At 43.6% G+C, this 268,163-nt stretch overlaps 1 protein-coding gene, 1 non-coding gene and 1 pseudogene across 3 annotated transcripts; all 3 read right to left on the bottom strand.

Moving 5' to 3' along the window:
• Nucleotides 1-39,078: 39,078 nt before the first annotated feature.
• On the bottom strand, nucleotides 39,079-215,391 carry CUNH5orf63 (chromosome unknown C5orf63 homolog). 2 transcript variants are annotated; one of them, XM_077462154.1, is made up of 5 exons: nucleotides 215,329-215,373; nucleotides 212,090-212,133; nucleotides 134,863-134,970; nucleotides 97,770-97,826; nucleotides 39,079-40,865 (listed from the first exon to the last, which is right to left on the bottom strand). In XM_077462154.1, the coding sequence occupies exons 3-5, from the start codon at nucleotides 134,965-134,967 to the stop codon at nucleotides 40,689-40,691; spliced, it is 339 nt and encodes a 112-aa protein (XP_077318280.1). In that variant the 5' UTR covers nucleotides 134,968-134,970; nucleotides 212,090-212,133; nucleotides 215,329-215,373; the 3' UTR covers nucleotides 39,079-40,688. The 2 variants fall into 2 exon arrangements, with proteins under 2 accessions (XP_077318280.1, XP_077318281.1); XM_077462155.1 differs by lacking the exon at nucleotides 212,090-212,133 and having other exon boundaries at nucleotides 215,329-215,391.
• LOC143941539 (5S ribosomal RNA) lies at nucleotides 179,688-179,804 on the bottom strand (annotated as a pseudogene).
• Nucleotides 215,392-236,765: 21,374 nt separating the features above from the next.
• On the bottom strand, nucleotides 236,766-236,837 carry TRNAD-AUC (transfer RNA aspartic acid (anticodon AUC)). The gene has a single exon. It is a non-coding gene; the product is annotated as a tRNA-Asp (tRNA).
• Nucleotides 236,838-268,163: the final 31,326 nt, after the last annotated feature.

Raw genomic sequence — 268,163 nt, 5'->3', positions numbered from 1 at the left:
GTTGGTCTACCTGAACGTGGTTTGGTTTCAACAGAACCTCAAATTTTTCACTTCCCGATTAGGGATGAGCCGAACACCTCCTGGTTCGATTCGCAGCAGATCATGCGAACAGGCAAAAAAATTGTTCGAACACTGTTAAAGTCTATTGGACGCGAACGTGAAAAATCCAAAGTGCTAATTTTAAAGGCTTATATGCAACATATTGCCATAAAAAGTGTTTGGGAACCAGGGTCTTGCCCCAGGGGACATATATCAATGGAATTTTTTTTTGAAAAACTGACTTTTTTTCCAGAGCAGTGATTTTATTAATGCTTAAAGTGAAACAATAAAAATGTAATATTCCTTTAGATATCGTGCCTGAGGGGTGTTCTTAGTATGCCTGTAAAGTAGCGCATCTTTCCCATGCTTATAACAGTGCCACAGCCAAGTTACATTTCTAAAGGAAATTATGTCACTTAAAACTGCTCGCTGCTGTAATGTATTGTCGCATCCCGGCAATATAGAGAAATGTGGATTGTGTGGATTCCCCCCCCCCCAAAATCCATACCAGGCCCTTCAGTTCTGGTATGGTTATTAAGGGGACCCCCACACAATTTTTTTTTAAATATACTATATGGCCTGCCCTATATACGTTGCATAAAATTGGGCCTTAGGGGTTGGTGGTACCAGAACATTGTAAGCCCTCACAGTTACTCGTGTTAGGTGCAGGAACGGCCCCTGCTGTGAAATATTTTATCAAGATTTGTACTTACATGCCCCTGTTAAACAGGGTCAGAAAAATTGGGCCTTGGGTGGTGGTGTCATAACACTATAACCCCTCACGGACACTTGTGTTGGGCGCAGGAACGGGCCCAGCTGTGAAATATTATATCAAAAGTTGTAATTACATGCCCCTTTTAAACTGGGGCATAAAAATTGGGCCTTGGGTGGTGCTGGTGGTGCTACAACACTGTAACCCCTCACAGATACTATTGTTGGGCGCAGGAACGGGCCCTGCTGTGAAACATGACTGCAAGTTTCTTGTCCTTCTGTGGCACCTCCTCTGTCTAGGCTCACGTTACTCCCTTCCTCCCCCTGGGAACCAACATCAGAGCCTTCAAATCGATGTGCATCCTTCAGCAGCATATAACCGACACTGTGTTTGAATAATTCTGGGGACTCCTCCATGCATAATGGTGGGGCTACAGAACAAGTGACTGTGGACAAGGAGCCGGTGGAATAGGCCACTTTGGCAGCTGCGTTGAAAGGGAAACTACTCTGAGCCTATGTGACAGAGAATGAGGAGGATGAGGATGGCTTTGTTATCTACTCCACCAACTCTTCTGCATGTTGTGGCTCAATAACATGGCCAGGAGCAGCAAAAAAAGGACTATGGTGCCCCACAGCCACCTGCAGAGGATGCGTTGCGTTGGAAGGCAAACTACTCTGAGGCTGCGTGACAGAGGATGAGGAGGATGAGGACCGCTTTGTTATCCACTCCACCAACTCTTCTGCATGTTGTGGCTCAATAACATGGCCAGGAGCAGCAAAAAAGGACAAGCGTGCCCCCCAGCCACCTGCAGAGGATGCACGATGTCCATGATCACCACTGTTGACTGTAGACACAGAGGCTGCTTGCCCTCTTTTAGTGGCCTGAGAGCGTCTGCCTCTTCTTGGTGGCCTTCCAAACATGATTTTTTTATTTTGCAACACCACACTATACTGTATCAGATACTGTGTACACCACCTGAAGTGCATTAGAAAGTGTACAATGGCTGAAATGTATTGTATACTGTGTACACTACCAGAAGTGTAGTAGAAACTGTACACACTGTATTAGATACTGCGTACACCACCTGAAGAGTATTAGAAACAGTACACCACGGAATGCACTGTAGATATAGGCTGCACTGAATGCAGAATATATATATATATATATATATATATATATATATACTGCCTTAGTTAGTGTTACAAGATCTCAGGTGTGAATGGGGAGCAGGTATGTTAAATTTGGTATTATCGCTCTCACTCTCTCATACTGTTCACTGGAAGTTCAACATGGCACCTCATAGCGCAGAACTCTCTGAGGATCTGAAAAACATAATTGTTGCTCTAGATAAAGATGACCTAGCCTATAAGAAGATTGCCAAGACCCTGAAACTGAGCTGCAGGATGGTGGCCAAGACGATACAGTGGTTTAACAGGTCAGGTTCCACTCAGAACAGGCCTCACCATGATCGACCAAAGAGTGCACATTCTATAGTGTTTACTTATATCTCTCCAAAGCCTTAAGTCCCGTGTCTTTCTGCTGTTTCATTCTGTCATCAGCATGATAACTTCTAACAAGTTCTCCGACAAGCAAGATAAAACCAGCCTGAAATTTGTGTCAGGGTGGGTGCTATAAATAGATTAGCAGAGAGCTTGTCTTGTCACAACAGAGTATAGGAGAGGGTTTACAGCCACTTTAAGGATACTTTTCATGGGGGGGGGGGGGGGGGGCCTGGCCGGATGTGATTGGGGCAGCACACATCTCTAGGAAGCTCAGTTTCTCCTGAAGAAATCCGTGGGTTTGGAGCAAACCTACACATATTTAAACACCGCCGCCAGCATCCAAATAGGCCCAGAAAGCTCCAAAAAGATCAACGCCAGACTCGTTCCATTAAGGACGCTGAGCAGGGCTCTGCCCCTGCCATCTTGTCTTCTCCGTAGCCTGGCCAGCGCGCCAAAAAGAAGCCCAGGAAGAAGGCAGTAACAGGATACATGGCAGAGCCTGGAGCTGACGGAGATTCAGCAGAGGACCAGCTGCTCTGTGGACACTGAAGCGAAACCAGACTGATCCTGGAAGACATAAATGCCAGTAAGTCTGAATTAATGGGGTGCATAGATCACCTCTCCTCAGAATGTACTTTGATCAGGCACGACCTAGGTAAGATCCGGGGCAGGCTCACCACAGTGGAGACCAGAGTATCTGATGTAGAAGACTCTTCTCATACACATGGCACTCAGTTATCAGAACTCCAGGACCAAGTGAGATCCCTGCAACGCAGGGCCGATGATGCCGGGGACCGGCAGAGGAGAAACAATGTTAGGGTGGTCGGCTTACCAGAAGGGGCTGAAGGGGAAAAGCCGGTACAGTTTGCAGAGGCCCTGTTCAAGCAGCTGCTAGAACTGAAAGATTTACCCCTCACTTATATAGTGGAAAGAGTGCACAGGGTTCCCACAGGTAACAGACCCCCAGGAGCCTTTCCCAGACCTTTCCTGGTTCGTTTTTCAAACTACAGGGCAGGAGATATGATACTAGCCCAAGCGAGGAAGATAAAAGAGCTCAAGCATGAGAACACTAGGGTCATGCTTTTCCTTCAATTTTCAGCCGCCACCCAGCAAAAAGTCACTCCTTTAATGACATTCGGAAGAGACAAAGAGAAAAACAGATTCTTTACAGCATGCTGTAACCAAGCAAATTAAGGGTGCAATACAGAGGTAATGTCAAGTTCTTCGAAAATCCTGCGGAAGCCTGCGATTGGATGGATAAAGAACTTTCATAATTGCTGAAATCCTGGCCCAATCTCATTTAATAAGTCACATGGTAACTGGTAACACTTGTGTAATATACCTAAAAAACAGTTATTGATGAAGGACAATACATGATGCACGTAAGATGGCCAGTTGGGAGTACCCGATACTATCACCCATCATAGGAAATTAATGACACTTTCCAAATAATGTCACGAGGAGACTGAACGATCCGAAGAGGAGATGGAGTGATTTCTATACCTCAACCCTTGGAGAGTTGCCACACGCTAAGAACTTACAACTCATCTCATGAAGTCTCTGTGACTGAGCCATAGTGCTGTTCTCTTCACCTGGTTCTTAGAGTTTGTATATTTTTGTATTTTTTTTACATCCTTTTTTTCTGTGGTTCTTGTTCGGGCCCCTTTCTCAGAGTTATCTCTCCTTCTCAATACCAACTTGGGCCGGGAGGAAATTTTAAAAATTTGTTCCTTACTTTATTTGTTTAACTGCTTCTTGACCCCAGTGGGGGAGGACATCCCCCAGAATCAATATGCAGGTAACGCCTACTCAAATAGCATAATGCTCCAGGCATTATACCCCTGTAACACGGAGTGCATGGGGATGTAACTAAGCAACAAGAACTGCTGAACTTTCAACAGATGCGGCCGGAACCCACCGCAAGTTGTTTTGGTTGTTTTTTTGGGGAGAAGCTGCATATCAGACTTTTTTTTTTCTCAGTTTGGTCTCCGATATAATAGCGGGGGGGGTAAGGTTTTCATTGTCACAGCTCGGATCCTTGTATATAATCTAAGCTATTTCTTCGCGTCAAAAGCTTATAATTGATGTAGCTGTTGAATTCAAGGAGGAGGCACCCTGTACGCCCTAAGGGGATTATGATATAAACATCTGTGGCTATGGCGATTAAGATCAATATTATGTCCTGGAATGTGCAGGGTCTTAATCAAAAATGTGAAAGGGCATCAGTATTCCAATACCTAAAACAATTCAAACCTCACATTATTTTCCTACAGGAAATCCACCTGGAGGGGAATAGGGTACTGGCATTGCGTAAGCCAGGGATGGCCAACCTTTTGAAGAGCAGGGGCCACTTAAGTGACTTGGTAACCAGTCGCGGGCCACAATGAGCGGAGTGGGCGGATGACAGGTCCATGTACACTTCACATATGCAGAGTGGACACAGCCCACTCTACTCTATGGGCCCTCCGATCCGCCCAGATGGAAGGGGACAGATTTTTCTTTTAGCGGATAGGATTGAAGGCATGCAGGTGTAAACGGACACAAGTCTGGTTACATTTTCTGCTCCATAGAGGTGGATGGAGGGTCTGATTGGGTCGGACCAATCATGTGAAAGGGGCCTAAGGCTGCTTTCACACTGATGTGCTGTGGTCTACCCAGAGCAGTGCACCTCTGGCTTTTCTTGGGGTTAGCTGCACTTTGCCATAGAATTCTATTATATCATGCAGGTGTTGTGCCCTTTCTGAAAGCGCACCAAACCCGTAGGTAATAACAGAGGTCTATGGCTCAGTGCAGTTTGAAAGCAGCCCAGTAACCACTGCAGATTGTAGTATTAAACATACCTTTTAATAACAGTCTTCAATTCGGGTATCTCTAGCTGTTGCTGTTCCAGGCAGAGTGCATTTGGTATCATCCTGTGACATCCTGTGACATCCTGTGACAGGATGTGGCACTATACAGGAAGCATCGTCTTATGTGGCTCTACTACGCAACCGCTTGCTTTCTCTAACGTCGGCTTCATTCACAACACTGATGCTCTGGGATGCCGGGTTGGGAACTTGCGATCTGGGCTTGCCAACCATCCATCCCAGAGCAGGAGGTCGCGGGCCACATCAGAGGGCTCCACGGGCCACATGCAGCCCCCGGGCCACTGGTTAGGCACCCCTGGTGTAAGCAGTGGATTCAGAGAGCCATACACGCAACTTACTCTACCTTTGCTAGAGGGGTCACAATACTGATAAGTAGAAAAGTACCCTGCATTGTTCATCAGGTTATTACAGACCCGGGAGGTAGATATGTTGCAGTTGTACTAGACATACACTACTGCAAAATGTTACTGGTGAATGCCTATGTGCCTCCTCCTTTCCGGGTTCAACTACTGTATGACATAGGTTTATAAGGGGAGGAGAGAAAGAGATGGGGCTTTAAATGAAGCACACAGCAGTAAATGGATAGGTCAAGTGACTGGGAAAATTGAATTTGTGTTTTGCAGTTCATGCTTCATTATCAAGTATTTTGGGCATCAAGCCTCTATACAAAAATTTGCAGATCAAACATATATAAAGTACACAATAGACCCCAATCCAGGGGAGGATCCGGGGGCGGGGGGGGGGGGGCAATATCACACTGACTGACATGATTTCATTGTCAGTCACTTGCAGGTTGCAGCGCTGCTGTGCCCGAGTTTTCTGTCTCATCAGCGGCACAGAGAGAGAGTCTCTAGTGCAGGGATATGCAATTAGCGGACCTCCAGCTGTTGCAGAACTACAAGTCCCATGAGGCATAGCAAAATTCTGATAGCCACAAGCATGACACCCAGAGGCAGAGGCATGATAGGACTTGTAGTTTTGCAACAGCTGGAGGTCCGCTAATTGCATATCCCTGCTCTAGTGTGTTACACGCGCCGCTGCACCAAGAGGTACACAACATGTTTCTTTTTATTAATTATTATCTGGTTACTATTTTTTATTTTATTTTTCTCCTGTTTTCTTTTTCCCCTTTTCATTTTTTATTCCGGTTATCTTGCCCAGTTCTTGCACCTACCCCTTCCTTCACTTCATCACGCTCATTGCACTTCACTTTATCTGGTCATTTTGCCCACACATCACTATTTTTAACACATGTTTATACATAATTTATACATCTGCACACTCATATAAAAAAAAATTATTTATTTTTTCCTCACATAGGTCCCCTTCTGGGGGGTTTAGCTTTACTTCACATGCATTGCACTCACCTACTCTGGAGGTGTTTACGGAAGTTGCGATCATCCCTGCAGGTCGCCTTGGTGCCTGGAGGCATCGCTTTGTGTTTTTTTGGGCGATCCCTGATACTACTTCGGGGGTGCGCTGATGTAAGTTGGAAGCATAGCCTTTATTAATCTCATATCAAAATATATTTTTTTAATTATGGGTTAATCCCCCTTTCCAGTCTATTTTTGTTTTGTTTTATTATTATTTTTATATTTTTTTGTTTTTCTTCCTTTTTAGATCCATTCCATGATTCCTGCTCCTGATGAGCGGTTACAGCACCGCGAAAACGCGTAGAGCCTTGAATTTAAATCCCCTTTTTTTATTGAAATCATGGACTATCAAGATTCTATATTATTTTATCTTCTTTAAAAAAATATATAATATTATGGCAATTTGGGTATTTTATTTATCCATGAAGGTCCTTTGATTATCTAATTTTTTTACAGTACATCATTGTTTATATATGTACTCATTGATATTAATATTTTTTAGCAATGTATGCATATCTACTGGATTGGGGTCTGTTGTGTACTTTATATATGTTTGATCTGCAAATTTGTGTATGGAGGCTTGATGCCCAAAATACTTGATAATGAAGCATGAATTGCAAAACATAAATAAATTACATTTTCCCAGTCACTGGACCTATCCATTTACTGATTTGTGCTTCATTTAAAGTCCCATCTCTTTCTCTCCTCCCCTTATAAGCCATTGTTAGAGATGGAGGCTGGCATCCCTTTGGTTCTGGCCTCATTAAAAGTCCCAAAATGTACTTTTCTTTATAGATACTGTACGACATACTCACTCGGTTGGCTGAATATGTGCACTTGCCTATGTTGCTGATGGGAGACTTCAACGCCACCCTTGATGCGGCGTTGGAATCTTCCAACAAGAACATGGGGAGTTCTACTGATTTGAATGGCTGGGCATCTGCAGCAGGTTTGTTGGAGATATGGACATGGAAACATCCCGTTCATTGTTTTTTCTCACGTTTCGATGACCCAAAGATCCTCAGCCAGGATAGATATGGCCTTTGGCAATGCACACATGTTACAATGTGTTGAGAGTATTGCATACCTGGCTGGGGGGCTGTCAGATCATATACCCCTCTCTCTTACCCTGGCTTTTCCGGGTGGAGCAGAGAGGGGGGATGGCGTCTATCACCCAGTTGGTTGCAGCATGAGCAGGTTGCTGCCCAGCTGGAGGAAGCAATAAAAGGGCATTGGTCCATGAACATAAACGCAACTGAACCCAATGTGGTGTGAGATGCATTCAAGGCAGTGGCAAGGGGGAAATGCAAATCAGCCATAAAAATGGCTTGTACTAACGATAACAAGGAACTTGCCTGTCTTCAACAAGAGAAGAGAGAATGCGCGGAGGTGCATGCAAGGTCACCAAATGAGGCCTTGTGCCTGTCTCTACTGGACGCCGTCTAACCTTACATATTAAGGGGCTGACGACATCAGAGGAGACTCAAAGAGCTTATACGATATTTGCAGAAGGGGACAAAAATGGGAAGTTACTGGCAATGATGGTGGCAGATCATTGGCCAACTGCTCATATTGCAGTTATTAGAAACAGTGGAAGAGCCTTGGAATCATGCAGGAATTTGCAGATTTCTTCTCATCACTGTACTCCCCCATTCCACAATACGACATGGTAGCTTTAGACTCACTATTAGAGGGGTTGCCCATAGCACAACTGACAAAGGTAGACTGTAATATACGCAAAGATAAAATAACAATTAAGGTGCAATCAGCAATTTTTGCTTTTCCACCAAATAAAGCCCCTGGTCCTGACGGCTTCCCAGCTGATTTTTACAAATCAAATGTGGAACTGTTGGCAACTGGTTATTAGAACACTGCATTGAAAAGTCTTCATTACCTGCCTCAATGATGGATGCTTACATAATACTTCTACTCAAACCAGGCAAAGACCCGACTGAATGTGCCTCATACTGTCCCAGTTCTCTTTTTAAATACGGACTTGAAAATCCTCACTAAGCTACTAGCAACCAGGCTTGTGAAAGTTATATCGTCAATAGTTAACATAGACCAAACAGGTTTTATGCCAGGAAAATCTACCGGCACAAAGAAGGTTGTTTACTCACCTGCAGCTCCAGCCTACTGATTTCAGGACCAGAATAGTAGTTTCTATAGATATAGAAAAAGCCTTCGAATCAGTCGACTGGACATACATGTTCAAAGTGCTGGAAGTTATGGGTTTTGGACCAAAATTTAGGAGATGGATCTCTATGCTTTACAATAGCCCAAAGGTGGCCATCAGAATGGGTCAGCGGTTTCTGAGTATTTCAAGGTGGGCAGGGGCACCAGGCAGGGCTATCCACTGTCCCCTTTCCTGTCTGCTCTGGTTATGGAGCCCCTGGCCATCTCCCTAAGATCATCCCAGAGCATACAGGCAATTAGAGTGGGCACACTACATGAAACCCTGGCGCTATATGCGGACAACATGCTCCTGTTCCTAAATGACCCTGAAGACTCGCTAAAAACAGTACTGGAAATATTTAACGATTTTGCCAAATTCTCCGGGTTGAGGGTGAATTGGAGTAAGTCTTCTATTCTCCCACTGGACAACAAAGCTAGGGAGAGTGCCGACCCCAGTCTGCCTCTACAGGGAGTTACATCTCTTAAATACCTAGAAGTCAAAATTACAGTGAACATTACAGACTACCTGTCCCTAAACCTACTTCCACAGTTGACCTCCCTTAAACAGAAAGAACAAGCATGGACCAAACTGCCATTGTCCTTGATGGGTAGGATCTGCCTACTTAAAATGAAATTACTCCCGGGTTCCATTATGATTTTTAAGGCATGCTCCACTGTGGATTCCAAAATCATATTTTAAGCAACTGGACGGAATAGTAGGTTCCTTCCTATGGGCACCAAAACCCCCTAGAATAGGAATAACATTTTTGCAGGAATCAGAAAATTGGGGAGAACTGGCCCTGCCAGACTGGCATAAATACTATCTTGCCGGTCAAATAGTATTCGCCCACAGATGATTACTAATGGACGACAGTGACGTGGCCACAGTACTGGAAGCAGCGCAACTGGGCTCATACGAATGTCTACATTTGGTACTATTTAGAGGACTTAAATAAGACTTACCAATGACCTTAACAATGAAGGCAACAGTCAAAGCATGGAGAGGAGAGGTAAAACTAGTTAGTCCCAGTTTTCAGGGTGTTTCCCCATCTACTCCTTTGTGGATGAACTCAAGTTTACCCCACGTCTACAATATACCTGATCCTATGTTATGGGCAGTTAAAGGGATAAAAACACTAAAGGACATTACCTCCCTCAGAGAACTACTGATTTACCCCAAACTACAAATGAGACACAACCTAGCAAACTCTTATTTCTTTTGATAACTCCAATTAAGACATGCATATCAGACACAATTTAGAGAGATGAGGGTAGAGGCTCTGCCATCGGACCCCGAGTCCCTACTAACAGTGGAGGAATTAGCAAAACCCCTCTCAGTCACCTATAAGGAGTTTTTTAAGACAACGCCTAGGGAAGTGGCGAATTGCAGAAGCAAATGGGAGTCAGAGGTGCCAGAATTACAGGGAGAGGACTGGGACGACCTATGGACGCAGCCCTTTAAACACCTAGTATCAGCTAGGGACAGATTAATTCAATTAAAATTCCTACACAGAAGCTACTACATATCAGCAAGACTGGCAAAAATATTTGGTACTGCCTCGGTGGACTGCTGGAGATGTTCCGCCATCTCCGGCCAATGCAGAACACATATTCTGGAGTTGCCCTCTGATACAACATTTTTGAAGTGAGCTCACTGCGTGCATTTCCGACCTTTTATTCATACCTATACCAATGACGGTGAGAGTTTGCCTACTGGGACTGGTAGAGGAAGTAGTGCCGGCCAGAGCACTAAGAACACTCCTCTCTATTCTACTATTTTATGGACGGAAAGCTATATTGCTTAAATGGAAAGATGCGAGGGCTCCAGACATAAACTTCTGGAAAGGACTGGTAAACACCATGATGCCCTATTATAAGGCAACCTCTCGGGCTAGGGGTTGCGGGAAGAAATTTGAAAAAGTTTGGCAGGCCTGGTTCAACTCAGACAGTACAGTGGGATAGGACGGAGTCTCACAGCATAAGGAGGACTAACGGGCTTAGCTGAATAGTAACTGCCCAGACAGTTCCAAATAGCCACAGGGATAAAGAAGGGTACAGAAGCAAATTACAAATGTATGAAGGTTTCTATATACTATATAATACACTTTCCTTAGCGGTAAGAAGACATCAGTGGTAATATGGAGTAAAATAATAAACGAGACCTAGGGAAATAACTAATGAACGAATGGTAAAACATCCAGTTTATTGAGCTGTGACAAGGGAGGGAACGGAAGGGGGGAGGGGGGGGTGTTGGATGTTAGTTAGCTGACTATGTTAGACAGCAGTGGTTATTTGTTTTAAGCTGGCCCTGCGTGGCAGCACCTTCGGGAATGTGTCATGTTGATACACCCCGGATGGAACTGTGTTTTTTCTTATGTTCTGTCAAAAATTCAATAAAAAGAATAAAAAAAAAAAAAAGGATACTTTTCTTTTCCTTAGGGTGATTCTGCATTAACAGGGACTGCAGGTGAAAAATCGGCTCTGGTGAGGACACTTCTGGACTCCTGGAAAGGTAAGTACCCTAATAAAGTCAGCAGCTACATTATTTGTAGCTGCTGACTTTATTTTTTTTCTTAAGGAGCATGGAGCTCATGTTTAGTTTTATTTGCAAATGAAAAAAAGGCTTTTGAAATACATATGTTATGTTGCGGAGATGGAGAAGGAGTTAATTATATATATTTTTTATTACTTGCTAGGATGCTTTAACTGATGTCATATGCAGAACAAAGGTCACACCTTTTTAATCGACAGATGAATAAAAAAGTAAATACAGTGTCCCAATACACTGTTTTCCTCAATGACACTTGCAGGCTATCTGCATGTGTCATTTTACGCAGAAGCAGCTGTATTTTGGCATCCTGTAATACACAGCAATTCCAGGCTGTCATTTTGACAGCCAGTTATTTTTTTTTAATTCTTTTATTTATTTTTGGCAAACGTTTATACAATACAACATGATATTACAATTTCTTCATGCATGTATACATTGTAATGACCCAATATATACAATGCACTGCATGACTTGATGTGTCAGGATCCATTATAACAGTGTGAACATTGTTTTCCCATAAACATATAGAAATGTGAACATGACGAACAGAAGGCCCGAGGAGCCTCATTGCATCTATACTATACTAACCTAAACTTAACCATATAATACTTTTATCTGCATGGGTCAGGTATGTTCAGCTTCTTATCCGGGACGGCCTAAGCAATCCAGTCTATCATGAGCACTATATTTCGCTTTAGCCGTAACTACGGCCGTAGACTTCAGGTGTGTTTTCAAGTAAGGAAAAGGTCCAGAAGAGAAGGGACAGCTGAGTGGGAGAGTAGGTGTTGGAGTGAAGAAGAGGAGGGAGGGAAAATAAGGGGGGAGGGAGTGATGGCTCATCCATGAGTCCTAATACTGTGTCTGTACACCAGTGCCACAGAAGGCATGAGATGTCTATTGATGCCAGAAGTTCTCCTCCTTATAGGATGGAGATTACTGATCAGATTGATCCATGCGAAAAGATCCAATTTTTAGGAACTGGTTTAGATCTTTGAGATCTAGGATGGGTCCGACATCCCCATTTAGTTTTGGCACTGTGAAAAGGTTTGAATAAAACCCCAACCCCTGCTCTTCCATGGGAACCACCATGATTACTTTTTGCAACAAAAGTTGATCCAACATTTGAAAGAGAGACTTCTTTTTTTCTGGGTCTTTGGGAACATTTGATTTGAGCCTGAGGGAGATCCCTTTGAGCCCCTATTTCTCTGGGTATTTGTTCCTCCCCTTCTGCCCATAGTGGCAAGCACAAATGCAGAGGTACTACCAGAAATGCACCCACTTATGTGAATAATAGTCCAGCAACTGGCACTGCTATCAAGGCTCAGTCTGATGCTAAGTAAGTGGGCTCCATTAAATAACCTTCAGGAACCGGGGGCTCCTTGTTATCAGGGGATCCACACTCCTGGGCCTGTAAAGCACCCGCCAGGAAAATATGGCTGAAGAAAACAAAAACTGGATCCCGGGGTCCAGCTCTCTAAAAAGAGAAGCGTTACAGGCAGAACCTCCTTTCCTCAGACACGAGGCCCGGGTACCATTCAATTTGGCCTGGAAAAGACACTTGCATAGCTTTCCCCAGAAAGGAATATTACAGCGGAGCTCAGCACAGCACATCTTTACTCGTGACCAACACCTAAGATACTGACAAAAAACAGAGGTACTCCCAGTAAGGGGAGAGGTTATATAGGGGGCTAAACTTCCTGTCTAAGGTGTGCTAGTGTTCATCACCTAGTGGTGCCTATATAACCAATTCAGTAAATACTGTAGCTCTCTGTTCCATGATGTACAAAAAAGAAATCTCCATGAATGATGGTGTATTAATCCAGGGACTTAAAGTGTAAGTCCAGCCTAACACTAAAATCCCTGCATCTATAGACATCCAGGATCTAACAATAACCTATCTATCCCTATAAAGAAAATATCAGTATACATACTTTTTTTCAAGCCGATCCGATTTTCAGTGGCGGAAGCTCTGCAGAGGACACAGCTGACGACAGCTATGAAATGAATGGGGAGTGACGTGACCCATAGACTTACTATGCGAAGCCGCAACTGACAGCTCAGCGTGGGATTGGGTCAGATTGGCTTCAGAAAAGGTATGTATACGGGGTTATATAGGTTAGTGTTAGATTGTCAATGTCTGTAGATGCAGGGATTTTAGTGTAAGGCCGCGTACACACGCGGGGACTGTTCGCTCAACTTTGTCCGCTGAACAGTGTTTCGGCGGACAGTCCGCTCGTGTGTGGGCTTTCAGCGGACAGTTTCAGCGGACAGTCTGCTGAACAAAGTTTTTCGGAAATTCCGAAAAACTGTCCGCTGAAACTCTGTTTCAGCGAACAGTCCCCTCGTGTGTAGGCTTGTTCGTCAAACTAAGTTCCGCGCATGCTCAGAAAGGATTTACACGCCGAAGTTTGCATTGCAGTGTATAGGACGTCGTATTTTTCGTCCCGTCGTACGTGCCGTTCACGTCATCGCGCACGGTTTCAGCGGACTGTTCGTTCGTCGTGTGTGGGCAAGTCCGTCCATGCTAATTTTGAGCGGACTGTCCGCTGAAACTGTTTGACGGACAAAGTTGAGCGAACAGTCCCCGCGTGTGTATGCGGCCTTAGGGTGGACTTCTACTTTAAGGCAAATGACCATATGAAGTACCAAAAACCAAGGACTCAAAAAGGTTCATATCCAACCACCATGATGGAAAAGAGAGGCGAGGAAGGACACAAAAGTACAACTCAATAGAACAGTAGAACAATAGAACAGTATAGTATCTAGACCATTACCCAGACCATTACCCAGTTGTTTCCACTCAAAACAACTCTGTACGGCTATATACCTTTTGCTAAAGTTGGATAAGGTGACACCTGTGATTTTCCACTGCTGAAAGCAGCATGAGTGGCGACAGTACGAGTTATTTCTACAATGTTCATATTTTGTATGCCGCTGTGATCTTGCTCAGTAACAAAGTAAGGAGTAAAAATATGTTTAATAAAGTAACACATTCCTTTACACAGCAATACAAGCCACAACAAAAATCAGCACTTGGCAACGTAAAGTTAAGGATATCCCACCAAGACAAAAAATGCAAACCAGCAGGCAGTATCATGAGAAACTGCTATGCGTTTCATTGGCAAGATAAAAAAACTATTCTAAACATATTTTTAAATTTTAGTTAGGCTTGAGGACAAAAAATGTACAATAATGTAACGATTTATTATATTATGATCCACAGGATCTTAAGTATATTTATACATACATTCAATTTCATATTAACTACAGCAGATATTGATTACAGAGGCACTGATTAAAAGCTGACAACAAAGGTAATTGTCTGCGTAAACCCCTAACAAAAAAAAAAAGCTCCCATAAAACATAGCAACCTTCAATAAATAAAAAAAAAAAGATATGCTTTTCCTAGCCATCCTAGCTTGTGGTATATACAGTATCTCACAAAAGTCATTACACCCCTCACATTTTTGTAAATATTTTATCATATCTTTTCATGTGACAACACTGAAGAAATGACACTTTGCTACAATGTAAAGTAGTAAGTGTACAACTTGTATAACAGTGTAAATTTGCTGCCCCCTCAAAATAACTCAACACACAGCCATTAACATCTAAACTGCTGGCAAAAAAAGTGAGTACACCCCTAAGTGAAAATGTCCAAATCCGGCCCAAAGTGTCAATATTTTGTGCGGCCACCATTATTTTCCAGCACTGCCTTTACCCTACTTGCGCATGGAGTTCACCAGAGCTTCCCAGGTTGCCACTGGAGTCCTCTTCTACTCCTCCATGATGACATCACAGAGCTGGTGGATGTTAGAGACCTTGCGCTCCTCTATCTTCTGTTTGAGAATGCCCCACAGATGCTCAACAGGGTTTAGGTCTGGAGGCATGCTTGGCCAGTCCATCACCTTTACCCTTAGCTTCATTAGCAAGGCAGTGGTCGTCTCAGAGGTGTGTTTGGGGTCATTATCATGTAGAAATACTGCCATGCGGCACAGTCTCTGCTTCAGTATGTCACAGTACATGTTGGCATTCATGAATCCTTCAATGAATTGTAGCTCCCAAGTGCCATCAGCACTCATGCAGCCCCAGACCATGACACTCCCACCACCATGACTGTAGGCAAGACACACTTGTCTTTGTACTCCTCACCTGGTTTCCCGCCAGACACGCTTGACACTATCTGAACCAAACAAGTTTATCTTGGTCTAATCAGACCACAGGACATGGTTCCAGTAATTCATGTCCTTAGTCTGCTTATCTTCAGCAAAACTGTTTGCAGGCTTCCTTGTGCATTATCTTTAGAAGAGGCTTCCTTCTGGGGCGACAGCTAGGCAGACAAATTTGATGCAGTGTGCGGTGTATGGTCTGAGCACTGACAGATTCACCCCCACCACTTCAACCTCTGCAGAAATGCTGGCAGCACTCATACATCTATTTCCCAAACACAACCTCTGGATATGACGGTGAGCATGTGCACTCAGCTTCTTTGGTCGACCATGGGGAGGCCTATTCTGAGTGGAACCTGTCCTGTTAAACCATTGTATGGTCTTGGCCACCATGCTGCAGCTCAGTTTCAGGGTCTTGGCAATCTTCTTATAGCCTATGCCAACTTTATGTAGAGCAACAATTCTTTTTTTCAGATCCTCAGAGAGTTCTTTGCTGTGAGGTATCATGTTGAACCTCCAGTGACCAGTATGAGAGAGTGAGAGCGATAACACCAAATTTAGTGCACCTGCTCTCCATTCACACCAAGACCTTGTAACACACCCTAGTCACATGACCCCAGGGAGGGAAAATAGCTAATTGGGCCCAATTTGGACATTTTCACTTAGGGGTGTGCTCACTTTTGTTGCTAGCAGTTTAGAGATTAATGGCTGTGTGTTGCGCTATTTTGAGGGGACAAAGCGTAGCAAGTGTAATTTCTTCAGTGTTGTCACATGAAAAGGTATAATAAAATATTTACAAAAATGTTAGGGGTGTACTCACCTTTGTGAGATATTGTACATATACAGTATACTATATATACTGTATATCTAAGGATCCTATATGAATAGTTGGGAATAAGTCTGCAGCAGTGAACATAGGATACTCACAAGTCACGCTTTTTACTCCAATCCTCCCCAAGGCCTATCAGTATCAACTGGATTAAACAACTGATCTGTTATAGATCACTTTTAGAAGCTGCGGGAAGGGAACCACTTCCCGATCGCTGAGCCTGGGAATCCCTCCACCACCGGATTTCCATAGAGATAAGTGATGGCAAGATGGCCACCACTCATGCCCTTGGAGGACTGCAGCGGCGTCAAGGTGTCACTTCTGGTTCTCAGGCCATATAAACAGGGCTTTTTTTTTCGTTAAAGCAAAAGATAACGAGGTTCAACATGGCACCTCATGGCAAAGAACTCTCTGAGGATCTGAAAAAAAGAATTGTTGCTCTACATAAAGTTGGCATAGGCTATCAGAAGATTGCCAAGATGCCACCTATCAGTACCCATCAGTGTTACCTATCATTGCCCATTAGTACCACATATCAGTGTCCATCAGGGCAGCTTATCAGTGTACATCAATGTCACCTCATCAGAGCCCATCAGTGCCACCTGATGAGTGCCCATCAGTGCCACCTCATCAGTGCTGCCTCATAAGTGTCCATCAGTGCAGCCTGTCAGTGCCCATCAGTGCCACTGAATGAGTGCCAATCGGTGCCACCTATCAGTGCCACATGAGTGCCCATCGGTGCGGCCTATCAGTGTCCATCAGTGCCGCCTATCCATGCCACCACATGAGTGCCCATCAGTGCTGCCTATCATTGCCACCACATAAATGGCCATCAGAGCAGCCTGTCAGTGCCACTGCATGAGTGCCCATCAGTGCTACTGCACGAGTGCCCATTAGTGCTGCCTGTCAGTGCTGTCTGTCAGTGCCACCACATGATTACCCATCAGTGCCACTGCTTGTCAGTACCGCCTATTAGTGCCCACCAGTGAAGGAGAAAAATTACCTATTATGTTAGAATACAAACTCACCTCCTTCTTGTGCGTTTGGCCATTATAGCTCCAGGCAATCCTGCCCCTCTGGAGTACAATATCCATAATTCCCTGCAGTACAGGAGGGAGGAGGAGGAATTCTGTGCTCTGTTCTCTCCCCTTATGTATTGCCATTGTCATGCTGAAAAAGGTCCTCCGGTGGATAATGAACTCCCTGTACTGCACAGGTGCAGTGCAGCATGAACGACTACAGAGCCGTCGAAAGTCTCAGAAGATGAACAGCTGATTGTCAGCTCTACACGGCACCTGCACACTACATTCTGCTCTAAGTCCAGGTTCAAGCCCCCCCTCCAAGTGGACACAGAGTTAGATTATAAATATGGTGAGCAAAGCGAGGCCGTGCCTGAAGCGTGGCGAGCGAAGTGAGCCCGCGAGGGGCCCTGTTACAAAGTGGTGTCTTACAACAGTGTTGGACTTGGAACGCAGGAGCAGGCGCCATGTACAGCTGACTCACAGGTGTTCAGCTTCCGCTAGATAGCAGCGGATCTTTAGCTGACAAATGGGGAGGAGGAGCAGTGGCTACAGTAGCACACAGTCAGGCTGGAGCCACTCCAGCTCCTTCTCTACAGCTCTGTGCATACTACCGCAACCACAGACTTGGCTCCTCTCACAGCCAACGCAGCCAGGGGCTGCACTTACAGGAGTTACACAGCCAACCAAGAAATAGTCCCACTCGCAGCGCTACCATTGTCCATTAGCAAAGGTGCAGAAATGGAAATCCCACACATTCTGCCAGCTCTGGGGTGTACCCCGTATGCTCCCCTATGCCAGGGAGGAGTAAATATTGAATATACCACCCCTCTGATCCATAATATTGGAGTACAAGGTTTCATATTCCATAATCCTAGGAGGTTTGGGTCTATTGGGCCATATAGAATGTAAATAATGTAATAATTGAGTTAATCTGAACCATTCCGATGTGGGCATTTTGAGTTTTCTTACGCACTATCCGATTAATAGGGGGTCCATTGAATTAAAGAACTGTCCTATTCTAAACATGCCCTTCTTAAGCCACTATTTGAAGGCAAGAATATCTAAGACTGGGGAGAAATCAGGGTTATGGAATAAGTGTGTAAAGGTCAAAGAGCTGATATCAGTTAGGGCTGTTTATGCATGTGGTCACAGAGGGCTAAGGAATGGGAGAGAGTGGGAGCCAAGATCGGATGTCTGAGTTTGAAGGGCTCCAGAGCAGGAAATCTATTGTGTGGTGTGGGACTGCTTGTTCCATTAACAACCAATCCGGTTTAGGACCATGGGAGTATGCAGTGGATATCTGGGTTAATCGTGCTGCCTGGTAGAACCACCATATGTTAGGAAGGGTTACGCCTCCTTTCACTTTAAGTCCAAAGAGTATATCCTTAGAGAAACGCCTGCCTTTGGATCTCCAGATACATTTTAAAACATTTTATTGAAATTTTAGCAACTGTGTTTTCTTGATCGGAATCGGCAGAGATTTAAAGAGATATAAGAGACGTGGTAGTAGTGTCATTCTGACAGAGTTAATTTGATCTAGCCAGGATAGGTCATGTTTGAACCATGAGGAAAGGATAGTTTTTTGAACATAGAAGAGTAATTGGTTGAATATTGGAGATCAAAATTAGGAGCTTGGTTGACACCTAGATACGGAATAAAAGAAGAACTCCAGGTGAAAGGAAAGTGATCCTGCAGATGCTCAAGCAAAGTAGGGGGCACTGAGATATTCAGTGCTAGGAATTTTGATATGTTTACTTGGAGGCCTGATGCATTTCCAAATTGGTTAATCAGTTTAAAAATATTTGGAGTTGGGATAAGAGGGGATGCGAGAAAGAGGAGGAGATTATGTGCAAAAAAAAAGTGCTTTTACCTTCCTGGGGGCATATGTCTTGATATTAATTATTTGCTTGTATTCTCTCCCTGCCAGAGCAGCAGTGTCGGGCTGAAAAGCCATCCTGTTTCTTGTTTGAGCTCAGTGCAGATAACAGACACAGAAAAACAGTTATATAACAATGGTGCTGTTGAAATTATAAAAAAGAAACAAAAGACGTTACCTGTTTTCTCTCTTCCCTAAGCCCATGCAGTATGAAAAGAATCAGCCCTGACTTCTTACAATTTTTCTTAGCAACTACTTTGCCAGTGGTTTCTCTAGACCTGCATATTATTTAGCATATGGGTGAAGTAGGAGATCAGGTGAAGAGCAGATGTCAATCTCTTTCAATATTACAATGCTTGCAGCAGATTTACCACCTCTAATTTCTCGGCTGCCCTGTCTGGTTGTGCATTTCGTTATGCTGACATTAATGAGTGATACATTTTTGCGGCGTACACTGATCCAGCTTATTAGTGTAAGTTACTGACATCCTCAATGTTAGACTGCATTATAAATCAGTTAAATGAAACTATTCGTCTCCAAATGAATCTAATAACGTGATAGATTTATTATGCAAGGAAATTAGACTTGGGACATGCTTGAAATATATTTCGATTCATTGTGTCTTTGACAAGAGGGTCTCAGTAATAACTGACCGTTCTACCCTCAATCATGGTGGTAAAAGACACTGCCACTTTTACATGAATGAGTAGCTTTCAAAATCACGGCCGCTAATTGTTTACCAAGTATGATGTGTCCAGACAACATGACATGTATTGGAGAGGGAGCAGAGAGGGAGACGAGAGAGAGGAGAGAGAGAGAAGGAAAAACTGCACTGTAATAAGAAACTCTGCCCTGAAGAAACTGGTCGGAAGAAGGACTCTGTCCTATAGAAATAGATTTAGCTTTCATACTGATCCACAGAGCTGTGCAAGGAACAAACCTGACCCTCTCCAGGCTGAGACTGACTGCAAAAACCTAGTCATGTGCCATCCAATGTGGTTTTCACGCAACTAGATCTCTGCTGTCAGCCTGGGATGAAGTCAGTAATATGCACTCACTACTAATAATATCTAAATTCATGCCTACAACCTTTTTCTATACCCACATAGTCCTACTGGGACTCCCTCAACTCAAGACCCCATGGCAGCTGTCTGGGCTTCTATGGTTGTAGTTGCACTCTGGGCATGAAGTATCCTTATTCCTAAAGAAGCCCATAGACATCTATTTCAGCCATTTTGGGTAACAATCTAATAATAATCAAATAATTCTGGTCTGAATGAAACTATTTATACAGCCTACAATGAAGTAAATGTTAAACTGTTCTTTTTGGTTTTCTGACCTTGGGGGTTTATTGCATGCAAAGTAGCATCTCTAAGCCCTTGTACACATGGTCAGACATTCCGACGGAAAATGTCCGATCGGACCGTGTTGTCAGATAATCCGACTGTGTGTGGGCTCCATCGGACTGTTTCTGTCGGAATATCCAACGGACAAAGTTTTAGAACTGGGCTATAAAACTTTCCGACAACATGATCCGATCGGACTTTGTCCGATTGTGTGTAGAGAACTCCGATCGGACAAAGTGCCACGCATGCTCAGATCAAATTCCTAGACCAAAGCTATTGGCTACTAGCCTGAATGTAGTCCCGTCGTAACGAAATAACGTCATCACGTTACGTATGATCGGATTTTCCGACAACTTTGTCCGACCGTGTGTATGCAACACCAGTTTCGGACAAAATCCGACGGATTTTGTTGTTGGAATGTCCGACCGTGTGTACAAGGGCTTAGATGCCAAGACAAATTTGGAAGGATCTTTCAAAGGTTACATCATTTCTTCAGTGAAATGTTCCTCTACTACTACTTTTTGTCCTAATTATGAAAGCAAGTGTGCTGGTTTTCTTAATCACGGGGGTATACCAATTTGATACTTTTCTAGTTCAACGTTTGCTGTTTTTAGCAGTTTTTTACACACCTTAATAAGCCACTATCATAAAGAGCAGCACGTGGGCCTGAAAAAACCTGAAATCTGTATCCAATACATAAGACAGCTACTTGATCCTTTACAAATGTGGTGGGAAACAGATGGCAAACAAATTCCAAAATTGGTATGCATAGAAATGGCATACAAGCATCATTTAGATTTTGTCTGGGGCACCCTGTCCATATGTCAAAATAACTGAAAGCAAGCTTAGCAATACACAGCAGCAGGACAGTTTGAGCTTTGTGAAATGCAGCATCATCAGTATTACTTGCACACGTAATAACTCATCTGCTAATATGTGATGGAGTTTGAGTTGTAAGAGCTGTAAAACAGTCTTTGCAGTGGATATAAATTAGATAACTTCAGGAAACATATGTTATTTAAAAGATTTACAGCTCCATGTACATCTAAGGGAGTGCTGAGGATACTGTGCTTGAGAAAATCAAACTGAACAACTATTAGTTGGCAAGGTATCACACAAACCAACAGGGGACTGTGGTAAAAGCATAAAGTAGAACTCTTGGAAAATACATTTTTGATGTTTGCTGGGTCAAGCTTAATTACCTCTAATGTTTGGTATACTATGTCCAGAGGGTGGCTGGGGATACAAAAAATCTTTATTATTTGTATTTATGCTGGATTTACTGTCAAATATGATCCTCTGTCTCAGCTGCCGTTCCTCTGCTCATACATTGATGATAGTGGGTTGCTCCCTCATCACCTCATCCATTTAGAAAATTGTTTTCATAGAATACAAGGTGCTCTGTCTTTGGATAAGTGTGACTCCCATCTGCCCCTACACCATATGAGAAAACATAATGATGCCAATAACTTTCCTAATGTTAGAACATCATATCCATTGCGGCAGAAAAAAACATAGTATTATACCAGTGAGGTATACCTCAGCAGTGATACAGCAGGTATACCTAATGAAAGTAAAATAGTAAAAAATAAATTATTTAAAAAAAATTATAATAAAAAATGCAGATAAACTGGCAATATGGTCCTGTGGTAGTAACTCTAGCTATGAATTGGCATATTATGCATATCAAATAAGGAAAAATCAAGGCAAATTATGTATAGCATATAAAATAAGGCATTAATGCAGATCAATGTCTGCATTTACAGTAAATGTATGACATCAAAGTACTGATAGGCAAAAAAGAAGCAAAGAGGTGAACTAAAGACTGGACATGAATGAAACTAGTGAAATTTGTACTCTTGCAATGTTTTCTTTTAATAAGTTTGCATTCAGAACTCAGAAATATACACTTCTATATCCAAGTCTGGAATCAGGTGGTAGAATAGGATGCCTCATCCTCAACATAAGTCATTTTACAACCATTTCTATTCTGCCCTTTGTAATAAGTGTGTCTTGACTTGCAGAACTTTAAGGACCCTGTAAAAAGGTAGGATTGGAGTGCCATCTGCAATCACTTAGCTGAAAGCATTGCATCTCTGTACTATTAGTAGGGCAAAGTCATGTGCATCGGCAAAACAACATTAAAACATTGTGGCACTTTACAAATCTCCAACACTGTACAGAATTGAAAAGCTGTGATCATTTAATTTACGCAAATAGTTCATATAAATTTGCCTAAAAATGACAGTCTTTTGCCCAACGTATTATTTCAATATCTAAATTTACAATAGTGTGGACAGCTATAGTTTGTCACTTGGCAGATATAAAGTGAACGGTAAAAAAAGTGCACAAAAACTGCATAAATAAAATGAAGAGATAAAGTTATACATATAGAACGGTTAATTAATGTGATAAAATGTACATGCCCTTCCAGGAATCTCTGTTAAAACAAAATGAATTATAAAAAAGAAGCCAGGAGAATAAACGACCTGGGCTGTTCTTTATTTCTACTTAACATAGAGATAAAGCCTTACAATTGCATTTCCATCTTTTTATAGGAAAAAAAAAAAAAGTAAAATAAATCAAAACATTGTACAATTTTAAAAAAAGCTTAATTTTCATATTCTACTCTTAGCATCTAATACGTATTGCAATAACTCCAATGCTAATCTCATTGCCATCAACACAGTTAAATATGAATTAAATGGAGGTATAATTTTCTTTCTGTATTGATCATAGCCAAGCACTTATACTTCACATTGCCAAGATTTTTTTTTTTGCTCTTATCTTAAAGTATCTTGATGCATAATAGATAACCCACTGATTAACTCTTACATCAGAAACATATAATCTCAAAACAGTGTAGACTTTTCTCTTTTCAGGTCATAATATTATACAGTGGAATTACAACATTGCAATTGGGCTACAAAATATACCAATACACAAAGCCGCACTTAGCTTAACAATCCTGGTGGCTACCTCCCCAAAAATTGTATAAATAAAAAACGTATTAGATGTGGGGTCAGTGGCGCTGCCTATGACATGAGGATATACAGTATGTTAGTTCCCACTGAACATACCATATATGTATACCCTAGGATTTACATGCAAAAAAAACCTATATATTCTCTCAGATGGAAGTGACAAAGGTATATGGTGAGCCCACCAGATAACTCAGTGCCCTCCAACTCTCTCCTATTAGATTAACTATAGTGATACTTTGTAAATATAAGTCTAATATTAATTCTCCATAGTGGTGTAAACCTATGTAAGAAAATTCATATCAACATCAGATATCCAATATTCTAAAAGTTAAAGCAGTGTACAGAGATATGCGTTATATAATGAGTGTCAGTCCATAGAGAACACACAGAAAAAACACAAAAGGCAAAAAACAATCAAAAAACAAAATCAAAATAAAAAAAAACCCCAGCAAAAAAACACAAGCTCGTAGGATCTCCAGGTGACTTGAGTGCTCCCCTCAAGGGTCCCTACTCACCGACTCCTTGCACCCCTGCAGGGTTAGCCTGCATACATGGGCATCCGCAGGTAGGGGCAAGGGGGGTCAACTGCCCCCCCCCTGGAATCAGGGGTCAGATCTTAAATTCAACACAGTTCCATGGCTATCGGGGTGCGGGCAGCCCACACGCATATGCAACCCGCCAGTGGGGTGATGCCATCAAGGTTCTGTCAAGCACCCCTATCAGTGTAGTGTGACTGCGGGCATTTTTCCCTGCTCAGTCCAGCAGAGAGCTCAGCGACGCTGTGACAGCAGAAAGGCCAGCTTCGGGCTATCACCAGGTTCCTCGCCCAGCTTCCTGCCCGCTCCATTCCTTCCCTATTGGCCATAACTGAGGGCCAATTAAAGGAGACTTGGAGAGGAGAGCATCGTGGGACATGTAGTCCCAAAGATTGGCGGCCCCATTTTCCACAGGGAGGAGGCTACAGCTCGATCAAGAGAGAGATTGAGAGACTGCAGCCTGGAAAAAAGCTGAGGGAGAAAGCGCTACAGGAAAAAGAATGAGGAGTGTGCTGGGTGGAAGCTAGAGAAAGAGAGAAAGAGCCACGCTGCCCAGCGCCACCAGAGAGAGAGAGCTACACTGCCCTGCGCCACCAGAGGGAGCCACGCTGCCCAGCACCGACATAGGGAGAAAGACTGAGAGACTGCCAGGGTACAGACATGCTACACTACTGACCGGAGGGATCACTGCTGTAGTTTCGCTGGGTCTGGTAAGAGGGCCTATTTGCCATTATCCATTACTTCTCCTAGGGATTGTACTATGTCTGCAGTCTCTGACCATGATAATGTGATAATGACATTGTCGAAAAATGGCGGCGCATGGGTGACCCTAAAATTATGCCCCCCCCCTGAAAAAAGTTCTGCGGACGCCCATGCCTGCATATGGTTTCACTCCCTCTGGTGGACCGACCCGGCTCCCTCGGCTTCAGGCTCCTCTCTGCACAGCCCCAAGGATTCTATAGAATGCGAAACGTCCCTTTTTTGTATATACCAGGTGTATACAGGTCTAATCCTGCTCAGAAAACCCACAACTGCTGAGTTATGGATGATGGCAAACATCATTCTACGAGCACAAAAGTCACTTAATATTTTTGGACACTTGTTATTTTGTTATGGACAATTTTTTTATATATTTCCTATTATATTTTTCCTTGCACATATATTAAGTTTTCACGCACACTAATCTAGTTTTTTGGATGTGTGCACTCATGTAGGCCATTGTGTAGGTCTGGCTATGTTATATATAGCTTTACGTCACATATAGTTGGCCCTGGTTTATGGTGTGTTTTTTTTACTTTCATTTTTTGATTTTCATTTTGGGTTTTTTTTTTCTTTTTTTTTTTTTTGCCTTTTGCATTTTTCTGCGTGTTCTCTATGGACTGACACTAATTATATCACGCATATCTCTGTACACTGCTTTAACTTTTAGAATATTGGATATCTGATGTTGATATGAATTTTCTTAAATAGGTTTACACCACTATGGAGAATTAATATTAGACGTATATTTACAAAGTATCACTATAGTTACTTCTAATAGGAGAGAGTTGGAGGGCACTGAGTTGTCTGGTGGGCTCACCATATACCTTTGTCCCTCCCATCTGAGAGAATATATAGGTTTTTTTTGCATGTAAATCCTAGGGTATACATACTGTATATGGTATGTTCGGTGGGAACTAACATATATGCTCATGTCATAGGTGGGGTCCAAAATATGTTCCCTCTCTCATATAAGGGATTTTTTGGGATATTGAATTGGGAACAAGGCACTCATTAAAATAAAAAAAATGTTTTCCTGGTTATTTTGTCTATATCGCAAGAGTTTAGCAAATGTTATTGTAGATTATTACCTGCCTTAGGTCCATGGATATATTAAGATATGCCATGATAAACTGGTGTGACTGTTGGAGGCATGGCTTTTATGGAGTGTGGATGCAGTAGATGGTGTGTTATTATTTGTGGTCAGTATGCAGACCATGTCTAATTTAAAATTATCTATTGTATTATTGGTGGCCAATATGCTTCAATCAATATGCTACAAAAAAAAACTTTATTCATACTGCCATAGGATATTTTTTCCCCATCTAAACTAGCTTTTTTCATATTCTAATCATGGAAAGGATACATTTCACTGGACCACCTGGAAAAGTTTTCAGCAGAATATACTACCCCTCCAAATACAACAACATCACTTCACACTGGTATTTTACAGGTTACTGTCTATGAAAGAATTCCTAATTGTACTAATCCTGGAGTCTAATGAATGACCTGTTTTGGGTGAATTATAATGCCCTAAATCCCCAATGAACTCAGACATTAACACTCAGGCTCAAATCCTTTTTGTTTATCTAATTTAATACATTAGCCCAAAAATTGTGATCAAACAGGGATTATCTCTTTCAGAGCTAGTTAATATAAATTGTCTCCTAAATAATTTTCAATATGCTAGAGGCAGGTGAAAAGGAGTTATAGGATCAAAGTAGCAAAGCTTCACCAGCGCACCAGATTTAACAAATACAGGGGCATTTATTGTCACACACTCAAAGAGCACTTTGTAAAAATAAAAAATTCCCGTATAAGGGAAATCTGGTGACAGTCTGCAACGTTGGTCCTGTGTTGGATGATGGTGCCATCCGTTGTTTGTTGACCATAGCCTGGGAAAGGTTAAAATGCACTGGATTACACGATCTAGGTAAAAGAATTGTACTCTTACCCAATAATCACAAGGTATTTATAATTCAGTAAAGTAACCTTTACCCTAACTGTGTTAAAATACTTTGGGTCGAATTATATTAGGAGGATAAGATACCTCTATGATACCGCCACAAGCCAAAGAATTAATAAATGCCTCACACGTTTTACTATATATTGGGGGGGGGGGCAAACCAGGGTGACTCCTGTCCCCAAAATTCCCTGTTAGTAAAGAGAAGAACAGCTCTGGTTGCAAACCAGATGACATCTTGTGACACAGGGTGTAAGCAGTGGATTTGACTTCTGTTGGATTGGATGGACAAGATCCATATAATTAAGACACTATTTTTCTAAAAATGTTTGCCCATCACAATTCTTCCTTGTTAATAATAAAAGCTAAATTTTATAAGAATGAATCCCTTATTATAGCTTTCCCTACAGTCAAGCTCAAAACCCAGTTAGCAGTTATCACATAAAAAAATCTATTTAAAGTAGTGGTCTTGCATTCCTGCACACTAATGCCCCATACACACGGTCGGACATTCCGACCACAAAATCCATCGGATTTTGGCCGAAACTTGTGTTGCATACACACGGTCGCACAAAGTTGTCGGAAAATCCAATTGTTCTGAACGAGGTGGCGTCAAACACGTACGTTGGGACTATAAATGGGCCAGTAGCCAATAGCTTTCGCCTCTTAGTTTATGCTGAGCATGTGTGGCACTTTGTTCATCGGAATTGTCTACACGCGATCGGAATTTATGTGATCGGATTTTGTTGTCGGAAAATTTTAGCATGATCTGATCACACATTTTCCATTGGAAAATCCGACCGTGTGTATGAAGCATTACACCTTTTATTTGGCAGTACAGAAGATGTTGTATACAACTGGATGCTACCCATCAAATATATACTGCACTGTGAATCAAGCAGTTGTTGATTCATCTACGTGATTTATTTTGTTTCCAAAAAAAAAGGTGTTGTAATCATACAAATATCCCTTTTACCTTTCACACGTGTTGCAAAAAGCTTTATCCTCTGAAAAATGTTATATTAAAATAGGATTTATTTAGGCAAATGCTACCCATAAACGAATTACAATAGCAGATGGTTAAATATTTCTCATTGACATTTTTATTCTGTAGATACACTGCATTTACATCTACTCCTGAAGAAGCCAGCAGCAACTTGTGAAAGGCGTTGAGTTATACAATGCCTGTGTATTACTGTACATCAACAATTCTAAATATATATATATATATATATATATATATATATATATATGTGGCCACTTAGCAATGTTCTGTTTTATTACTGCCAAATAGTTGGGCCCCTTTGTTTATGCATGTCATATATAATGAATGTTATACATTTTTAATACATTTATAAACCATGTTTACTTTGTATACTCTCATTGATCCTTTTGTGCTCAACTCATTTAAAGTTTCAAGGGCGCGATTCTTTGTTGCACGTTATAGGGGGTTATTTCTCAATTATACATAAAGAGGGAAAACATGGGAATCTCGCCTATTCAAAATAGTAACACTCACCGAATAGATATAGGGAGGTGTGATTAAAAATTAGACTACATTAACACAAAACAATAAAAAACAAATAGATATCGACACACCTGCATGAGTTAAACTACAATTATATATTTTGCCTCAAAAAGTAATGTACATAGAAATAACACCAATCCCTATACCCCCTATATGTTAGGCCAAGGGGAGAGGTCCCCAAGAGAAAAGGGGGGTTCTCTCCTATGGTCTAACCCCACGCAACAACTAAAAACACAAACTGCGTAAATGGAGAAAACCCTCACAAAAGGGAGGGGACACACAAATCACACAGTCTGCAGACCTTATCCCTCCCCTAGTATAAACCCCCCCTATATATGCCTGAAAAAACATATAGGTCACCCATAGGACCAAGATGATGCAAGCATTTCCTAATGTGGGGCAGTGTATTCACGTTTTTTCAGGAATACACTGCCACATTAGGAATTGTTTGCATCATCTTGGTCCTATGGATGACCTATGTGTTTTTTCAGGTATATATAGGGGGTGTTTATGCTAGGGGAGGGATAAGGTCTGCAGACTGTGTGTCCCCTCCCTTTTGTGAGGGATTTCTCCATTCACACCATTTACACAGTTTGTGTTTTTAGTTGGGCGGAGTTAGACCATAGGGGAGAACCCCCCTTTTCTCTTGGGGACCTCTCCCCTTGGCCTAACATATAGGGGGGTATAGGGATTGGTGTTTTTTCTATGTACATTGCTTTTTTAGGCAAAATAAATAATTGTAGTTTAAGACCCCTTTCACACTACCGATCCGTTCAGGTCTGCCTGTCAGTTTTTCAGGCGGACCAGAACAGATGCTCCATAGACCTCTATGGAGCGCCGGATGTCAGCGGTGACATGTCCGCTGACATCTGACCCGCTCTGATCCGAAAAAGTGTGACGGAGGAAAAAGCTATTTTCCCATCCGTAAGCGGATCAGATAGGGTGACGATGGACATTGTGGTCTGTCGTCACCCGATCTTCCATAGGGGAGAGTGGCGCTGTGACAGGTCCGTCCCTGCACAGTGTGCGGAGACAGACCTGTCATCTTCCTGCTCAGCAGAGATCACTCTGGCGATCCCCGCTGAGCAAGTGGATATCCACGGGGCGGATCTGCACTGATCCGCCCCATGTGAAAGGACCCTAACTCATGCAAGTGTGTGGATATCTATTTTTTTTTTTATTTTTTTTGTGTTGATGTTATTTCTAAATTAGTTGGCCATTTTTTAAATCCTTCTTACATTCTACCATTTGTTGCCTTCCTGAATACTTAATTAAAGTGGAGGGCCACCCTGAAAAAAAAATACATTAAAAATTAGAAAAAAATCATTAAAAAAAAATGAAAATTATTTTTTTTTTTACTTACCAGAAATGCCTGTTGCCAAGCACATCATCCTAATCTGCCTCTTCCTCCTCCGCGGAGATCTTCTTTCTTCTCTCCTCCGTGCGGCGTCTTCTGGGTAATCGGTCGTGCTGTGTTCTGGGAACCGTGTGTCCCAGAACATAGCGCGTCCCATTCACAAAGCGCTGCACGACTCGCGCATGCGCAGTAGGAAACGGGTAGTGAAGCCGCAAGGCTCCACTGCCTGTTTCCCTTACATAGAATGGTGGCGCCGGGATCCGAGAGGTGGACGGGTCGGCTTCGGGCGGTCGACATCGCGGGCGCCCTGGACAGGTAAGTCGGCTTATTAAGTCAGCAGCTACAGTGTTTGTAGCTGCTGACTTTAAATTTTTTTTTTTTTAACCGGCCCTCCTCTTTAAATAGAAAAATCTGTTGCTAAATCAATGGAGTAAAAAAAATGGTCTCTAGCTACTAACAGTAAATTTCTATAAAGTTGCAAATACTTCTTACCCTCAGTGAAAGCATTCCCGCTGCCAATATATAAAAAAAGTGCATGGAACATATGTGTATCTACTTATATATTTTTTTTTACGATTGGTGATTTTCTTTAAAACAGCTTTTTGTATATCCACAAAGCAATCTAATGAGTGAAAGTAATACATTATATGGAAAAGGAATATAAAACAATAACATTTAACTACTGTATAGATCCACTTAACGTGAATGACATTATGAACAAAGCACTGAAGGTCACCACTGGGAAAGTACAAGGTTCTTTTATTAAAGTCTGGCTGTCCTCCAGCGGGCAGGGTGCTCCTTCACTGCACCTAGGAATCTGCGCATTGCATCAAGACACAATTTTATTGACACTTTTGGGAAGAAATGTGATCAAAATACTAATGTCTATGCTGTAAATTGATATCACATTTTGTATGAGTTGGTGCTAAATTAAACACGAACAATGCATGAGTGTAATATGCAGTGAACAGAACACAAAGTGCTAGAACAATCAACTTTATGTCACATCAACATTTTTTAAATAAACACATTAAATAAAATTAAAAAATATTTTTTTCATAACAATTAGCAATGTGCTCTCTAAATGATGAATGCAAAATAATCCTCATACAGACATCTACCTAAATTTAGGTGACTAATATAAATAATGACAATTTAATACTATTAGTGACTACTTTTTTATTTTTGTTCTGCGATGAAAGCTGTGCTAGCTACCTACCTAGTTGCCCTTAATAAACTATAGAAAAGCACTGTTATGATTATTCTAGTTGGTTATTAGTAGGTTTGTGCCTTAGTGGTTTGCATGCAGAATGTCATACCAAGTTATAGTTTTTTTTTTAATCCCAAAAAGTTCTTAATAGTATTAAAATGGACATAAAGTGCAAACAAAAATGCTAACAATGACATGTACCTATGCTGTGCATATTCAGTCAAAGGAATCGATAAGACAAGGTCTCTGCAATATAGCATACACAGAAGGAATGTATGTATTACACAGACAATAAGCAAGTTATCAGATTGCTAAAGACAAATGAAATGAGAGATATAATCACAGCATGTTTGCAGAAATAAATGCAAATTTATAATATAGCCAGGCCAATATAATTATAGTGGGATTGGTTGAGAAACTAGGGAACCCTAACCAAAAGTTTTGTGTGCCGTCTCGAAACAGGAATATCTGGAACCTAGAAGTACCTTTAGAAACAACAGATCATAAATAAGTATATGGGACTGCATAAGCGTACTTACAAATTTTCAGAATTTTTTTCAAGCAACCTCTTTGGTCATCAGTCAGTTTCTTACATGGGAGCATGTTATTACTCTCTACTTTCCATTGTTGTAAGTTAGGCACCAACGTGTATTCAAAAATATGCATCATATGTGTGCAAAATGTGACAATGAATTCAAGTTTTTGTTCACCAAAACCAGAAGTCTGCCAAGCAAAATAGGTGAGTTGGAAGCTCTGGTGCACTATGATTTAATTGGTACTGCCAAATCTTGGCTTCATTCTTCACATGACTGGGCTATTATTCCTGGCTATGCTCTCTTTCAGAAAGACAGGGTAAAACAGAGGAGTGGTGTCTGTCTCTATGTGAGAAGTGATCTCAAAACAAGTGTGAAACAGAGGGAAAAAGGAAACCCCCTAAACAGAGCTATGGGCGGGCCAAGCTGCTTGTAAAAGGTATATTTTATTGCACAGAAAAAAATCATTGTACATAGTGCAAACACTGGGTACCCATCACCCACACCTGAACTTGCTTAAAAAGTAAGACAACGTTGTCTATTTAAAAACAATTATTTCACATATGGTTCATGTATACATCAAATACCCACTCTAAAGCTTACTAGTAAGGTACAAGAGATGACTGGGGATTGGCTCAGGGATCCTGGTGCGTATCACCATTGGTCAGTGTGTTCAGCCCATTATCTATGCTCTGGGAGCCCCCAGCTGGGGGATACATTGGAGTAATGATAAAAGTTAGCTGTACACTTGAAGTAAAGTCCCTGGGACAGTGTACAGCTAGTTGAGTTGATAAACTGCAGTTAAATCCTATATGAAGGGTGGTATATAGTAACTGTTAGTTAATAGTCTGGATATCCAGTCATTAGTAACACCATATGATGCAAGACTAGATCAAAGTACAGTCCCAGAGAATAGGCAGCTGAGGAAGATTTCCTCAAGTCAGAACAGGCATGGTGTTACCACATTTAAGGCAGAATCACGTGGACCACTGGTCCACTCACCCAGCCATATTGAACAGGGAACATTGATGCTCAGGCAGGTGTCCCTAGGGATCACACACTGCATAGGGGTTGACAGCTAGAGTGCTCTACTGCCGCATATTGATCCGGGTAGCTTCACTGGGGAATCTGCTGAACGCTGTATACTGATGAGTCTGCAAATCAAGGGACGCTGTGCATGTATGCACATATATAGAATGGTGTAGCAGGTACTCAATGAAAAAGGACCTAGTTGATGGAGAGTGTGATGAGTCTGAAGCATTATGGGTGGAACTGTACATGGGTGTGCATACTATAAAGGTTAACATTGGAGTTTGTTATAGACCTCCCAGTGTTAAAGAGGAGGTGGAGACTGAGCTCCTTGCACAGATGGAAAGGGCTGCAAGGGCTGGGACAGTGATAATAATGGGGGATTTTAACTACATGGAAATTGACTGGAGGAATGGCACTGCTGGGACAGTTAAAGGGCAAAAAATTTTAAACCCATTTCAAGACAATTTTTTGGTCCAGTTTATTGAGGCCCCAACTCCTCTGCTGGAGCTGATAATCTCAAACCATTCAGAGCTTATTACTAATATTCATATGAAAGAACATCTGGTTAGCAGTGACCATAATACGATTTCATTTAATGTTAGCTGTAAGCAACAAACACAAACGGGAAAGATAAAAACACTTAACTTTAAGAGAGCAAATTTTCCAAGGATGAGGGCTGCTCTCCAGGACTTAGACTGGGAGGGAATATCAGCATCGATGAACACAGGACAGAAATGGTAATTCTTCAAAAAGATTGTATGTGAACTCACTGCAATGCATATTCCCATGGACAATAAGTTTAAAATGCTAAAAATAAAACTTATGTGGCTCACGGCCAAAGTTAAAAAAGTTATAAATAATAAGAAAAGAGCTTTAAAAAAAAGAAAAAAAAAAAAAAAGAAGGAACGCTGTCATTGTTTAAATATTAAATAAAATATAACAGAATATGTAAAAAGGCAATCAAGGCCGCAAAAATTCAAAACTGATAACAGATTACAAAAGATAGCAAGGCAAACCCCAAAAAATTCTTCAAATATATTAATAGTAAAAAGGTCATATCTGAGCATGTAGGCCCTTTACAAAATAATCTAGAGTGGATGACTGAGGACAAAGTGAAGGCAAATTTATTAAATACTTTCTTCAGCTCTATGTATACAAAGGAGCATAGGGGAGCTCATGTCTATAATAGGGATGGTATTGACACAGCCCCAAATGATGCATAATGGCTTAAAAGTGATATCCAGAATGTCCAGAAATATTTAGACAGAATAAAGGAGGATAAAGCACCTGGACTAGATGGCATCCACCCATCCTAAAAGAATTGAGCTCTGTCATTTCAAAGCCATTGTTTCTAATTTTTAGGGACTAGTTGAATTTTGCAAAAGCATTTGACACAGTTTCCCACGCATGGCTAATGTGTAAGGTAATGTCTACAGGTTTGGAAAGATCAATTGGTAAATGGATAGAAAACTGGTTTAATGCTGATAAATGTAAAGTTATGCACTTGGGGGGCTAGAAATATGCATGCATCATACATACTAGGGGGACTGCAACTGGGGGAATCCATAGTGGCAAAGGATTTGGGGGAGTTGGTAGATCATAAGCTTAACAAAAGTATGTAATGCCAAGCTGCCGTTTCCAAAGTGAGAAAAGTCCTTTCTTGTATTAGGAGCAGTGGTGGCTGGTGAAGTTTTTGGATGGGGGGCGCCAGACACCGCCCATCATTTTGGCCCCTCCCGCTTCTCATAAACCACGCCCCTTATGTAATCTGAAAAAAAATTGGCGTGGGTTCCCCCTCCGAGAGCATACCAGGCCCTTAGGTCTGGTATGGATTCCAAGGGGAACCCCCTACGCCGAAAAAAACGGCGTGGGGGTCCCCCCCAGATCCTTATCCGAGCACGCTACCCGGCCGGCCAGGAAAGGGGGTGGGGACGAGCGGGCGGCCCCCCCTCCTGAGCCGTACCAGGCCGCGCGTGCGGCCCCCCCACCCCAAAGCACCTTGTCCCCATGTTGATGAGGACAAGGGCCTCTTCCCGACAACCCTGGCCGTTGGTTGTCGGGGTCTGCGGGCGGGGGGCTTATCAGAATCGGGGAGCCCCCTTTAATAAGGGGGCCCCGGATACCGGCCCCCCACCCTATGTGAATGAGTATGGGGTACAATGTTCCCCTACCCATTCACCTGTGAAAAAAAGTACAAAAAAAACACAACACAGGGTTAAAATATTTTATTGCACAGCTCCGGGGGTCTTCCGTCTTCGAGGGTCTTCCTGCCGGACTCCTCCTCTATCTTCTTGTAGCTCTTTTGCTAGCGGAGGAGCCCTGCTTTCTTCTTTGCCGCCGGCCTCTTCTTCCGACTTCGGGGGTCTTGTCCCCCTCTTCGGTTCTTCTGCTGGGCCACCACGCCTTCTTATAGCTCTTTTACAGGCGGTGGCCCGGTCTTCTGTCGCCGCCGCCCGTTCTTCTCCGCCCCCCCTCCCCCAAGGCACCCCCCCATGTTGAGGGCACGCGGCCTGGTACGGCTCAGGAGGGGGGCCGCCCGCTCGTCCCCACCCCCTTTCCTGGCCGGCCGGGTAGCGTGCTCGGATAAGGGTCTGGTGTGGATCTGGGGGGGACCCCCACGCCGTTTTTTCGGCGTAGGGGGCTCCCCTTGGAATCCATACCAGACCTAAGGGCCTGGTATGCTCTCGGAGGGGGACCCCACATCAAATTTTTTTTCAGAAATTTGGCGTGGAGTTCCCCCTTCAGAGCTCATTCTCTGATTGGCCACGGCAAAAGTCGCCTGGCCTGGGGAAACCTTTCTGGCGGTGAAAGCTTTTTTTCCATTCATTCAGCTAAATGCATGAACATTCTCAACAAAGTAGAAACTAGAAAGCCTTTATGCGGTGACTCACCTCCTGCCTCACTGTCTTGCAGCTCCGCTCGGGCTGAGGAACGGAGCTGCTGACGTCACTTCCGGGGTTCGTGAAGCAGCCGAAAGCCGGAAGTGACCTGCCTGTCTAAGAATGACAATGCTCCCGCCCGTAGAATCACAGTGATTTTACGGGCGGAAGCTAGTCGGCGTTCTGCAGTGCGCCGCAAGGCGGGTTTTTAACCCGCAAATGAAGCGCCATGGATGCAATCTTGTGATTGCATCGACGTGGCGCTTCTCATAGTGCACTGTGACCGGTGCCACAGTACACTATGTTAAATTGTTAAATGAAATATTTTTTTTTTTCTTAAATGTTTTAAAGGGCCCGTTTTTTTTTTTTTTATTATTTTTTTTTTACTTTTTTTTTTTTAAACCTAGTGGGAGGGGGGGGGGGGGGGCGGCGCCCGGGCGCCCCCTATGGGCGGGCCGCCACTGATTAGGAGAGGTATGGACTCCAGAGAGAGATATAATTTTGCCCTGTATAAATCATTAGAAAGACCTCATCTGGAATATGCAGTTCAGTTTTGGGCACCAGTTCTCAAAAAGGACATCGGGAAACTGGAGAAAGTGCAGAGAAGGGTAACCAAACTGATAAGAGGCATGGAGGAGCTCAGGTATGAGAGATTAGAGGAACTGAATTTCTTCTCTCTTGAGAAGAGGAGATTAAGGGGGATATGATCAGCATGTATAAACACATAAGTGGTCCATATAGTGAACTTGGTGTTGAGTTATTCACTTTAAGGTCATCACAGAGGATAAGGGGGCATGCTTTACGTCTAGAGGAAAAAAGATTTTATCTCCAAATGCCGAAAGGTTTTTTCATAATAAGAGCTGTGAAAATGTGGAATAGACTCCCTCCAGAGGTGGTTCTGGCCAGCTCAGTAGATTTCATTAAAAAGGTCTGTATTCCTTCCTTATTGAACATAAAATAACTGGGTATTAACATTTATAGGTGAAGTTGATTCAGGAAAAATCCAATTGCCTCTCGGGGGATCAGGAAGAATTATTTTTTTCCCCTGCTGTAGCAAATTGGATCTTGCTTTGCTGGGTTTGTTGCCTTCCTCTGGATCAACTGTGGGTTAAGGATTGTGTATATGGAATTGTATGTTTTTTTTGGTTGAACTGGATGGACTTGTGTATTTTTTCAACCTAACTATGTAACCAAAGTATGGATGCACACCTTAGCTATCAGCATCGTGGCATCATGCTTTTCTTCAGCAGGGACAAGTAAGCTGGTCAGAATTGATGGAAAGAAGGAGGGAGCCAAATACGATACAATCTTAGAGGAAAACCTGTTAAGCCCAATACACACTATCAGTTTTTCTGCTGAGTTTTTCCTTCAGGTTTACCAAAACCATGTAGTGCAAGGGCCTGCCTGATTGCATACACATTGAAACTCCTGAGGTTTGACCTAATTTTATATGGTTTTGGTAAATCTGAAGGAAAATTCAGCAGAAAAACTGATAGTGTGTATGGGGCTTTAGAGTCTGCAAAATACTTGAGACTGGGGCGGAGGTTCACCTTCCACTAGGACAACAACCCTAAACATACAGCCAGAGCTACAATGGAATGGTTTAGAGCAAACCATATTCATGTGTTAGAATGGCCCAGTCAAAGTCCAGACCTAAATCCAATTGTGAATCTGTTACAAGACTTGAAAATTGCTGTTCACAGACGTTCTCCATCCAATCTGACAAAGCTTGAGCTATTTTGCAAAGAAGAATGGGCAAAAATGCCACTCTCTAGATGTGCAAAGCTGGTAGAGACATACACAAAAACACTTGCAGCTGTAATTGCAGCGAAAGGTGGTTCTACAAAGTATTGATTCGGGGGGCTGAATACAAATGTACGCACACTTTTCAGATATTTATTTGTAAAACATTTTGAAAACTATTTTTTTCCTTCCACTTCACAATTATGTGCCACTTTGTGTTGGTTTATTACATAAAATCCCAATAAAATGCATTTACGTTTTTGGTTGTAAAATTACAAAATGTGGAAAATTTCAAGGGGTGTGAATACTTTTTCATGGCACTGAAAATAGACCAGTGCTGCACTGTCATGGTTATGCAGTGATCTTTCTCTGTCTGCTTACCTCTCCTCGTTTTCAGACTAAGAGGACAGCCACTTCCACCTGGTGGTTTTTATAACCTCTTCTCTAAGCATGGCTCCACCCCAGGCCCCATGAGGGAACCCTATATTAACCTGTGCACTGCAAGCTAGTGGTGCTGCTCAACCATTGTGTATTCACTGTGTGTTTGGCTTCCTGTTTCCTGCTTGCTTGTGTTCTACGTTTGTCTCTGTTACCGACCTTGGTGTGTTCTCGACTATTCCTTTTTGCTCGTGACCCTGACTTTTTGGCATGTCCCTGACTATCCCTGTCTACCTGTGACCCTGAACCTTTGGCGTGTACTCTGTTGTTCCTGTCTGCTAGTTGCCCTGACCTCTGCTTTATCCCTTTACTATCCTTGTTGTTTCAGCCTACTGTTTCCTTCTCCTGTAGTCTACTGTGAGCGTGAGCTGTAAGACCCTAGGGGCCGCCACCTGGAGCCAGACTGCAGCGCAGTCCATCCTCACCGCTAGAGGCTCTGGTGAACACCCCCTGGATCTTAGACTCCGTGCCTTGGGGAATCTATTCTCTAGCTCCAACTGGGATCTGTGTTAATGATTCAGTAGACCTGCTTCCTGAACATCCCTGGGAACAATCCGCATCAGTTAGTCCTAGGGTCCACTATCTTAGCGGTGCACTTCCGATTCCTACGGAGTGCATCTGTCACCTGGTCTCAGGTGACCTGACATGCACATTACACCTTCAGGACACTTGCATAACATTCAACGGTAAAATATTTTGTGTATTGAGCAACAAGCAATGTGTACTGTATAGTTAAAAAAAATTTTTAATCTAATAATTTTTTTTTTTTTCAGATTTTTTTTAAACCACTTCCATACTGAGCCTATTCTGGCACTCCTCTCCTAAGTATAAAAATCATATTTTTTGCTAGGAAATTACTCAGAAACCCCAAACATTATATATGTTTTTTTAAGCAGACTCTAGGGAATAAAATGGTGATCATTGCAACTTTTTACATCACACAGTATTTGCACAGGAATTGTTTTAAACGTTTTATTTTTTTTATTTTTTTAACAGTTGCATGAATTAAAAAACAAAACAAAAAAAAACAGTAAAGTTAGCCCAATTTTTTTGTATAATGTAAAAGATGATGTTACACAGAGTAAATAGATACCTAGTATATCACGCTTTAAAATTGTGCACAATCGTGGAATGGCACTAAACTTTGGTACTTAAAAATCTCCATAGGTGATGCATTAAAATGTTTTACAGGTTACCAGTTTAGAGTTACAGAGGTGGTCTTGGGCTACAATTGTTGCTCTTGCTCTAATGCAAGCGGCAATACCTCACATGTGTAATTTGAACGTTTACATATGTGGGCAGGACTTATGCCTGCAAGAACGATCAGCGGCTGAACTGCCGCTATGTTTGTTCTTATGGTGCACTGAATCGCCAGCCGAGAAAGATGATATATCTGGATGATGCCTGTAGCCGCAGGCATCATTTAGATATATCCACTCAAAATCCAGGACATCATATGATGTCCTTGGGCTGGTTGGAGTGGTGTGTTTCATTTAAAGAATTAACCCAATCAGCCCAAATAAACTTTTCCCCTTCCTTATTTTACTTTATGCATGTATTTATTTATTGGCTGCTTTATTCTTTAGTCATTAATAAACGTCCATTTTTTGTTCCTTTTGTTTAATATTAGAGTTACATAAAGAAAATGCACAAAATTGAAAAAGAAAACACACTTTAATTTGTAAATAACTTTACATTGCTTTATACCAGAATTGTAACATTTGTGTCATTTTAAATGGGACAAATAAAAGAATAACATTTGTACTTTTTATTTGCAGTAATATTATTTTTTAGCTAATGCCATTCAAAGCAAAAAATATAAAAGCAAAGAAAATAAATTTGCAGACAAAAAGAGAATAACTGTAGCAGAAATGCAATCATTCCTCGGGTCCAGGTGTGACAGCCAAAGTAAAAACCCAACAAAGCTGCTTAGCCTGTAAGTAAGATGTCTATAAAATGAAACACTCCCCTTCCCCCTGAGGTTGCCTGATGGGGTATGGGGAGAGAAGACACACCCAAGGCCTGAGCACAGTCATGTGGTTCTGTGCCCATGCGTAAACAAATATAAAAATTGCAAAAGGTTTATATTTGCAAAGCTGTTTCGGAAGGCTCTGAGAGGGATTATTCTAACAAAATAATTAAAAATTGGCATGTTTTGCACCCACAGTGTATTACTAATCATGTCTTAAAGTGTACGGATAGACAAAATGTACTTTTTTAGTTAGAATACAGCGAGAACAGGTTAAAATCTATCAGTTTATTTTTTTATGTCTGTGTTACACTGGGAAGATTTCCATTCACTTCCTTTCCAAAAGAGAAGATGAAATTTCTAGAGGGTATTCTCATTGGAAGATTTCCTCTCCAATCTTGTTTTGGTGGCAACTGTAAATTTTGGACTTTACCATTACTCTCTACCTCGGTGACAAGACAAAAAGAGAGTGTAAATCTTGCCAGCAGGGGGCACAGACAGCAGTAAATACTTGACAGGGGTTCTAATTTTTTTCTGTACTCTATCCAAAACTATATAAAAATGATTCATACGCTTTAATACTTTTTACTTTGATGGCTATATCTTAATGTGCTGCTTTAGCAGTTCACTTAACAATAACCAATATATTAATATCAAAAATCCACATGTCTTCTGCAACAAAGTAATGGAGAAAATAATGACTATGTATAATGCAAGTCAACCCATAACAACCAACTTCTAATGTGCTTTACTCAAGTAAGATACATTCTGATCCCCTACTCTGGTATGCTGTACTTGCCCGGTTGCTTTAGTGAACATAATATTGATAACGCACATTAGCTGTCTTAAGGTGGCCATTGATGGATTGAAAATCAGTAGGGACCAGCCGAATGTGTGGTCACTGCAGTTGAACAGAAGTCAATCTACTGATTGACTTCTGTTCAAACACTGTCAGATAAAAGCCACTCGATCATCGGCTGCAGCACTGACCTGTGTATTCTGACAGTGGGGAGTCTCCCTGCTGCGCTATTTTATTCTGACAGCGGGGATTCCACCATCCATCTCCAATGTGTGAATGGGGGAATTGGTTCCGTTTTTTTTTTCCTTCAGCCTGGTGGCTGGATGAAAAATCTGAACCATGTAAAGCTACCTTGTCTTAATAAGGCGATGTAAAGAGTACCGATGAGGTGCAAAGTACAAAAGCTCACGGCAACATGTCAAATAATCATACAGTGATGTGATCTCATTGGTTGCTCTGATTGCTACAACACCACAGAATAAATTAATACCAATTGATCAGTGTTCTCCATTTTGCAGCTCCAGTTTACTAAGGGACTTTTCCAGCTTCTTAAGGTTTACCCTGTGCATCATCAGAAATTGTCCATTGAGGTGAAACACAGGAATGTCATATTTATATCGGTCGTACCAGATTGAGTTTTCAGGAAGAGTTATGTCCACTTGTTCTAAAACAAACTTTAAAAAAAAAAGTATAAAATTAATACACAAAAACACAATTTTACACTAGGATTTCTTATTAATCTGGAGTTTATGCATAGTTAAATCATAACTCTAGCCAAAACATTTTCCTTTTTTCTTTCTGGAAAGAATGGGGAAGTGTAAGAATCTCATTTTTTTTATTGTGGTTGGTTGTCTCCTTTTTGGATATATTTCTTCACTTTTCATCTTTTTTAATGATAATCCACATGAATAAGAAGTGAGAACAACTTCCTTAACATGTACATAGGCAGTAATAAAGGTGTTCTAGCAGAATGAGAAAAGTTTTAGAGCCTCTGCCAGGTTTTTCTTACTGTCAGAGCATTACTGTGGAGATTTCCTCTTATTTCCAGTTCAGGCGAAGTGTCAGACAGAAGAAAAAATTAAGACATCTGATCTCATTTAAAAACCTGAGGCTGTTACACTTCTCCAATCTATAGAAAAAGTTTGGTTTGGAGTGGGCTTTAATAAAGCAAACACCAGTAACCTATTGTAAGCAAACATAAATGATCTTTTTAACCAGTTTCAGCTTTTGGAAGGTGAAACCAGTTTAGTTCCTTTGAGTTACTAACTTTTATGCAACATTGCTACATTTTTTTCCCTCAGCCTTAGGAAAGGATAAATGCATGTTTAAAGCATGTACCCACTCACTTGATTCAAAATTAAATCAGAATTAGTAGATCCTAAATCAGACTTTGTTACCCACCCTAACAATGGAGGTCTGCTGGTTACACCATAGTTGGGCACTGTTTCTTAAAATCAGGAGATAATACAGATGAAATAAAAAAGTAGAAAGTCCCTCTGTCTGCTAGCTTATAGTGCTCTGAACATACTACTATGCTTTTAGGAGGTTCGCCACTTACTGGGGTCAGTCACTTAAGGCCTGTACACACAATCAGAACATCAAACAAGAAATACTGCTTTCAAAGCAATCGTACGATAATCTGATCGTTAGTACACAGCTTTTGTCTGAAATTATCTGAAGGGACAAACATGAAAAAAAACCTTGTACAATACCAGATTTTCGTTTAATTAGTACAGTTTTCATCCGAAAATACAATATAAATGCACTACAATACATTACATCACTTTCAAATTTTTATTCAGTTGTACGAGAATTTTTCTACTTTAGTAGCCTCTTCTTTTTTGATATGGGGTCTAGCAAGCCAAAAAAAAAAAAACCCCAGAAGATCATTTGTCTGATAATCTCATCATCTGTGTACCAGGCTTTATGTCCCTTGACTCAGGTTTCTGGGTTGATAAGATAACAGTTCTAGAGGTTAATTTCTGTTAGGGAGTAGGTTGTCAATAAAACCTGTAATAAACAAAATATGTAGGCAGCTTTTTTTGATCTTTTTTTTTTTTTTAGAAAGTTTGGAGACCTCTGGTATAGATGTATCTAAAAAGAATTATGTCTTGCCAATAGCAACCAATCAGCATTCGCCCCCTTTTATGTGGTGGTCAGATACAGTATGAAGAAACCAAAAATGTGCCATATGCTACAGAATTCTTAAAGGGATTGTAAAGGTTTGTTTTTTATTTTCTAAATAGGTTCCTTTAAGCTAGTACATTGTTGGTTCACTTACCTTTTCCTTCGATTTGCCTTCTAAATGTTTTCTTTGTTTGAATTTCTCACTTCCTGTTCCTCCTCAGTAAGCTGTTCTGGCTGACTAAACACCGCTCGGATGATGGTGTGAAGTTTACTGAGGAGAAACAGGAAGTGAGAAATTCAGACTATGAAAAAAAAAAAACATTTAGAAGGGAAATCAAAGGAAAAAGTAAGTGAACCAACAATGCACTAGCTTAAAGGAACCTATTTAGAAACGAAAAAAAAACAAAGCTTTACAACTCCTTTAAAATATTGTTTGGATGACCATGAAGACACAGACCTTTGTAGAAGACACTAGTAGTTGAGAACCACTGATCTGGACAAGATACTTTTTAATATATAAACTGAGAAAGCAAGAAATATTATCCAAGAGTGGTCTCTGGGTTGTCAGCTATTACCTCTTTAACCGATTGCCGATATACGTCAGCAGAAGGGCACATACAGGCATATTAATGTACCTGTACGTTACCCTTTAAGAAGCGATTTGCAGGCGCACACACGCCACCACCGTGAGGTCCGTGAGTGTAATCGTGGGTCCTGCGGACTCTATGTCCGCGGGAATCCCCGCGATCGTCTCATGGAGAGGAAGAACGGGAAAATACTGATGTAAACAAGCATTTCCCCATTCTGCCTAATGACACTGATAATAGCTCCCTGTAATCGGGAGCGGTGATCAGTGTTGTGTCACACATAGCCCCCCCCCCCCCCCACAGTTAGAATCACTGCCTAGGACACACTTAATCCCTACAGCGCCACCTAGTGGTTAACCCCTTCACTGGCAGTCACATTTAAACAGTATTTAATGCATTTTTAATTGCACTGATCGTTGTGTAAATGTGAATGGTCCCAAAATAGTGCCAAAAGTGTCCGATCTGTCCGCCATAATGTCGCAGTGACGATAAAAAGCGCCAATCACTGCCATTACTAGTAAAAAAATAATTAATAAAAATGCCATAAAACTATCCCCTATTTTGTAGAAGCTATAACCTTTGCGCAAACCAATCAATAAACACTTATTGAGTTTTTTCTTACCAAAAATATGTAGAAGAATATGTATCGGCCTAAACTGAGGAAAAAAAAATGTTTTTTTTTTTTAGATATTTTTTGGGGATATTTATTATAGCAAAAAAAAGTGTTTTTTTCAAAATTGTCGCCATTTTTTTGTTTATAGTGCAAAAAATAAAAACCGCAGAGGTGATCAAATACCACCAAGACAAAGCTCTATTTGTGGGGGAAAAAAGGACATACATTTTGTTTGGGAGCCCTGTCGCACGACCGCACAATTGTCAGTTAAAGTGATGCAGTGCTGAATCGCAAAAAGTGCTCTGGTCTTTTGCCAGCCAAATGGTCCGGGGCTAAAGTAGTTAAATTGTGAATGTTTCCATAAACACAACTTTTTTTTCCTACAGAACACCATTTCTATTATTCCTCCCAACAAGAAAAAAATAAATACTTTGCAGACAAGTATCTTGTAACAGCATGAGGCCATACTACTATTATAATACTGATGACTGTTCTTGGTTATAGTAGTACAGCGATCCACACTACAGAAGCAGTTGAAACACGTAAGTGGACCGTAGACTATAAATGAGCCCTGGGAAAACACATAAATCATATTAAAGGGAGAGAGATTTTAAAAATTCCTAACTGCCCACTGTAGACCATTTTCTTTCTTTTTTTTTATTTTTGCTACATTCTTCAAATCTTAAAGCAGTGTTTATAAAGTGTTCACAAATGTTCTATGGCACGTTGACATGCTGTGTGAGCACAACAGTGGGATGTGTCATCATCATTGGCAGTGGGTGGCTGGAATATTTGCAGTGTGGCACAGCACATTTCTTCATTGCTAGCAACCAGGATGCAATCATGAATGTAGCTCCTTGGTAACACTGGGGGAGGCGGGGTATTGTTCACAACATTGGGTACCTAATACTATTTAAGCATCAAAGTTCAAGGAAGAATTTACCACTGAACCTCAGGGGTATGTCAGACCTCTCTAGAGAGATCACTGCTTCCACATAGAGAGCAAGGATCCTTCTCTGTGGCATGCTGGCAGGGTACTGGTTTTCTAGGTTTTGGCTACTTTCTAAAGAACCAAGACTTTGTATACATTTCATATTAATGTATCTGGAATATGTGCAAAGTAGAACTAATGCCAAAACGTTTTTTTTCCATTTTTGATAGGGCAGGGGAGAGCTATAACCCCGTCAGTTTTTCTTGCCATCTCTATCCTACTGGGATATAACTTCACTTCCGGTTCACAGGAAGTGAGAGGATGTCCCTTCAAAGTTAATGTCCCCATTGAAATATCTCCCCTCTAATCCTGTTCTGTGCAAAATTTGTGAATCTTTCACTCCCAGTGATAATGGTAAACAGGATAAATAGGGTGAATCTCCTAAACAGGGACACAGATAGCAATCAAAAATGAACACGTTTTCTAATCCCTCTCCACTCTATCCAAAACTAAGAAAATAAGCGTCACCTTTAGTTAGACTTTAAACTGAAAGTTCAGTTATGCTTCAAAATACAACCAAACTTTAAAAAAAAAAAAAAAAAAAAAAGATTACTAGATGCCGAAGCTTGGAAAGTCTGAACAGGCTACTCCCATGCTCCTAGCAACTTTCTTTCTTTCTGCCTGTGGTGCATGTGTAGTGCAGATACACTCTCAGATCATTCCAAGCATCTGTAAGTTGCCGAAAATGGAGTCCAGTGCTGGGACGATCCAACTCCAGCATGCATGTGCAGAAAGTAAATCATCAGTGACTGCTCAATGGCTCAAGAGTGAAGAAGCCAGATGTGGAAGAATACAAGAAGATGGCAGTGGCAGTCAGCGCTGGAAAAATGCAACTCGCTTTGCACCTTGCCCACTGCACTTCCCTCTATCATGCTACTATTTCACTCTAACTGTAGTGGACCAAAGCAAGGTCAGGACTCTGACTGAGCTGTCTGGCAGAAATACGTGAATTACAAGACTGTCCAAATAAGATTTTTTTATTTTTTTTTAAATAACTGTTAAAACATACTATATGTCTTTCAAAACTGAACAAATGTGTCTCTCTAAAGTTCCAAATTTAAAGAGGTTACAATCAAAGATAAAAAAAAAAAAAAAAATACATGACAGTTTTTATTTTTTTAATGACACTGCTTACTCTTGCATCATATTCCACTGGAATTTACTGTATACCTGTTAAGACTATAATGTTACTCAAAAGTTATACTATCTCTGTACAAAGTGATTTGTGAAAGCTTTGTGCATACTTCATTATGTGCCACTGTGTATTAAAAGAACAGAACTGTCTGTAATCGAGCTTTAGTGTTACTAAATATTTAATTTCCCTTTCGAAGGAAGAGAACAGAAGACAAATGCATGGGTCAAAACGGTTACAGCCCACACATTTAGAAAATACAAACAAAAGTAAAAAAAAAAACAAGGATAATTGTGAACCCAGCATCGGAGATACACTGCTCTACCTGCAATCTATTCTGAATCATTCCAAAGTGCAATTAGGTGGAAAGTGCATTATTATACAAAATACCACCCAATCCCTGAGATCTTTAACCCTTTGTTAGGATAGCCAGTGTTTAAAGCAAGTTTACAACCAATGAAATCTGCCAGCACATTACAGAGGGGGTAATTATGGTAAACTTAAAGAAGTTGTAAAGGCACTAGGTTTTCTTTTGTTATTTTAATGCATTCTGTGTGTGTAGCAGCCCCTCTAATACTTACCTGAACCCCATCTCTGTCCAACGATGGCCATGAGTCCCTCAGCTGTCTGAGACTCTCCCTTCTGATTGGCTGAGACACAGCATTGGTGCCATTGGCTCCCACAGCTGTCAAAGTCAGTTAGCCAATCAGGAGAGAGAGGGGGCAGGGATGAATGGCAGCTCCCTGTTTGAATGGACACAGGGAGTTGCAGCTTGGCTCGGGCGTCCTCATAGCAAGCTGTTTGCTGTGGGGGCACTCGACAGGGGGAGGGGCCAGGAGCAGCAAAGAGGGACCCAAGAGAAAGAGGATCCAGGCTGCTCTGTGTAAATCCACTGCACAGAGCAGGTAAACATAACATGTTTTTTTTTTTTTTTTTTTTTAAACAAACCTTTACAATCACTTTTTGCAGAGTTAGCAAAAAAATTAAGGAAGGAGTTGGAAAATGTTTATTAAAATGTTTATTAAATCCAATAGTAACAAAATTAATTTCTATTTTATGGCCTAAAAAAAATTGCAAATGGTGTTATGCACATGCACTTATCAATGTTTAATCCAGATTGTCAGTTTTACAGACTCAGCCCCCCTAACAACTAGAAGGGGGAAGCAAGGTTGAATTTTTATGCAGGTAAAAGGTAAGAAGCAATTTGTATTTATTTTTTAAGTTACAATATGTGAATGAGAACATGTAACAAATATTAAGTAGGCGTTATCCCATTTTGACTGCAAAAGTTGAAATACACTTTTACCACTTTACGACCGGCGCACGACGATGTGCATCCATTGTTTGAAGAGGGATATCTCGGTAATGGCAGCAGCTGGTGCCACAAGTGAGATATCCATCTCTTCAGGTGTCGGTCATGTGTACGATAATGGTGGTCTCTGCGGCGGGTTCGCCGCAAGATCACCGTTATCGGCGACGGGAGAGGTGCCACCCCCCTCCCGCCGTTCTCCCGCGCCCTCCGCCGCTTACCGGTGCCGTCAGTAGTGGCGGAGGTGATTGGGTCCTTCTTGTTGCTGGGTATAGAGCCGAGTGAGGCTAAGATGGCCCCCACTTGTCTCTATACCATAGGAGGGTGGAAGCGACGTCAAAATATAGGCACATTTTTCAATGTTATTTTTTCAAATGACTTCTACCCCTAGACCTCCTCTGTAACGCAAAACATGCAACCTGTAGAATTTTTTAAATGTCACTTATGGAGATTTTTGAGGGTAAAAGTTTGACACCATTCCCTGAGTGGACGCAATTTTGAAGTGCAACATGTTGGGTATCAATTTACTCGGCGTAACATTATCTGTCACAATATAAAAAAATTGGGCTAATTTTACTGCTGTCTTATTTTTTTATTCAAAAAAGTGAATTTTTCCAAAAAAAGTGCGCTTGTAAGACCGCTGCGCAAATACGTTGTGAAAAAAAGGTATTGCAATGACCGCCATTTTATTCTCTAGGGCAGGGGTGTCCAAACTTTTTTCAAAGAGGGCCAGATTTGATGAACTGAACATGCTCGAGGGCCGACCACTTTGCCTGACATTCTTTGAACCATTAAAATTCGGTCTAAGTGTGTTCGGCCGAGCACTAATACACTACCCAACAAGAATTCTCATGCCTTTGTGGCTGTGTGTGGTGAAGAGATGAACTCAAGTGTATTATTTGGATACACCGTATTTTTTGGGGTATAACACGCACCTTCACTTTAAGAGGGAAGCTTCAGGAAAAAAAAAAATAATTTAAAATAAAGAACTGAAGCAAAATAAGGGTCAGTGCCCATCTGCAGACCCACCATTGCCAGGAACGCAGCGCCCACCATTGCCAGGAACGCAGCGCCCACCATTGCCAGGAATGCAGCGCCCACCATTGCTAGAAATGCAGCGCCCACCATTGCTAGAATTGCAGTGCCCACCATTGCCAGGAATGTACCCACCATTGCCACGAATGCAGCCCCACCATTGCTAGAAATTCACTCACCATTGCCAGGAATGCAGCCCCACCATTGCTAGGAATGCAGCGCCCACCATTGCTAGGAATGCAGCGCCCACCATTGCTAGGAATGCAGCGCCCACCATTGCTAGGAATGCAGTGCCCACCATTGCCAGGAATGTACCCACCATTGCCAGGAATGCAGCCCCACCATTGCTAGAAATTTACTCACCATTGCCAGGAATGCACCCACCACTGCTAGAAATTCACTCACCATTGCCAGGAATGCAGCCCCACCACTGCACGGAATGCAGCCCCACCATTGCACGGAATGCAGCCCCACCATTGCCCGGAATGCAGCCCCACCATTGCCCGGAATGCAGCCCCACCATTGCCCGGAATGCAGCCCCACCATTGCCGGGAATGCAGCCCCACCATTGCCGGGAATGCAGCCCCACCATTGCCGGGAATGCACCCACTATTGCCAGGAATGCAGCCCCACCATTGCCGGGAATGCACCCACCATTGCCGGGAATGCAGCCCCACCATTGCCGGGAATGCAGCCCCACCATTGCCGGGAATGCAGCCCCACCATTGCCGGGAATGCAGCCCCACCATTGCCAGGAATGCAGCCCCACCATTGCCGGGAATGCACCCACTATTGCCAGGAATGCAGCCCCACCATTGCCAGGAATGCACCCACTATTGCCGGGAATGCAGCCACCATTGCAGCCACCATTGCCAGGAATGCAGCCACCATTGCCAGGAATTCACCCCCAATTGCTAGGAATGCAGCCACCATTGCCAGGAATTCACCCACCATTGCCAGGAATGCAGCCCCACAATTGCAATTGCCAGGAATGCAGCCACCATTACCATCAGTGCAGCCATGGAGGGCAGGACGAGCGCCAAAGACATCCTACAGGAGAATTTCCTGTTTACACAACGGCCCCTTTAAGAGAAAGTCCCGCCTCCTCTGATGGACAGAACAGTCGTCCAATGGCAGAGATGGGACTTCCTATTACAGCTGCCATGTACACAGGAAATTCTCAGCCTGTGTGCACGGCACTCGTCCTGCCTCTTCCCTCCAAGGCAGCTGGACTATATATCTTTTGTGACCCCGGCGCTGGGAGATCGCCGGGGGCCACAAAAGATGTATATGTTTAAATAACGAGGCGGGCCGTTCAAAACCGGACCGCGGGCCGCGATTGGCCCGCGGGCCGGACTTTGGACATGCCTGCTCTAGGGTGTTAGAAAAAAATATATAATGTTTGGGGGTTCTAAGTAATTTTCTAGCAAAAAAAACTGTTTTAATCATGTAAAAACAGAGTCTGTAAAAGAGGCCTGGTCCTTAAGTAGTTAAAGGATCAATAAAATTACCTCTATGGTTTATTTATAACATTGTTTCTTGTTAAAACGGTATTCATTTTAAAAAAGGAGGTACAAGTGTTACATAAATAATCAACACGCACAAGGGATAAATAGTAGCTTTTTCAGTTCATATTCGCCTGAGTGACCCTATGTTTAGTAGCCAAAGTGCAGTGTGCAGGTATTTTCCAGGACCTGGCAGTAGTTTGCTTTGCTGCTGTAGTGACTTGTAATAGCTTAAAGAGACTTCTCCTCAGTCCCCGGGCGTTATGATTTAAAAGGGAAATCTGGAGGGCAACATCGAACAGGCAGATAAAGATCTGAAAGATTCTTCTGTTAAAAAAAAAAAAAAAAAAAAAGATCTTGTGCCAGAAAAGTCATACTAAGGGGCAGTTCCACTAGATATGTAAGTAAATGCAGATCTCGCCACAGCCCCAAAAGCAAGCGGAAGGGTAACCTGGAATGTACTTCACTATTCTCATTGGAAAAAGGTACCATCTGGACAGCATCTTATAGGTTGTTTCCAACGGTGTAATATTCTGTAAGGATTTATAGGTGGCCAACCATATTTCTGTCCAATCTTCCTTCTCTAGGGAGAGGTTCAAATTTATCTTGCATCATGTAATATAAGTGGGAGGGACAGTCGTTAACTTAGATAATAACGTTGTGAGATAACCCATTCACAGGCGGGTCAGTGGAGCACAATTTTTCAAAAACAGTTCGGATTTTAAAGTCAGTTGAGGTTGGAGTTTGGGCCTGGCAAAAGTGTCCGATTTGCAGGTGACAAAATATCCTAAATCTAAAGCTAAAAAAAAACACCACCTTTAGTTATACCCTACAAACAGAATAACTCAGAAAACCAAAGTATTAACTGCTTGTTGCCCAGAATACATACAGAAACATCCTGGGCAGCAAGATGTAAAGCCACACGATTATCTTTATAGCGCTGCAGAGCCCCCTCTCTCCCACTCCCTCTGCTGCCATTCCCAGTCTCTCGCATTCCACCAGGGAACCCAGGAACATGGTAAGCTGTCAGATTGGCTGCCCATAGAGGAGATGGAGAAACATCTGTTCCCCAATCTCCACTGTGACTAATGAAGTCGGAACCAGCAAGGACTTCGTCACTTCTGGTTTCAGGACTGTCATTCCCTGGCGAATACAGCCAGGAAAGCAGCTGATTTAACAGACCAGTTTGATTAGCTGCTCTGAAGGGCAGGGAATACATTAGGGGTCTAATAGACCCCTGATGTCCCCATGTAGAGTACCTGTCTTTACTCAAAGCTATCACAAGGGGCTGGTTTACCCTTTGCAATAGAAATAACGTTATTATTTTTTTTAAGGGTAAATAAGAAAAATATTAAAAGCATCCCTGTCCCCAGGTGCTTATGTGCTAATGCAAACACATGTGTGGGTCCGGCATGTATATGTAAACAGCGATTGCACCACACGTGTGAGGTACTGGCACGAATTCTAGCATCATAGCTCACATTTAACTTTAAATTGATAACCTGTAAAAGCTTTTAAAGTGTTGCCTATGGACAATTATAGTTACTGTAGTTCGTTACTATAGTTACTGTAGTTCGTCGCCACTTCACAGGAATGCGCAATTTTCTAATAGAAAAATCATTACAGAAGAATTTACAGTAAAGCCAATAAATGTGATTAGTTAACATATCAGTGAGACATTGAGAATTTAACAAAGTAGAAAATAAGTATGTAACTTAAGCTGTGACAACTCATTAGTATGCTATATCCCAGAACACTCCAAGTAGGGTAGGAACTCCACATCCCCTCCAACACCCCAATCAGGATCAAGTTGTGGCCAAAGAGGTGCAGACATCCCTCCCTCTCAAACGACTAGAATTTACTAAATAACTTCTGAGAAGCAAGATATAATATTATTATCATTCTGAGTTGCCCAGACAAAATTTAATTGTAGACTCTAACAAGGGTACGACATCATGTTCCCACTGGATTAAGCCCAGGAAAAAAAATCCTATATTTAGTAAGATAGACTAATGTATAAAACCTGTCAATTCCTAGGTAATTTACGGAAAGACACTCTAGTCAAAAAATATTTATATAATAAAAATAATATCCAAAAGAAAAATAAAGAGGAAAGACTAAAAGCTGTGAAGGGAGAATAAAGAGATAGAAAGAAGAAGAGAAGGTAATGCCTTTATGTCCTATAAAAGATTAGCGATTAGTATTGCTATTTATGCCTGGTATCAGTGAAATACCCAGATATTGAGCCCAGGGATCCCATAAGGCTTCAAATTGTGTGGTCTTATCCAATAGGGAGCTGACCATTTTCTCCTGTTCCATTATCCATGAAATTTTCCTTTTGGCATGCGCAATTTTAAATCTAGACATGTTTGGTGTCTATTTACTCAACACATAATCATCTTTTGTATTTTACCCAAAATGGGGTATTATATTGTGTTTGTGTGTACTAAAATTAATTTAGGTATATTGTGTCTTGAGAATTTGTGCTTGATAAATGGCTGCACAAAAATCATATGACATAAATTGCAAAAGCCACAATTTTAGTCTCCAGTAATATTCTAGCATAAAAATGTTGATTTTAACATGTATGTGAAAAATTTAAAAATTGCTCCAGTAGGCAAGCAGTTGAAACTTGCCACACCATGCATAAGGAGCAAGAAACATTGCTTGTCCTAGTTTTTTTTTTTCTCTTAAAGTACCTCTTATCACTAGACATAAAACAAAACAGAATATTTTGGACTATGTGACATATAAAAGCAGAGATTCACCCAAAAGAGGAAGTTCCACTTTTCTGCCCCCACAACCCCACTCAGCAGCCCACCACCACCACCTTTGGACATTTTTTTTTTTTGAGGGGGGGGGGGGAGCAGGAACCTGGTATTGATTGGCCAGTCAGATTACCATGGCGGATCCACAGGAACTCACCCCCCCCCCCCCCCGCCCGTAACTTTCTGAGACACGTCACAGGTCCCAGAAGGCTGCAGGGCCATTTGTGTGCAGTAGGTAGCTGGCTGTGAAGCTGTAAGGAAGCCACAGTTAACATGCTGGCAATGGGGACCCAAAGACCAGCGAAGAACCAGCTTGGGTGAGGACCGCACTGGATCCTTGGACAGGTACAGGTGCATCTCATAAAATTAGAAAACCATCAAAAAGTTAATTTCAGTAATTCAATTCATAAAGGCAAACTCATATTTTTATAGATGCTTTACATACAGAGTGATACAGTATATTTCAAGCATTTCTTTATTTTAATTTTGATGATTATGGCTTACAGCTGATGAAAATCCAAATTAGAATATTACATAAGACCAATAAGAAAAAAAAAAGATTTTTAATACAGAAATGTTGGCTTACTGAAAAGCATGTCCATGTACAGTATGGTGTGCTTTCAATACTTGATCAGGGCTCCTTTTGAATGAATTATTGCATCAATGTGGCATGGCATGGAGGCGATCAGCCTGTGGCACTGGTGAGGTGTTATGGAAGCCCAGGTTGCTTTGATAGTGGCCTTCCGCTCATCTGCATTGTTGGGTTTGGTGTCTCTCATCTTCCTCTTGACAATACCCCACAGATTCTCTATGTGGTTTAGGTCCTGCAAGTTTTCTGGCCAATCAAGCACAGCGATACCATGATCATTAAACCAGATATTGGTACCTTTGACAGTGTGGACAGGTGCAAATTCCTGCTGGAAAATGAAATCAGCACCTCTATAAAGCTGGTCAGCAGAGGGAAGCATGAAGTGCTCTAGAATTTCCTGGTAGAGGGCTGTGCTGACTTTGGACTTGATAAAACAGTAGACCAACCCCAGCAGATGACACGGTTCCCCAAATCCTCACTGTGGAAACTTCACAATGGACCTCACGCAACTTGGATTTTGTGCCTCTCTTCTCTTCCTCCAGACTCTGGGACCTTGATTTCCAAATGAAATGCAAAATTTTCCACAGTACGTGATGATTTGGGGAGCCATGTCACCTGCTGGCGTTGGTCCACTATGTTTTATCAAGTCTAAAGTCAGCACAGCCATCTACTAGGAAATTCATGCTTCCCTCTTTCCTTTTCTGGTTGAAAATTATGTGGATTGCATATTATTAAATCAACCCCTCTCAATTATTGTTCATTAGGATCTATAACAGCCTGTTCAGATTCAACTCCAGATTATTAAACAACTGAGTTTTTTACTGCCTGGATGAATGTATTTTTTACTATTTGAAAAAGAAAAAAAAATTTTAGACTTTGGATTTACTGGTAGGTTTAACCTATTGGTCATCATATACATATATGTTTTCATATTGTTTGGTAGCATTTTTCAAAAAAATCCTACTACTCTACTGGCCTATTGCCATTGGAGTTCCTATATTCCCCTCTGTGGTGCACCAAATATCTCCTGATGTCAATATCCTCCTGACATCTTAGCCGCCAATTTGATGCTTATAGGATAGACATTGCTATCAGGTAGTGATTTTGAGCTCTTCTGGCCTATGCTTCTTTGAGAGTTTTTTGATGTGTTTATACATTTTTCATTATGATGCCATATATTATAACAGTTTTATATGATTCTAATATCTTGACCATACATGCAGTACTTATCTCCTGAGGAAGCCATCGTATGTGGAAACATGTAGAGTAAGAAAATACTGCGGTCCATCTTACATATAGTTATTGTATGATGATATCCTGATGATTTTATCTATGTACATATAAATTTAATATTTTATACATATACATATATATATTATTATTATTATTATTCAGGATTTATATAGCGCCAGCAATTTACGCAGCGCTTTACAATATAAAAGGGAGACAATACAGTTACAATACAATTAAATACAAGAGGATTAAGAGGACCCTGCTCAGAAGAGCTTACAATCTAAAAGGGTGGGGCAGGTGGTACAGAAGGTTATAATTGTTGGGAATGAGTTTATGGAAGTGGTAGGAGATTAGTTTGAGACGTGATAGGCTTCCCTGAATAGATGAGTTTTCAGGGATCGTCTGAAGGTAGTAAGAGTAGGGGATAGCCGGACCGGTGGAGGTAGCGAGTTCCAGAGGATTGGAGAGGCTCTGGAGAAATCCTGGAGACGAGTGTGGGAGGAGGAGACAAGAGAGCTTGAGAGTAGGAGGTCTTGAGAAGAACGGAGGGGACGGTTTGGGTGATATTTGGAGACAAGATTGGTGATGTAGCTCGGGGCAGAGTTGTGAATGGCTTTGTATGTGGTGGTTAGTATTTTGAATTTAATTCGCTGGGTGATTGGGAGCCAGTGTAGGGATTGGAGGAGAGGGTTGGCAGACACTGAGCGGTTCGTAAGGTGGATAAGTCTGGCAGCAGCATTCATGATAGACTGAAGAGGAGATAGCCTATGGAGAGGCAGGCCAATGAGAAGGGAGTTGCAATAGTCAAGGCGAGAGATAACAAGGGAGTGAATGAGGATCTTAGTAGTTTTAATTGTTAAAAAGGGGCGAATTTTAGAGATGTTACGGAGGTGAAATCTACAAACTTTTGACAACGATTGGACTTGGGGCTGAAATGACAAGTCAGAGTCTAGGGTTACACCTAGTACCCTGGCGTGAGGGGAGGGTCTGATGGTTGCATTGTTGATTTTGATGGAAAAGTCATGGAGGGGGGCATGTGCAGGGGGGATTATTAATAGCTCAGTTTTAGAGAGGTTTAGTTTAAGGAAATGGTGTGACATCCACGCTGATATGTCAGTTAGCAGGTTAGTAATGCGAGAGGAGACTGAAGGAGTGAGGTGAGGAGTAGACAGATAGATTTGGGTGTCATCGGCGTATAAGTGGTATTGGAAGCCGTGGGCGGTTATCAGGTGACCAAGGGAGGAGGTATAAATAGAGAAGAGAAGGGGTCCAAGAACAGAGCCTTGGGGGACCCCCACAGAAAGGGGCAATGGAGAGGAGGATACAGAGTTGTAGGTGACACTGAAGGAGCGCTGTGATAGATAGGCAGAGAACCAGGGAAGCGCAGAATCTCAGAGGCCAAGGGAATGTAGTTTATTGAGGAGGAGTGGGTGGTCAACAGTATCAAAGGCAGCAGAGAGGTCAAGTAGTAGGAGTATGGAGTACTGGCTGTTGGTTTTAGCAGTTAGTAGATCGTTAGTGAGTTTTAGTAAGGCAGTTTCTGTGGAGTGCTGAGAGCGAAAGCCAGACTGTAATGGGTCAAGAAGGTTATTTTCACTGAGGTAGGAGCTAAGGCGGTTGTAGACTAAGCGTTCTAGAAGTTTAGAGGTGAATGGGAGCAATGAGATAGGTCTTAAGTTGTTCAGGTTGGTGGGGTCCAGAGAGGGTTTTTTAAGTATGGGGGTGATCTGCGCATGTTTTAGAGGGGAGGGGAAGGTGCCACTTGAGAGGGAGAGATTGTAGATGTGAGTAAGGGAGCATAGGATAGAATTAGAGGGTGACCTTAATAGTTGTGAGGGAACAGGGTCCAAGGGACAATTGGTTAGGTGAGCATCTGAGAAAAGTTTTGCAACCTCTTCAGTAGTAGTCAATTCAAAAGAGGAGAGTGTTGAATGTGCTATTGGGCCAGGTATGTTGGGTGGGGAAGATGTACGCACAGCGGAGGTGTCCTCGCGAATTGCATCAATCTTGTCTTTGAAGTGATTGGCAATCTCTTGGGCAGTGAGTGAGTTGGTGGGTAGAGGGGGTGGGGGACGAAGCAGAGAGTTAAAAGTTGAGAAGAGCCGACGAGGATTGGATGACAAAGTATTAATAAGAGATACAAAGTAGGCTTGTTTGGCAGCATGGAGGCAGGAATTGTATTTTAGAAGGGCAGATTTATATATGATGAAGTCTTGGAGGCATTTGGTTTTACGCCACAGCCGTTCAAGAGCACGGCAACGTCTCTTGAGATTTCTAGTGTTGTCAGTTTGCCAGGGTTGTAATGGTCGGGGCCTGATTCTGCGTGTGGTTAGAGGAGCAAGTGCATCTAGTGATGAAGAGAGTGAACTGTTGTAGACAGAGATGGCAAGGTCAGGACAGGACAGGGGAGAGATTATATCATATAGGTGGTCAGTAGCAGAATAGAGAAGAGAAGGCTTAAGGTGGCGAAGGTTTCTACAAGTGATAGTTTGCTGCTTGGAAGGATGGGTGGTTGGAGACAAAGATACAGTGAAACTAATGAGGTTGTGATCAGAGAGAGGAAAGGGGGTGTTTGTGAGATTGCTAGGGTTGCAGAGATGAGAGAATACAAGGTCAAGGGTATTACCATTAGAGTTAGTGGAAGTATGTGTCCATTGAGTTAGGTCAAAAGATGATGTTAAGTCAAGAAGTTTAGCTGTAGTTGGGTTGTTAATGTTGATAGGAATGTTAAAGTCACCAAGAATGATGGTGGGTATTTCAGAGGAGAGAAAGTAGGGTAGCCAGGCAGCAAAGTCATCAAGAAAGCGTGACACCGGTCCAGGAGGCCGATAAATTGCTGCAATTCTCAGAGAAATAGGAGAAAACAGGCGAATACAGTGCATCTCGAAAGAAGAGAGGGAAAGAGAGGGAGGGATGGGAAGGACTTGGAAGGTGTATTGTGGGGATAGGAGCAATCCAACTCCACCTCCTTTCTGTCCATTGGGTCTGGGGGAGTGAGTCCAATGAAAAGTGTGTGTTATATGCCCATAAATATTATATATATATATTATTATTATTATTCAGGATTTATATAGCGCCAACAGTTTGCGCAGCGCTTTACAATATGAGGGCAGACAGTACACTTACAATACAATTCAGTACAGGAGGGATCAGAGGGCCCTGCTCGTTAGAGCTTACAATCTAGAAGGGAGGGTCAAGTTGAAACAAAAGGTAACAACTGTGGAGGATGAGCTGATGGAGAAAATGAAAATACAGTTGTTAGGTGTGGGTAGGACCGAGGGGAAGGAGGGGACAAGCTCTGCCAAAATATAGCCGGATCTCCCGTGTACTTGGCTCGGCTCGCTCAGTCCTCCTATTATTGACGTCCCAGCATTGGACAGGCGTTATGTCCATCATAGGATCCAGGCCAAGGGCTAGGCGTAACAACAAGCCGAATACACAGAAGATCCGGCCCTCTATTTTGGCAGCGCTTGTCCCCTCCTTCCCCTCGTATATATATTGGTTTTGATTTGTGTATGGCACCTTACAAGTCCCATTATCTCCTTCCTATACAAATATTCACAATATAGGGATGTGGTACTGTCGATTATCCAACATCCAGCAATTATTAACATTCTGAACAGAACAAAGCTGCATTTCTCTTTCTTTGTATAACATTAGTCGGCTTGAAGCATATCTAAAACCAAAAACTAAAATGTATTGCAACCTATCAGTCTTTAGAAGCAGTAGATGCATGAGTTTTCTTTTTCTCAGTCTTTTTCCTTTATTTTCATCTGGTAATACTGCAGATATCAAACTTCCTGTCTATACCTATTCCTAAGACTGAGAACCAAGCAATCAAACATTGTTGATCGCTCAGTTCTCAGAAAGCCGGTGACTTTTAGTCACCGCTGTCTGCTTTGCCCCTCCAGCGCTCATTGGAGTGCTGGGCTGTGGAGGGGTTGGCAGTGACTGGTCCAGACTCTCAGCAGATCTCCAGGTGCTGGTCCAGGATTCTGGGCAGATATGGTCATGATCTTTTTCCAGCTTGGACCGCCTCTGTGACATCAGCGGGCTTTGGGTCACAGGAATGCACAACGAATTGCACTTTTGTGTTCCACAGGAGATGTACAGCCTTTAATTGTAGAATACAATTAGGTCCATATATATTTGGACACTACTGTATATCAACCATTAGAGGATTCTGCAGAAAAGGCTGAACACCTTTTTACTATTATGGGGCCTACAAGATACCCATTTCAATCATAATGGGGGTCCAGTTTCTAGAATAAAACCGTTACAAATTGATAGCTTTCAATATCATATTAAAATTGATATAAAAAATTCATATTAAAATTGATATCAAAAAGTGATATAAAAAATTCACGTTCCTTCATTTTTGGTTTACATAAAGCTAATTTCAATTAGAAATGTAGTTACAAAACAAAAAAAAAAATTATATAGGTAGATAGGTAGACATAATAAACTAAAATAGTACATTACCCTCTTTGTAGTTATTCAACATAAAAATGTTCACAGTTATAATAATAGAAAAACTAACTTGAATAAATTATCCTTAAAGTGGTTATAAACCCACGTTAAAAAAAACAAAAACCTGCAAGAAAAAGGCATAATGAGATAGTATACATTGCATACTAGCTCATTATGAAATACTTACCTTAGATTGAAGCTGTTGCAGCGGTCCCTGTACACCGATGTAACCAGCGACGACATGTCTCCTGGAGTTATTTCTGGGTTTGCAGGCTCCGGCGCTGTGATTGGCTGGAGCCGCGATGACGTCACTACACAGGGCCTTTAGAAACGGCACGATCAAGCAGTTTCTTTAGTGCGCATGCGCCGATGACGTCAGCGCAAGCTTATGGGGTAAATATCTCCTAAAGCGTGCAGGTTTAGGAGAAATGTACAGTACCTGCAAGTAAGCCTCATTATAAGCACTTTAAGACAGCAAACCTCTGTTTTATGTTTGTATTTTTGAAATACTGCAAGTTATGAAATAAATATTTTTAAAAATATTCTATATGAGCAAAACCAGCTTCTGACCTAAAGAAGGGGCAATGCTCCGAAACATGTAGTCACTGCTGTTGGCTTACCCCCATTGCTTTCCTAGCCTCAGTGTTCCCAGACCGCCTACTGTGCCTGTTGTTTCTCTGAGTTGGTGGATCTCCACCAGCTGTGTTCCGCCAGTCCATGACGTCATTTCCGGGTGGCGGGGGCAGATTTCTGCCTGCAAGTAGCCGTTACTTCCTGGTGTCCCAGCTGCCATCTGCCTTGGTGTCCCCAGTCTGCTACCATCACTTGCACAGGAATCCATCTGCATTTACTGACCCACTGGGCTTCAATGCTGTCCCTTACTGATCGTGGCTATCCCTTCACATCCTGCCCTTCAGCACGGTTGGTATCCTCCACACCCACGAGCTCCCTTGTCAGCTATGTGGCTCCAGCTACTTACATGATTATACTGTGGTCCATTATGTCCACTGGTTGGCTGCTCCATGACTGCTGTATGCCTTAATTTTTACCTTTTATCGCCCATGGAGGCACTGTACGTCAAGTCAACACTGAGGCTACATCTCCTTGTCCACCTCGCCCTTGTAACTGGGAGATCCCAACATACGTTCACGCATGGCGGGCTCTACTGGGAATTGGCACCTTTACTGGGATTGTTGTTGTTTACTTTCTTCATCATCGCATGATAAGTAGCATTTACCGTATCTCAGCTCAGCTTATGCTTTGGTATTGCATGGTCTTACAGGGACTGGGACTGTCACCATTACATGTATCATTGCTATCAATTCAAGGCTTGCAACAGTGAGAGGGGGGCTATAAAAGATCATTCTGACTTCAATCCCTCTATCCATTGGCACCATGCACTTATTGTGTCTGCACTCTCCAACCCCACATGCCTCTTCTAGATCAGTGGTCATCAACCCTTTCCTCGGGTCCCACTAACAGGCCAGATTTGCAAGATAACTGAAATATGTCACAGGCGATATAATTTGCTGCTCAGTGATTGCAGTTTTCTAGTCTGCATCTCCCCAAGGTAATACATAAAACATGGCCTGTTAGTGGGCCCTGAGGACAGGGTTGATGACCACTGCTCTAGACCACTGTTGATCCATTGTGTCCCTCGGGTTTATATCATTCGTTTTTGATCATATTTACCAAGAGCTCCCACTGCAATTCCCTTTTTCCCCCCCTCTTTTTGTCTTGCTCCTGATATTGTTCCATGTATAGGGGCTATACATATATATATATATATATATACACACATATACATATACATATACACACACACACACACACACACTTTTACACATTATTCTATGGTTGGTATTAGTTAGTATTATTAGCAGGGATTGCACCTAGAGGGATGCTTATTTTTAGTTTGCTGTGGTCCATTATGTCCACTGGTTGGCAGCTCCATGACTACTGTATGCCTTAATTTTTACCTTTTATCTCCCATGAAGATACGTACTTTTACTAACTCATGGTTGCATTGTATGAATTTGCCATGGCACAGCAACCCCCCCCCCCCCCCCCGCTTTTAAATACAGTGGCCCTAGCTCAGCAGCCCTCATCCACTTGGCCAGTTGTCCATGTGCCTGGATATTTGTATGTTTTAGCAAAGCCACTGTGCATGCCTGCTATACCAGATGTTTTATAAGATATATTAAAATTTGGGACAAAGTAAACTGAACTTGGATTAGCTTAGTCTAGGCCAGTGTTGTTCTGAGCTGCGTTTTTATGCAATCTTTCCCTGTTCCAACTTCTTCTTTTCAATTACAGCAACATCCTGCTGAACATTCTGTAATCTCTGATGTCAGTGGAAAATGTATTGCAGAATGTGCTATCACAGGACCACAGAGAAGGGTTAACCAGCTATAAAATGGTTCCATTTACCTTCTTACCATATATTAAGCCACAGGTCTCCAGGTTTAGTCATTGCATTCAGCTGCTAAATTCCCAGGTGTTCTACCGTATATACTCGAGTATAAGCCGAGATTTTCAGCCTCTTTTTTGAGGCTGAAAGTGCCCCCCTCGGCTTATACTCGAGTCATCGCTGTCTGCCCGCTCGATCAGCGTGTCGAGCAGACAGACAGCGGCCATTCTAGAATTCAAAAGCCGCGCCTCCGGCTCCGCCTTCGCCTGTGATAGGCGGAACACTGAATTTCCCAGCAGCCTGTGTTCCGCCTATCACGGGCATCGTCTCATCCTCGTACTACGAACGAGGATGAGACGATGCCCGTGATAGGCGGAACACAGGCTGCTGGGAAATTGAGTGTTCCGCCTATCACGGACATCCGATAGGCGGAACAGCAGTCAGTGGGAAATTGAGTGTTCCGCCTATCACCGACGGAGGCGCGGCTTTTGAATCCTAGAATGGCCGCCGACGAAGAGCTGAAGGACGGAGGCTCGGCTCGGGACAGGACGGGCCGGGCCGGGCCGGGACGCAGGCTGGACGGGACGCAGGCTGGACGGGACGCAGGCTGGACGGACACAGGCAGGCTGGACACAGGTAGGCTGCACGGACACACACACACACACACACACACACACACACACACACACACGGATGCATGGACACACACACACACACGGATGCATGGACACACACACAGGGATGGATGGACCCACAGGGATGGACGGACACACAGGGATGGACAGGCATGTCTCACCCTCGGCTTATACACGAGTCAATAATTTTTTCCAGTTTTTTGGGGGTAAATTGGGGGCCTCGGCTTATATTCGGGTCGGCCTATACTCGAGTATATACGGTATGTATTTTGTTCTGGCATTAAAAGCATGCAGAAAGACTGAAAAAACAGTATACTAGGTTTGGATTTACAGGTCTCTAAATGGCATGGATATTTTAGGCTTACAATTTTTATTAACAAGGAGCCCCTACTTTGTCCTTTCTGCTTGTTATACCCAGTGTTCTTACAAGCTGCTGCTCCATAAATGCAATGCAACCAGAGATGTACTGTATTGGCGGAGTTTGGTTAGTGTTATTTGTTTTCTCATCTTGAAAGTTTTAAAGTCGTATTCTGTATCTGGTTGCAATATTTTTAGCATGTAGGAAAAACCCTGCAACTCACATGTACTTCTGATGCTCATAAAGATACATTTAGTTTGCTTATTCACCACTGCAAAGCCCGATTACTGTAATGCCCCGTACACGCGACCAGACTTTTTGACAGCAAAGGTCCGACAGAACGAATCCGTCGGACATTCCGATTGCGTGTGGGCTCCATCGGACTTTTGCATGCCAAAAATCAGACGGACTTTAGAAATAGAACATTTTACATTTTCCCGCCGGACTCAGTTCCTAGCGGTAAACCCGTTTGTCTATATGCTGGTCCGACAGACCAAATACCAGCTACAGAACCTGCCCGCAATAATGTTTCCAGAGCGATCCTATCCTGCTGGTTCTCGATGACAGGGTACTGTACATCCCGCGCTCGCTGCAATAGAAAAAACACAGTTTCCTATCGCAGTGTGAGTGCGAGAGGGAAAGCCCCTCAAAGGCCCTTTGGTCTGGTATGGATTTTAAGGGGAAGCCCCTACGCCAAAAAAAACGGCGTGGGGGGGTCCCCTCAAAATCTATACCAGATGCTTATCCAAGCACGCAGCCCGGCCGGTCAGGAAAGAGGGTGGGGACGAGCGATCGGGCCCCCCACCCCAAAGCACCTTGTCCTCATGTTGATGAGGACAAGGGCCTCTTCCCAACAACCCTGGCCATTGGTTGTCGGGGTCGGTGGACGGGGGCTTATCGGAATCCGGCAGCACTCTTTAACAAAAGGGCCCCCAGATCCCGGCCCCCCACCCTATGTGAATGAGTATGGGGTACATCGTACCCCTACCCATTCACCTGAGGGAAAAAGTGTCAAAAAAACCCCCCCAAAAAAACACTACACAGGTTTTTAAAGTCGTTTATTAGGCTGCTCTGGGGGTCTTCTTCCAACTTTGGGGGGTCTTATCGCCGGGCTCCTCCACTATCTTCTGCTCTTTTGCTAGCAGAGGAGCCCGGCTTTCTCCTTTGTAGTCGTCGCTGACCTGGGGTCTTCTTCCGACTTCGGGGGTCTTCTTACGACTTCTCTCTTTCCGGTTCTTCTCGCAGGGCTCCTCCGCTATCTTCTGGTCTTTTGCCACTCTTTTGCTAGCGGAAGAGCCCGGCTTTCTCCTTCGTCGTCGCCGTCGTGATCGCTGACGTCTTCTTCTTCCCTCTTCCGATGTTTACACAATGCCACAATCTCCCACTGTAATGCCGTGGACACAGTAAGCGGTGACTTATATAGGCATAAGGGGCAGAGTCACCGAGTGATGTCACACGATGACCCTGCCCCTTATGCCTATATAAGTCGCTGCGTACCGTGTACACGCCATTACAGCGGGAGAGAGCGTCGTGTCAACATTGGGAGAACAGAAGAAGAAGAAGACGGCGATGGCGGAGAAAGCCGGGTCCTCCGCCAGCAAAAGAGCGGCAAAAGACCAGAAGATAGCGGAGGAGCCCGGTGAGAAGAACCGGAAAGCGCAGAGAAGTTGGAAGAAGACCCGAGGATTGCGACGACAACGAAGGAGAAAGCCAGGCACCTCCACTAGCAAAAGAGCGGCAAAAGAGCAGAAGATAGCGGAGGAGCCCGGCGAGAAGACCCCCGAAGTTGGAAGATCCCCGGAGCAGCCTAATAAACTACTTTAAAAACCTGTGTAGTGTGTTTTTTTTATTGACACTTTTTCCCTCAGGTGAATGGGTAGGGGTACGATGTACCCCTTACTCATTCGCATAGGGTGGGGGGCCGGGATCTGGGGACCCTCTTGTTAAAGGGGGCTCCTGGATTCCAATAAGCCCCCCGCCCGCAGACCCCCCGACAACCCTGGCCGTTGGTCAACATCAATAATAGTCTCATCAACATGGGGACAAGGTGCTTTGTGGCATGCGGCCTGGTACAGCTCAGGAGGGGGGTGCTCGCTCATCCCCACCCCCTTTCCTGACCGGTCAGGCTGTGTGCTCAGATAAGGGTCTGGTATCGATTTTGGGGGGACCCCCACACCGTTTTTTTGGCATAGGGGCTTCCCCTTAAAATCCATACCAGGCGACAGGGCTAGCAAGGTGTCAATCTCGCCGATAAAAGCACTGAGATTGACTTCCTTTTCTAGTCTCGTCGTAACTCATCACGTTCAAAATGAACTGACTTTAGTCCGTGTGTGCGCAAGTCCGTTCATTTGAAAGACCGCCGAAACTCCGTCGGAATTTCACCAGACCTAGTCTGCCAGAAAGTCCGGTCATGTGTGGGCAAGTGCATTTGTTCAGAAAGTCTGCCGCAACTCCGTCGAAATTCCGGTGGAAGTCCGTCGGACCCTAGTCTGCTGGAAAGTCCGGTCATGTGTACAGGGCATACGTGATTCTTTCAAAGCCTTGACATTGTGAATAGGATTTTTATAACAGCTTACCTGTAAAATCCTTTTCTTGGAGTACATCACAGGATACAGAGCCATAGTTGTTACTATGTGGGTTATATAGGCCACCTTTAGGTGATGGACACTGGCACACCCTATGACAGGAAGTTCACTCCCTTTATAACCCTTCCCATCACTCAGTTTTTATAGCAAAGCAATATACGTGTATCCAAAGAGGGGAGCGACCTCTGTGTCCCGTGATGTACTCCAATAAAAGGATTTTACAGGTAAGCTGTTCTGAAAATCATATTTTCTTTATCGTACATCATGGGACATAGAGCCATAGACTTTGTTGGTGGTCCCAGAGCAATGCTATCTGAGGGGAGGGAGACACAAACAAAAGTAGGGCGCCATCAGACATGAGGATCTATACTGCTGCCTGCAGCACACTACGCCCAAAGGCGATATCCTCATGCTTTTTTACATTCACCTGATAGACTCTGGTAAATGGACTGAAGACCAAGTTGAGGCCTTGCAGATTTGAGCTATGGAGGCTTGGTGATGCAGTGCCCATGAAGTACTAACAGCCCTGGTGGAGTGCGCTTTGATTTGAAAAGGTGGAATCTTCCTCCTCAAACCATAAGCTTGCCGAATCCACTTAGAAATAGTAGATTTAGATGTTGCTTGTCCTTTTTTAGGACCTTCAGGCAACACAAACAAAACATTCGTTTTTTAAATCCGAGCAGTTACCTCCAAGTAGACTTTGACTGCTCTCACTACATCAAGAGAATGTAGCAACTTTCCTTCCATAGAACAGGGTTCTGCCAAAAATTAAGGTAGATCAATATCCTAGTTTAGATGAAAACCTGACACTACCTTCGGTAGAAAGTTAGGATGAGGATGCAATACTACCCTATCCTTGTGAATAATTAAATATGGCGCTTTATAAGAAAGAGCAGCCAACTCTGATACCCTTCTTGCAGAAGATAGGGCTAACAGAAAAACGAACTTCCTTGTCAAAAGGACTAAAGGAATGTGTCATAACAGCTCAAAAGGCTGTTTCTGTAATGCCGACGGAACTACATTCCAGTCCCAAAGGTTCAGGGGTGACCTAAGAGGTGGATTAAGCCATGTTACTCCCTGTATAAAGCTACGGACCAAAGAATGCAAAGCAAGTGGTCATTGAAACAATACTGATAAGGCCGAGACCTGGCCTTTGATAGTGCTCAAGGCCAGCTTCATCTCTAACCCCATTTGCAGAAAGGCAAGGATTCTACTTATGACATACTTTCTAGGATGCCAAGCCCTGGATTCACACCAGGAAACATATGACTTCCAGACACTATAATATATGACTCTGGAGGTCAGCTTCCTTGCATTAATCAAGGTAGATACCACTGAACCCGACAGCTCATGCTTCTTCAGAATGTGGGTGTCAATAGCCAAACCGTTAAATATAGTGTTTGTAAGGTAGGATGGAATACCAGACCTTGCGAGAGTAGTCCAGACGTGTGGTAGGGTCCATGGGTCACCTACCGCCATCTTTATGATCTCTGCATACCAAGATCTTCTGGGCCACAGGAATCAGACTTCCCTTCCTGCTTGATCCTCCAAAGAAGTCATGGAAGCAGCAGAATAGGAGGGAATGCATAAATAAGTGAAAACTGATCCCACGGGGCCACCGAGGCATCTGTTCCGCATGCTAGCGGATCCTTTGTTCTTGACACAAAGTTGTTGATCTTTTTGTTGAACCCAGACGCGAACAAGGTCTACGTCCAGGATCCCCCATCTCCGGTATATTGCCAGGAAGATATGGGGGTGAAGGGACCATTCTCCCGGGAACAACTGCTGGCGACTCAAGTAGTCCACCTGCCAATTTTCTATTCCTGGAATGAAGACTGCCGATAGGCAAGGTACATAGTTTTCTGCCCAAGTTAGGATATGATTCACCTCTCTCTGGGCCGCATGACTTCTTGTGTCCCCTGGTGATTGATATAGGTCACAGCCATGGCATTGTCAGATTGGATTCTGACAGGACAATTCCACAACCTGAATTTCCAGGTCCTTAGGGCCAAGCGAGCTGCCCCAATCTCTAGAATGTTGATGGGCAAGGTCCTTTCGCATTTCCCTTGGACAGTCACCTTTTCCAGGACTGCTCCCCAACCTGAAAGGCTGGCATCTGTTGTTACCAGCCTCCAGGTAACTGGTAAGAAGGATTTTCCCTTCTGCAGGTTTTTGGTTATCCACCAACTGAGGCTCCTGCGCCCTTTAGAGACAGACGCATTGGGAAATCTAGAATTTGGACCTTCTTGTTCCAAGCTGATAAGATACTGTTTTGCAGCAGTCTCAAATGAAACTGAGTGTAAGGAACGGCTTCGAATGAAGCCACCATCTTTCCTAATAAGCTCATGCAAAGCTGAATAAAAGGATTCTTTGCTCTGAAAGCTCCTTTATGGCGCTGATCTTTGCCTGGGGTAAGAATACCCTTTTCTGGGCTGTATCTATGATCAGACCAAAGTATTCTAATCTCCTTGATAGATTTAAAGAAGATTTCTCTAGGTTGAGAATCCAACCTAGGTATTCCAGGTAGTTGACTGTGGTGACCATACCTTGGTCTAAGCGGGCTACCGACTGGTCTATTAAAAGCAGGTCGTCTAGGTAAGCTATAATAGTTATACCTTGACCCCTTAATCTGGCCAGAGGACCGGCCAGGACCATTGTAAGCATCCAAAGTGCAGTAGCTAGAATGAAAGGTAGAGCTACAAACTAAAAATGCAGCTTCTCTATCTCGAAACGTAGATATTTCTGATGAGCGGGGAAAATAGGCACATGCAGGTATGCATCCTTGATGTCAACTGACGCCAGAAGTTCTCTGACGGAGACAACTGATCGGATTGATTCCATACGAAAAGAGCAGATTTTCAGGAATCGATTTAGATCTTAGAGAGCTAGAATGGGTCTGACATCTCCAAACCCTTCTCTTCCATGGGGATAACCATGATCCCTTTTTGAGACAAAAGTCGGTCTAATGCTTGAAAGAGACTTATTTTTCTCTGGATCTTTGGCTGGGAAAGCGAGGAGACGGGAATTCTCGGAACTCTAGTTTGAAATCTAGAGTTATTGAGGAAACCCCCCATCCGTTTTGAAACTCTTTTTGCCAGACCATTGAGAACTGCAGAAGTCTTCGCCCCACTCGAGCAAGCGGGGGCGCCCCTTCATAAAGAAGCTTTTTAGAATTCTCTCTTGTATTTCCTTCTTTTGTCTCTGGGGTTGACTCTGTGGTTTACCTCTTGAACCTGATGGTGGAGGCTGTCGCGACTGCCTGGAGGCCGATGCCGTCAGCCCTGGAGAAGGCTTTTAAATGAGGGACATTTAATTCTTCTCTTAACCGGCAAAAGGGTATTTTTCCACTTGAAATTATTTGGATGTATTCGTCCAAAATCATCCTCAAACATCCATTCACCGCAGAAAGGAAAAAAAACAGCCATGAGTTTTTTGCATGGCACTTCGGCTGACCAATTTTTCAACTATAAGATTTTACGTATATGCACCAGCCCAAGCATAAAGCGTGAGGCCTGAAGAATAGAATCTCTCATAGCGTCAACTGCAAAACATAAAGCCTCTGGCAGCACGGCTAAATCCTGGGCCTGCTGATTAGGGATAACCTTGAGCACCTGTCTCAACTGGTCCCTTAAGGATTGACACACATCAATTGTCTCACTGCAGTTTGAGACTGAACCTGCCAAAGAAGATGTGTTTTTAAACAGGAATTCCAATTTCTTATCGGTTGGATCCCTAAGCATTTGAGCGCTGACAACTGGGCAAGTCAAATTTTTATTCACAGAGGATATAGCCGCGTCAATTGCTGGTATATCCCACCTTTTAGTGAATTTCTCCTCCATAAGATAAAGTACTGAGAACTGTTTAGGAGGATAAAAATGCTTATCTGGGTCATCTCACTCAGAATACATAAGCTGTTCCAGCAAAGAATGGACAGGAAAGGCAGCCTGAGGAGGTTTTAGCGAACCCAAAAATAAGTGGGCCTCCAGCCGATTCAGTTAAGGGCAGCTTAAAGCGGAGGTCCACCCTAAAGTGGACCTTCCGCTCATCGGAACCCTCCCCCCCTCCAGTGCCACAATCGGCACCTTTCAGGGGGGAGGGGGGTGCAGTTACCTGGATAATCCAGGTAACTGCACCCACTTCCGGGATAGCTCTCTGCGGAAAGGGGCGTAACTTACGCCCCTTTCCGCAAGTGCCCGCCCCTTCCCGCAAGTGCCCCGCTGCCTGCTGGGAAACACACAGATCCCAGAGGCAGAGGGGAGCGTCCTTATTGCGCAGCGCGATTCGCGCATGCGCAGTAGGGAACCGGGAAATGAAGCCGAAAGGCTCCATTTCCTGATTCCCATACCCAAGATGGCGGCGGCAGGACCCGACAGGCGACCTAGAGATCGGCTTCGGGTGCCGACATCGCGGGCGCGCTGGACAGGTAAGTGTCACTATTTTAAAAGTCAGCAGCTGCAGTATTTGTAGCTGCTGGCTTTTAAAAAAAAAAACAAAAAAAACGCGGAGTCCCGGTGGACTCCCGCTTTAAATGTGGAGCAGACCATCTCAGTAAGATGAAACTCGAAGAAGGTTCTTCCACAATTGATCCCGGAAGAGGAGTCATCAGCCTCTTCATAGTCCCCTGAGGGGAATTCATCCTCTCCCGTCCATTGTTCTTCTGTTTGAGAGTCCTGGACAGTAGAAGGGGAGTACTGAGAACTGTTTAGGAGGATAAAAATGCTTATCTGGGTCATCTCACTCAGAATACATAAGCTGTTCCAGCAAAGAATGGACAGGAAAGGCAGCCTGAGGAGGTTTTAGCGAACCCAAAAATAAGTAGGCCTCCAGCCGATTCAGTTAAGGGCAGCTTAAATGTGGAGCAGACCATCTCAGTAAGATGAAACTCGAAGAAGGTTCTTCCACAATTGATCCAGGAAGAGGAGTCATCAGCCTCTTCATAGTCCCCTGAGGGGAATTCATCCTCTCCCGTCCATTGTTCTTCTGTTTGAGAGTCCTGGACAATAGAAGGGGAGCTATCGTGTCTTCTCCTAATCTGGAGAGATGCGATTAAAGCAGCTATCCTTTCCAATCCCACAAAGGCTGAGGAGAAAAACTTCCTCCGTAACATAGACAGGGGCTGAACTGCAACCCTTGATGGACCTGGTGGCTCACCCTGACCAGCCACCCCAGGTCTTTCAGGGGAGGAAGGCATTGTAGAGGTGAGACCTTTGGGCCTCTTTTTTGGGGTATTTACACCTCCCCTTCTGGCAGTCATAGTCCAAAGCACAAACACAGAGGTACTTCCAGAAAAAACGCATCCACTGCTGAGCAATAGTCCAGCCACTGCTAATAATGTAATGTTCAGCCTGATGCTAAGTAAATGTGACCTGGAATGTCTGTCACCCCACTCACATGCCTCTGTCTGCTCCTGTCTCCCTCCGTACCAAATGCAGCCTGGCAAATGGAGCTCTTTTAGCTTTTTACAGCCCTGTGTTGTGGATGTTGAGACACACCAATGCTGCACTAAGGCACGCCCTCCTCCGCCTTCCCACCATGCCCCCCCTCTTTTAAAAAAAGACTGTTTCCATTTCTTTGTAAGTGGGCAAACTTTCAAAATCAGCAGGGGATCAAATAATTATTTTCCCCACTGTATTTACTCCTGTTTTTTTTTTTTCTTTCTCTTATACTTATCTTCCCTCCTCTTTTCTCTCCCAGAACTTTTTCATTCTGAGAGTCCCTCCTTGGGGAATACGTATCCACACATGACTGTCCGGGTGCTCAGCCTATTTGCTAGAGCCTAACTGGCATTTTTACTGATATGACTTACGCAGTAGCGAATAGGGACATTATATGTTTGTTGCCGGGTTTCAAGTTACAATAACTATGTACTTTTTAAATACTACCTCTTCGTTATAGAGGCTGTTAAATTTCTTTCCGCATAGTTAAGACAATTTAATGTTTTTAAGTCATACAGCTGAAGGATTGATGTTATGTCTTGTGCCTTAACTACACAGTCTTAGCCAGGTTGAATTTGCCTTTTCTGTTCTAGACATATTTCTATGAGATGGCTTATTGCCTTTTCTGGATGGACTTATGCACTTTGTACACCTCTCAGGATTTTTCTTCTATATTAAAGTTGTACAACTGTCAGTATTTCCTTTTTTTCAAAATAAAAATAGAAAAGAAGAATTAAAGCAGTTGTAAGCCTAAAAAAAAAAAAAAAAAAGTTCCTTTAAAGAATGATATACAGCACAGTCCTTGTGCGGAGTCATTTGTCCCTCTCTATACTGTAAAATACTTGATTGATCCTGTCTGTTCCTGTGTCCCCCTGTGTTTGCTGACCATGATAATCATGGCTGCTGATCCAGCGTTCAGTTAATGTGCCTCTGTCATCCTGCTGCTCTCCCTCTCCCCCTCTCTCCCTGCCTGTCAGCTATTGAGTCAGTGCAGATCTGCTTCCCCCCCCCCCCCCCCCCCCCCACTGCTATTGTGTGTAAAGTAACTGTGCCTAATTACTAGAATCCCCTCTGTTTTTTGAAGCTATGTTGCACAGTGTCTTTGTTTTATAAAAGTTATGCTGCTTGATGCTTTATTTCAGGGTGCCGCTGTGTGGCCACATGACTGTCCACTGCTCTCCTCTCCTCCCTGCTGACCTCAGAGGGGAATCTCAGCCCCTCCCACTGTAGTGCACAGATCGGGGAAGGAGAGCAGGGGGACATCACATAACTGCACAACGGCACTGTGAAATAAGGTATTGCACTGCGTAATTTTCTAAAACAAAGCTTCATATAACAGAGCGGATTCTAGTAATTAGGCATAGTGACTTTACAACCACTTTAAGAAAAAAAACTGTCAAAGTGGAATTAGGGTCCCAAATTTAACAAAAAAAAATGTGCTGTAGCATATAATAGTAAGTGCCCCTGCACTTAGTTGTTTTTTGTAAAAATCCTACAATTATCTGATGAGCCTACCAGTGAATTCCAAATAATGCACCTTTCTATGACGGTGTGGCAACAATGCTACACTGCTTCTGAAGTCAGAGCAGCGTTGCTATTCTCATGTAGGTTTTGTCTGCTTGCACCTCAGTAGGATGAAAAAAATGTTGCGGAGGGAATGATTATCAGCATTATCACTGCTGACAAGTCTGTCAATCAGCATCTGGTCACACCTAGTACTGTCCACTGCTTTCTAGACTGACAGCACTGAGCTCCTTGCACTGTGAGCCCCCATATAGTAAATTTAAGTTATAGTTAGTGTAATCCAGCTTTCAGATCCAAGCATAGCCAAACCTGGAGCACAATTTGTTGAGCCCTGGTAATGAGATCTAAGTATTTTTCCACACAAGCATGTCACTATAGTCATAGAAATTCATGAAACTGCCATATGGCACAGAGCAGTCTGCCTACAACTGCAGGTAGCTATGGCATTTGACAAATATGTCTGAATTAATGTATGATGTATATATAGTAATGCTATGAAGCAATCAGTATTCTGTATAACTAAAGGATTTCCCTTTGAGATGGCGATTATAACGAGACATGGGGACTCTTTAATGGTTTTGGTGCTGTATCATATATAGTTTATTTAACTACTTAGACAGGAAAAATCTCCAATTAAAAAAAATCCACAAATGTATTATACTTTTGGGAAGTGTAAAGCCCCTTCCATGCTTTTGTATTTGTGGTGCAGTTAAATTGCTTGATGAGATCTGTGCAATTATAGGGGCACTAAACAAAGTTTTAAATGTGAACAGTGCCATTGATTACAATGACACTGATCATAGTATGCCCTGTATGTGCAGTTTCATGTTTAACTGCAAAAACACACATTTGTTGACACCTCTTCTTTAGAAACAGTGTAATTAAAAAAAAAAGAAAAAAAAGTTAATAACCACTTCATTACAGGGCACCTAACCACTTCAGTCCCGGACCATTTTGCTGGCCAAAGACCAGACCACTTTTTGCGATTCGGCACTGCGTCGTTTTAACCTACAATTGCTCGGTCATGCGATGTGGCTCCCAAACAAAATTGACGTCCTTTTTTTCCCACAAATATAGCTTTCTTTTGGTGGTATTTGATCACCCCTGCGGTTTTTATTTTTTGCGCTATAAACAAAAATAGAGCGACAATTTTGAACTTTTTTTTACTTTTGTTATAATAAATATCCCCCAAAAATATATAAACAAACATTTTTTTCCCTCAGTTTAGGCCGATACGTATTCTTCTACATATTTTTGGTAAAAATAAAAAAAAAATTGCAATAAGCGATTATTGATTGGTTTGCGCAACAGTTATAGTGTTTACAAAATAGGGGATAGTTTTATGGCATTTTTATTCATAATTTTTTTTACTATTAATGGCGGCGATCAGCGATTTTTATTGTGACTGCGACATTATGGCGGACACATCGGACATTTTTGGGACAATTGTCATTTATACAGCAATCACTGCTATACAAATGCAGTGATTCCTGTGTAAATGGCACTGGCAGTGAAGGGGTTAACCAGTGGGTGGCAGTGTAGGGTTTAAGTGTTCCTAGGGGTGTGTTACTAACTTTTGGGGGCTGGGCTTTCATTTAGTGAACATTGATCTCTGCTCCAATCACATGGAGCAGAGATCAGCGTCTCTTGTTGCTAGGCAGAACGGGGAGATGCTGTTTATCGCCTGCGGCGATCGAGTCCGCGGGACCCGCGACCGGACTCACAGGGGTCCCGACCAGCACGCGAGCGCGCCGGTGGCAGCGCGCTCGCGATGGCAGGGCGGCGTTAAAGATTGGACGTACCTGTATCCCAATATGCCTGCCCGTGCCATTCTGCTGACGTACATCGGCGTGCGCTGGTTGGGAATTGGTTAAACACCTTCCTGCCCAGCCCAATTTTCAGTGCTCTCACACTTTGGATAACAATTACTCTGTCATGCTACACTGTATCCGAACTAAATTTTTATTATTTTTTTCTCACAATTAGAGCTTTCTTTTGGTGGTATTTAACCACTTGCCAACCGCCTCACGCCGATATACGTCGGCAGAAGGGCTCGTACAGGCAGAATCATGTACCTGTACGTGGCCCTTTAAGAGGCGGCCAGCGGGCACGCACGCCCATGGCAAGCTCTGTGAGTCGGGTCGTGGATCCCGCGGACTCGATCGGCGTGTGGATACCCGCGATCGCCTCACAGGGAGGAAAGATGGGGAGATGCTAAAACAAGCATCTCCCCGTTCTACCTAGTGACAATGTCACTGATCTCTGCTCCCTGTGATTGGAGCAGAGATCAGTAACATGTCACACACAGCCCCCCCCCCACCACAGTTATAAACACACCCCAGGACACACTTAACCCTTACACTGCCACCTAGTGGTTAACCCCTTCACTGCCAGTGTCATTTACACAGGAATCAGTGCATTTGTATAGCACTGATTGCTGTATAAATGACAATGGTCCCAAAAATGTGTCAAAATTGTTCGATGTGTACGCCATAATGTCGCAGACATGATGAAAATTGCTGTTCGTCGCCATTTAAAAAAAAATATATTAATAAAAATGCCATAAAACTATCCCTTATTTTGTAAACGCTATAACTTTTGAGCAAACCAATCAATAAATTGCTTAATGCGATTTTTTTTTTAACCAAAAATATGAAGAAGAATGCGTATTGGCCTAAACTGAGGAAAAAAAAAAATTATACATTTTTGGGGGATATTCATTATAGCAAACAGTAAAAAATAATGTGTTTTTTTCCAAATTGTCGCTCTTTTTTTGTTTATAGTGCATAAAATAAAAACCGCAGGAGTGATGAAATACTCCTCCTAAGTATGGTGATACCACAAGTGTGAGACTTTTACACAGCCTGGCCACATACAGAGGCCCAATATCCAAGTAGCACCTCCAGGCATTCTAGGAGCAAAATTACACATATAATTTCATGATTTCATCTCACTTTTGAAGGCCCTGGAGCACCAGGACAATGGAAATGCCCACAAAATGAACCCATTTTAGAAAGCAAACACCCCAATGTATAATTTATGAGGCATAATGAGTCTTTTGAATGGTTGATTTTTTTTCCAGAAGTTTTGCGAAAATGTGGGAAAAAAAATTGACACCCCAAAATACATTCAGAAATACTGTCCATAGTCAGTAAAGGCAGCAGGCCAAGATATGGTCAGAGCAGCCAAATTATTGGTCCAGGCAGCAGAAAGAAACACAGTCCATAAAGTCCTGGGTCATTACAGGCAGAGATATAGTCAGCACAGCCAAAGTATTGGTCCAGGCAGCAGGAAGCACCATCAAGCTTAGGGCCGGGGGACAGGGGTAGAGGCTTCTCCCACCCAAATCCCTTTGAAGCCTCCAGGCAACCAGAACCTGTTCTGGGAACAAAGAAAACCAAAAACGAATTTTCTCTACTCAGAACGCTATTCTGAAGCCCCTCGCATATGTGAGACCCCCTGTGTACTGAAGTAGAAAGGCAAAAGATCAGTCCAAGTGGCAGGCAAAAACATGGTCGATTTAACAGGCTGAGGTTGGTGCACGTGGAAGTCAGAAACATGGTTAAAACAGCAGGCAAAGACATTGTCAGTAAACAGGCCAGGATCAGTTAACATGGAATGTAGAAACATGGTGGCAGGCAGATCCACACAGGTATTAGAAATGGGGAAATGGCAGTCTGTTACTAATAAGGGGAACTAATATCTGATGGATGCGTGATAACTTTTGAAGCAATCACCGATACACAGGACAGGTTGGGAGGGGCATTGGAGACAATAATAACTTGTATCTCTTCTAGCTCCTCCACTTGTGCATGCCCAACATCTCTTTTGGCGTCTTCTTCCGAATTTTGCGGGGGGAATGTTATAGGGAAAATGTTGCTCATGAAGTCGACTCCCACTCAGAGCGAATGCTTCCTGGGGTGGGTCCTTGCTGGTAAATAAGGGCAGTGACAATGTTTTCAATATATTTGAGGTAGATGATGGGTTGGTTTTCGGGTGAAATTTTTATACCAATAATTGGACTTGTGGGTTGACAAATATGGTTGTAGAATCTGATCATTTAAATCCACCCCACCATATACAGATTGTAGTCATGGACAAATTCAGGCTTTACTACGGGACCACGTCTTCTCTGAACCTCCACCAAGGTGTCATTGTGAATGGTAGTCATCCTGTGAACATCCTTCTTGTCCTGCCACTTAATGGCCAACACGAATCATCATGACTGCATCTTCCCCCTTTTGTAGCCGTTTTCATAGTAAATTGCATGGGAAGCCCTTCCTATTTTTTCGGAAGGTACTGCAGGCCAGGGTTTTTTCACGATATATGTGACGGAAAAGGGGCAAGCTGCTGTAGTAATTATCTACATATAAGTGGTAACCTTTTTTGAACAGGGGGTATACAAGGTCCCACACAATTGTACCACTGGTTCCTATATATGTGGGGCACTCACAGGGATGGAACTGGGAGTCTTTGCCCTCATAAATACAAGGTATACAAGGTCCCACACAATTGTACCACTGATTCCTATCTATGTGGGGCACTCACAGGGATGGAACTGGGAGTCTTTGCCCCATAAATACGAAATGTGTACATGTATCCAGTGGCTCAATCACATAATTTATTCAATTTCAACCCATACCTGGCTCTCTTACTTGGGATATACTGCTTGAACTGCAGCCGGCCAGTAAAGTAGATAAGGGATTTGTCTACACAAATATTTTGGTCGGGGATGAACACTTCAGAAAATCATTTGGTAAAAGAATTTATTATGGGGCGAAGCTTATATAATTTGTCATGGTTGGAATGATCTTGGGGAGGGGACTGCGAATTGTTATTGAAATGTAGGAAACGCATAATCATATCGTACCGTGTCCTGGACATGACAGAAGAATATATTGGTATGTGGTGGATGGGGTGGGTGGACCAGCAGGCATGCAGTTCATTTTTCTTTGTAAGCCCCATATAAAAAGGCCCAAAAACAATTTTAATTTGTCTAGTGTGAGACGTCGGCAATTAAACATATGGGCGTAGGATGAACTGGGGTTGGCAGCAATAAATTACTCTGCATAGAGATTTGTTTGGTCCACCATGTACTGCAACAAATCTTCAGGGAAAAACAAATAGAAATAGTTCAATTGTAAAACATTTGAAGTGTTGGGCTTCACACCTGGCTGTGCAGTGAAACCCCCTTTCACTGCACAGCCAGGTGTGAAGCCCAACACTTCAAATTTTTCACAATTGAACTATTTCTATTTGTTTAGTAATGGATCCTGAGTTGGCAGGCAACCATAAGGGGTTTGCCAGGGCATTGGGAAGGTAGGACTGGGCCCGGATTCTTAGGGCTGGATGTGCAATTCCAGTACTTGTACTTGGCTCCTCTTCCTGGGGTCTGGTGCTGCTGGTGGTAGGCAGGTGTTCTGATGTTGGTCCTGATCTACTTACTTTTTTAGGAGGGGCGGTTTCCTCCGCTGACTCGGACTCCGATCCACTACCCCTCCACTGGCTCGTATTCCAAACCAGAAATGGATAATGAGAGCTCCCCGCTGCTATCATCCGACATGGTAACTATGTTATCTGTCTCCTTAGCTGTATAAACTCTTTGGGACATGATGGTGGTACTTTTGGCGGGCCTGTGTGAGGGAACTGGTGGTGCTACTGACAGCTCACTGATGGCGGGCATGTGTGAGGGTACTGACAGGTTACTGATGGCCCGTGTGATGGTACTTATGGCGGGACTGTGCGGTGGTAGTGATGGCGGCCTGTGTGAGAGATGGCTATGACAGATCCAGATGGTACAGATGGCGTTACTGTTAGTGGTACTGATGGCGGCCTGGGTGACAGATGGGCTGTCAGATAAAGATGGTACTGAAGGCGGTACCAATGGCAGACTGCTGTGACAGATGGGCTGTAAGATCCAGTTGGTACCGATAGTGGCCTTTGTGACCGATGGGCCGTCAGATGCAGGTGGTACCGATGGCGGGTAGTGAAAGATCCAGATGGGCTGTGACAGGTTCTCTTTATTGGTGGGGGATGCGTGCTTTGCACACAGTAAGTGTAATAAAATGTCTCTCTCACCGATATCAGATCTCTCCTTCTCTCTCCTCACACAATCAGTGTGCGAGAGAGAGGGAGAGATCCCTGGAAACCGCCACGATGTTTATACTTGTGACCAACTGTGATTGGACACAGGCAATCATGTGGGTAAACAGCCAATTCATTGGCTGCTTACCCTGACCGGGATGGGGCTATGTCCATGGGACACACGCCATCTCCGATCGACGAGCTGCGCGCCCCCCCCCCCCCGGCAGCGTCCATTAGGCACGACCATGATTTGTTTTGACATGTGACCGGCTGTTATTGTACACAGCCGATCACATGGTAAACAGTAAATTTCATTGGCTGTTTACCCTGATCGGGGATACGCTGTGTCCGAGGGACAAGCCTCATTCCCAATCGCTGTGTTGCGTGCCGCTGGGGCACGCAATAGCGGCGCATCCTGGCCGACGTGATAGTCCAGTCAGGATATTCAAACCACTTTGCCGCCATCATTTTGTAATAGGGCAGGCAGCAAGTGGTTAAACCAAAGTAATAGAAAACACTATCACATAGCCACACTTACTTCTAAGCTTCTTTGATAATCCACGTTGCCTTCACTTCACTTTTTTTATTTTATTTTGCTTCTGGTTCTTCTGGTGTTGTGGTGGCTCCTATAGCCAATGCTGTCTCAATGGAACTACCGCTACATTCACACACTCCCTTCAAGGCCTAAACTGATGAAGCACTGCTCTATGCGGCTAGATGTACGTGTGGCACAGAGAAACTTTCACTGCTTCGGAACTTGAATCTACCTACTTCCCCGCCACCCCACCAAGTGTGACAGTTCACATGCCAGTGAACTATGTAAACTCTCTATTTAACGTGCATTATCAATGTGTGTGCAAAGGCATCAGAAAGAGCTTGTATGTGCACTCCCTACCTGGAATCTAAAAAGAGCATAATACCAGGAAGCTGGAAAGGGGGAAGATTCAGAAAGTTAAAACAAGTTATTTAAAAAGTAAAAAATGCAAAGAATATGGCAATTAGGCTATAAGGATAGCAAATCCATTAATATAGAATGGTATTTTAACCACTTGCTTACTGGGCACTTAAACCCCCCTCAGTCCCAGACCAATTTTCAGCTTTCAGTGCTCTCACATTTTGAATGACAATTACTCAGTCATGCAACACTGTAACCAAATGATTTTTTTGTCATTTTCTTCATACCAATAGAGCTTTCTTTTGGTGGTATTTGATCACCTCTCGGTTTTTTATTTTCTGCGCTATAAATGAAAAAAGACCGAAAATTTTGAAAAAAAATGAATTTTTCTTCGTTTCTGTGACAAAATTTAGCAAATTAGCAATTTTTCTTCATAAATTTTGGCCACAATTTATACTACTACACATCTTTGGTAAAAATAACCCAAATTTTTGCATATTATATGATCTGTGTGAAATTTATAGAGTCTACAAGCTATGGTGCAAATCATAAAGATTTGCAAAAAAAGATCACATCTGATGTACTAAGGCCTATCTCCATTCTTGAGACCCTAACAAGCCAGGAAAGTACAAATGCCCCCCAAATGACCCCTTTTTGGAAAGTAGACATTCCAATGTATTTAGTAAGAGGCATGGTTAGTTATTTTAAGTTGTCATTTTTTCCCATAATTCTTTGCAAAATTACGATTTTATTTTTTTTCCACAAAATTTTCATTGTAATAGCTTATTTCTCCCACACGGAATGTGCATACCACAAATAACACCCCAAAATACATTCTCCTACTCCTCCTGAGTATAACGATATCACATGTGTGAGACTTTTACACAGCCTGACCACATACAGAGGCCTAATTTTGAAGTAGCACCTTCAGGCATTCTAGGAGCATAAATTACACATTTCATTTCTCAACCACCTATTACAGTTTTGAAGGCCCTGGAACACCAGGGCAATGGAAACGTCCAGAAAATGACCCCATTTTGGAAAGCTAACACCCCAACGTATAATCTATGAGGCATAATGAGTCTTTTCAATGGTTCATTTTTTTCCAGAAGTTTTCGGAAAATGTGGAAAAAAATGAAAACGTATTTTTTTTTACACAAAGTTGTCTGTTTATAAGATATTTCCAACGCATAGCATTTACATAGCAAAAATAACACCCCAAAATACGTTCTACTACTCCTCCTGAGTATAACGATACCACATGTGTGAGACTTTTACACAGCCTAACCACATACAGAGGCCTAATTTTGAAGTAGCACCTTCAGGCATTCTAAGAGCATAAATTACACATTTAATTTCTCAACCACCTATTACAGTTTTGAAGGCCCTGGAACACCAGGGCAATGGAAACGTCCAGAAAATGACCCCATTTTGGAAAGCTAACACCCCAACGTATAATCTATGAGGCATAATGAGTCTTTTCAATGGTTCATTTTTTTCCAGAAGTTTTCGGAAAATGTGGAAAAAAATGAAAACGCATTTTTTTTTTACACAAAGTTGTCCGTTTATAAGATATTTCCAACGCATAGCATTTACATAGCAAAAATAACACCCCAAAATACGTTCTACTACTCCTCCTGAGTATAACGATACCACATGTGTGAGACTTTTACACAGCCTGACCAAATACAGAGGCGCAACATGCAAGAAACACCGTCGGCGTTCCAGGGACACATAGCCTGCACATACCAAGAATTACACCCCCAAATACATTATGCTGAGCAAAGGGTAAAGAAAAGATTACCTGTGGTTTTAGAAGCGCAGTTGTCCACAGGAGGATATCACTGGTCCAGGCAGCAGGCAGGGACTTGGTCAGCAACAGCGAACACAGTTTTTCAGGCAGCAGGCAGGGATACTGTCCATATTACAGTCCAGGGTTAGTGCAGAGATGTCAGCAGTGCCAAAAATATTGGTCCTGGTAGTAGGCAGGTCCTTGTGGTGTGGTCAGTGCGGCATGATGGCAGTAAGTCCTACAGGCAGCAGACAGAAGTAGAGCCTCGTTCAGGACAGAATGGGGATAGGGGTAGAGGCTTCTCCCTCCCAAATCTCTTTGAAGCCTCCGAGTCTCCAGACCCTAATCTAGGAATAAGAAAACAAAGAAAATTGTTTTCTTCTTCCAGAAAAACTATACTGGAGCCCCTCACATATGTGAGACCCCGTGTTGAATCCCACTAGTCCAGTTGCAGAATACAAGATCAGTCCAAGAGGCAGGCAAATATCGTGGTCAAACAGTCCAAGGTCAGTTCCAGATCAGGCAGAGATATATACAGAATCGTTAGACAGAAGCTTGGTCGAATAACAGTCCAGGGTCAGTTCCAGATCAGGCAGAGGTATGTACAGAATCGTTAGGCAGAAGCGTGGTCGAATAACAGTCCAGGGTCAGTTCCAGATCAGGCAGCGGTATGTACAGAATCGGCAGGCATAAGAATCGGCAGGCAAAATTTATTGAAGTATGGTAACGCCGAAAACAGTCGCCTATGCAGAGGCCTGGTTGGGAAGGACATTGTGCACAATAATAAGATGTGTCTCTTCTGACTCCTGCTTTGGTACACACCTTACATCTTTTTTGGCGTCTTTTGCCTGTTGGTGTGGGGGGAATTTTATCCGGAAAGTGGCGCTCGGAGAGTCGACTAACAACGTCTGATCTGATATTTTCTGGTGGGCCGTTTGGGAAAATAAGGGCTGTGAAAACGTCCTCCTGGTAGCCAAAGAAACGTTTGGGGTTTTGGGTGGCGTTGCGGTAAATTACATATGAATTATAAATGGCCAATTGAAAAAAATAAATTGTTACTTTTTTGTACCAATGATATGTCCGTCTTGAGACCAGATATGGTTCCATCATTTGGTCGTTGAAGTCGACTCCTCCCATGAACAAATTATACTCGGAAATACATTTGGGTTTCTTTACGGGGCCATTCCTTCTGGGGATTTCCACGAAGGTATCGTTGTGGATAGAAGACAACATATACACATCCCTTCTGTCCCTCCACTTCACTGCCAGAACCTCCTTGTTTCTTAGACTTGCGGTTTCTCCTTTCCGCAGCTTCTTGTTCACCAGACTTTGAGGAAAGCCCTTCCGATTCTTTTTTACAGTGCCACATGCTGGCGTCTTCTTCCGGCGGAAGGTTGTGGAACAGGGGCAGAGATGTGTAGAAGTTATCTACATAGAGGTGGTAGCCTTTATCCAGTAGGGGGTATATGAGGTCCCAAACTATTTTTCCGCTGGATCCCAAATAGTCCGGACAATTAGGGGGCTGTAGCTGGGTGTCCTTCCCTTCGTACACCTTGAAGGAATATGTGTACCCTGTGGCTCGGTCACATAATTTGTAGACCTTCACCCCATAGCGGGCCCTTTTGCTGGGCATAAATTGCTTCATCCTAAGCCTGCCACTAAATTTAATAAGGGACTCATCCACACATATGTGTTGGTCCGGGGTAAACAATTTGGGGAATATTTCAGAAAAATAATTTAGTATTGGTCGAATTTTGTAAAGGCGGTCATAATTTGGATCATTTCGTGGAAGGCATTGGGAATTGTCACTGAAATGTAAGAACCTCAGGATCATCTGATATCTGCTTCTGGGCATTACCGCGGAGAAGAGCGGTGAGTGGTGGAGGGGGTGGGTTGACCAGTAGGTACGTAATTGTTTTTTTTTGTTGAGTCCCATATTAAATGTGAGGCCTAAAAAAAGCTTGAACTCCTCCACCGTTAGGTCTCTCCATTCGTAGGGACGGGCATAATAGGAGGTCGGATTTTGAAAAATAAATTGTTGTGCATAGAGGTTGCACTGGGCCACAATTGACGCCAACATGTCCCCCGTAAAAATTCAATTAAAAAAATCGATAGGGCTAAAATTCTCTGTGTCCACCTGGACTCCTGGCTGGGCGGTGAAAGGGGGAACATTGGCCTCTCCTGAATTAGGAGGAAGACACAAGGGGTTCTGAAGGGCATAGGGAAGGCCAGCATGGCTCCTAACCCTTTGGGGCTGAGATGACACCCCACTGGTACTTGGCCTTTCTTGCTGGGGCACTGCGGTGCTGGTGGACGGCATTGCGGTGCTGGTGGACGGCACTGCGGTGCTGGTGGACGGCACTGCCTCACTAGAACGCCTTCGCTTGATGGGCCGGATATCTTCCTCCTCGGATTCATCAGTCAGTGTTTCACTGCTGAGGACTGGCTCATAAGTTACGTCGGCTTCAGAATCCGAAAAGGAATCGGAAGAGGAGAGCTCCCCGTTGCTCTCGTCGGCCGCGGAAATAATTTGGTACGCCTCCTCAGCGGAAAAGACGCGTTTAGCCATGGTAGCACTGATGGGCACTGATGAGGTGGCACAGATGGGCGCTTTTGAGGTGGCACAGATGGGCGCTTTTGAGGTGGCACAAATGGACACTGATGGGTCGGCACAGATGTGCACTGATTTATTGCACAGATGTGCAGATTTATTGCACGGATGTGCACTGCTGAGGCGGCAGATGGGCACTGCTGAGGCGGCAGATGGGCACTGCTGAGGCGGCACAGATGGGCACTGCTGAGGCGGCACAGATGGGCACTGCTGAGGTGGCAGATGGGCACTGATGGGTCGGCACAGATGTGCACTGATTTATTGCACGGATGTGCACTGATTTATTGCACGGATGTGCACTGATTTATTGCACGGATGTGCACTGCTGAGGCGGCAGATGGGCACTGCTGAGGCGGCAGATGGGCACTGCTGAGTCGGCACAGATGGGCACTGCTGAGTCGGCACAGATGGGCACTGCTGAGTCGGCACAGATGGGCACTGCTGAGTCGGCAGATGGGCACTGATAGGTCGGCACAGATGTGCACTGATAAGGCAGCAGATGGGCACAGATGGGCACTGCTGAGGCGGCACAGATGGGCACTGCTGAGGCGGCACAGATGGGCACTGCTGAGGTGGCACAGATGGGCACTGCTTAGGCGGCACAGATGGGCACTGCTGAGGCACAGATGGGCACCGATTGGTACAGATGGGCACCGATTGGCACTGGCGGTGCACAGATGGGCACTGGCGGTGCACAGATGGAGCACTGGCGGTGCACAGGTGGGCACAGGTGGGCACAGGTGGGGTATATCTGGGCACAGGTGGGGTATATCTGGGCACGGGCAGGGTAGATCTGGGCACTGGCAGGGTTTATTAGTATGACTGGCAGTTTTTTATTTCTGACGACTGGCAGAGAAGCTGACTCACTGTTTGCTGTCTCCTCACACGCTATCGCTGTGTGAGGAGACACATTCGGCAATGGGTGATGATCTCATTTGTTTACATTTGAGATCATCACCCACTGGAGGAGGCGATCGCGCTGTAAACGGCCGCTGTGATTGGCCGTTTACAGCGATCTGTGATTGGCTGTGTCCAGCGGACACGGCCAACACAGATTTTCCCCGATGCGCGCTCCCGGGAGCGCGCGGGGAACTCTTAAAGGGGACGACGTCAATAGACGTAGTCCCGGAAATTGAGATCCGCGCTGTAGCCGTCATTTGACTATAGCGCGGATCTCAAGTGGTTAATAAATATTATAGCTATTATAGCATAATGCTACATAATTTACAGTGGAGGCTCAAGGACTCTGGGACCAAATGAAACGTAACATTTTCTACAGTCAGTGATGATTTGGGGAGCCATGTCATCTGCTGAAGTTGGTTCACTGTGTTTTATCAAGTCCAAAGTCAGCGCAGCCCTCTACCAGGAAATTCTAGAGCACTTCATGTTTCCTTCTGCTAACCAGCTTTATGGAGATGCTGATTTTATTTTCAAGCAGGACTTTGCACCTGCCCACACTGTCAAAAGTACCAATATCTGGTTTAATGATCATGGTATCACTGTGCTTGATTGGCCAGAAAACTTGCAGGACCTAAACCACATAGAGAGACACCAAACCCAACAATGCAGATGAGCTGAAGGCCACTATCAAAGCAACCTGGGCTTCCAAAAAACCTCAGCAGTGCCACAGGCTGATTGCCTCCATGCCACGCCGCATTGATGCAGCAATTAATGCAAAACAAGTTCCGATCAAGTACTGAGTGCATACTATACTGTACATGGGGACATACTTTTCAGCAAGCCAACTGTCCTGTATTAAAAAATCTTTTTTTTATTTTTATTACTGTTATCAATCTATAACTGTGTTTTGATTGTAATCTTAGCTTATTACAGGACAAGAATGCCAAAAGAGGATTAATGAATAAGGAAATATTGATATATACATTTAAATAATGCTTGTTCATTTTTTAACATGGAATGTAAAGCCATTCTCCAGTTACTTTTTAAAAATTTAAAAGTAGGCAGCTACAAATACTGTAGCTGCTGACTTTTAATAATACAACACTTATCTGTCCAGGACTGTACTCACCCAGGGCACCATGCCGAGTATGGGAAACAGCCTTGTGGCTTCACAGCCAGCAAACCCCTCTGAGCATTTGCCAGCTACGCAGTACTGTGTACTGTCCTGCAACCTCTTGGGACCTGTGATGCGCCCCAGAATTTTGCAGGCAGGGAGGGAATGGGGTGACCTTCCAGTGGGATCACCTAGGTGATTCCAGCAGAAGTGGAGTGCCAATACTAGGAACCCATTCCATCCCCAAAAAGAAAATTATATTCCAAAAGTAGAAGAGGAGGGTTGTAGAGGAAGAAGAGTGGAACTTCCTTTTTTCAGTGAAGTTCCACTTTAACTGGTAATTGTAATATCCATCATGTAGAGAATCCACAAGTGAAACCCTTACATCTTAGCAAGTTGTCTACTGGTACTCGCATTTGATCACCCACAACTTCCATTTTGAATAAGATTATCATTGTACATCAACACTACTACTTGTGGACATATTGGCAAATAATAGTAAAGCTTCCAGGTACCACAAGACACATCCAATAATTCATAGGGAAATAGCTGAATGGCCAAACTGGCTTTTCTAAATCCACCACTGTTGTTTCTCTGAAATCATGCCAATAGCAAAGGCGTCTTTACACTCGATTGTAAAGACATTCATTGTCCATGCACCGATTTCTTAAACAAATATGAACATTCAGTGGTCACATGGTGTCTGGTCATCCAACCTTTTTGAATCTTATGCATATAACCAGTGTTAGGGCCTCCGTTTAGGTTATAGTCACAGCTCAGGCATCTTGGCATCATCAAATAATATTGATCAAGAGTAACCAAACTCTCTAAGACAGTACTGCCCATACAAATCATAACTTTTGTTTTAATTAAACCTCTATTAAATCTGTTGTCTCTCTATGAAATGCAATGTTTCTATGACACACGCACTTAAGCGAAATCTATTAAACATATGGCAGAGGCTCTTCAGCACCAATTCCACATAGATTCCTTCCGTCTCTGACATTTGTGCTACATTTTCATCTAAACAATGTAAAAGACATCCAAATGCAAATCAAATGGTTGAGAAATGTGCCAGCTCTTTGTGACAGGAAACCATCAACCTAAATTCCTCAATTCCAGCAATCATCACCAATAATTCACTGTGACTTTTGATTTCCATTAAAATATCAAATTACTCTCGTAGTCTCTGCTCGGAAAACAAAATATACTGAGACTTGAGTGCAGAAATCTGAGCCATCACATACTGTGAAATATGCGTTTCAATAAGAAGACAAAATATGATTAGAGCGGAAAATAATATGTGGAATTCGATCCACGCATGCAATTTCTATTGACAAATAAACAATGTATTAGTCCCACTGAGATTTTTGGGTTTTTAATATTTATATTTTATTATATGGCATCCAATAAAAATTTCTTATTCAATCACATTAAAATAATCCACATTAAGATGAAATGTAAAAAATATATATATATATATATATTTTATCATGGTGTAACTTTGATTTCTGCTCATTGATACACTACCTATCTGATATTGCATACAATTATCTCCAAGATTTATACTAAAACTGATTAACCTACAATGAGAATATAAGAACCCAGTAAAAGGTAATTTTTTCATGGAAAACAAGTAATAAGGATGGAGATGTCAAAGCAAAAGAATCACTCAGAATATGCTGAGCCACTGGCTAAAATATGCATTCTAGATTGAAAAGGGTTTTAGCTTTTAAAAGTAGCTGCTAACACCCTCTCCGCCCCCCAATAAAAAAAACTCTTATGCCGCGTACACACGACCAGACTTTCCAGCAGACTAGATCCAACGGTCTTCCTGTCAGACTTTCAGTGGAGTTCCAACAGACCTTCCGAACGAACTTGCCCACACATAAACGGACTGAGTCAGTTCGAAAGTCCGACGGGACTAAAAAAGGAAGTTCAATAGCTAGTAGCCAATAGCTTCCCTTGCGTCGTATTTGGTCCATCGGACCAGCATACAGACGAACAGATTTCCCGATAGGAATTGAGTCCATCAGACAGATTTGAAACATGTTCTATTTCTAGGTCCCACTGTTTTTTTTTAAATGTGAAAATGTTTGGATTAGCTCACACACGATCGGATTGTCCGACGGACTGATTCCGTCGGACCTAGTCTTTACTCTTGTGGCTTAGAGAATTCAAAGGCTTTTTTTAACTGCAGTAGGTTTGTAATTAGGTAGATTCATTGTGTCACTAAGAGAGAACAAAAGGAAACATTTTAAATGGTTCCAAAAGGTAGAACGTTTTTTACCCCAGTGCTTTCTCTGCATTAAAAAAACCTTCTGTATCCAACACTGTGCCCGAGAGCTAGAGAAAAAAAGGAGAAAATCCCCTGTAGCCACACATCCATGGAGGTATTCAGTGGTGAAGTGACAACCTCAGCCTGGGCTCCCGCCAGGCCACGTCCCCAACTTGTGTTGTTCTGACTCTTGGAGCTTAGTCATGGGGTTGGACACTGTACCCGAGAGCAGCTACTCTCTCCCTCTCCTCACTGGAGAGAGGCAGCAGTGTGAGCTATTGGCTCCTGCTGTTTTTAATCACAGCCAGTGAGGAGAGTGTGGGGGAGGGGGCATACACAGCATGGCCTGGGAGTGGGCCTACACGAGTGACCCATAGCAAGGACATTGCTATAAGGGCGCTCAGAAGGGCAAAGGAGACAGGAGTGCCCATGAGGGACCACAGAAGAGGAGGATAGGGGGAGGTCAGAGGAAAACCAGTGCACAGACCAGGGGCCAGTATGACATGTTTGTTGATAAAAATAAATCCTTTAGAATCATTTTAAGACTTCAACCTACTTCACACAAGATTGGCCGAGTACAAACCAAATTACAAAAAAGTTGGGACATTTTGTGAAATTTACATAAAAAGAGAAAGCAACGATTTGCTATATATTATTATATCCTATATTTTATTTACAATAGAAAATAGAAAACATATCAAATGTTTAGAATTAGAAAATGTATAATTTTAAGAAAAAAAAATAAGGTAATTTTGAAATTGATGGCAGCAACATGTCTCAAATAAGGGGACCGGGCAATAAAAAGCTGCCAAAGTACAACTAAAATTTTAAGAAAAGTTGGAACAGGGCCATGTTTACCAGTGTAGCATGCCCTCTGCTTGTAAACATCTGGGAAACGAGGAGACCAATTGCTGGAGTTTTCAGAGAAGAATGTTGTTCCCATTCTTGCCTGAGCATATACTGCCCTAACACCTGGATGTATCTTTTAGCAATAATGGTGCCTTTCCAGATGTGTAAGCTGCCCATTCCATATGCACTACTGCATCCCCATACCATCAGAGATGCAGGCTTTTTAACTGAGCGCTGATAACAAGCTGGAAGATCCCTCTTCTCTTAAGTCCGGAGGACACGATGCCCATGGTTGTCAAGAAGAATATCAAATTTCGATTCACCTGACCACAGAACAGTTTTCCACTTTGCAACAGACCATTTTAAAACAGCTTCGGCCCAGAGAAGACAGTTGTGTTTTCAGATCATGTCCAGATATGGCTATTTCTTTGAATGATAGAACTTTACATTGCATACAGTATTTGGATGGCATTTCAAACTGTGTTCACAGACAGTGGTTTTCAAAAGTATTCCTGAGCCCATGCACCGATACAGTGCCTTGAAAAAGTATTCGTACCCCTTGAAACTTTCCACATTTTGTCATGTTACAATCAAAAACGTAAATGTATTTTATTGGGATTTTATGTGATAGACCAGCACAAAGTGGCACATAATTGTGAAGTGGAAGGAAAATGATAAATGCTTTTCAAAATCTTTTAAAAATAAATATCTGAAAAGTGTGGCGTGCATTTGTATTGAGCCCCCCTAAGTCAATACTTTGTAGAACCACCTTTCGCTGCAATTACAGCAATTAAAGTCTTTTCGTTTATGACTCTACCAGCTTTGAACATCTAGAGAGTGAGGTGTTTGCCTACTCTTCTTTGCAAAATAGATCAAGCTCTGTCAGATTGACTGGAGAGTGTCTTTGAACAGCAATTTTCAAGTCTTGCCACAGATTCTCAATTGGATTTAGGTCTGGACTTTGACCTTTGCCCCAGCCTCAAGTCTTTTGCAGACTCTAATGCCCTGTACAAACGTTTGGAAATTCCTACGGAAAAAGTCAGATCGGATTATATTGTCGGAAAATCCGATCGTGTGTGCGCTCTATTGGACTTTTTCCGTCGGAAATTCAGATGGAAAAAAATTGAGAGCAGCATCTCAAATTTTCCGACAATAAAATCTGATCGGACTTTTTCTGATTGTTTGTAGAGAATTCCAATCGACCAAAGTGCCACGCATGCTCAGATCAAATTACGAGACCAAAGCTATTAGCTACTAGCCTCAACGTAGTCCCGTCGGAACGAACGAATGTCATCATGTTCCGAACGATCGGATTTTCTGACAACTTTGTCCGACCGTGTGTATGCAACACCAGTTTAGGACAAAATCCGTCTGAAAAAAATCCAATGGATTTTGTGGTCGGAATGTCTGACCGTGTGTACAGGGGCATAAGAGGTTTTCTTCTAAGATTGCCCTGTATTTGGCTCCATCAATCTTCCCCCATCAACTCTGACTAGCTTCCCTGTCCCTGCTGTAGAAAAGCATCCCCATAACATGATGCTGAAACCACAATGTTTCACGGTGGGTATGGTATGTTCAGGGTGATGTGCAGTGTTAGTTTTCCACCACACATAGCATTTTGCTATTAGGTTAAAGAAAAAGTTACATTTTGGTCTAATCTGACCAGAGCACCTTCTTCCACGTTTGCTGTGTCCCCCACATGGCTTCTCCCAAACTGCAAACAGGACTTCTTATGGTTTTCTTTCAAAAATGGCTGAACTGTGGATCTCTGCAGCTCCTCCAGAGTTACCATGGGCCTCTTGGCTGCTTCTCTGAATAATGCTCTCCTGGCCGGGCCTGTCAGTTTAGGTGGACGGCCATGTCTTGGTAGGTTTACAGTTGTGCCGTACTCTTTCCATTTTCAGATGATGGATTGAACAGTGCTCCGTGAGATGTTCAAAGCCTGGGATATTTTTTTATAACCTAACCCGGCTTTAAACTTCTCCACAACTTTATCCTTGACCTGTCTGGTGTGTTCCTTGGCCTTCTTGATGCGGCTGTTTTTTCACTAAGGTTCTCTAACAAACCTCTGAGGGCTTGATAGAACAGCTGTATTTATAGTGAGATTAAATTACACACAAGTGGACTCTATTTACTAAGCAGGCAACTTCTGGAGGCAATTGGCTACACTAGATTTTAGGGGTATCAGAGTAAAGGGGGCTGAATACAAATGAACGCCACACTTTTCAGCTATATATTTGTAAAACATGTTAAATATTTATCCTTTTCCTTCCACGTCATAATTATGTGCCACTTTGTGTTTCACATAAAATCCTAATAAAATACATTTAGCTTTTTAGTTGTGACAAAATGTGGAAAATGTAATGGGGTGTGAATACTTTTTCAAGGCATTGTATCCATCAGAGAATCATGCCTATTTTTAATGCAGTGCTGTCTGAGTGTCTGAACATCACGGACACCCAATATTTACATTTTGGCTTGTCCCTTGTGCATATAGATTTCTCCAGATTCTCAAAATCTCTTGATAACATTATGTACTGTAGATCACGATATATTAAGTCTTTGCAATTTTACATTGAAGAACATTATTCTGAAATCTTTCAACAATTTTTAGACACAGATTGGTGAGCCTCTGCCCATCTTTAAAGCCTCATTCACATGTGTTTTGGGATATCAAGTAGAATCGCTGCAATCTCAAAATGCATTGCACGGCAAAATGTATGATCGGGTGGCATTTTTAATGGCACTTAAAACGCAGTGCAGGACCTTCTTTTGGGCGGCAGGCTTATCGTGGCAAAATCACACTGTGTTAAGGTGCCATTTTAAATGAATGGCACTCGAAAATGCGCTTTCAGATCGCAGGTAGAATCACAACATATCTGCCCTGAGATCCCAAATGTGAATGGAACCTTATTCTAAGACACTCAGTGCCAGTTCACACTTGTGCGAGTTGATTGCGAATGCAATGCTTTACAAAAAGCCTAGATTTGCATGTCTTCTCAAAATATATTGTTTTCAATGACGGTTATTCACATCTATGCATTGCGATTCCTCTGCGAATGCAATGCGACAATAAATAGGGTCCTGTGCGAGTTTACAGCGTTATGAATTTAGTCTCCATAGACATCAATGTAAATCAGTCTGGAATCGCATTGTTGGTTCACTGTCTGTGCCCCCTCACTTCCTGTTTCCTGTCTGATGTCCACCTGCAAACATCCAAGATCATTGCCCCCAGACCTCGGAACACTGGCATTGACAATGAGGAGCTCATAAAACTTGTCTGTGCCAGGCCATATATATGGGACTGCCTTATACCCAAATATAAGAATAATGCCCAGAAGAGCAGAGGCTTGGATGATATTTGCAAAAGTCTGTATGCAGACTGGGAAGCATTCACACCTCAAGTTAGCAAACATAAACATAACTATATTTGGTATCTGTGTACACTGACCACCAATGTAAGGGGAATTCATCCCACGACCCCCAAATGCAAGGGGCATTCACCCCGCCGACCCCCAAATGCAAGGGGCATTCACCCCACTGACCCCCAAATGCAAGGGGCATTCACCCCACTGACCCCCAATGTAAGGGGCATTCACCCCACTGACCCCCAATGTAAGGGGCATTCACCCCACTGACCCCCAATGTAAGGGGCATTCACCACACTGACCCCCAATGTAAGGGGAATTCACCCCACTGACCCCCAATGTAAGGGGCATTCACCTCACTGACCCCCAATGTAAGGGGCATTCACCCCACTGACCCTCAATGTAAGGGACATTCATCCCACTGACCCTCAATGTAAGGGACATTCATCCCACTGGCCCTCAATGTAAGGGACATTCATCCCACTGGCCCTCAATGTAAGGGACATTCATCCCACTGACCCTCAATGTAAGGGACATTCATCCCACTGACCACCAACGTAAGGGCCATTCATCCCACTGAGCACCAATGTAAGGGGCATTCATCCCGCTGATCACTAATGTAAGCAGCATTCATCCCACTGACCACCAATGTAAGGGGAATTCATCCAACAGACCACCAATGTAATGTTATGGAATGATAATGCATGCTCAGTATGTAGACACAGACGTGTTCAAAAAGCGCAAAAAAATACATTACGCACTGTTGAACAATAGAACTTTAGCGTATTTATTTTTAAAAAAAAGAGCAGATAATAAACCATGCAGCATTGACAGCAAAAAAGATGTCGTTTCTCTTTATTCAATGGCATAAACCTGGCATGACATCTAACCGGCAGGACTCATAAAGTAGTCAGTGAAATCCACCGGATGCTGGCCCCTCTATAATTACCCCTAGTGCTGGTCCACTCTGCGCCTTCCATGTCATCGATCAACAAGTCCTCAAACAGGTATCCATCTCTAGCCCAAACAAAATTGTGTAGTGAACAGGCAGCTTTGATGGCGTTATCCATGGCTAGAGTTATTGTGGTGTGAAGAGATCACCATTTATTTGCCGGGATTCCAAAACTAAACTCCACAGCTCGTCACGCTCTTGTTAGCCGATAATTAAAAACTCTTTTTTCCCCAAAGAGAGTAACCGATTCATATGGGCGGAGCAGGTTTTCAGAAAGAGTGAAAGCTTCATCCCCAACAAAGATAAATGGGAGACAGGGTTGAGATGTTTCAGGAGCGTTTGTTCATTTGGTAGGTCAAGTGTGTTCTCGCAAAGCATTTTTCCAAAACTAGAGTGAGAAAAAATTCTGTAGGCAGAACTGCTCCCATAAGAATCAATATCGATGTAGGTGAAGGAGTAATTTGCATTAGCCACTGCCAGCAGAATGAAGGAAAGATATTTTTTATAATTAAAAAATTTGGTCCCGCTGCCAACTGGCCTCACAATCCTGATGTGCGTGCTGTCTATGGCACCAACACAGTTAGGGAAGTTGCAGTGCTCCCGAATTAAATCCACTATAGTGTTCCATTCCTCTTTTGTTGGTTTTCTCATCACCATATCTTTTAGGACCTTCCATGTCCAAAATGTCTACAATGTACATGTGTTAATGTTAAAGGGCAAGTGGGAGGAAGGAAGAGAGTGGGAGAATGAGGGGGAGAAAGAGTATGAAGGGTGAAAGAGAAAGGGAAAGGTAGAAGGAAAAGAAGGAGAGTATTGTCTCCTCATAATGTTCTTGATATGCAAGAATTTTGATAGTTTCCACAATATTTCAGAAAAGTATAAAAATTACATGCAGATTACAAGTTATAAAAATATATAATACTTTTTTGGAAGACAACTTTGGAGTGATATCTGTCTCCATTCCCTGTATTGCTTACTATGGTGCAAAAGATGAAATTTCACAAAGTATATAAATGAAATTGACCTTAATGTAAAAAGCAATCTTTCAGCTGGCTCCACACTATTCCGAAAGGTGGTGTTCTGAAGCTCCAAACAGGTACCGAGTAGTCCAAGTAATTCATCAAAACACAAAACAAACTTAAGTGGCAAGCAAAAGGGTGAGGGGTGTTCAAAGAACAAGAGTGTAGATAAAGTAAAATTGCACAACCAAATAAAATGAAATATAGGAAAAAATATCTTAAATACAATTTAACTGGAGTGTACAGTGCCTTGCGAAAGTATTCGGCCCCCTTGAACTTTTCAACCTTTTGCCACATTTCAGGCTTCAAACATAAAGATATAAAAATTAAATTTTTTGTGAAGAATCACCAACAAGTGGGACACAATTGTGAAGTGGAACGAAATCTATTGGATTTTTGAAACTTTTTTAACTATTAAAAAAAATGAAAAGTGGGGCGTGCAAAATTATTCGGCCCCCTTGCGTTAACACTTTGTAGAGCCACCTTTTGCTGCGATTACAGCTGCAAGTCACTTGGGGTATGTCTCTATCAGGTTTGCACATCAAGAGACTGAAATTCTTGCCCATTCTTCCTTGCAAAACAGCTCGAGCTCAGTGAGGTTGGATGGAGAGCGTTTGTGAACAGCAGTTTTCAGCTCTTTCCACAGATTCTCGATTGGATTCAGGTCTGGACTTTGACTTGGCCATTCTAACACCTGGATACGTTTATTTGTGAACCATTCCTTTGTAGATTTTGCTGTATGTTTGGGATCATTGTCTTGTTGGAAGATAAATCTCCGTCCCAGTTTCAGGTCTTTTGCAGACTCCAACAGGTTTTCATCCAGAATGGTCCTGTATTTGGCTGCATCCATCTTCCCCTTAATTTTAACCATCTTCCCTGTCCCTGCTGAAGAAAAGCAGGCCCAAACCATGATGCTGCTACCACCATGTTTGACAGTGGGGATGGTGTGTTGAGGGTGATGAGCTGTGTTGCTTTTACGCCAAACATATCGTTTTGCATTGTGGGCAAAAAGTTCGATTTTGGTTTCATCTGACCAGAGCACCTTCTTCCACATGTTTGGTGTGTCTCCCAGGTGGCTTGTGGCAAACTTTAGACGAGACTTTTTATGGATATCTTTGAGAAATGGCTTTCTTCTTGCCACTCTTCCATAAAGGCCAGATTTGTGCAGTGTACGACTGATTGTTGTCCCATGCACAGACTCTCCCACCTCAGCTGTAGTTCTCTGCAGTTCATCCAGAGTGATCATGGGCCTCTTGGCTGCATCTCTGTTCAGTCTTCTCCTTGTCTGAGCTGAAAGTTTAGAGGGACGGCCAGGTCTTGGTAGATTTGCAGTGGTCTGATACTCCTTCCATTTCAAAATGATCGCTTGCACAGTGCTCCTTGGGATGTTTAAAGCTTGGGAAATCTTTTTGTATCCAAATCCAGCTTTAAACTTCTCCACAACAGTATTACGGACCTGCCTGGTGTGTTCCTTGGTCTTCATGATGCTCTCTGCGCTTTCAACAGAACCCTGAGACTATCACAGAGCAGGTGCATTTATGCAGAGACTTGATTACACACAGGATTCTATTTATCACCATCAGTCATTTAGAACAACATTGGATCATTCAGAGATCCTTGCTAAACTTCTGGAGTGAGTTTGCTGCACTGAAAGTAAAGGGGCCGAATAATTTTGCACGCACCACTTTTCAGTTTTTTAATTTTCTAAAAAAGTTTAAATTATCCAATAGATTTCGTTCCACTTCACAATTGTGTCCCACTTGTTGGCGATTCTTCACAAAAAAATTAAATTTTATATCTTTATGTTTGAAGCCTGAAATGTGGCAAAAGTTTGAAAAGTTCAAGGGGGCCGAATACTTTCGCAAGGCACTGTATATTGAAGTCGATATTGTGCTCCAATAAATAAACCGTGATGTTGAACACTCAAGTAAGGCTTGGTACTTCTGTTTGGAAAATGTGATAAGAAAGGCCGCTTACCAGATAGGGTGGATCTCAAATTATAGAGGTCAAATTGACTCATCCAGGGATCATTTAGCTTGGGAATACTCCTCCAGGGACTCCTCCAATGCAGGTATCCTTTTCGGTAAAGCTGACTCCTAAATTCATGTAATATTCCTCAGAAATGAAATGATAATTTTCAAACAGCCGCGGCTCAAGCCAGCCAGCTGGTGCGTGGCGACTTCAAGAACTGATGCTCCACCCGTTGAGCACCAGAAAAATATTGTTTCATTGCTTTTGGATGTCAATGCCTGTAAAGTTTTTAATAAATCTTTTAAAACGGGAGTACTGCACTATGAAGCCTCTTATTTTTATCTAGTGATATATCCCAATGCTTGAGATTACTGAAAAAGAGTTTCCATCGCATTAGTGAGGAGTATTACATGAATTAAGGAGCATGCTGTACCGAAAAGGATACCTGCATTGGAGGAGTATTTCCAAACAAATTTGATCTCTATAATTTGAGATCCACCCTATCTGGTAAGCGGCCTTTCTTATCACATTTTTCATTCAGAAGTACCAAGCCTTACTTGAGTGTTCAACATCACAGTTTATTTATTGAAGCGCAGTATGGACTTGAATATACACACCAGTTAAATAGTATTTAAGATATTTTTTCATATATTTCATTGTATTTGGTTGCACAATTTTACTTTATCTACAATCTTATAAGCTGAATATTCAGGCTGAGTTGCAGCACCTTACACACGGTCATATTTGTTTTTGTTATTTATTTTTTACAAATCTCCCTTTTTTCACCATATTCATATATATTTTTTTAAAGGTTAGGGGCAGTGCAGATATTTCACCATACACTCAAAGAATGAGAGTAGTAAGGGGCTCAGAGAGTGCAAGAGAGAGGAGGGAGAGAGAGTGATAGGGGGAAGAAGGTTGATAATGAGAGGGAGGAGGAGAAAAAAGAGGGGTACAGGTAGGGAGGATGAGAGGGAGAAAGAGACTCCCTCTAACATACGAACTTATTCACTGACATCCGGGAATAGTTGAAAAACTTCTCTTCGTGTTGACGGAGATCATTATAGAGGATCCTGAACAGGCCTCTCTCTTCCTTATTTGAAATTATTGAATGGACCCAATATCTTCGGCGTCTCATCGATCTCCTCCTCCTCCTGGCTTTGTCCTTCTCAATCAGGACTCCAGTGGTAGCAGTAACAACTGCTGTCATGGCCAAGGGTATATAATGAAACATCCTGCAAACCATACCACGCCACACAACACAAACCACACTCCTCATTGACAGTACTCTCCCCACATAAAAACAGGAAGTGCACAGGAAGTTAACACCCATTTTTTTCATGCCTTTTTGAATTGGCCTGAGCACAAATCGCATCTGATCCTAATTAAATTGGTAAACACATTAAATTCGCATTACAATCGCCCTATTATTAACCAAAAACGCAATGCAAATTCGCACTTACAAACAACAAAAATCTGCATTGCAATCACACCGGTTCCCATCACACAAGTGTGAACCGGCACTCACTCTCTAACATGTACTTTTTTTTATACCCAGTCATGTTACTGACAAGTTGCCAATTAACCTAATTAGTTGCAAAATGTTCTTCCAACATTTCCTTGTTAGGACCACTTACTTTATCACTTTTTTGTTGCCCTGTCCCAACTTTTCTGAGATGTGTTGCTGCCATCAATTTCAAAATTATGTTATATTAGTACACACTATAGAAGCATATGCTATATGCTTTGTTCATTTTTCATTTCAGAGGTTTACAACCTCCGTAGATGGATCGAAATTTGGACGGTTCAGCAGTGAAAGGTCGAATTTCAATCCATCCATAGCCATACCTGCTTAACAGAAGTTGATTTAATGATGCGATTTTTAATATACAAAATTATCATAAAAAAAGAAATGAATAAAAATAAAAGTATGTCCCCTTTCTAAGGCTAGAATGCTATTAGGCACTATTTGGGCAATTTTTAGTTATTTACTTTTATCAGAAGGGCAGAAGGATGACATACCTAAGGGATGGTAAGGAAGACAGACATTTTTAGTTAACTGTTTAGTCACTGTTTAGATAATTGGTAAAGGATTTGAATGAACCTTTTAACAGTTCAGAAGGCAAATCTCCCTTCATCCTAAAACATCTGCTCAATACTCAGGTACACACAAGCTTGCATCATTATAGATGGGGACCACAAACCTATCAGCCCTCTTTTAATGGGAGAGACCATCCCACATGTACTAGTCTGGTATCTGTGGACGTGAGATCATTCATTTAGAAAATGTCATCGTTACAGAAAAAAAAAAACTTGGAAAAATAAAAAACCTCTAGATCGGCATTTTCAGCCATGGCAAATAGGAGCTTAGGAGACTGCATTATTTGTTCACGTATATTCATAAATTTTACATATAGCTGTAAGCAGCTCATACATTACCCTTTCCATAAAGGGTGTAAGCGTTTCCTTTGCTTCATCACAAAGAGGACACGGATCCTAGAAGTGACAAACAAAAGCCTTGTTAAGCTGTGCAATGACCCCCAGTAAAAAAGCTTAAAGCTGTTCTAACCCTTTCCCACTGCATAAAACGCTAATATGGCAAGCAATTCCCTGTTACGTTCCAGTTTTAATAATTGCATAATGCTAGCATATAAACAAATGCAAGCAAACGATAGTCCGGATGCGTAATACATTGGATATCCTTCCTCTTTCGGATCTTCTCCTGGAGGAGGTGGACCATTATACTGAGGGTGCAAGGAGACAAGGTGATGCCCCCTCAAAGGGTGGGCCATGGTGCCTCTTGCACTCACAGAATGTCTTCTGCCTACCAAGTTAATTGGCATAATTTACTCAGGAGACTGAGAATATCTTGTGGCAAAAAAGCCATTAATGCGGAGGACCATACTAATAAGGAGATGAGTATTGCAGAGTAAGCTTTTTTATTTTAAACAGTTTATGGGAGACATTTAAAGTTACATTAAACCTAGACTACGAAAAACTCTCACTAAATGCTGTGTAACAGAGCGTTTATGCTCACAAAGCCACTAAGGCCTATTGTGCAGCATTAAATATATGTAGTTGATCTTTGCTTCAGCTGTCCCTCCCATCTTCTCTGTGTTCCCACTGCAGGCTGAGATTGTATAGACCAGTTTGTGTCCTCTACAGAGCATGCTTAAATTTCAGCTCCCTTCCCTTTTTTCTGATCCATGCAGCCTACATGACTATAGAGTCACACATGTGGGCGTGATAAATGACAATCCCCTAACTCCTCCCCCATGTCCTCCTATTGCTAGCTAAACACTATGGGGGCAGGATATAGTATGCTGATTGATTACATTCACTGAGGAACTGACAAAAAGCTCAATTTTAATAAAATCAGTATTAACCATTTCAAACATAATTGCGAATACCTGTAAAGTAAAAAAAAAAAGAAAAAAAAAAGAGCCTAGGATGAAGACGCAGTCTGAACAAAGTGAAAGCAAGGGTCAGTCACCTCTGGCACTGCCCACAACATATTAATGCACAAAATAATACACATTTGATGTTTAATAAAGATTTCTAGGGAGGTTTAAAACAGTTGTTGGATATTTATATATCAAATAAATTGCTCTTCTAAAAATAAAAGCTTTTTTTTAAACTGGCACAGCACCAATCAGGGCTAGTGGGCATACATCCAAAGAGTAACAGAAGCCTCTCCCAAGGATCTTTCACTGCAATTGCCAAAGAACAGGGAAAGATCATGTGACCACAGTGCTGCAGGAATAAGGTACTTTGAGGATTACAAAAAAAATACAAATGGCTTGATATATACGATTTATGTGAATACATTATGGCAATAAACACTTCTCTGTTTAGTAGCACTTTAATAATAAAGTATCATTTGATTCCAACATGCTACAAAAAGAGCAAATGTAAACAATCTACTGCAGGGGTGTCACACTCAATTTCATTGTGGACTGCATCAGCAATATGGATGCCCTCACAGGGGCGGTTGTATCTATAAGACTATATAAATATACCCCTTGTGCTGCTGAAAAAGCTGGGAAGCAGAAAGTGCAGGGTCTGGAGGAGGACCAGAGGAGGGCTGGAGTCAGCTACCGGAATCTGCTGAATGCTGAGACCAGAGAAGGCGGAGACAAGAGGGTGCTGCAACTGCACAGAGTGCGCAGGATCTTAGGAGTTCTGTTGTCCTTTCTGCTGCCGACTGCTAAGGCGGGAATGGGGGGGTGGGGGCAGGCAGAGACAAGCCTCTCCGCAACTTCACAGAGAAGCGCAGGATCTGATGGAAGAGCTCTGCCCTCTTCTCTGCTGCCAACTGCTGAGGCAAAGTGGGAAAGCAGATGAGGGGGTGTGCAGCTGCAGGAGAAGTGTGACAGCCACATGAAGAGTCCCAGAGTGCTATATTTGGCCCGTGGACCTTGTGTTTGATACATGTGATCTACTGTATAAATCTTACACATAGCTGTAAGCAGCTCATGACTGGAAGGAAAGGTAGAATATCTGTACATTCTACCACTCATAACCTACAAGATTACCCTTTTCAAACACAAGAAACATCTGCCTAGTTGATAGGACAACAGATAACGCTTTCATCACAAGGTCCCATGTATGGTACTGTACAATTAATTGTATTCAGTGCCAGTTTTTTTTAGTAATGTAAGTTTTTGCATTTTTTTTTGTCATTGACACATTAGTGATTGTGTTTATATTGAAGAATTTATTCTTGGTTCAAAATGATCGTTCACATTAGTGTTCTGGCTATTATCAGGTTATGTTTAGGTATTAAAATAAACCTGTCACAACCAAAACATAGAGACTGCCACAACCGATGCCTCCTACTGAAAAGGCTAGCTGCTTGGTTGTCAAGCTGATCCTTTGGTTTCAACGTTCTAAATCAAGGACCTACAACAAGTAAACAGATAAGTCCTTCTGCCATTTCTAAGATTTTTCTGATCTGCATATTAGCTCTGGGCCCATGAAAAGTAGGAATGAGGAGGCAAGTTTCACCACTACCAGGAGGTATCAAAGCTTTGCCCATTTGAAATGGCCATTATTTTCTTTTAGAGTGAATCTAATTAGGATTATAGTTTACAGATTGAGCGAAGTGGCACTGTTAGGGTTGGGTTTGACAGGGGTTAGGGTCAGTTCAAATTTAACTTTTAATCTGTAAAAATTTTAAATGTCCCGAATATTTACAGAGATGTCAATAGTTATCAGTTCTTACAGTAGTATAACAAAATACTTTCTATCAGTAACTGATCTAATTACCACACACTAAAATAGTCGAAGGTTAAAGGAGCTATATAACAGATATAAACATATTATACAAGTTTAAAACTGTTGGTGTGACCAGCAAAATGTGTAAACAGCATGCAGCTGATGAAAGACACCCAATTCCGGATCATCTGATACCTGTGATAGTTTCTGACTGGCTACCACAGTCATCAGTCACTGTGAAGCCTGGCCCCATGTTTTCGCTCTCTGTGAAAGGATGTATCTCTCTCATCCAATCTCTCTCTCTTTCCTTGCAGAGAGAGAAGAAAAAAAAAAGGATTTTTTTTTGCTATTTTGGAGACAGTTTTCCTTTGATATTAATAATATATATTTTTTTAAATTGGGCGTAGTCAATAGCAGTATGTGAGCAGACGTGCTTCACAGAGCTCCCGTTTGTGATCCTCCATAGATCCTGCTTCCAGCTGGAGAAAACTGTTCGTATTTTGCCTCAATCTCTGCCTCAACTACATCGGATACCCCTGGCAAATGTGGGCTCCAGAACCGTTGGTATGGTGACCTGCAAACAGGAGGACAGCATGCAGGCTGACTCCCAAAATGGCGCGGCTGTGTCTCCCTCACAGAACTCACGTGGAGAGAAGCAGAAAGATACAGATAAGCTTCCAAAAAACCCCAAAGCCCTAAGGAAAGATCCCCCATGGGATATTATGCTCAGAAGGTGACTGAAGCAGCCTCTAGAGGAGGGCGAGCAGTCCACACAGGGCCCTCTGTTTCCAATGACCAGCCTATCACTGAGATAGAAAAGGGAGAGGGGGAAGATGATGCTGATCAACCCACTCTGGCTGAAATACTTAGGGCTATTCACAAGTGCACTGCTTCTGTTGATAAACTCAAGGAACACTTTGGGGGGATTGAAAGAAGAAATGGGGCTGATCCGCCATGACTTACAAAAAATTTGTGGCGGAGGGCCACATAAGTGATGTGGAGATGATGTGGACAAGCTGGCGCCGCTTATATGAGAGATGCATAGTCCACTGCAAGAATTGCTAGAGCTAATGAGCTTACAAATAATGATATTGAAAACCAACTACAGCGGAACAATATCCGGATTGTGGGACTCCCAAAGAAGGTGGAGGGTAGGAACCCCACCAAATTTGTGGAGCAGTGGTTACTGAAAACAGTTGGGAAGGAGGAGTATTCTGTATTCTGTGGAGAATAGGGTTCCACCTAGGCCCCTCCCACCTGGTCACCCACCCCGCACCTTCCTGGCCAGACTTCTCAATTTCAAGGACAAGGAGATTGTGCTCCATTTGGCCAGGGAATGCCACAACATTCAGTTCAATGGAATCCAGATCTCCTTTTATCCTGACTTTTCGGCGGAAGTACAGCGTCGCAGGGCTAAATTCGTAGAGGTCAAGAAAAGGCTTCAGCGACTTCAGGCTACCTATGCCATGCTGTTTCCCGCCAGACTCCACGTTTTGGCCAGGGTTTAAGTGCATTTTTTTGACTTGGCTATGGAGGCCTCAGATTAGCTGGATGCCAACGAGCAAGTGCTTCAGCAAGCTAGAAGAGTTGCAGTGCAGGAGGACTGAAACGGTTTTCCATGCGGCTGGGAGAAATAAATAGTTATCCTGTTTGCACCGAGTACAAGAATTCTTTATGCGATTTGGTTACCTTTGGATTACAAATTAAGAGCAAGCTTGACAGTTCTTGGTCTGCTCCTCTTATGGTTAAGATTGGGTGCGCCTACCTAACCCCAAGTTGTTATTTTCTGTGAAGTCTGTTGCTTCTTACCGGGATGGTGCCCCACCTACCTGCATGCCCCTAGAGACCTTCCAAACACTGGGGGGGGTGTCTCTATTTACTCCCAGAGTACTACTAACCCTAACGGTTTACATTCAGCTTCTATGCAACTATGGTTCCAGGACTCTGTCCTAGATCCCACCACCCTGTCCCCCCAGCACTGCCCTGCCCTCAAGACCTAATGAGGTCTTTGGTCATTACCTGCTTGGCTGAGAACAGCATGGCTCTGACACTGATGTTCTTGGTTCTTATCCTAGTTATCATTACTGTTCCACTAATCCAGAATGACATCTGTCCCTATGGTATCTTGGAATGTTGGAGGCATCCGGGACCCCCTTAAACGTACCATGGTATCCACCGCTCTCCAAAAGCACCTACCTGCAATTTGTGCTTTGCAGGAAACTCACCTGGTTCCTGAGACTTTATCGTGTGTGTGCCGTTCTCTTGGGTGGGCACAGCGTATCACTCTAACCACACCACCTACTACTGTAGAATATTTCAAGTTAAATGTACTTTTGCAGCAGTGTATATACCGCCTCCTTTTAACTCCTTAGTGCTAAAAACTCTTGACAGATCAGCTGGGTAACCATGACATTCCCTTGATTCTAGTGGGAGATTTTAATGGCTATTTTGATCCTTCACTGAACAAACACCTTCCCCACAGTGGGGTCTAAAAATCCCAGCACCACATTACTGAAATGTATATAGGCAGTCAAGTCGCACTTATCTCGGTTTAGGATTGACCTATGCCTCTGCACTCTGGCTGCTTCACTTCTTGTTCAAGACATACAATACTTAGACATGTTTTCAAATCACTCCCCCCTAATAGTCTACCTAAACGATAGGCCTGCCTCGACCCTACCAAGGGCTTCATAAGTCCCAAGGACAGGATTGCAGATGAGATTTCTGCTTATTGGCAGAGCAATAGAGATCCCTTTGATCCTCTTGGTGCCTGGGACGCTTTCAAAGCATTCCTGAGAGGCATATCATAGCCGAGATCAATAATATAAAAATAAAATACTCAAGCACAGAAAAACAGGCTCTGGTATGCCGACTGGAGGCAGAATATATTGCCAACTCATATGATGCCACTAGATAGCAGAACAGACTGCAGTGGACTGCTTAGCGGCATCCTTGGCAGATAAACGCTTTTTGAGCAAACTGGCCTTTTACGAGTAGGGGGAACAGACGGGCAGGCTGTTGGCCAAAATAGTGCAAACACATCAGACTTCCCTATCGGGTCTCTACGCACTCGTATGGGGAAGATGGTAAATAACTTGAATTATATCATGCAGGAGCTGATGGATTTATACTCTGATCTGTATTGCTCTAGGCGGGGTTACACATCAGCAGACTTGAAGGATTTCCTACAAGGGATTGAGTTGCCCTGCCTGTCGGCATCCCAGAGGCAACTTTTAGATTCTCCCATAACTGTGGAAGAGTTACATCTGGCAGTCAACTCCTTTCCTAACTCTGAGGCCCCCAGGGATGATGGGCTTCGAGTGGAGGTATTAAAGCAGTACGGGGAAGTCATATTGCCGCATCTTCTCAAGGTTTTTAATGCAGCCAGGTAATGTCAGACTCGCTCTGACTCCATGACCAAAGCTAACATAGTCCGATTACTCAAAGCGGGTAAAGATCCGCTGGACCTGTGTTCCTACAGACCCATAACCCTTTTGCAGGTGGATATTAGGATTCTAGCCAAAACGCTGGCCCTGAGATTAATAAGGCCTTATTGTCAATTACTCATCCAGACCAATCAGACTTTATACCTGAGTGGTCAACTGTGATTAATTTGCATAGGCTATACATTAATATACAGTCCCAGGCAGATAACATAGGTGATAGGGCCTTGCTGTCGTTGGACGCTCAGAAGGCTTTCAACAGCGTAGAATGGCAATACCTGTGGGCCACCATGCACAAATTCGGGTTTGGCCCTACCTTCATATCTTGGGTACAATTACAATACAGTTCCCAGCAGGCAGACATTAGAGACACAGGGCATGCCTCCAGGCCCTTTCCCCTATATAGAGGTACATGTCAGGGCTGCCCTCGGTCCCCTCTTTTATTTGCGATTGCCATAGAGCCTATGGCTGCCCTGAACCGTTCTAACCCCTCTATTTGTGGCTTTAGATACCGCAAGATTCACAAAAAACTCATGCTCTATGTCGATGACACTATGTTACTCTTGGGGGACACTGTGGATTCCCTGCAGGAAGCTATGTGGGTCATTAACATCTTTGGAGTAGTTTTAGGCTTGGTAATCAACTGGAGCAAATTCTCAATTTTGAAGTAAAGGAGAGTAGATGTGGCGCTATACCTATAAAATTACTAGAATGGTATAATTAATAACCGGCAAATATTGTGGAAGAAAAAAAAAATAAAATAATTATATATATGTTTATGTGTACCAACTTTATACGTGTATAAATAATTAAGTGTTTGTGCCGTTCTAATAAGTGACATTAATATACATGCAATGACCAACTCCTTGTTAATAATCCACAAAATAAACAATTTCTTTCTCAGAAATAATGATATGTTGTGAAAAGTGGTGATAAAAACCCGCTAGGGGTTAAACTAATGACTATAGTGAAAAAGAAAGTTCAAAATAAGTGAAATATAGTGTATTGAAAAATAAGTCCAACTCAGGATTGGCCAATCAGTCCAAACAGTGCAAAGAGAATAGAGTGTTTCCACTTCAAAAAGAGAGAGAGAGAGATCCCCCAACATGTGCATCCAAAAATGAACTCTTGTTGCCCTCACCAGATCACCTGCCCCCTTTGGGGGTAAACTCGCTGCCACAGTGTGAGCCACTGTGTGGTTCCTTTAAATGGTCCGTTGGGGGTACCTCAGGCAAAGTTTTGATAAAAGAGAAGGGAATCCTCACAGAACACTTCATTATATAAAAAAAATCTACTCACATTTGTACAGTGTATCACTCGTATAGCAACAATACAACAGCCGTTCGCCGTAACGTTCTAATCCGGAGAGATCACTCGTATAACAACAATACCTCAATACCTTTTTTTAATATAATAAAGTGTTCTGTGAGACGGTTTTACACTATGGATGCCCTTCTCTTTTATCAAAACTTTGCCTGAGATACCCCCAACGGATCATTTAAAGGAACCCCCCAGAGGAAAACCACACAGCGACACAGGGGCTCACACTGTGGCAGCGAGTTTACCCCCAAAGGGGGCAGGTGATCTGGTGAGGGCAACAAGAGTTCGTTTTTGGATACACATGTTGGGGGATCTCTCTCTCTCTTTTTGAAGTGGACTTATTTTTCAATACACTATATTTCACTTATTTTGAACTTTCTTTTTCACTATAGTCATTAGTTTAACCCCTAGCGGGTTTTTATCACCACTTTTCACAACATATCATTATTTCTGAGAAGGAAATTGTTTATTTTGTGGATTATTAACAAGGAGTTTGTCATTGCATGTATATTAATGTCACTTATTAGAACGGCACAAACACTTATTTATGCATGTATAAAGTTGATACACATAAACATACATACATACACATATATATATATATATATATATATATATATATATTTCACACACACACACACACACATATATAAAATCATTGTTTTTTCCACAATATTTGCTGGTTATTAATTATACCATTCTAGGAATTTTATAGGTATAGCGCCACATCTACTCTCCTTTTCTTCAACATAATCTCCCCCCCCCCCCCCCTCTAGGGTGGAGGCATTCAGTAGAGGCTGCTCATACCCATTAATCAGTACCTCAAAAACAACCCATAGCGCAATCTCACCTCTTTTTTGTCAAATTCTCAATTTTGTTAGACTTTCCAGCTGACAGTCAGGGCCTCACACTCCAAAATATTCCTGTAGCCTCCTCCATTAAATATATGGGGGTGCATGTCACCCTGCAGCCTTGAGACTAAGTATCCCTTAACTTGTCACCACTATTGGGCTGAATTCGGGATAAAAACAAAACTATGGTCTAAACTTAAAATGTCACTAGTAGGTAGAGTGAATCTCATCAAAATGGTTTTTATGCCACATTGTCTCTATATTCTGCATAACAAATTAATGCTTGTTCCACTTAAAGTATTTTGAATAATTAATTCTATGTTCTGTTCTTTTATATGGCTTATTAAACCTCAGAGGGTTAAGCTTAAGCAACTGCAAAAACAAAGAGAATGGTAGTTTGGCTTTGCCCAACCTTTGGCTCTACTACTTGGCAGCTCAGCTGCAACATATTGCCCAGGCTCTGCCCATGCAGTCAGCCAATGCAGAGGGGTATGTAGACCCAACCATAGCTCTGTTACACCACGTCATGGGGATGCACAATGTGTCCATGGGTTTGGCGGCTCTGGCCTACACTAAATCTAGCAAGCTTTTTCCTATATGTGTTGATGCAAAAGGTATGGAATAAAGTAAGGCATTTACATACACTAATCGAGGAATTGCTGACGGGAAAGTGAGTTAAGGAGTGGTTATCCATTGAATGAACTGAAGGCGCACTGTGACGTAAAGTCTGGTGAGTGGCCATTTTATAAGGTGGTGGTGGCACGAATTGCTTTGTGCGGTAGAAAAAAAGGCACATGAACATTGAAGGATTTTTGTTTTTCACTTGATTGCAACTTGAAGATAGGACTTTACTCACATGTACAACAGTGTGTGTGTGTGGGGGGGGGGGGGGGGGGGACCTAGTATATAAATAAGGACCATTGCATTTAAGGACTATTGTGGCAAAAGTGTTTATATATTTTCTACACATTTTTTATTTTTCTATTTTTTATTTGTTTGGTTTGGTGTTTTGTTGGGCACTTGGAGTGGTCCTTGGTCCGTAGGATCACACACATATATAGATATTTTGTGAGGCACTGGAATGATAGGTAAAATATCAGTTTAATAACCCTTTGAGTTATAATTATATTATATGCACTATAGGATATAGGAGTTGTGTGTTTCATATAAAACTAATAGGGGGAGCAATCCACAGACACAGTTTATGTATCTTTTCCTCATCCAGGTGAGGGGGCACATGGGATTGCAGCGTACCAATAGACAATAATAGGTAGATAATTTTTTTTGAGCGCCGGTATTTAAATTAGTTTTGTATTAACCACTTGCCGCCCTCCCACCGTCAAATGATGGCTGGGCAGTACGACACTCATATGACGGCTTACCAGAATGGCCACTCTCTCACACCCATGGGGTCAGGCAGCACGGCGATCGTAGCCACGTTGTGTTGCTAAAACATGGTGCGACCCCGATCTCTGTAAAGAGCCGCATTGGTTAAGATGTTTTATTCTTAAGCTCGAAGATTCTTAAGCGCAAAGGAGTTAATTTATTTCATGCACTAGTTCAAACATTTATGTGTCCAGTCCCCAACTTAACAACCAAAAAGAAAAAAAAACTAAATAAACAGGAGCTATCTTGCTTTCAAAAGAAGATATGGGGCTGTTTGATAACAGAAAGTTGATGGTATTCTGAGGCTGTTTGTCATTCTAAGATTGAGTGTTTTAGAATAGAAATTATTTATAGATGTATAAAAAGGTTGTCAGCATTGCAAACTCCATTTTTCATCTGATACTATGTTGTCATGCTCTGCCAATTTAGCTCTGCTTATTTAAATTTCAATCTCAGGCAGCAGAAAAATGGATTTATTTCCCTCTGATTACAGCCCATTACAGTTATAAGTCAAGAGAAGATTAGAATGCATTCAGATGCAGAGCCAATCTTTTCGTCTTGTGTCTATATGACAAGAGAATAAAGAGGAAAAAATAAAAAATAAAAGGAGAGAAATTATACAAGGGTTTTTGCTTCAGTGAATAATATAAAGAGCATAATCTGATTTACTACTGGCAGTGTACGTTTATACAAGGCCGTCATTCGCAGCTAAAGTCCTTTGCCAACAAAAGGTGCATTTTGCTAGAGTTCATTGTTGTACAAGTAGCCATTATGCAATTATTTACACAAAATATTATGTTTTGTTTTTATACTGAGGAAGCATGACACCATTGAGATTGATACAAGTTATATTTCAAAGTACAGTGCTGTAAATAGTGATATTTTTGGACCTCTACCAGCCAGTCAGTAATCAGCTTTCAACAAGCTAGGGGGGGGGGAAATTATATCTTGCTTGTTGCCATGGATTATTATTTACAGCAAACTAAGGTTTCCAAACACAGGGCCAGTTTACTGTCCTTCAGACTTTAGAGGTGCCGGATTGTGGCCACTGGGAGTAAAAATTGTCCTGGCATCAGTGGGAGTAAGCAATGCATCTTTGGCATTAGCAGTAGGAACAGTGTTCCAATCGTTGGTGTCAGTTTGAAGAATAGTAACCTATCGTTGGTGTCAATGGGAGAAATAGTACCCCATTGCTGAAGTCAGTAGCAAGAATTATGCTTCATTGTTGGTGTCAGTGGGAGCAACAAGGGCCAGATAATGGCAAGCAAAGGGCAGCATACAGACCACTGCACTAGAGGGAGATCTATATTCAACTCAGCACCATTTACCCTACATGCTTAAAGTGATTTTACATTTATTTATTATTTGTATTATAGCCGAGACTGAAAAATAAAACGTTTAACACATTTTTTTCACATATATTTTCATATATCACATATACAGTATATTTGTATGCAGCCCGCAGCAGAAGTTCTTAGTTCTTTATCAACTTTCCTTAACTCCTCTGTCAAAAGAGATTTATTGGGAAAGCTCCACTAGACATTTTAATTAAGGCAAGCTGGCCTACTAGTACTCGGTTGCCCCCAGGACTTATACAAAATGCTATAGTGCCTGGCTACCATGCCAGGGCAGGCGTGAACTGAGAAAACGGGTATTTGAGGTTGGCAGACAAGCAGAGTGACTCAATAACAGTCCAGGTAAAAGGCAGGCCAAGTTCAGAGAATAGTCATTATCTGGTCCGAGGTCATACACAGGGCAATCCAATCTAGCAGAGCAGGGAGCTTGATCAGATATTACACACATCACACTCTATTCATAAGCATGAGACTGAAGCTTTAGCTGGCTTAAATCCACCCAGAATCTGGCCGCAATCAATCACATTGCAGGTGGACAGACAGACAAGGAGAATGCCACAGCAAAAAGCAGGATGCTGAAAGCAGCAGCTATAACTGAGCAGGATTGCACACTCTGACATTATTGCCATTCCTCATGTTGTCACTTTAGAACACTACAGCTGTAAGATAACAGAACCCTTTTATTGACTATTTTGAGAGCGAACAGGCAGTGTCCACATCAGAAATTGGCAATGCCAATGCAAGAAGTACTCTCCCACACAACAGATCATAAGAAAAAAAGGATTGGGATGTAGTGACGTGTCCACAGTTTCAGGTAAGATATTGGCACTTTTTTTTTTTTTTATGAAAACTATACATTAGCTAGAGGTGGGTGGAGTGGGATTTTTTTTATGATGGAAGTTAGGCATCTATTGATAAGATGCTTTGGGTGGTTAACCACTTTCAGACCGGACCATTTTGCTGGTAAATGACCAGAGGTCTTTTTACACTTTGGCACTGCGCTGCTTTAACTGGTAATTGCGCGGTCATGCAATGTTGTACCCAAACGAAATTTGCGTCCTTTTCTTCCCACAAATAGAGCTTTCTTTTAAAAGGTATTTGACTGACTCTGCGATTTTTATTTTTTGTGATATAAACGTAAAAAGACCGCAAATTTTGAAAAAAAAATGATATTTTCTACTTTTTGTTATTAGAAAAATCCAATAAACTCAATTTTAGTCATACATTTAGGCCAAAATGTATTCAGCCACATGTCTTTGGTAAAAAAAAAGTCAATAACTGTATATTTATTGGTTTGCGCAAAAGTTGTCACATCTACAAACTAAGGTACGTTTTCTGGAATTTACGCAGCTTTTAGTTTACGACTGCCTATCTCATTTCTTGAGGTGCTAAAATGGCAGGGCAGTACAAAACCCCCACAAATGACCCCATTTTGGAAAGTAGACCCCCTAAGGAAATTGATAAGTGGCATGTTGAGCCCATTGAATATTTTATTTTTTTGCCTCAAGCGATTGAATAATGACAAAATTTTTATTTATTTTTTTTTACACAAAGTTGTCATTAAATGATATATTGCTCACACATGCTATGGGCATATGTGAAATGACACCCCAAAATAAATTCTGCTGCTTCTCCTGAGTACGGGGATACCACATATGTGGTATTTTTTGGGAGCCTTGCCGCGTACGGGGCCCCGAAATCCAAGCACCGCCTTCAGGCTTTCTAAGGGCGTAAATTTTTGATTTCACTTCTCACTACCTATTACAGTTTTGAAGGCCATAAAATGCCAAGATGGCACAAAACCCCCACAAATGACCCCATTTTAGAAAGAAGACACCCCAAGCTATTTGCTGAGAGGCATGTTGAGTCCATGGAATATTTTATATTTTGCCACAAGTTGCGGGAACATTACAAACTTTTTTTTTTTTTTTTACACAAAGTTGTCACTAAATGATATATTGCTCACACATGCTATGGGCATATGTGAAATGACACCCCAAAATAAATTCTGCTGCTTCTCCTGAGTACGGGGATACCACATATGTGGGACTTTTTGGGAGCCTAGCCGCGTACGGGGCCCCGAAAACCAAGCACCGCCATCAGGCTTTCTAAGGGCGTAATTTTTTGATTTCACTTCTCACTACCTATTACAGTTTTGAAGGCCATAAAATGCCAAGATGGCACAAAACCCCCACAAATGACCCCATTTTAGAAAGTAGACACCCCAAGCTATTTGCTGAGAGGCATGTTGAGTCCATGGAATATTTTATATTTTGCCACAAGTTGCGGGAAAATTACAAACTTTTTTTTTTTTTTTTTTACACAAAGTTGTCACTAAATGATATATTGCTCACGCATGCCATGGGCATATGTGAAATGACACCCCAAAATAAATTCTGCTGCTTCTCCTGAGTATGGGGATACCACATATGTGGGACTTTTTGGGAGCCTAGCCGCGTACGGGGCCCCGAGAACCAAGCACCGCCTTCAGGCTTTCTAAGGGCGTTACAGTTTTGAAGGCCATAAAATGCCAAGATGGCACAAACCCCCCCAAATGACCCCATTTTGGAAAGTAGACACCCCTAAATTTACGGGTACACTAGTGAGACTAGGTAATAAATGGCGGGTGCCCTGAAACTATAAAAAAATAACTAACCAACCAGCGTCACCTGTAACAGTTATATGGTGATCACTGGTGAAAGGGTTAACTAGGGGGCAATCAGGGGGCTTTATGCGGTAGTATATGGGGGTCCCTGGCGCTATAAAAAGCTGCGGCGAACCTAAATACCTACCTGCCTAACTAGCGTCACCTGTGACACTAATACAGCGATCAGAAAAATGATCGCTTATTAGGCTGGGTTCACACTGGAGTGATGCGGGAACGCCACGAATCCGCGGCGGGTTCCCGCATCGCATGCCTCCCGGCGGCAGTTCACACTGCCCTATGCGAACTGCTAGGAGTGTCAGTGAAATGTTAATGACACCCCCAGATCAGTTCGCATATCGCAGTGCGATCTGCAAACTCGGATCGCATGGTGTGAACACCCATGCGATCCGATTCTGCTGCGGACCAAAAAAAGGGTCCCGTGCGAATTTGCGGCGGGTGCGGCGAATGGCTGAACTCGAATCGCAGAGATCGGATGTGATTTGCACTGCAGTGCGGTGCGAATCACATCCGTTCTCATAAACCGCTGCAATGTGAACCCAGCCTTAGTGACACTGGCGACGGGGGGTGATCACGGGGTTAAACCTTTATTGGGGGGGTTAGGGGGGTACATTAGAACTAAAGGGGGCTAACCCTAACTGCCCTAACAGTTATTACAGTCACAAATGACACCAATGCAAAAAAAAATGCATTGGTGTCACTGTGACTGGGGGGGCAGGGGTAATTGGGGGGGTGATCGGGGGGTAAAGGGGGGGTGTGAGTGTGCCTGGCATGTTCTACTGTGTAGTGTAGTGCTTGTGCAACTCACCGATGCTCTCTCCTCGGTGCCGGAACGAAAAATACCGTCACGGAGGAGAGATTACATCACTTCCTCTCCTATGTTTACATTACAGGAGAGGAAGTGATGCAATGCTTCACTCCCATTCGTCAGGAGTGATCGCGAGGGGGTGGCCATGAATGAATGGCCGCCTCCTCATCACCGATCGGGCCCCCGACCCGCGGGAAGGCAGGGACGTACATGTACGCCCATATGCCTGCCCGTGCCATGCTGTCGACGTACATCGTCGTGCGGCGGTCGGGAAGTGGTTAAACACCCCTTTCCCCTTCTGGGTGCATATAAGCTAAAATATGAGCTTTGGTCAAATGGAATATTCTGTGAGATTCTATGTGACAATATATCGAAAGATTTTAATATGTTACATACATTGCGATAAGAGATTTTTCTATATTCACTATTAATATTTTTCCGTTTATAAGCTTGGCCAATATGTATCCTGGCCTAAACAAATCCGTCTCCTTTGTACCTTTAAGGGGTTACAGTTCGGGTAAAACCAGCTAGGTTGTAAGTGTGTGGGATAGCGGACCGGGAAATGAGGAAGGCTAAGATTTATGTACTTCTTTGTCACGCAAAAAGTAATATTATCTTAATAAATATGACAAAGGGAGGACCAACTTGGCCAGTGGCATTTTTCTCTGAATTGGCTAAAAGGTCCCTTTTTCAACTACATATCGAAGCAAGCAAAATAAAATATCACATGGAGCCACATTATGCTACACACCCTTTTGCCCACGTTGAGCCCCTCGAATGGATACACACTAAGAAATGGATAAAAAAAGCTTTAATACTTTAAAAAACAACTGTATATTTGTATATGTATATTCTCACAGTTTTTGGAAATAATGTGTTCCTTGTTTTTCCAATTTTTTCCTTAGCCATAATGAGTAAACAGCATCATAAAATAATTATGGTGGATTAGGAGGATGAAGCATGCTAAAAAACTTGCTCCAATCCTCTGTCTAAATAAATAACTTAAAATATGAAAATGGATATTAATAATGTTACTTAAATTTATTCAATCATGATAATTATAATGCTTCCTTTTGGGTGTTTATCTTTTCCTTGCAGATCTCATGGAACTCGCGGCCTGTCCATCCCTGTCTGATTGGGGGTGCCGCCCTGGGTGTCGCGGACTTCCTGGCACGGGGGGGAGACACACATTGTGGCTGTCTGCCTTTTTTAGTTCCCATAATAACATCCATTCTCCTATGGAAGGAGCAGGGAGCAGTACCCGTGCCGGCGGCGTTCCGTGATTGTCGCCAGACAGGAGGTGGGAGCCAGCGTGCAGGCGCACTGGGACCTCTGCACTACCTGTGTGGGATTCATGGTGCACATGTGCGGGGACGTCCCCTTGGATGCACTGCGCACATTGCGGTGGCTCTGCGCTATCGGCGTGGGGATCGCAGGCGCGCTGGGAGCCCTGCGCTGCCTGTGTGGAACCCGTGGTGAGCAAGTACAGGGATACCCCCTTGGATGCGCTGTGCACAATGCGGTGCCCTCCACGCTGTCTGCATGGGGATCGCGGTGTGCATGTGCGGGGCTATCCCCTCCAGTACGTCACGCATTATGCGGAGGAGGCAACGGTTGGTTCCGGGACACAGCGTGTCTTTCGGAACGCCGAGAGGGTGACAGGAGAGCACACTACACTATAGGACACTACAGCAGAGGTTTTCTTCATTCCTCTTTGGTTTATTATTTGATTTTGATTAAATACTTTTGTTGCAATCTAGATTGACTGGCACTATCATAGAGGCCGTGTACATTTTCTCTGGGCTTGCTTGCACAGCAAGTTACAATAAGATGTAATTCAAATGGCCAATATAAAAGTCAATATTTAATTTATCAGTTTAGATCAGTGATTCTCAACCAGGGTTCCTCCAGAGGTTGCTAGGGGTTCCTTCAGCATTGGGCCATTTCTGCCTCTTGGATAAGTTCCCACTGACACCATTAATCTTTTTAGCTATCTGTAAGGAGGTAATTCTTCCCAATGACCACAAGTGTAGGGACCATTCTTTCCACTGACCATCACACTAAGGTATTGTGATTTGTAGATTTCTAATTTTTAGCAGGGGTTCCCCAAGACTGGAGAACTATTTCAAGGGTTCCTCTGTGTTGAAAAGGTTGAGAAAGGCTGGTTTAGATACTTTTGAATAATAGCACCATTGCTACATTTGTGACACATATACCAAGTCTTTTATTGATAGTGCTTCCTATGAGCACATAGTAATTACTTATTCAGTACAAAATTTTACATGAGCACATACCATTTATTCACCTATTCAGTGTTTGTTATTTCTAGAACACTCATACGCACTCATCACTATTTTATGGATTTCTCTGTCACTATCACTAGTTCACTTTTATTCTATTTCACTTCCTCTCATTTTATTTTTATTTTTTTATTTGCACATTTATTAAATTAATTAGAGTATTCATTATCTTCACCACACATTCATTAGTCACCACTCAGATCACACCACCTGATTTATCACACAGCATATGTTTAACCACCTTCAGACCGGACCATTTTGCTGGTAAATGACCAGAGGTCTTTTTACAATTTGGCACTGCGCTGCTTTAACTGGTAATTGCGCGGTCATGCAATGTTGTACCCAAACAAAATTTGCGTCCTTTTCTTCCCACAAATAGAGCTTTCTTTTGATGGTATTTGATTGCCTCTGCGATTTTTATTTTTTGCGATATAAACATAAAAAGACCGCAAATTTTGAAAAAAAATGATATTTTCTACTTTTTGTTATTAGAAAAATCCAATAAACTCAATTTTAGTCATACATTTAGGCCAAAATGTATTCAGCCACATGTCTTTGGTAAAAAAAAGTCAATAATTGTATATTTATTGGTTTGCGCAAAAGTTGTCACATCTACAAACTAAGGTACGTTTTCTGGAATTTACGCAGCTTTTAGTTTACGACTGCCTATCTCATTTCTTGAGGTGCTAAAATGGCAGGGCAGTACAAAACCCCCCCAAATGACCCCATTTTGGAAAGTAGACACCCTGAGGAAATTGATAAGTGGCATGTTGAGCCCATTGAATATTTTATTTTTTTGCCTCAAGCGATTGAATAATGACAAAAAAAATATTTTTTTTTTTTTTTACACAAAGTTGTCACTAAATGATATATTGCTCACACATGCTATGGGCATATGTGAAATGACACCCCAAAATAAATTCTGCTGCTTCTCCTGAGTATGGGGATACCACATATGTGGGACTTTTTGGGAGCCTAGCCGCGTACGGGGCCCCGAAAACCAAGCACCGCCTTCAGGCTTTCTAAGGGCGTAAATTTTTGATTTCACGCCTCACTACCTATTACAGTTTTGAAGGCCATAAAATGCCAAGATGGCACAAAACCCCCACAAATGACCCCATTTTAGAAAGTAGACACCCCAAGCTATTTGCTGAGAGTCATTTTGAGTCCATGGAATATTTTATATTTTGCCACAAGTTGCGGGAATATTACAAACTTTAATTTTTTTTTATTTTTTTTTCACAAAGTTGTCACTAAATGATATATTGCTCACACATGCTATGGGCATATGTGAAATGACACCCCAAAATAAATTCTGCTGCTTCTCCTGAGTACGGGGATACCACATATGTGGGACTTTTTGGGAGCCTAGCCGCGTACGGGGCCCCGAAAGCCAAGAACCGCCTTCAGGTTTTCTAAGGGCGTAAATATTTGACTTCACTCCTCACTACCCATTACAGTTTTGAAGGCCATAAAATGCCAAGATGGCACAAAACCCCCACAAATGACCCCATTTTAGAAAGTAGACACCCCAAGCTATTTGCTGAGAGGCATGTTGAGTCCATGGAATATTTTATATTTTGCCACAAGTTGCGGGAAAATTACAAACTTTTTTTTTTTTTCACAAAGTTGTCACTAAATGATATATTGCTCACGCATGCCATGGGCATATGTGAAATGACACCCCAAAATAAATTCTGCTGCTTCTCCTGAGTACAGGGATACCACATATGTGGGACTTTTTGGGAGCCTAGCCGCGTACGGGGCCCCGAAAACCAAGCACCGCCTTCAGGCTTTCTAAGGGCGTTACAGTTTTGAAGGCCATAAAATGCCAAGATGGCACAAACCCCCCCCAAATGACCCCATTTTGGAAAGTAGACACCCCTAAATTTAGGGGTACACTAGTGAGACTAGGTAATAAATGGCGGGTGCCCTGAAACTATAAAAAAAATAACTAACCAATCAGCGTCACCTGTAACAGTTATATGGTGATCACTGGTGAAAGGGTTAACTAGGGGGCAATCAGGGGGCTTTATGCGGTAGTATATGGGGGTCCCTGGCGCTATAAAAAGCTGCGGCGAACCTAAATACCTACCTGCCTAACTAGCGTCACCTGTGACACTAATACAGCGATCAGAAAAACGATCGCTTATTAGGCTGGGTTCACACTGGAGCGATGCGGGAACGCCACGAATGCGCGGCGGGTTCCCGCATCGCATGCCTCCCGGCGGCAGTTCACACTGCCCTATGCGAACTGCTGGGAGTGTCAGTGAAATGTTAATGACACCCCCAGATCAGTTCGCATATCGCAGTGCGATCTGCAAACTCGGATCGCATGGTGTGAACACCCATGCGATCCGATTCTGCTGCGGACCAAAAAAAGGGTCCCGTGCGAGTTTGCGGCGGGTGCGGCGGGTGCGACACGAATTCAGCCATACTATCTGTATGGCTGAACTCGAATCGCACAGAGATCGGATGTGATTTGCACTGCAGTGCGAATCACATCCGTTCTCATAAACCGCTGCAATGTGAACCCAGCCTTAGTGACACTGGCGACGGGGGGTGATCACGGGGTTAAACCTTTATTGGGGGGGGTTAGGGGGGTACCTTAGAACTAAAGGGGGCTAACCCTAACTGCCCTAACAGTTATTACAGTCACAAATGACACCCGCCGGGTGATCAGGGGGTTAAACCTTTATTAGGTAATAAATGGCGGGTGCCCTGAAACTATAAAAAAAATAACTAACCAACCAGCGTCACCTGTAACAGTTATATGGTGATCACTGGTGAAAGGGTTAACTAGGGGGCAATCAGGGGGCTTTATGCGGTAGTATATGGGGGTCCCTGGCGCTATAAAAAGCTGCGGCGAACCTAAATACCTACCTGCCTAACTAGCGTCACCTGTGACACTAATACGGCGATCAGAAAAATGATCGCTTATTAGGCTGGGTTCACACTGGAGCGATGCGGAAACGCCACGAATCCGCGGCGGGTTCCCGCATCGCATGCCTCCCGGCGGCAGTTCACACTGCCCTATGCGAACTGCTGGGAGTGTCAGTGAAATGTTAATGACACCCCCAGATCAGTTCGCATATCGCAGTGCGATCTGCAAACTCGGATCGCATGGTGTGAACACCCATGCGATCCGATTCTGCTGCGGGCCAAAAAAAGGGTCCCGTGCGAATTTGCGGCGGGTGCGGCGAATGGCTGAACTCGAATCGCACAGAGATCGGATGTGATTTGCACTGCAGTGCGGTGCGAATCACATTCGTTCTCATAAACCGCTGCAATGTGAACCCTGCCTTAGTGACACTGGCGACGGGGGGTGATCACGGGGTTAAACCTTTATTGGTGGGGTTAGGGGGGCACATTAGAACTAAAGGGGGCTAACCCTAACTGCCCTAACAGTTATTACAGTCACAAATGACACCAATGCAAAAAAAAAAAAAAAAAAAAAAAAAAAAAAGCAATTGGTGTCACTGTGACTGGGGGGGCAGGGGTAATTGGGGGGTGATCGGGGGGTAAAGGGGGGTGTGAGTGTGCCTGGCATGTTCTACTGTGTAGTGTAGTGCTTGTGCAACTCACCGATGCTCTCTCCTCGGTGCCGGAACGAAAACTACCGACACGGAGGAGAGAATACATCACTTCCTCTCCTGTGTTTACATTACAGGAGAGGAAGTGATGTCACCGGACAATTTCATTCGCCGGGAGCGATCGCGAGGGGGTGGCCATGAATGAATGGCCGTCCCCTCGTCCGGGATCGCTCCCGAACGAATACCGACCGCCGCAGGCACCGGGCGGGGGCCCGGTCGGGCCCCCGACCCGCGGGAGGCAAGGGACGTACATGTAAGCCCTTATGCCTGCCCGTGCCATTCTGCCGACGTACATCGGCGTGCGGCGGTGGGCAAGTGGTTAACATACATACTGCCATCAACACATGTAATCGTATTACCAATACCACCAATCACAATTATGAAAAGAAAGTTTTTTTTTAACCCCAATAATAATTTGATATATAATTTATTTTTATTTAAGTATACATAAATAAAAAAAAATGATACAAACTCCCATACGGATATTTATATATTCAAAGAATTTTTCAAGTCTGCCCTCTCCCTAATCCTAGTATGTAATGCATATACAATAATATTGAACAAATGAATAGCTTTCTAATTATTATTTTTAGGTGCCGCCACTTTCCCACTAAAGGTGTCCCCTCTACTGTGTGTGCGGGGGGGGGGGGGGGCCCTACTATACTGTCACCTCTTGCAAGTCCACGGATCCAGGGGTCGGGTTATTTCTTCCCCCTTCTATAATGGGGTGTGGGCAGTGTCTGTGGTGAGCCCTGGGAAAAATCTGCAGGAAAAGTTTTTTTGCTTTTAGGGAAAGTCTCTGGTTTGAGCGGAAAAGACTTGTTGGTGGAAAGGGTAAATATTACATTTAGTCTTAAAGGGAAAGTAGCTCATATAAATCAATATAATGAAATGTTAAAATTTGTCCTTTTTGATATACTTGCAGAAATGTGAAAAGAACCCCCCTGAAGAAGACCGCAATCATTTTTTCCAAGGTTGAAATGCATTGGGGTATTGTGTATATCATATGGTCATATGAATTAAATGTTATGGAAATCTATTTGAATATAGTATGATCACTTTATAATAAGGAATTGTAAACTATGTATGCACCTTCCTCTACCTGAAACTGTTCCGCACTTTGTATACCAGAGCTCTTATTTTAAACATATTTTTCACCCAATGATGTTGAACGTGTGTTTTGGACAATAAAATAAAGGAATTTTTAAAAATTATTTTGTTTCTCATCGCTGCTAAAAAACCCCACGGGGAATTTACCTGACCTTCCAATTTGATAAGATGTTAAGACTTACATCAAGCAAATGTCTTTAAATGTCTCTAAAGTGTATTTTAAAAGATTTGAAAAAAAGATATCTGACATGCAAGCAGTTTTCCTTCAAGAAAAGCATGCACTATTACCAGCTCCTACTGAGTTATCGAAGACCTGCTATTAGGACCCAGTAGTTTGATGTTCCTTTGTCATTCTCCTTTTCTTACCGGTGTCACTGCTGTGAATATCAGCACATTAGAACGTGCCTCAGTAACAGTGAGGGATTCATCTAGCTCTGACAGGTGCATGTATTGAGAGGCATGAAGATGAATGCCGAAATCTCCCCCCCACCCCCCGAGTTCTTTACAGTGATAGCCACAAAAATAATATATACTTGCATGACCATGTTGTAAATATGTGCAAATACACTGTAATCATATGTATTGTACCTGTTGAGACCTGTCCAAGTCTTCAATATGCAAATAGGTTTACCGGCAAAGCTGATAATCAGAATAGTTTGATTGTTAGTATTTAAGTCACAGTTTCTCTTTTATGGATCAGTGGGACCATTAGAGTCTTGCAAAAACGCAGTTTTAATGGGGATTTGGGTTAGGGAATTGTCTGGATGTAAACAATATTCTCTGGGGTTCTTTAACCCTTTAATTATCATTGACAGCAGTTTTATGTCCTATTCTGGGCTTCTATTGCCTAACCTAATCATTGAGCCTAGCTCCTAGCTGTTTTTCCAGTACCAGGATAGCTCTATGCAACAGTTATACCCTGTGTTTGTGAACCCCAAGCCTTTAATCCTGGGCAGACAACTGACAGATTTTCTCGCATTTATTTATCACTTTAACCACTTGCTTACTGGGCACTTAAACCCCCCTCAGTCCCAGACCAATTTTCAGCTTTCAGCGCTGATGCACTTTGAGTGACAATTGCGCGGTCATACAACACTGTACCCAAATGAAATTTTTATCATTTTTTTCCCACAAATAGAGCTTTCTTTTGGTGGTATTTAGTTACAGCTCGGAGTTTTATTTTTTGCTAAACAAACAAAAAAAGATGCAAAAAAAAAAAATCATGTTTTAATAGTTTGTTATAAAATTTTGCAAACGGGTCATTTTTCTCCTTCATTGAAGTGCGCTGATTAGGCGGCACTGATAGGCTGCATTGGTGGGCACTGATGGGCTGCATTGGTGGGCACTGATGGGCTGCATTGGTGGGCACTGATAGGCTGCACTGGTGGGCACTGATAGGCATAGTTAAGGCGGCACTAATAGGCACAGATAAGGCGGCACCGATGGGCACAGATAAGGCGGCACTGATGGGCAAAGATGGGCACAGATAAGATGGCACGGATGGGTGGCACGGATAAGTGGCACGGATGGGTGGCACGGATGGGCACTGATAGGTACCACAGATAGATGGGACTGATGGGCACTGATAGGTGGCTCTGATAGGTGGCACTGCTGGGCACTGATGGGCGGCACTGCTGGGCACTGATGGGCGGCACTGCTGGGCACTGATGGGCGGCACTAGGGTGCAGCACCTTTGAGGCAGATTTTGGGTGGCACTGTGGGTGGCACTGTGGGCACTGCTGGGTGGCACTGTGGGCACTGCTGGGTGGCACTGTGGGCACTATGGGCACTGACAGGGGGGCACTTACTTTATTTCAGGATGGCACTGCGGGTGGCAGGTGGGCACTGGCAGGGGGCAGGTGTCCGCTGGATATGCTGGCCGTGATCGGGACTGATGTCCCGAACACGGCCGCCGGCGATCGGCTTTTTTTTTTCTCCTCGCGCTGTCAGCGCGAGGAGGAATACTAGCCGATTACCGGCTCCGTTTTATCACATGATCAGCTGTCATTGGCTGACAGCTGATCACGTGATAAGGGGTCGGGATCGACCCCTTACACGGATCGGTGATCAGGCGAGTCTCACGGACTCGCCGATCACAGAGCGTGCCGCGCGCGCCCCTCAGGGGGCGCGCAGGCCGCTCGTAACCGGGACGACGTCAATAGACGTCGTCCCGGCAATCTAGGTCCGCGCTAATGCCGTCATTCGGCAATAGCGCGGTACCCAAGTGGTTAAACAGAGGCACACAGATCCAAAACAAGAGCCATTGTCTTCTGCTGCTGTCAATCAAATACTGTGAGGAGGAAATAAATAGACACACAAAGCCTGGCTCAGGAGCGAGACTGCAGGTACACCACAATACAAAGTGGCTTCCTGTGGGGGTGCACCAAATAGAGGGGCAGCCAAGAGCGCCAGCGTGGAACCCCAGAAGAAGTTTGGGGCAGGTGCTCAGAGCAGGTAAGCATAATATGTTTATTATTCAAAAAAAATGATGCCTTTACAACCGCTTTAAAGAGGAAATTCAGTCCCTTTTTAGTGGTTCTGCCCACCCTCCTCCAGCACCTCCATTATGGCGAGTGAACAGATGTTATGAAGAGCTCTGCCTGACAGGGAATGTGGAGGAGATTTCCTATGCACGCACAAAGACAGTAAAGGTTCGGGCCTTCTATAATACCTGTCTTTGCTCATGCACAGGGATAGCCACGCATGCGCAAATGTGCTGGGGAAACCCCCACATGCAAAATGTGTTGCAGGGCTCAGTGGGACCCAAAGCCCCTTGGTGCATCTGCGCAAGTGCAGAATCCAGGGTGGGGCGACACAAATGTCATTTTCACCTAGGTTGCACAGCATTAGCACAAAAAAAAAAAAAAAAAAAAAAAAAGAGTTCTCCAATTGTGAGTGAGGAAGGGGAGGAAGCAGGGCATTATTAGTTTAGGGTGAAGGTGCACCCCATATGGACAGCAATGACAAGCAGTGCACAAGACAAGCTGTTGTCAGAAGACTATGGGGGTTATTTACGAAAGGAAAATCCACTTTGCACTGAAAGTGCACTTGGAAGTGCAGTCACTCTAAATCTAAGAGGTAGATCTGAAATGAGGGAAAGCTCTGCTGATTTGATCATCCAATCATGTGCAAGCTAAAATGCTGTTTTTTTTTATTTTCCTTCCATGCCCCCCTCGAATCTACAGCGACTGCACTTCCAAGTGCACTTGCAATGCAAAATGGGTTTTCCTTTAGTAAATAACCCCCTATAATTTACAGCATTGTTCCTTAACCATCAAACAGCAGTCAGAAGAAACAGGCAATTTAAAGTCATGTTTGTCTAAAAAAAGAAGACTCACACCAAAAATATATCTTACAAATCTGTCTGTTTATGGATAGCCATAAATATTGTTTGGTATTATAAGTCTTAAAGAGTGTGTTATGGCAGAAAAAAACACATGCAGTACAATGCTGCAACACATGCACATATTCTACATGTTATCTCTTTAAAAACCCTGCAAAAACAGAAACATACTTGTTGATCTGCCAAAAAGTAATTTCCAGTTGTGGGCTAACAAAGCACAGGATTTTTTGGTGTGAATAAAACCTTGTGAGCTGCTTTGTAAATTAAAATTAAAATTGAACGTAGCTGCCCGCACTCCCCACACTTCCTTAAATTATGCAAATAAAATATTAGAATTAAATAAGTGCAATGCTTGATACATATATAAAATTAATAAATGTGTGGTCATGTACATAAAATACAAACAAAAATTGCTTAAAGTGATAAATGACAATATGTTACATCAATCCATATGGTGTTCTTGTGAACAATTTTCTGGTAAAACAACGTGCCAGTCCTCTTAAAATAAAAAACAACAATTGACTGATTAATCTCTCCACCAAGTGCTTACTCTTATATTCCTGTGATCCCTCCACTGGGTGTGCCCGTACCTAAAAAATTAGTGCCTTTGTAAATTGGTAATTCTCCTTCTATATCGATTACTTTCAAACCCCAATCAGAGCAATACCATGTAAAGCAATCAGACCTTGCAATAGTGCTTTATCTTTTTTTTTTTTTTATTAAACCATACAATACATATGCACTCACATTTAAAAATCTTATGACAAGCATGTTTAAGATAGCCTGTGCTGGGGCGATAGGGTCAACTGCAGCTCTGGCCATCTGTGCTACCACCACCCGTTGCATGCAGTCTGCCCTTCCTGGTTCCGTGTTTGTCAGCCTCTCAGGTCCCTCCCGGACAGTGGTAGCACAGACAGCCGGAGCTGCAAAATTGGTTGACAGGTGACACTATCGCCCCTGCACAAGCAGCAAAGGTTATCTACATATGCTTGTCAAAAGATTTTTTAAATGTGAGTGCATATATGTTGTATGGTTCAATGCATTTAAAAAAAAAAAGGATAAAGCACTATTGCAAGGTCCGATTGCTTTACATGGTATCGCTCCTACTGGGGTTTAGAAGATTTATACATCTACTTTTATACAAGGAAGGAGAATTACCAAGAGGGCAATTCCAGAGGAATAACCATTTACAAAAGGCACTCATTTTTAGTAAACAAGGTATGGGCCCCCTCCCCCACGTGGACAGATCACAGGAATATTAGAATAATCATTTGGTGGAGGTCAGTGGAGAGATTAATCAATCAATTGTTATTTCTTTATTTTAAGAGGACTGGCACGTTGTTTTACCACAAAGTTGTTTACAAGAACACCATATGGATTTATGTAACATATTGTCCTATATCTCTTTTAGCAATTTTTATTTTGTAATTTATGCACATGATCACTAATAGAATAATTTTAAATACATATCAAGCACTGCACTTATTTAATTCTACAGGATTTTTTCAACCAAAAATCACAAGAAATGGTGTCAGTCCTGCCCACTTTCCTTTTGTTAACTGCTAAATCCCTCCCCCTCTCCTCACTTCCACAACACTGAGAGTGAGGCCAATTCCGCGCCATGAAATAACACAGGAAGAGTAAGAACAAGGCACAGGGCAACTATGAATTTCTGAGAAGAATGCGGTGTTGTTTTTTTCACTAATCATACAGCTCTAACAAAAGAACTTTCAATTGTATATTTATTAGTGCAAAGTTCATTGTTTGGGTTTACAAACACTTTGCCACAGTCTTGTTTGTTTTGATGGTTCACACAAATTTTTGTAGAAAAACAAAAAACACATAATAAATACCTTAGGTGGGCCACATTTCATGATTAAATTATTTTAGGATGTTTCTAAAGTTCTGGAACTCCAGGATCTCTCCAAATATTGTCACTGTGCTTTATTACAATCTATGGCGAAAATCCACTCAAACCATATAAGGGATTTAGCAAGATTTTGCATTTGTGTGTGAAAAAATTCTAACAAGCATGTGAATGAAAACCTCAACTTCATTGTTGTTTAAATTCTACAAGGCTCTTCATCGATATAATCAAATTAAGAGTCCCATCCCATTCCACCATACCAAGGAACCAAGGAGCCCTTGTGAATTTCTGTTAGACAAAATTTGGTAAAATACATCTGAAAAAAAAAAAAAAAAAAGCAAAAAGACAGAAAAAAAAAAAAAAAAAAGGAACATATTTAAAACCCTACAAATCAGATCACAGGAGCAGACTGGGCAAACATCCAGCAAAGCAGATAATAAATTATCCACTCATATCTGTGGCTAATGTATTATTTAGAACTACAATCACATGCAACTTTGCAATAAGTGGCTAGAAAACTGAAATTAAGAGTTGTTGGGATATATTACTTTATTTTAATTATATGGCATTGACAAGAGTGCTAGTAGTAGAGAATGTATGTGTGAAAATGTTATTTTTGTTTAACCGCTGACTTACATATCGTATTTGCTGGCGTATAAGACGACCTTTTACACTTAAAAAAACTGGCCGAAAATCGGGGGTCGTCTTATACGCCGGATCAGCCCCTCCGATACCTGCTGAGGGTTCGGTAATACTGTATGTAGCTTCGGCTACATACAGTATATACCGCTGAGCCAATCCCAGCGAGCGATGTATTCAAATGAATACAGAGCCTGCTCGGATTGGAGTAACAACCTCTGCCAATCCGAGCAGGCTACTCTGTAGCCTGCTCGGATTGGCTTTGAGAGTCAGAGAGGCACGGGCTGATGATGATACAGCCTCTGCCAATCCAAGCAGGCTTTGTATTCATTAATAGAATACATCGCTCGCCGTGATTGGTTCCAGCAAAAGCAGGAAGAAGGATATGGCGCCAGCTCCTGCTCCAGCAAGAAGGACGGAATATCAAGCGTCGGAAGCCTTGGAAGGGGGTCGCCTTATACGGTAAGTACAAGAAAAAAAATACTTAAACAGTAAGATTAGGGGGTCGTCTTATATGCCCAGTCGTCTTATACACCGGCATATACGGTATACATCGCAAAAGTGGCTCTCCTGCACCACATCACATACTAGGTAGGGGGTGCCTGCAACACCAACGACCCGGCTGTGCTGTGATTGTACACAGCAGATGATGATCAGTGGCAGAGCACTAAGGACAGAGCCCTCATATGTAAATATGGCACAGCTCTGTCCCATCAGTGGGGAAGTAATGGATAGTAATGGATTTGTTTTCCCCACAAAGCAGGGAATTAAATTCATTACTGCCCTTACTGAAAGCACCACACAGAGTACACCAAAACACTGGCTAGGCACACATTTAACCCTTTGATCACCCTAGATGTTTAACCCTTTCCCAGCCAGTGTAATTAGTACAGTGACAGTGCATTTTTTTTAGCACTGATCACTGTATTAGTGTCACTGGTTCCCAAAAAGTGTCAAAAGTGTCAGTGTCTGAACGTCCACCACAATATCACAGTCCCACTACAAGCTGCTGATCACCGCCATTACTAGCAATAAATAAATCAATATGCCAGTATATATACCATCATTTGTAGATGCTATAACCAATCAATATACACATAAGCATTGGGATTTGGTTTTTACCAAAAAACAAACAGATTATTGGGTGGGGCTGGGGAGGACCCAGCTGTTATGGTGCATGTTGGTACCAATGACAAAGCTAGAGGAAGAATTCTCAGAAATACTACCGGTACTTAGAGCCACACTAGAAAGGCAGCAGGAGAATAGGGAAATCAACAAGTGGCTGAGGAGCTGGTGTAGAAAAAAGGGGTTCGGATTCTTAGAGAAATGAGCTGACTTCTCATTTAGTTACCGGCTGTTTAGCAGGGATGGACTGTACCTAAATGGGGAGGGTGCAGCTCTGCTTGGAGAGAAGATTGCCAAAAAGTTAGAGGGGCTTTTAAACAAGGTGTTGGGGTGTCCAGATGTAGTGCTAGCCAGCATTGCGCAAGGTTCAGCAGGTAATATTGAGGGCATTAGTGCACAGAATTTCAAAACCCAAAATAAGTAAGTTGGCAAACCAAAATTACAGCCTCATAACAACTAAAAGGAAATAGTGTGCGACAGGACAAAATTATGAGGCGTGTACACCAATGCTAGAAGTCTGGCTAATAAAATGGGAGAACAGGAGCTGCTAGTGTATAAGGAAGATTTTGACGGTGACTAAGAAGAAAGCCGGGCTCCTCCACTAGTAAAAGAGCTAGCAAAAGAGCAGAAGATAGCGGAGGAGTCTGGCGAGAAGACCGCCCAAGACGAAAGAAGACCCCCGGAGCTGTGCAATAAATTATTTTAAAACCTTGTGTTGTGTTTTATTTACATTATTTTCACCAGGTGAATGGGTAGGGGTACATTGTACCTCATATACTCATTCACACAAGATGAGGGGCCAGTATCTGGGGGCCCCCTTATTAAAGGGGGCTCCCGGATTCCGATAAGCCCCCCGCCCGCAAACCCCGACAACCAACAGCAGGGTTGTCGGGAAGAGGCCCTTGTCCTCATGAACATGGGGACAAGGTGCTTTGGGATGGGGGGGGGGGCGCACGGCACACCCTTCCCTAAAGCACCCCCCCCCATGTTGAGGACACACGGCCTGGTACGGCTCAGGAGGGGGGGGGCGCTCGCTCGTCCCCACCCTCTTTCCTGACCGGCCGGGTTGCATGCTCGGATAAGGGTCTTATATGGACCTTGGGGGGGACCCCCACGACGTTTTTTCAGCGTAGGGCTTCCCCTTTAAGTCCATACCAGGTGACGGGGCCAGTGACGAGTCAATCTCGCTGCAGAAGGCGGCAACATTGACTTCCTTTGCTAGTCCCGGCTACCTGGAACCGCGTTCAAAATGAATGGACTTTTCTCTGTGTGTGGTCAAGTCCATTCATTTCAAAAGTACGGCGGACTCCCGCCATAGTCTGGCGGACCTAGTGTGTGTGTGGGCAGGTCTGCTCGTCTGCCGGATAGTCTGATTGTGTGTATGCGGCATAAGGCTCGCCATTTCCTAAATATCTTGCAGGATAATTTTATGGGTCAGTTGATGAACGCGCCAACAAGAGATAACGCATTACTAGACCTACTGATTACAAACAACACAAACATGATCGTGGATGTGGAAATTCGGGGAAACTTAGGAAGCAGTGATCATAAGTTAATTAGATTCAGTATAAATCACAGAAACAAGAAGCACAAGGGTAATACAAGTACACCGAATTCCAAAATAGCCACCTTCCCTAAACTACACTCTATGCTGCACGATATTAAATGGGATAAAATCCTAGGAAATCTGAGGAAAAAATGGGAGTGTTTTAAGAGCATGCTAAATAATACGTGCATTCCAATGGGCAATAAGTATAAAAGAGCTCAAATTAAACCTGGGTGGCTAAACTCTAACATAAAAGTGCATATTAAAGCAAAATAAAATGTCTTCAAAAAATATAGGGCTGAGGGATCTGTGTAAGCATTCCAATAATACAAGGAATGTAATAAGAATGGTAAGAGTGCAAGTGCAATCAGGGCAGCTAAAATAGACCATGAAAGGCACATAGCAGTGGAGGGTAAGAAAAATGGCAATAATTTTTTTAACTACACTAACAGTAAGAAACGGAGGCCACAACATCATAAAGGTTGATGAAGAGAATTTGGTTACTAAAGACAAGGAGAAGGCAAAAGGTTTTAAATGCATTCTTCTCCTCAGTTTTCACAAAGGAAAAAAGGGGATATAGTAACAAAGACAATGTTAGTAGCATGTCACAGAATGTACACTTGTGGCTAACAGAAGCCAGTATCAGCAATAGACTTGAAAAACTTAACACAAATAAGTCACCAGGACCAGATGGCTTACACCCGAGGGTCCTTAAGAAACTCAGTCAAGCGATAGCTAGACCATTCCTAATTTTTATGGACAGCATACCAACTAAAATGGTACCAGCTGATTGGAGAAAAGCCAACGTGGCACCAGCATTTCAAAAAGAGCAGAGATATATCCCTGGAAACGATAGGCCAGTCAGCCTAACAACAATAGTCTGTAAGGTATTGGAGGGGATAAGGGACCACATCCAGGGTTTTGCTAATGAAAACAGTATCATTAGTAGTAATCAGCATGTTTTTATGAAGGATAATTCTTGTCAGACCAATCTATTAACATTCTTTGAAGAAGTGAGCTGTCATCTAGATAATGGAAGGGCTGTGGATGTGGTGTATCTGGATTTTGCAAAAGCATTTGATACAGTCCCCCACAAACATTTACTTTACAAACTGAGGTCTGTTGGCACGGACCACAGGGTATGTACCCGGACTGAAAACTGGTTACAGGGGCGTGTCTAAAGTGTGGTGATAAATGGCGAGTACTCAGAATGGTCCAGGGGGTTAATGTGGTCCTCCAGGGATCTGTCCAGGGGCCAATTCTGTTTAATTTATTCATTAATAATATAGAGAATGGGATAAATAGCTCAATCCCAGTATTTGCTGATGATACACAGCTAAGCAGGACAATAACTTATGCGCAGGATGTGAAAACCTTACAAGAAGACCTAAATAAAATTATGGAGTGGGCAACTACATGACAATTAAGGTTTAGGCTGCATACGGACGTTTTAAAGAACAGGCTGTAAAGCTAGTACAGACACCAGGAAAAAAGCAGCGCTAAAAACGCAATATTTTTCCACGTTTTGCATTGTTTCAGCTGTGTTTCTCTGTCTCCATTCAAAATCAATGGTTCCCTATGGCAGCCCATTGATTTGAATAGAGGTCGTACCAGAAGTTAGATCAAGACTGTGTGCTGAGAATCTTGAAGGGGAACCCCGCAAAGATGTAAAAAAAAAATTGCGTGAGGTTCCCCCCCATGACGATACCAGACCCTTCGGTCTGGTATGGATCTTAAGCGGAACCCCCCACACCGAAAAAAAGGCACACAACCCGGCTGGTCAAGCAAAGGGGTGGGGACAAGCAAACGTCCCCCCTCCTGAACCATACCAGGCCGCATGCCCTCAACATGGGGGGGGGTGAGTACTTTGGGGAAGGGGGCGCCTGTGGGCCCCCACCCCAAAGTACCTTGTCCCCATGTTGAGGACGACAAGGGCCTCTTCCCGACAACCCTCGCCGCTGTCCTTTAATAAGGGGGCCCCCAGATCCCGGCACCCTACCCTATGTGAATGAAGTAAGGGGTACATTGTACCCCTACCCATTCACCTGGGGGAAAAGTGTCAATAAAAAAAAAAGCACTACACAGGTTTTTAAAGTAATTTATTAGGCAGCTCCGGGGGTCTTCTTCTGACTTCAGGGGTCTTTTCCGACTTCTCCGGCCTCTTCTCCTGCTCTCTGGTGCCTTCTGCCGGGCTCCTCCGCCATCTTCTTCCAGCTCTTTTACTAGCATTGGCCCGGTCTTCTCTGCCGTCGCCGTCTTCTCTCTTCCGATGTTGACGCTCTCTCCCGCTGTAATGCAGTGTACGCGGTGTGCAACAATTTAAATAGGCATGGGGTGTGGTCACTGAGTGATGTCACCCGGTGACCCCATCCCCTTATGATTTCAGAGTCCCATCATGCCCCAGGTCGTGACATCACCCGGTGACCACGCCCCAAGCCTATATAAATAATTGCGCACCTCGTACACTGCATTACAGCAGGAGAGAGCGTTGTGTCAACATCGGAAGAGAGAAGATGATGGCAGAGAAGACCGGGCCAACGCTAGTAATAGAGCTGGAAGAAGATAGCGGAGGAGCCTGGCAGAAGGTGCCAGAGAGCGGGAGAAGACACTGGAGAGCGGGAAAGAGACTGGAGAAGTTGGAAGAGACCCCGAAGTCGGAAGAAGACCCCCGAAGCTGCCAAATAAATTACTTTAAAAACCTGTGTAGTGTGGGTTTTTTTTTATTGACACTTTCCCCCAGGTGAATGGGTAGGGGTATGATGTAATCATTACGCATTCACATAGAGAGGGGTGCCGGGATCTGGGGGCCCCCAAATTCTGATAACCCCCCTCGCCCGCAGACCCTGACAACCAATGGCCAGGGTTGTCGGGAAGAGGCCCTTGTCCTCATCAACATGGGGACAAGGTGCTTTGGTTTGGGGTGAGGGGCCCACAGGGCGCTCAAAAAAGCAGCTGTAAAAATGTCTGTGTACATGCAGCCTTAATGTTGAAAAATGTAAGGTATGCATTTGGGTAACAAAAATATGAACGCAGAAGTTACTCGCTAGGGAGATAAACTCTTGGGGAATCCAGGATGGAGAAAGAGCTGTGGGTCCTAGTAGATGTCAGGCTCAGCAATGCCATGCATTGCCAAGCTGCTGCAAGCAAAGCCCACAGAATATTAGCATGCATTAAAAGGGGTATTTACTCCAAACATTAAACAATAATTCTACCACTCTACAAGACTCTGGCCTGGCTGCCATCCAGTTCTTAGCTCTAATTCCGTGCTGGAACTGCAAAGAGTTCAGAGAAGGGTAATAAATCTAATAAAGGGACTGGAGGACCTCAGTTATGAGGAAAGACCACAAGTTTTGAACTCATTCTCTTTGAAGAGAAGACGCTTAAGAGGGGATATGATAGTAATATACAAATACCTTACTGGTGACCTTAGCATAGGTAGAAACTTTTCAGTGAAAGGGAGTTTAAAAAGATATTAATTGAAATTGGAAGAGAAGCGATCTAACCGTAATCAGCTTAGAGGGTTCTTTACTATCAGAGCAGTAAGGATGTGAAATTCTCTTCCACAAGCAGTGGTGTCAGCAGGGAGCATGGATAATTTCTAAAAAAAACTATTAGGTGGGCATCTTATCGATCGCAACATACAGGTATATACGCTTTACTATTGAAATAAACACATACACACAGACTGAACTTGAACAGGACAGACTGGTGTCTTTTTTAAACCTTGCCGACTATAACTGTAATGTGAAAATATATAACAGAACACATATTGGGCTGAATTTATGAATAAACTAATATATTTTTTATTGTATTGGATATATTTTATAGCAGAAAGTAAAAAATATATTCTTTTTTTCAAAATGGTTTGTCTTTTTTTGTTAATTGCGCAAAAAAATAAAAATAAAGCAGTGGTGATCAAATACCACAAAAAGAAAAAAAAATTGTGGGGGAAAAAAAAAGGACCTACATTTTATTTGTGTACAGCATTGTCAGTTAAACACAGTGCCGTATCACAAAAAATGGCCTGGTCATGAAGGGGGGGTAAATCTTCCAGAGGTCAAGTGGATCTCTCTTTAAAAATTAAACTTCTTATTAATCAAGTGGGCACACCTGAGATCTAGCAAACATTATTATTTAGAGTAAAAAAGCTTTGATTCTGAGCTCTCTTATATGACCTAGAGCCTAAGTTAAGACCACATGGTCTATGACTGCAGGAGCATTGTGGGTATTTTATATTGATAGAAACTGCAGAATTTGTTGTTGTAAGACAAACCCTTGAGATAAGAAAACCAGCTAAGCACAGCCAGGAAACAGAGTCTGTACATGTAATGAGAAAATAATCCCACACAATGTATGTAATTACAGAAACACAGTTCTTAAAACATGAATATACACTGATATGCCTATCAAACTGAGATCTCTTCCACGCATATATCTAGTACAGCCTTTCTCAACCTTTTTAATAGAGGAACCCTTGAAATAGTTCTCCAGTCTCAGGGAACCCTTGCTAAAAATTTGAAATCTACAACTCATGATACATTAGTGTGATGGTCAGTGGGAAGAATGCTCCTTACACTTGTGGTCATTGGGAAGAACTACTGTATTTATCGGCATATAAAATGCACTTTTCCCCCCTAAAATGGGGGGGAATCGGGGGTGCGTGTTATACGCCATTCCACCGCTGTTTCTATTCCTTTCTGCCCCTCTCTGCGGCTTCCCGGAAAGCCGAAAGCCGCCGAGAACGGCCAAGAACTACCGAGCGCCGCCGAGATACACAGGACATCCGCTCTGTATCTCGGCGGCGCCATTTTTAAACGGCAAATACACTAACAAGACTGCAAATGACTGGCAAGACTGCAACGGAAGGCTGCATATGACTGGCAAGACTGCAATGGAAGGCTGCAAATGACTGACAAAGCTGCAATGGAAGGCTGCAAATGACTGACAAAGCTGCAATGGAAGGCTGCAAATGACTGGCAAGGCTGCAATGGAAGGCTGCAAATGACTGACAAGGCTGCGATGGAAGGCTGCAAATGACGAACAAGGCTGCAAATGACGAACAAGGCTGCAATGCAAGGCTGCAAATGACTGACAAGGCTGCGATGGAAGGCTGCAAATGACTGACAAGGCTGCGATGGAAGGCTGCAAATGACGAACAAGGCTGCAAATGACGAACAAGGCTGCAATGCAAGGCTGCAAATGACTGACAAGGCTGCAATGCAAGGCTGTAATTGACGCTGACAAGGCTGCATTGATGGGCATTTAAATGTATGTTTTTTTCCTTAAACTTCCCTCCTAAAAGTTTTTTTCTTTTAAATTCCCTCCTAAACTTGGGGTGCGTGTTATACGCTGGCGCGTGTTATACGCCGATAAATACGGTACATCCTTACAGATAGCTAAAAATATCAATGGTGTCAGAACTTATCCAAGAGCCAGAAATGACACAATGCTGAAGGAAACCCTAGTAACCTCTGGAGGAACCCTGGTTGAGAATCACCGATCTAGTACATGACAAATACTACAATTCCTCATTAAAGTATACTTTTAGACAAAAAGACCCACTCTGCCTTGCCCACCTGAACTAAACACCCCCCCCCCCCCCCACCATGCCATTTACCTAGTTGAGTAGGGTAACCTTAGTCTACCCCCACCATTCACATCCTACAGTCAAAATCTCCCTAACTGATAGCCAGGTCTGCAGGATGAGTCCTTGCGGGCTTGTATAGGGCCACCTCTTGAACATCTCCAGTCTCAGTAGATAGCACCATGCAAACTATGAGAGGATAATTTTGCTGGACTGGCTGTCCTACTCAGGTAAGTAAGCAGCTAGAAAGGGAGGGCATGTTGGTTCAGGTAAGGGGGGTGTGCCCAGTGTACTTTGTAAATTCGGCTACTCTTTAATATTGCACTAAAGCTACATAATACGTTTTAATAATTTAACTAAGATTAATCATTTAGAATTAATATTAATAATTTAACAAGGGCGAATGCTACTTTGTGGAGATATGGGCACTTGAAATCCCTGGGATTCAAGTCACATCACAGAGTGTCTCAAAGATCAGATATTTGTGCGCTCTTGGAACCACGGCCACTAATGTGGGCAGGACTATAAGTGACAGTAACTTCTGCCCTGTATCTGCCAGTCTTGTGCTTGCAGTTGCAGAGTGCTGGCACTATTATAATATAACATGACTCTCCACTCACAACACTACAGTGATGCCAGAAAGTGTCGGAGAGCTGGTTAAAATAAATGCTTTTGCCCAGAGTGAGGCTTTGAGATGAGTGGGCAGTGCTGTGAGGGGTAAGGCAGAGAAAGACCTACCAATACACGGAACCTCCATCACAGTTACTACACTTAAAATTAATTTTGAGCCGAGAGGAGATTGGTTACCCAGCAGACAAAGAGAGGGGGGGCTGCAGTGATGGGCCTCCTGAAGATGGAGCAGTTTCCTTCTGGAAAGTATTTAGAGGCTTTTGTGACAGCAGGGGCAGGATGTGTCATAACAAATTAGAGCACCTACAATTATAAAAGAGGTTTTGTGTGCTCTCCCCTCATTTCCTCTTGCTTCACCTAGCTTGGCCATAGGTCGGTAATATACAGTATATGCATGAAGATGATGGAGATGGTACAGTATATCCTCAACATTTCCCACATTCACCGTTTGAACACATTGGAATAATTCACCAGTTTTTTTTCTTCCTTATTGTTTGTTCATATACATGTTTACTCCAGGATGTTTTTTTGTAATGTCACCAGAAATATTGCTACACCATCTTTTTACAATTCTTTATCTGTAGCTGACAATTCTGCACTATAACCCCAGAAATGCATCTTTCTTATGGAGGAAAAATGAATAAAAGAGAGTTTGGGAAAAACAAAACAAAATCAGAGGTGTGTCCATATATATGTGATTCAAACTCACAATACCAACCTCTCAGGATGCACATACCACGTTGTACCCACCTTAGTAAACAGAGTGAGAACGGGTTTTTCCCTCTGAGTCACATAGCATCTCTTTAGCTCCCTTAGGGGAAACCTCACCTTGTACCAATATCTCAGATGGAACATCTTCTGTAAGAATAACAGACCAGTGCCAAGTCAGAAGCTATAGCATTCAGCTTAAATACCTTTTAAAAAAGAAAACAAGTCTTAATAAGCCAGTCAGTATCAGTGTTGTTTGAAGAAAAGAGGAGTATTTGTGAAACAACTGTCGGAGTGGATTGTGAAGGTACCACTATGTTTATAAAAATATTACAGTAACTGCTGGTGAAAAGACAACGTGCCCATGAATAACTATAGTAGGGAACATTCAAGACAAAGAATATTATAGTCCCTAAATAGTACTGCTAAAAGTTTAAGTCCATATAATAAGATAAATAAACCGTGTTACATTAATAGTACACTCAGGTGGCGCTTAATGCCTTTCCCTCCTTTGCTTTTACCACCATGTTTAGAAGTAGTCACCAGGTCTCTGTGGTTCCATCCCCTGGGTTGTACAGTAATCATGTTTTATTTCATAGGTTTGGTAATCCTTAGCAAATGTTTAAGAATCGGTAGGAAACAGATGTCATCAGCTATGGGTACAAAACTGTTAGGCCCCTTTCACACGGTGCGGTGGTCGGTGGTAAAGCGCCGCTATTTTTAGCGGTACTTTACCGTAGTTTTAGCGGCGATCTGCAGCCGCTAGCGGGGTGGTTTTAACCCCCGCTAGCGGGCGAAAAAGGGTTAAAACTGCCTGCAAAGCGCTGCTGCAGCCGTGCTTTGCCGGCGGTATAGCCGCGCTGTCCCATTGATTTCAATGGGTAGGAGCAGTTTAGGAGCGGTGAATACACCGCTCCTTTCACTGCTCCAAAGATGCATCTAGCAGGACTTTTTTCACCGTCCTGCTAGTGCACCGCTCCAGTGTGAAAGCCCCGCGGGCTTTCACACTGGAGTGAAAGGGGCCGGTTTTTTCAGGCGCTATTTTTAGCGCTGTAGCACCTGAAAACCGCCAGTGTGAAAGGGGCCTTAGTCAACATGAACAGTTTGTAAAGGGTTTGTTAACACATCCTAGTCCTTTAAAGCAGATTAAACAGTACAGTGCTTGTGCTGTGTGATCTGCCCTCCATCTAAACTGTAAAAAAAAACTCCCTGAACCTGTCACTTCCTGTAAGCCCTCTGAGACTACGATAACTAGGGCTACTCAGCCCTGACCACCATTGTCAGAGTAGATCCCTCCGTCATACACCGCACTACTCTGCTCTCCTCTCTCACCCCCTCACTCCCTCCTTCCTGCCTGTCAGCTCACTCTCTGTGTCTCTCAGCGCCTCCCGCCACTATTAGTAAAAAAACAAAAACCTTCTAAATCCTTTCTAAAAACATGAGTTCTAAATAGCTATTTAGAGCGGTCTTCAGGCCGGTCACATGACTTTCGGCTGCTTTATGCCCTGAGATAGGGCTTCTGCGGAAGGAGCTAGGCAGCCATATGATTTCCCTGGCTGACATCAGAGGGAGATCACAATCCTTCCTGCAGTAGCCATTTATCGGAGCAGAAAAACCGCCACGATTCACGTGACCAGCCTGAAGACAGCTTTAAATTGCTATTTAGAACATTTGTTTTTTGAAAGGATTTACATAGCATTGAGCAGTTGGAAGTTTTTAAGGTTTAACAAACACTTTAGTGCTTACTTATACTGCTAGCTTTAGTAAATCGATACGAAGATATATTATATTTACTTGTTTTAAACTTTTTTTTTTTTTTTTTTTTAACATTTCTTCAGTTGCTTCCTAGTTTCTAGCCATAGGGGAAATTATATCATACATCCAATAGGTTCTTTGGGGATTTTTTTCTCTTTCTTTTGAAGGAGGGGTTTTCTCAGCTAAGCACACTCTCCTGCCTGCATTGCCAAAACCAAGGGCAAATATCATCTCCCCTTACTCAAGATAGCCATGACTAGAAACGCTAAGGGTGTTTTTCAAAAAGATTTTTTAACTAAATAAAGCATGGATATGGATGGATGGGCAAGTTTGCTTTGAATATTAAAAATTAATTAAATTAGCATTTTCAATTTGTGGTGCTCATATACAGTTCTCCTTTAACCACTTAGGGACCAAGCCTTTTTCTAAGATTTGGTGTTGCTAGAAAATTACTTAGAACCTCCAAACATATATATTTTTTTTCTAACACCCTAAAGAATAAAATGATGGCCGTTGCAATACTTTCTGCACAATGTATTTAGAAAAAATACTTTTCTTTAAATGAAAAAATAAGCCAACAGTAAAGTTAGCCCAATTTTTTTTAGATTGTGAAAGATGATGTTACGCGAGTAAATTGATACCAAACATGTCACGCTTCAAAATTGCACCCGGTCATGGAATGGTGACAAACTTTTACCCTTAAAAATCTCCATAGACAATGTTTAAAAAATTCTACAGGTTGCATGTTTTGAGTTACAGAGGAGGTCTAGGGCTACAATTGTTGCTCGCGCTCTACTGATCGTGGCAAAACCTCACATGTGTGGTTTGAGCACTATTTTTATATGCGGGCGCTACTCACGTATGCGTACATTGAATATAAACATCCCTTGTAATAGAAAAAAAGCATGCCAGGACCTCTTAAATATGAGATCTGGGTTCAAAAAGACCTCAGATCTCATATTTACACTAAAATGCAATAAAAATAAATAAATAAATAAAAATGAAACGCCATTTAAAAAAGTTCCTTTAAGAGCTATGGGAGTTAGTGACCTTTTGACGTCGCTTCCGCCCTGCAATGATATGGAAGACAGGTGGGGGCCATCTTCCCCTCACTTGTCTCCATGCTTAACAAGGAGAAGAACCTGATCACCCCTGCTGCAACCGACGGCTCCGGTAAGCAGCGGAGAGCACTGGAGCACAGCGGGAGGGGGGCCTCTCCCGCCGCCGATAAAAGTGATCTTGTGGTGAATCTGCAGCAGAGACCACTTTTATCTGAAAGCGTACCGTCCGCTGAAGAAGAGGATTCTGGGGTTATAGTAGCTAGCTGCTGCCATAACAACGCTACTCTCCTCTTCAAAGTAGCGAAGTAAAACTATGGCAGCTGGTCCTTGAGTGGTTAAGCAGTGGCGGCCGCTCCATTAGGGGTGCAGGGGCACCGCCCCTTTAATCTGTGAGTTCGGCCCCTAATCTACATACAGGGTGCCGGACGCATAATTTCAATGGAGATTTTGTTTCTCCGAAGCACATGATTAGAGCCTGAGGCTCTAATTGGCTTAAAAAAAAAGGCGGGTTTGGGGCACAGTGCACTGAGCCCACCGAGTTGTGCAACATGAGCAAATTAACATTCGCTAATGTCTTCCTGCTTCTCTATCCGGTCAATCAGGAAGCGGGTCCTGAGACCCGATTGGCCAGGGAGTCTTCTGGCAATTCGGGGCTCAGGACCCACTTTCTGTTCGGTTGGATAGAGAAGCAGGAAGACATTAGCGAATGTTAATTTGCTCATGTTACACAACTGGAAAAGAAGCATCAGTCCCTTAGCAAGCTGGAGCGAGGGAAGAGATGGAGTGGACAGATTCAGCGATTGCCCTGATTGCAGTTTGGAGAATCAGTGGGAGCTGGTGCAGAGAGCAGTGCAAGTACCAAGGCCACCCTGTGCACGGGGAAGGGAGGGGGGGGGGTGGTGGTGTCGGTATGTGCAAGTGAGGGGGGCAATGGTTCCAATGTCTTGTCTATTCATACATTTTAATATTCCGCCCCACTATTCCCAATCTTTATCAAACCTCAGCTACACCTGTACGCAGTTGTAATTTTCCTTTCCCAGACAGACTACGAAGGTTTCTCTCATTTGCACAAAATAGATGTTTACACTCTAAGCTTCTATATTGTCGATGGAGGATGGGCCCAACATAGCCACTGTCATTTCCGAACTACCATATCATAAATTTAGAATGAAATGCACAGAAAGCTTCTGAAATGTTCTGCATAAAATGACTAGAATATATTACAGTGTCTGAGCAGAAAGCCCAATGGCAAATTTTGAGTGAGGATGAAATCAAACATGAAATAATAGACTGGGGCTTTCTGCAGCATCTGATACCTAGCAGGAAACCTCTTAGCAGAAAGAAATATTATAACTGCTGCAGCCTTTCATAGGAACAAAACCAACACAGGATGCAACACTATTTTGTAGCTACACTGGATGTATTGTGAATTAAATTCTGCAAAATGTGCTTTTATATTTAGAACTTGTCAGTATGTGACAAAGTTCTTTTGTAATATTACTTTATAAAATTCAAAAACATATTTAATAGGAAAGTTCCAATTTTAATCCAACTATAATACAGCCAAATGGGTTTCTATACTATATCTAAACTGGACCCCTTGCTGCAGACAACTCTATTATCTTATACAACTCTTATTATGAGATAATCAAGAAATAGCAGAGCTGGGTAAAAACAAACAGGCTTCTCGGTCCCGGCACCAGCAAGGAAGATCTTTTCTAATGCCAACAGGATTTAAATTATGATTATCAGTTTATTAAAGTAAACCTTTCCTAAAAGAAATATGGGGGCTGCCATTGCTGACATCCTTATACAATTGCTAGCTGCCTGGCTGTTATGCTATTATATATGTTATATTATTCAAATATTAAAATACTGCCGCAAGAGGATCAAAATAACAGCCACACAAACTAGAATCACAGAAAGACAAATCTGCATCCATTATTCTTCCAGGAAAGGTTTCTGTGAAACAGAAACTGTGCTGACAAATATAGGCTACCATTGATGGTCTTCCCTTTGGAATTTCCTTAGCATGACTAGCAGGTAACTTACATAGTTACATAGTAGGTGAGGTTGAAAAAAAAAAGACACAAGTCCATCAAGTCCAACCTATGTGTGTGATTATATGTCAGTATTACATTGTATATCTCTGTACGTTGTGGTCGTTCAGGTGCTTATCTAATAGTTTTTTTAAACTATTGATGCCCCCCACTGAGACCACCGCCTGTGGAAGGGAATTCCACATCCTTGCCGCTCTTACCATAAGGAACCCTCTACACAGTTTAAGGTTAAACCTATTTTCTTCTAATTTTAATGAGTGGCCATGTGTCGTATTAAACTCCCTTCTGTGGAAACGTTTTATCCCTATTGTGGGGTCACCTGTATGGCATTTGTAAATTGAAATCATATCCCCTCTCCAGCGTCTCTTCTCCAGAGGGATTAAGTTCAGTGCTCGCAACCTTTCTGCATAACTAATGTCCTCCAGTCCCTTTATTCGCTTTGTTGCCCTTCTCTGCACTCGCTCCATTTTCAGTACCTACTTCCTGAGGACTGCATACTCCAGGTGAGGCCAGACCAGAGTCTTGTAGAGTGGGAGAATTACTGTTTTATCTCTGGAGTTAATCCCCTTTTTAACGCATGTCAATGTTCGGTTTGCTTTGTTAGCAGCAGCTTGTCATTGCATGCCATTGCTGAGCCTATCATCTACTAGGACCCCCAGGTACTTTTCTATCCTTGATCCCCCCCCCCAGAGGTTCTCCCCCCAGTGAGTAGATTGCATTCATATTTTTGCCACCCAAATGCATTATTTTATATTTTTCCACATTAATCATTTAAGGACCGAGCCTCTTTTTGAGATCTGTTTTTTACAAGTTAAAAACTGTTGAAAATTACTTAGAACTTAAAGCTCACTTAAAGCGGGTTACACAAAGGAACCCCCAAACATACTTTTTTTTCTAACACCCTAGAGAATAAAATGGCGGTCGTTGCAATACTTTCCGTCAAAAATACACTTCTTTGAATTAAAAAATAAAAAACAGTAAAGTTAGCCCATTTTTTTATATAGTGAAAGATGATGTTATGCAGAGTAAATTGATACCCAACATGCCATGCTTCAAAATTGTGCCCATTCTTGGAATGGCAACAATTTTTTACCCTTAAAAATCTTCATACGTGATGTTTAAAGGAAAATTCTACAGGTTGCATGTTTTGAGTTACAGAGGAGGTCTAGGGCTAGAATTATTGCTTCCATGCTATTGATCGCGGCGATACCTCACATGTGTGGTTTGAACACCATTTTCATATGTGGACGATACTCACGTATGCATTCGCTTCTGCACGTGAGCTCGGCGGGATGGGGCGCATTTTTTTCTCATTTATTTTACTTTTTATTTTTACGCTGTTCTTTAAAAAAAAAAAAAAAAAAAAAAAAAAATCTGTCACTTTTATTCCTATTACAAGGAATGTAAGCATTCCTTGTAATAGAAAAAAAAGCATGACAGGACCTCTTAAACATGAGATCTGGGATCAAAAAGACCTCAGATCTCATATTTACACTAAAATGGAATAAAAAAAAAAGTAATTTAAAATTTTTTATTTTTTTAAAATGGCCCTTTAAGAGCCATGGGCAGACGTGATGTTTTGACATTGCTTCCGCCCTGCAATTGTATGGAGATGGGTGGGGGCCATCTTCCACTCACTCGTCTCCATACCAAGGAAGGAGCAACATGCGATCGCTCCGGTAAGCAGCAGAGGGCACCGAAGCACGGCGGGACGGGCCCTCTCCCGCCGCCGATAAATGTGAGCTCGTGGCGAATCCACCGCAAAGACCACTTTTATCTGAAAGTGGACCGCTGGCTAAAGAAGAGGATACTGGGGTTATGGCAGCTAGCTGCTGCCATAACAATGATATTCCTCTTCAATTTAGGATGTATATCAGCATGTGGCAGTCCGTAAGTGGTTAAACCTCATTTGCCATTCATTTGTTCAGATCTCCTTGAAAGGTTTCCACATCCTGCGGAGAAGTTATTGCCCAGCTTAGCTTAGTGTTGTCCGCAAATACAGAGATTGAACTGTTTACCCTATCCTCCAGGTCATTTATGAACAAATTAAATAGGATTGGTCCCAGCACAGAATCCTGGGGGGCTCCACTTTCCACCCCTGACCATTCCGAGGACTCCCCATTTATTACTTCCCTCTGAACTCACTTTGTTTTTAATCCATGTACACACACTATGGTCCATGCCAACAAACCTTACTTTGTACAAAAAATAGATTGGTTTGGCAAGAACGATTCTTCATGAATCCATGCTGATTACTGCTAATGATACCGTTTTCATTACTAAAAACTTGTATATAGTCCCTTATCATTCCCTCCAGGAGCTTGCATACTATTGATGTTAGGCTAACTGGTCTGGAATTCCCAGGGATGTAATTTGGGCCTTTTTTAACTATTGGTGCTACATTGGCTTTTCTCCAATCAGCTGGTACCATTCCAGTTAGTAGACTGTCAGTAAAAATTAGGTACAATGGTCTGGCAATTACTTGACTAAGTTCCCTAAGGACCCTTGGGTGCAAGCCATCTGGTCCCGCAAATTTTTTTTAACCGCTTTCTGACCACCTCACGCAGATATATTGTGGCAGAAGGGCACGTACAGGCAGATTAACGTACCTGTACATTGCCCTTTAAGAGGCCGTGTCCGCGATAGTGGGTCCCCCAAAAATGCACAACAGACCCTTATCCGAGCATGCAACCTGGCAGGCCGCAGGAAAAGAGGGAGGACGAGAGAGCGACCCCCCTTCCTGAACCGTACCAGACCACATGCCCTCAATATGGGGAGGGTGCTTTGGGGTAGCGCCCCCCTCAAAGCACCTTGTCCCCATGTGGATGGGGAGAAGGGCCTTATCCCCACAACCCTTGCCCAGTGGTTTTCGGGGCCTGCGGGCAGGGGGCTTATCGAAATCTGGAAGCCCCCTTTAACAAGGGGACTACCAGATCCTGCCCCCCCCTGTGTGAAATGGTAACGGGGTACAAATATACCCCTAACATTTCCCCAAAAATGCCTTGGGACAAGTCCTTTATTAAAAAAAATCTAAAATAAAACTGTCCCACTGAGTCGTCTTCTTCTTCTCGTGCTCCAAAAAAAAAAAAGGCACCTGCCATAAGTGATGGGCCTCTCAGGTGACAGTTCTTCTATAACTGAGGGCGGGGCCACACAATGACATCGCCGGGTGACCCCGCCCCCCTCTGACGCACAGGAACATCCCTATGGCTTTCCTGTAGTGTCAGAGGGGACAGGGCCACCCGGTTACGTTTCCTAGTGACCCCGTCCCCTCTGATGGGTCACCTGGTGATGTAGTAATATACCTGTATCTGCAATACTTGTTCTCAGTGAAAATTACATTGCAAACCTCCATAGATGGACACAGCAGACCGATTATGGATAAAATCCCAATCAGCTGCATAAGGTTTTTTTTGTTTTGTTTTTTAAGACGTACCCATGATTTACCTAATATATTTCTCATATGGGTGGTTGTCCTACTATGGGCTTTCAGTTCTAGCCCTGGTCATGTGTTCTGACAGCATATGTTTGAACTGCTTTTGCTGCTATGACCAACACATATTATACAGTACTTGTCCTTAGAAGACCAGAAAGCCAAATATCAAACATTCAATAAATATTTTCTCTACAGCACACAGTATGCCTCCAATGTACTAAGATACTCAACTAGTAACTGCACAAAGCATCCATCATAAACTCAATATAAGTTTTCTATTCATCATGAGCAATGTCAGGTCATATGTCTTGAATGAGGATTAAAATGCAGCAGTGTGGACTAGCAGTAAGTGCATTACTGAAAGGGAGGCCTTTTAGTCTGGAAAATGGAAACTCGGCTGATAATGACAGCAAGTAGGAAACAGAAATTACATTTTACAAATGCTTTATTAAACCAACAAAATAAAAGATAACCAGACATGCAGCCAGTGGTATAGAATCAGATTTGAAGGGAAACAATTACATCATTAAAAAAAATAAAAAAAAATAAACAACTATCTTGCAGGATAACTACAACAGTGAGTTTATCAACATTTCAGTAGCAATGAACAGCTATAAAATATCTATGCACGCATGACTGTACAGCTCCTAACAGTATTGTGATCTATTCCATCCCAGCATTCAATTATAAATTACACAGAACATGAATATCAATAAAGATAAAAATAAATCGGACACTTGATCTGGCTGCCACGGTTCTTGCCCACCTGGGGATTTTAAGTGCTTTCATCCAACTTTAGGTGCTCTAGCTCCATCTGTTTTTTTTTTTTTAATGACAGAACCCACTGATAATGGTCACAGCAGTTGGTCTGACCATTTAAGTATCCTAGAAACAAATTGTCAGGTGGTTTTACTGAGAAGCTACAAATAAATTGAAGCTTAAAAGCGGAGTTCCATCCAAAAGTGGAACTTCCACTTATCTGCTTCCTCCCAACCCCCTCTGGTGCCACATTTGGCCTGAACTGGAGAGGGGACTGGGGACCACCCCCCCCCCCCCCCATCCCCACTCCAAAGTGCATATGAGGATCTGTAGTGTAGCCATTATGGTGTAGCCTTTATATGGCTGCCAACTCAAACTACAACTTCTGGCATTCTCAGCACCAGGGGGATACTTACAATGAATGAAGTGTGTCCAATGTGATGTCAAATGCTGTGGTTGCTTGAAATCTTCAGTTCTTTGCCCCCTGACCACTCCAATTGCGATCTGTTGGTGCTGCCAGCATTATTACAATATTTCCATGTTTTGCAGCTCACAGAAACTGCAGGGCTGGGAATGACTTGACCCACAGTTCATTGGAGTACAAAAAAGCTGCATTTTGGAGTTCAGGTTAGAGATGAGTTCAGAGAACACCTGAGGTCATCTCTAATGCTACAACACAAAGCAAATCATACATTCTGAATTTGCTGAAAACAGTTTTACCTTTACATTTCTGATGTAAAGAGGATGAACTACATTGTTAAATGCTAGGCAAATATTATTCTGCCTGAACAATGGCACTCCAAGACAATTCTTTCAGAACTGGCTGTCATGGATATGCAGGGATCTTGAATGAATGAGTGAATGAATGAAATACTTATATAGCGCACAATGCGAACTGAATCGCCTCTAGGCCTGCTTACCTCCCCTCATGTGTTCTGACTAAGAGGCCAGCCACTTCCACCTGGTGGTTTTTATAACCTCTCCTCTAAGCATGGCTCCACCCCAGGCCCTATCAGGGAACCCTATATTAACCTGTGCACTGCAAGCCAGCGGTGCTGATCAACCATTGTGTATTCATTGTGTCTTTGCCTTCCTGTTTCCTGCTTGCCGTGTGCGCTGCGTTTGTCTCTGTTACAGACCTTGGCGTTTTCTCAATGATTCCTGTCTGCTTGTGACCTTGACCTTTTGGCATGTCCCTGACCATCCTTGTCTGCCTGTGACCCTGAACCTTTGACGTGTACTCTGTTGTTCCTGTCTGCTAGTTGCCCTGACCTCTGCCTTATCCCCTTAACTATCCTTGTCATTCCAGCCTGCTGCTTCCTTCTCCTGTAGTCTACTGTGAGCATGAGCTGTGAGACCCTAGGGGCCGCGACCTGGAGCCAGACTGCAGCGAAGTCCATCCTCACCACTGGAGGCTCTGGTGAACACCCGCTGGCTCTTAGACTCCGCGCCCTAGGGAATCTATGCTCCAGCTCCCATTGGGATCTGTGTTAGTGATCCTGTAGACCTGTGTCCTGAATCTCCCTAGGTACAATCCGCAACAGTCAGTCCTAAGGTCCACTACCAAGCGGTGCACTTCTGACTCCTATGGAGTGCATCTGTCACCTGGTCTCAGGTGACCTGACACTGGCTCTCTTTAAAGTCAAGGGATAAACAAGGCAGTGTCACTGCTGACCTTCTCCTGAAAATGGCAGTTGCTTGACTGCGATGTCAGATTAAAAAATCACAAGTCTTATTTTAAAATTATACGACGTGCAATTTGCTGTAATACTTTTTTTTTAAAGAAAAAGCTCCTATTAGCCACTGCACACTAGTCAAGATCATTAAGCTGACAGAGGCATCTGTACTAGCTGTTGTTGTTGATAATGATAGAGAAGAGAATGACACAAAATCGTATATGCAAATTGTGCAATCTAAAGCTGACAGTGTTTGAATGTGGGCAAGAGTGGTATTTGGGACGCTAGACAATCATATATTGGTCAGCATGTTTTAGGAAGCAGAATAGGAATGAACCAGTGAAATAATTGCAGACTCAGAATAGCAAATTTTAAATTTCACAGTAGAACAGAAACAATGGCCAGACCAAATGGATGCAAAGATGATTTTTTTTTAAAGCTGAATTGAACTTGTGCTTTTTTAAACGGCTCTCCTTTTTAATTAATTTTACCTACAGATTTGAAAACTGACTTCCCAAAAATCATAAAATGCCACGGATCCATGACTGAGACATCAAATGAAGAATTCTGTTTATATCTAGTGCAGGGGACAGGTACACTTGATTAACAGAACAAACCACGATTTTGATCCAATCTCAGTGCAACAAAAGTCACCAGTGCGGATGTTGAGCACCATACATGTCCCATGGTTTCTCTTTACTTTTTAAAAGGCATTATAGTTAATTCAGCACTCTCTCATTAAATGACAAAGAAGCAAAAGCCAGACATGCACAAAAGGTGCGGCATATGGTTAGTCGCTTCAAGCGGCATTAAAATCAGCCCAAAGAGTGAGCTTTCAAAAGAATGGCCTTTTAATGTTCTTAAACCCGCTGCTTTGTTAGGGTAGAGCAGGAAAAAGGCAGAATGTTCAACTACATAAGCACAGCGCTTATTAAAGATAAAGGCACTGATTCATGTAGAGTTGAGACAGGCGGATTTGGCATACAGAGTTGAGAGACATCGTAGATTCTAACCGTAACCTTGAAGTTTAGGGGTAATTAGTAACAAACTCAGCTTCACGGCACAATGCCAGCTAATGACAGCTTTAACATAGCCTGCTCCTGAGCGGGATTTACCACTGCAGTGCCACAATCTAGTCTAATCCAAGTATTATTAAATATAGAAATTCCATCAAGAGTGATTCTGTAGCCATCTTTTGTGTCTTTGATAATCTAAGTTCCTAACTAATCAATACAGTGTATAAAAACAGTTCTGTGGGTGTGAACCCAAATTTGTCAGATTCAAGTCCCTGTAAAGACAAATTGCTGGTTGCTTTGCCGAAAATCAGCATGGCTTGAAAAAAAATCATGAAAACCGTTGAACATTTTAGGTTTGATTTATTGCAGCTATTTATGAGGTTTAAATCTCATGAAAGTGCTTACTAACAAAAACAAAAAATTAGAACAATGCTTCAAAGGTTCTTGAAAGTTCTGCCATTCTAATAGGTATTAGGCATTCTAGGTACATTTCAGTAGTTAGAACTAGCTAAAGGATCAGTTCACTAGGATAGATTTGTTATTTTACCTAAAGATGTTCTTCAGCCATGCCCTCCCCTTTCCAAAAATTAAACGTCAGCTGCTACAAATACTGTAGCTGCTGACTTTTAATAAAAAGACACTTACTTGTCCTGGGATCCAGCGCTATCCGCACCCAGGCCAGTTCTTCACCAGTTTTCTGGTCCCTAGCACCGCCATTCTAACTGTGGGCAGCCAGCTGTGACTCCTTGCGGCTTCCCACTGCGCCTTGTGAATGGTCCTCCAGCCTGCTGGGACCTGTGATGTGTCCCAAGACGCTGCGGGCAAAGGAGTGGGAGCCTAACTTCTGCTCAGGTCGCCGAGGTGATCTGGGCAGAAGTGGGAGCGGGTACTTGTGAAAAACACGTACCTGCCACCCCCCCCCCCCCCCAAGAAAAAAAAGTGCCCAAAAGTTAAAGCGTTATTAAACCCACAACAGCAAAATTGGTCTGTATATGCAGTAAAGCATGCTTGTTATACTGTGGCACTTAAGAGGTTAATCCTCTGCATTGTGTACAAAGGCTGTTTGATCCTGTCTTCTCTGATCCTCTCCTTCCGCAGTCCCCAAGCCATCTGCTGATAGAACAGAGCCCTAGGAGGCACTCTGCATATGCTCAGTTTGGTGTGTATTGCTATAAAGTTGTTGTTTTGGGGGGGGGGGGGTGCATGTGATTGGCACTGGGCCAATCAGCACTGTCCAGAGGGTCAGGGGTCATGCAGCCTCATAGGATAGTGAGAGAATGAAAACACCTCCTACAAACTTTAACTAGTGCTCAGCCACACACTGCTAGAAGTCACAAGACTGCTATACACCGCTGATGAGAAAGGGTATTTAGCAGTGTATATTTACTAAAATAATTGCATTTCCATGTTCTGTGTACTGTGAGAGACCAGATATAAATAATTCAGGGTCCTGGGATTAGTAACACTATAAAGAGTAGGGGGGAGGAAGCAGAAAAGCTGAACTGAGGGGGCGTGGCTTGCCTTGAGAGGAGATGGCCGCTTAAATCTTTTACTCCGTCAGACTGTCGCCTCATTATACCTTATAGGGGGTTCTAAACTAGAGGTCGACCGATATGGGTTTTTCTCTGGCCGATGCTGATGCCGATATTTAGAAATCATGGCGGCCGATAGCCGATATATGATGCCGATTTTTTTTGGGCCGATATGTTAGGCCGATTTTATTTTAATCCCCCTTGATCTAACACACCTTTCCCACTGGGGCATTTTTTAGGGCGCTTTTGGGCTAAAAATAGCACCTGTAAAGTGCCTGCAAAATGGCTCCCCTGCAGTCTGCGTGAAAGACAGAGTGCTTTCACACTGAGGCGATTCGCTGGCAGGATCTTAAAAAAAAAAAAGTCCTGCAAGCAGCACGTTTGGAGTGGTGTATACCACTCCTCCACCACTCCTGCCCATTGATATGAATGGGCACCACTGCCGAAGCGCATGCAATGCGATTTGGCAGCAGTGCTTCATGGGCGCATTTAACCTCTTCCTTGGCCGCTAGCTGGGTTATATGTGCCCCACTAGCAGCCAAATAGCACCGCTAAAATGATGGTAAAGAGCCGCTAAAACTTGCGTTTTACCATCAACGCCTGCCCGCTCCAGTGTGAAAGCAGCCTTCATAAGTGATACAGAAAATTTCTTACACTTAAACATTTATTAAACAAAACAAACCTCCAATCAGTTTACTTGTATGTATGATTTAGATAAAAAAAAAAAAAATACCTATATATTAAATAAAAACAGGTAGTCAAAACTTTTGGACAAAAAAAAAAAAAAAAATGGGCTAACTTTACTGTTTTTATTTTATTTTTATTTTTTAAATGGTGTATTTTTTTTTCCAAAAAAATGCATTTGAAAGACCTCTGTGCAAATGCCGTGTGACATAAAATATTGCAACAACCGCTATTTTATTCCCTAGGATCTCTGCTAAAAAATATATGTATCATTTTTGGGGGGTCTAAGTGATTTTCTGGCAGAAAATACAGGAGTTTTACTTGTAAGCAACAAGTGTCAGAAAAGATTTAGTCTTTAAATGGTTAAACTGAGAACTTCTACACACAGAGATGACTTCATTCATTCAAGTGTAAACATTGTATCATTTTGTTCTTTTCTTGGCAGTCTGCCCAGAGAGGAGGAAAGGGTTGCTATGACGACTCAGTCAACTTGCACTGACTTCTATACAGAAGTCATTTCAAAGTCCCGCTGTAGTTCTAAATCGGCTTTTTATCAGCACAATCGGCCGATGCCGATTATTAAAAAAACGGCAAATATCGGCCGATATATCGGTCGACCTCTATTCTAAACTACCGAAAATTATCTTCGATTATGGGGACTGCCTCCCGGAATACTTCGGCATCTCGTTCCAGATCACTCAGAGGAAGCAGAGGTCAAAATATTCGACAATTACCGGAATTATCGAGGTCTCTCAGACCTAATACGGCCTCCTCCGCAGCGGCCTCCTCACAAATCTCCTCACGACATCGTTCTCGCGCCCACTGAAGTTAGCATGGCGGCTAGTCAGTCAGTTACACAACAACCAACTATACAAGATCTCCGAGCAGTAGCAACGGACATTAAAGATACACTTACCGCTGCCATAACGGATCTCAGACAAGAACTACACTTAAGAACAGAAGGGACCTGCACCCTTTATTGGGGATATTACAGGCTAGAAATATACCTTATCGCTGGAAGTTTCCATTTGCACTTTCAGCAAATAACCAAGGGCATACTGCGTTGCAAAGGGGACCAGAAGAATTAGATTCATTTTGCAGAATCCTTGACATCCCATATACTGAAGTTCCTAACTGGTATGCTGAATTTAATAGACAATACATACAGGGACAGCCATATATGGAAGATCATATGGAGACCCAACCTACGCACTTTAGACGCCAGAGATCACCCTCCATAGTTAGAATGGGACCAAACCCGACTCAGCAACACAATTCATATAGCCCAACATCTGCCCCTCTGCCACGGAGAGCACGCAGAGATCGTCAGTGAAAATTATAATGGATAAATACTATTGATCATCAGATTTCGTTGTTAAAACATTTTCTAGACGTCCGAAATGATAAATACAGATTTACTCGGAATTCAATTGATTTAAATACCCGTAGTATTGTTTGATTTAAAGGAAAAACCATAAAAGTTATCTTTTCTCGTACCTAACCACTCCAGTATATACGTACGAACAATATTTAACAAACCTCAACTGCTCCTCATATACCTCAGGTACTCATCGCTTTTACATCATTCTCAATGAGGCTAACCTGTCTGAATTACTATTAGAAAGATCCGCTATACGTATCTGCAAGAACAGACAATTCACTGTAATGATCAAATACAGGATTCTGCAGATGAGAAATCCTATGGATCACAAGTCTTCAACAGACTATGGGAACATATTCTTGAAGATTTTCAACTTTCACAGTACAACTTACATAAAATTGTATTAAGCACAACCCTTTGGTGATAAGATACTTCAGCAAACTGTAGATGGCTTCTAGCAACCAAGACCCCCATAAGATACTTTTGATCTCAAGATCATATCCCCATTGCTATACCATACACCTAAGTGGTTCTGAATATATTACCTTACTTGTTGATGATACCCTGACAATTCTTTTTTCAGGTGTTCTGTTGGGCATGTTGCCCTTCACTGGTTATCTTTTAATGATATATAGGATATATAGTTGTATTAACCATTGTATAACTAATTAACCTCTAATTAGTTCTTGAACAGGTTTTCTTTGAATATCCTCCGATGATTACAATCGGAAGTGAACACCGTAGATATTATTTTTGGGTATTTCTGCTCTCTTATATATAGGTAAACTCTACACCTGTGGAGTCTCCTAATTAATTTATATGATTTATATGTTTTTATTTTATCTGATAGTATTTTTTCATGCTGAAACGGTTCTGCATGTTTACTCCTTATTTTACAGGATAGGACTGATTTCGTACACTATTATACATTTTACTAAGAATGTTGAAAATCGAAGATATATTTATTTATTTATCTATTTATTTATTTTTTCTCAGGTCTTCATTTACTGTCAATTTAAATAGATATTCACTCTTACCCAGTGTCCTAGACAAATATATTTTTCATACCTGACCACTATTCTTCTTTATCATATATTGGTAGACAGGTATATAATGGCCATGGTTTTACACTTCTCTTTTATCATTATTAATTTAGATATGTACCCCTCACTATTGATTATATACCCCCAATACACAATATAATTTGCCATTTTGGAGGCTCATGGTTTGATGGTTCCCTCTGATTCATCAATCTCGAAAGGTAACCTCGTACCCCACAAAGTGGATAATTTTTACACACTTTATTACTTAAATTTCAATAGTGAATATCCACTGCCTTTTTCCAGCGAATACCTATCCCTCTTGTAAATAGGTGAGCGGGATCTCACCTATTGCCGGATTTCCATACAATCCCCTATACTCTAATTTTTTCAAACTATAACATCTATCACTAGTTGTACAGTTACAGATTTCTGTCACTCAAGCTCAATATCGACTCAGGAAAGTATATCCTATCATTGTCACAAACACCATATCACCCACAGTAGAATTTTTCTCATTTAGTTTTGTAATTCACTAAGTTCTTTCTGCTTTTTATCTGCAACAATCTATTACATACGAACCAATAATGATACCTACCTACTCTTCGTCTACACCCACACGCCTTAAATTAATTTCTCTGAATGCAAAAGGTTTAAATTTACCGGAAAAAAGGAGCCAATTGCTCTTCACTATGAAACGTGACAGAGCGGATATCATCCTAGTACAAGAAACTCACTTTCGTACAGGGTCTGTACCTAAACTTGAAAACCTTAATTATCCTGAGGTTTATCATTCCACGACACCTGAATCTAAAACTAAAGGTGTATCGATCTTAGTGGCCAAAAATTGTCCCCTACAAATAATAGATAAATTGATTGATGAAAATGGAAGATTTATTTTTCTGAAAGGAACATGCAATGGTCGGAAAATAACGTTAGCAAATATTTACGCGCCAAATAATAAACAAGTACCCTTCTTTAAGAATCTCATTCAAGATCTCACTTCCTTCCAAGAGTGCACCCTTATTCTGGGTGGTGATTTTAATGTTTCTCTACACCCCCTTTTGGATACTTCCAATGGGACTTCGTCCCTCCCATATTCTGCTCTGAAAAGTATTAAATCTGAAATTCAATCCTTACTGTTACATGATACCTGGAGATCCTTATACCCTGATTGTAAGGATTATACTTTTTATTCTAAGCCGCATGATAAATATTCCAGGATAGATTACTTTTTCTTAACCCAGAATGATTTACCTTTCCTTCAAAAAGCATCTATTGGCCCCATGTATCTTTCAGATCATCATCCAATAACTGTTGAATTATCCTTCCCAGAAATCCATCCGCGCTCACCCATTTGGAGACTTGATCAATCGCTATTGACTGATACCGATATTATCAAACATGTAGAACTTAGATTGCAACAATACTTCAAGGAAAATGAGGTAGAAGATACCTCACCCCCCATAATATGGGAGGCACATAAATGTGTCATAAGGGGAATATTCATTGCGGCAGCGGCTAAATGGAAAAAAGAAAAATTAAAGCGTTTCCAAGAGCTTACTAACCGGATTCTCCAATTAGAAAAAGCCCACAAACATTTGCAAGCTTTAACCATACTGAATTCATTAATTGAGACGAGAAAACAACTTCTTACCTTATTAGATAAACAAACTAAACGAAAATGTATATTCACACAAAAAACGTACTACGAATTTGGTAATAAAGCTAGCAAAACACTGGCAAGGGCTTTACAATCCAAAAAAGCTAACACGACAGTCCATGCCCTTTCGGACACACAAGGTCGTAAACTACTTAATACCAATGATATAGCTGATCAGTTCAAAAATTACTATTCTCAACTTTACAATCTTTCTACCCCGAATTCTCCCTCGAAAGCTTTGCCGAGATCGCAAATGATTGCGGATTTTCTTGCAAAATTCGGGCCCACTCCCATCACGGCTACCCAAAATCTAGAATTGGACAGACCACTAGATATGGAAGAAGCAAAATATGCACTATCCATGATGAAACCTGGAAAAAGCCCAGGTCCAGATGGATTGAATGTTGGTTATTATAGATCCTTTAGAGACCTCCTCACACCTATCTTTCTCAAAACTTTTAATACTTATGACACACCCATCACTCCACCCAGAGACTTAACATCTGCCCACATAACAGTTATCCCGAAACCTGGGAAAGATACTCTGCTTACGTCTAGCTAAAGACCTATCTCTTTATTGAATGTAGATCTCAAATGGTATGCAAAAATTCTAGCTAATAGGCTTCTCCCATTAATTCCCCAACTAGTGTACTTAGATCAGGTAGGTTTTGTACCTGGTAGAGAGGCCAGGGATAATACCCTTAAGGCTCTTAACATCCAACAATATTTATCCACTTCTAAGGAGAGGGGATTCCTCTTATCATTGGATGCAGAGAAGGCATTCGATAGAGTGGCCTGGGATTACATGACGCAAGCTTTACAAGCGATTGATCTCCCGCAGCGAATGCTTAACTTTATACACATGCTCTATTCTAATCCCACTGCATCGGTGAGGATAACTGGAGTTAGTACTTACCAGTAACTCCTTTTCCGGTGGTCTTCCAGGACAGCCCTTGAGAGATGGAGCTCCTCCCATCGACACAGGAAACACATTGCCACAGTTCAAAAGGCGGTCCCTCAGGTCCCTGGTCAGTCATTCACCAAGAACCGAAGGATGGAACTGAAAAACATATAAACCATAACAGGTAATAACATTAGTACATCACTATAATCAAATAAAGGGTGGGATCGTGCTGTCCTGGAAGACCACCTGAAAAGGAGTTACCGGTAAGTACTAACTCCAGTTTTCCCAAGTGTTCTTCCAGGACAGCCCTTGAGAGGATCCCCAAGTACTTACCAGATTAGGGGGGGACCACGGCCTGGAGGACTTTCCTCCCAAAGGCCTGATCCTGACTAGACATTAGGTCCAGTCGGTAATGCCTTGTAAAGGTGGAAAAGCTTGACCATGTGGCTGCTTTACATACCTGCTCTGGGGTGGCACCAGCTCTTTCTGCCCAGGATGCAGACAATGCTCTTGTTGAGTGAGCTTTAACACCCTCAGAGGGATCTCTATTCAAGGCCTTATACCCCTCTGCTATAGCTAGCCTAATCCATCTAGCTATGGTTACTTTTGAAGCTTTTTGCCCCCTACGCTGCCCGGAAAAAAGAACAAAAAGGGAGTCAGAGATTCTGAAAGGATTTGTCACTTTAAGATATTCTAGAATACACCTCCTCACATCCAATAAATGAAAACGTTCTTCTTTCTCATTTGCTGCATTTTGACAAAATGAGGGGAGGACACTATCTTGGGACCTATGAAAGCTAGAAGTTACTTTTGGTAAGAACCCAGGGTCTGTTTTTAGTATGACTCTGTCTTCTAGGATCTGTAGAAAAGGTTCCCTGATGGAAAGGGCTTGGATTTCACTGACCCTACGGGCTGAAGTGATTGCCATCAGGAGTACTGTCTTAAATGTAATAAGCCTTAGGGAGGCCTCTGAGATAGGCTCAAAGGGGGACCCCAAGAAAGCTTTTAGTACAACTGCTAAATCCCAGGATGGGACTTTGCTGACTCTAACCGGCTTACGTCTAGCGATTGCCTTACAGAATCTAGCGACAAAAGGATTTTCCTTTAAGCGTTCATCTAGGTACACACTTAAAGCAGCTATCTGAACCTTAATAGTACTTAGGGTTAATCCTTTGTTTACACCTTCCTGTAAAAACTTTAGAATATTAGCCGTATTTATGTCACGGCTATTCAGCCAGCTATTACATTTTTTCCAGACTTTTTTGTAAATAGCCCTCGTGACTGGTTTGCGACTCTGTAGTATGGTCGCAATTACCTCATCTGTCAGGCCCTTACTCCTTAAGATTTCCTCCTCAGTAACCACGCTGAAAGCTTCAGTGTGGCCACCTGTGGATGATAAAGAGGTCCCTGCGACAGGAGGTCCTGTCTGCAGGGAAGCCTTAGAGGCGGACAGTCTGTTAATTGTAGCAACGTTGTGAACCATGGTCTCCTGGGCCAGAATGGTGCCACTAGAATCAAACAGGTTTTTTCCGTGAGGAATCTTGCTAGGACCCTCGGAATGAGATGAAGAGGGGGAAATGCATAAGCCAGACTGAAAGTCCATGGAGTTTGCAAGGCATCTACAGCCAGGGGCTGATCTCCTGGGTTTAGCGAGCAAAAATTGGGAACCTTTGCATTCTCTTTGCTCGCAAAAAGGTCTACTTCTGGTTTTCCCCAGTGAGTTGTTATGAGATTGAATGCCTCTAGGTGTAAGGACCACTCTTGGTTCGAAACTTTTTGTCGACTCAAGAAGTCCGCCGTGCTGTTCAGCTCCCCTTTCAGGTGAACTGCAGAAATGGATTCCAGATTGGCTTCTGCCCACTGAAAAATGCGTCTGGCTACCAACATCAAACGAGAACTTCTGGTACCTCCTTGTTTATTTATGTATGCTACAGCCGTCATATTGTCTGAACGGACTTGTAGATGGTGACCCTGTATTGTGTGGTGAAAGGCTAAAACAGCTCTTAGGATCGCTGTTAGCTCCTTCCAATTGGAAGAGAAACATTTCTCTTCCGGGGTCCACTTGTCCTGGACCCAGCTTGAGCCGAGGTGGGCTCCCCAGCCCCAGCTGCTCGCATCCGTTGTCAGTGTTGAAGTGACAGGAAGGACCCAATGAACCCCTTTGTTTAGGTTCTCCCTGTCCTTCCACCACCAGAGGGAGCGTTTTATCTTTGAGGGGATCGATACCTCCTCCTCCAGATCTCTGCCCTTTAATTGTTCCAACAGAAATCCCTGAAGGTCTCTTTGGTGGAACCTGGCCCATTGTACGGCTGGAATGGCTGCCGTCATAAGACCCAAGACCGACATTACTTCCCTCACCGTACATTTGGGGCTGCATTGAAGAAAAGATGTTCTCTGCCACAGATTCAAAATCTTTTCTTCCGGCAGTATAATTTTCTGATCTACAGACTTGATCCAGTAACCCAAATACAGGATCTCCTGTGTTGGGGTTGTCTTGGATTTCTCCTGACTGACAGACCACCCTAATCGACTCAGGCCGAGTTGAGTCAACTCCAGATCCTGAGAAAGACGACTCTCCGAGTGTGCTGTTAGGAGCAGATCGTCTAGATAGGGAATAATTGAGACTGATTGAAGCCTCAGTGGAACTAAAGCCTCTCCGAGAACCTTGGAAAAGATTCTTGCGGAGGATGACAGACCGAAGGAGCGCTCTGCACTGAAAGTGGTAAACTTTTGTGTCTATCTGCACTGCCATCCGAAGGAATTTCTGGCATTCCTCCCTTATTGGAATATGCAGATAAGCATCCCTTAGATCCAGGGTGGCCATAAATACCTCTTTCTGGAGAAGGTTCTTTATGGAATAAATGGACTCCATCCGAAATCTCTTGTAACGGATGGAGCGATTTAGTGGTCGGAGGTTCATAATTAGTCTGAACCTCCCTGACGGCTTTTTTACCATGAAAATGTGCGAGTAAAAACCGTCTCCTTGTTCCTGAATAGGGACTGGTGTCAATACCTCTTGATCCACCATTTCCCCTATCAGTAAAGGTAAGGCCCTGGCCTTTTCTGAGTGACTTGGGAGCTTTGTCACCAAAAACTTTGAGGGAGGGCTGCTGTGGAATTCCAGCGCATGACCCCTTTTTATTATATTTAAGACAAACTCGTTTGAGGTTGTCTTTTCCCATTGTGGAAGAAATTTGCTTAATCTTCCTCCCACAGGAACCCTGACGTCAGTGGGGTTTGGGATCCTGATTGGGGCGGCTAAACAGTATGCCCCCTTTCCCTTTCCCTTTTTGTCCCGACCAATGTTTTTTGGAGGTTGAACTCTTCTCTGATTTAGAGGGTTCCTTAAAGGGACGAAAAAATTTTCTTTGGAAATTTTTCTTTTTTGCGGGAAATGTTTTCTTTTTATCTGCCGTCCCTTCTAAGGCGGAATCTAATTCAGGCCCGAAGACTAAGTCTCCTGTAAAAGGGACGCTGCACAGGCGGGTTTTAGACGCCGTGTCTCCCCCCCAAGTTTTCATCCATACTGACCTCCTTGCTGCCACTGAAAGTGCTGCTGACTTAGCCGTGAATTTTACGGAGTCCGTGGAGGCGTCAGAGATGAAACTGGTGGCCTTAAAAAGCATAGGGAAGGATTTCAGAAGCTCCCCCTAGGAGTGCCTGCTTTTAAATGTTCCTGTAGTTGCGACAACCAGAACTCCAGGTTTCTAGCTACACAAGAAGTGGCTAGAGCTGGTTTTAAGCCTGCCATAGAGGCATCCCAGGCCCTCTTTAAGACAATGTCTGTTCTCCTGTCCATGGGATCTTTCAGATGGCCCATATCCTCAAAGGCTAGATCAGCCTGCTTTGAGACTTTGGACAGAGGGGAGTCTAGTTTAGGATTTTTATTCCAGACCGCCTCTGGGCTCTCATCAAAAGGGAACCTTCTCTTAAGGGATTTAGGAAAGAAAACCTTTTTATCTGGTTCAGACCACTCCTTAAAGGACAAGGTCAGAAAGCACCTTATGTATAGGGAAAACCCTTGCTTTCTTTTTCCCCAGAGCCTCATACATTTTATCATGTCTGGATAACTGAGTTTCTTCCTCCTCAATTTCCAGTGTATCATAGATAGCACCCATTAGCTCATCAACTTCCTCAAGAGACAATCTATACTTTGAGGCTTTAGATGTTGCTTGATCCTCTTCCTGATCAGAGTCTGTGTCAGAGAAATCGGGGCTAATCAACCTGGGGCTAGGCTCCCTGACCATACGGGGCTCCCCTGAGCTGGGTGTTGTAAGGCATGGTGAGGAGGAGATTGCAGTTGTTTTACTCGTGGAGGCAGCTGACCCTACGTCAGTGATTAACTCCCGGAGGGATTTAAAGGTCAACGCCATTTCCTCTTTAAAGGAGCCCAAAAATTTTGCTAAGGGGGAATCTGCCTCAGATTTAAGCAAGCTTGCAATGCATTGCTTGCATAGGGCTTTGTTAGAGCCAGAGGACAACCTATTCCCACAATTAGGGCACTTTTTGCGGCCTGCCTTGTCTTCCTTTGGTAGCTCTTTAGCCTGAAAATAAGAAGACAAGAATCTTTTAGCGTCAGCTCCATGTCCCTCCTTAGAATCACCCAACTGCATACATCCTTAACTGTGAGTTAACCACCACCGTGGGGCACTACAGAACCCAGCCTACAAACACCACCACTCCACCAGAGTAATAGCATGCCCAGCAGCCTACCTGGGATTGGCTGGTGCCTGTTTCCGCCGGAGTGTCCTGGGGAATAGCCTCCATGGTCCCCCTCTGCCGCTCCGGATCCCGCCGCTAGTCCGGTATTGCTGGACGCTGGTCGGGACTGTACAGGCACAGCGCTGGCTCTCCCTCTCCTCCTTGTACCCTAGAGACCCGGAACCGGAAGTCTCGGCACACAGTGATGACGCGGTTCCGCCGAAAATGACGCTCGGCGTCTCCGACCCCACCGCAACAAGAAGCAGAGATGGAAGGTTCCACTCACCGCTCCTGGGGGAAACCGGCGTCATTCTGCACCTGGCCACCTCGGCACTGGAAGGAGGAGGGTAACGGGTCTGCTCCGATTCAGTTGGATGGTACCCGAGCCACAAGAAAAAAATTATGGACCCAACTGCAGCCAAAAAACAGGACCCGGTCCCTTATGGCTTACAGGTTCTCAGGCAGCCCCTGAGAGGGGCCTTCAGGTTCCTGGCAACATGTTCCTCCGACAGAGGAAACACAAATGACTGACCAGTGACCTGAGGGACCGCCTTTTGAACTGTGGCAATGTGTTTCCTGTGTCGATGGGAGGAGCTCCATCTCTCAAGGGCTGTCCTGGAAGAACACTTGGGAAAAATGGCCACCTATCGAACGCCTTCTCTATTTCAAACGGAACACGGCAAGGTTGCCCTCTATCCCCCTTAATCTATATTCTCACATTAGAACCCATGTTGAGATGTATTAGGGAAAACCCTGACATTAAAGGGATAAATATACAAGGTCGTTCCTATAAATTAGCGGCTTTTGCCGATGACATCCTTTTATTCCTTTCTGCACCTCGTATAACACTACCCAATCTCCTTAAATCGCTTACATATTTCCAACAATTATCCAACCTCCAAATCAACTTTGCGAAGTAACCTCCAAAATCACAGACTTATATACGGCAAATTATCAACCTATACTCCACTCCATAATTTCTGACTTCAAAAAATGGTCAAATCATTTATTTTCCTGGTTTGGCAGAGCAGCCATAGTCAAAATGAATATTTTACCTAGATTACTATATCTTTTTCAAACGGTTCAGATTCAAATTCCCAACACATTTTTTACATCATTTCGCACAGCTTGTACAAAATTCATTTGGGGGTATATACGCCCACGCATAAACTTTATGAAACTCACTTGTCCGAAATTAAAAGGAGGTATAGGTTTACCTGATATTAAAAAATATCAACAAGCATGTCAGTTGACGAGAATCATTGACTGGAATATACACTCTGCCAACAAAGATTGGGTCCAATTGGAAAATTCTTTGGACTCCATTCCAATTGCCCAAACTCCATGGTTACTAGTTAAGCATATTCCTAAAGTATATAAACTCCATCCTTTAATTGGTCCGACACTTACCGCTTTCAAACAAGCATGTTCCAAATACCTCCTCTCATCAAACACAGGGCTTATGACACCACTAAAAATGAATCCAGCATTTTTACCTGGAATGAGTCCTACTTTTTTAAACGATATCTGGCCACAATCAAATGTTAGATCCCTGCTTTTCTTTGAAGGAGATAAAATCGTCACCTATTCCAAATTACAAGCTTCTATACATCCTCAGTCATTTCCTCACGAGACATATTTACAAATTAAACAATTCCTTGATATAGCATCTAAACGTCCTGATTGGATCCGATTTCTTACCCCTTTCGAAGATATGTGCCTTAAAAAAGAACCACAAAGACATCTAATTTCTTTTTCATATACTTTACTTTTCTCCGACTTGGAGTCCACGATTGATGGTAGAGCTGCCCAATGGGGTAGGGATTTATCCCAAAACATCACAAGCAAAGATTGGGAAAAGATTCATAAAATTGCACACAAAGGCTCTCTGAATGTATCTGCACAGGAGAATGCTTTTAAAATTATATCGAGATGGTACAATACACCAGTAAAATTAAATCGTATATTTCCCACAGTTTCCCCATTATGCTGGAGATGTGGAACAGAACCTGGTTCTCTTCTTCATATTTGGTGGTCTTGTCATAAAATACAATCATTCTGGAATAATAAAAATAAAAGGGGTAGGTTGCGCTAAGGAACTTATGAGCGAATCCACATAAAATATAAAAAAGGAAAGTAGGTAAGAGCTGCCTCTATTACTATCCACCTGGTGGGGTGGAAAATGTTAGATAAAGGGGTGCTATGAATAGATCTGGCGCTATACCTGTGTATCAGAAACTTAATTAATGTGCTAAATTAAATTTGAAATTGTTACATTAATCCGGTGTGTAAGAGTTGGTGTGCAATATATTAGTGTTGGGATAAAGTATAAAATATAAACTGTAGGTGGGAAGTAAAAACTCAAAAATATATGTGTATAAATTGTTAAAAATTTACCAGCATGCTGGCTGGAAAATAAAGTATTGTCTCAGGTGCGATAAACCTAAATGGGTGATTACCTTATGCACTCTTAATCACATGAATACCTTAAATATGTGAACTACTTAATAATTCAGGTAAAAATATTACATGTAAATATGAACCATAAACATAATACAATTGTGCACAAATGTGACAAATAAAATCTATGCGTGCAATAATACAATTGTGCACAAATGTGACAAATAAAATCTATGCGTGCAATACTAAAATGTACAATAAATCCGTGATAAATATCAATACCCCACGTGAAACATGCCAAATATTACGAGTGAAAAAAGAAAAATTGAAAATGGAAATAAATTTAAAAGGAGGTGAAAAAATTCCAGAAATAGAATAAAATAAAATAAAATAAAATAAAAATGAAAAATAAAAAATATTAAAAATAAAAATAAAGGATTTTTTTAGGTGTTTGTCCCAAGTAATAAAAATATAAAAATGTGTACAAAGAGAAAAAAAGGGGGAGTAAAAAAGAAGCAAAAAAGCACAGTCTCTGATGCAGTGCAGTTAATGGGGGATTTCCCGTAGATACAGGAGGGGATGTGATGGATCCAAACAACTAATCTTCATGCATTGTGGGCACTTATAGGATGTACTCTCACCAGAAAAATAACCCCATCCGGGGTGGATCAGCCTTCACAGTATAAGCTACCGTGTCGCTCTCTGGCTTGCTTCAGATAGGCTGTTGAGGATCCCTCGTTATTTCCAGGTGGAGTGTGCCTCAGTATATATATTGAAAGAGAGGACCATACATAGTGTGATACTGTATAAATCACTTTATTAAGAAGACACTAAAAATTACTCACACTTTTGAAAGAAGAAAATGGCTTGAATAAATGCAGTATAAAGGTGCAGTGTGAAAGGTATGGAAGCTGCTGAGAGCGTTCCGTTCGTCTTCCACGCCGTAGTGTAAAGGTACAGTGTTAAAGGTAGGAAAGCTGCTGAGAGCGTTCCGTTCGTCTTCCACGCCGACTGTATTGGAAGTGTGTATTCGATAGGCCACGCCCTACGCGTTTCGTCACTGGGACGTCATCCGGAGCGGCCATCTTTACACACCTCACGCTCTTTATAGGACACAATACACCTATCGCGCATGCGCGGACGACCGCCGCCATTTTTGCTGTGGGAATGCCCATATGTCAAATAGAGCGCGGTGGTGATTGTGTTCCTATAACTATCCTACATAGTGTTCTGCCGTTTTTAGCCCGCTGTTGGATTTTGTATATACAGAGCTTATATGTGTATGTATTTGTTAATAAACAGTTACTCTGCTTACTTAAAACCAAATATAGATTACACATAAATATGGTGAATACAGATTGCAATTAAAAACCCATAATAAAGAATCCATGATAAAAAATACAAATAAGTGACATTAATTGCAATTGAAAACCAATAATAAAAGCAATGGTAGAAGATAATGGTAAAAACATACAAATAGGCGACATTAATAATAGCGTACTATAAAAATGGACCATACTATAAGATGTTATTCTAAATGATCAGTGGTGGCAATAAGCGGATAAGATTTGGATTTTTGTTATGTAATGTGGAGGGAAAGAAAGATATATGATAAAAACCTATGTATGTAAAAATAGCTGGGAAAATTAAGATCAATTTAAATAAAATTGGGAATAAATTGAAGATGAGATAAAATTAACATGAATGAAAATCAGGATGAGCTATGGGAATTGGTAATAAAAATTGAAGGATATGTAAAAAAAAAAAAAAAAATAACTTGGTGTAAGATGTTTTATAGCTACGTAAATATATGTATCCAAAAAAGAGGGATATTTTAATGGTTGAGTATGCCCTTCTTTGATTGTTATTTTTCTGGTTGAAATGATGGTTTGGAATATTCATTGGTTGAATAGATAACATTCGACCCTCGACATTCGACCCTCTGTGCTGTAATTACTATTCGACCCATATTTCTATGCTTATTTTTTCTCAATGATAATATAAGCGAAAATATACTCTTGTAGTATTGGCTTGTAGGCAACATTCGATCCTAATTATTATAGACTACATTCGACCCCAGAATGTTATAAACTGTATTCGATCAGGAGTTTAGCACTGAATAGTGTTATTTTCGATAATCGTGTGGATGGGGTTGTATTCAAAATTAAAATAAAATTTAAATGTGAGGACTTTGTGTAAAAATAAATTAAAAAATTAAAATTAATTAATTTATTAAAATTTAAAATTAAATTAAAAATTAAAAATTGGTTAAAAAACAGTTCAGATCCAGGTCTATGTTCATTCCTGCTGGATGTAAACTTTCTAAATTAAAAATCCACTTTGTTTCATTCTGTGAAATCTTTTTAGTCAAGTCTTCGCCTCTCCAGTGTCCCTTCACTTTGTCAATGGCATAAAAAATCATTTGATTGGGATCTTGGTTATGAAAATCTCTAAAATGCCGCGAGACACTATGTTTGTCGTATCCCTTCTTAATGTTTTTAATGTGTTCGCCAATTCTTATATGTAGTTCCCGTGTTGTTCTGCCTACATATTGTTTGCGGCACGGGCATTCTATGACGTATGTCACATGCGTGCTCTTACAGGAAATCAATTCTTTTATAAGGAATGATCTTCCATTGGTGACTGACATGAATTTAGTGGTTTTCCTTTGGGTTTTTTTGCTTTTACGACATGGGAGACATTGTCCACACTTGAAGAAACCTTTTAGATGTTTACTGATTGTTATATATCGTGGAGGGTCGATCGTGTTTTTAACCAATTTATTTCTTAGATTGGGGGCCTTCTTGTAAATGAACGCAGGATTATTAGGTAATAATTTCTTTAGCGTTTCGTCTGTTTTAAGAATTGGCCAGTGTGTTTTTATAATCTTTTCTATTTGTTTATGGTGTCTGCTAAAACCTGTAAGAAAGGCCATTTCTATATTGTTCTTGTTTCTGGCGGTCGTTTTGTCCTCTATTAATTTCTTTCTCTCGGTTTTCGTTATAATCTCTTTGAGGGCTCTGAGATAGGGTTCCTTATATCCTTTTTGTATGAATCTTCTAATAATAACCTCTGCTTGTGCGTCAAAGTCCTCTCTTTTGGTACAGTTTCTGTATATTCTTAGGAGTTGTCCTTTGGGTATGTTGCCTATCCATCTTGGGTGGTGGCAACTTGACGTGGGTATATACCCATTTCTGTCCGTAGCCTTAAAGAAGGTTTTTGTGCCCAATGATCCTTCAGACTTGAAAATTTGTAAGTCTAAGTAGTCTATGCTTTGAGTGTCATGTTTTCCTGTAAATGTGATGCCATAAATGTTAGAATTTATTTCTTCCAGAAAGGACCGTAATTCATCTTGGGAACCTGCCCAGACTATTAAAATGTCGTCTATGTATCTCCTATACATTTTTAAATTCGCTCTGGGGGTTCCGTAGATTTGCTCCTCCTCCCAATGATCCAGGAATAGATTTGCTACACTGGGTGCGTACTTAGCCCCCATAGCGACTCCCTTGGTTTGAACATAGTATTTGTCTTGGTACCAGAAGTGGTTATGTTTCATCGCCAGGTCTAGTCCTTCAAGTACATAATCTATTTGTTCCTGTTTTAAGTCTGATCTTCTATGGAGGGCCCATTCTACCGCATTGAAACCGTCCTTCTGTTTAATATTGGTATATAGAGAGTTGACGTCAATAGTGACTAATAGGTCTTCTTCCTCAATTTTAATGTTATCCAATTCCTTTAGCAGTTGTCTGCTGTCTCTCAAATAGGATTTGCCTTTGGTTACCAGCGGTTGTAAAAAACCGTCCACATATGCTCCTAGTCTTGAGAAAAGGGAGTCGATCCCGCTTACTATGGGTCTCCCCGGGGGTTGCGTTTGGCTCTTATGGATTTTTGGGACATAGTAAATTACAGGGTTTTTTGGTGCTTTTGGGATTAGATATTGGGCTTCTTTTTTGTTAAGTATCTCTTTGTTTAGGCCTTTTTGGACATAGCTCTTCAGTTTGTTTCTGTATGCCGTTTTCGGATTTTTCTTTAATTGTAGATAAGTGTCCGGAATATTTAAGAGATTGGCCATTTCTTGTTCATAATCCTTTTTGTTAAGTATGACCAGTCCACCTCCCTTGTCCGCTGGTCTTATGACTATATCCTTCTTTTTCTCTAACTGTTTTATGGTTTTCCAGATGTCCTTCTTCTTAGAGGGTTTGATGGTTAATTCCCTAATATCTCTTTCAACTAGTTTTTTAAAAACTTTAATTCCCTCGTTTTGTTGCTGGTTGGGGTTAAAAGTTGAATTATTTCTCAGCTCAGAGTGTTTAAAATTTGTTTGCTCTTTTTCTTTCCCTGAATATGTGTTGTTGGCAAAGAATTTTTTAATGTTTAATTTCCTGATGAATTTTTGTAAGTCGATAAAAGTTTCAAATTTATCCAAATTCTTATCCGGCGCATATTTCAAGCCTAAGTCAAGTACTTTGAGTTCCTCCTCGCTGAAAGTGGTCCCGCTTAGATTGTATATACCTTCACCTAATATTCTCGCCTTCTTTTTCTTGAGGCCTCCTCGTTTGCCCCTCTTTCGTTTCCTTCTGCCCATCTTGGAGGTCTGTATTCTCTCCTCTGGTTCTCTCGGTAGTCCTGTTGTGCTGGATATTCTTCTCTCATGTTTCCTGGGCCTGTCCACCTGGGGTTCCATCCTCCATTCCTCCTCGGAGGTCCCTGGTGTTGGTTTCTTGTTGGATATCGGAAAGGCCTCCAGCCGTTTCTTGGTCCAAATGGGGGATTTCTCGGTGGTCTGTGTCCTTGTCCCCCGTGAAAAGGACCATTGTGGTGCCTATTCTGGAAGGGGGTGGTTTGGGGGTATCTTCTGAGGGGGGAGTACCTATTGTGATGACTTGGGATATTATAAGGGTCCGGGTGTGGTTGTGGGACATATCTAGGAGTATCCCATTCTCTTCTGTCACGGTTTGCATTATGATTGGTTTCTGATCCTCGATAGTTAGGTGTATGAGGTTCTGTCACTCTGATTGCTCTGTTAGGTGTTTGAGTGGGTTGTTGCCATTCCGCATCTTCTCCATTTCCTTGGTCTTCATCTGGGTCATCTCCCATAGAAATGTTGTTGTCCTCATCTGTATAAGTGGTGTCCATTTGCCACTTATAAATTTGCTGATTTTTATAGTCCAATACATCCCTTCGAAATTTTTTCTGCTTTTTTTGTTGGACTTCTTTGTCATATTTTTTTTTTTTTAATTGCTTCTTGTAGATTTTTCTCCTTCTCCTTGTATTCAGTAGTCTCTTTATAGGGTGATAGTTGTTCTTTGATGTGTGAAATCTCTACTTCAATATTTTTGAGTTTGACTTGTCTTCTAAGTACAATCTTTTGTAATAGCAGAGTTTCACTTTCATTGAAAAATTTGAACCAATCTTCCATTAAATGTTTATCGTTGAGAGCATCATTGGGGGAAACATCCCATCTGAGTCTCCTGGGGGTGATTTTTGCTGAGATGTACATTTCCAAAATGGCTATGTCCCACCATACTCTTAATTGTTTTTCTAAACTGTGTTTTAATTGTTTGAACAAGCTGTCTAAATCCTGTCTATTGGCTACATGTTCTTGGTTAAAAATTTCCATAAGATTAATAGCTCTACTATCCACGTATTTAAAAAGATCCATTGCTGCAACCTGTTATTGGGAGTCAAAAAAGGCTCCGAATAAAAGAATAAAAATAAAAGGGGTAGGTTGCGCTAAGGAACTTATGAGCGAATCCACATAAAATATAAAAAAGGAAAGTAGGTAAGAGCTGCCTCTATTACTATCCACCTGGTGGGGTGGAAAATGTTAGATAAAGGGGTGCTATGAATAGATCTGGCGCTATACCTGTGTATCAGAAACTTAATTAATGTGCTAAATTAAATTTGAAATTGTTACATTAATCCGGTGTGTAAGAGTTGGTGTGCAATATATTAGTGTTGGGATAAAGTATAAAATATAAACTGTAGGTGGGAAGTAAAAACTCAAAAATATATGTGTATAAATTGTTAAAATTGTTAAAAATTTACCAGCATGCTGGCTGGAAAATAAAGTATTGTCTCAGGTGCGATAAACCTAAATGGGTGATTACCTTATGCACTCTTAATCACATGAATACCTTAAATATGTGAACTACTTAATAATTCAGGTAAAAATATTACATGTAAATATGAACCATAAACATAATACAATTGTGCACAAATGTGACAAATAAAATCTATGCGTGCAATAATACAATTGTGCACAAATGTGACAAATAAAATCTATGCGTGCAATACTAAAATGTACAATAAATCCGTGATAAACTCCTAAGAATATACAGAAACTGTACCAAAAGAGAGGACTTTGACGCACAAGCAGAGGTTATTATTAGAAGATTCATACAAAAAGGATATAAGGAACCCTATCTCAGAGCCCTCAAAGAGATTATAACGAAAACCGAGAGAAAGAAATTAATAGAGGACAAAACGACCGCCAGAAACAAGAACAATATAGAAATGGCCTTTCTTACAGGTTTTAGCAGACACCATAAACAAATAGAAAAGATTATAAAAACACACTGGCCAATTCTTAAAACAGACGAAACGCTAAAGAAATTATTACCTAATAATCCTGCGTTCATTTACAAGAAGGCCCCCAATCTAAGAAATAAATTGGTTAAAAACACGATCGACCCTCCACGATATATAACAATCAGTAAACATCTAAAAGGTTTCTTCAAGTGTGGACAATGTCTCCCATGTCGTAAAAGCAAAAAAACCCAAAGGAAAACCACTAAATTCATGTCAGTCACCAATGGAAGATCATTCCTTATAAAAGAATTGATTTCCTGTAAGAGCACGCATGTGACATACGTCATAGAATGCCCGTGCCGCAAACAATATGTAGGCAGAACAACACGGGAACTACATATAAGAATTGGCGAACACATTAAAAACATTAAGAAGGGATACGACAAACATAGTGTCTCGCGGCATTTTAGAGATTTTCATAACCAAGATCCCAATCAAATGATTTTTTATGCCATTGACAAAGTGAAGGGACACTGGAGAGGCGAAGACTTGACTAAAAAGATTTCACAGAATGAAACAAAGTGGATTTTTAATTTAGAAAGTTTACATCCAGCAGGAATGAACATAGACCTGGATCTGAACTGTTTTTTAACCAATTTTTAATTTTTAATTTAATTTTAAATTTTAATAAATTAATTAATTTTAATTTTTTAATTTATTTTTACACAAAGTCCTCACATTTAAATTTTATTTTAATTTTGAATACAACCCCATCCACACGATTATCGAAAATAACACTATTCAGTGCTAAACTCCTGATCGAATACAGTTTATAACATTCTGGGGTCGAATGTAGTCTATAATAATTAGGATCGAATGTTGCCTACAAGCCAATACTACAAGAGTATATTTTCGCTTATATTATCATTGAGAAAAAATAAGCATAGAAATATGGGTCGAATAGTAATTACAGCACAGAGGGTCGAATGTCGAGGGTCGAATGTTATCTATTCAACCAATGAATATTCCAAACCATCATTTCAACCAGAAAAATAACAATCAAAGAAGGGCATACTCAACCATTAAAATATCCCTCTTTTTTGGATACATATATTTACGTAGCTATAAAACATCTTACACCAAGTTATTTTTTTTTTTTTTTTACATATCCTTCAATTTTTATTACCAATTCCCATAGCTCATCCTGATTTTCATTCATGTTAATTTTATCTCATCTTCAATTTATTCCCAATTTTATTTAAATTGATCTTAATTTTCCCAGCTATTTTTACATACATAGGTTTTTATCATATATCTTTCTTTCCCTCCACATTACATAACAAAAATCCAAATCTTATCCGCTTATTGCCACCACTGATCATTTAGAATAACATCTTATAGTATGGTCCATTTTTATAGTACGCCATTATTAATGTCGCCTATTTGTATGTTTTTACCATTATCTTCTACCATTGCTTTTATTATTGGTTTTCAATTGCAATTAATGTCACTTATTTGTATTTTTTATCATGGATTCTTTATTATGGGTTTTTAATTGCAATCTGTATTCACCATATTTATGTGTAATCTATATTTGGTTTTAAGTAAGCAGAGTAACTGTTTATTAACAAATACATACACATATAAGCTCTGTATATACAAAATCCAACAGCGGGCTAAAAACGGCAGAACACTATGTAGGATAGTTATAGGAACACAATCACCACCGCGCTCTATTTGACATATGGGCATTCCCACAGCAAAAATGGCGGCGGTCGTCCGCGCATGCGCGATAGGTGTATTGTGTCCTATAAAGAGCGTGAGGTGTGTAAAGATGGCCGCTCCGGATGACGTCCCAGTGACGAAACGCGTAGGGCGTGGCCTATCGAATACACACTTCCAATACAGTCGGCGTGGAAGACGAACGGAACGCTCTCAGCAGCTTTCCTACCTTTAACACTGTACCTTTACACTACGGCGTGGAAGACGAACGGAACGCTCTCAGCAGCTTCCATACCTTTCACACTGCACCTTTATACTGCATTTATTCAAGCCATTTTCTTCTTTCAAAAGTGTGAGTAATTTTTAGTATCTTCTTAATAAAGTGATTTATACAGTATCACACTATGTATGGTCCTCTCTTTCAATATATATACTGAGGCACACTCCACCTGGAAATAACGAGGGATCCTCAACAGCCTATCTGAAGCAAGCCAGAGAGCGACACGGTAGCTTATACTGTGAAGGCTGATCCACCCCGGATGGGGTTATTTTTCTGGTGAGAGTACATCCTATAAGTGCCCACAATGCATGAAGATTAGTTGTTTGGATCCATCACATCCCCTCCTGTATCTACGGGAAATCCCCCATTAACTGCACTGCATCAGAGACTGTGCTTTTTTGCTTCTTTTTTACTCCCCCTTTTTTTCTCTTTGTACACATTTTTATATTTTTATTACTTGGGACAAACACCTAAAAAAATCCTTTATTTTTATTTTTAATATTTTTTATTTTTCATTTTTATTTTATTTTATTTTATTTTATTCTATTTCTGGAATTTTTTCACCTCCTTTTAAATTTATTTCCATTTTCAATTTTTCTTTTTTCACTCGTAATATTTGGCATGTTTCACGTGGGGTATTGATATTTATCACGGATTTATTGTACATTTTAGTATTGCACGCATAGATTTTATTTGTCACATTTGTGCACAATTGTATTATTGCACGCATAGATTTTATTTGTCACATTTGTGCACAATTGTATTATGTTTATGGTTCATATTTACATGTAATATTTTTACCTGAATTATTAAGTAGTTCACATATTTAAGGTATTCATGTGATTAAGAGTGCATAAGGTAATCACCCATTTAGGTTTATCGCACCTGAGACAATACTTTATTTTCCAGCCAGCATGCTGGTAAATTTTTAACAATTTTAACAATTTATACACATATATTTTTGAGTTTTTACTTCCCACCTACAGTTTATATTTTATACTTTATCCCAACACTAATATATTGCACACCAACTCTTACACACCGGATTAATGTAACAATTTCAAATTTAATTTAGCACATTAATTAAGTTTCTGATACACAGGTATAGCGCCAGATCTATTCATTCTGGAATAATGTACATAAATTCATCTACCGTATTACCACACTTAAACTTGAATATACACCTGCACAATTTTTGCTGCATCACTCCACTAGGCATTCCCGCAAATATGTGGGTTCTTTACCCATGTACCTAATTTCAGCAGCAAACATGTGCATACCATGTAAATGGCGTTCTCCTGACCCACCTACCATAAAAGATTGGTTTCTTCGAACCCAAAGGATCGCAGAGATGGAGGATCTCATACACCAATCCAGAGATACTCCTTCCAAATACATAAAAACATGGTCAAGTTGGATACGTTTCACGTCAACTGATACTTACAAAGATCTGATCAAGTAACCATTATATGTACTACAGATTTACAGAAGACCTTACTATTCTGGGATATTTAGGAGGCTTGCCTCCGTTATTACAAATCCGGTATAAGTGTGTATTATAGACTCATGATTCACTTCCGAAAACATTTGATATTTACCTAACGAAAGCAAAACTATTATCCTTATTTGCTTCCAATTCTTGCTTATAACTTAAACTCCTGAGTGACAGGTTAGATGCTTCTAATAGTAGAATATCTAGAAATTACATATTCTAACTTTCTTCAATAAGAGTTTGGGAATTACTTTCCTTTTTTCGTTTCTCCCTCTCCCCCTATTCCAATATTTTCCCCCTTTTTTTCTTTTATGTTTTTATGTGTGTATGTATTGTTATTTACAATATATATTGATCCCGACCAATCACTTTATGGATATAGCATACTGCTCTTAGACATTAAATATAATTTGCATATTGTACCTTCTTATCAAGATCGTTTTACAATGTTTATATGATTTTTCTTGATTTTCTGTTTCATGATTGAATGTTTGATTGTATAAACTCAATAAAAAGTAATGGAAAAAAAAAAGAAAAGCTGAACTTCCCCATAGGGGTAAAATTCTATTTTTTTTTTTTTTTTTAATTTGTACACAAATATTGCAGTGGAACCAGTGTTTTTTTCAACACAAAATCAATATTTAACTACTGAAATGGGGTTAGGGTGCATTTGTCCCCCAGGCCACTATTAAGATATATTGGGCTGCTGGCCCAGTATACAGATATGTCACAACGCACATATTATACAGAGTGATCCCTGCAGTCCGTTGCATTATATAGCTACCTGATGCCCATTCACATCTGCAATCAAACTACCTGGCTGAGGGAAGTCTATTATCATCAACTTCCTTTGCAATTCCTGTATATCGTGTGACTGAATGCAAAGAACGGTGATAATGCAATATGTGAAAAGGTATGTCACAATAAACCATGTCCTTCAGCAAACCTATTAATCAGTTGAATGGAACACTTTCTTTAGCCCACAGAAATCCGTCTCCCATTATGAAAGGGCTAGTTCGTTATATTTTCTCCCCCAAGCCAAAGATTTCCTGTTCTCCTCTGTATTGCGAGTGTCCATTTCACATGAAGGTGCATTTTACCTTCCCCTCAAAAGGTTTCTTCTCCTGCTCATTCCTCTGTAGATTTCTAATAGGATCTTACAATTAATGCCTCACAGAAGTTGGTTAGAATTTTAGGAGTGATAACCTGTGTCAAAACCTTTTTATATTCCATTTTTACATATATGTTTTGGTTAAAAGTGGTATAAATGAACTTATTCACCCTCTGTGTACACTTATTTGCAGTCATAATAGCAGTGCATAGCACTGGGATCTTATCCGCAAAGACATGGTTTTGGTCAAGGAAAATAGTTACATAGTAGGTGAGGTCGAGTCATTATATGTCAGTATTACCTTGTACATCCCTGTATGTTGTGGTCGTATATATTATATATATATATATATATATATATATATATAACAGTATTAGACATATTTTTAACTGTCAGTCCTGTCAACACCATGCAGAACCCACAGCAATCAAATCGGTAAGGCACAGATGCTGCATTTCTTCCTACACCAACAGGGATAATCAGCATAATACAAAGTAAACAAAAAAAAGAAGAAAAAAAAAAAGAGCATATCAACCTTAATGCACTAAAAGGATATACCGTATATACTCGAGTATAAGCCGAGATTTTCAGCCTCTTTTTTGAGGCTGAAAGTGCCCCCTCGGCTTATACTCGAGTCACCGCTGTCTGACTGCTCGATCAGCGTATCGAGCAGACAGACGGCGGACATTAAAATTCAAAAGCCGCGCCTCCTTCTCCGCCTCCGCCTGTGATAGGCGGAACACTGAATTTCCCAGCAGTCAGTGTTCCGCCTATCACGGACATCCGTTCATTCTCATACTACGGACGAGTATGAGAGGATGTCCGTGATAGGCGGAACACAGGCTGCTGGGAAATTGAGTGTTCCGTCTATCACAGGCGGAGGCGGAGGCGCGGCTTTTGAATTGTAGAATGGCCGCCGAGAAGAGCGGCGATCCTGGAGCGGCGATCCATCGGCACGACACGGAGGAGGCACGGGACGGAGGAGGCACGGGACGACGGCGGCTCGGGACGGAGGCTTGGGACACAGGTAGGCTGGACACACACACAAGGCTGCACGGACACACACACACACACACACACACACACACAGGGATGGATGGATGGATGGATGGATACACACACACACACACACACAGGGATGGATGGATGGATGAATACACACACACACACACACACAGGGATGGATGGATGGATGGATGGATGGATACACAGGGATGGATGGACGGACACACACACAGGGATGGATGGATGGATGGATGGACACACACACAGGGATGGATGGACGGACACACACACAGGGATGGACGGACACACAGGGATGGACAGCCATGTCTCACCCTCGGCTTATACACGAGTCAATAAGTTTTCCAGTTTTTTGGGGGTAAATTGGGGGCCTCGGCTTATATTCGGGTCGGCCTATACTCGAGTATATACGGTATATTTATTAGGCATTGGGAAAACAATGTATTCTTAAACATTATTGGAAGAAGCACTTGCAAAGGTCCACAATGCAGGCTAAGGAGCCTCTACAGAATGACCAGCAGTGAGCTGAATGCCAAATAGTCTAGTTGCGCAGTAGAACAAATGGGACGTATGCTGCTTGCTCCACTGCAGCAACTAGACTATTTGACATCTACTCCCACCGCTTGCTGCCATGTGGGGATTCTTAAGACTGAATTTTGAGCTCTATAGAAGCACTTTTTCCAACACTCTTTGTAAATGCAAGAATAGGATTTTTATAACAGCTTACCTGTAAAATCCTTATCTTTGAAGTACATTATGGAACACAGGGCCATAGTAGTTAATTAGTAGGTATAGGCCACCTTCAGGTGATGGACACTGGCACGCCCTAAATTAAAAAGTGCACTCCCTATATAACCCCTTCCACTGGTGGGAGTACAACAGTTTTGTAGCAAAGCAATACACCAAGAAGGCAGGGAACTCTGTGTCCCATGATGCACTTCAAAGAAAAGGTTTTTACAGGTAAGCTGTTATAAAAATCCTATTTTTTTATTGTACATTACGGGACACAGGGCCATAGTAGTTACTATGTGGGATGTCATATAGCAATGTCAACTGAAGGAAGGGAGACACAACAAAGTAGGGCACCAGGAAAATAGAGGACTCATACTGCAACCTGCAGTACACTGTGCCCAAAGGAGATGTCCTCATGCCTTTTACATCTACTTGATAGAATCTGGTAAATGTATGGACTGAAGACCAAGTTGCAGCCTTGCAGATTTAAGCCATGAAGGCTTGGTGATGCACTGCCCAAGAAGCACTAACAGCCATGGTGGAGTGCACTTTAATATGAAAAGGAGAAATTTTCCTCTTTAAACCATAAGTTTGAACAATCACTTGACGAATCCATTTAGAAATAGTAGATTTTGATGCTGTCTGTCCTCTTTTAGGACCATCTGGCAGCATAAAACAAAACGTTTATTTACGAATCTGAGTGGTCACTTTCAACAGACCTTGACTGCTCTCACTACATCAAGAAAATATAGTGGCCTTTCTTCTACAGAAACAAAGTTCTGGAAAAAAATGAAGGTTTAAATGAAAACCCGATCCTACCTTCCGTAAGAATTCAGGATGAGGCCGCAATACAGCCTCATCCTTATAAACAACCGATACGGCTCCTTACAAGAAAGAGCAGCCAACACCGATACTCTTCTTGCAGAAGACATGGCAACCAAGAAAATAAGTGATTCTGAGATTACACCATTCGCTCTGACACTAGCTATCAGGTCTGAGTATGCCGCAGAAATCCAATTCAGAAGCAGGATTTCTAACAATAAGATACTGGTCTGACGTTCTATTCACCCTAGAGTTTTCGCCTTCTGTTAAATTTTTTCGAACTGACTGGAATTAACTAGTACTGGAGGAATTTTTCTGAGAGGGCCTGAGAGCTCCAGAGTATGTCCATCTGTCTCCATCCGGGGGCACAACTTCTGAGTGCCCCTGAGGGGAGTGGAGGGAAGCTGGTGAGGGCCTCACTAGCGGGGGTCCCCCCGAGCTATCCCACTCCACAGTATGAGCCCATAGGGGTGGAGTGGTGATCTCGGGGATTGCCGCGGGAGGCTCCGCTGGGTTTATAGCAATACTTTCTAACCTTACTCTCAGGCTTTCTTCTACATCATAGCCGAAAGGTTGAGCTTCGACAATACCGAAGCCTTGTAGTGACAGACACCAAGACTAAGGAGAGCAGACCTGCCTCTAGCTATATGATGGAGGTCTACTCCACTTATCTAGTCACCACTTGCCATGGGGAAAGCTTGTTGAAAACTCTTTTACTTTTTATGGCCGCCCATTCATGTTAAGTACGAGTAGTTTAAGATAGGGATTGGTCCCACGTCTTCAATAATTTTTATGTTGTTTTTTTTTTTTTTAAGTCACGGGGGCCTAAGTACAGTCGTGATATGAGTTAGGTTGTTGATTACTGTCTTACTATGGTTCTAGATCACTAAGTATACTTCTTACTTGGGGGCTGTTTACCTAGAGGAGATGTACCTTCACACTCCAAGTCTCCCACGCACTATTCTAGTCTCTCAAGATTGAGCATACGAGATACTGTTATACTTTGTTATGAATTGGTTACTGAATCCGGTTTAGATTCTTCTTCCTTTTATTTCATGTAATCACTTTAGGATTGCTGTATATGATACATGATGTATTTGTGGTTAAAACTCAATAAAAACTATTGAAAGAGAAATCCAATTCAGCATCTTTTCACCTATACCTATGTGTTTTAATGTCGTGAACATGAATTTCCAGCTTACTTGGTCAAATGCCTTTTCAGAATCTGTACTAATGAATATACATGGGGTCTTTTTACTATTGGATACGTGTAATAGATTTAGGACTGTGGTGGTGTTGTCTCTGGCGTCTCTGGTGGGTACAAAACCGACTTGGTCCAAATGTATTAGGTGGGGCAAATGTTGTTGTAGCCTGGATGCTATGATCCAGGTGAAAAGTTTAAAGTCAGTGTTTAATAAGGAGATTGGGCGGTAACTCCCGCATTGGGCTGGGTCCTTACCCTCTTTTGGTATTACGGAAATCTGCGCTTGTAGCATGGATTTGTGCAATTTTGCTCCTGAGCCAAGTTCATTAAACAGGTTCACTGGGTGGTTGCCTAGAGAGGGAAGTAATGTCTTGTAATAAGTGATGGTGAACCCGTCCGGTCCCAGCGCCTTGCCCGGTTTGTTGTTACCTAATGCAGCTTGGAGTTTGAGTAGTGCGAGGGGTTCCTCTAGTATTTCTTTTGATTCCGTCAGTAGTGTTGGCATGAGGGAGGATGTTACATAAGCTGACGTCATGTCTTGGGTTGGTGGTGGTGTGTTCAGGTTGTATAGGGATTCATAGAAAGTTCTGAACTCTCGAGATATATGTTGTGGTAAGGATAGCTTCTGTCCACTGGCAGATGTTATATGGGGTATGTAAGATGCTAGTCTTTGGGTTTGTAAGGTCTGGGCTAGTAGTCTCCCACATTTGTTCCCTGATTTGTATATTTTTTTTTCCTGCATATTTGAATTGCTGCCTTGGCTTTGAAATGTCATAGATCAGTGATCTGTGTGCAGATGGTGCCAGGTCCTCTTTTGACACTGGGACTGACCCTGAGGTTTAACTCTTGAATGCTGACGGTGGATGCCATCGTGACTGTCTGGAAGGAAAATGCCCCTGCCACTGGAGAACATGCACATTTAAAAAGAAAAATACTTCAACTTCTTAACCGGAAAAAAGGGAACTTTTCCCATTAGAAATTATTTGGACATACTTATCCAGATTGTCTCCAAATAACTGTTCACCATAAAAAGGGAAACTGACCAAGAGCTTTTTGCATAGCACTTTGGCTGACCATCTTTCAACCATAGGATTCTATGCACATGTACCAGCCTTAGCATGAGCCATGAGGCCTGGCGAATAGAATCTTTCATACTATCAACTGTAAAACAGGACGCTTCCGATATGCTGGCCAAACCCTGGGCCCGCTGATCAGGAATAACTTTGACTACCTCTATAAACTGGCCCTTTAAGGACTGAGATACTTTGAACGCCAGCACAGGTTTAAATGACTGAACCTGCAAGCAAAATACAGTTTTGTTTTGTTTTTTTTAAAAGGAACTCCAACTTCTTAATCTGTTGGACCCTTTAGCAGATGAACATTGTCTACTGAACAAGTCCGTTTTTTGTTTACAGAGGATATAGCAGCGTTAATTACTGCCTCCATAGAATAAAGTATTGAGAACTTTTTCAGAGGAAGAAAAAAAACAGGATTTTTAAAAACAGCTTACCGTATATACTCGAGTATAGGCCGACCCGAATATAAGCCGAGGCCCCCAATTTACCCCCAAAAAAACTGGCAAACTTATTGACTCGTGTATAAGCCGAGGGTGAGACATGCCTGTCCATCCCTGTGTGTGTGTCCGTCCATCCCTGTGTGTCCGTCCATCCCTGTGTGTCCGTCCATCCATCCCTGTGTGTGTGTGTGTCCATCCATCCATCCATCCCTGTGTGTGTGTGTCTCCATCCATCCATCCATCCATCCCTGTGTGTGTGTGTCTCCATCCATCCATCCCTGTGTGTGTGTGTCTCCATCCATCCATCCGTGTGTGTGTGTGTGTGCGTGTGCGTGTGCGTGTGTGTGTGTGTGTGTGTGTGTGTGTGTGTCCAGCCTACCTGTGTCCCGAGCCTTTGTCCCGAGCCTCCGTCCCGTGCCTTGCCTCCTTGCCTCCGTCCCGTGCCGTGCCTTGCCGCCGTGCCTTGCCTCCGTGCCGCCGTGCCTTGCCTCCGTCCCGTGTCGTGCCTTGCCTTGCCTCCGTCCCGTCCCGTGCCGTGCCTTGCCTTGCCTCCGTCCCGTGCCCTCTTCGTCGGCGCCTCGGCGGCCATTGTAAAATTCAAAAGCCTCCGCCTTCGCCTGTGATAGGCGGAACACTGAATTTCCCAGCAGCCTGTGTTCCGCCTATCACGGACATCGTATCATCCTCGTCCGTAGTACGAGGATGATACGATGTCCGTGATAGGCGGAACACAGGCTGCTGGGAAATTCAGTGTTCCGCCTATCACAGGCGAAGGCGGAGCCGGAGGCGCGGCTTTTGAATGATAGAATGGCCGCTGTCTGTCTGCTCGACACGCTGATCGAGCGGGCAGACAGCGATGACTCGAGTATAAGCCGAGGGGGGCACTTTCAGCCTCAAAAAAGAGGCTGAAAATCTCGGCTTATACTCGAGTATATACGGTACCTGTAAAATCATTTTCTTTGAAGTACATCCGGGGATACAGTGCAATAGTAGTTACTATTTGGGTTAAAGGCCACCTTCCGGTGATGGACACTGGCATGCCCTAAATTAAAAAGTGCACTCCCTATATAACCCCTCCCACTGGTGGGAGCACCTCAGTTTTGTAGAAAGCAATACACATGTATACCAAAGAAGGGAGAGATCTCTGTGTCCCCTGGTATACTTCAAAGAAAAGGATTTTACAGGTAAGCCATTTGTAAAAATCCTGTTTTATTTTCATACATCAGGGGACACAGAGCCATAGCAGTTACTATGTGGGATGTCCCATAGCAATGCCAACTGAAGCGAGGGAGACACAACAATAGTAAGGCACAAAGAGACTAGAGGACTCATACTGCAGCCTGCAGTCTGCAGTACACTGTGCCCAAAGGCGATATCCTCGTGATCTTTTACATCTACTTGATAGAATCTAGTAAACACATGGATTGAAGACCAAGCTGCGGCCTTGCAGATCTGAGCAATGGAGGCTTGGTGATGCACTGCCAAAGAAGCACTAACAGCCCTGGTGGAGTGCCTTTAAAATGAAAAAAGGAGGAATTCTCTTCTTTTAAGCCAAAAGCTTGAACAATCACTTGACGAATCCACCTAGAAATCACAGATTCCGATGCTGCCTGTCCTCTTTTAGAACCGTCAGGCAATACAAACAAAAAAAAATCTGCTTTTATGTATCAGAGCGGTCACCTTTAAATGCATCTTGACCGCTCTCACTACATCAAGAGAATGTAGTGACCTTTCTTTCAGAGAATGAAGTTCTGAAAAAAATGAAAACAGAACAATATCTTGGTTTAATATGAAAAAAAAAACAGACACTACCTTCAGAAGGAAATTAGAATGAGGCTGCAATACAACCTTATCCTTAAGAATAATCCAATATGACTCATGACTTATAACAAAGAGCAGCCAACCCTGATACTCTAATTGCAGACAATATGGAAACCAGGAAAATTATGCTACTCATCAAGAGGACCAAGGGAAAAACCCAGAATTGGCTTAAAAAGTCTGTTTTTTTCAGGGGTGACCTAACTGGAGGAGAAGCAGAAGCAGAACAGGAGAGAAAGCATAGATCAGTGAAAAACTGATCCCATGGAAATAAGGCATCGGTTGTTGAACCCGGACACCAACAGACCCACATCCAGAACTCCCTTTGGCATATTGACAGAATGATGCCAGGGAGAAGGAAACATTCTCCTGGAAAAAATAGTACTCAAGTTGTCCGCCTGCCAATTCTCCATTCCTGGAATGAAATTGCTGATAGAATGTTGCTTTCTGCCCACAACAGAAAAAAAATTCACCTCTTTCTGGGCCACACGACTTCTTGTGCCCCCTTGGTGATTGAGATAAACCACCGCTGTGGCATTGTTGGATTCAGCCTACGGCACCTGGTATTCTCAGGCAGTCTCCCATCTAGGTACTAACCAGGCCCAACCCTGCTTAGCCTCAGATCAGATGAGATCGGGCGCTTTCAGGGTAATGTGGCCGTAGGCAGGATCCTGACAGGACAATAGTCTGAGCGTCCAGGCCTCCAGGGCCAGGCGTAGTGCCCGAATCTCTAGAATATTGATGGGCAAGGTTATTTCTTATCTGAACCATTTCTCTTGGATAGATATTTCTTCCAGGACTGCTCCCCAACTGAAAGGGCTGGCATCTGTTACCCCTTTCCAGGTAATTGGTAGAAAGGATCTTTCTTTTAGAAGATTTTTGGATATCGACCATCAATTGAGGCTCGGGTGCACTTTGGTGGTTAAACGCAACGGGAAGTCGAGAGTTTGGATCTTCTTGTTCCAAGTTGACAGGATACTGTTTTGCAGCAGTCTTCAATGGAACTGCGCATAAGGAACGGCCTTGAAGAAGCCCCCATCTTTCCTAATAAAGATAAATAGAAGGATACTTCTTCGTTTCCTGGGGTAAAAATACCCTTTAGTGGACTGTATCTATGATCAGCCCTAAGTACTGCAATCTCCTTGATGGTTTTAAGGAGGATCTTACTAGGGTGAGGAGCCAAGCTAATTATTTCAGGTAGCTGACTGTGGTAATCAGACCTTGGTTTAAATGGGCTACCAATTGACCTATCAAGAGTAGATCGTCTAAGTAGGCTAGTATCGTTATACTTTGAGCCCTTAAGCTGGCTAAAGGAGGGGCCAGGATCTTTATACACACTCAAGGTGCAGTAGCTAGCCCAAAAAGGTAGAGCTACAAACTGGAAATAAAGATTTTCTACCTTGAAGCGTAGAAATTTCTGGTGAGCGGGGAAGATCGGCACACGGGGATAAGCATCCAGGACGTTGATAGATGCCCTAAGTTCTCCGACTTGTAGGAAGGAGACTACTGATTGGATAAATTCCATGCGAAGAGAAAGAATTATTTTTCTCTGGATCCTTAGGAACGTTTGATCTGAGAAAAAAAACCGAGGAGACTGGGACTCTTGGAACTCCAGATTGGAGCTATTGAGGAAGTCTCCCATTCATCCTTCTGTCAGATCTATGAGAACTGCTAAAGAATGCTCCAAATGAGCTAGCGGGGCGCCTTCTGATAAGGAGGCTACAGTAACCCCTAGGGTTAAATCTGAAGATTACCTATTGAACCTGATGGCGGAAGCGATCGTGACTTCCTGGAGGCTGATGCCACTGGCACAAACAGAAGGAGCTTTCAAAAATAAAAAATATATTTACTCCTTTACTTAAATGGAAAAAAGTGGGGCTTTTCCCACTAGAATTTCTTTGGATGAATTATCCAAACATCTTCAAATAGCTGTTCCCCCACAAAGGAAGACTAGCCTCGAGTATCTGCATGGTAAAAGGAAGTGTATCCTCCACTGATGTGCGTTCCTGCACTCATGCGTTTTAGCTGCTTGTGTTTAGCAAAAATGTGCACAGAACCGTGTATAGCACCTGCCTATATAGGTACAAACAGCCGTAGGCATCTCAGCAGCTGTGCTTTTGGCTAGTTTATAAACCAGCACCTGTATAAGGACCTTGTGCAGGTTCTATCAAAGGAACTCACAAGCAATTATTGCAAGCATAAAGCTGCCATAGAAAAAAGCATTTTTTTAACAGGAATTACAACTTTATTCGTTGGATGCCTAAGCATTTGAGTATTGTCTGCCAGTAACAGTGCTTATTCACAGAGGATATACTGCGTTAATTGCTAGTACACCGTACTTAGTAAATTTCCTCTACCATAGGATAAAGTATAAAAACTTTCTTAGGAGGAAAACAACATTTATCTGGGAGATCTTCACAGATACAAAAAAAGGCTTTCCCGATAATAAATGGACAAGAAACACAATGCACAGTCTGAGGAGGCTTTAACAAACCCAAATACTCAGTTAAGGAGCATAAATATGGGGACATTGAAACCAGCTGGTTCTCCCGCATTTGACACCTCAGAAGAGGAGTCATCCACGGTCCTCTGAGGGAGTTCATCTTCTCCCGCCCCTAGTTCCCCCGTTTGAGGGTCCTGGGCAACGACAGAGAACCTGTGCGTTTAAAGTCGCTAAACTTTTTTTTTTTTTTTTTTTTTTAACCCATCATGGCTGAGGGAAAAAAGAACTTTTGGTAAAATACACAGGGGCTGCAGTGTTGAAAACAATTGTAAACGTTTCATGCACCTGATGGTTACTCTAACCCAGTGATTCTCAACCAGGGTTCCATGGAACCCTAAGGTTCCTTCAGAGGTTGCTAGGGGTTCCTTTAGCATTGGGCCATTTCTGCCTTTTGGATAAGTTCCCACTGACACCATTGATCTTTTTAGCTATCTGTAAGGAGGTTATTCTTCCCAATGACCACAAGTATAAGGACCAATCTTTCCACTGACCATCACACTAATGTATCATGAGTTGTAGAATTCAAATTTTTAACAGGGGTTCCCCGAGACTGGAGAACTATTTCAAGGGTTCCTCTGTGTTGAAAAGGTTGACAAAGGCTGCTCTAACCAGTCACTCCTTCCCAGGGAAGGATGCCATTTGCAGAGATGAGTAAGCTTACCAGAACTAGAGGGGGACTCCTTTAGCTCTATTTTTGGGGGTGTTTTATTCCCCCTTCTGACCTTAGCCTGATGCACAAAGCAGAGGTACCATCAGAAGACATTGCATGCACTGCTTGAGCAATAGTTTAACTTCAACACTGCTATTAAGGCTCAGCCTGATGCAGCAGTAAATGTGTCAGAGGGAAAAAACCTGTGTCACCAACCTTAAATGATTTTTTTTAAATGCAGCGCTCCCTTCACTAAAGAAGAGGGGTAGAAATTTCGGCATAGGGGGGCATCTGTGGGGAGAGAGAACCCCCCCGCCCCAGACTTACCAGAGGTCTGTAATTCGGCCGGAGGAGAAGCATCTGCTTCCAAACACAATGTGGCTCTGAGAAGCATGAGACATGAGTACTCAGTACAACCCCCAGTTGTGACACATAGGCATGACAGCATTTACTAAATTTAAAAGGAGACATTTCATAAGAAAAATCCTGGGATCCTGGGAACAGCACCCTGGCAGTAAAAACTTTATGGCCTTAATACCAAAAAGTACTGCATCCCAGGAGAGCATTCACAGGCAAAAACCTTGTTCTTTGGATATGGGGCCCAGGTACCATTCAATACGGCCAAGATTAGACACCCTGTATGGATCCGTCTGCATAGCCAACCCCAGCAAGGATTGTTCCAGTGGAGCTCAGCACAGAACATCTTTACTCGTGACCAGCATCTTAGACACAGGCGAAAAAACGGAGCTGCTCCCACCAGTGGGATGGTTTATATAGGGAGTGCACTTTTTAATTTAGGGCATGCGAGTGTCCATCACCTGAAGGTGGCCTATAACCCACATAGTAACTACTATGGTCCTGTGTCCCCTGATGTATGAAAAGAAAAAATGTTTATCTGGGTGCTCTCACTCAGAATTTATAAGCTTTCTTAGCCATGAATGGATATAAAAAGCATGAACAGATTGAGGGGGGCTTTTAGTGAACCCAAGCAGAAGTGGGCTCAAAGTAAAAATGTGGAGTGGACCAATTCAGTGAGCGACCATGAACAACCTTTCATGCGAGCTTGATACTTCGCATCAGGTTCTTCGGAAGAGGAGACATCAGCCTTTTCCTGGTCCTAGAGAGAAATTTGCCATCCCTCGCTTCTTGTTCCTCAGTATAAGGGTCCTGAGCAATGGACGGGGACCTGTTATGCTTAGTTCCACTCTGGGATGCGAATAAAGCATCAAACTTTTACTTCAAGCTTAAAATGCTTGAAGAAAAATTCTCCTAGTAATATATACAGGGCCTGCAGTGTTTAAGAGCAGCTGCAACACTTGCCCCTCCTGACGGTTTACCATGACCAGCCATATTACTCTCAGGGGAGGATGCCATCTTATTGGGATGTATCTAGGCTTCCATGTGACTAATTAACTCTTTATAGAGCCCTTTATTGAGGTGTTTTCCCCCTCTTCTACCATAGCCCAATGCACAAAGCAGAGGTACTACCATAAGGAATGCATCCACTGCTTGAGAAATAGATCAGCTCTATCACTGCTATTAATGCTCAGCTAGATGCAGTAGTAAAATGTGTCAAAGGGATGCCTGTGTCAACCTCATTGCTTGTGTCCCTCCTACAGCATAAATAACACAATGGTGCTTTAAAAAACAGATCTTTCTGCCCTGGACGTTGGAGGACGCCAACGCCATGCGCACAGGGGGCGTACGGTGGGGAGAGGGAACCCCCCCCCCCCAGACTTACTGGAGGTCTTGCTGCACCAGAGGAAGAGAAACTTGCCGTTTCCTGGACAAATGTGAGCTCGCTGAGAAGCATGAGACGTAAGTGCTCAATACAGCCCCCAGTGGTGACACATAGGCATGACAACATTTACTGATTTAAAGGAGATATTCATAAAAAAAAAGTTTTACATTTCTTAGAAAACTCCACTTACCTTTCCTGCCGCAGGGTTCTCTGTGGTAAACCAAGAGACTCAATCTTCCCCCTTCACAGTGGGTTCTGTTAATCCTTCAGGAGCCGGGGATCCTCGAGGAAACACACAATTCTGGACCTGTAATAGCATCCCGCCAGTAAAACTTAATGCCTTACTATCAAAAAGTACTGGATCCCGGGGTCCAGCTCTCTAAAAAAGAGAAGCGTTAAAGGCAAAACCTCGTTTCTTCAGATATGAGGACCGGGTACCAGTCAATTCGGCCAAAAAGACACTTTGAATGGATCCGGTCTGCATGGCTAGCCCCAGCAAGAATTGCTCCAGTGGAACTCAGCACAGCACATCTTTACTCATGACCAACACCTTAGACACTGGCGAAAAAAAACTGAGGTATTCCCACCAGTGGGAGCGGTTATATAGGGAGTGCACTTTTTAATTTAGGGCGTTCCGGTGTCCACCTACATAGTAACTACTATGACTCTGTATCCCATGATGTACGATAACAAAGGTTTTTTATTATAGCTAGATTTTTTTCCACACCAGACTCTTATCCTTTTTAACTTACGTTTTTATAGTAGAATAAATTCCTAACCTACTGAAAGCCAGAATGTTTTGGTTCCTATTCACAGATCATATGTGGCATTTAAAGATTTGGCTACTATGCAGCCACTGAACCAAATGCTCATATGAGCGAGAATGAAGAAAGCATGTTCACATATATTAGTCTAATTCTTGCCAACTTTACCACTGTAACACATCCAAATTACATACCTTTTTAACCAGTGGCACCACCAAGAGATTTATTCACTTTCTCGTTCTCTTTTGCTTTGGCTACTGCAACTCCCACCTTATTGTCCTACCTTAACATTGGCTATCCCTTCTTCAGTCTGTCACAAAGGCTTCTGCATGACCTATCCCCTTTATCAACGACTTAGAATTCACCGACCCTTTCTGCCAATCACTCCACTGACAACATACCACAACATACAAATCATCCACAACTCGTCCCTGAGCCACAATACCCCCATTTCAAAGTATCACCCAAACAGACCTCTTCCGACTCCTCCAAATACCTACTGTTCTCTAGCACCCTCATCACCTCCTCCCATAATTGCCTCCATGACTTCTCTACAAGTTCCCAAATTCCCATAGAACTCCATAACCCAATCTCTCCTGCTATCGCCTATTCTGTTTTTGATCCCTGAAAACTCATCTGTTCAGGAAGGCCAAATTTTACCTTCCACATCAAATCATTCCCCAACAGTTACTATCTTTTGTCACACATGCCCACCTCCTTTTAGATTGTAAGCTCCCATAAACATGTCCCTTATTTTCCTATTGTCTTGAATTGTACTATAACTATACTGTCGCCCTTTATTTTGTAAAGTGCTATGCAAACTGTTGAAGCTATTAATCCCATAACAATAAAAATAATAATACAGTTCAGATATCGTTTCAGAATGCATTACAATCACTGTTCTGTGCATTTGTGTGCATCCAAGCAAATCCACATAGATTCAGCCTGGTTTGTAACTCTTATTCTTTGTTCATAAGCTTTAACAGCCCGGTCCTGGAAAACTAAATTTCCCATTAAGCCTGAGTAACAGGCAATATACAATTTATAGTTCTTGTCATAGATTTTTATAATGTCAGCTGTAAAATCCTCCCTCTCTATCACTGTGCATGAAGCACTGTAACACTGCACTGCATGCGACTGCTCAAAGCTAATCAAGGAAAACGCTGCAGTATTTCTCTTTGCCCTAAAAACAATTGAGCGTGATTATTTCCACAAATAGGCTGCTACGTTTCGCCAGAATGCTGACATTACATATGATCACAAGATAACAACAATAATAGGAACATCGACTTGCCCAAGTAAATGCAAACAAAGGTTAGTGCAATGTGCTCATATTTTGTATGATCTCCCACATTTATTATTCAAGCAAAAGTAGGCCGCAGACTCCTGGAGTGTTTGTCTCTCAGTGCAATTGTGCTGTAACGCTGAAAATGCATAGGATATTTGAACTACTTTTGTTATTTTGCCTCATCATAATTTTCTCATAAAAATGGTAAATCTACAAATATATGTACTATTTTCATAATGAAAACTTTGAATTTCCTATTTCTCATAAATTAGTATTTTACCAGCAGCTCACGTGGCTCCATCGCCTACTCTCCACAATAGACAATTCATAGAACCATACATTCAGCAGGCAGAAGCTAGGAATACTATAAAGACAAAATTAAAAAACTTACAAGGCAAGCTATTCATCGCAGAAGGGACGTGCATTGCCAGCCAATCAAGACAGACTAGGACCAGCATCCAGAAGATGCCGGAGGCAGCGAGGGTCTTCGTAGACATCAGACCATTACAGAGGAGGTAATTAAACATTGCAGGAGGCAAAGGACTCGGACGGCCTGGCAGTCCCAAACCCATACTATTACTTCATAGTGGTTCAATTGCAGCACCTAATTGGGGTGGCAGCGCAGTACCCTGGGTCCTCTGACCCCACAAGCAATAATATACATACACTACTTTCGAGCGAGGGCCTTGTGGAAAGCATAGAAGCGGGAGAATTGCGTAAAATACCTGAATACCAAACTATGATACTTATAGATAAAATTTAGAACAAGGCCAAACAACACTTTCAATATGAAGGATACTCTGAATGGTCTCGTATTTGGACCAATAGTAACTTTCCCGAATTATATAAGTTGCAAGGCTTTTCTGCATGGTCTAGAAGTGGTGTGGTATACATCCCGCAGCTATACCAAGGCGGAATCCTATGGGATTTTCAATCCCTGAGGGAGGAATATGGTTTATCAAATGTTTTGTTTTTTCAATACCTACAACTTAGGCACGCCATTTCAACACAAGCTACACTGTCCAAATGGGAATTAACTAGACCCTCGATACTCACACAATTAGTAACCTCATCGTCTAGGAAAGGACAGATATCAACTATATATGACTCCCTAATATCGCAGGTATCCAAGACTATGACATTCAAATGCAGGATGGGATGGGGAGAAGATATAGGTCACATAACAGACAAGGTCTAATATAATGGAGAATGTACCCAAGGTGTCCCTCTCTTCCTCCCAAAAACTCACACAACTATTCATTATACACCGAACTTACCGTACCCCACATAAACTACACAAATGGCACAGAAGAGATTTTTCCCCTCGTTGCAAGGTAGATAACGGTACCCTTATCCACATGCTCTGGAAGTTCCCGAAACTGCAAAGGTACTGGTCTGAAATAATTAAATCTATAAACAAAATATGGAATCATACATTTACAATGGACCCCAAGCTGTGTCTGCTGGGATGGTTAGACGAGTGACTATATACGCCACACACATACATAGCTATTCTTAGAGTCCCGTTTATTGCCAGAAAACTTATAAAATAGCTAGAAATAGCTAGAAAATGGCTTTCGGTGTCGCCGCCAACACACACGGAGTGGGTTAATGCCATAAACTACATCCCATTGAGGGAGAAGTTGACATACCAACATAGAGGCAGCCCAACAAAATTTGAAAATATATGGGATCCCTGGTTGGAAATACCTGGTTTAGCCCCCTTCCAACTAGTCCAGAACAGAGTACTTGGTGGCAGGACATAGACGCCCTCCCCACCCTATGGGGAGCGAGGCTGTTTATACTAGGTGGGTAAGAGATGAGATGGTGACATGGAAACTTGGAACGTGGATCAGGCTGAAATAATATTCCTGATTAGAAGATGTCTTGCTCTGCGGTGACGAGTTATATGGTTCACGTATGTATAAGATAGTTATGGCTTAACACTGGAAATTCTCCCCCCAATGTTTGGGGGGGGAGTACCTCTACACCGACAGATTGTCCTTTTTAGGACGGGAGAGGAGTGGGGGTACAGCACACGTTTACTAAAAATGGAAATATACAAAAAACGGTAGACACATGTATATACATATAGAGATTTGTCTTCTTAAATTTACTGTAATTTCACAGACAATAATGTTGCAGGAGAAGCAGATCCAACTGACTGTACAATCAGATAACAATATGTCCTTTGCAATGCTATTCAATGTATGTTTTTGTTTAATGGAAGAGGAGGAGGAGGTAAGTAATAGAGACCATAGTTCCGCCTTAAAAGGAACTGTCACCTTACTCATCTAGGTTCCTCCCACCCCCTTCCCAATACCCGAGAAACTTTCCCCTGTTGGTTCCTCCTCCACAGTTGTCCACAACACCCGCTACTTCCAAGTATGGAGGAGCATGCATCATTCTCACCTGTGACAGTGCCCGGGTTTAGCAAACAATTTCATGACCCAAGCACTGTTACACGTCTGGGGGAGTAACAATATATTTTTCCTGATTCACCAACACCAAGCAATTCCGTGCTGGCTATGAAGGAGGTAGGAGCCATGTAGGATTGCTGACAAGTACAGTGGGGTTGGGGGGGAGTTGGTTGGCACAGGTACTCTCACTTTTTTCTTTCATGGGTAAGGCAGACATTCCAACCTGCAAAAAACAAATTTCAGGGAGGTGGCAAACGCATTTCAGGGAGGTGGGTGTGGCTTATACTGTGCTACATATTGGGCGTGTCTTAAATGAGGTGTGATTTAATAGAGTCTGAGATGACTTACATAGTTCAGAATGTAGTAATGGTAAATAGGGAATGCACAGTGTGGAGTGCTTGTAGGTGTGTATAATGTGCATGTGAGGAGTGTACAGCGGTGAGTAGTATGTGTAAGATGGTGTCAGTAGTTCTTTATTTTTATTATTTTTTTTTTTACAAATGCATTTTTAAAATTATTTTACAATTTATTTTATTTTTTTACTTTATTTTTTTATTTTTTTTTTTAACAACGGTTGCGGGTTGGGGGGATGTGGATAGTGTCAGTAGATCAGTGTGTCAGTAGTTTTTTGTTTTTATTATTTTTTTACAATTTTGTTGTTTATTATTTTCTTTAAATTATTTTTTCACAGGGCTTCTGTGGAAGGGTGGAGAGTATGTGGCGGTGATGGTGTCAGTAGTTTTTATTTTTACATATATTTTTTTACAGTTTTATTTTATTTTTATTTTTTGTTCACAATGTTGTTTGGGAGGAAGGGGCTGGGGCAGTGGACAGTGTTGGTAGGGCAGGGGAGTGGTGTCAGTAGTTTTTTCTTTTATTTTTCTTTATAATTTAAGTTTTTATCATTTTTGTTTACAATTTCATTTTTTTTTTAATATATTTTTTGCATTTTTCTTTTTAATCAACCCTGTTGGTGTGATATTAGGGGTCTATACACCTGTCTAGACCCCTGACATCTCCTCTTTGAGACAGGGAAAGGGACTGAGGACATTGATTCTCCACTCCCATTCTCAGCATTGAAGATGAATGGACAGAAGAGACCAGGTCCTGTCCATTCATAAAACTGAGCAGAATGAACACACAGGTTACTCTGCTCAGTTTTCACAGGACACAGGATCAATCCTGCTCACTGTGTCCAATTCAGAAAAGGCAGGGGCCGGTAAATGACCGGTTCCTTTTTCCAATCGCCATCATGACAGATCACCACAGCCGGCGGGAGAGGATAGGATGGAAGACAGCTGCACTTGTGGGTGTCCGGGAGGCGTCCACCAATGTGGGAGACTTGGGATGTCTGGTAAAGTGACAGAAATAACCTGTGTTCTAACCATTGTGAATGAACTTGTATGTACATTTCTATTGTAACGCATGTTAAAATTCCTTATGATTTGGTAAAATATCACGGAACATACCATACGCTGTGTTTTATAAAATACTGAGGTATTCATGTTTGTGAATCAGACCTCATTCACACCAGCCTACTACAATGTACACACATGCAAAGGTCAAGTTTGCCCACATGGGGATAAACAGGTGTTCTGCGCATCCTTGCGCAGGCAGTCCCATGCATGTCAATTGGGATGTAGCGGCTGCATGGACACAACTGCTGCCCCCAATTTGACAGCAATGTAGGCGAGGATGTACAGCCCTTAATGCAGACAGGGTGCGTTCAGAGCCATGCACCAACATAGCTGTCAAACTGGGTGCAGCTACTGCATCCAAACTCACATAAATGGGACAGCCTGTACAGGGATGCATGGAAGACTTGTAGTACACACTGTAGTATGCCAGTCCATGTGAACAAGGCCTTAGCCACTAGCCACAGATAAAAATAATGAATAATAAAGCACATAGCACATGCATTAAAGCCAATTTCTGTGCACTGACCCCTTATTCTGCCGATGTGCTGGGTGCAGGACCAGAGCTTGCCATGCCTATAGGTTACTGTACAGGAGAATGACTGTGCTCAGCTGTCAAAAGTAATACAGAAGTTGTAAAGCATGCATACAGCTATCAGATAACTTTGATGCCTTTCCAACAAGAAAGTGCTTAATCACAGAACCATGATTAAGTACATTTTTGTGTAAAACATGTCACTATGTGCATGCTGTACATTTTCTATACTGATAATAAGCATTTTGGAGGCTAAATACAGTAGCTAAGCATGGGCCTCCTTCTGTACAATGCAGTGCAATGACTAATGTGAATGTGCAGTGTAAGTTACCCCAGAACAACTAAGATTTAAATTTACTGACAGATCAAACAATGTATGATTGGTAATCATAGGTTACTGCATCGTGCACATTATCATTGTTCCTGTCACAGCCAGATATTATACTGATTGCTCAATTTATTTTAAGTATAGGTTAACAGTGCTATCCAAGATGTAAAAGGTTTAGGTTATCACACCCACACCAGACAGCTAGTTTACATTCATATGCAGTGAGCTCTAAAATAAACAAATGGTGGTACATTTAGAGTAAAAGTTTACTAACAAATGGTAGTACATCAACATGCTCGTTTGATTTTGTAATGGTTAGTGGGGTCAATTCAATGTTGGTTTTACCCCGGTGATGAGAAAATTTGATGGAGCAGGATGATTTTTTTTCCTCTTGAACATTAAAAATTCTTACTGTGAATGTGTTTTTTGTTCAGGAAAAAAATAAATAAATCATACGTATTGTAGAGAAACCTGTTTAACCGCTTGACGCTCAGCCACCCACCCACCCACCCACCGTCAAATGACGGAGGGATGGTGGGGCTCTCGTTCTGGGAGAGCATCATATGATTGCGCCTCAGAGCAGCCGATATTGCACGCCCGTAGCACGTGATCATGGTCGCGTCATGTTGCTAGGACACAGCACAACCCCAATCTCTGTAAAGAGCCATGGCTCTTTAACCATGTGATTGGCTGTGTCCAATCACAGCTGGTCACATGTAAATACAAAAGTGCTGTGAATCGGCTCTCTTCGCCTCACACTGAGGGAGTGTGTGGCGAGGAGTGCCGTTCAGCGGCATCTGGGCAGGAAATCAGAGCACTGATCATCAGTGACCTGATTACAGGAAGGCCCCAGCAGTGCCACCAATCAGTGCCCATAAGTGCCACCAATCAGTGCCCACAAGTGATGCCAGTCAGTGCCTATTAGTGCCTGCACATCAGTGCTGCCCATCAATGCCGCCTATCAGTGTTCACCAGTGCCACCTATCAGTGCCCATCAGCGTGGCATATTAGTGCCTCATCAGTGCCACCTAAATCGGTGCTCATAAGTGCCACCTCATCAGTGCAGACTCATCAGCGCACATGAGTGGAGCAAAGTTACTTATTTACAAAATGTACTTTGGAGCACATTAGTTTTTGTAGCAAAGCAATATACTTAAATCCAAAAAAAGAGGGGAGGGACCTCTGTGTCCCATTATGTACTCCAAGAAAAGGATTTTACAGGTAAGCGGTTATAAAAATCCTATTTTCTTTATCGTACATCATGGGACACAGAGGCTTACAGAATTAATTAATGGGGCGTCCCATAGCAATGCTACTTGAGGGGAGGGAGACAACCCGGAGGGTACCCCCAAACTTGAGGACCTCTAATGCTGCCTGCAGCACACTGCACTCGAAGGCGATATCCCCATACCTCCTTACATCCAGCTGATCAAATTTTGTGAATGTATGCTGAGCCATGGAGGCCTGATGACGCACTGCCCAAGAAGCACTTGGCATGTGGTGGATGGGGTTGGTAGACCAATATGCATGCACTTAATTTTTTTGTAAGCCCCATGTTGAGTGTAAGGCCTAAAAACAATCTAAGCTCCTCCACTGTTAGGAGTCTCCATTCGAAAGGATGGGCATAGCTTGAGTTGGGGTTGTTTTCGATATATTGATGGGCAAAAAACAATGCCCTGAAGTAACATCAGGGAAAAATAAAGTAAACATAATCTATTTCAGAAAATATTTCGGTGTTGGCCTGCACATCTGGCTGGGCTGTAAAAGGGGGGATTTATGGCTGACTCTGTGATAGAAGGCAGCCACAATGGTTTTGCCAAGGCATCCTGAAGATAGGTTTGGGTCCTAATTCTTTGGGTCTGGTGTGAAATTCCAACGCTTGTACTGGGCTTCTCCCCCTGGGGTCTAGCGCCGTTGGCATTTCCCAATTGGCCATTGGGGTGTCTAGTGCTGCTGGTAACTGCCTGGTCTTCAGACCATCATCTTTTAGGACAGACTACTTCCTCCTCCAATTTGGATGTACTGCCTTTGGCAGGCTCATATTCGGAGCCAGAATCTGAACTACTGGGGCGGTGAGAGCTCCCCGCTGCTCTCATCGGTCAGGTTTAGGATTCAATATGCCTCATATGGAGTGTAAACGTTTTGGGACATGGTGGCTGTATGACAGGTAACACTGATGGGCTCACGGGACAGGTAACACTGATGGGCTCACGGGACAGGTAACACTGATGGGCTCACGGGACAGGTAACACTGATGGGCTCACGGGACAGGTAACACTGATGGGCTCACGGGACAGGTACTCCTGATGGGCTCACGGGACAGGTACTCCTGATGGGCTCACGGGACAGGTACTCCTGATGGGCTCACGGGACAGGTACTCCTGATGGGCTCACGGGACAGGTACTCCTGATGGGCTCACGGGACAGGTACTCCTGATGGGCTCACGGGACAGGTACTCCTGATGGGCTCACGGGACAGGTACTCTTTATTCGGGGGGCAATTTCAATGGCTCTTTACCCTGATCGGGAAGGGGCACGCTTGATCCCCCCACTACGGGCTCCCAGGGGCCCACAGTAGCGGCAAGAAGCGGAGGACGTCATATGACATCCACGCAAAGGAAAAGAGTGTTCCTACCAACGTCATTTGACTATGCCCCTGTATGAAACTGGTTAACCACTTGCCGGCCGCCCGCCATTGTTGTAATACATCCACTGTTTGAAGAGGAAAATCTTAGTTATGGAAGCAGCTAGCTACCATAATCTCGTTATCCTCTCCGCTCCGGTGGCCTCTGCCCCTTACCGAAGCAGTCGGTAGCGGCGGAGGCGATTGGAGCCTTCTCGGTCTGTGGTATGGAGCTGACTGAGGGGGAAGATGGCCCCTACCCAACTCCATACCATTGCAGGGCAGAGGCGACATCAAAACATCACCTCCACCCATAGCTCTTAAAAAGGGACATTTAATATTATTTTTTCAAATTATTTTCGATCGTTTTTTTTTTCAATGCATTTTAGTGTAAATATGAGATCTGAGATCCTTTTGACCCCAGATCTCATATTTAAGAGGTCCTGCCATGCTTCTTTTTCTATTACAAAAGATGCTTCCAAACCTTGTAATAGGAATAAAAGTGAAATTTTTTTAAGGCTGGATTCACACCTATGCAGTTTTAGTGCTTTTTGCATTTTGCAGATTTATACTGCAGTCCATTTAACATGGTTTCCTATGGAACACGTTCTGCAGCAAATCTGCAAAAAGCACAAAAAATGCATAGGTGTGATTCCAGCCTAAAAGAACAGTGTAAAAATAAAAAGCAAAATAAATAAGAAAAAAAAATTAAATTTTTAACGCTCCCCTTTCTGCCAAGCTCACGCACAAAAGCGAACACATAGGTGAGTAGTGTCCACATATGTAAGTTATCGCCCTGATCGGTAGAGCGAGAGCAATAATTCTAGCCCTGGGCCTCCTCTAACTCAAAACATGCAACCTATAGAATTTTTTAAACATCACCTATGGAGATTTTAAGGGTAAAAGTTTGTGGCCATTCCATGAACGAGCGCAATTTTGAAGCGTGACATGTTGGGTATCAACTTACTCAGTGTAACATCATCTCTCACAATATTTAAAAAATAAATAAATAATAATAATAAAAAAAATCGGCTAACTTTACTGTTGTCTTATTTTTTAATTCAAGAAAGTGTATTTTTTCCAAAAAAAGTGCGCTTGTAAGACTGCTGCGCAAATACAGTGTGACAGAAAGTATTGCAACGACTGCCATTTTATTCTCTAGGGTGTTAGAAATATATAATGTTTGTATAATACAAAAGATAAAGAAAGGGGAAAGAGAGGGGCTGAAGGGTAACCAACCCCCGGGACTTTAAAACGGTACCCAAGTAGAGAAAGTCAAAAGAAATACCCACAGAAATAATACAATCTATTTATTAAATGTTCAATAAGGATTTAAAAAATGAAGTCCGAAAACACATAAATGTACAGTCTTCAAAAAGGATAAACTCATGATATGTACAAGAAAGGTACAATTCATATCACTACAAAGTGTTACCATTCCAACACATATATTAATGATGCAATGGTTCTTTTCATTGCAGCGTTAATATATGTGTTGGATTTCTTGTACATATCATGAGTTTATCTTTTTTGAAGACTGTACATTTATGTGTTTTCGGACTTCATTTTTTTAAATCCTTAATGAACATTTTAATAAATAGATTGTATTATTTCTGTGGGTATTTCTTTTGACTTTCTCTACTTGGGTACCATTTTAAAGTCCCGAGAGTTGGTTACCCTTCAGCCCCTCTCTTTCCCCTTTCTTTATCTTTTGTCTTATACAATATTGGGATGTGGTACCCTATTTTGGTTTGATCGTTTCATCTTTGTATACTCTTTCTGTGATAATGTTTGTATAATGTTTAGGGGTTCAAAGTAATTTTCAAGCAAAAAAAACACCAAATCTCAAAACGAGGCTCTGTCCTTAAGTGGTTAAAGAAAAACCTATCATTCATTTTTTTCATGATTCTGTCCCCTTATGGGACAAAGTACTTGTACTCTGCCCCATGTTGTTAGGTGCTTCCTAATCTGCAGTTGACATGATACCTTTCATAAGACAAGTGGGGGCAAGAGCAATGTAGAAGGAAAGTGCACAGAGCCAAGACAAGGTTGCTGTGAAGGGACCCTCTTGTTGGATGGAGGGGGGAGGCACCCAGTCTGACATCATAGCTAGGCATGCCAAGTTTGAGCTGGGCTTTAACCACTTGCTTACTGGGCACTTAAACCCCCGTCCTGCCCAAACCAATTTTCAGCACTGTCAAAATTTGAATGACAATGACGTTGTCATGCAACGCTGTACCCAGATGACATTTTTATGATTTTTTTTCCCCCACAAATAGAGCTTTCTTTTGGTGGTATTTAATCACTGCTGAGTTTTTTATTTTTTGCTAAAACAAAAAAAATACGAAAATTTTGAAAGAAAAAACTGTTTCATAGTTTGTTATAACATTTTGAAAACAGGTAATTTTTCTCCTTCATTGATGTGCGCTGATAAGGCAGCACTGATGGGCATTGATTGGCAGCACTGGTGGGCAAAGTTTGGTGGCACTGGCAGGTGACACTGGTGGGCACAGATGAGGCAGCTGATTAATGGAGGCAGCTGATGTTCCTTTGACAGAAGTCCGTGATCGGCTGACAATGTGAGGGAAAAAAAATATATAGATTACCGATCGACTGTACTCTCAGTACTCCACCCCACTCCATTTTGTCAATATCTCCTTCTGCAAAACTCTGGTGTGAAACTGGGCTTACGGTACCACCTCAAAGGAGGCCACCATGAAGCCCAGAACTCGCATGCAGAAGCGCAGTGACGACCCCTGTGGTTCATCAATAGTTTTACAGAGGCTCTGAGAGTCTGCAGTTTGTCTGACGGGAGAAAAACTCTCGCTTCCATGGAGTCCAGCTGTAAGCCTAGGTACTCCAAGCGCTGAGTCGGTATGTGCACTGACTTTTTATAGGTTCAACAGCCACCCAAATTCCTGCAGGGTTTGCATGGTGATCGCCACATCCAGGTAACTTACGATTGCGATCCCGTGTTATCGCAAAAACACCAAAATTGGAGCCAATACCTTGGTAAAGACTCGGGGTGCTGAAGCCAAGCCAAAAGGGAGAGCCACAAACTGGTAGTAGGCTTCCCCAATTGCAATCGCAGAACCGTCTAATGCCTGAGGCATATGGGTATGTGCAGGTACGCATCCTGGAAGTCCAAAGATGCCAGGGAGTCCCCTTACTGGAGTGCAGCGACTACTGAGGGAACTGATTCCATTCGGAACCTATGTACTTTAACCACTTAAGGACCGCTGCCTGTACATATACGTTGGCACAATGGCACGGACAGGCACATCCTGTACGTGCCTGCCCTCCAGCGTGTGGGGGGCGGCAGTCCGTTTCGCTTCAGGAGCGATCCGTGATGAGGGGGGCGACCATTGATTTCTAGCCACCCCCTCGCGATCGCTCCTGGCGAATGAGAATCTTCCCCTGCCTGTGAACTGTAAACACAGGCAGGAAGAAGTGATGTCACTCTCCTCGTGGCGGTCTTTTTTTTTGAGGACAGAAGACATTAAAAAGTAAGTGCACCAACAGTACACTGACACATAGGTACACAAATCACCCCCCAGTCACCCCCTGCCCCCCCCAGCCACAGTATCACTGATTGCAGTGGTCATTTATTTACTGATCACTGCATTTAGTGTCATTTGTGACTGTAAAAAGTGTCAGGGCAGTTAGCTTTAGGCCCCTTTAGGTCCAGGGTAACCCCCTACCACCCCCCCACAATAAAGGTTTAACCCCTTGATTGTCCCCCAGGTAACCCTTTTACCCCCTTTTGCCAGTGTTACTAAGCGATCGTTTTTCTGATCGCTGCATTAGTATCGCTGGTGCCGCTAGGTAGACAGTTATTTTTTTAGGTTCACCTCCAGATTTTTATAGCGTCAGGAACCCCCATATACAACCTAATAAAAGGTTTTAACCCCCGATTGCCCCTAGAGTTAACCCTTTCACCAGTGATCACCGTATAAGTGTCACTGGTGATGCTGGTTAGCCAGTTAGTTATTTAGGTTCCCAGTCAGGTTTTTATATAGCGTCAGGTACCTATATATATTACCTAATAAAGGTTTTAACCCCCTGATTGCCCCTAGTTAACCCTTTCACCAGTGATCACCGTATAAGTGTTATGGGTGACACTGGTTAGTTTGCTTTTTATAGCATCAGGGCACCCGCCATTTATTACGCAATAAAGGTTTAACCCCCTGATCGCCCGGTGATATCAATTAGGTTTTAGGGTCAGATAGGGTCTGCGTCGCCCAAGGCAGCGTCAGGTTAGTGCCAGTACTGCTAACACCCACACACAAAGCATACACCTCCCTTAGTGGTATAGTATCTGATCTGATCAGATCTATACTAGCGTCCCCAGCAGTTTAGGGTTCCAAAAAACGCATTGTTAGCGGGATCAGCCCAGATACCTGCTAGCACCTGCGTTTTGCCCCTCCACCCAGCCCAGCCCACCCAAGTGCAGTATCGATCGATCACTGTCACTTACAAAACACACCACACATAACTGCAGCATTCGCAGAGTCAGGCCTGATCCCTGCGATCGCTAACAGTTTTTTTTGGGCAGCGTTTTATACAGTTGCTGAATCTCACTAGTTGTACCAGTAAATTTAGAGCCCAAAAATAGCAAACCGAAGGTACACTAGTGAAGAGGCCTACACGTTTCTGAGCATGACAGATAGTGGGGGTCACTCATCTGTCAGATTCAGGCTCAGAATACGATCCTGCGGACGACAGTGGCTCCATGACCGATAGCTCTGGCAACGAAAGTGAGGTCTCTGCTAAGGACAGGTGTACCCGATCCCAATCTTCTGATGTTGTTGAGGTGCAAGAACCGCAGGTCCCTCGCATGGAGCAAAGAGCCAGTACTAGCGCCGCTATTCCTTCTGGTGAACTAGCAAGCACCAGCGGCCGTACATCCAGCACTGCAGTAACACTTGGTGACATGGCGAGTCCCATAAGTGCAGTTCAAGCTGGCGATGTGGCAAGCACAAGTAGTGTCCCGCTGCCACCAAGAAGACGAAAAAGGCAGGCCCGTCGTTCCCATAGTGTCCTGTAGAATTTGCCAATCCTGATTGGTTGCCCAACACTTCTGCAGAACCCGTACTTCCCTCATTCACTGGCCTGCCATTCAGGTGGAAACAGCTGATTTTACGCCACTTGCTTTTTATTGCCATTTTTCACAGAAGATCTCTATATATTTATTGTGGACCAAACTAATTTATATGCTGGTCAACACATCGCCGCTAATACCCAGTTGCCTTCCCTTGCCAGAGATTGGAATACAATTACGGTTTCCGAATTTAAGACCTTTCTGGGCCTTTCCCTTAACATGGGCATACATTAATTCAAGTCGTTGCGGACGTATAGGTTCACGCGCCCAATTGACCATATGCCCGTGTTCTCTGCCTCCATGTCCAGGAAACGATACGAGCAAATCTTTCGGTTCATGCACTTTAACGACAATGAACTTTGTCGTCCTCGTGGAGACCCTGAATACGATTGGCTCTACAAAATTCGGTCCCTCATAAACCACTTCATCCAAAGCTTTACAGCCTTGTTTACTCCCGATCAAGTTGTCTGCGTTGATGAGTCCCTGATTAAATTTTCTGGCCGCTTGTCTTTCAAACAGTACCTTCCCAGCAAGCTTGTCCAGATACGGTGTCAAGCTCTATAAGTTCTGTGACAGGGCAACAGGCTATACATGGAGCTTTACGGTTTACGAGGGAAAAGATAGTTACGTAGAGCCGGAGAACTGCCCAGATTACATAGGGAGCACTGGCAAGACAGTGTGGAATATGGTGTCACCCTTATTCGGAAAGGGGTACCACTTGTACGTGGACAATTATTACACAAGCGTGCCACTGTTTAGTCATTTGTTTGATCAGCAGATTGGAGCATGTGGCACCGTGGGACCTAATCGCCGGGGCTTTCCCCAGCAGATTGTATATTCTCGTCTTATGCTGGGGGAGAGAGCCTGCTTGCAGTGTAATAACTTGCTCGCTATGAAGTGGAGGGATGATAAGAATGTTTTCGTTCTTACCTCCCTTCATGCAGACACAACAGTCCAAATTACTACGGGGACTGGTGTTGTGGAGAAACCCCTCTGTGTCCACGAATATAACCAAAATATGGGAGGGGTGGACCTCAACGACCAGTTGTTGGCGCCATATCTAGTTGCCCGTAAGGCCAGGCGCTGGTACAAAAAAGTGTCAGTTTACTTATTTCAATTGGCTTTGCTGAACGCTTATGTGCTATACAGAGTTTCAGGCGGGACTTTATCCTTCCTTACATTCCAGGAAGAGATTGTCACAGACCTTCTGTATCCAGACGGTTCTGCACCTCACCATTCCCAACCAAATGCAGTAAGCCGGCTGCATGAGAGGCATTTTTCGTATGTCCTCCAGAGTACCCCTACCCAACGAGCCCCCCAAAGAAGATGTCGTGTCTGTACCAAGCGTGGATATAGGCGTGACACCCGTTATTGTCCACGCTGTCCTGACAATCCTGGTCTTTGCATTGGTAAATGTTTTGAACGCTACCACACACTAGTGAAGTTTTAGCATAGGGTACAGCATTTCACAGACTAGGACACACTTACACAGGGTCTCCCAAGATGCCATAGCATTTTGAGAGACCCGAACCGTTACAGTTGTTACAATTAGTTACAAAAAATAAAAAAAGTGTAAGAAAAATAAATATAAAAGATAGTTATCAAAAAATAGTTGTCATTTTATTGTTCTCTCCCTCTCTCTATTGTTGCTTTTTTTTTTTTTACTGTATTCTATTCTGCGAGGTTTTATTATGACTATTATTAATAAGAAATGGCAGTCATCAGGAACAGTGGAAGTTAAAGCAAGATCTGGAAGACCAAAGAAAAATATCAGACAGAACAGCTTGCAGGATTGTGAGAAAAGCAATTCAAAACCCACGTTTGACTGCACGATCCCTACAGAAAGATCTGGCAGGCACTGGTGTTGTGGTACACTATTCCACTATAAAGAGATACTTGTACAAATATGGTCTTCATGGAAGAGTCATCAGAAGAAAACCTCTTCTACGCCCACACCACAAAAAATCAGTGTTTGAACCTTGCAAATGAACATATAGACAAGCCTGAGGCATTTTGGAAACAAGTTCTGTGGACCGATGAGGTTAAAATAGAACTTTTTGGCCGGAATGAGCAAAGGTACGTTTGGAGAAGAAAGGGCACAGAATTTAATGAAAAGAACCTCTGTCCAACTGTTAAGCATGGGGGTGGATCAATCATGCTTTGGGGTTGTATTGCAGCCAGTGGCACAGGGAACATTTCACGAGTAGAAGGAAATATGGATTCAATAAAATTTCAGCAAATTTTGGATGGTAACTTGATGCCATCTGTGAAAAAGCTTAAGTTAAAGAGAGAATGTCTTCTACAAATGGATAATGATCCTAAACACACCTCAAAATCCACAGGGGATTACATCAAGAGGTGGAAACTGAAGGTTTTGCCATGGCCTTCACAATCTCCTGACCTCAACATTATTGAAAATCTATGGATAGACCTTAAAAGAGCAGTGCATGACAGCCAGCCCAGAAATCTCAAAGAACTGGAACACTTTTGTAAGGAAGAATGGGCAAAGATACCTCAAACAAGAATTGAAAGACTCTTGGCTGGCTACAAAAAGTGTTTACAAGCTGTTATGCTTGCCAAAGGGGGCAGTACAAGATATGAACTCTGCAGGGTGCCCAAACTTTTGCAGACGCCATTTTTTTGTTTTCTGTAATTTTGAAAGTGTAAATGATAGAAATAAAATCTAACTTTTTTGACATATTATAAGAATGTCTAATCTGTAATTTGATGCCATTTGGAGATTTTTCCATCTTTCCTTGGCTTTGTTATGCACATTAATACACATTTTTACCTGGGGTGCCCAAACTTTCAATCCCCACTGTAATTTTTTTATACCTTACTGTTTACTTTGTTTTATTGTTAACCATTTTTTTGTTTTCTGGTGCACCATTCAGCTGCAGCACGGATTTATTTATCTTGACAACAACAGTGTTTGCTCCCACGATACATAAAGCCATGACTCCAGTGCTGTAGGAGGTGATTTCACCACCACAGGCATATGTGCCGAAGCATGGGGGCAGCAGGAGCGGAGGAGCGATATATATTTTAGGCACAGGTTGCGTTAAAAAATGTTGTTTTTTTTTTTTTTTACTATGTTTTTTTTGGTATTTGCTTTGCAGGTATGGTATGGGAAGGTAAGGTCTTACTGTTATACTGTAATATTAACCATAATTTGCTTAGCAGGTACGCCATTCAGTTGCAGCATGGATTTATTTATCTTGACAGCAACATCGTTTGCGCCTACGATACATAAAGCCGTGACTCCAGTGCTGTAGGAGGTGATTTCACCACCACAGGCATATGTGCCGAAGCATGGGGGCAGCAGGAGCGGAGGAGCGATTTTGCTCCTAATGCCGCATACATACGGTCGAAATTCCGACGGAGGCTTGCCCGTGGAAAAGTCAGACCGCGTGTACGCGGCATAACTTTTTTTGCGGGAGGATGCCCCCATGCTTCAGTATATATATTTTAGGCACAGGTTGCGTTAAAAAATTTTTTTGTTTTTTTTGGTATTTGCTTTGCAGGTATGGTAAGGTCAGGTCTTACTGTTATACTGTAATGTTAACCATAATTTGCTTAGCAGGTACGCCATTCAGTTGCAGCATGGATTTATTTATCTTGACAGCAACATCGTTTGCTCCTACGATACATAAAGCCGTGACTCCAGCGCTGTAGGAGGTGATTTCACCACCACAGTTAAAAAAAAAAAAAAAAAGAAGAGCATATATGCCGAAGCATGGGGGCAGCAGGGGTGGAGGAGCGATTTGCTCCTAATGCCACGTGCATACAGTCGAAATTCCAATGGAGGCTTGCCCGTGGAAAAGTCCGACCGTGTGTACGTGGCATAACTTTTGCGGGAGGATGCCCCCATTCTTCGGCATATATAAATGGTGCATGTATGCCCATCATTAGAAGTGGGTGGATGAAAGGAGGTATTCTAATGGTGGGCATACCCACCAATCAATCTCTTTTTTTCGTTCAGCCAACAGGCTGCATGAAAAAAAAAAAAGAAGGATTACAATATATGTCCAACAAGGACCAGCAACATACTGGTATGTTGCTGGACTTTGAATGGTTATACCAGAATGATGCCTGCGGGTTTAGGTATCAACTTGGTATTAATCTTTTCAGCCAGTGATCGGCTTTCATGTAAAAGCAATCCTAGCAGCTAATTAGCCTCTAGACTGCTTTTACAGCAGTGGGAGGGATATAAACAGCTCCTCCCGGATATAAACCGCGCCATTGGGAAAGCATTTTATCACACTGAACTTGGTGTGGTCAGATGCTTTGAGGGCAGAAGAAGGATATAGGGTCTAATAGACCCCAATTTTTTCAAAAAAAATAAAAGGAGTACCTGTCACTACCTATTGCTATCATAGGGGATATTTACATACCCTAGGATAACAATAAAAATGAAAAAAAAAAAAAAAAATGGAAGGAAGAGTTTAAAAATAAAATAAAAAAGCAAAATAAATAATGGCGTCATATGTAAACAGCTAATGCACCATGCATGTGAGGTATCAGATCGAGGGCAGTAATTTTAGCAGCAGAACTCCTCTGCAAATCTAATGTGGTAACCTGTAAAGGCTTTAAAAATGTATGTAGTTTGTCGCCACTGCGTGTCTGTACGCAATTTTAAAGCATGTCGGGTTTGGTATACATGTACTCGGCCTAAGATCATCTTGTTTATTTCATCAAAAATGTGGGCAATATAGTATTTTTTAGTGCATTAAAATGTAAAAAAAAAGTGTATTTTTTTCCCCAAATAAATGTGTTTGAAAAATCACTGCGCAAATACTGTGTGGAAAAGAAAAATGCAACACCCACCATTTTAATCTGTAAGGCCTTTGCTTTAAAAAAAATGTATAATGTTTGGAGGTTCAATGTAACTTTCCTTTTTGCAAACAAAAAAAAATGTTTTCATGTAAACAAAAAGTGTCAGAAAGAGCTTTGTCTTCAAGTGGTTAGAAGAGTGGGTGATGTGTGACATAAGCTTTTATAAGTCGTGCATAAAATGCCAGGACAGTTCAAAACACCCCCCCCCCCCCCCCAAATGACCCCATTTGGGAAAGTAGACACCTCAAGCTATTTGCCGAGAGGCATGTCGAGTCCATGGAATATTTTATATTTTGACACACGTTGTGAGAAAAAAAAAAAAAAATCTTTTTTTTCACTAAATGATATATTGCTCAAACATGCCATGGGCATATGTGGAATTACACCCCAAAATACATTCTGTTGCTGCTCCCGAGTATGGGGATACACGTGAGAATTTTTGGGAGCCTAGCCACGTATAGGACCCCAAAAACCAAACACCACCTTAAGGCTTTCTAAGGGTGTAAATTTTTTCACTTCTCACTGCCAATCACAGAGGCCATGAAATGCCCAGATGGCACAAACACCCCCCCCCCCTCCCTCAAACGACCCCATTTTGGAAAGTAGACACCCCAAGCTATTTGCTGAGAGGTATGGTGAGTATTTTGCTGGTCTCGATTGTTGTCACAAAGCTTTGAAAATTGAAAAAAGAAAATATGTTTTTTTCTTTACTTTCTTCATTTTCAAAAACAACTGATAAATGTAAAATACTCACCATGACTCTCAGCAAATAGCTTGGGGAGTCTACTTTCCAAAATGGGGTCATTTGGGGGAGGTTTGTGTTATCTTGGCATTTTATGGCCTTCGAAACTGTGATAGGTAGTGAGGAGTGAAATCAAAAATTTGCGCCCTTAGAAATCCTGAAGGCGGTGACTGGTTTTCGGGGCCCTGTACGCGGGTAGGCTCCCAAAAAGTGCCACACATGTGGTATCCCCATACTCAGGAGAAGCAGCAAAATGTATTTTGGGGTGCAATTCCACATATGACCATGGCATGTATGAGCACTATATCATTTAGTGACAACTTTTTTTTTTATCATTATTCAATCACTTGGGACAAAAAAAATATTCAATGGGCTCAACATGCCTCTCAGCAAATAGCTTGGAGTGCCTACTTTCCAAAATGGGGTCATTTGGGGAGGTTTTGTGCCACCTTGGCATTTTATGGCCTTCAAAACTGTGATAGGTAGTGATAGGTAATGCGGAGTGAAATCAAAAATTGATGCAATATGAGCAATATATCATTTAGTGACAACTTTGTGCAAAAAAAAAAAGTTTGTGATATTCCCGCAACTTGTGGCAAAATATAAACATGCCTCTCAGCAAATAGCTTAGGGTGTCTACTTTCCAAAATTGGGTCATTTTGGGGGGGGGGGGGTTTGTGCTATTTTGGCATTTTATGGCCTTCAAAACTGTGATAGGTAGTGAGGAGTGAAATCAAAAATTTGCACCGTTAGAAATCCTGAAGGCAGTGATTGGTTTTTGGGGTGCCGTACACGGCTCGGCTCCCAAAAAGTCCCACACATGTGGTATACCCATACGCAGGAGAAGCAGCAAAAATGTATTTTGGGGTGCAATTCCACATATAACCATGGCATATGTGAGCAATATATCATTTAGTGACAACTTCTTGTAAAAATTGTTTTTTTGCCATTATTCAATCACATGCGATAAAAATAAAAATATTCAATGGGCCCAACATGCCTCTCAGCAATTTCCTTGGAGTGTCTACTTTCCAAAATGGGGTCATTTGGAAGGGGGGGGGGGGGTTGTACTGCCTTGCCATTTTAGCACCTCAAGAAATGAGATAGGGAGTCATAAATTAAAAGCTGTGTAAATTCCAGAAAATGTACTCTAGTTTGTAGACGCTATAAGTTTTGTGCAAACCAATAAATATACGCTTATTGACTTTTTTTTTTTACTAAAGACATGTGGCTGAATACATTTTGGCCTAAATATATGACTACAATTGAGTTTATTAGATTTTTCTTATAACAAAATTAGAAAATATATTTTTTTTTTCAAAATTTTCGGTCTTCTTCCGCAAAAAATAAAAAATCACAGAGGCAATCAAATACCATCAAAAGAAAGCTCTATTTGTGGGAAGAAAAGGACGCAAATTTAGTTTGGGTACAACATTGCATGACCGCGCAATTACCAGTTAAAGCAATGAAGTGCGAAATTGTAAAAAGACCTCTGGTCCTTAGGCTGACAATTGGTCCGGGGCTTAAGTGGTTAACAAAGCAATTGAGGCTTTTAGGTCCAAGATTGGATGCACCCCTTCCTTTTTTGGGGACTACAGAATGGAGTAGAATCCCTGGAACCTTTCCGAGCTCGGAACAGGCACTATCACCCTGCGGCTTAGCAGGTCCCATACTGCCCCCAATAGGGCCTCCCAGCGAGCCGGGAATAAGGGTATGCTGGAGGGGAAGAATCGGTTTGGTGGCCAAGAGAGGAACTCCATCTTGTAGCCAGAGGAAATCAGTTCGTATTGGTTAGATAGCCAAGAGGCCCACCGGGCTGCAAACTCCTGAAGGGAACCCCCCATCCGTATGACGGTGGGGGCAAACCTTCATGCGTTAGCACTTTTGCTCGCAGGCTTGTTAGACTTGCGGTTCCAGACTGGGAGTGTTTAACTGGTCTGCTAGTTCCACGCAGACGGGAGTAGCCTGCTGCTCCTCCAATTCGTGGTGCAAAAGTTTTGCCCATTCAGTAAGTGTCTGCAACACAAGTGCTGTGGCCAGTACTGGTCGTATTGCTGACCCCACAACCGTAAATAAGGAATGGGCCACTGCCTCGGCCTTCCTGCCCGTGGGGTCCTCACCGGGATCGCGGTTACTTTATTTAACCGAGATACTGGGGGGGTCCATGACTGGAGGAGCCAACCATTATTTAAGAAGGCTCTCCACAAAGGGGTAACACACCGCCATGCTTTTTGGGACCGAAAAGGTCCGCTGCGGTCGCCCCCATTCCTTGTATATGAACTTATCGAAATAAGTCAGATATGGAAATACCTTCGGTGCCCGGGCTGGCTTACGGGACCCAAAAGGGACAACTACTTCAGCAGAAGGACCTGCTGTATCCTGAATCTTCAGGGTATCATGCACAGCTGTGATAAGTGCTCCAACTAGCGCTTTTCTTGCGCGGACCCGGACGGGGACTCATCCTCACTGTCCGATCGGTCCTGGTCAGAGTCATCTCAAACAACAGAGCAGGGGCCTGAGTCTGTGTCAGAGCTCTCCCCAGAGGAAGGGGGGGGGGGCAGGGGCACCTTTGCAACTAATGTTTTAAGGACCGCCGACAAAGCGTCCAAAGGCACTGCACTGTTTGCAGACAAGCCGGTTGCAATTGCAGGGAGTTCGGGGGAAGAAACATCAGTTTCTGAAGCCATGCTGACTCACCCTGTCTGCCACCCTTAGGGACTTAGGACAGGTGCACAGTCCTACCCTCCTAGCGGCTGCAGACTAAGGGGCCCCCACCGCAGGACTCAGCACCCTGACCGAGTTCTGCGCCGTTCAGCTACAAGTGTCTGCATCCTGTGTCAGCTCCCAGGTGTCCTGAGTGAGAAACCGCGCTGTTCTAAGCAGCAGGGACCAGCGCCAAGCACGAAAAACGCACTGGGCTACAACAAAATGGCCGCCCAGTATAAGGGGCATAATCACAGGGAAAATGGCCGCCAAACTACAGCAAAATGGCTCCTGATCATACTTTCCACTGAGGCACACCAACATGGCCGACAAACAACTGTACACAGGGAAAAGACAGTGAAAATGGTGGCAGAACAGCTCTATGGCGATCAGCATATGCAGCCCTCCAGACACCCAGTGGGTAGACCACTGACACCCAGCGCAGCCCACATCCAGGTGAGAGCCCCCCGGGCAACCTATGGCTATAGCCACACACACCGCTCAGCAGCCCATCATGCAGCATCCCCCACAGGGGGGGGGGGGGAGATAGGGACAGAGAGAGAAGAGAGGGAGGAGAGGGACCGAATCAACCTCCCAGGGAATGCCCAGCTGGTCAACCCCGCCGAGGCAGGGAGAGCTATACTTACCATCTGGATGAGCTGGGGACATCCCATCACAGACCCACTCCCGGAGAGTATGGGGTGGCTGCTGGCCACGGCACACTGAGACACAGACATCAGTAGCCTGGTCATATGTGTGCCCCAGAGCGCTGCGCTCACCGGCCGCCCCTTGGAGCCTGAGGGGCATGTCGTGGTCGACCCAGCACGTAGCTATGGTCTGCACAAGCTTGATGGTCAGGCTGAGGAGACTACAAGGATAAGGGTATCCAGCCTGTCACCCAGCCGGCTGTTGATAGTAGATCACATGATCCAAAAATCTTGCGCAAAAGGCAAACCTCTGCAAAAAAATCCCAGGACCGATGGTCCCAAAGGGTTCCTAGGTCCATCTCCTTCACTAGGCATAAAAAAACTGGGCTGCAGGAGCCAGGCTGAGGGGATGTTACTGGAGGGACCGCCCCCTGGGCAGAACTGTAAAGTTCTGTTTTTTCACATGTATACCATGTTCTGCCTAGTCCTCTCCTAAAGATGGCGTGACAACCCTATGGTCAAGATTAATGGAGCTGTGTCAGTCAGTGAACAAAAGGGAAACTTCTTTTTTCATTTTGGATAGAGGAAGGGAGCGTTATATCCCCATGGAACGTTTATTTTTGCCACCTTTGTCCCATTGCAGAGACATCTCTTCACTTCCTGTCCCATAACGAAAAAGGAAGCAAGTAGAAATCCCCTCAAATATAGGGAATTCCTTGGGGACCCCCAGGTCACCAGAACTAGTGTCCCCATTGGAAGATTACTTTTCTTAGAACAACCCAAAATTTGTGATTTTCTTTTACTTTCACTTTCAATGATAATGGTAAACAAGACAAACAGAGGATAAATCTCCCTAACAGAGGCGCAGACAGCAATAAAAACTGACAGAGGTTCCAATCCTTCTCCACTCTGTCCAAAACTGGAAAAAAAAGGTTTTGCCTTTAGTTATACTTTAAGATATTCCATCGATCAAGCACACAGCATACACCACATAAAAGAAGAAGAATTGCTCATGGTGCAGTATTATCGGACCCACATATCGTAAAAAGCAAGTCAGCATGTCACAGATATAGCATCCAGAACCCCCCGGCGAGTGTGATAACATCACTACTGTAGCTCTGCCCTATGCATTTTTGATGAAACGCATAGGGCATAGTTACAGCGGTGATAGAATCAAGCCTGCCAGGTGCTGGATGTGGTGATAATAGCAGGCGTTTAGGTATTGGTAAATACTGTTGTCATTTCTTAATTTAGTGGCACTCTTAGCGCAAGATTACTTTTTAGTAGACAGTTCATACCTGCCTAACTAAAATTAAGAGCCCCTTCACACTGCCCACGCTGGGCGTCAGCGGTAAAGCGCTAATAGTTTTAGCGGGACTTTACCATTGTTTCTGTGGTGCTTTTAACCCCCGCTAGTGCCCGAATAAAGGGTTAAAAGCGCTGCTGCAGAGGTGGTGCCCATTGATTTCAATGGCCGGGAGCGCCTTAGGAGCGGTGTATACACCGTTCTTAAAGTGCCTCAAAGATGTTGCTTGCAGGACTTTTTTTTAATGTCCCGCTAGCGCAGTGCCCCAGTGTGAAAGCACTCAGGCTTTCACAATGGGATTGCAGATGAGGCTTTTTTCAGGCGCTTTACAGGTGCTACTTTTAGCGCCAAAGCGCCTGAAAAATGCCTCCAGTGTGAAAGGGGTACATTTTCAAGAACACACAAAGCCTGCAAGTCCCTTGCCTTGACCTTTCTTGGCTTCAGTCTCTGGCAGTAATCACATGAAAAATGTGACAGGCTGGTTGTACCAAAGTTGATCAATCAATCAACTTTGGTATAATCAGGCTGCCCAACGTGTTTCGAACCTCATCCGGTCCCTGCTGAACCAGGAGAGATTGGAACCTCCTATGGCCACCTTTACTATGAGTGGTGTTTAAAACATTTGCTGCACAGCCCACGATAAAGATGCTCAAGCTTCCTTGTGTCAGAGTGTGGCAGCCAGAGGGATGGGGAGGGAGCACCTGCTCTGTGATAGTCTCAGGGTTCTGTTGAAAGCGCAGAGAGCATCATGAAGACCAAGGAACACACCAGGCAGGTCCGTAATACTGTTGTGGAGAAGTTTAAAGCCGGATTTGGATACAAAAAGATTTCCCAAGCTTTAAACATCCCAAGGAGCACTGTGCAAGCGATCATTTTGAAATGGAAGGAGTATCAGACCACTGCAAATCTACCAAGACCTGGCCGTCCCTCTAAACTTTCAGCTCAGACAAGGAGAAGACTGATCAGAGATGCAGCCAAGAGGCCCATGATCACTCTGGATGAACTGCAGAGAACTACAGCTGAGGTGGGAGAGTCTGTCCATAGGTCAACAATCAGTCGTACACTGTACAAATCTGGCCTTTATGGAAGAGTGGCAAGAAGAAACACATTTCTCAAAGATATCCATAAAAAGTCTTGTCTAAAGTTTGCCACAAGCCACCTGGGAGACACACCAAACATGTGGAAGAAGGTGCTCTGGTCAGATGAAACCAAAATCGAACTTTTTGCCCACAATGCAAAATGATATGTTTGGCGTAAAAGCAACACAGCTCATCACCCTCAACACACCATCCCCACTGTCAAACATGGTGGTGGCAGCATCATGGTTTGGGCCTGCTTTTCTTCAGCAGGGACAGGGAAGATGGTTAAAATTGAGGGGAAGATGGATGCAGCCAAATACAGGACCATTCTGGATGAAAACCTGTTGGAGTCTGCAAAAGACCTGAAACTGGGACGGAGATTTATCTTCCAACAAGACAATGATCCCAAACATACAGCAAAATCTACAAAGGAATGGTTCACAAATAAATGTATCCAGGTGTTAGAATGGCCAAGTCAAAGTCCAGACCTGAATCCAATTGAGAATCTGTGGAAAGAGCTGAAAACTGCTGTTCACAAACGCTCTCCATCCAACCTCACTGAGCTCGAGCTGTTTTGCAAGGAAGAATGGGCAAGAATTTCAGTCTCTCGATGTGCAAAACTGATAGAGACATAACCCAAGCGACTTGCAGCTGTAATCGCTCTACAAAGTATTAACGCAAGGGGGCCAAATAATTTTGCACACCCCACTTTTCATTTTTTTATTAGTTAAAAAGGTTTCGAAAATCCAATAGATTTCGTTCCACTTCACAATTGTGTCCCACTTGTTGGTGATTCTTCACAAAAAATTAAATTTTTATATCTTTATGTTTGAAGCCTGAAATGTGGCAAAAGGTTGAAAAGTTCAAGGGGGCCGAATACTTTCGCAAGGCACTGTACAATTATTACAAACTGTATGATTGAATCGTTTCTGATATCGCTGTTTTACTAACCTGACAGCTCATTATTCTAAATAGGAAACCTTCATTTTGTTTGCAAATATTAAAAGATTCTAACTACCAGCAAGAATAAGTGCTTACATTTAAAGAGTACCTGTCATTTCAGATCCACCATGGTAGCGCCTGATAGTGGGCATCCATTCATCTGCTGCCACCAAATCCCTCACCTCTCTGTGTCACTGCCGTCCCATTAAAGTAAATTGGACTGTCGGTGAGTCAACAGCGGGTCAGAGGAGGAGCCGCTGTGGGATAGAGATGACAATCGCCCTTTAAAAATTATGATTGAGTTGATTTAAATCAAGCCTTTTTACTGGTGATTTAAATCAAATTCACCCTGCTAAAGACTATGCAGAACAGGTAGGAGGAGGGAATTTTAACACCACTTATTGTTAGCCTTTTTTCCCCACTTTAAAGGGTTTGTAAAGGTAAATATTTTTTCACCTTAATGCATTCTATGCATTAAGGTGAAAAAACATCTCACAGTGCCGGCGCCCTCAGCCCCCCGTTTTACTTACCTGACCCCTGGAAAGTCGGGCGCTCGCCCCCGACGCCCTCTTCCCCGCTCAGCCTGGCCGCTGATTGGCTGGATTGGATGGATTGAAAGCAGTGCAGCCATTGGCTTGCACTCCTGTCAATCACAGCCACCGGCTGTATCACGGGAGCGCGCCCCGCAGGTAATTCTCACCATGCGAGGGAGCTCACATGAACGTGAGAAGTACTTGCAGGAGGAAGCAGAGACAGCCGCCGAGGGACCCCAGAAGAGCAGGTTCGGGGCCACCCTGTGCAAAACGAGCTGCACAGTGGAGGTAAGTATAACATGTTTGTCATTTAAAAAAAATAAAAAATTACTTTACAACCCCTTTAAGTATTAAAATTAGAGAGAGGAAATAGGGAATGTGCATTATTTCACATGTATGGTCCGATCAGGTTTACCTGTAAGTCTTTCAGGCAAGCCCAATCGGAAGCAACATGCAAGTATATGATCAGGTGCATGTAAATGGATGGCATTTGTTTACATCCAGCTACTTCCATGTCTGTACAAGTCAGGAAAAAAAAAATTGAGGTCTGCTTCCATTTCCATTTTTCTGGATCACAGGTAGTCTAATGTAAATGGATGAATGTCAGTTTACATTCGGCTGCCCATATATCCAAGGGTCCAGAAAACTCTGGTTTATGAATGCAGTCAACACTGAACTAACATGGATGTGGCAAACGTATGTTCATGGATTCCCCACTGATCAGACTGGATGTCACCCGTGTAAAAAGGGGCCTACGTTTTTATTTTTCAAGCTAAGAGCAAGTATAGAAAATACCTGGTGATCTTGTCAGAATCACAGTGTCTGTCACCTCCTGTGAGCTGAAAAAAAGCACAAAGAACCTAATCTTCATTGTGTAAAATACTGTGTTTATTAATCCACCATGTAATAGAGTTGAACAAAGACAGACATGTTGGAAGCGCAGCCTGGGTGACAACCAAAGATCAGCTCAGGTGTTCTCCGAACTTCTCTAGCGAAACTCCAAATTTACAATCTTTTTACACCAATGAGCTCTGGGCTGGGTTATCCACTCCCACAGATCATCCCATACCTCCATAGGGCTGTCAGTTTGAAAGCTGCAGGGCTTGTGAATAAACTACAAGGGCATTTACCAGCGACCTCAGAAGTCATTCAGAAGTACAAGTCATCTGCCCCAGTGGATTATGGTACTTGAAAACTGTGAATGAATGACACAGCTGTGTGGGCAAAGCCATGTTTTTTAATTGTGACAGCGCGTGCGGGGAGAACATTCCCCGTCTGCTGTTACAGGGGGAGGGGTGGAACATGTTTTCAAAAGGTGAAGTAATCATTTAAATAATTGTGAGCAGATAGCTCTACATTGCGTAAGAGACATGCAATAGCTCTTCTGCAATAACAATCACTTACCTGCCTACTCATTGGGGTGTGTAAGGGCAGCTCAACATGCACACTGCAGCTGTACTACAAAAAAAAAAAAAAAAAAGACTAAGGCCACGTACACACGGGCGGACTGTCTGTCCAACTTAGTCCGCTGAAACGTGTTTCAGCGGACAATCCGCTCGTGTGTGGGCTTCAGTGGACTTTTTCAGCGGACAGTCTGGCGGACTAAGTCTTTCGGAATTTCCGTAATACAGTCCGTCCAAACTTGGTTTCAGCGGACAGTCCGCTCGTGAGTAGGCTAGTTCGACGGACTAAGTATGGCGCATGCTCAGAAAGGATTTACACGGCCGAAGGTTGCATTGCAGTGTATTGGACGTCGAATTTCTAGTCCCGTCGTACGTGCCGTACATGTCATCGCGCATGCTTTCGGCGGACTGTCTGCTCATCGTGTGTGGTCCGTTCATTCAAAAGTAGGACGGATTGTCTGTCGGATTGTCTGACGAATTTAGTTGGCCAGACAATCCGCCCGTGTGTACGCGGCCTAACACCCATGTGCATGCGTGGGATGATGTCATTCCACCACTGACCAATCAAGAGGCAGGCTGAAATCCCAGCATCCAGAAGTAGTCGGGGAGAAGTTGGCAGTGGCTAATTAGGGGTGTAACTGCTGCATCACTGGAAGGTAAAGCAGTATTTCAGAAAGTATGGTTCTGCTTTAAAGGGTTACTAAAGGTTCTTAATATAAAAAAATAAATAAAAAATATATACATTTGCCTCCACTGTGCAGTTGGTTAAGCACAGAGTGGCCCTGATCCTCCTCCTCTTGAGTGCCCCATCAGAAAAACACTCTCCTTCAGGAGACCCGTGCAGGCGCGCTCCCAATACTGACACAGAAAGCAGGACTCGGCCCAGCGCCCACGTCACTGGATTTGATTGACAGCGGCAGGAACCAATGGCTGCGCTGCTATCAATCTATCCAATCAGGACACGAGACACCAGCTAGACCTGGTGTGCTCGTCCCTGGGGATAAAAAGACTGGGTTCAGGTAAGGAAAACAGGGGGGGGGGGGCGCGCTGCAGCATGAACGGAGGTTGTTCACATTAATACATTAAATTGGGGGTCCACTCAAAAAAAAAAAAAAATATTAAAAGCCAGTAGCTTCAAATACTGCAGCTGCTGACTTTTAATAAATGGACACTTACCTGTTCCACGGTCCAGCGAAGTCGGCAGCCGAAGCCGATCAATCGCTCGGCTCTTAGCTGCTGCCACCATCCTAGGTGAGGGAATCAGAAAGTGAAGCGCTGCAGCTTTACTTCCCGGTTCCCTACTGCGCAAGTCCCGGCTATGTTCCTGAACCTGTGTGTTTCCCAGGAGACAGCGGGGGGTGCGGGAAGGGGAGCAACTCCCGAAGGAGTCCATGCCCAGAAGTGGGTGCAGATACCTGTATTATACAGGTATCTGCACCCCCCTGAAAGTTGCCAAATGTGACTAGGGATAAGCTCAGGCGTGTTCGCATGGAACACGTGCAGAACCCGCCAGGAAGTGAGCGCAGCGCTAATCACGGGCAGTGAGACACTGCCTGATCTCTGCAGCCACACATCGAGACAATGTCTCACTGCCTGTGATTAGTGCAGCGCTGTGCTCACTTCCTGCACGTGTTCCATGCGAACGCGCCTGAGCTCATCCCTAAATGTGACACTGGGGGGGGGGGGGGGGGGGGGGTTCCGAAAAGCGGAAGTTGCATTTTTGTGTGAACCTCCGCTTTAAGGTGAAAAACCATGAGGGTTTACACCCCCTTTAAGGACGCCTTTCCACAAGCAAAGTGAGCCATACACTGTAAAAACAAAAAACACGTTGATCCCTGCAGCTGCCTACACAGAGCAAAGACAGGCTGCAGCTGTACGCTGATAACTCCATATCCAAATGCTTACCTGGGTAGGGATGGACGAGCGGACCTGGATGCAAACTGTCTGGGTCCTGGGGTGCATATCCATCCCCACATGCAGGTAAACACTCAGATATACGATTCCCAGCAGGCGTGTTCGCATAGTCCACGTGCAGAGCCCGCCAGGAAGTCGGCGCAGTGCTGCGCTAATCACAGGCAGTGAGACATTGCCCGGTCTCTGCAGCCGCACATCGGGACAATGTCTCACTGCCTGTGATCAGCGCTGTGCCAACTTCCTGGCAGGCTCTGCAAATGGACCATGCAAACACGCCAGAGCTCATCCTTAATTCCCAGCATACAGGCACACAATGTCCATCATTCTACAGATGATTGTATGGAAACACCGATCAGTCCCGGGTACAGACGTCTTTCATGGTGTACAAATCTCTGCACCCTGTGAATGATCCCCCATCCCCCCACAGGACAGCTCTAGCTGCACAATATTTGTTTCGAAGAAATGAGCTTTGTTCTTGTTTACTGCTGTATGATGTCTGTCAGTATACACCTCTCCACACACAAGCACCAATACCTGCACCAGTCTCAGGGTGATCATTACACTCATATGTTTTACAGCAATTGGAAGATACGCATTGTCATTGTATTGGGGGAGAGGCCATGACTTGTAGTAAACAGTAGGAATGAAACACGTATATCCACTCCAGTGTACAATACACGAAATACACACAACACATCACACACGTGTGTCACCCACCTCCTTCCTCACTATAGAGACGTCACCCACAACTTCCACTTCCTGGGACCGCAGCTAATGTCACACTGCCCTCTAGTGGCGACATGGTTACACATTGTCAGAATCCATGTACAAAAGGAGCCAGCATTTACCATCTCCAAACTTTTCAGTAGGCGGGTCACATTGTATATTTCACAAATATTCAGGAGCCAAAAGTTACAAATTAACTATTAAAGTGGTTGTAAACCCTTACAACACACTTTAACCTACAGGTAAGCCTAGATTAAGGCTTACCTGTAGGTCAAGAAATATCTCCTAAACCTACAAGGTTTAGGAGATATTTGGCGAAAGACAGGCACCGCTGTCTACGGCGCATGTGCCGTAGACAGCGGCGCGCAGGCGCACTGAGTGCGCAGCCGTCAACGGCGATATGCTGCGCCTGGCGGCTCCCGTGCGAACGACAGCGGCAGAACGGCGAGACCCACCGAGAAGATGGATGCGCCGGACTACAGGGGACAGCGGTGACTTCGCTGGCTCCTGTGTCAGGTAAGTGACACATAATGGACTACTATGCAATGCATAGTCCATTATGCTTTGCCTTTGCAGGGAATGAAAGAGGAAGTAAACCCATCTGGGTTTATTTCCTCTTTAACATGTAAATTAATTAATATACCGTATATACTCGAGTATAGGCCGACCCGAGTATAAGCCGAGGCCCCCAATTTACCCCCAAAAAACTGGGAAACCTATTGACTCGTGTATAAGCCGAGGGTGAGATATGCCTGTCCATCCCTGTGTGTGTCCGTCCATCCCTCTGTGTCCGTCCATCCCTGTGTGTCCGTCCATCCCTGTGTGTGTGTCCATCCATCCATCCCTGTGTGTGTGTCCATCCATCCATCCCTGTGTGTGTGTCCATCCATCCATCCCTGTGTGTGTGTGCGTCCATCCATCCATCCATCCCTGTGTGTGTGTGTGTGTCCATCCATCCATCCATCCCTGTGTGTGTGTGTGTCCATCCATCCATCCGTGTGTGTGTGTGTGTGTCCATCCATCCGTGTGTGTGTGTGTGTGTGTGTGTGTGTGTGTGTGTGTGTGTGTGTGTCCGTGCAGCCTTGTGTGTCCAGCCTACCTGTGTCCCGAGCCTCCGTCCGGTCCCGTCCCGAGCCTCCGTGTCGTCCCGTCCCGAGCCTCCGTGTCGTCCCGTCCCGAGCCTCCGTGTCGTCCCGTCCCGAGCCTCCGTGTCGTCCCGTCCCGAGCCTCCGTGTCGTCCCATGCCAGGATCGCCGCTCTTCGTCGGCGCCCTGGCGGCCATTCCCCTGTTCAAAAGCCGCGCCTCCGCCTCCGCCTGTGATAGGCGGAACACTCAATTTCCCAGCAGTCAGTGTTCCGCCTATCACGGACATCGGCTCATCCGAGGATGAGCCGATGTCCGTGATAGGCGGAACACTGACTGCTGGGAAATTGAGTGTTCCGCCTATCACAGGCGGAGGCGGAGGCGGAGGCGCGGCTTTTGAAAGGTAGAATGGCCGCTGTCTGTCTGCTCGACACGCTGTTCGGGCAGTCAGACAGCGGTGACTCGAGTATAAGCCGAGGGGGGCACTTTCAGCCTCAAAAAAGAGGCTGAAAATCTCGGCTTATACTCGAGTATATACGGTATTGTACTTTTTATGTAATCAGCATGACATGATCTAAAACAAAAGAAAAAGTCTTTAAAAAAGGTGGAAGAAAAATAAATTCAGTCTGCACCTTTCTAACAGTAGCTCTTACATCAGGGTCCCAATCAGAGTACCCTCTTACATCAGGGTCCCCATCAGAGTACCCCCTTAAATCAGAATACCCCCTTACATCAGGGTCCCCATCAGAGTACCCCCTTACATCAGGGTCCCCATCAGAGTACCCCCTTACATCAGAGTACCCCCTTACATCAGGGTCCCCATCAGAGTACTACCTTACATCAGGGTCCCCATCAGAGTACCCCCTTACATCAGACTACCCCCTTACATCAGGGTTCCCATTAGAGTACCCCCTTACACCAGAGTACCCCTTTACATTAGGGCCCCCATCAGAGTACCCCCTTACATCAGAGTAACCCCTTACATCAGGGTCCCCATCAGAGTACCCCCTTACATCAGAGTACCACCTTACATCAGGGTCCCCATCAGAGCACCCCCTTACATCAGACTACCCCCTTACATCAGGGTTCCCATCAGAGTACTCCCTTACACCAGAGTACCCCCTTACATCAGAGTCCCCATCAGAGTACCCCCTTACATCAGGGTCCCCATCAGAGTACCCCCTTACATCAGCGTACCCACTTACATCAGGGTCCCCATCACAGTATCCCTTACATCAGAGTACCCCTTACATCAGGGCCCCCATCAGATTACCAACTTACACAGGGTCCCCATCACAGTAATCCTTACATCAGAGTCCCCATCAGAGTACCCCTTTACATCAGAGTACCACCTTACATCAGAGTACCCCTTACATCAGGGTCCCCATCAGAGTACCCCCTTACATCAGGGTGCCCATCAGAGTATCCCCTTACATCAGAGTACCCCCTTACATCAGGATCCCTCTCAGAGTATCCCCTTATATCAGGGTCCCCATCAGATTACCCCCTTAAATCAGAGTACCCCTTACATCAGGGTCCCCATCAGAGTACCCCCTTACATTAGCGTACCCCCTTACATCAGGGTCCCCATCACAGTACCCCCTTACACAGGGTCCCCATCACAGTACCCCTTACATCAGAGTCCCCATCAGAGTACCCCCTTACATCAGATTACCCCCTACATCAGGGTCCCCATCAGAGTACCCCCTTATATCAGGGTCCCCATCAGAGTACCCTCTGACATCAAAGTCCCCATCAGAGTACCCTCTCACATCAGGGTCCCCATCAGAGTACCCCTTTACATCAGGGTACCCATCAGAGTACCCCCTTACATCAGAGTACCCCTTACATAAGGGTCCCCATCAGAGTATCCCCTTACATCAGGGACCCCATCAGAGTACCCCCTTAAATCAGAGTACCCCCTTACATCAAGGTCCCCATCATAGTACCCCCTTAAATCAGAGTTCCCCTTACATCAGGGTCCCCATCAGAGTACCCTTTACATCAAGGTCCCCATCACAGTAATCCCTTAAATCTGAGTGACCCTTTACATCAGGGTCCCTATCAGAGCCCCCTTAAAGGAGTTATAAACCCTTTACAACCACTTTAACCTACAGGTAAGCCTAGATTAAGGCTTACCTGTAGGTGCTTGAAATATCTCCCAGACCTGCACGGTCTAGGAGATATTTGCAAATCGCCGTACAGCGATTTATTCTGCGCATGCGCCAGAGTTAGAAAGGGCACGCTGTGCCATTTCTAGCTCGGGTCATGCCGTTAAAGGCGGCAAGGGAGTGACGTCACGCGACTCCAATCAGTCACAGACCCGGAGTTCGCAGACCCAGAAGGAAGAGGGGTGAAGAACGGACGCTTGCTACTAGCGAGGAAGACGGGGACATCACAGGCTTCCCCTGTAGGTAAGTGTCACATAATGGGCTACTATGCGATGCATAGTAGCCCATTGTGCTTTACCTTTGCAGGGAAACAAAGAGGAAGTAAAACCCATCAGGGTTTACTTCCTGTTTAACATTATGAACCCAATGAACAGCAGACTAAAACATTTTTTTTTATATATGATAAAAAAAAAGTCACTTACATCGAAAGCCAAAGAATGGCCAAAAGATTGTGCCAACTGTCGTAAGTAAGTCCAAACTGGTAAAAAAGTTTTTGAAATCCTGAGAGTGATAAATCCTAATGCCACGTACACACGATCGGACTATCCGGCAGACTTAGTTTGGCGGACAATTCAACCGTGTGTGGGCTCCAGTGGAGTTTTTCTTCCCAAAAGTCCGGCGGACTTTAAAAGAAGACTTGAATCAAAATTGTCCGCCAGACTCAGCTTTCCGACAATCCACTCGTCTGTGTGCTAGTCTACCGGACTTTTCAAATGAACGGACTTGCCCACACACAGTCTAAAGTCCATTCATTTTGAATGTGACTTCAGGGACTAGAGAAGGAAGTCAATGTCGCCGCCTCCATCGGCGAGATTGACACCTTGCGAGCCCCGTCGCATGGTATGCGTTTTAAAGGTAACCCCTACGCCGAAAAACGGTGTGGGGGTCCCATCAAAGTCCATACCAGACCGTTATCTGAGCATGCGGCCCGGCTGGTCAGGAAAGGGGGTGGGAACGAGCGAGTGCCCCCCCTCCTAAACTGTACCAGGCCTCGTGCCCTCAACATGGTAGGATGGGTCCTTTGGCGAAAGGGAGGCCCTGCGGCCCCCCCACCCCAAAGCACCTTGTCCCCATGTTGAGGAGGACAAGGACCACTTCCCGACAACCCTGGCCGTTGGTTGTCGGGATCTGCGGGCGGGGGGCTTATCGGAATCCGGGAGCTCCCTTTAATAAGGGGGCCCCCAGATCCCCACCCCCCACCCTATATGAATGAGTATGGGGTACATCATACCCCTACCCATTCACCTGGGGGGGAAAGTGTCAATAAAAAAACACACAAAACAGGTTTTTAAAGTAGTTTATTAGGCAGCTCCGGGGGTCCTCTTCCGACTTCTCCGTGCTTTCCGGTTCTTCACGCTGGGCTCCTCCTCTATCTTCTGTTCTTTTGCCGCTCTTTTGCTAGCAGAGGAGCCCAGCTTTCTCCTTCGGCGTTGGCATCTTCTTCTTCTTCCTTCTTCTTTTCTTGCAATGTTGACACAATGCTCTCTCCCGCTGTAATGCCGGGGACACGTTGCGCGGCGACTTATATAGGCATAAGGGGCAGGGTCACTGGGTGATGTCACATGGTGACCCCGTCCCTTATGATGTCACAATCCCGGGGGATGCTGTTGCTGTAGAACTGTTGCTGTCTGTGATGTTGGTGGCTGAGAGAGAAGGAAGGGACAGATCACAGCATGTGTACATACGGCTTTTGTTCTTTTTAGAAAAAAGGAAGGGGAGCATGCATACTAGGGTGCCAACACCGCAAAGGTTAGATCATCCTGCAGATTGTTGCCACCTGAAACAAGGAAGTGGAAGTAATTGGCAGGATCAAAAAATATTTTATTCTGACTGAAACTATAGAAAATAACAATAGAAATATAGATAGGCAAATGAAATAGGGAACCTTTTTTTTTGTGGATTTTACTGACACAAGGATCTGAAATGAAGTGTTTGAATTTTTAACTGAGCTATATGGAGCAATGTTCACTTCCACTTACTGTTCCTTTTGCTGCAATCATGTTACATTTTGTTTTTGTAAGAGCAGCATCTCTTCTTCAGGTTTTTTTTTTTTTATTCTTCTGCAAAGGTGAATAGTCATGCATGAATAATACCCAAACTTATCTTTATATTAGCCTCCTATCATCACCTTAGCAACATTCAAACTAGAGCTGGGCATACATGCTTCAAATTTCTCTTGTTCGGCCCCTCAAAATCGATAGTGAAATCCATCAATGCCCCATCCATGCTAAACAGTAGAGACAGAGTAACGTCAGCTGCCAGCTATTGTATTCAATAGCAGCTGCAGAATATCTGAATGGTGCTTGCATCTGGACTGTTCAGCTGAGAATTTTTAGATGGCTCCCCTGACAAAAAAAATTGACTGCTTGTTGGGTGTGGGAGGTGGGTTGGGGTGCGGATAGGGCCATCCACGGTTTAAAATTCAAGCAGTGCATGGCCAACTTATGAGAAGGAGGGGGGCATCCTAAGGTACTTTTGCAGTGCACAAATAGACAAGTAGCTTGATAACAGGAGACAGAGAAAGCTAATTGCTAAATCAGCAGGCTGTAGGCAAGAAGGTGACTACGTCATATTCTCTAACAATGACAGTCAAAAAGGTGTTGCCTTCCTGGCTATAATGCCTGGTAGAGGTATATGAATTACAGAAGCGGCTTGGCAGAATTAAAAATCCTTTGGCAGATAAGATATTTCACATGAGTGTAGTTCAGCTCTGTATTTAGCAATTTGTATAGAATTCAGCTGTGTACTAAAGAAGAAAGTATAACATAGGACAGGGAGTTGTTCAGTACAAAGGATAGAAAGGTAGCAGTGCGATGGATTCTAGTTGTTCATGGACAAAACATTAAAGTGTCACTAAACCCACAACAGTAAAAATCTGTCTGTATATGCAGCATAGCATGCTAGTTATACTCACTGTGGAACTTAAGGGGTTAATCCTCTGCATTGCGTAAAAAGGCTGTTTTATCCTGTATGCACAGATCCTTCCCTTCTTGCACTGTCTATCTAGGGAAAGCCAGCTAACACAGGCAGGGTAGCCAACCTGCACATGCTCAGTTGTGTCTTTTATGCTGCAGAGAAGATTTACTGGTTCTCAGAGCTAGCCAGGTCACATGATATTGACATCACACATGTGGGCGTGTGTACAGGCTGAAGTGGAAATCTCCTCCTACCTGAACTCTCAGCACTGGAGAAACTGTGCAGATAATCACTGACCGTGATATACAGATCAGGCAAAAAGGTATATAGTGGCAGTATTTTAATGTAAAAATACGATTTATAAGTTGTGGACACTGTGGGTTTAGTAATACTTTAATACCTTTGGAACCTGATTTATTTTATGATGATAAAAAAATAAAAATGCTCAAAATGGAATTACGCCTGTTATCAAAAGATGGGATGAAATCAATAATAAGTGCTCTTGCCCATATGGAAGAAGCAAAGAAAGAAATAAAAGACAGTTTTTACAAACATCTTTGTATACTATTTACTTACTGTAACAATGATCTTAAAGTGTATGTAAAGCCAAAACATTGTTTTCTTTTGTTTTGGATGGGGTAGGGAATGGTTAAAAACCCTGACAGATTCATTTTTTTACTGTCTTAGTTTATCATCTGAGATGTCCCTTCCCTTCCTATCCTGGAGATGCAGTGGGAAATGACAGCAAATCCCTCCAAGGTGAAGTGAATTCCCATCTCAGACTGTTGTCACTATTGGATGATTTATCTCCACTCATTGCTCTGATAAAACTTTAATATTTTGGACTTCCTTTCCATTTTTAGTCTTTGCAACCATGGTTATTTGGGCAAAAAAAGAAAGGGTAACTCTTCCCAGCAGGGGCACTAACAGATGCAAAATCTTGACAACTTTACCCAAAAGTAAAAAAAAAAGGTATGGCCTTTACACTAATATTAAAATACCATTAGGTGATAAAGCTTAAAATGTACCTCTACTTTAGTGGAAATAAATATTGCAAATAAAGAGAAAATAATATAGTACATACACTTGCTACGGAAGCAATGTTGCAATTTATTATGTTTTAAAAAAATGGCCCTTCCTTTTCAATCTGCAGCTCTGTGATTTTCTGTAAAATTCAATACAATATGGCAACCTGGAGGCCTCCAAAAATGTCATTTTCTGCTTGGGTAATTTAATCACTGATTTTCTCAGAAGTCTGCACTACTATTATTATTATACAGGATTTATATAGCGCCAACAGTTTGCGCAGCACTTTACAATATAAAAAGGGAAACAGTGCAGTTATAATACAATAAAATACAATAGGGTTAAGATGACCCTGCTTAAAAGAGCTTAAAATCCAAACGGGTGCACTAAGATAAAAGTCAGATTTTAGGCACCTCTGGTAATAGAAATGCAAGTTTGGTGGCATATTCCCCAAGGGTTAAAATGATTGTAAGGAATATATTTAAATAAAATAAAAAAGATGTTATATATTTATCTGCTCTGTGCGGTAGTATTGCACCCCTGGAGTCCCCTGCTTGCGCTCGCCACTCCTTCTTCTTACAAGAGCCCCTTTAGCAATACATGTGCTGAAGAGGCACCTGAGCCAAACTGTGGGTGTCCAAATACACACATAGCCATGCCCCCAGCTACCTCCTCACAGGATTCGACAGACAGCAGTTATAGCCTATGGCTTCCGCTGCTGCCTTTCTCTCCTGTGAGACCAGGAAGAGGGAGCAGCGGTGATGCCGCCCAGACAGTACTGGATTGGTGAGAGGAGCAAAGTAAGTGTTTAGGGACGGAGGGGAATGGGTAGTGGAGTGTGTTTTTTTACCTTATTTCTAATGCTGTGTACACACGATCGGACATTCCGACAACAAAATCCATGGTATTTTTTCCGAAGGATGTTGGCTCAAACTTGTCTTACATACACAAGGTCACACAATGTTGGTTGGAAATTCCGAACATCAAGAACGCAGTGACGTACGATGAGCTGAGAAAATTGAAGTTCAATATCCAGTACGCCTCTTCTGCTTGATTCCAAGCATGCGTAAAACTTTGTGCTTCGGAATTGTGTACACACAATCAGAATTTCCGATATTTCCGATTTTGTTGTTGGAAAATTTGAGATCCAGATCTCAAATTTTGTGTCGGAAATTCCAACTGAAAATGTCAGATGGAGCCAGGGGCGTCGGTAGAGGGTGGCTAGGGGGGCTGAAGCCCCGAATGAGACCCCCTAAAGCCCCGAGTGTCAGCTCCGTGGCGTCTTCATTGTCAGCCCTGAGCGCTGCGGCGAGTGCCGGGACCAATCTGATCCCAAGCGCCGCTGAGTGTGGCCGAGTGCCATAGCAGGTCCCTCCTTCTGGAGCCTGCACGTCTACAATGGACGTCCCACTGGTCCAATGCCGGGACCGCGGGACGTGTGACGTCCAGGTGCTGTTGGCTCCAGAAGGCGGGAATTACAAAGGGGCTGCCGCGCCACATCCCCGCTTGGCGCTCGGGCGAGCCGCTATCCTCTCCTCCTCAGACTGGCTGCTGTGACAGGTCAGTGTGTAATAAGGTCAGTGTAGGTAGGTCAGTGTGTGGTAATGTCAATGTAGGTAGGTCAGTGTGTGGTAATGTCAGTGTAGGTAGGTCAGTGTGTGGTAATGTCAGTGTAGGTAGGTCAGTGTGTGTGGTAATGTCAGTGTGGTAACGTCAGTGTAGGTAGGTCGGTGTGTGTGGTAATGTCAGTGTAGGTAGGTCAGTGTGTGTGTGGTAATGTCAGTGTCTGGTAATGTCAGTGTAGGTCAGTCAGTTTAGGTAGGTCACTACCGTTAGTGTATGTAGGTCAGTGTATGTATATGTCCAGTGTATGTAGGTCAGGCAGGTGAGCGTAGGTAGGTCACTATCGTCAGTGTAGGTAGGTCACTACCGTCAATGTCAGTGTAGGTAGGTCAGTGTGTGTGTGTGTTAATGTCAGTGTAGGTAGGTCAGTGTGTGTGGTAATGTCAGTGTAGGTCGGTCAGTGTAGGTCGGTCAGTGTAGGTCGGTCACTACTGTTAGTGTATGTATGTCAGTGTATGTATATGTCCAGTGTATGTAGGTCAGGCAGGTGAGTATAGGTAGGTCACTATCGTCAGTGTAGGTAGGTCACTATCGTCAGTGTAGGTAAGTCACTATTGTCAGTGTAGGTAGGTTAGTGTATGTAAGTCACTACCGTCAGTGTAGGTAGGTTAGTGTATGTAAGTCACTACTGTCAGCGTCACGGCCCAGCCCAAAAAAATGTTGCATACAACACCACCGCCCCCCCACCCCCCCCGTTCAGGCCTTGGACTCCGGGCTGAAGCCTCTGGTCCTTTTGCCACCTAGCAACGCCCCTGGATGGAGCCTACACATGATCAGAATTTCCAGCAACAAAAAGCCCCTATCCAACATTTTCCATCGAAAAATCCGACTGTGTGTACGCGGCATTAGAATACACTAAGGTAAAAACAAGTTTAGACCACTGCCAGGGATGCAGACACTGCAATTTTTTCCATTAGAATGTGCATCAGCTTATTAAAAATGAACCAGACCCTTGCATTCAGAATAAGTATGCAATCAGTCTGATGAAACAAACAGCTATTTCTTCAGAACAGAAGAAGGTAGGAATCTGATACAAAGGTTGGCAAAATCCTTGCAGTGTACGCTGATCACCCAGTTTCTCACCAGTTTCTCAAAATGGAGTTACCCTTCGAGGCCTGTTACTCTTCAAGGCCTCATTTACAGGGGCCTACTTATCCATACAGCCGTGTGAAGGGCTGTCTTTGCCCACACTGGATGCACAGGGTGTTCCGTGCATCAGCACAAAGCCAGTCCTAATCATGTCTAATGGGGCACAGCAGCTGCAAGGATACAGCCACTAATCCCAGTTTGATAGCCACGTGGGTGCGAGTGTGTGACCCTGAAAAATGACAGCATGGCTGTCAAATTGAGACCAGATTTTACATCAGTGCAGCTACGTCCCAATAGACATAAATAGGACTGCCTGCATGCAGATGTATAGGACACTTGTGCATCTCATAACAGGCAAAGACAGTCCTTTGGATGGGTGTACGAATAAGTACACCTCTGTGAATGAGACCTAAAAATGGAAAAGGAACAAATAAACTAACAATATTAATCATATATGTGTCAGGGCTGGGCTCAGCCCTTCCTTCTCTGAGTTTCCTGCTCAGCTGTCAGCTAATTGCCAGCTCCCATCTCTCTGCACAGTTACCCAGCTGTTGATGATCCTGCTCGTCAGTCCTGCCTACTTAAGCCGTCCAGTCCAGAGGAGCTCTGTCTTCGCCTTGGTCACATCACAAGAAACTATTATCTCCTGCATTCCTGTTTAAAGACTGGCTTTGCTGACATCCCTTCTGGCTCCAGATCCTGCTTGCTTTTCCACTACTTCTGCTTGACTGACTATGCATTCCGGTTACTGAACTTTGGCTATGTTTTGACTACATTTGTTCTTTTTACTTTTATTATTAAACAAGTGTGATTTAACTGTACTTCTGTCTTGGTCTGATTTCATGGTTTCTGACAATATGATGGCTAGTGTTTGTAAGCCATGATTGTGTCTCAGTCCCTATTATTATACTGAAATACAAAACAAGGGTGCCCAAGGAACTTTGAGAGACACAAAAAGTTAATTAAAATACAATTTTATTCAAAAGCAAAATCTTTCACATTTAAAATGTTAGAGTGTTTCAAAATTGAATGTACATGAAATATAGATAGTTACATGAATTACAACCTGACTGGTAGTCCATGGAAAATATGCTTGCGTATTGGATCTCAACTTGTTTCGCGACAGCACTCACTTCCTCAGGAGAAATTACACACTTACTGTATATATCCGAAAGCAGAGACCAGGTCGTTACCAAAAAAAGCACCAAAAAAACCCCCCATTAATTTTGGTGGAAAAGGCAAAAAATGCTCACAGTTCAAAAATGACAAAAACCAATCCATACTGAATCGGAATTCCCATGGTATAAGTGATTGCATGACCCTCACAAATGTGAAGACAAGAAAAAGCAGAAAAAGATACCCAGTGGTCCACTGTCCCCTCTGGGAAAGAAAGAAAACAAATAATAAACAAAGATAACATTAAACAGGTCAATATCGGAATCCACAGAACAGAAATCATCACTGTCTAAAATGGGTGTTGAGCAGATTGAGATTCAAACCATTTTATGGCACTCATTAAATGCAGACAAAAATATAATTTATGAAGATGAGGGAATGAAAGTAAAGATCTGTTAAATGTGGATGGAACTGTAAAGCAGAGATATCAAGAAGAACGTATTAAGACCGTGTAAAGTGCAAACAGAAAATGTAGATAATCAAAAAGAAATTGAGGTAAGATGGAAAAAGAAATAAAAAGTAATAATAAAATCTCCAGGAAAAAGAAGCCTTGGCTGTAAAACTTTACAATGGAAGAAAAATTGGTTTGATGAGGAGTTTAGAAAGACAATTGAAGAAAGAAAAATGGCAAGCCTATAATCTTAGAGGAAAACAAGAGTGACTATAGATGGATTTATTGAAAAAGGAATTGTAAATAAAATATGCAGAAGCCAGGAAATGACAAAAAGAAAGGAAAATGCTCTGGGGAATAGAAGACGTGTTTGATAAGAAAGACTTAGAAATCTCTTCAAAGACGTTATTGGAGTAAAGAAAGGGTTTTCGGCTGAGGATGACGCTGTGTAGAGATAAAAATGGAAACTTGGTTGGGAACAAGGAAGAGAAAATATTAGAATTCGGGCTAAACGTTCTGAAGAACTATTAAACAAACAAAGACTTGTACAAACAGAAAACAGAACTGAAGAAGTCTTATTTTACGGTCCAGGAATAGAACTGGAATTCCTTTTGTATAACAAAGTATGAAAAGGTATCCAACGACTAAAAAAGAATACATTTCCAGGAGAGGATGGTATACAGAAAATTCAAAACTAATACAACATAGAGGGCTAACTTATGTTGAAAAATGCTCAGAGACTGAAGCAAAATGTTGTCGTCATGCGTGAGGCTACAAAAATAGGTGAATTTCAGCTTTGTATGAAGGTTTATTTATAATGCCGAACAAATACTGCTATTAACAGACCTGATGGTCTGATGGGTTGGATTGGTGTTTATCATAAAGTTACACTTATGATGGTCATTCTCTGGTGAATGGCCTAATTCGGAGGAATGGCTGAAGTCCACTGCAGGGCAGGCTAGTAGAAAGGCTGAAACCAATTGCAGGACAGGCTGTTGAAATGGCTATAGTGGAATTGGACAAATGTGCCAAACAGTGGCGTCGCTATGGGGGTGTGGACCGCACCTGGGTGACATCAGGGGCAGGCTGAGCCCTGTAAAAAGGGGTCACTGGTCTGGTAGGGGTGCGCTGGTATGGGCACTGGGGACATCAGTGTCCGGGGTTCCACATACTGCTATGGTATGGCTACCTGTACACACTGCAGAGTGGATGCCTCCTCCTCCTTGGCTTGGACATTGCACACAGATAGGAGGAGGAGGGACACCACTGCTTGAACTGTGCTGATCTTAGGACTGCAGTGAGTTTATTATGAATGGAGAGCTACAGGGGAGGGTTACACAGTGGCCCAGAAGGAGGGTGGAGGGGGCAGGTAAAAAAGGGTGTACACATGGAGGAGTAATTTGGGGGGGTCGAGAGTAAGAGGATATGTACTGGGGGGCGCTTTGGATGGGAAGATCAAACCCCACCTTCTAGCACAAGTCCTTTTCCGTCCCAAAGTACCCCCCAGCACATGTCCAAAACCTGGATTTTGTTTAACCATGCTCCTTTAGCCCCTGCCAATATAAAGTTTGACCACACCAGCTTTTTGGCAGCAGCATGCACAAGTCTCTGCCTCCCTTAAGTGCTAAATGGGGGGGGTAACACCATATTTTACTGCACCAGGTGACGCCAACTCTAGTGGTGCCACTGGGGGCAGAGCTAGAATCATTAAAAATCTGGTGGAATGGGCATATTTGATACTGGGACAGGCAAGTACAAAATCTTCTGTCGACTGTGGGAAAGGCTAGATGAATGGATATTTTTAACATGGGGACAAGCTAGAAACATCCAGAGTTGACACTAACAGACCCTTGCTGGTGGAAGGGCTGGAGTTGAACAGGTTGGTGGAAAGGCAGAAATAGATTGCAGGTCAAGCTGTCAAAGTGGCAAGAGACTTCCATGGAAAAGACTGGTGGAAAAGTCTAGCATCTACTGTAGTAGAGTAAGCTGTTGGGAAGGCCTGAATAAACCCCAGATAATGTTAATGGAAAATCTGCAGTCAAATGAGGGACAGGCAGGTGGAAAGTCCAGAGATGACTGTACAATAGGCTGGTCTAATTGTTGGTGTCAACTTAAAGTGTTTGCTACCCCAACATTTCATATTCCTGATGTGTGTCTGTTGTACCATGTACTTGTGTTAAAAAGTATCTTGTTCTCTTTGTATTGCTTCCCTTCCTGTGTAAAATACCTGGTGATCCTGCAGCCCGCCTGCTTTCCTATTTCAAACTGACCATGCTAGGCATGGGAGCTCATATATCCCAGCATGGTCTAGCTGTCCTGCATTGGTCAGATTTGTATGCTGACATGTCCTCCCCACTCCCTGCACATTCACTCACTAGGAGCATCAGTGTACTGCTTCTCCACCCCACCCCTCCAAGCCCCTTATGTAGCAAAGTGGTCATTTAATCACACATAAAAAATGCATTTATAATATATACGGGCAAGTCCCCGAGTTACGAATGACTCCTACTTACGAACGGACATCAATGCCGGCCGCTTGTGCTCCACGCTGGTCCTGGATACCTCCGAGCAGCTACATTGCAGCACAGGGCACATCCCACACTGCAGTAGGACATGTACTGCATGGCCATAAGAGCCCCAGATAACATAACTGCATGCCTAGAAGCGCTCGGAACATCCCACATCCCTGCACAGGCTGAAGTTACACTTAAAAATGCACTGTTCCGACATACACACAAATGCCACTTAAGAACAAACCTACGTCCCTATTATGTTCGTAACCCGGGGACTGCCTGTGTGTGTGTGTGTGTGTGTGTGTATATACACACTGTATATACTCTATATTAGCAAAAGTATTAAGATGCCTGCTTTTACACGAACGTGAGCTTTAATGTCATCCCAGTCTTAGTCCATAGAGTTCAATATTGAGTTGGCCCACCCTTTGCAGCTATAACAGCTTCAACTCTTCTGGGAAGGCTGATCTGTGTCTTTATGGACCTTACTTTGTACATGGGTCCAAATCCCTGATGTAAGGGGAGGCCCTCTGGGGACCCTAATGTAAGAGGGGGCTCTTTAGGGACTCTGATGTAAGATGGGGGGCTCTCTGGGGACCCTGATGTATAAGGAGGCTCTCTGGGGACTCTGATGTAAGGGGAGGCTCTCTGGGGACCCTGATGTAAAGGGGAGACTCTCGGGGGACCCTGATGTAAAGGGGAGGCTCTCGGGGGACCCTGATGTAAAGGGGAGGCTCTCTGGGGACCCTGATGTAAAGGGGAGGCTCTCTGGGGACCCTGATGTAAAGGGGAGGCTCTCTGGGGACCCTGATGTAAAGGGGAGGCTCTCTGGGGATTCTGATGTAAGAGGACGTGCTCTGTGGACCCTGATGCAAGTAGGGAGGCCTTCTGGGGACCCGGATGTAAGTAGGGAGGCTCTCTGGGGACCCTGATGTAAGTAGGGAGGCTCTCTGGGGACCCTAATGTAAGAGGGGGCTCTTTGGGGACCCTAATGTAAGAGGGGGCTCTTTGGGGACTCTGATGTAAGATGGGGGGCTCTCTGGGGACCCTGATGTAAAGGGGAGGCTCTCTGGGGACCCTGATGTAAAGGGGAGGCTCTCTGGGGACCCTGATGTAAGTAGGGAGGCTCTCTGGGGACCCTGATGTAAGTAGGGAGGCTCTCTGGGGACCCTGATGTAAGTAGGGAGGCTCTCTGGGGACCTTGATGTAAGAAAGAAGGCTCCCTGGGGACCCTGATGTAAAGGGGAGGCTCTCTGGGGATTCTGATGTAAGAAAGAAGGCTCCCTGGGGACCCTGATGTAAGAAGGAAGGCTCTCTGGGGATCCTGATGTAAGTAGGGAGGCTCTCTAGGGAACCTGATGTAAGTAGGGAGGCTCTCTGGAGACCCCAATATAAGGGGGCTCTCTGGGGATCCTGATGTAAGTAGGGAGGCTCTCTGGGGACCCTGATGTAAGAAAGAAGGCTCCCTGGGGACCCTGATGTAAGAAGGAAGGCTCTCTGGGGATCCTGATGTAAGTAGGGAGGCTCTCTATGGAACCTGATGTAAGTAGGGAGGCTCTCTGGAGACCCCAATATAAGGGGGCTCTCTGGGGATCCTGATGTAAGTCGGGAGGCTCTCTGGGGATCCTGATGTAATGATAATATTATATATGTAGCGGTACCCTCGTAAAGGCTGCTGAGTTGGTTATAGCAATTTGCCAATCACCCTGCTGCCGACCTCCCATATACCATGTAAAGACATTACACAGTCAATGATTTGGTTTTCTTTGTCTTTATTGATGGGAAATAACTTGGATGAAACAAGGAAGGTATGCGATGCCCATAGAAACTTCACTTTGAAAGGGTATCATCCATCGCCTTGGCCTAGTAAATGGATTTTCCCATGTAGAATCCTCACTGCAGACTATTACTTCTTCTGTTGCTTGGCATATCTGACTGAAGATTTACTACTCACTTCTTATGCCCCGTACACACGAGCGGACTTTTCGACATCCAAACTCCGATGGACTGAGTCCGGCGGACTATCCGATCGTGTGTGGGCTGCAACGGACTTTAGCGAAGCTAAAGTCTGACGGACTTTAGAAATGAAGCATGCTTTAAATTTTCCCGACGGAACTCCGCCGGACCCGGTCCCCTTTGAAAAATCCGCTCGTGTGTGTGCTACTCCGACGGACTAAAACCGACGCTAGGGCAGCTATTGGCTACTGTCTATGAACTTCCTACGTCGAATCCAGTCGTACGTCATCACGTTCGACTCCGTCGGAGTTTGGTGTGATGGTGTGTGGTCAAGTCCGTTCGGTCGAAAAGTCCGCCAGAACTCCGTCGGAACTCCAGCGGAACTCCGGCGGAACTCCTTTGGAGGTCTGTCAGACTTAATTCCTCTCGTGTGTACGGGGCATTACAGTTGGAACAAAAAGAATCACTCTGAATAATTCCCCTCTAGACTGATGTGGTTTTCCTGTTACATATCAGAGAGCCAAAGACCTATACCGCCTATCTTCCATGGCTCAGAGAATTAAACAGATTCACAGTCCCTGGAAATTGATACCAATGTGCACACACAGGATCTCCCCTCCTGATGACTTGGCACATGGCATAAGATTCACTTCTGTTCATGCTGTGCTCCCCAGCCACACAGCATGCTACACTACTCTCTCCAACTTTTACTTCTTCTTTACGTTAAACTGACCGTCTCCTTTGGATCAAAGTCCCGTGTTCCCCGGTCACAGAACACCAATCTACTTCTGCCACTTCACCGGTACTTCTTCTGCTTGATCTCCCCCAGGATGCAAGTCTTGTGTTCCCCGGTCACAGAAACTTGATATTTTATTATGGAGATGAAGATCTTTCCCTAGGACTCCTTCCTAGCGGCTCCTCCATTCCTCCTCCACGCACGGCGCATCCCCGCGTGGGGATGCCCGGTACAGCACCTCAGCACTCCATGCTATCTTTCCTGTGCTCCACAACTCCTCCCTGGAAGCATGTGACCCCAGCTTATATGGGAGGCCTGCCCCCTGCCAACACAAGTTAATGATTGGTCAGGGCTCCTCACATGAGCTGACTGCCACTCAGGTCTCAAGTCCAGCCTCCTTTCCAGAACAATCCTTCTGAAAGCAGGGGAGGATCTCTGAGCCAGAGTACAGGTGGCCACACCCCCACTATCCTGACACTCCCATTCCCAGATCAAAACAACCAGGCCTAAACTAACACACAGGCCTGGCTAAATTTACCTGCACCTGAGCCCTGCCGCTAGAAAAATACTACTTTAGCACCTATCTTTAGGTATGGGGTGCTATATATATATATATAACATGGCTCTCCCCCCCTTTTTAATTTTGTCCCGGGAAATGTCCCGGGAAATTCGGTTTGTCCCGTTTTTTGCCGCCGCTGGTCTTCAATGGAGCTCAGATGCTGCGGCGCCGCCACCACAGTTCAAAGTCAGCGCTGGCTTGGAGGACAGGAGATCATATATCGGGGGCCAGTCCGTGCAGTATGTCGGGGCCACAGTCTGTGCAGTATGTCAGGGCCAGTCCGTGCAGCATGTCGGGGCCAGTCTGTGCAGTATGTGGGGGCCAGTCTCGAGATGTGGGGGTCAATCTGGAGATGTGGGGGCCGGTCTGTGGATGTCGGGGGGGCGGTCTGTGGATGTCGGGGGGGGGGCGGTCTGTGGGGCGGTCTGTGGATGTGGGGGGGCGGTCTGTGGATGTGGGGGGGGGGCGGTCTGTGGGGTGGCGGTCTGTGGATGTCAGAGGGGCACCAGATATAAGGAGGGGCTCCGCTGATGGACACAGATGTGAGGAAGGTACCTCTGATGGGGCACCTGATGTAAGGACAGACTCCACTTGGGACACCTGATGGAATCTGGCTAGTGTGGCTAGTGACGCGCTCATGGCTCCCACTGATTCTGCATTATGGTGAGTTGAATGATTTAATTTCATATTACAATGTAATAATAGAAATAATGCGCTTCAATCATCCTGACACCATAACAATCATGGCGCCGGGGTGATTGAAGTGCTAACACCGGGTATTTGGAGTATCTTTATCTGCTGATTGTCAAACTCTGGAAAACACATATTGCTATTGTGGTGTAGGATCGGGGGCTGCTGTTCCTCTCGCCCCTCTCCCCCCTCACCCTCTCCCCCCTCCTTTGCCTCTCCATCCCGCATTCATTTCAGACTCTAACCACACCCCTTTGAGCCATGCCCCCATGTAAGCCACGCCCATTATTTTGCGTATTACGTACATATTTTGCCGCGGTGTGCTTCGCGCGCCGCATTTTCACCTTTTTCTATGCCACACCTATAACCGCATGCCCCGCCCCCTTTTTATAACACTACTCCGCCTACTGCCAAAAAAGTGTCCCGATTTTTTTTTTTTACAATGTTGAAACTATGCTATTCCCCCCACTGATACCAATGATGGGGCACTATTCCTCCCACTGATACCAATGATGGGGCAATATTCCTCCCACTGACACCAATGATGGGGCACTATTCCTCCCACTGATACCAATGATGGGGCACTATTCTCCCCCACTGATACCAATGATGGGGCACTATTCCTCCCCCACTGATATCATGATGGGGCACTATTCCTCCCACTGACACCAATGATGGGGCACTATTCCTCCCACTGATACCAATGATGGGGCACTATTCCTCCCACTGACACCAATGATGGGGCACTATTTCTCCCACTGATACCAATGATGGGGCACTATTCCCCCCACTGATACCAATGATGGGGCACTATTCCCCCCACTGATACCAATGATGGGGCACTTTTCCCCCCCCCCTATAGGAGGAGACCCCTGCTTTATTAGAGTATCAAAAATAGCTATTTATATTGTTATTACAATGCTGATATTATAATGTGAATGTGTATGCTGTGGCCACTCAAATGTCAGTCAGTTCAACAGAAACTGGAAATCGGAAAAATTGGAAGAAGTGTATATGTGTGTATATATAATATATAATGTATAATGTTTGGGGGTTCTAAGTAATTTTCTATCAAAAATACAGATTTTTACTTTTTTAACTTTTAAACAAAAAGTGCCAGAAAAGGAACTTAAATTCTAAAAATCACAGGAAGATATCCAATCCTATCACTGGGATTCCCATGGATGTCCCCTCTGCCTGCACGCCCCTCTTCTACCTCTGTCCCTTACACGCCCCACCCCTTCCTATCAAACACCAAGCTCTGCCCCTTCCCGAAAAACACCCAGTCACGCCCCTCCCACCTCCTCCCTCTGCCAGGATCTCCTCTCCCAGTGCCCACCTTCTGGCCACCTTCCTGACAATCCCGGGGGGTGTGGCTCATTCTCATGGGTGAAACTGTTTTGAAGGGGAAACCATCACCTCCTATTATTTATTTTATATATATATATATATATATATATATATATATATATATATATATATATATATATATATACTAGTATTGTATTGGTGGTGTTTCTGTCCATCCGTTCCTGAGATTTACACAGCTCCGCCATATAGCACACAGAGCCCCATCACACACAGACAGGGACCCCTACCTTAGAGGTTCATTCACTTGGAGGAAAGTATGGGGGGGGGTACCACGGCCTCCTATTATTACATAAATATTACTATTTTATTATTATATTTTATGGATTGGTGTTTGTCTATCAAATCCTGAGATTTACACAGCTCGGCCATGTAGCACACAGACCCCCACCTCTCAGACAGGGGCCACCACCTTCACACAGGTAATAGGGCGCTCGGGAGGAGAAACCACCATCCTCCTATTACTATATATTGTATGGATTGGTGTTTCTGTCCATGCAGTCCTGAGATTTACACAGCTCTGTCATGTAGCACACACAGAACCCCATCACACAGACAGGGGACACCACTTAGAGGCTCATTCACAAGGGTGTTTGGGAGGGGAAACCATCCACATCTATTATATATATTATCATTTCTGTTCATCCAGTCCTGAGATTTACATATTTTTTCTTCTTTTCGGTCATAACACTTTGCAAATTAGTAATTTTTCTTCATTTGGCCAAAATTTATACTGCTACATTTCTTTGGTGAAAAATAATCCAAATCTGTGTATATTATTTGTTCTTTGTGAAAGTTTTATAGGGCAGTGATGGTGAACCTTGGCACCCGCAGATGTTTTGGAACTACATTTCCCATGATGCTCAACTACACTGCAGAGTGCAAGAGATATCATGGGAAATGTAGTTCCAAAACATCTGGGGTGCCAATGTTCATCAATCACCATTATAAAGTCTACAAGCTATGGTGCCAAGAAGTATGGAGTCGTCGTTCCCCCCCCCCCCCCCCCCCATGTATATTCTATGAGGCATAATGAGTCTTTTGAACAGTTAATTTTTTCCCCACAATTCTTTGCAAAATTAAGTTTTGTTTTTTTTATTCACAAAATTGTCATATCAACAGGTTATTTCTCTCACATGGCCTGTACATACCACAAATGACACCCCAAAATAAATTCTGCTACTCCTCCTGAGTATGGGGATCCCACATGTGTGAGACCTTTACGTATCCTGGCAAGGATGAAGTACATTGTGCATTTTACACCCGGGGAGCCGGAGGCAGAAGAGAACACTGTGGTGGGATCCTCCATATGAAGACATGAGACAATTTGAGGCACCAAACAGCTCTTTTCAAGCATTGAGAACTTCCACTTCATGATGTGACCATTGGTGTGTTCTAGGGTTCCTGAGGCATTACAGATGCCGACATTACAGACTAGTTTATTAAAGGCGAACTCGGGGCTCAACCACCCCTTCTCACTAGATTCACTGGGTAGTATTTGGGTTACAGGGAGGGTTATTCCTGGGGATATAGAGAGGGTTAGTATTGGGGTTACAGGGAGGGTTATTCTTGGGGATATAGAGAGGTATTGGGGTTACAGGGAGGGTTAGTATTGGGTTTACAGAGAGGGATAGTATTGAGGTTACAGAGAGGGTTAATCTTGGGGATATAGGGAGGGATAGGATTGGAGTTACAGGGAGGGTTATTCTTGGGGATATAGAGAGGGATAGTATTGGGGTTACAGAGAGGGTTATTCTTGGGGATATAGGGAGGGATAGTATTGGGGTTACAGAGGGGGTTAGTGTTAGGATTACATGAATGTGTTAGAGAGTGTTAGAGAGAGCTATTGAGCTATATAGTAAACAGCTGGCTTTTTTTTCATCCAGGTTGCTAAGGATAGCCTAGAAAATACCTGAAAAGGAACCAAGTGCTCCACCTGCTGGCTTAAAATGAGAATACAAAACAATCATATCCTGGTGCAAAAAAGTATATTGTTCAAAAGTGCTTAACAAAATACATATGACACATTCCATTTGGTTTCAATTTTTTTCCATCAGCATTTAATTTGCACAGCAGATTTCTCCCAGGGGACACAAATTAGTTAACAGTTGAGGCAGCCATCTTGGCAATTGCATTGGCCAGGAATCAAACCTGGGTCAGCTGCTGGATAAGCAGTTATGCTCACCACTGCACCACCAACGCGAGGAATGTCTTTATAGTGTGGGAGGAAAGAACCTATATGCAGCTCCCCCCACCCCCTAAATACCTGAGCTCGATCTTGATCCAGAACTGTGCCTGAGAGCAGTAGCTCTCTCTCTCTCCTCACTGGACAGAGAGGCAGCAGTTGGAGCCAATCACAGCCAGTGAGCAGACATCAGGGGGCAGGGCCGAGCCATGCTCTGTGCTTCAATGGGCTGCATAGCCAGCGGCTTTCTATGGGCTGCACTGGGCAAGGGGGAGGAGCGACAGCAGGGAACCCAAGAAGGGGAGGAGTGGGGCTGCTCTATTCAAAGCTATTATAGAGAGCAGGCAAGAATAACATGTTTGTAAACCTAATTTTTCCCTGTTTCGTCTTTCAGGACAGCACACTTGAGAGACCTCGGCTCCTCCCTTCTCTGGAAACACTGCCTCAACCAGAGTATTAATCCACACCATCCCTCCAGCCCATCAGTTTTGGTGTTTCCTCCAGAGGGGAGACACTGCTGAGGAACCAGGGCCATTTGTCAGCTGGGGATGCTGAGACCAGTTTTTCCTGAGAGGGAGAGACAGAGATCTCTCAAATGCACGGCAGTTGGGCTGGGGAGTCCTTGGCAGCATCCATTAAGGAGCTTTCCATCACCTTCCAATCTTTTAAAATGCTGTTTGCAAGCTTTCAACCCCCGCAACCCCCCAGCTAGTCCTCTGCCAGCGCAGGATGCCGCACCTGGTCCTTCAGCAGGTCCCTCTATCAGTGAAGGGTTACCAGACAGTCTTTTGAGGATGAGCCTGATGGTGCGTCCTCAGACTCCTCAGGGGAGTCGGACAGAGAGAATGTGGATAGTGAGCCCTTTCAAACCTCCCGATACAAACTCTCCCTGGAAGAGGTGGAAGAGCTCTTTGGAGTCATACTACTCTAGGTATACAAGAGGAGAAAAAATCTCTCTCTCTCCATGATCAAATGTACGAAGGTCTTGGGGAGCAGAAGAGGAGGGTCTTCCCGGTCCATGAGGTTCTAGTTGACGCTATCAAAAAGGAATGGCGAGACCCAGAAAGGAAGCCTTTCTTTTCCAGAGCACTAAAGCGCAGATTCCCCTTTTCAGAGGATGAAGCGGCTGTGTGGAACAAGTCGCCTAGACTGAATGCAGCTTTTTCTCAGGTATCCAGAAAGACAAACTTGCCTTTTGAACATATGGGGGTGCTATCAGACCCCATTGACAAGAGGATGGATTCCCTCCTCAAAAAGACTTGGGATTCCTCCTTAGGGAATCTTAAGCCTGCCATGGCTGTCACAGTGGTGGCACGTAATATGGAGCACTGGCTAACACATATAAAAGCACATATTGAGGCTGGGACTGCAAAAGAGACGACTTTCTTCTCCTTCCCAATTGTAATTCCCCTTGTAAAAGGGGTCGCATGTATTGCGGATGCCTCAGCAGAGTCGGTCCACATGTCTGTTACATCCTCTGCGTTGGCCAATTCAGCCAGCAGAGCTCTCTGGCTAAAAACCTGGCAAGGAGACAATGCATCAAGCCAAAGCTCTGTGTAGTTCCTTTAACAGGGGGTTTACTGTTTGGTCCGGACCTGGAGGCTGTCCTTAATCGAACAGCAGATAAAAAGAAGGCATTTCCCTTAAATAAAAAGTTGGGGGAAAAATCTAAAAAGAAGACACGTCCGCAAAAGAAGTTTAATTTTCTGAGGACGGAGTCTTAAAAGAGAGTGCGGACCAACAAGGGCAGAAGGCGTGGGGGTAGCGATTATTTGCCCTCCTGAACAGCCCCAAAAGTCCCAATGACAGGTTAACCCCGGTGGGAGGAAGACTGGGTGCTTTCCTCCCACAGTGGGAGTATGTTACCTCCAATCCGTTCATACTAGGGATTGTAAGGAGAGGCTACAAATGGGAATTCTCAAGCCCCCCCCACACAGGCTGCAAATCACAGATTTGCCAAAGTGTGCGGAAAAGTCGACAGCTCTACTGGCCTCACTAGAGGATCTGGAACAGCAGGATGTAGTGTCACGGGTCCCACCTGGGTAGATAGGCAGAGGTTTTTATTTCCACATTTTTGTGGTTTGGAAGCCTTCAGGGAAGTTCAGGCTCATTCTGAGCTTGAAACCTCTGAATCTATCAATCTCCTACAAGAGGTCCCAGATGGATTCCATTTTCACTGTGAAAACACTGCTTCCTCCAAATTGCTACATGGCGTCCATAGACCTAAGGGACGTCTATCTGCACATTCCAATTGCAGAGGTCAGTCAGAGATACCTCAGACTGGCAGTAAGGTCGGGGACAGAAGTAGTACATCTTCAATTTCAAGCCCTCCTCTTTGGGCTATCCTCTTCTCCCCGGATATTCACCAAGGTGATGGTGGAGGCTCTGGCCTTTCTGCGACTCTGGGGAATCTCAGTAGTTGCATACATGGACGACCTGCTCCTTTTTGCTCCTTTGCTGGAGCAGCTGGTTCAGGATTTGCAGGTAGCAAGGAGTGTGTTGGAACATCTGGGATGGCTCCTAAATTTGGAGAAATTCAACCTGGTTCCATCCCAGAGAGTTATGTTCCTAGCTTATGTTCTGGACTCAACTCAGCAGCGAGTTTTCCTTCCAGAAGAGAAAATTTGCAAAGTAGACAAAGCCTTGGCAGTCCTACAGGGCAATCAACAGATATCCATAAGAAAGGCCATGTCAGCTTTGGGTCTACTGAGGTCTGCCCTCCCAGCCGTAAGGTGGGCAGGATTGCACTTCCGCCCTCTACAGCTGTTTGTTCTGGAGGTTTGGGACTGCACCCAGAGATCCCAGGAATCATTGGTTTTCATTCCAGTAGGGGTAAAGAGGTCCTTGTGGTGGCGGAGGAAGGCAGTGAATCTATCACGGGGCTTAGAATGAGTACTACCAGTGTCCAAGGTAGTCACAACAGACGCAAGCAGCACGGGTTGGGGAGCACACCTAGGGATGAGTCTGGCACAAGGATCTCGGAATATCGAGTACGCAGGGAAGTCCTCGAACTGGGGAGAGCTGAAAGCTATTTCCCTGGCTCTGAGTTTTTCAACAGGAGCTCCAGGGACATCACATCCAGGTCCACTCAGACAATTCCTCAGCAGTTGCTTATGTAGCGCTGGCTCCTGACGAGCATGCGCTATATGTTTTTGAAAGTTAATATTCCTGAAACCACAGTTGAGTTTTAGGGCTAATTTTACTACATTATGATTTCAGTACCAGTCCAGCTGAGTTGCACTGGGTTCTCTTTGGCTGCAGGTGGTGCTGTCACCGCCGGCAAGTGGTAGAACGCAGTTAAGCTGGGTGTATTGAGTGCCCCATTTTTCTCAGAACCAGCCCAGTGGGAGTGTTCTCCTGCTTTGCATTCTGGGAGATGGTATTTAAGGTACTGACATCACATGCTATGAGGTTCCATGCCAGAAGATTTTTCTGTCTGGCTCTGGTCCTCCTAACCAGCCCCCAAGGCCCTCCTGGCCTGGGGTGCGGTTCCATGCATTTCCAAGTTTCAGGGCTGGATAGTCCGAAGTGAAGCAACTGCAGGGACAGGCCTGAATGGATATCGAGGCCTGGTGATTCAAGGGTGGTCCGGTGCCATCTCACCTAAGGAGAGGCCCAGCAACTGGAGAAGTATCCAGGGGAGGACTCTTCAGGAGAAGGCTATGCACAAGGCTGTCTTTTCTGAAGGAGCCTGGAGGCTCAGTTGAAGGACACTTCATGGATCCACACTCATACAGTATCGCCGGACCGGCTAAGAGATACTGGTACCGTATGATAGCTCTAGAAATTTGTCTATGTCCCTCAATTACACTCAAGTCTGTGGCAGAGACTTTTTCTCATGTATTTTACACTCAAGTCTTTGGCAGAGACTTTACTTTACTTAACACCTTACCGGCTGATAGGCCTAGTGAGAGGAGGTCTATCCGGGGGTTGTGAAAATCCAGCTGTGAAACGGTTATTCTCTGGATTTCTTCTATAAAGGCTTTCCATTTTTGACAGTCCAAAGTACCTGAACTTCCTCCTAACTCTTTACCCTAAACTGAGAGATTCTGTTTCTACTTCAAATAAATAACTCAAAAGAAGATTCAGTGTCAGGCTCTACATTTCTTTGGGCCATCTACCACGGGAAACCGTAGACAGAGGCGAGGTCAAGAAGGTAACGGTAAGCCCAATAAAACCAGCAGCTCCTTCGGGGGTCAGTGCTACACTTACATCAACCAACAGGGGGGTACCACAGGCAGTTCCCTTTAGGCTCTGATGGAAACAATATTCAACTGGGATGAGGTCACAGTGCTCTCGCTATCTGCAGTACACGTGAAGGGGGAGTTAAATCAGATGGCAGACTTCCTCAGCAGGAGGAAGCTGAGGGAGAGCGACTGGGTCCTGAGTCAAGGCATCTACAGGATGATTGTCTAGAAGTGGGGGGTCCAATGTGTGGACCTTTTTGCTTCGAGGGAGAACGCAAAAACTCTGCTCTTCATCTCTCTGAACCGATGGGACGGGGCAATAGGGGTGGACGCTCTTTCTCAGAGCTGGTATTTTTCCAAAAGCTATGCTTTCCCCCTCCGGTACTCTTGCCAGCAGTCGAGGAAATTTCAGTTAGAGGACACGACCCTGATCTTGATAGCACCACACTGGCCCAGGAGGCCTTGGTTCTCTGTCCTAAAGAAGCTGTGGAACCGCCTTGGATATTGCCTGTCAGGGAAGATCTACTATATCAAGGCCCAATCTGCTGCCCTCAGGTGGAGAGGTGGAATCTGGCAGCCTGGCTACTGAAGAGGAGATGCTGAAAAGTAAGGGGTTCTCTGAAAGGTTGGTAGCGACTCTTCTAAATTCTAGGAAAGAAGAGACGTGCAAGATTTATTTGAAGATCTGGAAGAAATTCAATTATTGGTGTGCGGAGAGCTCCTTTTAATGTTCGTAATCCAGTGGCAGTGCTGGAGTTCCTACAGAGTGGGGCAGATAAGGGATTGGCCCTTTGTACTGCCAAGGGTCAGCTTTCTGCTCTAAGTGTATTCCTTAAACAACAACTAACAGTGAATCCTTGGATATCCAGGTTCTTTAAAGCCTTTAGTAGCCAGAGACCAGTCAGCTTCCATCCCTTTCCAGTTTGATCTATCCCTAGTATTGCAGGCTCTTACAGAGGATCCTTTTGAGCCTATTGAGTCTTGTACGGTAAAATTTTTAACCCTCAAGACGTTTTTTTTTTTGGTGGCAATCGATACCGCAAGGAGGGTTAGTGAGCTAGAAGTCCTCTCAAGGAGGGCACCTTTTCTTCAGGTTTTTCCGGATCGGATTATTTTTAAAACCGAACCGGTCTTTTTACCAAAAGTGGCTTCAAAATTTCATAAGAGCCAGGAATTCTGTCTACCCACTTTTTGTTCATTTCCTGTAAGGGAACAGGAGTACATCTTCCACAGATTAGATGTCAGGAGATGTGTATTAAAATACTTGGAGTTTGTGGATCTAAGAGAGCCGATTCCTTTTTTGTTTCTTTTTCTGGGGCTAGGAAGGTGTCAAAAGCTTCTAGAAATACTATAGCCAGGTGGTTGAGGTTAAATCAGTCAGGCCTATATAGCAAAAGGGGTGGAGGTCCCGGAAGGTATTAGGGCTCATTCCATTAGGGCCATGGCAACATCACAAGCAGAGTGGGCTGGTGCTACACTCAAACAGATCTGCAGAGCAGCAACGTGGTCAAGTTTTAAGACTTTTGTTAAGCACTACAGATTGGACTTGTCTGCCCAGGACCAGGCCCAAGCAGTAGCCCCACCCTAGGGTAAGTGCTCACTTATCCTCTCAAGTGTGCTGTCCTGAAAGACGAAAGAGGGAAAATCGAAGTTACGTACTGGTAATGTTTTTTCCAAAAGTCTTTCAGGACAGCACAGGTACCCACCCAAATAGTTTTTTGCCACCAGGACGCAAGAGCATAAGGAGTATGAAGGTTGGTATGATGTGTTCTTGTGTCTCCCTAGACTGGCCGGAGGTTCTTGTGGAAAAACTGACGGGCTGGAGGGATGGCGTAGCTTAAAACTCTGGTGGAGTGTTTCCTGAGAAGGGAGGAGCCGAGGTCTCAAGTGTGCTGTCCTGAAAGACTCTTATAAAAAAACATTACTGGTACGTAACTTCGATTTTTGTTTTGTCCGTCTTACGTTAGGCCCAGGAGGAAGAGAGCATGCCCGGGCTACATAAGCTACTTTTATTATCCCTCCCAGCAACCTTCAGGCCACTGCAAGGGTCCCTGGGATTTGTAGTCTTAGAGTACAGGAATATATACCAGCAGATTTCAGAAGGACTATATGCCCCATAACTCACTCTGCTGACACACAGGTATGAGGTCACTGGCTTTCGAATAATCAAGGGGCCAATAATATTCAAAACACTGGAAGGTACGAAACTCTGGTTACAGTTCACATCGCTACATAGGGAGGGATAGTATTGGGGTTACAGGGAGGGTTACTCTTGGGGAAGTAAGGAGGGATAGTATTGGGAATATAGGGAGGGAAAGAATTGGGGATATAGGGAGGGATAGTATTGGGGTTACAGGGAGGGGTATTCTTGGGGATATAGGGAGGGATAGTATTGAGGTTACAGGGAGGGTCAGAGAGAGCTATTGACTATATAGTAAACAGCAGGCTTTTATTCAGCCAAGTTGCTTAGGATAGACTAGAAAATACTTGAAAAGGAGCTGCGTGCTCCACCTCCTGGCTGTAAATGAGAATACAAAACAATCATATCATTGCACAAAAAAAATATATTAACAAAATACATACATAAACGCATTCCATTTGGTTTACATTTTATTCCAAAAGCATTTCGTTTGCACAGCAGATTAGGCAGCCATCTTGGCAATTGCGTTGGCCGGGAATCTAACCCAGGTCAGATGCTAACGTAGATAAGGATGTATATCCATCTGTCTTCTTGATTCCTGGAGTAGAGGCGGGGGTCTACTTTACTGATTGAGAATCCCTCTTTAGTAAGTACTTTGTTCACTTTTGCATTTCGCATTCCACATCCTTGCAGATTGTTTAAGACCGTAAATGTTCTGATGTTTACACACAAGGTTGTCCCCTTGCTCAAACCCTGGTGGTTGCTCCATGTAGAGATCTTCCTTAATGTCTCCATATAAGAAAGCAGTTTTAACGACTAGTTTCATCGTAATCTTCACCAAATTTCTGAGTGTAACCTTGTCTGGCTTTGTATTTGTGGATAGTGATGGACGAACTTCCGACGGGACGTTTCGCGAACGCGAAATGCGAACGGACCCAAACGTTCGCGAAACCGACCGTTCGCCGCGGGCCCCATTGACTTCAATGGGAGGCGAACTTTGCAAACCTTCATGTCGAATTTGCGGCCACGTGGTAATTATTAGGGGGTAAAACGTAGTCCCACCATCTGGACAATGACATAATACATGTATGAGGTGAATTTGGGATCGATAACTACAAGCATTTTTATTTTATTTGGGAAATTGTTCTAACAATTCAGGACTATGGAGCTAATGAAGGCAATGGAGGAGAGGGAAGGTCAGGGACCAGGGTAGGCAAAGAAGAGGGTGCAGGAGATGATCACCAGCAGCGTGACATACCGGAATGACACATGCACCGTGATAGAGGCATCTGACAGCAGCACCGTAATACAGAGCACTGACAGCAGCACCGTGACATACAGCGCTGACAGCAGCACCGTGACATACAGCGCTGACAGCAGCACCGTGACATACAGCGCTGACAGCAGCACCGTGACATACAGCGCTGACAGCAGCACCGTGACATACAGCGCTGACAGCAGCACCGTGACATACAGCGCTGACAGCAGCACCGTGACATACAGCGCTGACAGCAGCACCGTGACATACAGCGCTGACAGCAGCACCGTGACATACAGCGCTGACAGCAGCACCGTAAGCAGCCCCAGGAGGAAGTCAGCACAGCACAGGGATGGTGTGATCCCCTCATAATAAGAACCCCCAGGAGGAAGTCAGCACAGCACAGGGATAGTGTGATCCCTTCATAATAAGAACCCCCAGGAGGAAGTCAGCACAGCACAGGGATATCATAAGCAGCCCCAGTAGAAATATGACACCGCTCAACCTCTTCAAAGAGGAGGGTAGGGGCATATAGTACGGTGTGCTTTTTTGGGTCAAGGAAGTGAGCCAAATGAATTAAGAAGGTCTGTGTGCTTGATTAAAAAAATAGTTTATAGACATATACATGGTCTACTGGTCACATGTGTTGAATTCCTCCGAGATCCATGCCTCATTCATTTTTAGAAATGTGAGGTAGTTAACACTGTGGTGAGCTAGGCGAGTACGCTTATCGGTCACAATCCCCCCTGCTGCGCTGAACGTCCTTTCGGACAGGACACTGGATGAGGGGCAAGCCAACAGTTCGATTGCAAATTGGGCAAGCTCTGGCCAGAGGTCAAGCCTGCCCACCCAGTAGTCTAGGGGTTCATCACTCCTCAGAGCGTCCACATCGGCCGTTAACCCAATGTAGTCGGACACCTGACGGTCTAGGCGTTCCCTGATGCTGGATCCGGATGACACCTGTCGATGGGTCGGCTGAAAGAATGACCTCATATCCGAAGTCACCAACACATCTTCAAACCGGCCTCTTCTTGCAGGCGCTGTTGGATTGGTACCCGCAAATCCTTCTCTGGGAGTGGGAATTGCTCCTCTGCCAGCGCACGCAAAAGCAGAATGCAGCATTTCTCGAAGCAAGGCCTGGAAGTGCTGCATTCTGACAGCCCTCTGCGACGGCGGTAACATTTCCGCCATTTTGTGTTTGTACCGGGGGTCTAAGTACGTTGCCACCCAGTACTGGTCCTTGACCCTCATGCTTTTTATACGGGGGTCCCTATTAAAACACTGGAGCATGAAGGCCCCCATTTGCACTAAAGTGGAAGCGGTGTGGTGGCCTGGCTCCTGCTCATCATCCAGGATAATGTCGTCCTCTTCATTCTCCTCTCCCCATCCTCGCACAACAGGGATCCCAGAAAGGTTTAAAGCATGCTCTTCTTGCTCCTGCTCATCCGCCCCGGCACCATCCTCCTCTGACTCCTCATCAGACTCCTGTTGTTGACTTGTCTCAGATAGAGTAGCCCCCCCTGGGAATTCATCCAGCATTGCGACTTCCTCATCTTCCCGCTCCTGCTCCTCCACAGCCTGATCAATGACACGACGCAATGCACGCTCCAGAAAGAAGGCATAAGGTACCATGTCACTGATGGCGCCATGGCTGCGACTGACCAGTTTGGTGATCTCCTCAAATGGCCGCAGAAGTCTGCATGTGTCGCGCATGAGCAGCCACTGGCGCGGTGAAAAAAAACCCAGCTCCCCAGAACCGTTTCTTTCGCAGAGTTCATACAGGTAGACGTTAACTGCACGTTTCTGCTGGAGCAGCCTATCAAGCATATAGAAGGTTGAGTTCCATCGCGTCGGGCAATCGCAAATAAGACGTCTGACCGGCAGATGGTGTCGCCGCTGAATGTCAGCAAGGCGAGCCATGGCCGTGTAAGATCTTCTGAAATGGGCCGAGATTTTCCTTGCCTGCCGCAAGATGTCCTGGACCCCAGGGTATTTGACAAGGAATCGCTGCACGACCAAGTTTAAGACGTGTGCCATGCACGGCACGTGCGTGATTTTGCCCTGTTTCAATGCGCTAAGCAGATTGGCACCGTTGTCACACACCACTTTACCAACTGTCAAATTGAGCGGTGTTAGCCACTCATCTGCCTGTGAACGCAAAGCTGAAAGGAGTGCCGGGCCAGTGTGGCTCTTTGCTTCCAGGCACAACAGACGCAGCACGGCATGGCAACGTCTCACCTGGCATGTGGAATAGGTTCTGGGGAGCTTGGGCGGTGCAGTGGAAGAGACGCTAGCAGCGGAAAAGGAGGAGGCAGCTGAGGAGGAGAGGGAGGAGGATGGAGTAGGAGGAGGAGAAGAAGAGTCAGGCCTGCATGCAATCCGTGGCGGTAAAACCAAATCTACACGGGTGCCACGGGTTACATGCTTGACGGCCGTCAGAAGGTTCACCCAGTGGGCAGTAAAAGTGATATACCTTCCCTGCCCGTGTTTGCTAGACCACGTGTCTGTGGTCAGATGTATCTTGGCACCGACACTGTGTGCCAGAGATACATTCACTTGCCGCTGAACATGGCCATATAGCTCTGGGATGCCCTTCTCTGAGAAATACTTCCTTCCTGGGACCTTCCATTGTGGTGTTCCAATGGCCACAAATTTGCGAAAGGCCTCCGAGTCCACCAGTTTATATGGCAGTAGTTGGCGGGCTATGAGTTCTGACAAGCCAGCCGCCAACCGTTGGGCAAGAGGGTTATCCGGCATCATCATTTTTTTACGCTCAAACATTAGGCCCACGGAAGCCTGCCTTTTTGCAGAAAAATGTGAGCTTGGCGTGATGGAAGGTGGAGTGGAGGACAATTGTGAGGAGAGAGGAGAAGGAGAAGTAGAAGACGAGGCTGGACGGTGAGAGCCTGCAGTGTGGCTTTGTGTGTTCCGTTGCTCCCACTGGGCTCGGTGATGGCTGCTCATGTGCCTTCTTAAGGCGGTCGTCCCTAGGTGAGTATTGGGCTTACCGCGACTAACGCGTTGACTGCAAAGATTGCAGATGGCAACGCTATTGTCAGCAGCGGACACGTTAAAAAAAGCCCACACTGCGGAGCCATGTGCCGGTGTCCTGGGAGCGCCAGATGTGACCGTACATGGTCGATGACTCGCTCCTGATACATTTGCAGTCTGCTTTGTCCCTGCTGTGCAATGTAAGTCATTGCTGCTTCTCCTCCCTATCTGCTGGTCCATATCTCCCTCTGAACTCCCCTCCTCTTCCTCTCTTGTGGGCACCCACGTGACATCACTAGACACGTCATCATCAACGTCACCTTCCCCACCGCTATAAGTAGAGATCTCGGAGTAGGCAGCAACACCGGGGACCAACCTCCTCCTTGGGCTGATCTGGGTACTGGCGTCAGACTGCTGAGTAGCGCTTGTTGCTACCTCCTCTTCCTGATCCAATACCAAGAGTGGCTGCGCATCAGAAATGTCCTCTTGATATGGATCGGAAAATAATTCCAGTGACTCAAGCGGAAGGTATGTGGTGGTGGTGGTGGTGGTCGTGTTGTTGGTGGTAGTGTCTTTGGGGGTGCACATAGCAGAGAGTGAAGAAGAGGGTGCAGATCGAGAGGATGAGGAGGGTGCAGAAGAGTAAGGCTGAGCGAGCCACTCAACCAAGTCTGGTGCATCCTTTAAAGTAATTGAACGCACCTTCTGCAACTTCCCACTTTGGCTCAAGCCTGTTGCTCCTGCCCTACCCCTACCACCCCTGCGGAAGGGCCTGCCTCTTCCTCTGCATGTCATTTTTTAAATGACCCTGTGACAAAACTCTTAGTCCCTATACCGCTGAAGGACTGCTGCAGTATAGGTGAGCGGTCAGCAGTGGTGCACGTCAACCCTATCTATTGTGGACCGATAGCGGTCCTTACAGAACAGCAGACTGTACCGCACTCAAGCCTATGTACCGTAGCACCCTATACCAAGTTACCAGTCCTTATAAGAACTTTTGTGGAACAAGCAGGTTGTGTGTTAGTGATTAGCAGACTGTACGTCAGTCCCTATACCGCTGAAGGACTGCTGCAGTATAGGGCAGCGGTCAGCAGTGGTGCACGTCAACCCTATCTATTGTGGACCGATAGCGGTCCTTACAGAACAGCAGACTGTACCGCACTCAAGCCTATGTACCGTAGCACCCTATACCAAGTTACCAGTCCTTATAAGAACTTTTGTGGACCAAGCAGGTTGTGTATTAGTGTTTAGCAGACTGTACGTCAGTCCCTATACCGCTGAAGGACTGCTGCAGTATAGGTGAGCGGTCAGCAGTGGTGCACGTCAACCCTATCTATTGTGGACCGATAGCGGTCCTTACAGAACAGCAGACTGTACCGCACTCAAGCCTATGTACCGTAGCACCCTATACCAAGTTACCAGTCCTTATAAGAACTTTTGTGGACCAAGCAGGTTGTGTATTAGTGTTTAGCAGACTGTACGTCAGTCCCTATACCGCTGAAGGACTGCTGCAGTATAGGTGAGCGGTCAGCAGTGGTGCACGTCAACCCTATCTATTGTGGACCGATAGCGGTCCTTACAGAACAGCAGACTGTACCGCACTCAAGCCTATGTACCGTAGCACCCTATACCAAGTTACCAGTCCTTATAAGAACTTTTGTGGACCAAGCAGGTTGTGTATTAGTGTTTAGCAGACTGTACGTCAGTCCCTATACCGCTGAAGGACTGCTGCAGTATAGGTGAGCGGTCAGCAGTGGTGCACGTCAACCCTATCTATTGTGGACCGATAGCGGTCCTTACAGAACAGCAGACTGTACCGCACTCAAGCCTATGTACCGTAGCACCCTATACCAAGTTACCAGTCCTTATAAGAACTTTTGTGGACCAAGCAGGTTGTGTATTAGTGTTTAGCAGACTGTACGTCAGTCCCTATACCGCTGAAGGACTGCTGCAGTATAGGTGAGCGGTCAGCAGTGGTGCACGTCAACCCTATCTATTGTGGACCGATAGCGGTCCTTACAGAACAGCAGACTGTACCGCACTCAAGCCTATGTACCGTAGCACCCTATACCAAGTTACCAGTCCTTATAAGAACTTTTGTGGAACAAGCAGGTTGTGTGTTAGTGATTAGCAGACTGTACGTCAGTCCCTATACCGCTGAAGGACTGCTGCAGTATAGGGCAGCGGTCAGCAGTGGTGCACGTCAACCCTATCTATTGTGGACCGATAGCGGTCCTTACAGAACAGCAGACTGTACCGCACTCAAGCCTATGTACCGTAGCACCCTATACCAAGTTACCAGTCCTTATAAGAACTTTTGTGGACCAAGCAGGTTGTGTATTAGTGTTTAGCAGACTGTACGTCAGTCCCTATACCGCTGAAGGACTGCTGCAGTATAGGTGAGCGGTCAGCAGTGGTGCACGTCAACCCTATCTATTGTGGACCGATAGCGGTCCTTACAGAACAGCAGACTGTACCGCACTCAAGCCTATGTACCGTAGCACCCTATACCAAGTTACCAGTCCTTATAAGAACTTTTGTGGACCAAGCAGGTTGTGTATTAGTGTTTAGCAGACTGTACGTCAGTCCCTATACCGCTGAAGGACTGCTGCAGTATAGGTGAGCGGTCAGCAGTGGTGCACGTCAACCCTATCTATTGTGGACCGATAGCGGTCCTTACAGAACAGCAGACTGTACCGCACTCAAGCCTATGTACCGTAGCACCCTATACCAAGTTACCAGTCCTTATAAGAACTTTTGTGGACCAAGCAGGTTGTGTATTAGTGTTTAGCAGACTGTACGTCAGTCCCTATACCGCTGAAGGACTGCTGCAGTATAGGTGAGCGGTCAGCAGTGGTGCACGTCAACCCTATCTATTGTGGACCGATAGCGGTCCTTACAGAACAGCAGACTGTACCGCACTCAAGCCTATGTACCGTAGCACCCTATACCAAGTTACCAGTCCTTATAAGAACTTTTGTGGACCAAGCAGGTTGTGTATTAGTGTTTAGCAGACTGTACGTCAGTCCCTATACCGCTGAAGGACTGCTGCAGTATAGGTGAGCGGTCAGCAGTGGTGCACGTCAACCCTATCTATTGTGGACCGATAGCGGTCCTTACAGAACAGCAGACTGTACCGCACTCAAGCCTATGTACCGTAGCACCCTATACCAAGTTACCAGTCCTTATAAGAACTTTTGTGGACCAAGCAGGTTGTGTATTAGTGTTTAGCAGACTGTACGTCAGTCCCTATACCGCTGAAGGACTGCTGCAGTATAGGTGAGCGGTCAGCAGTGGTGCACGTCAACCCTATCTATTGTGGACCGATAGCGGTCCTTACAGAACAGCAGACTGTACCGCACTCAAGCCTATGTACCGTAGCACCCTATACCAAGTTACCAGTCCTTATAAGAACTTTTGTGGACCAAGCAGGTTGTGTATTAGTGTTTAGCAGACTGTACGTCAGTCCCTATACCGCTGAAGGACTGCTGCAGTATAGGGCAGCGGTCAGCAGTGGTGCACGTCAACCCTATCTATTGTGGACCGATAGCGGTCCTTACAGAACAGCAGACTGTACCGCACTCAAGCCTATGTACCGTAGCACCCTATACCAAGTTACCAGTCCTTATAAGAACTTTTGTGGAACAAGCAGGTTGTGTGTTAGTGATTAGCAGACTGTACGTCAGTCCCTATACCGCTGAAGGACTGCTGCAGTATAGGGCAGCGGTCAGCAGTGGTGCACGTCAACCCTATCTATTGTGGACCGATAGCGGTCCTTACAGAACAGCAGACTGTACCGCACTCAAGCCTATGTACCGTAGCACCCTATACCAAGTTACCAGTCCTTATAAGAACTTTTGTGGAACAAGCAGGTTGTGTGTTAGTGATTAGCAGACTGTACGTCAGTCCCTATACCGCTGAAGGACTGCTGCAGTATAGGGCAGCGGTCAGCAGTGGTGCACGTCAACCCTATCTATTGTGGACCGATAGCGGTCCTTACAGAACAGCAGACTGTACCGCACTCAAGCCTATGTACCGTAGCACCCTATACCAAGTTACCAGTCCTTATAAGAACTTTTGTGGAACAAGTGAGTTGTGAATGTTTAGCAGACTGCAGCAGAAGGGCAGCAGTCAAGTATAATATCCTTTCTATATTTGGAAGAAAGAATATTATACATGTACAAGCCTATTACTGTACCACTGATACCAGTCCTGAAAAGAACCTTTGTGGAACTAATAATAACAGCAAGTCTTTAAAATTACCCTCACTGCCTGACAACACTGCTTCCTTCCTGTCCCTATACAAATTGGCAAAAAAAGAGAACGATTAGTGGTTACTGGAACAGCTCTTTTGTGGACCTTGATAGTAACAGCTAATGATGATGATGATGATGATGATGATGAAAGACTAATCTGGCTGTCCCTGTAGCATACACCGTCCTTTCCCTTTCTCTAAACTAACAAAAGACACTCAGGCTGCTGCAAGAATCAGCAGCACAGCAAACCTATCAACACCTAACACCTATACCAGTCCTGAAAAGAACTTTTGTGTACCAAATAGCTAGTGGTTTATCTCTCCCTACTCCACACAGGAACCTGTCCCTATCTTAACAGAAGAAAGAATGTAAAATGGCCACCGGATCGGGTGTATTTATAGGTTAGGGGGAATGTACAAGTGTCCATGTGCTGTCATGTCTCAATTGGCTGTCCTGTATCACATGATAAACGTGTCACCAAAGGTTAAAGTTCTTGTATACATTAAACACGTAAGTCCGCCGCGGCGAACGACGGAAAAAGGCGTTCGAACGTGCGGACCGCGAATGTCGGAAATTCGCCGCGAAACGACCGCCGGGCGAACCGTTCGGCCATCACTATTTGTGGATATTCCCTTCTGTGTCTGACTTTGAAAGTCCACTTACTTCCTATAGTTTTGCAGTTAGGAGGGATCTCTGAGAGTGTCCAAGTTTTATTTTCTTAATATAAGAAACTCACACAAATATAAGAAACTCACACAAATATAAGAAACGCACACAAATATAAGAAAAGCACACTGATAAAAACTGGCCCATGTGCGCCCAGTCTGAAGGGTTGTGCACTAGACGAAGGCAATTGACAAAAACTGAACATTAGGCTCTATGATGTTGTTATGAGCCTCCTCATAATACATGGGCCAGGCTGTAAGTCCATTGTCCTGTCTCTCTGATGGTAGAAATATGCCACATATGTGTTGCTGCGCCTCTGGCTCTGTGACGTTGTTATGAGGCTCTTCATGGTACATCGGCCATGGTGTAAAGAGATTCTCTTGGCTATATGCTGTTGGGAAGAAGTTCTGTAGTGGCTGCTGAATCTGACTAACACTCTGGTAGCCAAAGTCATAGATATAATTCTACTCCTCTGCCTTTTAGGTTCATATGAGCCATTGGCCAAGGTGTGAAGAGATTCTCCTGTCTGACTGCTGGTGGTGGCTGAAGAAAGACCATTTTCTCTGCCAATTGTTGAAGAGTGTCCTTATAATGGTTCTCCATTGGGGTTGGTATATGGTCTATGGATGTTCAGTGATAATATTGGAGACCAGCCCATTGGTTCCACCCGACACTCACTGTCGTCACTACAGTGAGCAAAATGAGGCTTCTTCTCTGGCGATAATGGTGGAGGTAAAAATAAGTCCATTGGTGACATCATCAGACTGTCGCTCATGTATGAAAAGCCTGTGAAATACTCCTGCTCATATGGTGATATTGGAGCATTCCGGTCCAGGTAGTTGATAAATTCAGTCAATGGCATGCTATTATTTGATGGTTCCTCACAAATCTAGAAAGAGAAAAAGACATTCATTACTGTTTCTAATTGATATAGAGAATGGTAACAAAGTATGGTGAACCCCACCCCTGAGGTGCAGCAGATTTCACCAAGTAGGCTCCTTCCACAATACCTCCCTCTAGTGGTCAGATAACATACACAATAATTATCTCCAATAATGCACAGAAATCATTCAGACCAGACCGTATGATTATATAGTGATCACAAATTCAGAGACAGGTCTGAAAAGTCTGTTAAAACAAATGTCTTAGATGGTGAAGAGCCTGCTGCTGAAAATCTCCCCTCCCTCTCCAATGTGTTTGGACTCTATTATCTGTATACTTACTGGTTTGGATTCAGATGGCATTGCTGACTTCCTTCCCTCTAACTCTGCCCAGTCGATGGTCTTGAAGAACTGATGGCTCCTGATGTCACTGACGAGATGGTGTCGGCCCTCTTGGTCTTTCCACAGAAGCTGTAATGAAGAATTAAATATATGAGAATGAAATATAATGAGATGCTGCATGACCAATGACCAATAACAATATCTGATCAATAGAAGAGCCTGAGGCTCTCTGTAACCTACCTTAACTAAGAGGTTATGGAGGTCAGGGTCCATACCCTCCTCGTAATCGGGTTCCATTTCAATCATTTTCTTCTTTATTTGTTCCCAGTTGTCCATTCTGGTGATGAAGGGATGTTTCCCAAACGCCATCTCGTATACTATGACTCCAAGGGAGAAATAGTCAACCATGCTGAAATAATAAATTTTTTGCAAGACCTGTAGAAACATAAGAGAAAGAGGGATGAGCACATTGTCAGACCAGGCAGAGGACAGAGATGACAACATAGTGACATATGTGATGTATAATGCTCATGCATGACTAAAATTGCAGTGAAACAGCATCAAACTGAAGTGGAGCTTGTGAATATTGGAGGTGGGGCTTAAAAGTGATGTACAGTGAAAACCCTTTTTTTTTGTTTACATGTTGGACAGAATAGAAAGGGGTTAAACACTCTGGGGCTTTGCCTAGAGGTGCACTTTAATTGCCCCATAGAGGAGAAGGGAAACAGTGGGTAAGCAGTTATTGGAGATTTTACCCCATTTATATGTGTGAAACGGGCCAGGCAGATGAATCCATTTACACTCGGCCTCAATGTCCCCTACAAAGAAGCCCCAACACTGATCCATGACTCAGAACTTCCCAGCTTTTGTTGGGGATATTGTTCTAGCCTGGAAACCCATTAAAAGCAACCGGGGCACCAGTGGAGACATTCTCTATTTAGTGGAATTGGAGTACCCCTTTATCTCTTCTCCATATCCAGTCATAATAATGGGTATATCTTGATAAATGTTAAGTCTGATATCAGGAGCATACTTACTTCTGGGGCCATGTAGATTGGTGTCCCTGTATATTCATTAACTCTCTTAGTCTCAGTGACTCCGTTCACTGACAATCCACTCTGGCATGGCCAGCGTTGTCTAACAGGGTGTTTTCTGGCTTCAGATCTCTGTGAACGATCTCTTTGTCGTGCAGGAATTGCAGGCCGCAAATAATTTCCGCTGTTAGGTTTCTGATGGAGAAATAAATACATGGATTAGCATCAAAAATCATCACACACCAGTTAATGGTAAAGATAAAGTGACTTCTCCCTATAGTACATAGGGGTATAGATGGATGGGATCAGCTGGAGGGGCCTGGATAGGTCACTGCCTGTCCTCAGTGGTCAGCCTCCCCCAACTCCCAACTTACCTTAAGGTGTCCAGAGGAAGTGGAGCTGAATATCTTATCAGGTCGGCGAGATCTCCTCCGCTCAGATACTCCATAACAAAGGCCAGATGATTCTGTGAAAATAGGAAAAACAGGTTACGTTATAGACATAATATATGAAGACACGCACACTAGCAAAGAGTGCAGTGTGGCATCTTTACTAAATACTTCCTGGGGGGGAACTCTAGAAAACCGGACAGAGAAAAATAGTAGACTGCCATTGCTGGAAGATTTTTACCACAATACTAGTTTTGTCTGGTTGTTATGGTGGCCCAATGACTTCTATATTTTGGCTTCCCATCCTGGAAGATGTATGTCGATCAGGAGTCCTGACTTCTCCTGCCTTTCCAGTTGTAGACGTGTTCTGACTCAGTGACTCAAAGTTTTAAGGCCAGAGATAGCCAGGCAACTAGTAATGTCTGAAGTCAGTAATGGCGGCCTCTCAGTATGTGGTTTCTTGAAGGAAAGCCTCTACTCTGTACAGTTTATGTCCCCAAGCTCCAGCCTTGTAGGAAGCACTCTAGAGACTTGTTCTCTCACCTTTACTGCATTGCCCTGATCTACAGCCAGAGCCCTCAGAAGAACCTGATGTGGGACACAAGTGAAGCTTTCTCCTGCCTCCTCCAATTTAGCACTTAGTGCCTGAAGGACTAGATGACAGGTCATCTCATGGGGCAAGGGGATGCTTAGCCTTGTGTAAGTTTTGACTCCCAAAAAAAGTCACCATTTGCATAACTATTGTAGGGGGTCTGGATCAATAGTGGAGCGCAGTACAGGAAAGAGAAGAAGAAATTGGGAGATTAAAAGACTTATGTTTGTTTGGAAAGATCCATAAATATGGGTGATGTATGGGCACTCTCTGCCTTCTTCTGGAATGCATCTTTCTGTGAGTGCATGGTTGGGTCCAGATCTCAGTAGTTCTCTCTTTGATATGAACTTCACCGCCAGCTTTTGGTCAGTGGCTGGATGGGTGGCCAACACCACTTTCCCAAAGCTCCCCTCTCCAAGTTCCTTATGGAAGGTGAAGGTTTCAGCATATAGTTTCCTGATACTGCAGGATGGGAGCAGTTCAGATGTCTTCTTGTTCATGGTGGGGATGGATGAAGGTGGACTCTGCCCAGACATTTTGTCTCCAAGAAATGAAGGGACCAGAGGTGATGACTCACTAATTTTGCACTTTGGAGGTTGTTGTTGCTTTATGAAGTTGGCAAATGCTGCCCAAAATTAGTTTTCAACCTCACCATTAGAAGGAGTGAGTGAATTTTGCTGGTTCTCGTTAACTGTATGCAGTTTAATCTTACTGGTGGATGGAACCAGTACAGTTTGCTCACCCTCAGTGGTAGATGGGGAGACTGCACCTGGTTGGTCCTCCACAGTCATAGCCGGTGTTGCCTCGTTGTCACTGGTGGATGGAACCAGTGCAGTTTGCTCACCCTCAATGGTAGATGGGGAGACTGCACCTGGTTGGTCCTCCACAGTAATAGCCGGTGTTGCCTCATTGTCACTGGTGGATGGAACCAGTGCAGTTTGCTCACAGTCAATGGTAGATGGGGAGACTGCACTTGGTTGGTCCTCCACAGTCATAGCCAGAGTTGCCTCGTTGTCACTGGTGGATGAAACCAGTGCAGTTTGCTCACCCTCAATGGTAGATGGGGAGACTGCACTTGGTTGGTCCTCCACAGTCATAGCCGGTGTTATTGGCTCTCTGTCACTGGTGGATGGAACCAGTGCAGTTTGCTCACCCTCAATGGTAGATGGGGAGACTGCACTTGGTTGGTCCTCCACAGTCATAGCCGGTGTTATTGGCTCTCTGTCACTGGTGGATGGAACCAGTGCAGTTTGCTCACCCTCAATGGTAGATGGGGAGACTGCACTTGGTTGGTCCTCCACAGTCATAGCCAGTGTTATTGGCTCTCTGTCACTGGTGGATGGAACCAGAGGGTTGTCCTCCCCCTCCAAGGTGGGGGTAGCGACACTGGGAGATGATGGATCATATTCTCCTGGAGAGAGAGAAAAAAATATTTAATTCTTTCTGTTTTATAATATACAAATCTGTAGACATTAAAATATATTTTCTTATTATGCATTTATAGCTTCTATATATATACACATGTGACACTGGTGACAGGTGGCACTGATGACACGTGACACCGATGACAGATGGAACTAATATGTGGCACTGATGACACGTGACACTGATGTGGCACTGATGACAGATGGCACTAATATGTGGCACTGATGACAGATGGCACTGATACATGGCACTGGGGTCAGGTGGCACTGATAGGTGGCACTGGGAACAGGTGGCATTGATAGGTGACACTGGGGACACATGGCACTGACAGGTGTCACTGGGGGCAGGTGGCACTGGGGACAGGTGGGCATGTGTGTGTGTGTGTGTTTCACTGTGTGTGTGTTTTACTGTGTGTGTGTTCTTCCCACTGATGCTGACGCTGCAGCCATTCATCTCTCCCTCCTCACACACTGATGATTTCATATGTTTACACATGAGATCACCTCTCATTGGACAGGCTGATCGAGTGCTAAATGGCCGTTGTGATTGGCCATTTAGCACGATGTGTGATTGGCTGTGTCCAAGGGACACGGCCAACACAGAACTTCCCAGATGCGCACCCACGGTGGCGCGCAGAGGGGAAGTAAACAGGAGGACTTCCAGGGATGTAGCCGCCTTTTGGCTATAGCGCGGGCGCGAAGTGGTTAAAAAGCCCACATAATGTGCCTAACAGCCATTCACCCCCCCCCCCCCCCCAAATGTTATGATTTCTGTCATGAGATACCAATTCTAATGTCATATCTCACTGGGCTGGGTGCCAAAGACCACTGATCTGCTACAGGGGGAGCCCATTGTGGTTTTTTATGTATTTAGGCTGTGTTGCCTATTTAGTAGTCCTTGTTCTGTAATGATGCTTCCTCTCAATTCAATGTCATCATTCTGCTAAATCCTAAATAATAATAATCCCAGTATTCTGTATTTATTCTATATATTATTACATTAGTTATGCAGCAAGGGTGCAATCTGAAATATATATATATATATATATATATATATATATATATATATATATATATATATATAAAATCTTTTTCTATCTCTATATATTACACACGCTGCATGTGCCTTTACAGTGTGTGTATATATATATAATTTATATATATATAGTAACCAACGTTAAAAATGTCAGTTTTGCGTTTAGATACTTTGCATGCTCAGCCATACTCTGCATGCCCAGCCATACTCTGCATGCCCAGCCATACTCAGCCATACTCTGCATGCTCTGCATACCCATTGTAGACATGTCACTGGAGAAGTGGTTGAGGGGGTGTACATCTCACCTAGGTTGCTACACAGTGTGAGATGGTAAGTCCAGGATGGATCAGTTTCTCAGCAGCAATATGCTGCTGAGTTGTTATTTAATCTTGCCGGGCCTGGGTTTATATGGAATGGCAGGTAGGTTTGGTAGAGGGACCTGTCATTCCACACCCCCCATCCCTCGTTCCAGTTCTGGGTTTTGGATCAGGTGAGCTTTAATCCTAATTAGCCTGGGAAGGTAAAGGCTCTGCGGGCCTGCAGGTGTTTGCTCTCAGCCAGGGAAACGAACAGTCTGTGTGTTTGAGGAAGCTGCAAGCACAGCCACTGCTGGAGCTAAAATCCACCCTGCGATATCCAGGCGAAAGACACTGTGTTTATAAGTGTCAGATAGGTGAGAAGAACCTGTTAGTAAGCGCCCAGCCGGGCTAGGTTGTTTGTTTTTGTTATTATTTTGTTCCTGTTATACACAAGAAGCACGGTGTTGCTGTATACTTTGTTTGTTGGACTGTTTGTACCACGAATAAACGCCAAGGTCTGCTTTATAAAGTCCAAGTCTGCTGTGAACTGTGTCCAAACACACCCTACCCCGGGAAGATCCCTTACAATTGGTGGAGGTAGCGGGCAACACGGTTGCTAGGGGCAACGGTGTGGACAGACTTGGCTACAGCTGCTGATGTCCTGGGTGAAAGCTGCAACTACACTCCAAGAACAGTCCAGCAACATGGAGGAGATGCTGAAGCAGTTTATGCAAGTGAGTTTGCAACAACAGCAGGCTCAGACAGAGACCAATAGACGACATGAACAGTCCATGGCTGCACAACAACAACTTATCGAGCACCTGATAGCAAATCGAGAGGCGCCTGTGGTTGCTAATCCACCCACAGTGATGGGAGCCGCTCCAGAGATTTTTTTTGGGAGAAGGACTGTGCAGAAAGCGCTGCAAAAGATGACTGCTGAGGACGATGTTGAAGCCTATCTAACAGTATTTGAGCGCGTGGCTGAGCGAGAGAAGTTACCAGCCGCTGAGTGGGCAGAGGTAATTGCGCCCTATTTAACAGGTGAACCTCAAAAGGCCTACTATGACCTCAGTGAGCAAGAGGTTAAGGACTATACTCGGCTAAAAGAGGAGATACTTGCCCGACTAGGAGTTACTACTGCAGTCCGTGCCCGGAGGGTACGCAACTGGAGCTACAGTCTGGACAAATCAGCGAGGTCCCAGATGTATGACCTAATCCATTTGGCAAGAAAGTGGTTGGAGCCAGACACTTCTACTCCTGCACAAATCCTAGAGAAGGTCGTGATGGATCGCTACCTCCGAGCGCTTCCTACTGACCTGCAACGCTGGGTGGGACAAGGTGATCCTAAGAATGCAAACGAACTTGTCAACCTTGTGGAGAGGTTCCAGGCGACTGAGGACTACCTCCGTGATGTTCCTGCAGCATCTTCACCTCCCCGGAGCGCCAGATCTGTGCCGTCAGCTGGTAAGAGACTTCCATCTATTGGGGGAGTGTGGAGGGGTGCTGATGGAGGGAAAAGGGCTCAAGTGGTGTCTCAGGGACAAAAGACTGGTGATGGTCCCGGGTGGCTAAGGGGCTCTGAAAAGGACTCCTTGCCAAAGAGACCAGGCCCTATCCAGTGTTGGAGATGCCATGAGGCGGGACACGTGTCGGCCCATTGCCCTCTTACCACTGAACCCATGGAGTGTGACGCTAGCCGGCGTCAGTCGCTGTTTGCGGAACCATCTTGTGCTGCAGTTCCTGGACTAGAGACTGAACCGCAAATCTGCAATATTACCATCAATGACCTTCCCGTTGAGGCGTTAATGGACTCGGGAAGCCTCGTAACCTTGGTGCATGCTAGCCTGGTGGCTGGGGACTTAGAGTCTAAAAAGCATATGAGTGTTGTGTGCATACATGGTGATACAAAAGTGTACCCTATAGTGCTGGCTAAAGTCGGGACTGAACAAGGCACCGTACAATATGAAGTGGGTGTGGTAAAAAACCTCATGCATAATGTAATATTGGGGCGCGATTTTCCATTATTCTGGGCTCTCTGGGAAAAAAGAAAAATCCCCAAAAGGAGTGGGGATACCTCTAAGGGGGTTGCTTTGTCCCCTGTGAATGATAGAAGTGTGCAGGATGAAAATGATTGTTCTCCTTTGCAGGTCCTGGCTGGGGAGGAGGAGGCTCCTCCCACTGAGCAAAATATACTAGACTTAGAGGTGTCTAGGGATAATTTTGGCGCTGCACAATTACAGGACCCCACTCTAAAAAATGCGAGAGAGCAGGTTGCTGTTATGAATGGGGTACCTCAGGAACCAGATGCTGAAAAAAGATTTCCACATTTTTCGGTGACTAATGATCTTTTCTATAGAGTCAATAAGGTTAAGGATGAGATTGTGGAACAGCTTCTGGTACCTAAGCCGTACCGGCGTCAGGTGCTTGACATGGCACATAACCATGTTCTTGGGGGACACTTGGGGACTGACAAAACGCGAGAGAGGGTTCTCCAGAGGTTTTTTTGGCCGGCGATATATGATGACATTAAAAAATACTGCGAGTCGTGCCCCACATGTCAGGTTAGTGCCCCAGTGTCACATTTTCGCAGTCCTTTGGTTTCGCTCCCTATTATAGAGGTGCCTTTTGAGCATATTGCCATGGATTTAGTGGGTCCCGTGGTAAAGTCAGCTAGAGGACACCAGTATATTTTGGTAGTCATAGATTATGCGACCCGCTATCCTGAGGCTGTACCCTTAAGAAACACTGCATCTAAAACAATTGCACGTGAGTTGTTTTATATGTTCTCTAGGACTGGGATCCCCAAAGAAATCCTAACTGACCAAGGTACGCCATTTATGTCAAAACTGATGAAGGAATTATGCAAACTATTTAAAGTCTCACACATCCGTACCTCTGTATACCACCCCCAGACGGACGGATTGGTGGAGAGATTTAATAAAACTTTGAAACATATGTTGAAGAAAGTGGTGGGAAAAGATGGTCGTGACTGGGATCATTTATTACCCTACCTCATGTTTGCTATTAGGGAGGTGCCCCAAGCATCCACAGGGTTCTCACCATTCGAGTTGGTCTATGGTCGTCACCCTAGGGGTCTACTGGACATTGCAAAAGAGACATGGGAGAGTGAGTCCACCCCATACAAGAGTGTTATTGAGCATGTAGCACAAATGCAGGACCGTATAGCCACTGTAATGCCCCTGGTAAGGGAACACCTCCAGAGAGCTCAAGAGGCCCAAAGTAGAATTTACAACCGGTCCGCAAGAATCAGGACATTCAACCCAGGCGATAGGGTCCTTATACTAGTCCCCACTGTTGAGAGTAAATTCTTAGCGAAGTGGCAAGGTCCTTATGAAATTGTTGAAAAGATCAGTGAGGTGAACTACAAGGTGCACCAACCAGGTAGAAGGAAGCCTTTCCAAGTTTATCACATAAACTTGATCAAGCCCTGGAAAGACAGGGAATCCTTGGTGGCGACAAATACTGTTAATAATTTGTCACCACCAATCCCTCCAGTCAAAGTAGGTGATGCTCTATCAGTGTCACAGAAACAGGAGGCTCTGGAATTTTTACAGAAAAACAAAAACAAGTTCTCTGACCTCCCAGGGCGTACCCACCTCATCCATCATCACATTGAAACTGAGCCTAGAAGCAGAGTAAACCTAAAGCCCTATAGGATACCGGAGGCACGTAGGAAAGCCGTATCTGACGAGGTAAAACGTATGCTTGATCTGGGGGTAATTGAGGTGTCACAGAGTGAATGGTCCAGCCCGATTGTGCTAATCCCAAAGCCCAATGGAACTTGGAGGTTCTGTAACGATTTCAGAAAGTTGAATGAGATCTCCAAGTTCGATGCTTATCCTATGCCCAGGGTAGATGAGTTGATTGAGAAGTTAGGTAACGCCAGGTACATAACCACCCTCGATCTCACAAAGGGCTACTGGCAGATTCCATTTCTGACGAGGCTAAAAAGAAAACTGCATTCTCCACCCCTGATGGGCTATTCCAGTATGTAGTGATGCCATTCGGGTTACATGGAGCGCCTGCAACTTTCCAGAGGTTGATGGACTTGATTCTGCGACCACATCGGGATTACTCAGCCGCCTACCTCGATGATGTGGTAATTTTTAGCCCTGATTGGGAAAGTCACCTCTGTAAGGTACAGGCCGTGTTGGATACCATAAGTGATGCAGGGTTGACCATAAATGCCGAGAAGTGTGCTCTAGCCCTAGAAGAGGCCAAATATCTGGGCTACATTGTTGGGAGAGGATTGATTAAGCCACAGCTAAATAAAATTGAGGCAATACAGAATTGGCCTAGACCCCTGACAAGGAAACAGGTTAGAGCTTTCCTGGGTATTACCGGTTATTACCATAGATTTGTGCCGAACTTTGCCTCAGTTGCTGCTCCACTAACTGACTTGACAAAGGGCGGAAAGACAGCAATGGTCACGTGGACCCCAGAGGCCGAGAAGGCTTTCCAAAGCCTTAAGTCTGCCTTGTGCCAACCACCTGTGTTAGTTACCCCCAATTTCAGGCGAGAATTTCTGGTCCAGACAGATGCCTCTAACACAGGCTTAGGTGCAGTACTCTCACAAGTAGTGAATGGTGAGGAGCATCCGGTGACGTACTTGAGTAGAAAACTAACCCCGGCCGAGAAAAATTATGCCATTGTGGAGCGAGAATGTTTGGCAGTGAAGTGGGCCCTAGAATCTTTAAAGTATTACTTGCTAGGCAGGAAATTCAAGTTGGTGACAGACCATGCCCCCCTAACATGGATGAAGTTAAACAAGGAGAGAAATGCAAGAGTGACTAGATGGTTTCTGTCCTTACAAAACTTTAATTTCACTGTGGAACACAGGCCAGGGAAATTACAGGCAAATGCTGACGCATTGTCGAGGGTGAGTTGTTTGTGGGGACAAAAGGCTCAGCCCTCCGGTCTGAAAAAGAGGGGGGGGATATGTAGACATGTCACTGGAGAAGTGGTTGAGGGGGTGTACATCTCACCTAGGTTGCTACACAGTGTGAGATGGTAAGTCCAGGATGGATCAGTTTCTCAGCAGCAATATGCTGCTGAGTTGTTATTTAATCTTGCCGGGCCTGGGTTTATATGGAATGGCAGGTAGGTTTGGTAGAGGGACCTGTCATTCCACACCCTCCATCCCTCGTTCCAGTTCTGGGTTTTGGATCAGGTGAGCTTTAATCCTAATTAGCCTGGGAAGGTAAAGGCTCTGCGGGCCTGCAGGTGTTTGCTCTCAGCCAGGGAAACGAACAGTCTGTGTGTTTGAGGAAGCTGCAAGCACAGCCACTGCTGGAGCTAAAATCCACCCTGCGATATCCAGGCGAAAGACGCTGTGTTTATAAGTGTCAGATAGGTGAGAAGAACCTGTTAGTAAGCGCCCAGCCGGGCTAGGTTGTTTGTTTTTGTTATTATTTTGTTCCTGTTATACACAAGAAGCACGGTGTTGCTGTATACTTTGTTTGTTGGACTGTTTGTACCACGAATAAACGCCAAGGTCTGCTTTATAAAGTCCAAGTCTGCTGTGAACTGTGTCCAAACACACCCTACCCCGGGAAGATCCCTTACACCATCCATACTCTGCATACCCATCCATACTCTGCATACCCATCCATACTCTGCATACCCATCCATACTCTGCATACCCATCCATACTCTGCATACCCATCCATACTCTGCATACCCATCCATACTCTGCATACCCATCCATACTCTGCATACCCATCCATACTCAGCCATACTCAGCCATACTCAGCCATACTCAGCCATACTCAGCCATACTCTGCATAACCAGCCATACTCAGCATGCTTTGCAAAACCATCCGAACTCTGCATACCCAGCCATCCATACTCTGCATACCCAGCCATCCATACTCTGCATACCCAGCCATCCATACTCTGCATACCCAGCCATCCATACTCTGCATACCCAGCCATCCATACTCTGCATACCCAGCCATCCATACTCTGCATACCCATCCATCCATACTCTGCATACCCATCCATCCATACTCTGCATACCCATCCATCCATACTCTGCATACCCATCCATCCATCCATGCTCAGCCATCCCATCCACCCCCATCCATAATTGGCCATACCCATCCATACTCAGCCGTACTCAGCCATACCCAGCCGTACTCAGCCATACCCAGTCATCCCATCTATACCCATCCATACTCAGCCGTACCCATCCATACTCAGCCGTACCCGGCCATACTCAGCCGTACCCGGCCATACTCAGCCGTACCCGGCCATACTCAGCCGTACCCGGCCATCCCCATCCACAGCTCATCCATCCCCATTAATGCTCATCTATCCCCATACATGCTCATCCGTGCCACATCCATGCCACTACAGTGCCTCACAAAAGTGTAATAGATAAGTTTCAAATCTAATTTGACTATGTCCCTAGAACACCTGCATGTTGGTCCTCTGTATGTGACCACGCTGTGGAAAAGTCTCACACATGTGGTATCGCCGTACTCAGGAGTAGTAGGAGAATGTGTAAAAATAAAATGTGTTTTCATTTTCTTTACACATTTCCAAAAACATGTAAAAAAAAATGACAAATTCAAAAGACTCGATATGCCTCGTAGATTATACATTGGGTTGTTTTCTTTCCAAAATGGGGTCATTTTTGGGGCGTTTCCATTGTCCTGGTACTCCAGGGCCTTCAAAAGTGTAAGCAAGAGTCAAGAAATTATATGTGTAATTTATGATCCAAGAATGCCTGATAGCGCTCCCTGCATGTTGGGCCTCTGTATGTTGCCACGCTGTGTAAAAGTCTCACATATGTGGTATCGCCATACTCAGAAGGAGTAGTAGAATGTGTTTTGGGGTGTAATTTGTGCTAGGCTTATGCTGTGTGTGAGAAATAACCTGCTAGTATAACAATTTTGTGAAAAAAAAGAAAAGAAAATCTTGATTTTGCAAAGAATTGTGGGAAAAAAAATGACAACTTTAAAAAACTCACCATCCATCTTACTAAATACCTTGCAATGTCTACTTTCCAAAAGGGGGTCAATTGGGGGGTATTTGTACTTTCCTGGCATGTTAGAGTCTCAAGAAATGAGATAGGCCGTCAGTACTTCAGATCAATTTTCAGAGATTGGCACCATAGCTTGGGTTATTTTTACCAAAGATATGTAGTGGAATAAATTTTGGCCAAAATATATGAATAAAAATTACTAATTTGCTAAATTTTAATTGCTGGTGTTCTCTAATCCAGGCATCCGCAGGAGTTAAAGTGGGTGTTGTGTGCCTCCAGCACACTATACACCTGTAGCTACCCTTTATTGCTGGTGCTCTCTAATCCAGGCATCAGCAGGAGTTAAAGTGGGTGCTGTGTGCCTACAGCACAATATACACCTGTAGCTACCCTTTATTGCTGGTGTTCTCTAATACAATCATCTGCAGCATTTATAGTGGGTGTTGTGTGCCTCCAGCACAATATACACCCGAAGCTACCCTTTATCACTGGTGTTCTGTAATACAGGCATCTGCAGGAGTTAAAGTGGGTGCTGTGTGCCTCCAGAACAGTATACACTACTCAATTGCTGGTTTTCCCATCTCCCTGCAAGCCATTGCTATGTCTGGAAGGCCAACAAGGAGAGGCAGACAGTCACGAGCCAATAAAAGAGGGCAAGCAGGCTCTGTGTCTAGAGACAACAGTGCTGGTTGTGGATGCGGTGCATCGTCATCAGCACATGGCCATGGGACTGTGAGGGCTTACCTAGGTTGGAGTCCATGGTGCAGAGATGTACGCTCACCCTTGCAAATAGACACAGCCCACAGTAACAAACAGATAAGCACCTGGGCTGTGAATCTGTGCACAGGGGCTTGACAGGAAAAGCCAAGTGATCGTCAAAGAAAGCCATTGTCCGGGATTCCAGAAGTCAGCATAAATGAAATACAAGCCAGGGTCAGAAGCCGGGGTCAGTCTTGGAACACTGTAACTTTGAACACAGGTACCTTTGGTGACAAAATACAATGAACTGACAAAGCCCGTAGAGTGAAGCAGTGCTTTATACCCAGCTAATTAGGTAACCTGCCACAGCTGATCCAAGAGTGACAGGTACAAACAGAATTGGCCACAGTACTTATGCAAAACTAGGCATGGCTGGAAAGCAGGCAGAATAGAACTGAGGTGTGGCTCAGAGGTAAAGAAACAGGAGCAAGAACAAACAGTCATTAGTTCAATACCACCCAGAGCCACTTGGGGCGCGACCACGCCTGGCTGTCTAAAAGACACGGTAGAGACCGTAACAGGGACACGCTTGTCCTTATTTTCGGCAGCTGGACATGTTGAGCCACATCATGCCGAAGACTTGGTAGAGTGGATGACCAAACCCTCTTCATCCTCCTCATCCTCTCTCACCCAGGCTCAGGGTACTAGCAAAGCAGCTGCCAACGCATCCTCTTTGCTCGTCTCAATGTCATCAGTCACTCCTTCCCTAGACCCACCATGTCCTCCTGAGGAGTCCCCCGAACTGTTTGAGCACAGTGTTCGGTACATGCTCCAGGAGGATGCCCAGCGTTTTAAAGGCTCTGATGATGATACCCAGCTAGAGGAAGGCAGTAGCGTGAGCGCAGAGAGAGGGGATGCTCAAGAAGTACAGCAATCTGGCAGTCATGTTCCACCAGCTGCAGCATACTGCCAGGTTTGCTCCAGTGATGAAGAAGGAGGGGATGATGAGGTCACCAACTCCACATGGGTGCCTGAGAGGAGAGAGGAGGTGGAGGCACATCTCCAATGAAGTAGGATGCCCCCCAGGGGCCAGCTTAGGGGCAGCACACCGACTGAATCACACCGCAGAGCTCTGCTTGTGCAGGGCGCTGCTTCTGCGCGTTATTACAAAAGTTCTTTGGTGTGGGCCTTTTTTGAGATGAGTGCATCAGATCGCACCGCTGCTATTTGATATGTCTCAAGCGTATCCTACATGGCCAAAACTTCAGGCGCTTGGCACCACATGCTTGACCAGACATATGTTGACCTGCCATGCAGCTCGTTGGCAAGTGTACCTTAAAGACCCACACCAAAGAACAAAGCGGACCTCTAATTGCTCATCATCAGCTGGGATCTCCAACCCCACTAGACCTTCAGTCCTCTCTGAAACCTGCACTGAGAGGAATGAAGGTGTAGAATTAGGTGTGTCACAGCCAAGTACTTGCGGACACTCTGCTAGCAGTACACCCAGGTCCGATTGTAGCAGGCAAATTTCCCTGCCCCAACTGCTAGACCGTCAAAAGAAGTTCACTCCCAGCCATCCACATGACCAGCGGTTAAATGCTGGCTGGGCTAAATTGCTATAACTTCAACTGCTGCCTTTTCAGTTGGTAGACTTGGCCCCCTTCCGTGAGTTTGTGCAATGTGCGGTACCTCAGTGGCAGGTCCCCAAATGCCACTTTTTCTCACGGAAGACGATTCCGGCTCTCTAACAGCATGTGGAAGGCAATGTCCATGCCTCTCTGGTGCATGAGGTGCATGGTTATATAATGTGATAAAAGTATCCCTGCGCTATCACCAAGAGCATAAGCTATCCCTAAAAATAGGTTGCAGCAGATCACCTGCAGGGGTATAACCCTACTCCCTAAATAATACCTATATATAAAATCAAACAAATGGTGTTGCGCTACCTCATAAAATTAAACAGGTAAGTACTGGCCCCCATGGTTGATATATTTCTATAGTTTCCACACAGGTCTCATTGCTCAGTGTTATTCCATAAGTGTTCCATAGGAAAGAGAGAAGTATGCTCCAATAGTGAAGTATGTATTAAAAATTTATTTACATAAATATATTGAACAGGTACTCACACAGCGGAAGA

This window comes from Lithobates pipiens, unplaced genomic scaffold, assembly GCF_037356315.1.
Source record: "Lithobates pipiens isolate NorthernLeopardFrog02 unplaced genomic scaffold, aLitPip1_a1.2 Scaffold_3, whole genome shotgun sequence".
NCBI classification, from domain to species: Eukaryota; Metazoa; Chordata; class Amphibia; order Anura; family Ranidae; genus Lithobates; species Lithobates pipiens.
Note: the sequence above shows the minus strand (reverse complement) of the source record. Positions and strands in the feature narration are given on the sequence as shown.

Bases quoted from the DNA above. Each gene is read 5' to 3' on its own strand.
- CUNH5orf63 (XM_077462155.1), bottom strand. From the start codon at position 134,967: ATGTTCCATCTGAGATATTGGTACAAGGTGAGGTTTCCCCTAAGGGAG. The intron at 97,827-134,862 runs GTGGGTACAACG...TGTCACTTCTAG, and splicing joins TTCTCACTCTGTTTACTAAG to GATCCGTGTCCTCTTTGTGA. The intron at 40,866-97,769 runs GTAATGTATGAG...TTTTTTTTAAAG, and splicing joins TTACACCCTTTATGGAAAGG to TTTGTTTTAGAACAAGTGGA.